The sequence below is a fragment of the Prionailurus viverrinus genome, chromosome C2, assembly GCF_022837055.1.
Source record: "Prionailurus viverrinus isolate Anna chromosome C2, UM_Priviv_1.0, whole genome shotgun sequence".
Taxonomy (NCBI): Eukaryota; Metazoa; Chordata; class Mammalia; order Carnivora; family Felidae; genus Prionailurus; species Prionailurus viverrinus.
The window spans coordinates 15,755,542-15,988,535 of record NC_062569.1 but is presented as its reverse complement, the minus strand read 5'-3'; the positions used below and the strand labels follow the sequence as shown (position 1 = coordinate 15,988,535).

The following is a 232,994-nucleotide window of genomic DNA, read 5'->3' as shown; positions in this document are numbered from 1 at the left end:
AACAGTTTCCTTAGACTGAGGAGGCAGAAGACAGATTTTATTTAACTCAAGAAATTGTGGTATGCAAGGAGAGAAAGGGACTGATGACTACGGAGAAAGGTGGGGTAAAGGAAGGGTATTGTGGTTGTTCCTGGTATTAGATGTTTGTTTGTTTATCAAAGTAGTTACATTCTTATTTTGAAAAATTTAATAGTATTAATAAACTTAGCTTAAAAAAAAACAAAAAACAACCCAGGAGTGCCCTGATCCCCCCCAAGAGGCAGCCACTTTGAATTCTTTTGGTTGTATTTTCTCGTTGCCTTAAATTTCTAAATAATACATGTGTATTACTATTTCTCAATGTGTTGATACGTTTTCTCTTGACCTAGTGCTATAAAAGATTTAAGTTTTTTTCTTTTCCTTTAATGACATATGTTAGAGCAGATGTAGGCAAACTTTTTCTGTTAAAGCACCATATATTTTAGGCTGTGTGGGTCACTTGGTCTCAGTTGGGACTGTTAAACTCTCCTGTTGTGCATGAAAGTGAACACAGCCAATACATAAATGAATGAGCATGGATGAGTTTCAAAAAATCTTTATTTACCAAAAGAGGTGAATGGGCCGGCGTCAGTTCACGGGCTAGAGTTTGCCAATTCCTCTTTAGAGTATGATTGTACGCTTACAGTACTGATCCAGGAGCAGGGAGGAGATCGATAATGCAGATCCTAACTAGGCTTCGAAACGTAAAGGCAACATACCACTTCATATGATGTCAGAGCTCTCTCCAGTCTTCAAATATCCCCACGTCTTTAGCACTGTGGCAGGAGAACAGGAGCTCTCTGGTTTCCTCAAGATGAGTCCAAGATTAATGTAGACATTCCTGCCCCACTGGGCATGGGGCTTAGTAACATACTGTATTTCCGTAGAACTAATTTCTCCATTTGACGAACGCAACAGGTGAACTCGGCTGTATATGTGGCTATATTTATAGACCCTGTCCTTCTCTCACCCAGGCTCAGAAATTAGAGTCGATCACATAGTTAATTAATGTCTGTAAAACCAAAAAGGACACAGGAAGTCCCTCAGGAAACCCCGGCTAAACAAAGATGATAAATCAGGTTCCCTGGACTCCCATCTATGAGCTATGATTATTTCCTAGAAATGGTTCTGGTTTCCCATGTCTCTTATACCCAGTGGTTCAAGAATAGGGTATTGGCCTTGACAAAATGAATAAGCTGTAACGGCCTTAAATATAGTCACTGTTAAAAAATCCATGCTTCCTCTGAATGTGGTACTTTTGGTGGCCTTACTTGTTCCTTTTGCTATAACACAGCAGGGATATGATGGGAGCCCCACATCCCTGGGAGCTCCCATATCCCAGGGATATGATGGGAGCAGTGAAATTGATGGTTCAAGGCTAACTGGTGCCAGTCAAATGTCCACTTTCCAAGCATAGGGGGGATTCTGGCTTGCTGGTCGATATATTTTATGGTTTCATTTACAGAATGTACAAATATGCTTATTTAATTAAAAATGATCCAGGCTTAGCCAAAGAAAACATATTTTTTCCCCAACCAAAATGTCCTCTTCCGATTCTCTAAAAATCAAGTGATAGTTTGTTTAAAAAACAGAGAACATCTGTTTTATTTCAAGATACTGTACTGTCAAATATAGAGCATAGGCCCTCATGCTGATTCATCTATGATATTTGTGTCTGCGATGGTGTGTGGAAACTTGAAAATTAATCTAATTAGTTAAATTTAACAAGTCCTTCCTGCTTGCTAACCTTTAAAGAAATTCCCATTTAAAAAACTTACTTATTTCAGTTCAAGTTAGTTAACATACAGTGTAGGATTGGTTTCAGGAGTAGAACCCAGTGATTCGTCACTTACATATGACACCCAGTGCTCATCCCAACAAGTGCCCTCCTTAGTGCCCATCACCCTTTAACCCATCCCCCCACTCACCTCCCCTCCAGCAACCCTCAGTTTGTTCTCTATATTGAAGAGGCTCTTATGGTTTGTCTCCCTCTCCGTTTTTATCTTCTTTTTCCTTCCCTTCCCCTATGTTCATCTGTTGTGTTTCTTAAATTCCACAGGTGAATGAAATCATATGATATTTGTCTTTCTCTGATCGACTTATTTTGCTTAGCATAATATCCCCATTTTTTTTTTTTTTTAAGGAAAAGTCCCCATCCAGGGACTGGAAGAGTTGGTTGGATTTGGGATTTTCACATCAGCCAGCAACACATGTAGGCACAGATATCTGCAATATGACAACAGCCCTCTTTGTTGTAGTTATGGTGGTGAGAATGGCTGAAGTTACAAATTTAACTCGTACTGGTATTTATCCTGGACGCGCAGGGATTTTCTCGAAAGCAACAGTGCTTTGGGTCTCCAATTGATTGGTGGAGTTTCTGGGGATGAGGCTGATTATGGCATGATGAACTAACAGCAGAATTAAGTTAAACTGATGGGCACTGGAGCCCCGTGGAGAAAAGACAGAAAAGGTGCTGAGAGCAGCCAGGCTGGCGTATTGTCCCAAGCACCCATGCGTTAGAGCTATGTAGTTCTGGCTGTGGTGGGCATTTGTCCAAATGCTCACCTCAGAACAGCCAGCCCACTGCCTGCTCTGAACCAAGGAAACTGGCCCTTCAGAGAGAACATCAAGTTTACACAGCTCAGTGCTCTCAGCAAATGATGTTTTAATGGTGTTAAGATGGGGGAACGGATTTGGCCTAAAGCACCAATTACTTTCCATTAGACAGAAAGAACATCCCAGCAGTGGAATCTCCTAACCTCTGCATTGCCCCCCAGTCTCACTTCCTCAGTGCTCCTCACAACGTCTGGCCCCACATATCGTCCATTCCCCCCCTCTTAGATCTAGGTTTGCTGCTACTCCACAGCCAGCACTTTTGCACAGGCCAGTCATTGATTAGCTGCCACCCCAGTGGTGCTCTTCCTGTTCTCTGCACCTACTAGACATGTGGGTCCAGCAGCCGGAAGCAAGTTCTGTGAGGAATAGCCACAAATTCTGGCCATGGAAAGTCCAAGGAAGCCAGAGAGGGCACACAACCTGTCAAATACTTATCTGAGAGGGTCTGGAGATTCTCCGAGCACTGACACAGTCCTCCTTAAAGCATTAGGCAAAAGACACAAAACCTCCAGAACTCCAATGGTGAAGCCCTCCACTGTGTGTGAGGCACTGTTCTAAGTACTGACCCATTTTATCCTATTGGATCTCTATCTAAGCATGAACTTTACTGTTTCCTCATGTTATAGATGAGGAAAGCTAGGATCAAAGAAATTAACTTGCTCAATGCCAAACGATCCTAGGTCACAAAGCTGGAATTTGAATCCAGGTTTTATTTATTCTACCATCCATGCTCGTAAGCATCAGTATGCCTTCTTCTCAAACCATTCTCACATTGCTCAAGATTTTCCAAGCATCGTAGGAAATTTGACACGCCCTGGCCTTTGCTTGGTGGGCCTTCTCTTAAAATCCTCCCTCTTATGTCTATGTGCTGGTAACCTTCTCTTCTTTGCCACAGCCCTCCCTCCAATGTCAAGTGTGCCCTGATAGTATTTCAATCAGTCTGCACCAGTTTTATGCTTCTGCAACTGTATATCATCGCAATGTGCACAACTCTTCCACATTGTGACCTATATTTTTCCCCATGTTAGATCATACACTTCTTGAGGCCAGGGTCCATGCCTCGTTCATCTTTGTACTCCTGGCAAAGAACATGCACCTAGGTAGCAAAGTGCTAAATTAAATGAGCCCGTGTATAGTAAGATGTATCAGCACCCTTCCAGTTGTGTGGCAATCAGAGGGTCAAGCAAATGTTACATTCCCACTGGAGACGGACATGTTTTCACTTGGGGTTATTGACAAAGGCTCTGTGGAAAGTTCGACATTTGACGGTGGTTTTGGTGGCGAGAGGAGGGGAGTGGGAAGATTTTTCAAGTGGAATTGGCAGAGTGAGTAAATTGCTAGAAAATGTAAAACATTAGAGGGGCACCTGGGTGGCTCAGTCGGTCGGGTATCCAACTCCGGCTCAGGTCATGATCTCATGGTTTGTGAGTTCTTCGAGCCCCGCATCGGGTTCTGTGCTGACAGCTCGGAGCCTGGAGTATGCTTCCGATTCTGTGTCTCATTCTCTCTCTTCCCCTACCCCACTTGTGCTCAGTTTCTATCTGTCTCTCAAAAATAAATACATGTAAAAAGAAAAAAAGAAAACGCCAAACATGAGAAGAAGAGATCTTCTGTGTGTCTGAACTATAGGAGTGTGTGGAAACAGACCAGGAAAGTGAACATGTTTCAGATCACAGGGAGTTTTGGATGCTCTGCTAAATGGGATATTTTTTTATTTTTTAGACAGTGAAGAGACCCTGAAAGATGCTATTTTTTTAATGAGTGAATGAATAATAAACATTACTGTTATGATCTTGAGCAAGAAAATGTAAGTACTTGTGACTTTATGAATGATGTGAGGTGAATGGGCAGACTGAGTGGGAGATTGGCTAGAATGCCTATATCAATAGCTATAGGCGAACTCGTGTTGGTAGTAGGCAACAATGGAGGCAGCTGCTACATCCCCATAGGAAGGAAAACACCCACCACAATTTGAGAATTGTCAGTTGAGCACAGGAAACAAAGTATGAGGCCAGAGAGCGTGGCCAGCACCATGGACTAGGTTCCCCCAGCCCTAACGCGGGCCTGCATGTGTGAAGCTGTGCACTTACCACTTGATTAGTGTTTCGTTCATTCTTCACGCATTTGACGTAGGCTTGAGGATGGATTCCACCAGAGCTGACTTTGAACTAATCCTTTTAGAATCCAGGGGAGTGGGGGCACCTGGGTGACTCTGTCGGTTAAGCGTCTGACTTCAGCTCAGGTCATCATCTCGAGGCTCATGGGTTCGAGCCCTGCGTTGGGCTCTGTGCTGACAGCTCAGAGCCTGGAGCCTGCTTGGGCTTCTAATGTCTCCCTCTCTCTCTGCCCCTCCCCCACGCACACTCTGTCTCTCTCCCTCAAGAGTAAATAAACATTAAAAAAAAAATCCAGGGGAGTGTAATCAGAGGCATACCATCTGTCTCATCATCAAGAAAACTTTCTCAACCTGCTAGGGAACGAAAGGACCTGAAGAGCAATTCTGTCAATAACAGCTCCCCACTCTCAACTCCCACAAGCCCCATTCTCGATCCCCCAACCTAAGCCCAGCCTCTGTTCCCCCATGGCCAAACTTCTATCCCTCACCTCTTCACCTCCATTACAGTTTCAGTGTAGGAAGCCAAAGTAGGCTCCATCAAACTGGAAAACCTGAGTCCTATGCGTTGTGCTTTGCCTAAGAACACTCTTCCCTTGCAGAAGTGATGCTTCTCAGAAGCTTACCAGTATCTTTCTTTTCCCTTTACAGTAGGCTTTGAACTTCTCAGGCTCACTGGTTTGGGAGGGAATGACTTCATCCTCTTTTCCAAGTATGGACCGTGATTGATTTTACCTAATCCTCCTATTCCATCACCTCCTGCAGGTGTTGGTTCAGGGATGAGCACATGATCCAGGCCAGTCAGGGGCAACTCTTTTTCTTTTCGGTAGCCTCAAATCAAAGAAAACTGTAGCCCTCTGAATGCCCACAGCCACTGCATGACAACATGAGGAAAGTGATCATTGATGAAGAAGCCTTTAAGGAAAAGAGAATTTGGGTGCTTCTTCCATTGCTTGAGTGCTGGACGAGGCCAGGCTTAAAGCCCTTTTTACCATCTCCAGTTATGAGAAGCATTAAAGCAAAATAGACAAGGTAACCATCCTCTATCAGTTTAGATACTGGGGTTTTTGGGGGGTTTTTTTTGGTTAGTGGCAACCCCAAACATCCAAACTAATACACCCTTTGATCTTCCTTTGCCTCGACTGCTGGTTCGGATCACCGAAAGTATACTGTTATCTACTCAGCCCTTCCTTACAGCATGAACACACACAGTTGTGACAAGGAAGACATGTTTACAGGCAGCTGGGGCATAGAAAGTTGTGAGTAGGTTACAAATACCGTACAACAACATTATCCTACACAGTTGGCGATAGTGACAATCCTGAGTCATCAACTGCTTTACGGTTAAAGAACAGACAATTTTCTCTTCACATGGAGTAAAACTCAAATGTTTTCTTAACTACATATAAAATATTTTTTGATTTTTATTGGAAAGTTCTTCTACAATAACGCGGTTTGACATATTTCTCTGGCATATACTTACACAATGTATAACCAAAAAACAACTAGGTTAGCCACGAAGTTTTGTTGATCTGTCTACCCAATCATGTGACAAGCTCATGTTCGATAGACAAATACAACTGCTGTCCAGGGGCTGTATTCAAACTTTGTATTCATCTACCTTCAATTTTAAAGAGCTGAGGTTGTTCCAAAATTTTGCTTTCTGCTTTACTAGCCATTAAAAACAAAGAAGTAGATAAAGAAATCAACTTTAAACTTATTTTGGAGAAATAATTCACAAAGAGGCCCAGAAATCCTTGTAAGGTGTGGATCCATCCAGCACTGCAATACTGATGACAGGCTAATTTGCCAATATTAACGCGATTTAATTAGATTAAACCTAATAGATGCACTTCCTAAAGAGCGATGATTTCCGGACCAACTTCAGAATGCACAGAATATCCATTTAATCCCTATTTTGATGCAGAAATACTCAACTACACATAAGAAACACTCACCATGACTGAACCCACCAAAAAAATGACAGATTGCAAGAATCTGCTCCTGATTAGGGGTCTGAGAGGGTTATTATATTTTACATTATCTAAGTAGAACCTCTTGGTGAAGTAAAAATATATTTCCACATCAATTTGTACCAGGAAGTCTAACAAAAGCAGCTAGTTTAGGAGCTAAGACATGGGTTTTTAACCTTTTTTGAGGTATAGACCTCTCACCATTGGGTCACATCAGTGGATCTCTTCTCGGAATGTTTTTAAATTCATAAAATAAAGCACATAGAATCAACAAGGAAATGAATTCTATTGAAAGATAGTCATCCCAACATTTAAAAATTATGATGGGATTATGTTTTCTTCTTTATTCATGAATTAAATAATAAGATCTAGCAGTGGGTCTGATAATTACTATAATTTCAAAGTGATAATGAGCATAAACACTATCTCATGAGGTTTGTGAAAACTCTGATTTGAGAATGTGAAAATGTGTGTTTTCAGTTGTATCAAGGTTGCAGGTACTGCCAGTACAACTGTGGGCTGTTATCTGTGTTCACAATGTAACAGAATGACTTTGTAGCGGGGAGTGGTCTTTGCGCTAAGTGGCCCGTATTGGCTTCTCAAAGGATACGGCTTCTACTATCATAGATGTGTTTTCCCAGACCATCTTAATTATCACCTACTCCTCATGGGAGTGTAAATTGATGTAAGCACTTTGCAAAACCGTTTGACTTTATCTAACTCAAGTTGCACGATTTCTGTCCTAGCTTGGGCTGCCATAACGAAATACAATATACTGGGTGCCTTAAACAACAGAAATCTGTTTCTCACAATTCTGGAACCTGGGAGTCCAAGATCAGTGTGCTTGCATGGTTGGGTCTGGTGTGGGCCTCTTCCTGGTTTACAGATGATTGTCTTCTTATTGTGCTCTCACCTGGTGAAGAGACTGAGAAAGAGGGAGGGTGAGAGGTGGAAAGAGGGAGGGAGGAGTGTAAGTACAAGCTTTCTGGCATCTCTCCCTATAAGGACATTAATCTCCTCTCATGATGATGAGAGTCCCATCCTCATGACTTCATCTAAACCTGATTGCCTCTCAAAAGTACCGTCTCCAGTTACCATCACATTGGGGGTTAGGGCTTCAACATGAATTCGAAAGTGGGGGCAGGATTCATTTCGTAGCAATTGTATTGCTAAGGTCCAGGGATATTTAAAGTCTTCATCCTCTGATTATTTAGGGTGCCAGTAGAGACTCCGAAGCTTGCCCTCCCCTCCACTTCTCTGGAATATAGCTACCGTACTGGGAATATACCCACTGAGAAGATTACTACATGCAGGTTCTCTGTTGGGGAAGATATCTTGGATATGTATGGCTTGGTTATAACAACAGCAACAACACGATAATAATGGCAATCATAACACACGTAATGTGCGCTATATGCCAAGCCCTGTTCTAAGCAGTTTATAATAATAATTCATTTGATCCTTTGAGATAAAAGTAAAAAAGTATGCCCATTTTACATCTGACAAAACTGGGGCACAAAGATGTTACGTGACTTGCTCAAGGCCTCACAGCCAGTGGTGACTGAGACAGGATCCCTACTCCTAACTACTACACACTATTGCCTTTGCCAAGGTGCTGATGAATGGACAGGTTAATCCCGATGAGGAATGAATGTGGATTCTGGGAACAGATCTGTGTTCAAATCCCAGCTTCACTGCTTTGTGAGCATGGTGGCATACGGCAATTATTTTTTTCTCTGTGGTATTTAATTGTCTCTAATATTGAGAACAAAATAACTACTCACTTAGTTTGAGTTCCCTTGAAAGCAGAGCCCAGATAAGGACTTGAGTGTAGGTGCTTTATCTGGAAGATAATCCAGGAAGCAGCAAGGAGGGAGTGGGGTGAGTAAAACAAAGAACGAGGGAAAGGCAGCAGGGTATGTTGTTAAGTTTGTACTGGGGTCGGTGAGAGCCTGATTCTTCCATGGCCTCCTGGGACAACTCCTGAGAGCATGCCTCTCGGAATTGCTCACCTGAAGGACATGGGACTGGAGCATTTATCTGTCGGTTCTTGGTCTGTTTTGGCTGAGGGTTGCGCTGCAGCATTAGCTTCCCTGCCCTTTGAGGCCTCGCTTGCGATGCTGGGTGAGAGCAGCCTCCTTGGCCTCAGAGAAACCCCTGAGCTGGAATGCAGCGTGTGCCGAGGTAGGAGATGGCAATGGAAATGAATCTAAACTGGGCCCACGATGCCCATGGCAGCAGCAACTGAAATAGAAGGTAAGTCAAGGAGATATGCCACTGGGGACCAACCAGCTACACCCGTTTTTTCCAGATTTGATTAAGATTCGAGATGATACCTCCAAGCATCTGGCAGAGTGTCTAACTATAATGGACAAAGTCTACCGCCTTCCATTCTCAAGGAAACCCATGTTAATTAGCCTATCGCTGCGATTGCCTCTTGTGTGTTTTTTTTTAATGTTTATGTATTTATTTTGAGAGAGAGAACATAGGGGAGGGGCAGAGAGAGAGAGGGAGAGAGAATCGGAAGCAGCCTCCGTGATGTTAGCTCAGAGCCCAACACGGGGCTCACACCCATGAACTGTGAGATCGTGACCTGAGCTGAAACCAAGAGTCAGACACTCAACTGACTGAGCCACCCAGGTGCCCCCACTATTGATTACATTGTGATTGAACACACACAAAAAAAGATGAGCTTCGATCTATAACTCATACCACATAAAAATTCAAAATTCATGGTAAATCTAAATATAAAACCCCAAACTATAATAGTCAGATAAAAACATAGAAGAAATTGAGCGTTAGCAAATGAAAGAACTTCTGCTTTTTGTAAGTCACTATGAAAAGAACGAGAAGACAAACCACATCGGGGTGGAAATATGTGCAACTCAGATACTTATAAAGGACTTGTATTCAGAATATGTAAGTAACTCAAAACGCAGTAATAAGAAAACCAGCAATAAAACAATAGGCAGAAGATCTGAGTAGACACATTACCAAAGAAGGTGCGTAGATGGCAAATGAGCCCATGAAAATATACTGAATGTCTTAGCCCTTAAGAACATGCAAATTGAACCCACAAAGAGATACTGCTACATAGCCCACTTACAGTAAGACCACTGACTACACCAAGCGTTGGTAATGATGTGGAACCTCTGGAACTCTCATACACTGCTGGTGAGAATGAAAAATGGTACAACTGCTTTGGAAAACAATTTGGCAGTTTCTTAAGAAGTTAAATATACGCATACCATATGTCCCAGTCATTCCTCTTTTATGCCAGATAAGTGAAATTATACATCCATACAAAGACTTGTATATCAATATTCAGAACAGCTTTATTTGCAATTGCCAGAAATTGAAGTGTCCATCAGGAGATGAACAGATAAACAATTCGTGTTGTATTAATGCATTGGAAAATACTCAGCCCTAAAAAAAAGGATAAATTATTGACACATGCAACAACATGAATTAACCTTAAAATAATTGTACTGAGTTTAAAAAGCCAGATCAGCGGCGCCTGGTTGGCTCAGTCGGTTAAGCGTCCGATTTTGGCTCAGGTCATGATCTTGAGGTTCATGAGTTTGAGGCTCTGTGCTGACAGCTCAGAGCCTGGAGCCTGCTTCGGGTTCTGTGTCTCCCTGTCTCTCAAAAAGAAATAAACATAAATATTAAAAAAAAAAAGCCAGACCAAACAAGTGTACGTACTGTATGAGTCTATTTTTATGCAATTATGTAAATGCAAAGTAACCTACAGCAATAGAGAGCAGATCATTGGCAGCCTGGGAGTGGAGGGGTGGGAGAGGGATTACAGAAGGGCTTGAGGAAACTTTTGGTGGTGAAGGATCTATTCACTATCTTGATTGTGATGGTGGCTTCACAGGTGCATCCATCCGTGAAAATTGATCAAACTGTACAATCGAAACATATACAATTTATTGTGTGTCAATTAAAGCCATTACAAATATCATCATGATGAAAATTCCCCTGATTAAGGATGGGGAAATTGCCAGTGCAGCCTCTCTCCCCCAGGCATGGCAGCTCTCAGATGTAGGTTCTACACGACCACGTATTTTATCTGTTCGCAAGGTCGTGGTTAATCTATTCTCTCCAGATTTCTTTTAAAAGCAATGTCATTAAAGACTCTTTAGCTCTGAATCTGTACACGTGTTTATATTTGTGCGTTTGCCATTGCATTGGGATTAACGCTCTAAAGGTCTCATCTTTGTGGTCATTAATCCCAGGTCCAGATGGCACTGTGTCTGGAGGGAGATTAAATTTCATCATCTGTCTTTAGAAAACTGGACAAATGCCTCTACTTGGAGGTGCTGTGTGCCTCACTGGAAAGAAGTGTGCTCACCAGGAAGCTCACTCTTAAAGAGGAATCTACATTTTAAAAATAAAGCAAACACCCAATTTGTGGCAGATGTTTTACATGGCCCCATATCGTATCCCACCATGACCCCAGAGTAGCCATGGTGGAAGGCGCCATGCACTGGCCACTGAAAATATCCCCCCTTCTGACTCACTTGTTTTTCTGTCTCTGGGTTTTCTCTAGATGCCAGGAAGCCCTCTCAGCCAGTGACCAAGCACCCAGGCTAGAACTGAGCAGGATTTAATGCCCTGTGGGCAACCCTCAATTAATGAAATTGGAATACCTGCTACCTATGCTCTGTAGTGCTTCAGAGAGGCACATTCTAGGCAATGCCTCAGAGGTAACCTGGGCATGAACCTCATTGTGTAGTGGTGAACAGCTAAGTTATGCATTCTGACTGCCTCTGATAAGTTCTCTTTTCCCTCTTCTCAGTTCCTCATTCTTGCTTCCGGGAATGACCTCCCAAATAGAATCAACTTCATCTTAGACCTTGTCTCAAGTTCTGGTTCTCATCATTATCACATCAGCATCTGCACTTTGTGTGCACAAGTTCAACATCTAGCTTCTAGGTTGATCTATAAAGCAAGCTGAGCAAAGAGTTTTGGTAGTGAAGTGGAGTATTCACCCAAAACCTTGATGCCTAAAAAATTGTTGGTATTTTTTCCTTTAATTTCTCAATCCTTCATAAGTAAAATTGTGACATTTTAGCCACAGGTTAAAAATAGCATTACTTGAGCAAGGAGAATGCGGAAATATTTACATTTAAGATCAGGATCGGTTCTATAAGAGGAGCTCCAACCAAGTTGGGACCTTGGGCTCACTATCATTTGGCAATCAATGCCATAGATACACTGACAGCATTATCTGCTTAGAAATCACATTGCAGTGCCCCCAAACGGCATACTGACATTAGAATCCTCACTACATACTACTGTGTCTGTTTCTGCCCCATGCAAGGACTCTCTGTTCTGCTCAGATTATTCTTGCTGTCATAAGATACATTTCAAAAACTAAAATGTAGATGCCAAGTGTTAGTCTAATCTATTATTCAGGATAGAAAACATTGCTGTCATAATACATTATGACGAACATTAATTATCCTTGACAAAAATGGGCCCATAGAAGGACATTAAACAATGCTACTTCCCTTGGTGCCTAAATGAACCCTTTTACTTGACTGATGAAAAAATTGTTATCCCCCAACAGGATGAGAGTTATCTTTGTCAGCTATCGCTGCCTAATGGATAGTTCAGATGGAAAGTAAACGTCACCCAGCATGATTAGATCATTATGGTTTGTGACATTTAATTTATAAATATTTCAAGATTTTGCTTATTTAAAAAATATCCTAAGGAAAGTTACACGAACATACATGAAATAAGAGTTCAACTGGGAAAGTTGAACAAAGTAAAAAGTGATTATGTCATTTGAGTCCTGGGGTGTCCTCTAGAATTCCTCTGTTTCCTGACATGGGAAAATTTGTGACGTGCTTGCTAAGAAGTAAAACTTTGTATCCAATCATGTTTCAAGGCTAAGTATTTCAGGAATACCTGCCCCGGTTCTGAGAGTGTGATCCTGAGACATTAGTCCTGCCTTTCACGCGTGTCCTAAAAGAAAGCAAAGCACAGTGGTTAAGAGGTAGAGTTTTGAAGTAATGCATGGATTCAACTCCAGGCTCTTCCAGTATAGAATCTTAGGCAAATTACGTAAGTGTCAGAGCTCAATGTTTTTAGATCTAAAATAGGATTTCTAATGCCTCCCTGACAGGGAAATTGGGAGAATTAAGTGGATTAAAGTCTGCACCATTTTTTTTTAAAGTTTATTTAGTTTTGAGAGAGACAGACACAGAGAGAGAGAGAGAGAGAGAGAGAGAGAGAGACAGAGTGTGAGGGGGGGAGGGACAGAGAGAGAGGGAGACACAGAATCGGAAGCAGGCTCCAGACTCAGAGCTGTCAGCACAGAGCCCGATGCGGGGCTCAAACCCCTGAACCGTGAGATCATGACCTGAGCTGAAGTCAGATGCTTAACCGACTGAGCCACCCAGGCGCCCCAAAGTCTTTAACATTCTTAAAAAGTAACTGGCAAATAGTGAAATTCAAAAATTCAGCTGCTGGCATAAAAGAGTGGCCATTTGTAGATCGCCTGTTGTAGATGAATTATGTTCTACCCTTCTCCCAACCCCCCAAATTCGTGTACTGAAGCCCTAACCTCAGGAACCTCAGAATGTGAATGCATTTGGAGATGGGCTCTGTGAAGTGGTAATTAAACTAAAAAAAGGCTGTTAGAGTGAGCTGTGGCCCAATGTGACTGATGTTTTTGTAAGTGATCAGGACATGGACACGGAGGAAAACCATGTGAAGACACGGGGAGAAAGCAGTCGTCTGCCAACAGAGAGAGAGGCCTCAGAAACCGACCCTTCTAAACCTTCATCTTGGACTTCTAGCCACCAGACCTGAGAGACAGTACATTTCTGTTGCTAAGCCCCCTAGTCGGTGTTATTTGGCTGTAGTGGGCGGAGCAAACGAAAACACTGCTCAATGACAAGCAAGTATAAACCGAGACAAATAAATGAAATGATCGCATTGGACAGCAGGAAGCAAAAGAAAGCGATCCTTGGGAAAAGGGGATAGAACAGCTGAGCCCGTTTGTCACCCTGGCTTTCTGCCCAGAGGAAGAAATAGATGATGCCGCTGAGGAAGGGGAAACAGAAGCAGAGCCCGGGGGTCGAAGTTCAGGAGACGGTGATCAAAGTTCAGGGGAGTTGACATGGATAGAAGTTGTCTGAGCAGAGTACCAGAGGGAAGGGATCTGTGTAGAGAAAAGAACTCAAATTTGCAGCAGGGGCCCCTCAAGTCTCTGGCTGAAGACAAAATGGTGAACATGTAGGGGAAAATTTCATGCGCCAGAACAACTACTAGAAAAAGAACAAATTTCAAGCAAAGAACAGTTACTAGGCAACTGCAAACTGAGCAATTTCCAGCGCTGGCCAGCCAGAGAGATGAGATCTCAGTGAAGGTTCAGGGCATTTAGTTGAGACACCGAGAGGATCCAATGTTAATAATAGGGGTAAAATAGCCCTAGAGAGAGGTTTCCTTAAGGAATCACTAAAAACAGAGGCGCCTGGGGTGGCTCACTCGGTTAAGAGTCTGACTTCGGCTCAGGTCATGACCTCACGGTTCGTGAGTTTGAGCCCCACATTGGGCTCCGGGCTGACAGCTCAGAGCCTGGAGCCTGCTTCCGATTCTGTGTCTCCCTCTCTCTCTGCCACTCCCCCACTCACGTTCTCTCTCTCTCTCTCTCTCTCTCTCTCTCTCTCAAAAGTAAATAAACATTTAAAAAAAAGATATCATTAAAAACAAACATCAAATAATCAGACCTCTCTCTAAGTAACTTTATTTTCTAAGTGGCAGGGGTGGGAGTTGGGGGGAGGGGGGCGGGTAGGAATCTCAGAAAAAGATGGGGGGCAGGAAATGGAAAAACAGAAAAAAAATAGTAAAATGGTAGATATAAACCCTAATTGTCTACTCTTTGTGCTCATATTTATACAGATATCAATGCAAATTATCTAAACAGTCCAAATAAAAGCAGAGATTATCATATAGTGTTAGAAAACAAAACCCAAATATAGTTTCTATATAAAGCATTTTAACTATATTCACACAAGTAAAAATTGAAAGTAGAAAGTATGTATCTTACAAACACAAAGTCTAAAAAAGCTGGAAAGGCTATATTAGTATCACAGAAAGTAGACTCCTAGGTAAGGAATATTATCAGAGACTAAGTGGTACATTTTATACTAATATCTAGGTTAGTCGATAATATTGTGCCAAGATTAATGTCTTTTGATAAATGTATCACAGATGTAAGTTGTTAGCATTGAAGGAAAATAGGTGAAGAATAATGAGTAATACTTAATATAATCTTTGCAACTCTTCTGTAAATCTAAAACTGTTTTAGAAAAAAATGTAGATGTATCCAGCTTGAAAAGGGAGATAAAAAGACTATCTTTAGTCACAGATTGACGTGACTGATTTTGAAGGAAATCTTAAAAGGTTCACAAAAAAATAAGTTATGAAAAGCAATATGTGAGTTTAGCAAGTTTGTAGGATCAAGAAAAATATACTAAACTTAAGATATACTAGCAACGAACAAGCTGGCGTTGAAATTTTAAAATACCATTCACAATAGCAGCACCACGTAAAATACTTAGGGATAAATTTGATAAAAGGCATGCAGTGTTGAACACTACCCAACGTTGCTGGAAGAAGGTAGAGACGGGTCGAAATAAATGGAGAGACAGATCTTGTTCATGGGTTGGAAGACTTGGTAGACTAAGATGTCCTTTCTTCTCAAATTTATGTAGAGATTCACTGCAGTACCACACACAACTCCGGTAGAGTTTCTCATGGGAATTGACAAGCTGCCTCACTCAATATGCAGTTGACAATACAAAGGACCGGGGCGCCTAGGTGGCTCAGTCGGTTAAGCATCCGACTTCGGCTCAGGTCATGATCTCACGGTCTGTGGGTTCGAGCCCCGCGTCGGGCTCTGTGCTGACAGCTCAGAGCCTGGAGCCTGTTTCAGATTCTGTGTCTCCCTCTTTCTCTGACCCTCCCCTGTTCATGCTCTCTCTCTCTCTCTCTGTCTCAAAAATAAATAAATGTTAAAAAAAAATTAAAAAAAAAAGAAAATACAAAGGACCTAGATTAGCTAAAACAGCTTTGAAAAAACAAAAAAAAGAAAAGAAAAACAAAGAGAGGCTGGCCTGTATGATTTCAAAATGTATGACATCGCTACAGCAATCAAGACAGTGTAATATTGGCACGAATATTGACCAAAAAATCAATAGAACAAAATATAAAGCCCCAAAGTAGACTTACACATATATATGGTCTATTGATTTTTGACCAATGTGCAAAGGCAATTCAGAGGAAGAGAAAACTATGTTGTTCAACAAATGGTACCTGAACAATTTAATATGCAAAAATACAAAAACAAAAACTAATATCCAAAAATGCAAAAAGCCTTGGTTCATACTTTAAACCATGCCCCCCAAATAATTCAAATACACGATAAGCTAAATGTAAAACCTCAAACTATAGAACTTATTAAAACAAACCAACCAACCACCGGAAAACTCTCTGTGACTTTATGTTAGGAAAGATTTCTTATATGCATCCAAATCACAATCCATAAGATAAATCATTTATAAAGTATATTTTATCAAATTTAATAAATCCCTCTCTGAAAGACATTCTTAGGGAATTAAAGGCACGTATCTGCAAATCACCTGTTAAAGGACTTTTAACCAGAATACATAAAGAACCCTCAAAACAAAGCAATAAGAAAACAAAACACCCAATCAAAACATGAGCAAAAATTTAAAGGCATCAGATGGCAAATAAGTTCCCAAAAGGGGTTTACCATCATTAGTTGTTAGAGAAATACAAATTAAAACAGCAGTGTAATACCACTAATACCTATTAGCGTGTCTAAAATTTAAAAAAAACTGGACCATATTAAGTCTTGATAAAAATATGGAGCAACTGGAACTTCCATATATTCCTGATGAGAAAGCAAAATGGCACAACGGCCTTGGACAACAGTTTGGTAATTTCTTAACATGTTAAATGTACACCCATCACATGAGCTAGCCATTCTTCTAGGATTTTGCCCAGGCGAACCGATGGCACATTTACACAAAGTCTTGTTCACAAATGTGCATAGCAGTCTCATTTGTAATAGTAAAAAATTGAAGACACCCCCAGAACAGCTGAAAAGAAAAAAAAATTGTGTTATATCCGTAGAATGGAATATTACTGTGCAAGAAACAAAAATGAAAACAAAACAAAATAAAAACCAAAAAGGTATTTCTTTGGGAAAAAGAAAGGAAAACAAAAAAAGATGAATCTCAAAATAACTGTGTTAGGTGAAAGAAACCAGACCATGAACATATATAGTATATGATCCTCTTTATGTAATATTCTGGAAAATGTAAATTAATCCATAATGCTAAAGTAACTCAGTGGTTACTTAGCATTAAGGGTTAGTGGGGAGGGGCAGGAGGAAGAATTACAAAAGAAGGCTTTGAGCGAGAAAGACACCTTCATTATATTCCTGGGGGTCATGTTTTCCCCAGTGTATACGTATGTCAAACTATCAAATTGTATACTTTAAATATTTTTTGTTAGTACGTGTCAAATATGCCTTTAGAAAGCTGTAAAAATGATGCATAAAAATATTAGCATATTAGCAAACTGTTAAAATGTTTGATTAGCTGGTACTTATTGATGTTTATCAAATTATGCATACCACCTAAAACCACGCACATTAATAAGTGGCTACATGCCATTTGTATCATCCAAAACCAATCAGTAGTTAGATTGAAAAAAGGCAGGATTCTTGAGCTCAATTCTAGTATTACATTTCCTAACGTAGGGAATGAAAGAAATACATACATTGTGGGAATGGGGGGAGATTCGATTTCTAGAGAGACAAGTTTTCTTTATGGCTTCCCCATTAACTCTGTATTCAGAGAGGAGAAATTTGTCTGGGAAAATTAACATCAGAGCCTCCAAATCCTCTGATCTGACTGTGCTCTTGAGTTTTTGGAGTATTGCACTTGGGTCTGATGATTATGATCATCATTCTCATCTGAATAAAGGGCATTAAGTGCTTGTGTGTGTGGAATAGATACTGAACAGAGAGCATGTTTAGCCCTGTACATGATTATCTCCATCTTCTGTGATTTACTGTTTCTGAGAACATGTCCAGTCAAAATTGAGAAGTCTTGTAAATAACAAACAAACAAACAGCATCGCTCAACCACTGTGGCAGTGACCTTTTTCCTGGCGCCTTTAGGTTAAGGTAGGACATCAGTTTTGAGACAGTTTTGCTGGCTTTTGACAAAATGATGTGTTTATGTGCATTTGATTAGAGAGCTGTCTTCACTTTAACATTTTTCTTTTTTGCTCAGCCTTTTAGCTCAATGTTCAAATTGTTTTTCCAGTCAGCTTTGTGTTTTCTGTGAATATTGAGACCGGTAGCTGATAAACCGGAGGCAAACCCAAGGATTTTTAGGAAATTTGTAGCTATAGATGGAACACCTGGAATGCTGGGACCATGTATCTCTGGTGCCTAGCTCGTTTCCTGGCTTATGGTGAACACGTCATGAATGAGTGAATAAATGAATGGATGGATGGATGAGCAAAACCAATAAGAAAATATATTGATTCTTCAGGAAAATATATTTCTACTCGTGAGATATGTATGTGTATATACATTTTTATATGATATGATATGATATGATATGATATGATATGATATTAGTGGTTATTATATAAATTATATTTATAAATAATATGTATAATATATATAAATTATATTATTATTGTATTAATGTGTGTTTATATATGGGCGGTTTACCATATGTATTAGTTTTCTATTGCTGCATAAAAATGTACCCTCAAACTTAGCAGCTTAAAACAACGTTATCTCACACAGTTTCTGTGGGTCAGGAATTCAATAATGGCATAAGTGAATTGTATGGCTTGGGAATGCTTATCAAATATATATGCAAGATGTCAGCCAGAGCTGTCATCTTTAAAGCTGGGACTAAAGGATCCATTTCCAAAATAGCTCACTCACATAGATGTGAATAATTCTAGTTATTAGTAGGAGGCCTCAGTTCCTCACCATGTTGGCCCCTCCATTCAGCTTCATGAGTTCCCTATGACATGGCATCTGGTTTCTCCAAGAGTGAGTGAAAACAAGACAACAAGATAGAGGCTACAGTGATTTTTATGACCTAGTGTTATAAGTGGCACTCCATCATTTCTGCGATGTCTTATTTGCTGCCATGGGCAGCTCTATTTAGTGTTTTACAGACTATAAAAAGGCACAAAATAGCATAAGGGAAGAGTCCTTGGAGGCTACCCTAGAGTCAGATGACCGCATCATTCTTTGGATTCTTCAGAGTATTTCCCCAGCTATTATAGCATTAACATAAAAGTACTCCTTGAACTTTGTAAAAAAAAAAAAAAAAAAAAAAAAAAAAACACCATGGCTCATTATCACCATGATTTCATGCCCTTCAGTACATGGCCAATACAAGGAACCAATACATTTTATTTGAAGGATAAGAGTCTAAATCGGGTGATGTGACCAACAATTAAGTAATCCCTGTGGCCTGGGAAGCGACCTGATCTGGGTTGCCTGAACTAGTCACTGTGATAAAGGAAATGGGGTTAACTGATTGGGTTAGTCTTACTAATGTCCATATCTGGTTGAGTGTGGGATCACCTTATCCACAAGACAGACACCTGAATGTCAACCAGTGCCCTGTTAGAAAGTGGGAATTAGGGGATAGACATTAACCAGGCAACAAATGAATGTCCACCACTCTCTATCTTGGAGTCTTAGTTAATGACCTTAGTTTTGGAATGGAAAGAAAAAATCAAGATCTCATTCCAGAAGGGCACATGGACTTTCCTTCCAAAGTTCCACCGTCTTAAGGTTACTCAGGTCCAATCCCTCTTACTATGTATTTCTTCATCCCAAACTTCAGATTCTTTAGAGAGCAACTCTGGTTGATACAACTTGCATCAGATGTCCAGTCACAATGGCAAAAGGGCAGGATCAACTTCATTCCTACATGCTGAAGCCATTCTTAGAAAAGGCAGCTCCTTGGTTGTTGGAGAGACAACTCCAGCACACTTAGGGCCAGGAAATTAATTATGCCCTGATTGGATTCACCTTTAGCCTCAGGGCTATATTAACAACATTAGAAGCCCTGAGCTCTGGTTACCATGGTTCTCCAATCACCACGTATGATTCAAAATGAAAACAATTCTAACCATAATATCAATGAAAAGAAGTCAGTAAAATTGTGTTATTTCCCTTGATCATAGTTGCAATACTTTTTTTCTGAAAGTTGTTTTTTTTTTTTTTTAAGCATTGTTAGTGCCTTAAGCCCTCAATTAGTGTTCTTTAGTGATCCAACATGGACCACTCTTATGAACTTTACTACAGAATTCAGAATCAAAATCAATGAACACAGCAAATAAATCAGGTAGCAGTAGGCAGGTGCAGGAAATGCAAGAGTGTAGTCTCATTTTCTGTCATTATTAAAGGGGACTATAGCAGACACTGGCAAAGCCCACTCTATAATCTTGGTAGAGCCCGCTGTTCCATATAGCCCAACTCTGTGTCTATGGTGGAGGCTTCCTCTGGCTATAGAAGTTTACTCCATCTAAGCAGTGTCCCCAGGAGTTAATTCCTCTAGAACAATCCTCAGCAATGAGGGATGTGATCAAGGGTAAATACCTCTCCTGTGAAGTTGAAATATTCAACATCATCTTCCAAAGCCTCCCAAAAGGACAGTCTCAGGGGACCATGGTGGTTTCTTCCCATCTCTGCCTCCTTCCTCCTTTGTCTTTCCAGCGCTCCTAAGGATCATCTTCCAAATACAAATCATTATCTCAGGATTTTGTGGGAACCCCATCAAAGGCAGATCCTAGCACGAGGCCATAACCAAGGGAGTGCTGAGGCCTGACCACTCCAAAGCATAATAGGGTTCGATTTCCTAGATGAATTGGTAAACTCAGTTGGGGATGCAACCATACAGATACAGAAACTAGACTTTCTGTCAGTTCACTGGTGTGATGAGTGTTTTAGAGTTCAGCTTCTCTTAACTAAGTACACGTGACTAATAATTCAATGCCAGAAGTTCACTGGAGAACCTCATAGTAAGACTGAGTTTGTTCCAGGAATCAGTATGCTTTTCTCTTCTGTCAATTGTACTTTCATCGGGGTGCCTGAAACTCAATAAAATAATCAGAAATGTGTCAGGTCGGCACTGATATAGGGCAAAAGGAAATGGGTGTTCGCAGAGCTATCTATCCAGGCCGTGGTGAGGCCTGATAAACCCCCTCTGCCCCACACTAGAGGCACCCCTGGCTGATGGCCAGAATTCCTGTCACCCCCAGGTTTAGGAACTCTCTCTGAAACAATGGTAGACTGTCAAGTTGGCACATTGGAACCAGTTTTCTATCCACATTACCCCTTTCAGCTAAAACATTCCTTCTCCGGATGGAACAAGCAATCTATAGCCATGCCCTGGGACACAGTGTCCCCTTTGTTTTCATTCCTAGAGAACAACCTTTTTTCCACGTACTGAGTGGACCCCTCATTATCGTCCACTAACTATTCTTTTCTGAAATTTCTGTTATTTTTGATTTTTTTTAATTTTATTTTAGAGAGAGGGAGAAAGAACATGAGCTGGGGAGAGGGGCAGAGGGAGAGAGAAAGAGAATCTTAAGCAGGCTCCACACTCAACACAGAGCCCAACTTGGGGCTTGATTCCATGACCCTGGGATCATGACCTGAGCCAAAATCAAGAGTGAGATGCTCAACAGACTGAGCCACCCAGGCGCCCTGCACAAGCCATTCTTTTAACATTCTTTATACTTTACTCTCTTCTAAAAACGGCTTAAGGTAGCTCACAATAATGCATAAAATAACACATGAGAATACAAATTTTTTAGAAAGGTGATGAAAGTCTAGGGAAAATCTAGGAAAGCGGCACAAAACGAAGTTAGGAATGATACCAAAATCAATATGGCAGGCCATTTGAATTCTAAGTTTAATTCTAATACCATTTAATTCTAATACCATTTAATTCTAATACCACAAGGGAGTCAGTCTACAAACCTAAGCTCACTAGTGGGAGCCCCGGTATTCCCAGCCCCCAGACACCCGTGCTTGTCCTCGTCTGGGACGCAAGGTCTTTTGCTCGTCCACACAAGAGCCTCCATCAAATTCATAGGAGCATGCATCCAAAGGGCTTGCAAACTTTTGTGCCACGTCAAATCAAAACGGCAGTAGGCAAAGCTGTTTTTCTCGCCTTCCCCACTCCCCTCCCACCAACAAGAAACAGAGGCAGAGAGGTGCCGGGAAAATAGACTTCGGGCTCTCCTGTGTATTTTCAAAGGCCTCCACCTCTGACAAATAGTAGCTGAAGCTCTATGCCATTTGAAAAGAATTCAGCTGAAAATTACAAATGGCTTTGCTGTTATTCAAACTCAAGCAGGTGCCAGCACCTCCTTCCCTCCCCACCACCCCTGCCCCATTTATTTTTGACAATTTCCAGAGTTTTTCTCTTTGATTTCCTTATAATGAAATTCACTAAGAAGGAGAACAGAGAGGTTTTCAAGGGGGAACTGGAAGCTTGACAGACTAGGGCCATTGAAACTATTTTAATTAAGTCCTCAATGCTTCTGTAGAACATACACACCAGCCACAATAACAAAGAAACAAGAAAAGGGCCTTGGCTTTACTCTCAGCAAAATAGATACAACGAAGTAACACCATTCTGCCCAATACAAATCTTCCTTTCTTTATTTCTCAGGCTGTGCTTATATTGGGCACATCCAGGGTATTTTTTTGGTTCTGTGGCCCACCACAGAACTGTCCAGGAAGCAGCCTCTTCTCATCTCTGGGGTATGAGATCTTTGCAGGCTGAAATGCTGTCTCCGGCTTTCCTTTGTTGTTAGAAAAGAAAACTGTGGTGTCAAAGAGGCATAGGACTCTTACCCTGCAGGACAAGCCGAAAGCTTCCTGGGTCCATCTGATTTCTGCCACACAATCTGCTCATGGGATGCGGTCACCTATAGGAGCTACTCTTTGACATTTACCCTTAACCACTGTTCTGGTCAAGTAGCAGTTACTAAAACTGTATTTAATCTCTGAAGTTAAAAAAAAAAGTAGGAAAGTGATTTTTTTCTGAACGATTTATTTGTTTAAAAAATTTTTAAGTGTCTTTATTTATTCTGAGAGAGACAGAGAGAGTGGGGAAGGGGTAGAGAGAGAAGGAGACAGAGAATCCCGAGCAGACTCCACACTGCCAGTGCAGAGCCCACTGTGGGGCTCGAACCCACGAGACCGCGAGGTCATGACTTGAGCCGAAACCAAGAGTTGGAGGCTCAACCAACTGAGTCACCCAGGTGCCCCTGAGTGATTTATTTTAAGATGTCAACGCCATTCTGAGGGGTTTTGATACATAGAAAGGTATTTCTTTAATAAGGTTCAGTATTCTTCATAATTCTCAGTATCCTACATCTGTTCAATTGTGGTGAGGCCAGTATATACTGCATAAGACTAATTTGAGAATTAAAAGAGGAAATAAATGCACAGTAAATGCTCAGTCATGTTTATTAGTAGCATTTTCTTGCCTTTATAATGATCATATATCGAGCACATAGTCTGTGTCATGTACTATAATAAATACTTTTTTGGTACAATTATCTGTTATTTCCCCGAAGAGCCCCGAAGAATAGTTTCTGTGAAATTTGCCTTTATCTGATTATAGAGTAATATATACTCTTTGTAGAAAACTTTAAAAATGAAGAAAAGTGTTCATAAGAAATTATCTATTTTCCTACCACCCAGAATAAGCACTCTTAATCTTTTAGTATGTTTTGCCCCAATTATTTATCCTTATGCATAAAATGGATGTACTTTATACAAGTGGACTCATCGTGCAAATAAATGTGACTTCCTGTATTCATTTATTTTTTTTTAATTTGTTAATGTTTATTTATCTTTGAGAGGCAGAGAGAGACAGAGAACCAGCAGGGGAGGAACAGAGACAGAGGGAGACACAGAATCCAAAGCAGGCTCCAGGCTCTGAGCTGTCAGCACAGAGCCCGACACGGGGCTCGAACCCACGAACTGCGAGATCATGACCTGAGCTAAGTCAGTTGCTTAACCGACTGAGCCACCCAGGTGCCCCTGTATTCATTTAATTTGATAGCAGGAGCTTTGTCCCAGGACATTTAATATTTTTGAATAACAGTGGTTATTGTATGTGCCATCAAAAGAATGCATAATAACTTACTTGATACTCTGCAAGGTAGTGTTGTTGCCCCCAGTTCACAGCTGGAGGAATTGAAGCTAGGAAAGTTGAGTGATGTGCTGAAGCAGGATAGTTTATGGGGACCAGACCCAGGATTCAAAACCAAGTCTGTCTGGCTGCAAAGCAGAGGCTTGGTGCCCCCCTCTGTATGGCCTTGTTCTCCCCTCGAGGTCACCAACAGACGTTCTGCACATGCCCATGGCTTCCGGTAGCTCTGTCTTGGAGGTGCTCTCTGGCCAGAAGGAGTGGGCTTAGCTACGTACGGGAGCAAACATGTTACAGTGTCTTAAGTGGGGCTCCTGTAACAAAAGACAGATTCACAAGAGAAAAACAAGTTTGTCAACATGTGTACCGCACATGTAACACGCGGAAGTACCCGGGCATGAGTGACACAGAGGTGGCTTAGAACTCTGGGTTACACAGCATCTTCAACAAAGAACAATAAATTTTGCAGGAAAATGACAGGACAAAAGAAAGTGGTTTTCTGGCTTCCAAGGATGGCAAAGTTGTGGGAAAGTAACTATATAGAAAGAAACTAATGGAGTCAGGTTTATTTGTAGATTCCTCTGGTGCCATCTCCTGTAAAACAGAATTTACATCCTGCCTTTAGGCAGAAAAGGAGGAAGGCAGAGGGAGCTTTTCTTCTGATTTTGCTGCTTATTAATTGCTTTCGGCTCAAAATAAGTTTTTGTCAAAGAAGTATATTTCGGGGTGACATATTCTGGTTTCCTGCAGCTCCTACATGTCACAGCCTGGAAACGTCAGGAGTTAAGGCCCCAGGAATAACCCTCCAGGGTAGGATGGGAGTTAGTGACCGAGTACCTGTGCTTCATCACCCCAGTGGGTCATTCTGAGGAGTGCTGGACATAGTCCTTCAGAGGATCCCCTATGGGACCGGGCCCATGTTGCCCACAGGGTCCTGCCCATGTGTGCATCCTCTATTGCTGTCCTTTCCTCCCTGGGTTCCTTCCCCGCTCCCTCGCAGCACTTTCCAGATAAATCACGTGGATAAAAACCCTTGCTTTAGTGCCACCTTCTGTGAACTACCCAAACGAGGACAATCTCAGATGCACCCACATTCTGTGTCACTCAGAGCCCAGCCAAATGCTCCTTTGTCTGCCTTAGCATTATGCTAACCGAGAACTCTCTTCATGGTCATCGTACAATTTACAACAGTGGAAAATTTCGTGCCTTTAAGGCTTAAACTGTTAGAAAGTTCTTTCATATGCTCTTCCATTTTTTTAGCGTTAGCCTTCATAGAAAACCTACTAGATGAACAAGTCAGATCTAGTTTGGTCCATTTTATAGATGAAGTGAAATGGTCCCAGATGGGTTAGTTATATTAGAGTTCCAAAGAGAAATAATGATTATTTTGTACGTTTCCTGTTGAATCCCATTACATACAGATTCTCTGCTAAATACTCCTAGACTGCTCCATATTTCACAGTCTGGAACAAAAAAGAGCTACGATTGATGGATAATTGGAGAAAAGGTAATAATTGGTTCATTAAAAATAAGATGCTTAAAATCCTCCGTACTATTAAGTTTTAATGTTTTCCCATGAATTCACTGAATTAGTAACACAGTTTAAATAACAGTGAGTTTAACCTTATCTGCAACAAGGGATGAATAAAATATGAAAAATGAAAGGTCAGTTCTAAAAGGCAACTGTCTCACCCTTTTTCTGTACATATTTTTTCTGTCTGACAAAATGTTCTGTTACAGCTAATTGGTCAGCATAAGCAAATCTACAAAAGGAACTTCATGCTGTGTGGAAGATTTTGAACTGATGGCACAAGACGGAGTTGTTTTGGGCAAAAGTCTGAGATTTCAATCTCAATCAAACCACGTAGGAGGCATTTACACATATAAATAACTACACAAGCATATTTCTCATGCACAGACCTCACTAATGTATCTCTTCTCTCAAGGCTCTTCCACAGACTCTGCAGCCCTGTGATCCTTTTTCCTTCTGTCTTCAATCTTAAAGAAGCCATCATTCTGCTCTCCCTTATTCAGACCCTAACCTCTTATCCTCAACTACCAACTGGGAGTTTTTATTCAGATGTCCTAGAATGGCTTCGAACCCAATGTCTTTACAAGCCAACTTTTTGGTTCCTTTCCAGCATCACTGTTTATATCCATACCCGCGTTTACCTTAGAAACCTTGCATCTGGGCTCATTCTTCTTCACTGTTCTCCATTCCCGAAGACTAATTCTTATCATTTTTCCATTTAAAATGGGATCCCATGGCCACAAAGTCACGTGAAGACACCTTCCTGAGTGTTCCACCAGCCCATCCCCTCTCTCTCTGCTGGCACCACGGCTCACAGTGCCAGTGGGGTATTCCTCAGGACCAAATCCCCCCATGGCTCTCTTTACCAAGTGTAATTTCCTCTGTCGGATTCCCACGACGCTTTCTAATATCTCCCCACTTGGGTCCAAATCTATTCTTTGTTATTCTGCTGTGTGTACTTTCTATTTTGGTCAGTGTCTAAAATCTGAGAGATCACTGCTCTTTCAAGTCACAATTTGTTTGTCACTGGTTTATAGGTGCACAAAATAGATGTTCTCTGAAGACAGGGTTTAGCTCTAGTCTCTGTTCATGAACGTGCCTGGTACAGTGTTAAGCACAGTAGAAGTTCAACAGTTGTTCACTGACTTATTATATTCAATAGATTGGTGTGCCTGCGTGGCTCAGTGAGTTAAACATCCAACTCTTCCATTTGGCTTAGGTTATGACCTCACTGTCGTGAGATCCAGCCCTGCGTCATGCTCTGCACTGGGTTTGGAGCCTGCCTAAGATTCTCTCTCTCTCTCTCTCTCTCTCTCTCTCTCTCTGTTTCTCTCTCCCTCCCTCCCTCTGTTCCCCTCCCCACTCATGTTCTCTCTCTCTTAAAATCAATCAATCAATCAATTAAATAAAAGCTAGATCATCATTTTTGAGAATAACACATGCCTCAAGGCACATAGGCTAAGAGGGATCCTTGTAGCTCACTCCCCAGGCAGAAATACATTGCCCAAGCCAGAGGTATGGCAACCATAGGGCACAAAGTCCAGGCTGGTCTGGGTTGACACAAGATCCAGTCTTTGCTCACACCTGAGTTGTCTTCATCAGATGTTGCTAGTAGGACCTTGAAGAAGAGAGGGAAACTCACTGTTTTCTCTAGGGAATGGAGTGTTCCTTGAATTTGACCACTTAGAAGCAAAATCTCAACACTAGGGGTGAGTTTGATTTCCAAGTCAGTCATTCCCGACCCTGGCTATTCATCATAGTCATGGAGTTGCTTTCAAAAATACTGATGCCTGGGCCCAAACTACCACAGATAATGATTGGTAGCTGAGGAGTGGGGCTCAGCCATGTGCATTAAAAAAAAAAAAAATCTCCCCAGGGAATTCTTATGAATATCCAGGGTTGGAAACCATTATTTTAGATGTAATAATATGGGGTATATGTACGTTTCACTTCCTTTCTGTCTTAGGAATCTATGATTTGGCTGAATAATCAAGTACTATGTCAAAGAAGGTACTTCTGAGTTAGAAAAACATGACTTGGTGGATGGAGAAAGAATATGTTCTGTGGCCCATGTCATTAATTTTGATCCTCTGACATAGCAGACCATAATACAGCTATATATTTAAGCTACTCTCCTTCTAAAAGTTAAAGGAAATAGACCTGCTGGCTGACATTGACCTTATGGATTCTGAATGGTCACAGTTTGCAAAACCTATTGCCTCCCATCTCAGAGTCAAGAAGTATTTTTAAATCCAATTAGGAACAACTTCTTCAATCTCTTCAAGTAGCTTCAAATAGGAAATTTGTCAACAAGGGCAAATTGAAAGGAGTCCACTTAAAGGAAACTGACATATTTATAATGAGGGAAGGAGAAATCATCACTTTCGGAAAATAGCGAACTCCATAGTTTGCCTACATAATTCCTGGAAGCTTTGTTCCTTCCACCTGTGTTCCCTTCCATTTTCCTATTCAGATACTACGTTTGAGTGGCCTGTACAATGTCAGATCACATCACTAGTCCACTCACTCACACAAAGTTACGCGGAAATATTTGGATCCTCCACTGACAGCCTTTATGCATTCTGCCACTACCTTTAGTGTGTTTCCAATTTAAAGCATCACCAAAGGAGAAGTTTTCGTTTTGAAATAGGTGTGATCATTCTTAGAAATAGGAGAAGGTGTTTGTTTTGGAACTTAATGGACTCCATGGCCGGACTTGAAAGTAGACAGCCAGTGACACTCTTGGGAGTGTCTTTTATAGACCACTCTTACCCAATCAATGGAACTTTAGAGCCTTGGTGTCTGTTGATTTAAGGTAGCATCGTAGGAGGGAAAAGATGTATTTGCTACTTCAAAATAAAGCCCCGTGGATCTGAAACTCGGCAGAAGATATTTATTCCTTTGGATTAATTTCTTGCTAAATGTTAGACAGTTAACTTATTCACGGTCATTTACACCATAGCGTGAGCTGGTTCATTAGCCACTTTCTGCTGTGACTGCCGGCTGATGCTTTCATTTGGATCAGGGAGAATAAGACGGATAGTCTCATTTCTGGGATAGAGCAAATTGATGCGAAGACCACTGGCCCCTCAAGGACAGGGCAAGAATTCCACTGTTGGAATTAAAGGTGTCTGTCTGAGCAGTGACGTGTGGGGAAGCCTGGGGTCAAGGAAATTCTTCCTCCAACAGCTCTAAGACATGACCTGAGACACAAATGCATACACTTAGCTTCTAACTTTCTTCTTTTTTTAAATTTTATTTATTTTGAAAGAGAGAGTGGTGGGGGGTGGGAAGGGCAGAGAGAGGAGAGAGAGAATCCCAAGCAAGCTTCATGCTGTCAGCACAGAGCTCGATGTGGGGCTCAATCCCACTAACTGTGAGATCATGACCTGAGCAGAACCAAGAGTGGGACACTCAACTGACTGAGCCACCCAGGCACCTGCCCCTGATTTTCTCTACCCCACCTAGTCACCAAGTGGAAAAAGAAAATTTGTGAAATCCCAGAAACCACGCCTGGATTTGGGGGATTCTCTGGGTGACTTTTGAACGTCTTTGTGCCCCCATGCTTGATTTTCCTTTTAACTAGTTCTCAGCTGTATAATAGTAGTGGAATGGGGAGAGCAACATGTAGAGTGGTTTGTCGTCAGCCTGACCCCTACCTTGGATAGTCCTAGGTAGTAAAACAGGTTTAGACAATAAACTCTTCTGACCGGGGGCTTCCTGAAGTTCTGAGTACCTAGAAGTCAGCTGGAAGAATCTGGGAACCTGGAAGGAGATGATGGACAAGTTCAGAAAAGAGAAGTGGGAACACCGTCTGAAGAATTCTCTTTCGCCGTGGTGCCATCAAATTCCCTGTTGTCCAAGGTGATCCCTTGCGGGGGGTCGGGGGGGGCATCTTAGACTCTTTCTTTGCCTAGTCAGTCAACAAGCACGGTCCAGGCTCCGTGTATATCTTGTCAGTGGCTTCTCTCCTCCCTGGCCCCACAGCATTTCTCCCTCAGACCTTCACTACCTCTCACCTGGGCTGTGGTTGTTTCCTTCTCCCAGCCACCAGTCTCAGCCCCCATAAATCCACAGCCCTCAATATCACCAGAAAGGTGTTCCAAAAGGGTAACTTTGCTTCCCTAAAACCATTAAGAGATGTTCCGATCACCCCAGGATGGCTCCCCTACTTGTGGGACCTTTGCCACTGACAGCTCTCAGGATGCTTTTAGAAACTCATGGTGACAGCATTACCTGATATCAAATTCCACAGCACCAAGCGCATTCCCTTCCCAGCTTCCTCTCCATCTTTCTAAGTGAAAAGTTTGCCATATGTGCTTGATGGTTTTCACACTCCTCGAAAACCTACTGATTTCCCTTTTTAGCCAAGAGACAGTAGGCTCAGAGCCTTTGCAGGCAAAAGTATCTAGCAAGCGTTTATGAAAGTAATTTGTTTTTACTTCACTTGTTTCACCATTATGTTTACAGCGAAAGATATGGATTATTATTTACAATAGTAACAGAGTTTTCTTAGATGGCGGGTTTAGTTAAGTTAAAAAGAACGGGTTGGGGCACCTGGGTGGCTCAGTCGGTTGAGCGTCCAGCTCCGCTCAGGTCACGATGTTGCGGTCTGTGAGTTCGAGCCCCGAGTCGGGCTCTGTGCTGAAGGCTCGGAGCCTGGAACCTGCTTCGGATTCTGTGTGTGTGTGTCTCTCTCTCTCTGCCCCTCCCCCGCTCATGCTCTGTCTCTCTCTCTCTCTCTCTCTGTCAAAAATAAATAAACATTTTTAAAAAATTAAAAATAAAATAAAATAAATACAAAGAACGGGTAAATTAAGGAAAACATTAAGAGGTTAAGTGAGAGGTATTGCATTATTTAGATCTGGCAAAAATTGTGCAGGTGACACTGGCTGAAGTTTGGAAAACACTGACCCCACGGGACCTAATCCCTGCTGCTTAACGTGCTGCTCAAGGCCACCGCTGTCTGTTCCCATCTCACTTTCCAGTTGCCCTGAGTACCAGCAGGTCCTGGCCTCGCTGTCATCCTGTGGGCTTCGTGGAGTCCTGCCCTCCTGCCAGTCGCTGGGCCCTGGCTGGAATGAGTGCCCCGGCCACCTTTCCTTACCTGGCAATGACTCCCACTGTTTCTGAGTCTCAGCTCAGTGTTCTGCCCCTCTAAGTCGTTCTCCTCTCCTGCTCTCTGCCCACTCCTGTCCACGGGGATGGCTGGCCTTTCTGGGTTCATTTATTCATCATCTGTTGTAGGGCAGACCCTCTACCCTTGCCCGGCTGCCAGGAGACATGCAGTCCAGTGGGGCTGAGACCCCCTCTCCCCCCGCCGTAAAGGGAGGAGGCGATTGCGACATAGTGCAGTAATTACAATGTTTGCAGTAGCTAATATTCACTGAGTGCTTTTTATGGGCCAGACGTTCCACTTACATATAGTATCCTAAGTATCGTTCGCCATAATAGTATGACAAAGGAAATATTATTAATATCACCATTTTACAGATGAGAAAGCTGAGGCGTTAAGAGATTGAATAACTTTCTCAAGACTACAGAACCACAAACAGAGAGTAACTAGCCATGCCGGGGGGCAGTGGCGAGGGATACAGTTTGGCTCTGTGCTCTTGTTCCAGACACATCTAAACATAAATGCACCTGGTTTGTCACCCTGTCTAACATTTGGACACAGAGGGACGTGAAGGTGATGAGAGGCCTTGTCTAAAGCAGGGCCAAAACTCTTCTTTCTTCTGCCTGGTCCCTGGGAGGAAGCCTCTATTGTACTTGCGGGGGACCTAACAGGGCAGGGCACAAAGTAGTGTCCAAGGGGATACCTTAGGGGTCCTGATGTTAGAAGCACATTACATTTCCCTCAGATTCTTTAACGACTCTGTTAACTCTCCTGCAGTCCCAAAGCTCAAGGCTTTAAAATAGCAGTGTGTTGGGACCCCCGGGTGGCTCAGTCGGTTGAGCATCGATTTCAGCTCAGGTCATGATCTCACAGCTTGTGGGTTTGAGCCCCACCTCGAGCTCCGTGCTGACAGCTCAGAGCCTGGAGCCTGCTTCAGATTTTGTGTCTCCCTCTCTCTCTGTCCCTCCTCCACTTGCACTCTGTCTCTCAAAAATAAATAAACATTAAAATTTTTTTTTTTAAATTTAAAATAGCAGTGTGTTTTCATGCACATTATTTCACTTCTGCTCACATCTACCCTGTGAGGTACACTTTCTTAGCCCTATTTTACAGTTAAGAAAATGGAGGTTTGAGCAAGTTGAGCACTTTGTCCAAGGTCACAGAACAGCTTAGTGCTAAGAGCTGGGGTATGAATCTGAACTGTTGGTTACAACTTTATTGTTGTTTTTTTTTTTTTTTTGATGATACCATATCTACTCTCGTAGTGAATAGTCAGAATTTTGTTGTTTTGGATTCACAGTACCTCTGAAAATGACATGCTAGCTTCCTGGGGATGATTTCTAGTCAAGGATCATTTGGGAGAGAATAGGATCGTTAAAAACAAATCCGAGGTGGGGCGCCTGGGTGGCACAGTCAGTTAAGCGTCCGACTTCAGCCAGGTCACGATCTTGCGGTCCGTGAGTTCGAGCCCCGCGTCAGGCTCTGGGCTGACGGCTCAGAGCCTGGAGCCTGTTTCCGATTCTCCCTCTCTCTCTGCCCTTCCCCCGTTCATGCTCTGTCTCTCTCTGTCCCAAAAATAAATAAACGTTGGAAAAAAAAAAAAAAAAAAATTAAAAAAAAAAAAAAAACAAATCCGAGGCTCGTTATCTCCGTGAACCACAATTTGGAAAAACATGGGCTCTTTGTGGAATGGTTGTATCCAAACTGGCGTCTCTGCAATCGTTAGTATTGCCCACAGGAGCCAGAAGAGGTTACTTCCTGGCATAGCCCTCTGCTTCATGATCCATCAGGCTAGGGTCTAAGGTTCAGCTCCTTACAGGTTTCTCTTCTGCTTCTCCATTCACATCATCAAGTCCAATCCAGACAGCTGGGTCCCTTGCAGTGTCTACAGGTCGTGCCACTGTCTTCAGACAGTGATGCAGAAACTGGGCATCAACCACGGGCAGGAGGCTGCTGGGACAGAATGCTGCCTCCCTGTGGTGCCTGGTAGGACACAGGAGACAGCGTCTCCCTCCATTTCCCCTGCCCACAACCTCACTCTAAAGAAGAGCTTGAGTTTTTATTAGGTTGAGGGAACAAATGACCCTCTTTGAACTTGACCCTAGCCCGCTTTGTGTGCACCACATGCCCAAGTGTCAGCCACACTGGGTTCCTCCCCGTATCCCTGGGAAGTTCGTAACCCTCATGCCATCATAACCTTCACATTTCTTGGCTTAGAATGACCTACTCCATCTTTCTCACATGTGCAACCCCACCCACGTCTGATACTCAAACCAAACGGTCTCTGGGGAAATCCTCACTATGTCCGCCTCTACTCTTCTCTGAAATTCTAGAATTCCTTAGTTCTGACACCACATATCCCAGAGGTTACAAGCACTTGCTTTAGCGTCAGACAGATCTAGGCTCACAACCCAGTTCTTCCAATTACTGATAATAACATTGGGGAAGTTATTGACTGCTCTGCATCTGTCTTTACTCACTCTAAAACGGGAATGGTAGTATCTGCTTCCTCAGGAGGCTGGTTTGAAGCTAAACACGGAATGTTACATATATAACATGGTACCACAATGTAGACACAATACCATAACAATTAGTTTTACTTCTCATGCTACCAATAAGGGTTCCCACTCCATACTTCATAGAGCAGGTACTAGGATACAAGCCATACATTGATTGCAGCCTTCGTTTCCCCAGTGGGTCCCGTCTCTGGGCCAACGAAAGCGAGAGAGTGGGGAAGGGGAGAAGCAATGAGGACACAGAAATTGAAAGCAGCACAGGTTTTTTTATTTGCCATTGTCCACCCGGCAGGAGGCTGCCGGAGACACAACCAAGCACTTGGGCCCCTCCTTCTTGCAGTCAGTTAAGCCAGAACCTGGGGGGGCGGGGGGCGGGGGGCACGGGGGGCGGGGAGAGATCAGGACAATAGATTCCACCTCAAGGCCTCTGATCCTGTGAAGATCTGAGATGCCTGGCTCTTGCCTCTGCTTCCTGCCAAAAAGTTTGCAACTCTGGCTTTTTCCAGTGGATAGCCATAAAGACTCCTCACCTCGTCTTTAGGAATGCTCTCAAAACCAGCATCTTGGCCTTTCCCTTTCCCTTTGATTCCCATGACCCAGCAGTATCACTGGGAAGCATTCTAGTGGAAAAGTTTACTACTGCCTCTCTCTGTACATAGAAAGAAGTAGTGCCTACATAGAACTTGGTACTTATTTGGGCTTGGTACTCTTTTGAACACCTTGCAGACATTAACTCATCTATTTAATTCTCATGATGATCATAGGGAGTAATCTCTAATATCATCCCTGTTTTTACGGGTAAGGAAACTGAGGCACCAAGAGAGTCACTTACCTAAGGTTCCACAACTAGCAAGTGGCAGGAGTGGGATCCAGACCAAAGCCCAATATTGTCACCTCTAAGCCACACCCCCTTAACGGACAGACAGATGGAAAATCAGTTATACAAGTCAGTTGTGCATTGTATGCAGATTACATTATATGCATCTAAAGGATGATGTTAGCTCTTTGAGACTCAGCAGCAGTAACACTTCCCCTTAAAAACTTCTCCGTCCTCTCTCCCAAATGGAATGAGGTGCCTCCTTTCTTCTTTCTTTCCTGATTATTCTGGATCCACCTGAATCCTGACCCTCCAGGAGACTGTAGGCTCTGGAGAACAGACGCCTTATTTTACTTATCTTTGCCACCCCGGTGTCTGTCTGACCCAGCAGTATTTGGTCAGTGAATGAATAAGTGATTGAGGATACGTCTGTCTCCTAAATCTGTGAGAATCAATCGATAACATTCTACTTCTGGAAAGCAGGGCCTGTACTCCATATATTTTAATATTCCCCCAAATGCTTACATCTCATAACAAAGGCTATCTACATGCTAGTTGAAAGAGTGAATGAATAACCAACTCTTTTCTAGAACCCCCCCCCCCGACAAAGTCTGCCCCTTCCTCTGCTCTCACTCTCTCTTGCCCGATGGTTTAGCCCCCACAGGCTTAATTTGTGTAGCTTATTCATGTTTAAAACTGAAGGTGACACTCTACTATCTTAGAAACACTCTCCACTCCAACTGCTATTTTTGAAAGGGGCAAGTTCAGTTGTGGTTGCAGCTCTATGCAAGGAGTGGCGGGAGTTTATCATCTGTTGGTGCTGTGGACTATAGCCAACATTTATGGCTCATTTCTCCCTTTCTCTCCCCATCAGCTTCTCTTAGTTTCTGAGCTAGATTATGTCCTGCCATGTTGTGAGAAAAACAGCAGTAAATCTGATGGGGACTCTGTGTCCGGGAAGACTGGAAAAGTAAGCTCCTTCCCCTTCCCCCACCCCCTTTCTTTCTGTTTCTTATTAAACAACAATGAGTGTGTGCGTGTCCTGAGAAGGGTTAACTACCCTCAACGTATCATGTCCAATGTTTTGAAGGCACTGATGAAAGATGAAAAAATAATGATTTATTTATGCAGTCCTTCTCCCAACCTTTTTCCTGGTCTCTATATTAAGGAGAAGATGCCTAGAAAGACCTCCCCCTACATCCTCCATGCTGAAGTGTAGGTGGTAGGGAGACCATGAGCCAAGGGGGCTGTGGAGTCCTTTGCGAGCGATAACTCGAAACTCTGCTAGACAGTTATGTCCAGCCTCCAAGGTGGCCCATATTAGTCCCTGTCTCCTGGAAGATACACGCTTGTATCGTGCCCTCGACATTCTCCTAGGGTTGGGCTCTGTGACCAGTTGCATTTTATGAGAAAAATAATGACATGTCACTTCTGAGATTAGGTTAGATACCTCCTAGGACATGTATCTGGCTATCGTTCCCTCTCGGTCATTCACTCTGGGGATGCCAGCTGTCATATTGTAAGCAGCCCTGTGTGCAGGCCTACGTGGTGAGGAACTGATGCTTCTTGAGGACATCCATGGGAACAAGTTGGGATCTTCTAATCCAACAAAGCCCTGGGATGACTGCGGCCCCAAGCAACGTCTTGACTGCAGCATTAAGACAGACCTCAACCAGAACCACTCATCTGAGATGCTCCCTGAGTCTTGACACTCAGACACCGAGTGAGATCATCAGTGTTTGTTATTTTAAATTGCTAAGGTTTGGGGTAATTTGTTGGGCAGAAATAATTAATTGGTATAGCTTTACAGTTAGATCAGGGAATTGAAATCAAACCACCCGGGATTGGCTTTGCCACTTTCTAGCTGGGTGACCTCTGTGGGTTCCTACCCTTCTGAGCCCCCGGTTTCTCATGTAAAAATGTCAACTTCATTTCATGATTCCTGCCTCATAGAGATGGGATTAAATGGCAAAAAATAAAAGCGGTTGGAGAAAACATATTTACCAATGAGGATCCAATGAGCAGTACAGATAAGATGGATGGGGGGGGGGGTAAAAATGTTGGCTGTCTGGTGGTCCAGAAGGGGCCCATGGCCTGTCTCATTTGCACATTTCATTAAGTTTTATTTTAATTCCAGTACAGTTAGCATACAGTGTTCTATTAGTTTCAGGTGCACAATAGGTAATTCAACAATTCTGTACATTATTCAGTGCTCACCGTGGGAAGTGTGCTTCTAATCCCTATCACCTATTTCACCCATCTCCCTCTGCTGACCATCAGTTTTTTTCTCTATAGTTAAGAGCCTATTTCTTGGCTTCTCTCCCCCCGCCCCACACTTTTCTTTACTCGTTTGTTTTGTTTCTTAAAGTCCACATATGAGTGATATCGTATGAATCTGTTCCTTCTCTGCCTGACTTATTCCACTAAACATCTTACTCTCTAGCCCCACCCATGTGGTTGCCAATTGGCATATTAATATAAATCCCCACAGAGAGATTTTTGGCTTGCCGGAGGACCTGGAAATATTTGGCGTGATGGTTTGTACCTTGGTAGGATGTCCCTCGTAGGTAGACTCAAACAGCATCTTCTCCCCTTGGAAGACGTTGCATTATAGATTTTTAAGACTTCCTATTTCCCTGCTACCTCAACAGATCCACAAACAAACAGGCAGGAAGCATTTGACCCACGTGACCAGGTGCACCAGCGTGGTAAGGCTAGTCCCTGCCAAAGCTCCCCCTTTGGCCCTCTCCTGGTTGTGACCAGTGACCACACCAGTGAAATTCCTCACCTCTCTTGCTTGTTGTGCACCACACCCTGACCTCCAGTAAAGGCACTTGCCCAGAGGTCCTCGCTGTCTCTCGGCTCCCCACCTGCTCGGCGGAGCCTGTTCCCTGCGCCCTCCTCCCGTGTGGCCCCTGCGTGGCCTGCCTCGCCTCTCTCTTCTATGACTCGTGAGCGTAACAGATCTCTTTCGCTCTCGTATGCCTCTCTGGTGTTATTTTGTGTCTGCACCCGACTGATCATCAAACCCTATGTTAAGCAACATAATCATTCTTTACAATAAGATGGTGTATCTTCAAGGAAATGCCTATTAGAGATGAAGAAACGGTTTCCCGTTTTACAGGTAGAAATACTGAAACTCAGAGCATTGACCCCCTTTGCCACGGGCCCCTGGCTAGACATGCTTGGGATTGGAAACATGTCTTGCTCTCTACCTCCGAGTCTCTCACCTCATCTCCGAGTGGCAAGAACACATCCCAGGGCACCTGAGACACATCCAATCCCTTCGTGTTGCTCTACTGGAAGGAATGGGACTATGGAGCTGAGCGTGGCACTTGAAGTCCGATACATGTTAAGTAAAATTCAGGCCAGACGTGTTGCCTGGGAATTCTGCCCAGTGCTCGGCTTCTTGCTCTCCACGTGCAAGGCAGTGTATGCAGAGCTCTAGCCGTGACGAACACCCTAAGTCTAACTGACCCTCAGGCGGTCCAGATGCAGTCTTTGGCCAACATGGGGCCAGCTCCATCATTCCGGGCTCGCTACTGACCTCCTGATGCCTCCCTCTGTGCCGTTGGGGACCCTGCGGGCCTCCTCTGTGATGGCAGAGGAGGCTGCTGAACCCATCCTGGTTCTACAGCACTGGGGACGCTGCTGACTATCTCCTGTCAGAAGCAGCTGCCTAGAAAGCATGGCTTCCCTATGCAGACAGTGCAGTAGCCCCCACTTTTCTCGAAAGTTCGCGTTATACCACTTCGCTTTTAGAAAAGACCAACATAGGGGCGCCTGGGTGGCGCAGCCGGTTGAGCGTCCGACTTCAGCCAGGTCACGATCTCGCGGTCCGTGAGTTCGAGCCCCGAGTCAGGCTCTGGGCTGATGGCTCAGAGCCTGGAGCCTGTTTCCGATTCTGTGTCTCCCTCTCTCTCTGCCCCTCCCCCGTTCATGCTCTGTCTCTCTCTGTCCCAAAAATAAATAAACGTTGAAAAAAAAATTAAAAAAAAAAAAAAAAGGAAAGACCAACATTAGTACCTGTTTTTTGCCAACAAAAGAAATCTGGAAAGGGTTTTTGGCTTTATGAGAAAAAGGCAGGAAGCGCTAGCAACATTCAGCATTTGTTTGGCAGTGAGCCGCGATGGATGCGGCACGTACCCCAAGCAGCGGCAGTGGCCCCGCCAGTTCCTTCCCCGGGGCACGACAGCACCTTAGCGTCAGGCCACCATAGCTTTGAACTGCGTCTCTGAGCATCTGTGCTTTCTCTCGATTTATCTCGTGCATCCATTAGCAAGATGTGTCCTCAGGTATCAGAAAAGCCTAAGAGGTTATTTGGGGGGAATCTGGAATGCTCACAAACTGTTCCATATAAATTAATGGCAGTTGTTTCGCTTTGTGCCATTTGGGCTTCTGAAAGGGTTCACAGGTCCCTTCTACTTTTGGATGGCAGGAGAAGCCTGGACTGGGCAGGACTTGCCAGCCGGACACTCCCCCTCCGCATGGCGAATGTTCCCGCATGATTACAGCCCTAATGGGAGCTTGAGCGTCTGCAAAATTAGCAGGCTTTGCAGATGATTCTATCGAGCTGCCAGTTCATGGAAACTTTCTGGGCTACTTTCTCAGGTTTCCTGAACTGGGATTCCAGATAAGAGAAACTATGGGATGGCAAGTAGCTTATGTAGATGACGAAAATGATTTCCTCAGCTCCCTGAGGGTCCCTGGTTCGTTCTGAAAATTAAACTGACAAAGATCGATTAGCAAAAAACATATCCATGTCCTTGAATTTTACATGCACACGAGAAACTTCACAAGAGAATGAAGACCCAAAGCAACCAGAGCAGAAAGCTTTTATACTTTTCTAGACAACTGGACAATGAACTTGTGAGGAATTGGCAAGACAGAGGTGTTTGGGCCAGGGGTAGTAAATGGTGAAGAAGTAACCAGAAAGAGAAGAGTGAGTTTCACAAGGTTTGTGCAGATTTCCCAGCCCTTAATTCTCCATCTCTGATGGTAAGAGTGTCTCCCTCCCTCCAGGTTCAGGTCGGGTACCCTTCACATGGGGGATTTATCTCATGCTTTCAGAGATGAAGGGCGAAGCGTTGGGGGGGTCACAGTGACCTTTTTGCTCCTGTCATTTTTTAAAAAAAGAAAATCCTTCAGCTTAATACTTAATATGCTGAGGTGTCATATTTGGGGGTAGCATGTCCTGAACCTCATAATATACAATAGCATGTTTGGAATGGAGGCCAAGTAAGATCACTTCTCTTTTTGCTGGACTGAGACACATTCTGCTTCTTCCAAAGGGCCACAGTCATGGAGTGCAAGAGTATGTAGTGAGGTTGGTCTGGCCACCAGGGCAGTGCTTACCAAAGTGTGCTCCTTGGAACCCCAGCCTGTCCTACTGTCCTGAGTTATTCCTTCATGGTCTGTACTCTCATTTCTCCAAGGCTTGACCCAGATGTAACCTTCTCAGAGAGATCTTTCCTAACCACGATATCTAAAAATGAACAATCCGCCCAATACTTCCTCTACCTTTCCTTGCTTTCTTTTTCCCCTTAGGACGTACCAGCCTCTAACAAACTAAGTATTTACTTATTTTGTTTACACTAGGATGTGTGGCAATAAATTCTGTTTGTTTCATTTACCCTGTGTCCTCAGAGCCTACAATACAGTCTGGCACCTCATATGTACTCCATAAATATTTATTGCATTCGTTAATATTGGCAACATTAAAAGAAGAGACACACACCCTGCTTTGCAATAATGCAATATCCCTAGTATGTTATAGCATTTTAATATTTGCAAAATCTTTCCTATGCCTTGCCCGAGTATGATCCTCACCTTAGGCTGACAGAGCCAGCACTATTATCCTCATCTTGTGAAAGTTCAGGCTCAGAGTGGTAAAGCCATTTCCATAAATTCACACAGCCGAGAAGTGCCATAGCCCCACCTTGAACCAGGCATCCCACTACAATGTGTTTGATTCTTTAGTGCTGTCTTCTTACTGATGTGGCTACTGATTTAGGGGCGACTTAGAGATGAATTCTGAAAACCGAAGGCTTTGATGTTCTCTCAAAGCCCAAACTTTATTCTTTTTCCCCTTGTTTTGGAAGAACAATACATTCATCAAACGCCAGCTGTTCGAGTAGGATCAAGGATCAGAAACGTGTAAGAAGCAAATTCTTGTGAAGCAGTTTCACATTTTGGAAAGCATCCAGGTGAAAGCTGGGGTAGCTTCAGGCTACATGGCGGCTTGGGGGTTCCCTCCTCCCATACCTCATTAGGTTCACATCTTTCTCAGCACAAGACTGTGGAATGGAATGAGGCAGAGTACTACCGGATGGGGCTCCAGGTGAAATGTCCAGGCCTGTGCCTCCAGAGAATCAAGTGGAAGACTGAATGCGTGCAGGGACCTCCAGGAGGATTTTTGTTAATTGGCCAAGGAAGTGCACTGGCCCCAGACAGACATGGGTTCTGATCTCAGCCTTGTCACTTGCCATCTGTGTGACCTTCGGCAGGTTGACTAAGCTCTCTGAGCCTAGGTTCCTTGTGTGAAAATGTGACCAGGCCGCCTGACCTGGTGCTCTACTAACCAGTCATGTGTCCTTGGGCAAGATAATTGTTGAAATTTGAAGTGGGATTCATGAGCAAACGGCTAAGAATTACCGAGACATCTTTGGTGCAAAAGGGTGATTTTATTAAAGCACAGGGGCAGCACCTGTGGGCAGGAAGAGCTGTATTGGGTTGTGAGGAGCGACTGATTATATACTTTTAAGTTTGCGGAGGGAGGAAAGGTATAGACAACGTAGGTATCCAAGGAATTTCTGGATGCCAAAAAACGGAGTCTCACAGGACCCTGAGGATTTAGCTATTGTCAAGATAAGGTTGCTTTTAGTTTTTAAGGAAATGTAAACATTAAGGCATTAAGGCAGCCATAAACTTCTTGATGAGTGTTCCACACTACAGGTCTCTGGCATCTATCAGTGGGCTGCAGGCTCTAAGGGAATTTAATTTAAACTACATTTTTCTTGCCTTTGTTTCCCTCATCATAATCAATGTTTTATGCCTTGCTTTCCTCATCTATAAATGAGGGTGATATCAACACCCAGACCAGTATGGTGATGTGAGAATGATATGAGGTAATATGTGGAAAGCACTTAGAAAAATGAATAATCATTGCTAGTAGTACATTATCACACTCGGTTGTTTATCAGCATCTGGTGTGTGTCGTCTTGTGCCGGCCTCCCCCAGAAGCAGATCCTCTGGTAAGTGTGTATCAGGGAGGTGGTCTTAGGAGGTACTGTAGGGACCCAGGAAGTGGGAGAGGGAAGGAAAGGCAGCTCTCAAAGTGCGTGTTAGTGGTCGGGTCACTGCCGTGGGCATTGGCGACTCAAGCCTGTGGGGACCTTGGGGAGATAGGGTGAGACATACCTGAAAGCTGTGTCGCCCTCGGCATGTGGGACTGGCCGCCATCTTTTAGTGCTTGAGGGCTGCTTCAGGAGCATTAATTCTGTGTCAGCCCTGAGTTGAGTCCAGTCTGTAGCAGAGCACTCCTATGGCTGGAAAAGTCCAGCGTTGGGCAGAGCGCGGAAGGAATTTGTGGTGAGCACTCTCCATGAGTGCCGAGGGGGTAAAGAATGTGGATACAAAAGCAAGTGTCAGGCAGAGAACTGGGCTCCTGTTAAGTTTTCAATAAAAGCTTCCCTCTACCCTTAACGAGTTTCCTGGCCGAGGTGGATTCCCTTGGAAGACGTGAGAAGAGCTTGAGGGCAAGCAGTTTATCTGGCAGAAGGTACCAGAAATCAAGGACGGGCCAAGTGGGGAAGTGAGGCAGCCAGTAGAGGGCGCTTTCTCAATCAGGGCCCGGCTGTGAAAAACTTGCCCTTCTGGGAACTCTGGAGACAGTGCAGGGCACCTCAGAATTATCTCTGCACAGGGGTTCAGATGCTGGGTGGTGTTTATCTACCAAGCCCCTGTCAGCCCCTGTCTGCTTCTCTCTCCAGTGTGAGGAAGCAACGTTGCCAATATGTCTCTTCGCTGTCATATTTCAGTGCCCGGTTACTAATTATTATAGCTCTGGCTTACCGAAGTTAGGAATTAGAGGATAATGATTTTTTTTTAAGTTTTATTTATTTATTTTGAAAGAGAGAGCGTGAGCAGGCGCACAAGCCGGGCAGGGACAGAGAGAGGGGGAGAGAGAGAATCCCAAGAAGGCTTTATCCTCAGCTTGAAGCCCAACTAAGAGCTGGATCCCAGGACCATGAGATCATGACCTGAGCCAAAATCATAACCTGCTGAGCCCCCCGGGCACCCTGAGGATGATGCATTTGGTCAGTATTTAGCCACACATCTCCAGTTGTTTCAGAAAGTAATTTGAGCAAGTTCTGGAAAAGGGCAGTGCTCTTGGGCCGTACTACCAGAGACTTGTTTTCCAGAGCCTGTCTGCCCCTACACTGACACCTGTGTGACCCACACAGAGTGTTCCCCAGGCTCTCGGGGTGAACAACCTGTCCTCTGTAGGTCTCTCCCACATGTGCTGTTGTAAACATCATCCATGGGGCAAGCACATGTCAGAGACTAGAAGTCCAGTTGCTGATGTCAAACACATTTTCAGGAATGCTTGGAGTTGAGCCTCAACTGAGAAGGACTCCAGTGAGTGAAAACTGGGGCTGACATTTCTGGTGAGCTCAGCATAAAACTGGTGGAAGCAAGATATAGGGGCTGCTCTCAGGCTGGGGCACACTCACTGGGGTGGGCGTGGGCAGCTCACAAGGTCAGCTCAACACCGTTATCCTCTGGAAACTCATTGTCATAGGATGGTCCTGGCTCACCTGGCTTGGAGAGAGCTAGGCGTGACGTCGTCTTCTCAGCATTTACTCTTCCTTCTAAAAGGCCGAATAAATCACAAAGATAATAATATTTCCTATTCCTAGATACTCTTTTTCTACCCCTGGACCTTGCTCTCAAGTCACTCCAGTTTGGAGGCAACTTACAAAGAGTCACAGTACATCCCCACCACTGTGGTTTGGCCTGTGCCTTCCTCCACCAGGAATGCCTTATCCCCCGAGAATGTTACACCTTAGTCTACTTCCTAATGGTGGAAATGAAAATGAATGAGTGGACGTGGACTTCACTTGGAAGTCCACTGAGCGGTACCTGCCGACCCCTCCCCGCCACCCAGTCCATCAGCGATCCATGTTGTATCCCATTTCCTCCCTCCTCATCCATAGGGCAGACGCAGTGGATGACCTGCCCTTTCAAAACCCTCCCTCTTATGGCCACACCCAACACTGGATGGTTCTGAAGGAGAATGTATCCCTCATAACTGCCTCTCAAGACCCTTCCCATCCTTCAGGACCAATCAAATCCTATCATCTCCCCCAAAGGCTTCCCAAATCCTCCACCAGAATCTCTCTTTGCCTATATTCCCTTTGCATTTTATACATAGCCATCATGACAATCTGCTCTAAATTAAAGATATTAATACGATGTTCTTTCAGCCTAGGTGGTAACATTCAACTGAGTATCCATCCGGATGCTTCTTTGGATGCAGTAGTCACTAAATAAATGTCACTTCCTTTGCATTGAGTTCAAATGAATGACAAAAAGGGTAAAAGCCCAGTTTTACAGCTTGGAGAGACGCTCCCAGCACGACGCTATCCTGATGGTGACAATAACGACGATACCAGTGACGTTAACGACTAGAATAATGGTATCGATCAGAACTGCCATTCGCTGAGCACATATCATAATGATGGTATACCGGACAGTCTGCTAAATGCTTCATCCTCACATCAGTCCTGTGACACAAGACTTATTATCATTCCCATTCTCTAGATGAGGAAGCTGAGGGGGTAGAAAGGTTAAGTAAGTTACTCAAGATCATACAGATAGCAGGGCAAAGTAAGGACTGAAATTCGAGGCCCTTACTCTTAGAAAGCCTTGCTCCAAGGAAGATCACTATGATGGTTACACAGAATACACAGAAGATCAGGTGTAGGGAGATGGGAATGGAAGAAAAAAAAAAAGACTCTTGTGAGAGTTCTGGCAAGAGATGAAAAGATGTAAGTGTGAACAAGTACACAATGGAAACAGAAGATGAATTTGAGACATATTTATCGGGTAACACCGACAGCAGTTGATGCCTAGTTGAATGTAGTGAGTGAGACAGAAGTCGCTGAAGATCACGTCAAAGTTTTTGTTCAAGGCAGTTGGATAGATGTTGATGGCGTCAGCAGGTTTATGGAGAAAGCAGGACTTGGTGAAGAAAAACAGTTGGACGCCTTAGGGTAGGACGTGTCGGCGCTGAGGTGCCTGCGAGACATCTGACTTTGTTCCAGTGATAGTAATAGATTAAGGAGCAATTTGAGCATAACAAGAATTTTGTGTTTGCTCATGTGTGATTTCATCCACAAGAAGCACTCGGCGAATGCAGAAAACCGTACCCAGCTGAACCAAGCCACAAAGGGATCCCCGCCCCCCTCCACACACACACGTGCCTCACACATCTACCAGCTACCTTGGGCTGAATCGCATGTGTCCGGAGTTACACCTATCCACGTCTAGTGTTACAACTTTCTGAATCATCTCTACCACTTCACAATCACTCACAAAGTGTGATGGTTCCAAAGCATCTTTCTCCAGGCAAACGTCAGGTATTTTTCAATATTTATTGTAGCATTTGTGCTATTGTGTGTGTATTGCTTAACCATTTAACATGTATAAATTGTGACACTGCATGAATTAGGTCGGCATCATTTTCTATGAGTTTTTGACACATATGTGATGAAGTTTTTGACTATTGTTCTCCTAATTCCATTTTTGCCCATAAGCCTTGTTATTTTTATTATATAATTTTGCACAATGTTGCAAAACAGGATCCTTAATCAGAGATTGGCAAACTATGGCCCCTGGGCCAAATCTGGACCATTGCTTTTGTGTGTGTGTGTGTGTGTGTGTGTGTGTGTGTGTGTGTATGTATAACATTACTGGAGCAGAGCCCTGTCAGTTTGTTTATTTACTATCTGTGGCTGCTTTTTCTAAAATTTTTTTAACGTTTATTTATTTTTGAGAGACAGAACATGAGCAGAGGAGGGGCAGAGAGAGAGGGAGACACAATCCGAAGCAGGCTCCAGGCTCTGAGCTGTCAGCACAGAGCCCATTGCAGGGTTCAAACCCACAAACCTCAAGATCATGACCTGAGCTGAAGTTGGACGCTTAATCGACTGAGCCACCCAGGCGCCCCATGGCTGCTTTTGAACTACAGTGGCAGAACTGACTATCTGTGACTGAGACCCACCCCATGGCTCACACAGCCTAATACATTTACTATCTGACCCTTTAAAAACAAATTCTACTGGTGTCTGCCCTAGCTCAAAAGGAACGTGGAGGGTAGCAATGAAGGGGTCTAACCAAGGTTAGGAGAGTAAAGCGAAGTGTTCCAGTCTAAGGTCAAGGTCAGGATCACTGATTCAATATTGAAACATTTGCAGGAGGATGAAGAAACTCAGAGTGATCAGTGCTATACCCACAATAGACAAGCTAAACATGGGGAAAATATTTTTCAAAAAATGTGATATTAATTGCTTCAAAAAAAATCAAGATATTCATCATGGGAAAAATTAGTACTTTCTTGGGGCTTCCTAATTTCATAGTGTTTATTATTTTAATTTGAATTGCATATGGTTTGTGGCAGCAACCCTTCCATGCTTAGGGCCTCGAAGTTCTTAACTTAAGGAAGAAGGGTGCCTGCGGGACTGACTTGAGAGACAGGTCAACAAAGGGTTGGCAACTTATTGTGGACGCCCTTCTTGCCGTATTCCCCTTCTCAAACCACCACCTGGCCTTGTTGATGCTGACCTGGCTCTTCCACTTTCCAACAGACCTCTTCAGTGTAAATTCCAGAGCCACCATTTGCTGTTACTTTGGGGAAATCACTTCATCTTTCTCTTCTCCTGCTTCTCAGCTACGAATTGAGCAGATATGCTAGTATCTATTTAGTAGATAATCCACAAAATGTTCTTAGAATACTATCTGGTATACATTCAAGCATCGAGAAAAGGTTATTATTTTCTTTAATGTTTATTTATTTTGAAGGAGAGAGAGACAGAGTGTGATTGGGGAGGCGCAGAGAGAGAGACACCCACAGAATCCACAGCAGGCTCCAGGCTCTGAGCTGTCAGCACAGAGCCCAACGCGGAGCTCAGAGTCGCAAACCACAAGATCACGACTTGAGCCGAAGTCAGATGCTTAACCCAATGAGCCATCCAGGCGCCCCCCAGAAAAGGTTAGTTATGGTAAGTGCCTATTTAAATCTCTAATATGCTTTCGCCAAAGAATATTCAGTAAAAACTGAACGGGACAAGTGGGAATGACATCTTTTCCAATTAGTTTTTCCTCTACCAACCTCAGATCTTTGGAGCGCAACCATACTCTGTGTCCTAATTTGTACAAAGTGTTCCTTCCTTCACTTTTTACGCGAGAATGCAGAGCACTTTTGGAAGTATTTTACCCGGAAGTGGGGGGACGAGAACTAAACACACATACTGACTAGTGTGGCGGGTTCCAGGCCACACTGCTGTGCTTCATTGAAATCATTATAGCAGGTCCCGTAAGCCAGGTATTCTTCTCCCTTCACGTATGATTAAACCAAGATTTACGATAACTTTTTTAAAAAGCTAGCTCAAGACACATAGTCTATGGCCCTCCTGTGATTCCAAAGGTTATTATCCCGTGTCTCTTTGGCTTTACCAATGGTTCTCCCAGGGGGAGGGGTGGGGAGGGCAATTTTGCCCCTAGGGCACATTTGGCCTTGTGGGGTCTGGAGGGGGATCAGTGGTGCCACTGACTTCTCTAGTAGGTAGAGGCCGGGATGCTGGTAGACATCCTAAAAGGCACCGAACAACCCCAAATGATCTGTCCCCACATGTAAATAGTGCTAAGATTGAGAACCCTGGACTAGACCATGCTGCTTCGGAGGTATTTTTGTCGGTTTAAGGAAAATAAGTGAAAAGAAAATATATGCAAATAACGTTTCTAAAGGACTCGCTGCAGCGGTTTCAGTTGATTATTACTCAACGTTGCTGATAAAATGAATTCCTGTTTTAAATCCTGAAGTTCAACGTTTTAACATCTCTTCTTAACCTCTTCCACTGTTGTCTGAGACTCATTAATATGGCTGTTTGTAAAATGCTTGGAACATTTCAAGGAGAAAAGGAGATGTTTGTTATTCGGCATTGCAAATACCGTGTCCACATTGCCCTACGTTAGCAGAGTTCCCTCCGAAGGGAACTCAAGATGCCAGACATGATTCTCAAGGCCACTATGAATTATGCTGTGCCAGGCAGTGATACTTGGAGAAGTGCTTTTGGGTTGTTGTTTTTTTTTAAACTGTGATTCATGTCTCTTTTGGACTCTGGCAGACATAAAGCAAATGCTCTTGGTGTCTCATCTAAATCTCCCTCGTGGGATAGGGGCACCCCACTCTCAGCCTCTGTGATTGTTGGCTGGCCAGGGTGCACAGCTGCCCCCAGGGGGCTCATGCCCCACCCTGTTGAGCACTCCAAGGCCCAAGACTGACCGACAAAGGGTTATGAAAATCGGGTCCCCTTGCCTCAGGAGGATCAACTCCTTGGTACACTTCGTATTCCACATCTGCCCAGGGGATCAGACTGAAGCTAAATTCCAGCCAAAAATGACATCCTTGCTTAGATTTCTTCCCCTAATTTGTCTGGCTTCCTATATTGCCCTTCTCCTGAGAGGAGCACCCAATAAATCACTTACACAGAAATACCCACTGGGGGCTCTGGGCCTGTGGAACATGACCCAAAACACACGGGGTCAGCAAATTCAAATGGTGATGAGTATGGTAGGTACTTCTCCTATAACATCCTCCTTGCTTTGCTACATTCCTGTTGTTCTTTAGCCCGGGTGCTGACAGAGACGCGGGGGGGGGGGGGGGGGGGGGGGGGGGGGGCTAGTCAGAGCTCAGAAACTGATCAGAGAGAGGAAGCCGAGTTCTGCCTACCGATCAAAGGACTGTCTCTCCAAACTCCTCCTTCTCCCTGAGGGGAGCATTTGTTTCTTGGCCGGAAACTAGGCTTCAGGGCAATCGCGGTTTTGTCTGACACCCAGCTCCCATCAAAATTAGTGGGGAGGGATTCCTACTTCACCATTCCTGTTGAATTCATACATTTAAGATCATCAGCACAAAATAGCCCATGAATCTTTGCATCCCTTAATAAGGCTATCAACGATATGTTATGTGAATAGGTCTTTTTTCTTCCGTGATTCCTGCAGTTCTTGAGAAATAACTCGGCCTATTTATACCAGTCAGTCCACAAAGACAGATTATGGTGACCAAATAGTTAAAATAAGTTAAGACGGCTTCCTAAGTATAATTTTCCAAGCAGTCCTTGGTGAATGCAGGCTTGTTTTTTTTCCCCAGTAATGTTAGGTTTTAAAAAATATATACAGCCATCAAATTAAGGGGAAATGTATGATTTTTCTCTCTATTCTGATCACACATTTCTAGAGGGATAGTTTTTGGCTAAGTAAAGACATACATTCATTTATTCATTTCTCAGATGTTGTCTAATGCCTTCTGTGTGCCAGGTGCTGTTCTAGGCACTTGAAGATACAAAGAGGAGCAAAAAAGACAAAAACTCCTGCCCTCTTGGACCTCACTTGCTAAAGGGGAGACAGAGAGGAAACAGAAGAGACTGAAAAATATACATCGTACAGTGGTGTCGGACGTTGGTAAGTGAAAGGAAGAAACATCGATTAGAGTAACTCCTCACCTTAGTGAGGAGGATGCTAAGTTAGATAAGATTATGATGTGATGTTTCTCTGATCAGATGACAATTTAGTGGAGACCTCAATGAAGCAAGGGAACGAGACCTATGGATATGTTGGGCGGTGTTTTTCAGGCAGGGAGCAGCTAGTGACAGATCCCTGAGAATGGAACACACCTGGAAGTTTCGAGCAATGGCAAGTGCGCTGGCTAGAGCACCAAGAGTGACCCGTCGAGTGGGTGAGGCAGTGAGGCCACAGGATCTTACCAGAGGCGCTCAACAGTTTGGGTGAGTCAGTTCTTCACAGCCCTCCTGTTACGGGGCAATATGTTTCCTCCACCCCCAGGTGCTAAAGGCTAGTAGCTCCCCACTTACTAGGACAAGCCAACATACGTCCCTACTTATTTCCAGTAGCACACTGGGCTATGTATGGAATTAGTCCCAGTGGAGACTAAGCTTTAGGACAAGAAGTGACACCATCAGGTTTGCTTTGTTAAGGTTACTGTGACTGCCGAGCAGAAAGCAGATTGAACAGGTGGAAGGTTGAAGATAAATCATTGAGAACGCTGTTGAAGTGGACCCGGGGAAAGAGAATGGTGGCAGGTCTGGGAGGTATCAGTGGAGGTGGCCCAAAGCAGTTGCTTTTGGGAATATTGTTTGAAAGAGGAGCTGACAGGATGGGCTGGTGTTGGAAGTAAGATGGGTGAAAGAGGAGAAGTTATGGAAAAGTCGAAGGTTTTCTGTTGTCATTTCTGTTCCCGTTTTGCTTATAAAGAAGTATTAGAAGTAATGTAGCTAGCTATCTTATCTTCTGGTCATTTCTGTGTTTGCATGTGTGTGTGTGTGTGTGTGTGTGTGTGTGTATGTGTGTGTATGCAAGCCTTATTATTTAAATGATACTTGCACCCCTGGGTTTCTTAGCCTCATCACTATGATGCTGGGGAGCCATTTTGTGTGTTATAGGATGTGTACTCGGATTCCTGTGCCCGATTCACTAGATGTGAGTAGTACTTTCTTTCTAGTGTGAAACCAAAAATGTATCCAAACCTTATTCAGTGTCTTTTAGGGGGGCAAAATTACCACCAGTTGAGTACCACTGGTCTAAAAGAGGTAATGAGGCTGTGGTCCTAGCTCTGCCGCTAATTGAGTGACCTTGGGCAAGCCACTAACTGCTCAGGGCTCTGTTTGTTGCTGTGCATTTATCAGAAGTATGAGTAAGAGGTCTGTTAACCCAAATTGGTAAGTCTATAAATTGGTTAACCAACTCCTTTCTGGGGAATTAACTTCCACTCAATTTCAAATGAACAGTGTCTCAAAAAATCTTATTAATATAAACATAAAATTAGTTTTTCTTCTGGGAGTGAAAAAATGCCCCCAACAATTATAAGACTGATTTTCTCAATCTAGGCCATAATTTGAACAGGCAAAATTTGCTAATAAGCATTCCCAGATTCTGAAATAGCTTCTGCAATTTTCCTATTTGCAAAGTCAATTGGGGACTTAAAACCACAGCTGTCCATGTGTGGTTTTCTGTGGGCCTTATTGGGCAATTTGGTCCAATAAAGTTTAGCTTTCAGTGGACAATGTTGAATTATGGCAGGCACTGCTAGGGATTATTTTGCTGCATCACGTCTTCCCCTCCTTTGCCCAATTAGGGCTGTCAGTAAATAAATGAAATTGTTGGAACAGATGGAAAAATTTAGTACGACCTCTTCTAAATGATCTCATACAACCTCTGTGAATTTTGTGAAACTATTTCCCTTAAATAAGTATATGGTTTTTCTTATCCACCCTAAAATTTGGGATTGAGGAGTGTCCATAATCAAACAGATGGCACTCATTTGCACCAACAGGCTGGGATAGGCTCACCTCTTACCTTTAACTGGTATGGAGTTGGGACCAGATCCTAAGCCTCTTTGCCTTAGGTCTTGGGTTTTGCTCACTACACCTACAGTGACTGCCATTTTGCCAGATATTGAGGGGGGAAGGCCAGCATGCCGATATGCAGTGGGCTGTGAAGGTGTGTTTACAAAATCACGGAAAAACCAGAAAGTCAAACCACATGGCTCTCTATTTGTTGTATGTGTTGTGAGAAGGCTAAAATCTATTCCCCGTGTGCGTCCTCTGTTTGGGTGACCTATATGCAGAGTTTCTACTTTATAGAATCTATGGATGCTTTTTATTAAATGAAAAAGATAAATCAATTTTCTATATTTATCCCTGCCTTCTAGCTTCTCTAAGCTTGGCCACCGCCAGAGCCTTTTAAGGAAAGCAGAGTCAGCTAAATGTGCCTGCCTCTTTCTGGCTTTTCCCGATTTCTAGATGGCCAGGAATTTCTTTCCTGGCCATATTCAGTGGTCAACGTTCGATGCTAAATGGTGGATTAATTTATGGCATTGATTACTATAAATTAATCAGCATATGGAAAAAGTGGTCCCCAGAGGGCTGCATCTGGTGACTTGGACAGGGCCAACCCTGGGATGACTTCCATTATTCCAATGACAATAAGGCAATTAAGCTTTAGAAAGATGGCAAGGATGTGGCCCACCATGAGGAAAAAACCAGATTTATGGAGCATTTTGCCTCTGAAGAGCTCTGTTGAGCACGGCTCTACCTGGAAAAATGGTTGAATAAGAAAACAAAATACACTTATAGCCCGAGGCAGATCATGAGCATACCTCTGAGTCCATTTTGTCTATCTACTAGAGGTTCTAAAATTCTCATTGGCAAGAAGAATTACAAAGAAATGATTAATCCTTTTATTCTTTCATTCAATAAATATTTGAATATTTGCTTTCACGGAGTTTAATGCTGGGCAGAAGGGGGAGTAGAAAGGCCAGTAGGATTTAGGGCCTTCTCTTAAGGAATTTATGACGTTGTATCGATCAGACTGCCACAGACAGTTCTAACTCTACTACGTATATATGACAAAATAAAAGGCATGCTGTGGCAGAGAGGTGGTCAAGTATTGTGGAATAACAGGAGAAAACACAATTACTTCTAGTTATAGGGGGAGCTGTATGTAATGATATATTAATTAGGATGCTTCAAGGAAAGTAACACAATACTCAATGAAAAGGAGCTTAAACTGACACTGGGGATCTGGTTAAAATACAGATTCTGATTCAGGTTTTCTGGGCTAGTGCCCAAGATTCTGTGGTTACAACAGAATTCTCTGGTTATAACAGGTTCCAGTTTATATTGAGAGACTTGGTCCACTGACCACCCTTTGAGTAGCAAGAACTTTTATTTTTTTTATTTTTATTTTTTTATTTTTTTTTTCAACGTTTTTTATTTTTTTATTTTTGGGACAGAGAGAGACAGAGCATGAACGGGGGAGGGGCAGAGAAAGAGGGAGACACAGAATCCGAAACAGGCTCCAGGCTCCGAGCCATCAGCCCAGAGCCAGACGCGGGGCTCGAACTCACGGACCGCGAGATCGTGACCTGGCTGAAGTCGGACACTTAACCGACTGCGCCACCCAGGCGCCCCAAGAACTTTTAAAACTAGGCTTTGTATTATTTCATATAACAGAAGTTTGGAGACATGTGGTTTCAGGGTGGGTTTTAAAAGCCCAAATGACATCAGTAAAGAACCAGGTTCTTTCCATTCTTCTTCTCCGATCCTTGACATAATGGCTTCTGTCTTCACACTTTTCTCTCATGGTCTCAGGATGGTTGCCACAGTTCTAGGCATCACACACAGGCATGACAAAGGGCATGATCAGTAGAAGAAGAGGGATATTTCTCCTCTTGTTATTCTTTTTTTATAGGGAAAAAGGCCTTCACTAAAAAATTCCTGGCACCAAGCTTCCCCTTAGTTTCCAGTGACTGCAGTCATGTGTGATGTTAATCCTTCACTGCAAAGTCTGCTGGGAAAGCAGGTTTTCAGCTCCTACAGTGAGTTATGGGCTCTGTTGTAAGAATGGTGGGGAGGAAAAGTTGGTTGGGCAGCCAACCGCACTTGTCACAGTGGGGCTGGGGTTCTGTTGGCCATAGAAATCTTGATGGGCTAGGGACGCCCCACTGAGTTAGCACGTGGAAGGGGAAATTGGAGTCCATCATATAATGTGTCACTTAGATAGCATTAGATGACTTAACTTAGACCTTAGAATTGTCTCCTTCTAGAGGCACATGTCTCCCCATCCACCCTTCTATTGTCTTGATTCTAAACACTGACATTTCTCACCTTGAATATTGTCCTGGAGTCCTAAATGCTCTCCCTATCCCCACCCTTCTACACCGCCCATCCATCCTGCATGCAGCGTCAGACTCCTAGCCTGCAAATGTGACTGTGACATACTTTGTTCAAAACTCTTTAGTGGTTCCTGATAAAATATTAATTCTGTAATATAGTCTTCAAGTTTCGTTATAATTTCCTGCCTGCTACTTGTTTGTCCTGCTTCACCTCCCAACGCTACCCACTAAAAGTCAGACTTCAGTGCTACAGAGAATAAGAGAATGATTTTGCTGGGACCTGTGATTAAATTCTATAGGTATAAAACCATCTGCTTAAGAATTCCTTTCAATATCTCCACAGATCATGAGAAATGATTACTAGGATTCCCCTGTTATGGAACATGTACATTTTCTAACCCACCCCCTATGCTAGATGCTTGATTATCATGGCCATCCTCAAATATGCCAGGAGGCTTTAATGGTGAGAACTCCAGGGGCCTTTCATTCACTGAGGGAGGGGGAGTCATTTGGAGTCAAAGTTCTGATTTCCTTAATATTACCCTTAGTTTGCTTTCCTTTCCGTGATTTATTAAATTTTACCCAAGACTTGGGGACTTTCTGGCTTATTTGACTTCTCGGTATGCATGATTTATTATTATTAATATCTCTGCCCATCCTCTCATTTTTTTCACTCTCCCAGATGTAAGTCATAGGCTGCTTACTTTCCCTTCCTGTCCTGCACCTCCCCCAAATCAAACACGGAGCCTGTCGTATCTTAGGTGCTTAGAAAATTCTCTTTCCTTTCTCATCCTAAGACATTTATTGAGCACCTTTTGTCTGGTATGGTGCTAGGGAGTTGAAGATCCAACACATGGTCTCAGCCTTTAGATGGTCACACTTGAGTTCACCATGCAAATGCTAGTTTGATTATAGCCATATGGCCGTATGTAGGGAGCATTGGAAATGGGAAGGAAATCGTCCTTAGTGAGGTAGGAAAGGTGATTTGGGGAAGATGTTGGTGAGAGGCACCTAAAAGGTAAGGAGAACCTGGGAGTATCCTTTCTGGGAAGTATCCCAGTAAGCAGCACAAGAGTGCAGTGAATTTGGGGGAACCATGAACAGCTAAACTTGGCTAGACCCTAGAAGAAGAGGAAATCACAGAGGGGGAGGCTAGTGAAGTAGGCAGACAGATTATAATGAGACTTATAGGGCTGTGTGATAAAGTTCTGGTTTTATTACGAACCACTGAAGAATTCTAAACAAGGCATGTGACCAACACATTGCAGACTAGGGAATTGCTCCTGCTCCTGGGCTGAGAGCAGAGTTGAGGACAGTTAGACCTTTTCGGAGGGTAATAGAGTACCCAGGTGAGATATGATAATGTTCTGAATCAAGCCAGCAGTGGAGGGGCGTTGACAGAGTGGTGTGGACCATTAGCAAGATATTGAGGGGGTAAACTTAGTTCTATTTGGTGACGCATAGGGAGGCTAAGGGTGACTATGTGGTGAGTAGAGAGAAGAATAGGACTTTGAGCTTCTTTTACGCCCCTTCGCGCCCCTCGCTGAAATTGTTGCACGACTCCTTATGTCCAAAGGTGCGTGCCAGATACACCCAACAACCTATAAATGTAACTCAGTCTTAATTCCTGGTACAACTCGCTAGCAGTGCCTCTCGCCGTGTAACTCTTGAGGAATTGAGTACTGTGGCTCAAAGAACTTTGGCCATGTGTGAATATTGCACCTTTCCTCTCGGGTATGATCTCTATTTTTATTGAACAACTGTCAGTAGGCCACGCAGCATTGCCAACAACACACTGAAAATAGAATGAAAGCAATTACCTCAGCAAAGATTAACGCAGAAAGTAAAATTGCACTTATGTAATACTCCTTTTCCAGGCACTGAGACCAGCCTTCCGTTGGTTTGTCTGTATCTGTTTCAGAACGGTAACAGAATGACACCATCCCTGTCCATGCTGGAGGGATCCATTTTCTCCATAATCCCCTCTTCCTGCGATCTCTAAATCTGTTCTCAGAGCACACTCCAGAAGAGGGCTGCTCCCCAGGGATGATTTCCCATCAAGATGCTACAAACAGATGAGAGATAATATTAGCTAACAACATATCAGCACTCCTCTGGTGTTTGGCAACTACTTGTCAGTAAGCTTCAAGAAGATGCTTGTGTTTTGGAGAATGTCAGTTCTAAGAGGAACTAAGAGTTGCAGAAGAGATGATTTAGGCCAATTCTCAAGCCTGGGGAAGTAAATGGCTTGCCTGAAGCTTCCTTTGTCCCTTGAATTTAAAGAAAGGATTGAAACCCCAGCCTCTACTCCAACAAGGGCATTTCCCCCATGCCCTTGGCTTCTTACAATGAAACAGGGACCATAGGGAAAGCTTCCTTGTCAAATCCCTAACACCCCCAGTGGGTGGAGAAAACCTTAATACAAAAGAAGAAAATCAACCCCATAATTAGATACAGAACTGACTCCAGACCAGCTAGCAGAAATATTGTGCCGGCTTCCATAAGTGCTACAGAAGGAGGAAAGGAAAGTCTGCATCAGCAACTTGAGGCTTACATGTGGGTCTGATGGAACGATCCCATTTCACAAAGCACAAACAATAACAAAAATAGCTATGATGGGAGGCAAAAAGAAACAAGAACAACTAATTGCTAAGGAGGGCCACTTTGGCATCAATTGTTAATGTCACCCAGCTTCACACCCCCCCCCCCCGCCAAACCCCACCACCAAATCTCTGGCATTACAGACTGAGTCGGCTCGTTATACCTATTAAGTTGTACTATTATAAATGTTAACCTCTGACCAAACCTTGTCAAAGCAAATCTCACATCTGAAAAGTAACAGGGAGACAGGATGGTAATGGAGATCGTGGGGGGAAACAGGATGCCTGAGACGCACTGATGATTCTGCCTTATGCACCTAGGTCCCCATGTTAGTTAGTTAGAAAGAGAGAGAGGTTATCTGCCAGACATAGTAAGTGTTATATACACTATCTCAACTGATAGCGTATAAGAATAAGAATAGCGTTATATTATAACATCTTATAAGAATAAGATATCTTATAAGAATAAGATAGCGTTATATTATAAGAATATAACCACTTTACGAGATGAGTATTGTAGTTTTGTTCTCCCTTAAGGTAGGGAAACTGAGTCAGAGAAGTTTTGACCCTTCCCAAGCTCAGACCTTCCCAAGTTTAGACCCAAGTTTAAAAACTGTTTATTTTAAAGTAGGTTTACATTTGCAAAAGAATTGCCAAGATAGTACAGACCCGCCATTCCCATACACCTTTTACCCAGCCTCTCCTAATGTTAACATTTTGCATCACAATGTGGACCTAACTTCAAGAGCTTTGTTCCGATGCAATTCACATACTATATAGTTGACCTATTTAAAGTGTACCTTTCAGTGGTTTTTAGTATATTAAGAGATATGGATAACTCTAGTCATGTTTAGAATATTTTTATCACCTCAAAAAGAAACCCACACCCTTCAGCTATCTCCTCCCTTCCCCACTCCCCTCCACACGCCCAAGCCCTAAGCAACGGCAAATCTATTTTATGTCTCTGCAGAAATCCTAGGCATTGCATATAAATAGAATAATATTATGTGTGATATTTTGTGACTGTATTGTTTTACTCACCATCACATTTTCAAGATCCAGCTATGCTATAGCAGGTCTCAATATTTCATGCCTTTTAATGGCCAAATAATATTCCATAAACATATTTTGTCTATCCATTAATCAGTTGATGCTTATTTGGGTTGTTTCCACATTTGGCTTTTATGAACCATGTGAATATTGCTGATAAAGCTGTTTGGAGAGCATGATTTTAGATCTGTAAGGATCTGGTGAGTTTCCTAATACATCACTCCTGAAATAAACTGACTTATCCATCCAGTTGCTAACTGAAAACCTTCCCACGAAGGCAAGCCTTTAAGCCCACAGCAGAGGGTAGTCCAAACATGCATGTCCTATGAACTTGCCCTCTTCAAAAGAGTTGAAGTAATAGATAATGTTCAGTTTCTTCTTTCAAACTCATCGATCAGGTAATCTGACAGTCTCCCTTCAGGATGAGGATAAAGGGGCCAGAGATATGACTTAGCTCCTTAGCTCAGGTGAGCCCAGAAGCAGAACCTTGAGATGAAGGCGAGAGTTTGAGTAGTTTGTTTGGAAGGTTCTGGGAGAGGTGAAGGGAAGTGAGACATGGAAGAAAAGGAAACCAATAAAGGGTATACTTTTAAACAAATTAGTGTTGTGGGTAATTGGGGCACAGTCACATGGAGGACCTCTTGGAGACAATGTGGAACATGCCTTGGAGTCAAACCAAAAGAGGAGGAAGGTGTAGGGTATTTATCCATCAACTCCCATCAGTCTTGGGGGTAAGGAGTAAGTCCTCTAACTCTTCCAGGGAAAGACCAGGGGAACAAGAAGAGAGCTTCCATCCTGAAAATGAGACTTTCTGAGTAGATATTGACTGATGAGTACTGGATGCAGCCCTATAGACCTGCACTTACTCGTCTGTAGAGTGAGGACTAATTCTGTGTTCACTAAATCCTTGATCATTAGAGCTGGAGTTATATATGAAGCAATATTGCAGTCCAGCCTTGTCCCCTTTTAGTTTATTGCTCCGGAAGAGATCCCTGCCCTGTATGTTAATATGTGAATGTGGTATGTTAGAGAGAGCACACGTTTTGGAGACTGATGCTCCTGGGTTCAAATCCTGACCCCCACCATATAGAATCTACGTGCAAACTGTTTGAGCAAACTGTCTCATCTTAGAACAAGTTCTCGGAATCCATAGTCATTTCCCACCCACAGCCTCCGCTCCAAGGTCAGGTAATAAACTAAATGACATGTTTGTTGACACTGAGCACAGTGGCTAATTTGTAGTATGGATTCAATAAGGAGTCATTTTCCATATTTCGACTAGGACTAAGGAAGATATGCAACAAATAAATGCATTCATTCATTCCACAAATATTTATTAAATGTGCAGAATTATCTAGCATGTGCAGAATTCTATTGTAGTCATCAGTGAACAGTGGTAAAGAATCCAGATTTCTCCCTCATGAAGCCTACATTCCAGTAAGTCAAAAACACTGGGATCCTGCTTTTACATGTCAGATCCTATTTTTATTATCTGGAAAAATATGGTTCAATTTATATTAGTCACCGGGCTTTTAACTTCTCAAACTATAAGCCTCATATCGAAGTGTCCCCAAGCGCACTCTCTCCAACCCTTAATCAAACATATTCTGAGAAGCATTTCTCAAATCTTTCTTTGATGTTGCATTAGTTGGACTTTTTTTTTTTGGTCCCAAGAGACAGAAACTAAATGTGAACTAGTTTAAGCAAAAAGGTGATTTCTTGAAAAAAGAGGATGAATAAAAGCAGGGGAGAGCAGAGACATGGCTGGACTTCCAAATAGCTTGAACCAGGGACTCAGACCCTACAGGGAATCACTCTGCCTCTCACATTTGTCCCTGTGAGGAAGTTTTGTCACTCACAGTATAGTGTGGCTTTCTCTGCATGGCAGATACCATGCCTGCTCATGGCTCCTATGAGTTACACCTTGCGATGTTAGTCATCAGAAAGATGAGCCCGGTCTTCCCAGTTTTCTTATCCAAAATTCCCAAGAAGAGAATCTGATATTTCCATCTAGGGATAGGAATTCTCTATTGGATCTCTCAGCTACAAGACATTTCCCACAATAATTATATGGCTAGGGAACTAAGAGTGCAATCCTAGAATCCCATAGGTACCCATATGACCTGTCAAGACACGGAACCCCAAGAAGGCTGATTCTCATATCCTGGGCACCTTTCTGGCAGAAAACATGTATAATAGTGGTTCTGAGAGCTGGAGAAATGAGCAAACAATAGAGCCAGAAGAGGCCACATCTTATTCAGTCCACACAAGGTGTCCATTAGTAGAAATGAGCCAACAATACATTACTTCCTGCAAATTTGTTGAGTATATTCAAAATAAACACATTAAAATGGATTATTCACCATTTATGTGTCAGGGAAGTAATAATAATGTCTTTATTGCACATATTAATGTTCTTGAGTGCTTCCAAAGTACTGTGGAACTTCAAAACATTTTCCAGTTTCAGAGAATTAATTAGCTCCCCTGTGGAGCAGCTCACGAGCAATATTGCCATTTTAGAGATAGAATGATTGAATTGGAAAGGCAAGGGGTGTTGAATTATTCATCTTTTCAATAAGCATGTATAAGCACCCACTCCTTGCATGGCTCGACTGACAGTTGTGGGGGCATAAATTGATTGGAATAAAGTCTCTGCTCTCAAGGAACTTTAGTCCCCTATGATAAGTCTACTAGGAGAGGTGAACTTGTCAACAGCTAGCCTGAATAGGAGTCTACATAAAGCCAAGATAAGATGGATAAACATGAGAAGATAAAAGAAGCTGACAGAGCTGGAAAGAAAGTTAAATGGCAGAGGCCCATGAAAAAACCATGATAGGGAATTTGGTCTTCACTATGTGGACCAGTCATTAAATACACACATACACACACACACACACACACACACACACACACACACAAATTACAATGCATTTATACATGGCCAGTCCTCTAATTCCTTTATTTTTATTAAACAGTAAACCTATTTCTCCCATCTCCCCCAACCTCTGCCTCTGGCAACCACCAATATGTTCATTGTATTGAAGAGTTTTGTTTTTTGTGGATTTTTTTGGTGTTTTGTTTTGTTTTGTTTTGTTTTGTTTTAGATTCCACATAGAAGTGAAATCACACAGTATTTGTCTCTCTCTCTCCGGTTTCTTTCACTTAGCATAATGCCCTCAAGGTCCATTCATGTTATTACAAAGGCAGGATTTCCTTCGTTTTTATGGCTGAATAATATTCCATAGTGTCATTTTGTGTGTGTGTGTGTGTGTCTGTGTGTATGTATTTTTCATTACCCATTCATCCATCAATAGACACTTAGGTTGTTTCCATGTCTTGGCTATTGTAAATAATGCTGCAATGAACATGAGGGTGCAGACATATTTTTGAGATGGTGATTCTGTTTTCTTTGGATAAATACCCAGAAGTGGAATTGCTGGATCATATAATAGTTCTGTTTTTCATTTTTTGAGGAATCTCCATATTGTTTCCCATGGTGGGTGCACTACTTTGCATTCCAAATGATCTCAGTAAATGGAAGAAAAACTGATCCATGTACCCAAGTCTTCCAAATGATGAGCTAGATTCACGAGTGTACATTGCCCACTGAGTTCTGGGTTAAAACTTGCAGTGCCATTTGAAGACTAGATTGTTTGTATAATGTTCAGATTTTCATTATCCAGGCAAGGTCCGATTCCTATCGGGTTCTCTTTGTAAACCCAAATGGCATAAAGTGAGGAAATCTATGAGGAACTATGGAGATATGGGAAAGATGCACATGGAAACGCCCATATGGAGAGAAACTGAGGTCTGAGCCTCAGCTCCTGTCGAACGCCAAGAGCCAGCACATGCTGCCAGGCATGTGACGGAACCATTTGGGAAGTGAATCCTCTACTTCTGATTCCAGTGGCCCTAAGCTGACACTGAGTGGGCCAGAAGTGAGCCTTCCTCCCCAAGCCCTGTCTAAATTCCAGATTCAGGCTAATAAAAGATTGTTGTTATTTTAAGCCAAGAAGTTCTGGGGTGATTTGTTATGAAGAGTACTTAACTGGAACACGTTCCACAAAGGATTCATGATATTAACATCTTCTTGCCTTGATTCCATTCATTTAAGTCACCCCAACTATTTAGATTTCAGAAAATCAACTCAAGGGCTCAGAAAAATGCATTTCCATTTCTCTGGAGAGTTCCAAATGGAAAATGCAATTAAAATTTGAAGAGGTTTCCTTTAGTTGCAAAATTACTGGAATATATTGATTTTAAAACAATTGCTTACCCCTATTTCTAAAGAGAGTTAAACTGAAAACACCAGTAAGTAATGTAATGTTTGTAATATACACAATAAGTTTTACAAAAGCTCCCCCTCTGGGCCAGAGGGGCCGCTGCTGTGATGTGAAGGTCATTGAATGAAGTGGCCCTTCAGTGCTAGGCTTCCTTCTTAATTCACTAATCAAGTTACAAATATAGCTTCTGATACCTCCTCCCTTCTCTTTTTTTATAGGTTGTCAAGACAAGTCAGAGGCAGCAACCAATCAGCTCCTCGTATTAAACAGCATATTTTGCTGAGCTGGATTTGACTCCTGGTTGCTACAAAACAAATCTAAGTTTATATCAGAGGTGACAAACTCCATGCCCTGTCATTTATCCTTTTTATAGCATGGGCGACACCAATGGTCAGCAAGTCTTGTTGATGAGCATGTGAATCAAGTAAAGCAGAAAGCATCCAAGTCTAGAGGTTTCCTCTGTCAATAGGTAGAAATCGTTTGTTTTAATTAAAAGAGAACTAGTTTTAAAACAAATTCCTCTGCTTTTGATTACCCTATATATTTTAAAAGATACTTGTAATCCCTGTATGAACAGGGATAACCACTGTTAATACTGGAGTATACATTACTCTAGACACGAGCCTAAACATATGTATATATTCACATTTATACATGTAATGATTGCCAAGAGAAAAACATATTGAGATTTTTACTGTGTAGTAGGCACTTATTTGTGAAATAAGTGTTTTGCAAATTTCAATGAAAACAGAAGACTGTGAGGTAATTAACATCAACCAATTATACCTTTAAGGAATTGGAAGTTCAAGTCTAAGATTTCTACATAGCTATCAAGTAGAAATGTATAGCTCCAAACCTACATCTGTTGACTCCCAATATTAATTTTTATTATTGTGTCTCTCATCTTGTGCATCTGATTTTTTTGCATCTAAAATTATAATTATCATTTATAACAATACTCAACTCATTTACAACCACAGTTTAATGTCTGACCAGTATCCATTTATAGATTTAAAAACATTTTACTATTCCAGTCTTGTTAGAAATTTCAATTTGGTTTTGTTTATTTTCAATTTTCCACTAGTGTAAACAACACTGCAATGAATATCCTTGTATATAAATCTTACTGAATATCCATTATTTATTCCTAATGATGAATTTCTAGAAGTACAGTCTTAGGGACAATGACCTCCAAAAAGTTTATGCTTTCAAGAGTAACATCATATTTCCCTTCAGAAAAGTTACACCAAATTACATACCTGCCATCCATAAGTCCTAAGACTTCATTTAAAAAACAAAAACAAAATAAATAAACAGAACTTAAACCACAAAAAAAACCACAACCTTTCCAATCACAGTTTCATCTTAGAAATAGAAGATATCTTAGCAATCATGTTTTCTAATCTCCTACACATTATGGACCTTTTCCTTAGCACATCCCCGATCTAGGTGGTATCCATCCTACAATGCATAGGAAGTGGGGATAGAAAATAAAGAACAATTTTAAATATCCCTAAACTACATAGCACTTTTTTTTTTTACCTCTCAGCAATGAAGTACTCTTCAAACTATTCTAAAATGCCTCTACGATAAGAGAGCCTCATTGGAAATGAGGACACCTTGGCAGTCTTTCAACATACTTGACACAGGTCATGAAATAATAAAGAATTTTTTGGTCATTCTCTGCCTGGAATGGGTTTGCTTTAGGTGTGGGCAACTGAGTACATATCACTTGCTCTATGCAGTTGCCCAACAACTTGGTTTCCCTTGCTTATGGGAATTCAGCAAACAGACGTAGGCTGGTCAGTGGGAAAAGATAAGTGTCCAGAAACAAAAAATGAATTAAATACTTTTACATTTCTAGGTCAGAGGAGCTGGGAGTAGAACTATGTGTGCCCTCCCCTTCCCCAAACCCTCCCAAATTTCATCACCCAAGTTCCTTTAATTCTAGACACACTGGGATTTAGCAGTGTTTAAAGGAGAAAACGACTTCCAACAGGCTAAGCTTTCCTTGAGTACCCACTAGACACAAAACAAGTCTGGATGTTGCAGTGGTATCCTAAAAAAGAAGAAAAAAGGAGGTAATACAGGTGAGTGATGCAATAGAAAACGATAAAAAAAAATCTATACCTTTGTGAATTCTGCAAGTGATTGGCAAATTTGACTGCGATAGCAAAGAGAAGAGGAAAAGTAATTCTGCCTGGAGTGAGGGGTGAGGGCTGGGGTGGAAACAGGGCTGTAAAAGAAGGTGGTATTTGTAGATGCTGGGAAGGCTGGTTCCTCTGGCCCCAATTGCTTGTTTCTTGATTCATTTATTTATTTAGGTGCAGATCTGCTAAATAATTTAAATCATGAACTGAGAACCACTAAAGCCAGTAATTTGTGTTAATCTTAGCAAACACACATGAACACACGCACATACACTTTCTTAAGGTCTATATATACTCTGCACGCAGTTTGTTGTTGTTGTTGTTGTTGTTTTGGTTTGGTTTGGTTTGGTTTGGTTTTGGCTGTAGAAAGTCATCCCTGCAACGGGAAGGCAAATTGAATTCTAACACCTTCTTCTGCTTTGGGAAACTGGACTAGTAGGGGGTGGGGATCAGGGCCCAGGACTCACGGCCAAAACTTTGTGCTTCAGGAACCGCAGGGGATCATTCTGATATTGGAACATAGAGCCTTCGGGGAATAGCTCACTTTATCCCTCTTACCCCGGAAGAGCCTACTACATACAGCACTTGGCACCCAGTAGGCCATCATTTGTCGAAGAGATGTTAGGCGTCCGCCTTTTCCCCATTAGAGGACAATCAACCCATCACCACATTGTGCTTCTTATTCTTATTCTTAGGCCGGTTTTATTCAGCTCGGATCTCAGTAGTTAGATAAACAGGAGAAAGAATGGGGCCGTAGCTTCCAGAGAGAGGAGCTCTGCACCGGCGGGGTGCGAGGAAGGCAGGCGAGGGAGGCGGAGGGAGCCCATACTCCCACCTCGGCGCCTCTCCTCCCGCAGCAAACGCTCAGCCCCCGCCCTCTCTCTCCGTTCCGGACCCTCCACCCGGCTGGCGAGAGGGCAGCGCGGGAGAGGCGGTGGCAGGGCTCTGACGGTCACGTTCGTTCCCTGCTGCTTTTCCCGTCCCCAGCCTCCTCGCCCCTCCTCCCTCATCCTCAGCCGGGCTTTGGAGGCGATTCCCCTCTAGTGACTGAGACGATCGCATCTGGGCGAGCGGCGCTTCGCCTCCCTCGCGTCTTTGTCTCCTCCTCCTGCAAGGCTCCGGGGCCGGGCGCAGGGTCTGCAGCAGCCGCCGCAGAAGCGGGAGCCAAGCGGTGCTCCGCACGGCCGCCCGGAGCCGCACCCTCGCTCGGTGGAGGCGCCGGAGGACGCCGGCCAGCCACGCACAGCCGGCGTCCCGCGCTCCTGCCGCCGCGCACTAACGCCGCCGCCGCGGCGGGGAACGAGCCCTCCCGGCCGGCCGGGTCCGGGGTGGGCAGCCCGGCTGGCAGCGGGGTGGGAAGAGCGGGCGCTGCAGCTCTGGCAGCTCACACCCCCAGGCATACGCATCCAACGCCTCTTCCCTGCGCCACGAGGATGGAGCAGCCACCCCGGCCCGGGACTGGCGCAAGGTAAGGTGCAGCCGCCTGTTGCTTTTCGCAAAGCGCGGTGTCGTCCCTCTACCCGGGTGCCTAGGCCGTCCCTTCCCGTAACAAGTAGAGGGGAACTGTCACCCCAGGTCAGAGCCACGTCCAAAGCTCCGGTCCCCTTGGCGCAGACCCTGGGAGAGACCCCTCCTGGCGGGGGGAAGTCGACCCCCTGCTCGCTTGCAGCCAGCTGCTGTGCAATAGTCTGCAAAGTTTTGTGCCCCCCCCACCCCTCCCCGCGCGGTGCTCACCCCGTGCCGTGCAAGTTGCAGGTCTAGTTCTCGCGTGCGCCCTTCCCCCAGCCCTCCCCCACTACCACCCCTGACGTTTGCATCTGCCCATTTCTCTTTCGGTGTTCTTGCTAGTCGACTTTTCACTCCCTGCAGCTCCCGCTAGAGAGGCGAGGGTTTGGGACTCAGCAGTGCTCATCCTGCTCGTGAGGGTGGGATAGGAGCAGAGAGAATGCAATAGGAGGGGTGGGACATGGGAGGAGGCTGCGGCCACCCTTGGGGCTCAGTCTAGCACGGTCCATCCTTGCGTATGCCACCCCGAACTCGGTAATGAAACCCTTGGAGTGGCTTGCGGCTGCGTGCCGCGGGAACAGCAAGTGCAGATACGGGTGGGTGAAGTAAGTCATTTGGGGAGAGAAATGTTGCTGGAGGGGTGGGGGTGGGTGGGGGTCTCGGGTAGATCTGGTTGACAGGGTACCAAAGGGCTCCGCTTTTAAAGTGGGCGAGGGGCCAGTCCAAGCCGTCACCTGACACGGAGGAAAAAGGATTTGAGTCCGGAGAGCTCTGGCCCGGGTGTGTAAATAGAGATGGGGGGAGGGGCTGGGCACCTGGGAAGGCGCAGAGAGGCAGAATGGAGCCCTGGAATGCCAGAGCCCGGGGGGGGAGGGGGGGGGGAGGGGGGGGAAGGGGTACTTGGGAAGGCCGGCTTCTGGGTGCCTGGAACGGGGCGATCTTCCTCTCCAGGAGAAACAAACCTCCAGGCGAGATTGTGAATGCGTTGGCGTCTCAGGCGGCGACCGAGTGGTCAGATCATGGACCAGGGATGCTTTTCCTGGCTCTAAGAGGACCAGAGTCCTCTCCTTTCCCCGGCACCCGCTTCTACACCCTTCCACCTCCGCAGCCGAGTCCGTAGACCCACGCCCACCTTCCCTGCCGGGCGCTCTGGAGTCAAGGAGGTCTGCACAGCCGCAGGGTGGGAAGGGGATTCCTGGCCCCCAGGAGAGGCGTGTGTGCCGGGCAGGGGTGGGGGGGGCGGGGAGTCCCCAGCGCCAGGAGAGTAGACAGGGGTTCGAACCGGTTGGAGGAGAGCGCAGGGGCGGAGGCTGCAGTGGGAAGCCACCTTTCCGTCCCCCCCCCCCACCCCCCCGCCCTTCCGCAAATCGCACCTGGGCGGAGCGAGGGAGTGGGGGAGCCCCACGCTGTGCCCGCAGGCTCGGGAGCCGAGAGCCGGAGGGCGTGCGGGAAACGCAGGGCGAGGGGGTGTGGGCATCCGATGAGGGGAGACTTGGCTTCCAGGCCGGGGCCCCGGGCAGAGGTGGGTCTTTCCACGTTTGGGCCCCTCGGTAGGTCCTTGTGGTTGTTGCAGCCGCCTTAACGGATGCGGGAAGGCGAGGCTCTCTCCTCCTTTGCCCCCCAGCAATCTCGAATGGAAGACCATTTGCGGGAGAGGGCCTAGACTGCTGTTGCAGAGAAGGGGCGCCCCCCCCCCCCCCCCCGGGCTCCGTTTCTCCAGGTGGGCTACCAAAGGCCTGGAAGCACCTCGTTTAACCCTTCTCTCTCTGAGGAGGTGCACGCCCCTTTCCAAGCAGCACCTTGGAGAGTCCAGTGCCGGGTTTCCACTGGCCCATCGAAGAATTTGGAGGTTGCGTGGGGTCCCGAGCTGTTTAAAACCCTCTGGCCCTCCTTGCCCAGGCCTCCCACGTGCAGGCTTTTCGGGGCACAGCCGCCTCTGCGGTTGCCCTGTTATAATAAGTCTGCTGCTCTCCCGTAACCAGCTGGGAGAAAGCAGAGCTCAGCGCAGTCTCCTTTTCTGGGCCCCACGCCTTGGCCAGACCCTTCCGGAAGAGACGTCGACTTGCCAGGGCTCCGGGGGAGGAATCCTGAGGTCGCTCACTCCCACCCTGGGGCACCCCTGGAGCAGCGAGCTCCAGTCTCCCCGCGGCCGGCTTCAGAGCCCCGAGGAGCGGGACCGGGGATTCCCTCAGCGCTGACTCCCCGCGGCTCCTGAGCACAAAGGCCACACCCTCACAGGCCAGGCATCGCAGGGGACAGAGCGTTGGCTTCTGCCGAATTACCTGGATACCTGAGGTAGGATCCCAGACTGAAGTCCCTCACCCCGCGAGAACTACCCCAGGGCCAATTTCTTTCCGGATGCCTATTACCTGGGTTTGTGCTCGGGCCACTTCCCTCTGCATGGAGAAACAGGTTGGAACATGTCCCTGGGGAACTCTTGAAGGAAGACTTCAATTGCACGCCAAAGTGTCCCCGTCCGCCCTCCCCCCACCCCCGCCCCCACCCCCGCGTTGCTGAGATATCCTGGGGAGACAGGTAGTAATAATAATCAGCGCCAGTGTTTATTGAGTGAGCTCTTACTCTGTGCCAGGCACTATTCTTGATATGTTGCGTGAACTGTTAGTTTTACTCCTCACAACAACCCTGGAGGACAGTTCTTTTTTCCCCCATTTTGTGGGTGAGGAAACTAAACCATGGAGAACTTAAGTTGTGCGTTCATTGTCATCCAGCCAGCAAGTGGGGAAGCTGGTTAATCTTGTGGGCAGAGAACACTGGGTGTGTCCCAAGCTCCCTGACCCTGTTTGGTACTAAAGACCTTTTGTCCACAAGGAAGTATGGGTGAGGTCTCCCAGCCCTTTACTCCAAACCCCGAAGGCAGGCATACTGTGGGAGCGCCAGTCCTTGCCTGTGTCATGTGGGAGGCTGATGGGGCATGTCCCCTCTCTCAGAGTCTGTTGGGGTACATCTTGGTAGAATGGGATCCTGGTGCTGAAAGCAAATTTGGGCAACTGGCTGCTGGCAATGGACTTCTTTTCTGAACCTTTTGGTAGACCTTCCCATTTAAAATATGAAGAGCAGTGGAGGGGGGGGGAATCCAAACGTGAACAGAGATCTATAGTCACAAACCATAGAAACTGTGTTTTGCCAGTGTCTTTCTAGTGATTGAACCACAGAATATTAGAGCTAAAGGGATCTCAGATATCACTGCCCCCAATCCAGAAGCAGGGAGGAGATTCAGTGATATGTTCAAGGCCACTCTGTGTGTTCCTAACATAACCAGTACTGGAACCACTGTCCTCTGACTCTTGGCCAAAATAAGCCATGTTGATGCATAAATGGATTATGGCCACTGCTGTTTTTCAGCATCTTAAAATTAATTAGGGAAAAACTTATTAAAAGAAAGTTCATTTTTCTAATTCTTCATAACTGCCTCAGTCAGCATAACCAGAAAAAAAAAATAACTATCATATAACGGATACACCATCACAAATGTGTCTCACTGGCAAAAAATTGCAACCAAATACTTATAAGCCTTCAAATCAACAGCGTTTAAGTAACCATGCAAACCTTTAGGTGACGTTAAATAAAATTGAATGGATTCCCAATCATTGTAGCAGTCTTTTTGTCAGGAGGAGTAGCTCTGTCTGGCCTCACTCCCAAGTATTTGGGAAAATAAGAGAAATCATAGTAGATCAGAGGGGAAAATTCTTTTGAATACAATGAAGTGATTTGGTATGATTTCTTCTGAATTTCTGACCGTTGGGTCACACTGTAGGCTGTTGCAAATCTGAGGCAAAACAATATCTTTCTAGCGGATATACCTGAGGCTCAGAGAGGGGGAAAATAGCCCTTTGCCACTTTGTTACCCACAGGGACCTTATAACAAAGGGACCTTCTTCCGCAGCCTCGGGATGCCATATAGCCCTAGCCATTCTTATAGGACAGAATTTTGGTTTCTAAGAACATCCCATGTCTTTTCTCTGTAGCTACTGGCATCAGGAGGTCCTGCCCCTGGAGACAAATCAAGAAAAAGTCAGCTGGAGTAAACAGAGGGGGGGATTGGGAAAAACCTGTTTCTTAGAGCCACACAGAGGGGTGAGAGTTACAGGCAGACAGATGGTGGAAGCTTGGTGCCTTTTATGTAGCCTGGGGTAGGACTTGCATCCCTGATGTTGTGAGAAGCCAGGACAGAAGTCCTCAGGCAGTAACTAGGGGTGGAGGAGGGAAAGGTGAAGGTGAGGGATCACTGCTGTCAAGAACCTGGGGTGGGGGTAGATGGAGGTCGGCTGATAAACGGCTTTGGGGTGACAGGAATGACCATGGAGAGCCTGAACTGAGAGATGCTGTTCTTTCCCCTTCCCCGCCTCCCCACCACCTCAGTTTGCCGTCTGTGTTGGGTTGACCGGTCCGAATCCCAGAATCCCCTGTTATCTCGAGGGGAGCACTCACATTTTTAGAGAATTTATTAGAAATGAATATTATTTTACGTTAAGTCAGACAACAAAATATGCATAGCTGTCCCAATCTTCAGGGGAAACCATGAAAATTCACATTAAAGTGGAGATGCTGGTCTAGTGAGATCACAGCAGTGTTAGAGGAGAAAAGATGTACCATTGAAATCAGGTATGACAAACTCCAAAAGAAATGGTCTCTCTTTTAGGAAGCACAGGAAGAAGAATCCTTTTTGATCTGGGCAGACATCCTGGTTCCCAATTTGTAGCTTTTCAGGGATGATAGGAGACTTAGCTGGAGCCTCATCCTGTTTATGTGGTTGGCATCCCTTCTACCTGTTTTACTGTGGCTTTTATGTGGTGTAGTGTTAAAGGGCCCACACAGCACTTCTGCTGGGACAGTTCTTTGCGCGTGTATCTACCTTAAATCATATAAACTGATATCAGTTTGTTGGCAGAAGAGGAACTGCTGTTAAACAGCACGTTCTGGGGAAAAGAGTATGAAGAAAAAAAAAAACCCGAAGCCTTTTTATTCAGAACACAATGAATAAACGCATTTATGCAATACATAGCATGAATTAAAATTCTCAGTTTGGGTGAGATATTTGAAAATAAAAACACAATCAAGGACCGGAGCATCTGAACTTGACCTACTTTGAGTAACAAGAGAAGCCGTATAATAAGCTTCTGTGGAGTTTGAAGAAGACGTTGGAGGGGGAAAAGGTTCACTAAGTAGAACCTGAGAAGTTTTACCCTTGTGTATTTTATTTTAAATAAATATATACTATCTTAATTTACACTTAAGTTTGAATATTCCATAAGATCAGTAAATCTAATATTGTATCTGCAGGTTGTGACTTTGGAGAGCTTTATTCTACAAGTGGTTGGGAACCATGATGGCAGCTTTTATATCTGACATACTAGTATATAATTGTATATCCCTTATAAAAGCCCAGTGAATTAATACATTGTAACATGGCATATGAAATTTTATGTGAGAATGAAGTCTGCAGTCTTCTCAAGAGCTAACAGCCTTGGAACATGCTATTTTCCCAAAGGGGATGAGTTGTTGGCAAGGGCAGTATAATTCATTTAAAATAAATAAATGAACAAGTGTTGAAAAAGAACCACCCTGATAAAAATGGATTTTTTTCTTTAAGAGGATCAATGAACAGATCAGTGAAGTTTATAAAATTTGTGGTTTCAATTTATCCCAAGTTCTCTGAGCTGCTTCATATGTTAACAACTCTCCAATGTAAGTGTCACTACACTTTCAGATAGTTTTCTAAAAAGAATTGTGCCTTTCCTTAGAATTAAATTGGAAACAGAGGTGCCTGGGTGGCTCAGTTGGTTAAGCGTCCGACTCTTGGTTTCAGTTCAGCTCATGATCTCACGTTCGTGGGATCGAGCCCCACGGAGCCTGCTTGGGGTTCTCTCTCTCCCTCACTCTCTGCCCCTCCTCTGCATGTGCTCTCTCTCTCTCAAAATAAATAAACATTTTTTTAGAAGAAGAAGTAAAATAGAAACATTAAAAAAAAATAAAAGATTGTGCACCATTCTCGAACACAGAATAACCCTCGACAAAATGAAGCATGTCTTCAAATGCAGATTCGTTTCCTTTTTTCTCTTTCTTCTCTTTATTTCTTCCCTTTTGTTCTTTCTTCCTTTCATTTTTTAGGCCATTGATACACGTTTTCAGTCTACATGTAGGCCTTCAATACCTTGCCGGGAGAGTTGGCTATTTCAGGACAAATGTTTCCCCTGGTGAGGGCAGGGAGGAGGCGCCGTGCACTTGGATGTTTGTCCAGAGCGAAAGCACACAGGTCATGAAGGCACACTGGCTTTCCCTCTAGTCTAACCTCTTCACTTCTGATTTAGAATAGCAGTGCTGGTAAAGGCCTGCTTACAGAGGGCTCCCCCTGTTAGCAGTGACTAAGCAGTATACTTCTCTTTTGCTACTCTGGGAATTTATGCACTGAGAAGAATCCTCGTCTAGTCTGCTGACCTTCCCTAGACATCTGGTCAGCAGGGATTATCAAGCAGGAGTGTTTCCCATCCTCCTACAAATTATATTTAAGCTTGCGTTGGCAAAGGCAGGTACCCTTCTCCCATGGAATGTTTGGTTGTCATTTATTCAGGTGGTCAGTCTGTTTTTTGGTGGCTCCTTAGAAACGTGTCATCTAGACAAAATAAATGCCCTTCCCCAGTGCAAGGTGGACTGTAGGCGCTTGGTGCCCGAAGCGTCTGCTGCAGAACCCAGGAAGGAGGGAGGACTGACAGCCAGCTGGGTCAAGGGGGGGTGAAGAGAGAGGTAACCAGGATAAAGCAAGGAGAGAAAGGGGGTGAGAGAGGTAGGCCAGGAAAGAAAACAGACCACCTGAAGGAAGAAAACCCAGCTCTGTGCACAGGAAGACTAAATGAGATTCGATAGTATGCCAAACATGAGGGATAAGATTTAAAAGGCATAAAAATAAGAAGATACGGAAAGCTAATGGGGATGATAAAGGGCTGAAGAAGTGTACAAGGAAAAATAACGTACCCAAATAATTCCTCAAGGTGTAGGTCAAAGGAAAGGCCGGCTGGCTGCTCAGCCAGAGGGCCTGGTCTCATACCCACATTCCCCTGTCCCCTGTTCATGTGGCTTCTCTACCACCAGGCCAATCAATGGCTCTTCTTCATCTCATTGATGCCTGTGGCCCTTTGGCAGTCCTCCAAACTTAGGGACCCGCAGAATGACGTGTTTAAATGCTTCAAATGCAACGCAGAAGATTATAACACTAGATACACACACGCGCGCACACACACGCACACCATTGTAAGCTCCTAATGTATGTGTAACAACAAGATCTGGTGGGACAGATGGCCACCGTCTCTCCTAAGTAGGGATCTGCAACGGGGCTGCTTTGAGACACCTGCAGCAGCTGTGTTCGGACACGAAAAAGTCTGCTTTCTGTCAGTGGCAAAGTCTTTGGTGCTTCTACCACATGGCAGACCGTAAAGGCAGTATTGTAGCCTGCCTTTATGATGGAATGAAATACTAAATTGTAGTGAAGTGTTCATAAACAAAGTTGTGACTCTCTCCCTGTTCAAGTTTATGGATCACTTGCATTCTGTTGATAAATGCCCTGGAGGTCTGCGACCCCAAAAACCTTGGACCCTTGTTCGGTGTCTCCAGCTAACACGGTAGGAGTACATCGGAACAGACTTGGGCAGATTATAACAGGGTCCTCCCAGCTTCTTTTATCTCTCTGGGATCTTCTCTCTCTCCGTCTCCCTCTCTGGACCAATTTTCACTTTTCCGGCTCCAGGGACTGGCCTTACCTGCCCTATTCCTAGGGGTCATGGTTGTAGACAATGACGGGCGTTGGCAAATAAAAATCACTGTTAGCTGAAAGAGACTCACGTGTCAGGGGCACAGGCAGGCTGTGGGATGCCTCTGTAAGAACTAGAAAATAGGCAGCAGCATCTGGCTCCTGGCTAGGTGAACATTGGCCTGTATCTCAGTCCCCGATGGCTGGCTGCCTTGGCTACGTGCCCTGTCGCCTTGGCTGGTCACCTGAAGTGTGCATTTCAGCTGAAAGTTTTAAGTTCCCCTCCAACACTTTTTTCCCCAAAGCAGAGCTGCTATAATGGCTTTTAAAGGTTCACTTCCTTTCCCTGTCCATTTCCTGCTTATCAGGAAATGGCCTCAGTGCAGGCCAGGTAGATGGAGACCCAGGGGGAAAGGTCTGGGTCTGGAGAACTGAATTCTTAAACTGATGAATAAGGCCATGAGTGATAGAAAGGAGACTGTGGTCATAGGAGTGTTTTCCAGACAGATGGCTCATACTGTCCTGTGTTACGGGAGGATGCCAGGATGTCCCCGATCGTGGAGATCACCATGTTTCTGTCTGTTCTATTTGGTGAAGTAGAACCTGCTTAATAGAAAAAGTTCTCCTAAGAAAGCCTTTGACTTTGCAGGAGGGAAGCCACATCTCAGAAAACATCCTGCTTATATGCAGGTAGAGTATTTGGAAGGAGGCAACCTCATTCTATATCAAACTTTGGCCTTAATCAGCATGATGTCTTTGGGCTGGTTAAGTTGACTGCCCTCTGCTCTACTTCCCCAGTAAACTGGAGGCTTTCTAGAGCCCCTTCCAGCTCTGTGGTCTCTGATGTCAAGGATGTGTCCGGCTTTGCTTTACTGATAATACTCCGTACGATGGCTTTCCTGTTCAGCTCGTTCAAGCTCACTTCTTTGCTTAGGCGTACCAGACGTACCAGCCCTGACGTACCAGAGGACCAGTAATGATGGGCAGAGACTCCCCAGTCCTGAGGGCCTGTTGACCCCCAGAGCACTTCCAGGAGCCCAGAATAAGAGGTCGGCAGAGGGATTGATAGAGGGAACGACAGCTGACAGGTAAAAAGGGATAGAGTAGGCAAAGGGCAGAACCACTGGTAAGTTTCCTTGCAGCAGTAACTGTCACTCAGGAAAGTTGCAGGAAAGATGAAGGAGGGGTTCCTGAAGGTTTGACTGTGTGCCTGTCTTCATAACTGTATGATGTGTCACTTGCTACTAAAAACTTCCAGGTTACTCGTTGTTGTATTGAGGACGATCCTCAGTAGGGTTTCGTAGTTCCTTCCTCACCTGGTCCTGCCTGTCTCTTCCTCTGTCGCCTTCCGAGGTACATCCTGCACTCTGGTGTATCTGAGCTGATGTGTTAGTACCGGGTAGTGCCACCGACTCGTCCCATTTCCTCTTTCCAACTCTGCATTCAGTGATATCACGTTGAGAGCTCAAAATCCTCCACGGTAGGATTATCGGCACCACAGAAACTCACAGACACTGCGAAGCAGGGCTTTTTTGATGCAGAGAATCTGTTGTTACATTTTACCAGCAGTCGACACTGCCCTGGCCCCACCAGGGACCTCGTGGTTGCCGCCACGGAACGAGCCTTTTCCTGTTCCTAACAGTTCACCTGACTGGGTCTCCCTCCTTTCCTCTCTTTTTCCTTTCTTCCGTCTCTCCCTTCCTTCTGTCTTTTCATCTACCCATCTATCCAGAGGTAGCCAGACTCGGTTCTAATTCCCCTTCTGCAACTGAATAGCAGAGTGAGTGACTCCGAGAATATTCTCTAACCTTTAATGTGCCTAAATATCCTCAGACATCCATTTTCTCTAGGTGAGATGAATGTAAGGATAGAGAGTTGTGAGGCTTACATGAGTTAATATGTATTAGGTGCTTTGAACCGCGTCTGGTACATGATAAGTACTACTTAATTCTTTGTTTTTAGTACGGATCAAAACATAGCTGATTGCTTACTATGTGCCCAACACTGAATGTGCACACATGAAAAGACGTTTCATAAAATAAACACAAAAAGGGAGGCCTCGGTGGCTCAGTCAGTTAAGCATCCGACTTTGGCTCAGGACATCATCTCACCATTCGTGGGTTCAAGCCCTGCATCGGGCTCAGTGCTGACAGCTCAGAGCCTGGAGCCTGCTTTGGACTCTGTGTCTCCCTCTCTCTCTGCCACTCCCCAGCTCGCACTCTGTCTCTGTGTCTCTCAAAAATAAATAAACATTTAAACAATTTTTAAATAAATAAAATAAACACAAAAAATATTCAAGAACAGAGGCTGGTTCGTTCTTCCAGGGATACCAAGAACTGATTTTTGGAGCCAAGGGCACGCGAACTGGATCCTGAAAGACTGATCACATACACATACCAAACTGGCAAGACAGGCAGAGACGTCCCAGGAAGACAGAAGTCCTGTGAGCACAGGCGTGGAAGTGGGAACAGCCTGAGCTGTTAGGGTTTTGTGTAGCTGAGCATGAGACCGTGGAAGGAGAGAGTCTTTGACCCTGTTTGGGTTCTGGGTTATCCATGGGAAAGCGGGCTACAGTCTCCTCTTAGCTCTGTTCTTCGGTTGCCCTGTGTGAGGACAGATCTGAGCTTTTTTTCCCCCCAGAAGTCAGAAATCCAGGTTTTTATGTGAAACCTCCTGATGTTTGATAGTTGGACCAGCTCAATTAAAAACAGAACAAAACAAAATACAAAACACATCCGCAGGCTACGTCCAGCCTTCTGCAGAAGAATGGACTTCTAGGTTCCCAAGCCCATGTAAAGATGATAACATCTGCCCTTGGAATTCCTGATTTTGAATAGGATTCTGCCATTAGCTGTGTGACCAGAGGTGAGAGTCCCTTCAACTTTCTGAGCCCCGGGTTTCTGCTAAATGGCTATCATCTTTCTTGTCCTACATCAGTGGCTGTGAGGAGCCTTTACTACTATGGAAATAAAAGCCCTTGCAACGAATGAGAGATGCCTTAGAATTATTCCCAGACCCCGTGTGCTGTGGCAGAACCATCCATCCAGCACAGCCCGATTTAAGTCACCCAACGATACCCGCTTTTTCAATTTTAACACTAGATGAGGGAAGAGACATGTAGGAGTGTCTTTTTTCCCCTTCGTTCTGTTAGAAACAGGAAGGAGCTTGACCTTCCGTTTTGGAAGTCTGGATGTCAGAGATCCAGCTAAAAGTTCTCGATTGCTTCTGCATGGACCGAGGACCAGGGCGAAAGGTGCATTCGGCCTCTGTGACGTGTGCTGATTATTTCTTTGAGGTGGCAGAGGATGGTCTGAAAGGAAGTCCGCTGCCCTGAGTTTTAGAGTCAAAACCTGCATCTGGATTTCTGTAATTTCTCCTCTTTGATCCCTTTGCGTGCCAGGCTGGCTTTGATCATCCAGGCTTTTAAGGAAATGATCAAACCTCGAAGAGTCAAATGACGTCTAGTGGAGGGGCTGAGCTTGGTGGGTGTTGCCTTTAATGTATTGGGGGGTGGGGTGTGAATACCCACCTACCCTTCTTCCTCAGGTCCCGAGAAAAGTGCTCTGTGGTTGCAGTTTTGTGAAAACCTCACGATAACGCACTGACTCTTGCTGTTATTCTGAGTTTGTGTTATTTTTATTTGTTTTGCTGTACTGCCTGATTGAACTTGATCACGAGAACTTCAAAGAGGGAGGCAGGCCTTGGAGTAAGGATACTGGATTTTAAAAAGCATATCATTTCTGAATTTCGACCTTATCAGTTCTGCTTTAGATGCTGACCTGAGAGCCTCAGAGCCTGTTTTACTTTCTTCCAAACCCTAAACCACTTGTGTCCTTAGGACTGGGGGGGTCTGGTGCTCCTGTGGCTCTCATCCTCTGTTGGTGTCTAAGGCCCTCAGCCCTAACCACTACAGAAACCCAAATGGCAGAGGAGCCAAAGTCCCACTCTTCTGAGATGGATTTGAAAGACTTAGGTCTATTGAATTAACATGACGGATGAAATAGCACATTTGATATTAAAGAGGTATTGAAGCCCTAACCCCTAATGTGATGGCGTTCGGAGATGGGGCCTTGGGGAGGTAATTCGGTGATCAGAGGGTGGGCCCCTCATTACGGGATTAGCACCCTGATAAGAAGAGATATTAGAGAGTTTACATCCTCTCTTTCCAACCACACCCACTCAAGAACAGTCACGCGAGGATACAGCAAGGACGTGGCCATCTGCAACCCAAGGAGAGATCCCTCATAAGACATTGGCCATGCTGGCACCTTGGCTTTGGTATTTGGTTATGGCAGCCCGAGATGACTGATACAGGAGGTGACCGTAGGTTAGTCTGGGCACCCAGCCACCTTGTGAAACCAGCCACCTTGAGCAAAGATGGGCCTGTGTTGGTACCAGTGTATGTGATGTTCACCACCAGCCTGGCACACAGTAGGCATTCACTCACAACTTGTCGAACGAATGAACACTAATGAATGAAGTGACAACCATCCACCTTATAAACAAATATTTGGAAAACCATTCAAGTATGGGGGATTTTCTGCAGGCACGGTTTGAGATGAAGGAAAAGTAAATTCTTTTAGAATATACTGTGTGTGGGGGGGTGTGTGTATGTGTATGTATATACCAAGCTGTTAACAGCCTGCACTTTTTTACTAGCCCACCCCACGGAGACATAATGATAGTAAAATAAATACAGTCAGCATGCTTTCCTATTTACCCAGCATGCAAGCAAGTGACTATTTCCAAGCATTTGCAATTTCATCAAGGTCTCCTAGAACCATTCTCCATAAAGAGATGCTGAGTTGGACTGCTGACCTACCAAAATGTAATTATCTGAAATTTAGTAAAAGGAGAAAGAAAAGTCATTTCTTCATAAGAGAATCACAGAACCTCTCAGTATTGGAACTTCTGAAGTTCCTTTGGACTTTAAATCCCTAGTGGGCACGTTGCCAGGGAAGGATGTGGTTTCTTTTCTAACAAAATGGTGGCTTTAGGGTTCTTTCTTGCTCCTCTGAGAAATCCCTCAGACACTGTGACGTGTTTGCTTCATGGCTTTTGCCATTTGAGAATGGAGAAGCTATTTCCTCAAGATGCTATTCATCTTTATTCATATCTGAGTGCAGATGAGTTCAGAACATGTGGGTGTGGGATTTGAAGAGTGAAGTGCTTAGGTAACAGTTGGGGTGCCAGTTCTGTAATGAAGAAAATGTATTGACAATATTAAATTGTGGGCTGAATCTGGCTTTTGGTGTTACAAAAAAAAAAAAAAGAAAAAAGAAAGAAAAAGAACAAAATTTTCAAAAGCGACAGCATTGTTTTGATGCGGGGCATTTCTAAATGTTGGGACAACAAGTGCCTAGAAATACCGGTCTTCAGTGTGTGTCACTTTCTTTCTGCCCTGCCTGGTCTTACCCTTCTAAGCCCAGCGTAGCTTTTTTTTTAAACTGGAATGTGTTGCAGTGTTTCTAAATATACATTCATATTGTACTTAACTGAGGGAAATAGATTCAGTAATAATAGGCAAGGTTTTAATCCACTTTTCATATTGCAGGTGGAAGAGCCAAGTGGTTTCTAGAAAAACTGATCGTAACTTATTGAGTCACTAGGAGGTTACTGTTTGCTTCCCAAGCTCTAAAACCTCCACATCATCATCAACTTCTAAGGCTTTAACAGGTGAAAATGTGCACCATTACACCTCTCTCTTATTTTTTAAATGTAAAATTAACATTTTAAATTTGTTGAGATTGAGTCTAGAAATATTTTAAATGTAAAAATTAATGTACATAAAATTACAAAGAACAGCACCACCCCCACCACCTACAAAACGCCCTGATTCTCAGGGATTCTGGGAATCTCTGTCACACTGAACTTACAATATTATGCATGACCTATATCACTGCCTACTCCGTCATCAGTGTTTTAAAAAAATCACTTTAAATAACACACTTGGATAGTTAGCTTTACCATCAGATGTGTTTGAACTTGCCTGGTCTGGATTTGTAGTCCACAGACCTGTCATATTCCAAAAGCCAGTGCTAACTTATGAAGAATTAAACCTTCTCATTTAAGCTGTCCGGCTTTGCAGAACTATAACAAATAATTTAAGTGGTTGACTTCTTTCTATTTATCCACGAAGAATAAACAAATGTCGACAGGGGCAGCCATTAAGCAGCCTCGACGCCTGGATCACTGGGTGAGAAGATGCACCCTTTCCCTTTTGTGGCTGAATGACTACCAGGTGAGAAGTTGACCAATAATACCCTCCCTACATTAGAAGGGGCTATGGTCAGGAGGAATTAACTATCCTGATTTTAAAGTTGTGATATTCGTAAATGATATTTCAGGACTTAATTTTTTTGTATATATTTTAGAGAGAGAGAGAGAGAGTAGGAGTTGGGGGAGAGGGGGAGATGGGAAGAGACTCTTAAGCAGGCTCCACGTTCAGCGTGGATCCCGAGGAGAGGCTATTTCCCACAACCCTGGGATCGTGACCTGGGCCTAAACCAAGAGTCAGATGCTCAACCGACTCAGCCACCCAGGTGGTCCTATTTTAGGATTTCTAAACAACTGTGCTGTCATGTAAAAAAAAAAAAAAAAAAAAAAGCTGTGATTTTTTTTTTTTTTGGTGATGTCACAGGTACTAATTAACAGTAGTGTAATCTGTTGCTTGTCTTTAAAATTAAAGAAAATGCCAGATTCCAGTTGTTGATGAGTGGGGGAAAAAATCAGAAAAGACCTCCCAGAGTTGTGGATCCCCTGCATTGTAACCATGGCCTCAGTGGGGGACCATGGAGCCCAAAAACCTCTGTCTCAAGGTGCAAGTCAATGCCTGATAACGTGGGAAATAACAATGAAAGCAGTTTTCAGACACATGAAACCCACAGAAGGGGTTAGAAAAACATGTCACTGTCTGGTAATGTATTTATTTAAAAAAAAATTTTTTTTAAACATTTATTTATTTTTGAGACAGAGAGAGACAGAGCATGAACGGGGGAGGGTCAGAGAGAGAGGGAGATACAGAATCCGAAACAGGCTCCAGGCTCTGAGCTGTCAGCACAGAGCCCGACGCGGGGCTCAAACTCACGGACTGCGAGATCACGCCCTGAGCTGAAGTCGGCCGCTTAACCGACTGAGCCACCCAGGTGCCCCTGGTAATGTATTTAACAAACATGCCAGAATTTGACCTAAATAAAGAGTGTGGTTGGTTTAGTGACTAGTCTCTTTGGAGAGAGATGCTGTTGCCTGTATTCAATAGACATTTGGGGTCTTTGAGAGCCAGGGGTATATTGTTGTGAATAGTCTTGTCTGTTAATTCTTAAACTGTTTAGGGTTGGGTCTGGTGTTTTGAAATAAGCCAAAGTCATTTGAAGTAAGGCTGCTGAATATAGAGGGTTATCAGGTGTGCACACCAGATTGGGACTTGAAAATTCTAAGTCTTCTTTTTAGAAGGGACTCATCAGCTCTCCTGGAATCTGATCCATTGTGATGGAGGCAAAGTAAGGATGAGATCTGGAAAAGATTTGAGTTTCCAAAATGATAATATCCTTGGAATCAGCCTTCAGTCCTCTGGGGTGACTAATTCATAGAGGAACCACCATTTCCCTCTATAAACTAATGTTCCAAGATGGTTTCAAAATATTTAATAACATTCAGTAGTCACATTCTATATAGTCTTGAATGGAACTGCGCTCTTCGGTAGAAATATAATGCTAGCTACTTAAGGAATTTAAAATTTTCCAGTAGCCACATTAAACATGTAAAAAGAGGGGCGCCTGAGTGGCTCAGTGGGTTAAGCGTCCGACTTTGGCTCAGGTCATGATCTCACGGTTCGTGAGTTGGAGCCCTGCATCGGGCTCTCTGCTGACAACTCAGAGCCTGGAGCCTACTTCAGATTCTGTGTCTCCCTCTCTCTCTCTCTCTCTCTCTGCCCATCCGCTGCTCATGCTCTGTCTCTCTCTGTCTCTCAACACTAAAGTGTTAAACAAAGAAATTTTAAACATGTAAAAAGAAAAAAGGTGAAATTAAGTTTAATAATTTTTTTTTACTTAACTCAGTATATCCAAAATTATCCTTTTCACATATAATCAAGTTAAAATTTATTGATTTTTTTTCCATACCAAATCTATGAAATCTAGTGTGTATTTTATACTCACAGCCCATTGCCCTTTGGACGCTGAGTTTTCATCAGAAACACTTGGCCTGTGTTCAGATTTCAAAAAACTGTTGAGAAAGCAAATCCCCATAACCACGTTGCTTCAAATATGCCTGAGTGTTTTCCGGTGACTGGAGTATTAGGTTTTAAGTTTAATCACAAATAAAATTAAACATTTAGCTCCTCAGTCACATGAGCCACATTTCAAGTGCTCTGTAGCCACTGTAACTAGTGGTTACCTCATTGGGTGGGGAATGCTCTCAATTATACGGGGGAACAATGGGAGTGGGATCCATAGGCACAGTGTGGACATTTAAACTCTGGAAAACTTGGGAGATTCTTATCCTTCCAGTGTTTTGGCCTTTCTATGAAACAGTTCTTTTTGTTAATCCAGTATTTTTCCAAAAGCTCCCCATCTTCTCCTTCGAATCCATTTATATGCGCCCTACCCCCCCCCCCCCCCCCCGCCCCCGCAAAGGGCCTTTCCTTGTGGGTATTTACCACTTACATCCAGGGGCACCATATGGCCTCTGCTTCATAGAGGGAAGGTTCAGGGATGAGTAGAGATGATTAGACAAAGGCCAGAATTAATACCCCTACTCCAGGTTCTTATGACTAAGCACTTAAGACACAGGAGCAAAGTTTCCTGACTGTAAGCCCCACTGGACGCACCTCTGATTCGGATTCTGAAGAGCTGGGGTGGGGCTCAGGAAATTGCATTTTCGTCAAGTCTTCTTTGTTGTCCCTACCTCCCCGCCCCAGGTGATTTGGCACAGCCTAATCTACTAACTACTACCCCTCGCCCCACTATGTTCTTTTTGCCAGTGGTCCATAAAATGTGTTCTGTACCCTATGTCTTGTTGAACTGAAGAGTTCTGGGCCCTGCCCCAAACCAGCTAAGTCAGAACAGCTGAAACTGTGGAGCTGAGAATCTTCATTTTAACAAGCCCCTTAAATAATTCTTGTGCCTAGTGACTTTAAAAAGCACTGCTCTGTGCAGACCCCTCCCAAGTTGGACAGACAGAATTCTTTGATCCCACTCTTTCTCGTTCATTCTCTTTCCCCATGTCTGATGTTTAGAAACCCCCTGTCCCATTTATTCCACTTCCCCTGTGTTCAAGTCATTTAACAAATATGCATTTGTTCCAGGGATTGGGGATACAAAGATATAGATTGTGAGATTCTGTCTCTGACCTCTGAGAACTTGCGGACACAGGAGGGAGGGATAGATCTATGGACAACTGAGCTCATAAAGCATCACAGGTGGAGTGCTACGTGTATGTTCTGGGTGCAGGGAGATCACGGAGAAAAGAGTCATACTTACCTGGGCTGTGAGTTGATGAGAAAGGCTTGAAAGGGGCTTTAGAGACTCTGGATGCGTTGAGGGAAAGATAAAATTGGTTGGCCTGATAGACAGAGGAGGGGAAGGATACCTGGAGACCCTAGTATGAATGAGGTGAACAGGGAAACAGAGCTATCGTGAATGAAGGATTTACCGTATGAAGGATCCCAAACAGTTTTCGTTTAGGTGGGCAATATTATCCCTAATTTCCATTCGAAAATAAGGCTGAGAAATTTTAAAAAATGATTGCTGATTCATTAAGATAACAATAACAAACCCCTTACCTATTAACGTAAAGAACACATGTTTATGAAAACTTATTTTCCAGAACAAAAATTCAGTGAGAAGAGTGACATCCTTTTATGTTTCTGCACGTCTCTAATACCCGACTTAAGACAAGACTGTGATTCTCAGATCTGCTTCTGGATTCACTCTGTTCCGATAGCCCATGTCAGATAACCTTTGGAAAACTCCGCGGTACACTCATGATAGAATAAGTGTAGAAAAGGCAAATCGCATCTTTAATATTATATCTGTATTGTTATGGAAATAGTCTATATCATGTTCACAGTCAAATCATGTCTCCAGAATCATGGAAATAGTCTCATTCTCACGTAAGGGTCTCAGGGACCCCAGGAGTCCCTGGGCCAAACTTTGAGAGCCATTGATGTAGAGGGTGGCTTGGTAGGCAGGCAATAGGCAGGGATACCAGGGGGGAGACCTTGTAACAGTGTAGGGGAGGAACATGAGGGCCTGCACCAAGGTGTATCAGTAGGGAAGGAGAAGAGAGAATGGAGGGGACAAGTTCTAGGGAGACAGATGCCACAGAACTCGGTAACCAATCGGCTGTTGGGATGAAAGAGAGGGGAGAGCCCCTGAGAGCGTCCTGGGCCAATGGATAGCTGGGCGTCTACCAGCTGCCGGAACAGGTGTGGGGGGTTCTCCAACCCATGCTGGAGCTCCCCAGGCCTTCTGCTCCACAAGGCTTTGACCTGAGGTGTAGAAGAGGTGGGAGGTCTAGCCCTAAAATAATTTTATGGAGGTCCAAATGCTGAGTTTTTATAGTGTGATTATACCCTGGCAGGAATTAGGATGGGTAGAGTTACTAGAAGCATTTTCGAATGGGCTGGCTGGGGCTGCATGGTTCGCAGAGCAAGGGACACAGGGAAAGATGATTGTTTGGTGAGCAGCGAAAATGACAATGGTGAGGTTCAGAGAATGAACCTCTGCCCCTTGCCTTTGGGGCTGAACACATTTGTGGCTGAAAGAGCATTTAGGAGGGATTCAGGAAGCCAGAATGTGGTTTTGCATGTATGTGTGTTTATGTGTGTGTGTGTGTGTGTGTGTGTGTGTGTAAATATGGCTTTATATGTGTAATGGTATATATATGGTTTTATACATCAAAAACTGTATAGGTGCAGGCCTCAGCATGGGGTGTGGAATGAACTGTTCTCAGGGATCTGAGATTGTAGATGAAGTTTCTGGTTTGCCACCAACGAGCAGTGTGACCCTGGACAACCCACCCAGCGTCTCCGGGCCTCTGTCTCTTTCTGGCAAATGTAGAGGGGATGAAACCTCGGGAATTCTGTGATCCATATGCATATTTTATAGGCCACAAAGTGATCTTTTGGAGGACACAGTGATTCCTTCCGTCAGTGTCAGAGTTTGCCCGAGTAGCATTTTCCTGAGCCTGTTTTCAATCTTGCCTGTTGAGGGCCTGGGAAATGAATAGACAAGCAATCAATCTGGCGTCAGGGGACTGGAGATAGCAGCTGTGCCTCTCAGGAAATGTAGGCCTTGTCATTTGTTTAGATGTTGTCCCTGACTTGGCCTGACAACCTGGGCACCTTCTTGTTTCCTTAGTTCTTGAGAAGGCCTTTTATGCCAACTCGGTCTACACACACATGCGCACGTGTGTGCCCACAGCAGGGCGACCCTACTGGACTCAGTGTTTCCCCCAGAACCCCACTGTGTTATGGGAGATGGTTTTAGCCGTGCACAGATTTGTTTTCGGTATTTTTGTATACCGGATAGGTGTTAGAAAAATAGAGCAAGCCCAGCAGAACCGTTGTTATGGATATTATTTCTTAGGATAACAGTTTCAATAAGTTGAATTAAAATAAATGATTGCATCAATGCTAATGTAAGTAGAACTTGGGTGTAACAAAATTCTTGAAGATCATATGTGAGTGACTAATGTGTGGGAAGCACTAACCTGATTGCGTTGAGGAGAATTTTGACAAATTGAGGAGACTCGTTTCTCAGGCAAGACCTGATGCCTATGTCAGAAGTGTTCTTATCCTTCATTGATTCGCTATTTCAGCCTAAAAATTTCTTTTGGGAACCAGAGGTATTTCATATCTACTTTACATTGGTCATGTCAGGTACTTAGAATGATAGACTTCACCCTAGATATAATTAGAGGAAACAATCAGGTCAATTCAAATGGAAGGAAATTCCCTAAGAAGCTGGCCCAGGACACTCCAAAAATGTCAGTGTCATACAGGGCCAAAAAGAAACAAACAAACATGGCTGGGGAACCATTCTAGATTAAAGGAGACTCAAGAAAGATGACAACTAGGGGCGCCTGGGTGGCGCAGTCGGTTAAGCGTCCGACTTCAGCCAGGTCACGATCTCACGGTCCGTGAGTTCGAGCCCCGCGTCGGGCTCTGGGCTGATGGCTCGGAGCCTGGAGCCTGTTTCCGATTCTGTGTCTCCCTCTCTCTCTGCCCCACCCCCGTTCATGCTCTGTCTCTCTCTGTCCCAAAAATAAATAAATGTTGAAAAAAAAAATTAAAAAAAAAAAAGAAAGATGACAACTAAATATAATGTGTGATACATGATTGGACCCTGGGTCGAAAATAAGAAGTTATCAAGGACATTTGGGGACGTTTAAGGGATGTGAAAACTAACTGCCTATTAGGGAACCGTAGTTATAAATTTTACATTTTCTGAGTGTGATAGTTGTAGTAGAGGCGACTGTTCTTGGTCTAATGAGATTCCTGATGAAGTATTCAGGGATGAAGTACATCGATGTCTGCCACAAACTCTCAATTCAAGCCAAATATACACGTACACTCACATGTTCACCTAATGCCCATACATACATGTACGTAGCTACGCGTACCACATAGCACGCACGCGTGTGCATATACGCAGATGCACGTGCCCACATTCACACACGCATACTCACATGTACAAGAAGAGGGAAAGCAAATGTGACAGAATAGCTAACAGCGCTCCGTCTATAGCATCCATCGTGCAATTCTCCCACCCTTTCTGAAGGCCGAGACCTCGAAATTTGGCAAAAGGAAAAGGCGCGGAAAAATATTAGACTTTTTGAGGTAGAGAAGTCTGAGATAATGCGAGATTTTCATCGTGTAGATCAGGAAGCAGGTGTTGAGGAGTTGGGTAACCTTTTCTTTGAGCTTACTCAGGGGCATGCTTACTTTGGTGCGGAGAACCCAAATTGCCCTGCCGCTCTTGCACACCTAAGATTCCCTCTGGCAACTGACTGTTAGACATAGAATGAGTCTCCGGTCAGCAGACAGTTCATGATGAGCACCTAGATTCTAGCTTGCATAGGCTTCACTGTTAACAGCTGATGAAACAGTACTCTTGCACACAGAATAGCCTCTGCTCTTGTCTAATGAGATTTTTGTGAAGTCAGAAGTCTTTCAGTTAAGATTTATTGAGTACCCACTGTGCTCCGGGCATTGTTCCTAGGGGCTGGTGGAGGGTGGTTAAAATTCTCCTTCTCAGGGAGGTTATGTTCTGGGATGGGAGGGATAGAATAGCCGGGCAAGTAATGAAAACTAAGTGGGCGATTCCAGAAATTGTTTTGTCTTGTAAAGAAAAAGAAAATTCTGAGGGTAACATGGCGGAGAGTGATGAGGCCGGGTGAGATAGGATGGTCGTGGAAGGTTTCTCTGAAGAGATGGCCCATCGTTAAGATCACAAGGAAGAGTATTTTATTTTACACGTCTGTACTGCTTATTCCCAATTCTCCCAGCCTTTGAGTTTGACGTCAAGGTCAAGGGTCTTCTGAAACCTGACTGTTCTGTTGGGCTACCACGGGTCTGTGTTTCTGGTTTTGGTTCATGCCAGTTGACCAGAATGGAGCCAACATTCGCATGTGTTCTTGTGTCCTCGTTCTCTCGTTGCTAAATGCAGATGTCTGGGCATTTTCATCTGTGTGGTGGACTTTTGAAAAAGTTTAATCCAAGAGCCACAGAAAGCCCATCATTTGCTTGTACTGATACATGGTGATGAAAGTGAGTTATTGTCCCCAAATAATGCTGCAGGAAGCCTTCCAGCCAGCAATTTTCAATAATGCCACATTGGCACCCCTCTGAATTACTATCTTCTTTTGCTAATTCGATATGACAGGTTTCTAAAGCAATTTGAGCTCATGTAAAAGCAGTGTCAGAGAGAGCATTCAAACTTGCTTAGAGAAGGAACTTGTACTGCATTCTTCCCGCAACGCCAATCCAGAGCCATTTGGATTCATTTCCTAGAGGCATTAAATATGCTTTCCTTCTTTTCCCGTCACCTTTTTACTTTCATCTGATAACTATATTCTATCTTCAGTGCTTGAATTTGCCTCAGAGTGTAGAGACAGTCAGCTGATTCTTTAGACCAGAGGCCACCAAAGATAGGAAACGAAGACGATGTTGCTTCGCGTTTAGAGAAAATTGCAACTTTTAAAATTCAGGCTGAAATTATGTCCCTCATAAGCAAACGCTCACGACATAGGCCAGCAAGTAAAAAGGCTCCTGTGTGGGATTCAGAATATCATTTTTCCTTCTCTTTCCTGCTTCCACCTGGGTGAACCAAAGCTGGCCTTCTGGATGGCAGGGTGTGAGCCGGGCAGCACGGCATAGCACGAGACACACAGGATTTGGAGTCAGAGAATCTGGTTTGAGTCCCAGCCCCACCACTTATGGCTGAACTTGGCTCCAAGTCTGGCCCACAGGAAACACTCGACAGATATGAGCCCCGTCTCCTCCTCCTCCCCCATCTTATTTCTTTGCGCATGGTCTTGTACTTCCAAGCAGGAAGGCCCTTTCCACCTTCCCAGCCCATCTCTTTTCCCATTCTCTCCAAAGCCCCCATCAGTCACGCTGGCCTTCTTTCGGTTTGTAGGACATGCCAAGCAAGTCCCTGCTTCAGAGTGGCTGAACATGGGGCGCCGGGGTCAACTTCAGCTCAGGTTGTGATCTCAAGGTTCGTGAGTTCGAACCCCTCCGGTCCTCTCTCTCCCTCCCCCCAGCCTCTCAAAACCAAAGTTGCTGAACGCGCCCTTCCTTCTGTTTGACATGCCCCTCCCTCAGATCACCCTTTGCTTGCCACTTACCCCTTGCCGTTCTCAGTTTGAGTGTCACCCTCAAGAACAGCCTCCCCATCTCTGACATACTGCCCCGATGGATTTTCTTCATGGCGTCTCTCACTGTCTTAAGTTATCTCGATGATTCATTTGTGTTTGCCCTTTATTATCTGTCTCTCCCTCCCAGCCCGGAGCTCCGTGGGAGCAGAGGCCTTGACTCCAGTGGGTGTACCAACAACACCTGTAACACACACCGGTTACTCAGCACATTATTTATTGTACGGAAGTTACAGGAAACTCCCTGAGAGATGGGACAGCGTCACAGGGCTATTCTGAAGGTCAGATGGTTCGGGTTTCTGAGAGTCCTTTGGAAATTAAATCACATCACGCAGATGACGCTTAGTATTATGAAGAATTCCCAACCTCATCCATGAACCACCCCTTCTCAGTGCCTCCGCCTGAAGTATCCTTTTCACATTCGTACAGCATTTTCTGTAGAGATTGGGTGTTTGTGACACACGATTTCACTCCTGATATACTTCCCCGGCACGAGTTTCACATGAAACCTAGAGGAATTTGAAACAGAGGAAAACAGTTCCTGCTTGGAAATTGGTAGCCAGCAACCAGTTTACAGGTGTAAGCTTCAGTCCTCTAGAGGGCACAGAGCATGCACCAAACGATGACCAGCATCAGAGGGAGACTGTATTAAGAATTCAAGTTACACACAGCTTCCCTGTGCCAAGTTTGGCGTAAAGGATGTGGCATCATATGCCTGGTTTGGGGGAGGCACGAATAAATGCAGAGGTTTCAGCTCGGAGGCAGGCACAATGGTGCAGCAGCCCTTCTTTGTTCCTCGTGTTCTTTCAAGACAGCAGCACAGTGATGAAGGAGAACAGTGTTGATAATGAGCTGCTGAGTACATCTTGCCCGTGTATGGTATAAGGCTTTTTTTTTTTTCTTCATCTACCTACCTTTGTGGAAAATTTTCAACCTTTACTATTTATAACCTTTTCAGGCTTCAATCAAGATGTAGTATGTTGGCTTTGAAAGAGCTTGATTTAAATTATGGAGGGAAAGGAAGGGGTTTCAGAAATCTCCATCCATTATTCATGATGTTTAGAAAGATGTGTTTTTGCAAGTGTGAAAATCATCCTGATAGAGACTGAATCAAGGAGCGAACGATGTTGATTTCGCGGTGAAAACCCCTCACTCGCTGCCACCTTGTAGACACAGTCTGCAGGGATGCTTGCCTTTTCCCCTCCCTGTTCTCCCTCCAGTTCCCCAGGCAGTTCAAAGGGCTTCTTTAAGTTTCAGTGGAAATTGAAGCCTCCGGTTTAAAAAACTGAAACCAAATCTTGAAAAATGTTGGGAAAAATCACTTCACCTGTAGCTCTCAAAATGGATGTTCGCCCTGTTTCTCAAAGTGCAAGGATTTTGGAAAACTGAGTCAGAAAAGGAGACTGAATATCCAGTCTGTTTTCTCCTCTCCCCCCTCCCCGGAAGATCCAAATCCTGCCCTCACCTCCTAGGATGTGGAGTCTTTTTCTCCCAAGAGAAACACACACAAATGCTTAGATCTACTGAGAAAAAAAATGTATATAGCACGAGGGCTTTGATATTTGATGCAAAATATTTCAATTATACTGTTTTTAATTTGAGTGATTTGAAGACATGGTTGCAACACAAATTTTATAATATGGATGAGACCTTAAAATCAGCACATTATTGCTGATAAAGACGAATATACTGGCTGTCTAGACTCTCTTAAACTTGCATCTCTCCCTTGAGACAACTCACAAATGAGAGTGAAGCCTTTTTCTTTTTTGGAGCGCTGAAGATTTCTTGTAGGCAGCGTTATTTAAAGAGGAGAGGTGGGGCACCTGGGTGGCTCAGTTGGTTAAGCATCCAGCTTTTGATGTTGGCTCAGGTCGGGATCTCTTGGTTATAAGGATTCATTTTTATTCTTTGTTTTAGGGTTTAGAATTGAAGCCACTTGCGTTTCCAAGAAAAGAATTAGAAATAGAAGGTAGATCTTAATTTCTAAAAGATGCTCAGGGTTTCATATTCTGTTGTCTGACTTAAGGTCAGCTGTCCCAGGTAGGACCAACCACCAGACAGAATTTTACTGGACCTTCATGTAAGTGATTCTTTTTTTTTTTTTAACTTATTTTTGAGGATGGAAAGCTTCTACTGGTTTTTGTGGAGAAACCAGCAGTTGAACTCTAGCATTCAAAGAGAAGTCTTTGTCCCTCTGACTTTTCTGTATTGTTTCTTTGGGAATCTAGCTCAGAATCTTTAGCTTAGAATACTATGTCAGCAGATACAAGAGCATTTTACTAGATGCCAGTTGTGTGACTATCTTCCCCAGTCTCATACTTCACATTCCCCAAGTTAAACATTAGCCCAGCCTCTGAGTTTTAATTTTGTGATGTTTGATCCTTTGTCTAATGTCACCCATTCCATTGTATTTGAAGGAGAACTTCTTCAAATTCTTTTATCACTTTATGCCTGTATCCACATTTGCTTCTCTTTACCCCCTTCCTTTACCCCAGTCCTTCCTATGACTTCATATTTTCCTAAAATACCACTTTGATTTAGTTACCCCCTTGCTTAAAGCATTTGGTGCCACTCAGCTGCCAGTAAAGTCAAACCCCTTAACCCGGCTTTCAAGGCCACCTATGGCCCCATTCTACTTCCCCTAATAGATTTCATGGTGCATCTCCATGCTCCTGTTGGACATCATCCAAACTGTTGCTTGACTGTTTAACACACTCTGCATTTTCTACACCCCTGAGGTCGTCTCCACTGAAGATTTTCTCTTCTCCTCTTCCTTTTACTCATCCAATGCCATTGCATCCTGTTGAGACCTGGGTCAAACACTAATGCAGACATTTGCCTTGACCACCCCTGATTAAAGTAATCTCTCCTTTTTCATAAGATTCTATCTCTTGAATTTATTTGCACTATGGGTTGTTTGTTTGTTTTTCGCCTTTTATAATCTGTGCCCAAGCTATGTCTTAAGTTCCAAGACTGTGTCTCATAACTTTGTGAACCCCTAGCTTGCCCTCTCACACATTATAGATATTCGGTCAGTATCTGTTATTTGCTATCAAGAATGAGGTTATGCTCTTTCTCATAAACATGAAGGTTGGGTGGCTCCATTTCTATGCTCATCAAACAAGCTTTGTTTGTCATATCACTTTACTTCTGAGGGATGAGCTGTCGTATTCCGGGACCTGAAAGGCCCGTGAAGAATACTCGATGGCATCACACCAGATCTGGAAGTGAGGAGAGTGGGGACACTCAGCTCATCCCATCAGTGGCTTGTCTAGGGTGGGACAGGGGAGTAGCACACCCTGTGGGCAGGCAATAAGCAGGTACACAGAGGATTTAAACCTGTCATAAACCTGCAGAGTGGTTCTTCTTATTATCACCAAACACTAGCACATCTAAACAACGTCAGTGCTAAAATACTCTTTCCTCCCCAAAATATATGTTGCTGTGGTTACTGTTAAATTTTAATAATGTGTGTAAACTACAGGGGCGCCTGCATGGCTCATTCGGTTGAGCATCTGACTTCGGCTCAGGTCATGATATCACAGTTTGTGAGTTTGAGCCCCTCATTGGTCTCGCTCCTGTCTGTGCAGAGCCTGCTTTAGATCTTCTGTCCCCCTTTCTCTCTGCCCCTCCCCTGCTTGTCCTCTCTCTCTCTCTCTCAAATAACAAAATAAACATTAAAAAAATAATATATGTAAACTCCAAATTAGCACATTATTATTATTATCTAATAAATGCTGAATTATGCATGGGTGTTAACTTGGAGAGATCCCAATATGCCGCATGGCCCACACGACCTCAGGTGTCCACTTACCAAAAGGGACTTAACGGATCCTGTGTCCTTCCCTTGTTTCAGGCACAGCTTGTGCCCCCAGCCCCTGTGGGATCATGTATTCTTGCATTTAATTAGTAGATTTGGAAGTAGCAGTGGAGGATGATGATTGTAAAAATGAATAGATCTTGAGTCTCATTAATTCTTTCATCCTCTGTGACCACTTGTGGTTTTTGTTTGTTAGTTTTTAACAATCAGATACTTCAAAGTACAGGGTTTTGTTTGATGAATGCATATTTTAGTTTGTACATGAAATAAATATATTTGTCCCATTTCATGATCATCACCACAAATCATTTTTTTTTTCACGTAGAGAAGGGGTATGATAAAAATGACTTAGCCCAAAAGTCATATATACTAAGAATTCTTATGTATCAGATGCATTTGTTTTACTGAAGGACAGTCTCCTAGGAGGTCCCCATGGAAGGCTCTACTCAATGTCACCTTATTAGAGAAGTTCCACTGATCAACCACCTACAGTCTGTAGTCATTCCCCTGCCTCCACTCTCTATTCCCACTCCAGTTTGTTTATCTCCAGAGCACTGATATATTGCGTGTGTGTGTGTGTATGTGTGTGTGTGTGTGTCCTCTGCTACTCTCAAGTTCCACAGGGCCAGGAAATTTGCTTTATCAGTGTTGTATCCTAAACACCTGTATGATAGTCTGATATACAGTCAAGGCTCAGTAAATATTGGTGAATGAATGAATGAATGAAGTGTCATAATACGTCCTACAGAGACCTTTCCTTTATGTTCTCTCCAGAGCTTATCTGAGTAGGGAGAATGAGCAGACTTTCACATGGGTCATAGATATAGTGCTTTTTTTTTTTTTTTTACCTAAACTGGAAGTTGATGGAAAATTGACCCCAACTTTTCTACCCATTGTTCAGCCCTGTAGGCCTAACTCAGGAGATGGATGTGTACTCAGCAGTTAACATATATTGAAAATTTACCGTGTTAGGCCATTTAATATGTATTATCTCAATGAATTCTCAAAAAAAATAAAAAGGCAATTTTAGAAATGAGACCAGTATCACTGTGATCAGCTGGGTCTGCCCTGTCCCCGGGACCAAGGAGGAAGGACAGCTGGGCCCTGGGAGGCACAGCCCAGCCCTTCATGGGGTCTTCTCCATTTCTCAGTCTCCACTGCTTTGGCATCGGCTCCTGCCAGCATATGCTGCTGGGAAGTGTTAGATGTCACCGCACAGCTGTGAAGTGGGGTGGAAGCCAGAAGCGGAGGGAATAGCACAGAAGAGCTAGGGAACTAAATGCAGGGCTTCAGAAGGTTAGGAGAACCACGTCAGCTCGAACCCTGCAAGAGTGAAAGAGATGGTCTTCAGGGAAAAGGATGCGTAGAAATCCGGGAGTTCATAGAGTCAACTGCACACAAGGAAGGGGCCCGTTTCCTGTGTCCGTGCACTAAGAATGCCTCCACAATGATATTCATTGTGTCAATTACCCACCCCTCAACCCCACTTTTCCCCCAAACCATTCATAGATGTTTTAGGGACTTGAAGGCAGCTTTTTAAAAAGTGTATATTTTTTTAATTTAAAAGTTTAAATTTCTGCTCTAAAACCCTGCCATAACAAAGTTATAACAACACTGCAGGAAATAAACAGAGCATCTCCTGAAATTTCACCATGCTAAAAAATATTTTTGAGTTTTTCTGGGCTCCTCCCTTTCTAGTTCTTGTCCATCTGCATGCATATTTTTATTTTGGCAGAAGCCTGTATCTGGAATGTGCTGGAATCTGTTTCTGGAGGGAGTTGTGGCTTCCACTGCCACCAGTGCAGGGCATGGCCAGGATCAAGGAGGAGATTGAAGGGATGACAGCATCCCTCGTAGATTCACACATAGGGAGAGGTCACCCCAAAAGCAGAGGCTGAGCTTGTGAGATTAAAAAAAATGAGATTGGGGCTCCTGGGTGGCTCAGTCGGTTAAGCGTCCGACTTTGGCTTAGGTCATGATCTCACGGCTGGTGGGTTCGAGCCCTGCATCAGGCTCCAGGCTCTGTGCTCACAGCTCAGGGAATAGAGTAAGGAAGAGAGAGCAAAAATGCCTAAAAGAGTGGATTAAAAAAAAAATAGAACAGACATAGGTGGGAAAGGGGAAAATGGGGTAGGAAGAAGTTATTAGAGGGAATGAATGAAAGGAAAATGACTTACAGCTCCCTGACATTCAGTTTGGCCAATTTGTGTTAGCCACAGCCTACATCGGGGCAGTTTCTCCATGAAATCTAGAATTTCTGTCATTTTTCCTCAGGCAGAGTAACAAATATGGTGGAAAGACTGATTTGAAATATTCTCAAAGATGGGCTTGGATATACATGTAAGTTCAGATGCTGCAGAAATTGGTCTGTCATTAATAATGTTTTAGGAGAAACTGACATGCCATTTCTCACTGATTTAAGTCTCTGGGAGGATGAGAGAGGTGGAGTATAAAACGAAACATGTAAACCGTCAGAAAGAAGAACTCACAGAGAAGAAAGCTGACGGTGTCCCTTAAGCAACAGTAAGATAACCTGAGTCTCGCAGAGATTTTGAGAACTCTTGACCATGCTGGGTGTATTAGGCCTTTAAATCAATCTGATTACTGCTCAAGGCCAGGTATTAGATTTTACTATGAATTATAAGGTTACTCATATAAAGTCACTCTGAACTGTTTGTTTTTGAGAACAGACGGTGCCCATGTGTGTGTCAAGAAATAGTTATGCCCGGCCATACTGAAAGACGCCATCTTGAAAACAGCGGTTCATCTCATGGGTGGCGTTTGGTTTATTAAGAGGCAAATTACGTTCATGTGGATATTGGAGAAGTTTATAGTGTCCATACTTGGTGGCACCAGATGGCTATTTTTTCGATGTCTAATTAAGAACCTAAAATAGCCTGCACGATACATTTCCTAGATGCAGAAGCCATCCACAGCCTGGCTGAATTGTGATGCCTTCCTGTTCCTGGTGGTCTGTTTCTAATAACCTGCACAATAATGTTATAGAAGCAGACTGAAAATCCATCAGAAATGTAGGTGACCAGGGTAGCCTTACCTTTTAGCAAGCCAAGGCCCAGATCCGTTCAGAATGCTGAACCAGATGCTTGAGTCTTTTCCCACTGACATCCATCTGTACCAAGGGAGACAAACTTAAGAAGTTCACTGTACAACAGCAGAGACCTAGAGAGGATTGTAAGTATCTATAGCAAAGGTTCTCAAGCTTCACTACATGCCAGAGTCTCCTGGGAGCTTCTAAAATCCGCCAAGTTCCAGGCTATGTTCTGTACACATTAAATCAGAATTTCTAAGGCTGGGGCTGAATGATCAGTAGTTTAACATATCTTCCAGGTGGTTCTGATACACAACTATAGGTTAGTATAAGAAATGCTGATGGGAAAATAGCGAAGGCTTCCTTGGCAGGCAGTAAGGAGGGTGTTCCCGGCAGTGGGAACAGCATAAGCAAACACAGAGATAAGAAAGCATGTAGTGGGACAGTGCAAACTTGGTTGCTTTTTTGTGGTTGGTTTTTATTTTTTCCTTTTGTTTTTGTTTGGTTTTGGCTATAGCGTGGAGGCGTAAAGGAACAGTGGGAGAAAATATCATGGAGTATCGTGATATACTATTAAGGGGGTTTGACTACCAGGCTGATGAAATCTTACATGTAGTTTCCGAGGCAGAGGTAACTATTAGAGAGAAAAGGTGTTTGTTTGTTTTTTTTTTCATTCATTTTTGGATGCTTTATTGTATAGCCTCAACCCAAACACCAATTTTTCCCCTCGAGAACCACAAGCACCTTTTTAAAAATTTATTTTATTTTTAGAGGGAAAGAGAGCGGGCAAGCAGGTGAGAGGGGCAGAGGGAGAGAGAGAAGCTCACGCAGGCTCCATGCTCCGTGCAGAGCCCGACGCGGGGCTCAGTCCCATGACCCTGAGATCGTGACCTGAACCGAAATCAAGAATGGGACACTCAACCGACTGAGCACCACTCGGGTGCCCTGAGAACCACAAGCACTTTAAAGATACCATATAAATGTTTCTTATAATATCCCTTTGATGTTGGGGTCGGATAAAAGAACCCTGCTTTACGGGTGACAAAATTGAGGTGATTCTCCAACACGTTTCCTAAACCATTGACAGATGGCATCTGGGTTACAAGCCTTCCGGTGGCTGGCAGAATTAATTTTTGTTGACAAAATGGCACCATTTTGTTATATCTTAGCATCCCCTCAACTATGGCAGAGGAGAGCAGAAGCCTTTCTTTTCTTTCTCCGAGTCCTGCTGGGCACCTTGTCTCCTGTGTATTTGTCTGTGGACCCAATGCCTTCCTGATGACAGTGAGGTACGAGGCAGGGGGGGGAGGGGGTAAGGCTGCAACTTGAGTGAGGACATGGGTGTAGATGTGACGTTTTCATTCAAAACTTGAGTTGTACCTGCACATGCCATCCAGGGGGCCATTTTAGAGAGAAAAGAAAACCGCAAGAAGCAAACCTTAAAAAAAAAAAAATGTTGCTCCACATTCAATAAAACTGAGAAAAATCACATTGTCCTTGGTAAAAGCAGCTGCCACTTCTTCCAGAAGGCCTTTGAAGAAGGGCTGCCACCTCGGTGCCGTGAGAGGCGGTGCACCGTGGAGCATGAGCCCGGGCAAATGCAGCTTGTTTTCCGGCCACTGTGTTTCAGCTGAGAAAGAAACGAAAGGGCACACTTCCGGACACACTCGTCTCCAAAAGGCTGCTTCCTAAAACCGCTCATTGTGCATGTTAAAGAGGCTCCCGGCGGCCTCTCCGACTCCTCTTTGCAGATGTTTTATTTTTGTTTGTTTGTTTGTGTTTAATGAACAAAGCCCCGGTGTATACAAAGTGCCTACGGGAAAGCAGAAACTCTAACCCTGCGTCATATTTGGAGGCTCGTGTGGCTCTTAAGTGACGTCTCCCAACTTTAGTCATTAGCTGGCATCTTCATGATTTTTGCGCACAATTTCCTAATACTTTTCTTTAAATGGACTTACTTTACTTAAATTATCTACAAAGAATACATATGTATGTGGATCTCCGTCGATACTTACACAACTCCCTTAATGGAAAACTAGTAACACTTTTCATAAATGGAAGCTTAACCTTAGGAACTAAGACAGAACTAAAGCACTAAAACAAAGGCATTTCTTGATAGATACTCTCACCCACCGAGGAGTCCGACTTCGAGGCCCGGCCTCTTGGTGAAAAGGGAAGGTTGGCAAAGGGTGTGAAAGACAGAACGGCACCAAGCAGGGCAGTGGCCGTGAGTCTGGAGAAGATGGAATGGAAATGAGACCGCTCAGAGGCAGACGCACCGGTCTTTGGCCAGTGGCCCCTGTTGGCTCTGCATGAGGGTGATGGGCATTTTGTCAGTGTTGCCCCCAGAGAATGCAGCTCCAGTCTGCCTGCCATGTGTCAGCTCGAATGCTAAAATACCTACAAGGGATGTGGCTGAGAAAGATGGTAAAGATCAGGACAGCGAATCTTCGAGAGTTCCTTCAGATCTAATCATCCCCCTTTTATTTTGCTTGCAGAAAAGGCAGCTCCTGATGGTTTGATAATCCCAGGAAGAATGTACTTGCTCTCGGTGTGTATGAACCTAACTGGTAACACAGACTGTAACTAAATACAGTTGGATTTAGTGATTGTCGTCTTTAAAACACAATACCAAATAAGAGACTCATGAGAATTTGGAGTGTCACGAAATTTGAAAATAGTGTGCTGCATGGCTGTAGTTGTATGTGGGCACATTTTATTTTGGTGAGGGGCTGATTAGATTTGAAGCCGAGAGAACACCGTGGTGTCCATATATGTGTCTGTGTTTTGTATTCACGAAGCACTATGGTAAATGGAAACGTTCCAAAGTAGTTTCAAAAGTGCTGGGCAAAGAAAGTAATGAGGGAAATAAGCCTGCAGTCACAGAGCAAACATTACGACCCTATCTTTAAAGCCAGTGACCAATGGAGAAGGAAATGTAATTCTTACTAACCCTCTGGAGTTCTCTTAAAGCCTTTGAGACACATAATAATGTCCTTATCTTGAGTTACATGCTGCTTTGTTTATGTAGACTATTAGTAAAATCCAATCTGGAGCCTGCTACAATTGCATGACTAAGGCCTTCTGCTGATAAATAGATCTTACTCGACAGGTAGGACTAGGATTATGAGTAAAACCCAGTAGTGCTGGCGACAAACCCGCTTCTGTTCATTTCACCGATTCATCTGCCCTGTTTGCATCGACAGCACCTGCCTGCATCTTTTTCGTTGTCCAGTAACTGTCCTTTGCGGCTGTCTCCTCCTTGGAATGCCAAGTTGAAGGAGAGCTCATGTCTCTGATTTTCTATTACCAATTGCCCGTATTACCTTCAGCCACCATTCTAGTTGTGTTGTGGTGACAGAAAAGCCCACGGTGCACATGCTAAAGATCGCTAATGCCTGCTGGTTACTAGACGTCCTTTACGAGCCAGGCCCTGTGCCATGCCTGCCACTTACATTGTGACGTGGCTTAACATTCACCAGAACATTACTGTTGTTTATCATCACCTTTTTATAGATGAGGAAACCAAGACCCCGAAACTAAGGGGCCAGCCGGAGTTTGCGTAGCTGAGGAATGACGGAGCTAGACTCCAGACTGAGGTCTGTTCACAGAGTTAATCTCATCTGCTTCTCTACACTGCCTCCAGTTGGCTCAATGACTTACGAGCACAGTGAACAATCACCACAGGGAGGGATTTGACAGTCTCTGTGAAACAGAGCAAGACTCACGTCGCTGCTGCTGTTGCCCCAAATGAGCTGGCAGGCGGGGAGGCTGGTTGTGTATCATAGCCAGGATCCTCTAACTGCTTAAACACATTGACCCAATCATGTCATGACTCAACACAACAAAAGTTTTATTTCTTTTTTTAAATTTTTTTAATGTTTCTTTATTTTTGACAGAGAGAGAGAGAGAGAGAGAGAGAGTGAGGGAGGGGCAGAGACAGAGAGAGGGAGACACAGAATCTGAAACAGGCTCCAGGCTGTCAGCATAGAGCCCAACGTGGGGCTCAAACCCACGGACTGTGAGATCATGACCTGGGCCAAAGTCGGACGCTTGACTGACCGAACCACCCAGGTGCCCCCAAAAGTTTTATTTCTTAGTCAAATAGTTTCCAGGGCAGTTTGAAGTTGATGGTAAGGTGGGAGGGAAAGGTGACTTTGCTCCATGTAGCCATTCAGGGACCTCAGCTGTCCGCGGCTCTGTTATCACCATGTGTGGCTTCCATGGTTGTCGTTGTTTGCCATTGCAGTCAGCCAGGAGCAAAGAGGTTTAGAGGAATGTACATGGGATACTTTCATAGGCCAGGCCTTACAAGAGGTGTATGTTCCTTGCACACCCATTCCATTGGCCAGAATTCAGTCACACGGATACCCTAATGGCAGGGAAGCCTGTGAAATATCGTCAAGCTAGGTTTCCAAGAAGAGGAGAAAATGAATTGTTCCGAATACTCACATCAGGGGAGCAGAGGAAAGCTTCCCCAGTCTAGGAACCCAGACATTTCCTGACGACCCATTACTAACAGCCACTTGGCAAGTTTCTCATTTGAAAATCAGAATCAATCGCCCTTGCAGCTTTTCCACTCCACAGGGTAATTTAAGATCAAAATTAAGGTGAAATAAGGTATATGCGTATGCTTTGTATGCAACTTAACATGGAATAATAGGCAAAGACCTAGACTGAGATATGGAATCCAAGTTCACATTCTTTTTTCTGCCACTTCCTAGCTATGTAAGCATGACTCACTCATTTGAGCTGTGAGCTGCAAGGCCTTTTCTGTTAAGTTAGGAGGAAAAGCACCTCCTTACCTTCTTTGTAGGCTTCCCGAACATATACAAATGAATCGGCTATGAGAAACCATTCAATGTCAAGGAGATAATTAAAGCATTTAATGTTTTGTCTTTTGGTATCATCGGGGACTTCTGCTTAAGGGCCTATTACCTGGGGAGTTGCTTTCTGAACCCCATGCTCTGTGCTTTGCCCTTCCCCCCTGGCTGAAGTAGAGCCTTTATGCGTGAAAATGTTTTTTTTTTTTTTCTAAAGATTGAAATAGATGTTCACTCTCAACACACACTGTAACTGTAGGCTCCTGAGCGAACACCCTGCATCACCTCCATGTTTGGAATCCCCACCAGGTATTCATACGTTCCAGGTATGCAGTTGCTGTCCAACTGTTGCTTACTGAATTACTTTCAAGTTTAATTTTTTTCCAGTTATTTATTTACTTATTTATTTTGAGGGAGACAGAGACAGCATGAGAAAGGGAGGGGGAGAGAGAGAGGGAGAGAAAGAGAGAATCCCAAGCAGGCCCCACCCTGTCAGCACAGAGCCTGACGCGGGGCTTGAACTCACAAAACCATGAGGTCATGACCAGAGCTGAAACTGAGAGTTGGACGCTTAACCGACTGAGACACCGAGGCACCCCTGAGTTACCTTCAATTTTAAAATATACTTGCTGGCCAAAGACAGAGTGACTAGGGGGCTGGTACAAGAGTAGTTCGTGACTGACTCCCCTGGGATGTAACGGGGGGCTCATTCAGGTCCCATTTCGCTCTTTGAGGGTGTTTTATCCTAAGTGATCATATTCCAACTTTCTTATTTGCTAAATCATTTTTCTGAATTGATGGCGTTAGTCACTTAAACAGACTCAGACTTTCTTTCCTACATTGAGTATTGCCAAAATCAGAGTGATTCACTACGTTATTTTCCTTTTCCAATTCTTTTTTCTGGTTGGAATCTCTTGAAACTTCTTAATTCCAGCCACCGAGTTCATTCTGTGAGAGGTTGCTTTCTGAGCTGAGTCTCGAAGAGGGATGGTTCGCCTGGCCTTTCATTCATTCCTGGGCTCACCCAGCTATGAGTTGTGGAAGTGGGATGACTCACTCTTTTGTTGTTCTGGGTTGTTGCAGGTGAGGCCGCATCTGCTTTTTCAAGCTTTCATAAGTAAATAACAAGGGACATTAGAGAAAATCTGGGAGATTGGCTGCCTTTAGTTCTAGAATGGTTGCTGAGGTGGATCATAGTACTGACTATCAAATTTAGGCTAATCTTGACTTTACCTGCCCACTGAACAGCTACCAAAGTGTCATTCCTTGAATGGGCCCTCCAGTAAGAGAGACAATTGCAAATAACGGTCCTGCAGAGAGGTAGCCCTGTGCTTCTCGGACTTTCACGTGCACGGGAACCAGCTGGGATCATCCTTTTTTTTTTTTTAAGCTTATTTATTTATTTTGAGAGAGAAAGAGAGAGTACATGGGGGTGGAGGTGGGGGGCAGAGAGAGAGAAGAAACAGAATCTCGAGCAGGCTCCACGTTGTCAGCACAGAGCCCAACACGGGGCTCTATCTGATCTCACGAACCATGAGATCATGACCTGAGACGAAACCAAGAGTCGGACGCTTCACCAACGGAGCCCTCGCCTGGGATCACCTTACGCTGCAGACTCTGATGCAGTGGATGTGAAATGGGGCCTGGGATTTGGCATTTCTAGAAAGCTCCCCAGGAATGCTGCTGGTTGAGCTACCACATTTTGAGGAGCGTGGGGGAGTTGATGAGGCTGAGACCATTCTTACCAAGACTTTTTTTTTTTTTTTGGATGGGGGGCAGTGAAGGGGAAGGAATGAACATTTATGGAGCATTTTCACTGACCAGCTGTAAGCTAGGAACATCCCATAGCATCTCATTAATATTTAATGCATACGACTATTATTATCTGTTTCTTAAACCTCTGTCAAATTAAGTTATGATAATTCCAAAAGCAAACTCCAAGCGTCAGCTTTTTCAAAGTATGTTGCTCATGTAGTACATTTCATTAGCCCATACAATATGGTTATTTCCTCTGAATGTATTAAAATTTAAAGGGAATAATGGGCATTCATCAGAAATAGCAAATGACAATGAGCTGTCCAAGGAATTTTTTTCTCCAACACTCAATTTCTGGGGGTTGAAATTCAGGGTGATTAAGATGGCCAACCCAGTAGGTGCTGCAAAGCCTCGTTCTTTATACAAAATATTTTCAGATGATGTGGTCTCTGTGATAAGGAGTAATAACCAGGCTGCGATTGTGAAAGTAGCTAAAAAATTTGCAATCAGGAGGCAAGTGGGATCTTCTACGTTTTTTTAATCTACAGTATTTTATAAAGTGCCTCTTCTGGGTCCGAACGAGTTTGTGCAATTCAGGCCACTCCAGTGCTAAGGTTGCATCTACACGGACGGTGAACAGGAAGATAACAGATCCCATTCCATCTGAGCGGTGCTATGAGCTGACTGCAACCGATTACCCAACAGAAGGGATGGTGAACTATGAGAGCAGGGGTGAATATCGGGATCATAGAAAATTAGGGATCTGGCTTGGGATCAGATGCTAACTTGCTAATGATTTTACATAGTACATTGGGAGTTTAGAGATACCCAGATATAAATATTGGAGGCATACCTTCATAAGTACGTTTTTATGTCTAAAAGGGGAGGTGGGGCCAAATATCTGTACATAGTTAATGATAACAGCCACAAGTATAGTGCTTACGGGGTCCAGGCGCTTTGCTCATATTAACTCATTTTATCCTCACAACAGTCCTGTCCTTGTCTCCTTTTTATAGATGAAGAAATTGAGTCACAGAGAGATTAAGCACATTCTCCAGTTCAACAGAGCTCAGATTTTGAATCTGAGCAGGCTGGCTGCCGAGCGTACTCTCTCATCATGCTCGTCCTGGGCTCACATACACCAAGGATGTGGGGGTTCAAGTTCAGGGGGCTTGTACAAGAGTAGTTTGTGACTACAGATGCCATTTGCATCTGTCCTTTGAGAAGTCCTCTAGTCTCTCTGTGTCAGTTCCATCACCTGTGAAATGAGCCCAGTGCTGTCCTGCAACCTCCCGGGATTCTTGGGACGTTGAGATCAGATAATGCACTGAAATTATATACATTATATACTGCTGTATAGACAGATTCAAAGGTCAGATGGACACATTCAGTTATCATTGGTATATATTTTAAATAGCATCGGGTAAAGACCCAACTTATGTTTCCTGAGTCTCTATTTTTATATTTTTGCTGCTTCCTCAGAAAGAACTAGTTTTGCCTGGACACTTAAACAGAAAACAACAAAAAAAAGTCTTTTTGGATTTGCTTTCTTTAGGTTTTCTGAAAATAGAATGTTCTGCAGAGGCTAAAAACCAGTAGAAGCCCCATCAGCTGATTTCATTCATTCCTATTTTGTGAAATATTCCCTACAGGTTCTTCTCTGAAGTGTTAGCCCATCTGGATTGAAATGATTCTCTGAGGCCTCTAGCATTTAGCTCTTCATTTGGAAAGGTGTTTTGTGATGAAATCCATTTCACCAGAGATTTTTGCACTCAGATTCAGCCCGTGATTTTTCTTGTTGCCTTGTCTCGCGCCAGCATATTTCTCATTCTGCAAAAGCCGTCACTTAGAGTTTTAACGTTCCAGCTGCACCCATTTCTGTCCCTCTAAGTTTTAGTGAGAGGTAAGATAGGACTTGGGTCATAATTGTATTACTGCATCTCTCCTCTGCCCAAGAATTCAGGGGACTTGAGAATATGAATTGGCAGGAGGAAAGATCACAGGGGCTTTGCTTGTTTGCTGGGGCCAGGATTTCGATGTCTCTGGTTCCTGGATGAGTGTGATGGAGATGCCTCCTGATCATTAAACTATACAAATTATGATTAGAGATTAATTTTTTCTTTGTTTTTTGTTTGTTTGTTTGTTTCGGTCAGAAAGTCAGGGAATTGAAGCAAATGAATTTAAAATTTTTTTTTCTTTTTTTTTTTTTTTCTTTTTCAACGTTTATTTTTATTTTTGGGACAGAGAGAGACAGAGCATGAACGGGCGAGGGGCAGAGAGAGAGGGAGACACAGAATCGGAAACAGGCTCCAGGCTCTGAGCCATCAGCCCAGAGCCCGACGCGGGGCTCGAACTCACGGACCGCGAGATCGTGACCTGGCTGAAGTCGGACGCCCAACCGACTGCGCCACCCAGGCGCCCCGAAACAAATGAATTTTAAACCAGAATGTTATTCTATTTCATTCAATTTCTCCAGATCAGAATTGTTTCCTTTTGGGCAGCAGCTCATGGCAAATCTTTCAGAGTAAATGTTAGTGTTAGATACGATTAGCTCTCTTAAATAAATTAGCAAATTCGAAACAGAACAAATTCACAGAGTGAATTTTGTGTGTGCAAGGAGGTAACATTTTGAAGCTGATTTCATCAAAGGAGAGCCATCAGACAACGACATCATCGTTTTCCTTTAAGTGTAGCTTCTAAGATAGGGTTCATTTAGATTTCGGAAGTGGCCCGTAGTTCCTGAACTCCAGTAGTTACTATGTGTATGTGTGCTCCCGAACATGGCTTGCTTTCTCTGGTATTGTTTTAGAGCAAACAGTGACAAAGAAAGACGGTCTGTGAGGACTATTGGCTTCCAAGCTATCTAGGTATGTATTTCTGGAGTCAAAAAATACAGACAGTATAGGACATGGTCAAAGATATAGGGCTTGAGGTCAGAGAGCACCCAGTTTAGATCCTGCTTTTTTCCTTTCCTTGCTGCATGGCCCTGAGTGAGTTAACTCATCTTGCCTAAGCCTCCGCCTCCCCCTTATGTGGAGTGATAATAGTTTCCACCTCAGGGGTTGTGGTGGCGACCACACTAATGTGTTGTGTGGAATATCATGTATTTCTTTAAAAAATGATAAAACTTGTGAAGACAAGTTTTGAGATAATTTTATCTTTGACTTACTATTAATCCACGTGGGACCCTAATGGCTGCAATAACTTGTGTTAGACATTTGAACGATTTCAAAAACACCCTGAATGAATTAGGAATGCCTTTCAAACCAGTCCATAGAAATGCCATCCCAGAAATGTGTGCATCTTTAAGAGAAACCCCTTCACTTCAGCTCAGGTCATGATCTCACGGTTCAAGGGTTCAAGCCCCTCATTGGGCTCTGTGCTGGCAGCTCAGAGGATGAAGAAATGCCACTCAAAATCTCAATCCCCAACCCAAAGATTGTTAATATTTGGGGTTTTTTTTAATGACTTTAGGTGTTTGTTGTTAGTTGCAATCATACTGTACAGGTGATTTTATGTCCTCCCTTTTCATTATGCATGTTAAAAAACATTATTATTACAATGTCTTTATAAAGATCATTTTAATGACTGTGTACCATCATATTGAATGGATGTGTTGTCAGTTTTCAGGCCAAGTTTGTAGAGTAAAACACATGCTTTCCCAGTTCTTAGCTGTCATACTGATGTTGCAGCATTTGTGACAATGGTCACATGTCTCCCGCACATGCCAAATATGTCAAGACATTAGAGTTGGAAGTTGGTTCATGCAACTGCCATCAGTTTCTCCCACTGTATTTCCTGATGTTTTGTAGAGTCCCCCAGCTCAAGATCAAAGACCAAGTCAGCCTCTGACATCTCCATGTCTTTTAAAGGCTGGAAGGTCAGGAAGGTACAGAAAGGTCTGGAATGGATAGGGGTCACTCATCTTGCTCAGATAACCGTGTTCTCAGGGTTATAGGTTCTGAACTCTGTGACCCCTCAGAGCCTTCTAGTAATTACCCGAGGCTCCTGAGGCTCCTTTGAGAAATGTGCTGTCCTTAACCTATCACCCCAGCATTCCCTTATCTATCCCAGAAAACCAATCACATTAACTTCACCTTTAAAGGAATATGCATTTCAGATCTTTTCGTCAAAGCCCTTCTTTATCCTTCCCTTGAGTTAGATAATTTAAGTCATTTATTCTAACTGTTAAAGCTACCCTGCCTTATCTTTTTTCCCCCTTGATCATTATAGTTAATTCAATTCATTACTGTCCTTAAACTCTCTGCCATACCCTACCTGTGCTTCACATTTGGGGATTTAGAGAGTTTAATAAAAGAACAATATTCTTGTTTGTTAGGACTGATACTCTTCTGATCCACATGGTACCAGCACACCAGTCATTGAAATAGTGACATGCATTAGTACTGAGTAATAAATAGTTTCTACGACTATGTCCCCTTAAAATTTAGCCCCCCTTCACCCCTAACTTTCTCCTACTGTTCTGGCAACCCCAGCCCCTCCTCTGAAATCTCTGTGCCATGCAGCTTCTCAATTCTGCTGTAGCTGCTGTTTCCTGCTTGCCTTAAGACAGACAGATAGACAGGTATCTCCGCTCTATTCAAATTGGGATTGGGGTCTTTGCCTATAAATTTCTTGGAAAGAAGGCAGATATTTTGGTTGTACAAATATCACTTGATTCCCGCCTTTGCCTCTTGCTCTCCCGACCCAGACGCTTCTTTAAAGGAGGTCTATTCTCAGATTGATGGTGGGATTATGAGGCCAATTGACATCGCCATTATTTTCAGGGAAATCTGACACTGGTCTTTCCTATTGCTATTTCTCCTCATTTTGGATACCAAGGAGTTTAAGTCAAAGAGAGCAGAAAGGAAGGAGAGATGTGAATACGTGCATGTGTATTACTCAGGGGGCCTTTCTAAGAGCTCGAACACTTGGACAGAAGGGGAGCCAAGGTCTTGTGCTGGCTTTGCCATTCGGTCACTTTTCCTCCCAGTGCATCGTGTGCAAGAGGATGGAGCTAGACTGGGTTGTATTGTAGGCACCAGTAAACCCTCCTCCAAGTCATTTCTACAAATTCCTCCCTTTATGCAGGTGGCAAGCTCTGGCTTTGAGAAAAGAGGCACATTTAATGGTAATATTTATGTACCAGAGTCAGGTGCTGTGCTTGCTCCTGTCCAAATAGTAATTCGAGGGTTTCATTTTGCAGGTTGCCTTGCTGACCACTTATAGTGACTACGTATTTGCTCCCTGCACCCCAACACAAACATCTTTACTTCACTGTTGGTTCTCTAGTAAACTTGTACATGGCTCTACGTCTGATTCTCTCAAGGCTTAGAATTTTATTAATTACTGACAAAATACTGGATAATTTCATAAACTTTCCATTTAAGTAATCATGCCTGAATTGCATTTAACTGAAAGGGCCTGTGTATTAATTGTGCCTGGTGTTTTTGTTGATTAGGCAATTCTGTATCTGTGCTAATCAGAGCCGCCTTGTGTCTGTCGGCACCGATGAAGTTTTCCGTCAACTGTGTTGATGTAGAATATTAGTTGTGTCTTGCTTTCCTAAGGTGGGGGAGCAGTTCTCAGCAGGACTGTTTTAGTCCTCATTCTGAACTGACAAAATGGAAATGATTAGGACTCTAAGTTAATTGCATCACTTAAGCCAGAAACCTGGATTTGTCCTTGCCTCGTTCTTCCCTGTCATTCAGTACATTTATGCAGTCAAACTCTTGTCCCTTTCACCCCCCTAAATATTTCGTGTGTTAACAGATCCTCCTCTAGCTCGGGCCCCTGGTATGTCTTGCCTGAACTATCCCTGGAGTCTTTGACTTGGTCTGCCTGATGGTAGGATCATCCCTCTTAATTCAGCCAGAAGGATCTTCCTATGCACGTCTGACAGAGTTACTCTCATGCTTAAGAGCCATCAGCAGATACAGAAAAAGGCCATGCTACTTTACAGGGCACGGACGTGTCTTCCTGTGCTTCCAATGCTTTCCTATTTTTTTCAGCTTCATCACCTGCCCCTTTCCAATTTGAACTTGACACCACACGAGCACCAAATCATGACTTTTTTCTCTGTTGCTCGCTTTCATGTTTTGGTCCATGGTTTGGGCTGGAATATTTTGTTCACTTTCCCTATCCTGACTCGCTAAACCTCATCCACGCTTGAGCAGCTAGCTTGGCTTATTGCCCCTTTCAGGAATTTGGGGGGGAAATGTTTTTCTAGCACTGTTGAGAATTTCAGTATTGTTATACTGACAATATCCATTCTTGTGTCTGCTTCCCACCACTATTGCCGCTAGCCCTAAGTTCTCTAAGGGCAGAAAGACTCCTATTTTTCGTGTTGTCCCCATTCTGTAATACGGTGCCCAGAGTCTAGTAACAACTGATAATGTAATGCTGGGTCACCAGGCTATAACCAACGAGGGTGGATTTTTTTTTTTTTCACTGAAGGACATATTTCTTGTGTAGTTCCCTAGGAGCAGACTCTGAGCTGAAGGCTCATGTGAAAATGATTTATTAGGTACTGGTCCCAGGAAAAAGTAGTAAAGGAGTAGGGCAGTGAGGCAGGGATATAAAGGTAAAGAGGTCAAGTATGGGCTGCTCTCAGGAGAGTCCCACAGAAGGTAATTTTGGCTCAGTTCTACAAGAGAGTTCTGGAGACAGTTTAGGTCCCACCTGCGATTTGTCCCCACCAGAAGTGGGGCACCTGGGGTTTCGATACCCTCACGTCTATCAACATTGGCCAGGTACTGCCTCTCCCCCAAAAAATAAAGTCCCAGTCACTTGACTTGCTATGTATATAAGTCAGTGGAGCTCAAAACTGCTCATGTGTCAGAATCACCTAAAGGGTTTATTAAAATACAGATTGTTGAGCCCTACCCCTAGAGTTGCTGATTCGGTGGGTCTGCAGTTGGGCTCAAGAATTTGCAGTTGCAACAAGTTCCCAGGTGGTGCTGATGCTTCTGATTTGCAGACCGTATTTTGAGAAGCACTGGTTTAAGCAAAGCAAGTTACAGCAGCGTGAGGGTCATCCTACAATAAGGGCGTGGATATACAGGCTGCTAGCAATGAAGACATACCAGAATCATCAAGGGATCCAAGGGAATAAAGATATTGCTTCAACAGCATCTCCTTTCAGGGATTGAGCCCAGACTAAGGCCCAAGACGATTTGAGCTGTCCGGGGCAGAGGGCTGCTGGCCCCTTTGTACTCAAGGCCAGATCCCAATTTGAAGGATGACTTATGTGAGTATTTAACTTCTAAATCAAATTTCACTTTGTGGTAATTGACGATCACACTTTCACTAAACTATTTCTTCTTCTTATCGTTGATTCTCTTCTTGTCCTCATTAAGTTCTGCCAAAAGTACTTCCTGGAAGCACCATTGGATGTCGTCTTGCTGATATGTTTTTCTTCCCAGCTGAATTCTTTGTATGTTCTATTTTATCTTAATGTACCAAAACAAACTTCAAAATGTCATTATCTAATCAGAAAAGAGTAGAGTGTAGTAATATAGAAAAGAGTTGAGGCAACAAACTAAAAATATAGTGTAAGAAAAAAGTGTAGCATTAAGAAATAAACAATCAGACAGTAAAATAGGCTAACTCAACAAGAAAGGACCTAGAATTAAACAAAAACAAAAATTAGAGCTTAGTTTGTGGATTTTCTAGATGCTCTTTGGAAATAAGTGAGGAATCTTGGCAATTGTGAGAATTTTGGTCAAACCTTAGGTATGATTTTATTTTACTAAAAGAGGATTTCCTTCCACAGTTTTTATCCTGGGCTGTTAGAAAAAGTTCATGGAGCTCCCAGAGGCATCTGATGTTCACAAGAGTAGCTCATGATGTAGTGGAAAATCTATCAAACCTGGTGCTTTGAAATAAATATGCGAGAGCTAAAAGTTTAGTGTTGTAATTAAATCTGACATCATGCTAGAATCTTTGCAAAGGTGATAAGTCACTCAAGAATCATGAAATGGTTCTTTCACTATACTCCTTGTTCATTAATTTAAGTCAACTTAATAGAAACATAATGAGAACCTACTCTGTGTAAAGGGAAGAGACGGAACCACGGAGAAGGAGGACTTTTGCCCTTAGAAAGCTTACTGTCAGCATGCCTTTGTGAGAGCACTTAGTATGATCTGAATCTGAAATTTAGTCATATGTGGAAAACTTAGAAAGACCAGAAAAATGACTTCATGGAAGAAAGAAGTGTAAGAGGAAAAGCTGATGACAAATAGTTAATTGATGGTGAGGAAAAGGACAAAAAAACCCATAACCATCTTCAAATTTGTGTAAGTTCATAATAAGAGAATAGATTGTTCAGTTATGCCATGACAGAAGTACACATCAAAGAATTTGTCTGATAATGAAGTGGTTGATAAGGATTTTATGAAGGGTTTACTTGGAAGGAAGGATATTACCACTTGCTGGATCCCTTCTACAAGTCCATGGTTTTATAACCTATTAACACAACAAATCTACCAAAGCTATTACCATTTTTTAAATAACATTTTAAAATTTTATTTACAAAAAAAGTAAAGCTAGAGCAGAGAGTTCTTTGTATGCCCTCAGTCACTTTCCCCTATTGTTTACATCTTATGTTAGTCTGCTTTGTCACAATGAAAACTCTTAATATCGGCACATCACTATCAACCAAACTCCAGACTTTAGTTGGATGTCACCACAGTGCTTTTCTTTTCCAGGATCCAATTCAGTATCCAAACTACCCTTATCATCTCCTCTGGTTCATGACAGTTTCTCAATCTTCCTTGCCTTTCATGATCTTGGCAGTTTTGCAGAGTACTGGTTAGGTATTTGTAGAATTGAAATTGCTGTTTTTAATAGACATTTATCAACTGTAACACTTTCATCAAAGATAGAGATTTCGGCTGAAAAGAGAGGTATCAGTACGAACTTTTGCCAGCAACAACATTGAAAACTAAGAATGAACTGTTTTGTACCAATGTCTGGGCTCCTTGAATTCTAGAAATGTTGCCTCTGTGATTTTGTTTTCACTGTTTCTAAAGGCCCCCTTTTGAGAGAAAGAAACAAGCCTTAGGTTACACCAGAATATCCATTCCCATCACCCTTCAGCCTCTGGGAGATTTGATGAGGATGCTAACCTTCTGAGTGAATTCTTAAGGATCACTAACACTTGATATTCACTACTGAACATAGTGCCTAACTTAAGTTTATTAAGTGTTCTAATTCTGCATTCTGTTAAAATGTCTGCTTGTCATACAAAACTTCATATAGCCTTCAAGATAAGGTTTGGCTGCAAGTACAGAGATTTGAAAGAAAAACAACAAAAAACAAAACAAAGCCCAGTAAATATAGCGACTTAAAGAAAGCACACATTTATTATCTTCTCACCTAGAAACAATTCAGAGTAGGCAATACAGAACTGGAATCAAAGCTAAAGAAATTATTCACTCAGGGATATAACCCCCCCTTCAGCTCACTATTCTATCTTCCCGAGAGTGTGGCCTGATTCTTCTGGTCCCAAAAGGCTGGTAAAACTCTATTCATCACATCCACATTGCATGTAGTAGGATGGAGCAAGAAAAGGGTGTGCCTTCTCCCTTATAAGAAGATTTCTGGAAGTACAGCACAACACTTTCTCTTCATATCTTCTTGCCCAAAACTTAGTCACGTGAACAGTCCTAAATACAAGGGAGGCTGGGTATATGATTTTTATTGCGGGTGGTCACGTACCTGCAAAAATTGAGTATCTCTTACCAAAGAAGAAGGTGATACTGGGAGTTGGGAGATAAATAGTGGTCTCCACCACACTTAGCAATGTTGTATGATCCCTCCTGTAGATGCAGACACAGATCATTGGGTTACTAACAATTTTCGGTGCACCATCAACGGTTGAGTCTTTTGACTCAACATTGCTTTGGACCTATCATTAAGTGTTGCATAAACAGTGTTTTGGACGTATCATTTTCAAATAACTAGATGATGGAGACATATCCGGGTTGCAGTTAAATCCTAAAGAAAATGCATTTGCTGTCTTTATAATCTATCTTGGGAATGCATAGAATAGGGGAGCTCTCTTTTTCCCTCCATAAGTGAATTGGAGAGCTTTTGTTCCAGAGGATGTGTCCTGGGAAATAACTAGACTCTTTGAAGAACTAGTAAGCAAGATGGCTTTGAAACGCCATGACAGAGCCAAAGTTGGTTACTCAACATCATGGTTAAGCATTAAGCTAGAGAGGTTAGGGGGAGGCAGTATCAGAAAGCTTTGAAGGCTGTGCAATTTTCCTCCAAGTCAAACAGAAGCAGAACAGGATTTCTTTTGTGCTGAAGATGTAGTTGTTCTTGCCAGAAACCTAGTTTTTTGGGATACGTCATGGTTGTAGAATGCACATTTACATTCTCATAGTTTCCCACATTGCTTTGCAGGAATAGGTCCTCAGGAAAGAGTAGAAGCAGCTATTAGGGACATTTTCCAAGAATCTGGGTGTTTAACTTTACAGTGAACTGCTAGGTAGGGCCTTCCTGATAATCATGGCATGGGGACCTTTTGTTAAGTTTTGTTTGGCTTTTTTGTTGTTTGTTTTTACTACAAAGGGAATAAGTAATTACTGTTGAAAATTTGGAAAATACAGAAAAGCAAATAAACCTCCCTAAACTATTCTAGCCAGCAATGAATACTGTTACCATTTTAGTGTTTGATACTCTGGCTCTTTTTCAATGCAGATAGACTGCAAATTTTTGCAGGATAACGTGCTGGAATGCCTTCTAAAAGCCTATTTTTAGTTCATGGAGTCTTTAGTAGAAGAGAAAGGGCTTAGTAGTTCCCATCTGGCAGCTGAAGAATCCTGGGGAGCCACGAATTACTTATAAGGGTCCTCAAATCCGCACGCTTATCAAACATTATCAATAGATTGAACAAATTAATATGTCACACACACACACACACACACACACACACACAGACACACATGTTCGACCATAGGGTAAACATACAAAGATGCTATTCATTGAGATTAATAAATGCAAATTCATTCAAAAGCACTACTGAATTTAGAGTAGCTTGCTGTCGTTAGTTATTTTTTCAGTCAATGAATATTAAATAAGTTCAACTATCTTATAGTAGTCCCCCGATGTACTGATGTTCCAAAGGGGTCCCTGTGTTTGTGATGAGGGATGACTGACTTATGGAGCCATCACTGTTTCCACCATATCATACTTCAGTCCATGCCAGCCACATGCTTCCAGAATACCTCCTTTGCCTTCACTCTTCTTACTTTGCTCCTTTCAATGAGAAGCAGCAAATTGCTCACATAGTTTGGAAGGTCCTTCTTCCACAGTTACATTAATAAACCTGATTGCTTACTATTCTTTCAAAAAGTCGAGTCATTTCCCAGAACACATCCTCTGGAACAAAGGCTCTCCAATTCACTTATGGAGGGAAAAAGAGAGCCCCCCTATTCTATGCATTCCCAAGATAGATTATAAAGACAGCAAATCCATTTTCTTTAGGATTTAACTGCAACCCGGATATGTCTCCATCGTCTAGTTATTTGAAAATGATAGGTCCAAAACACTGTTTATGCAACACTTAATGATAGGTCCAAAGCCATGTTGAGTCGAAAGGCTCAACCATTGATGGTGCACTGAAAATTTTTAATGACCCAACATTTGTAAAATAAGGAGATGACTTTTGCCATTTTACCCTTGATAACCCCGAGAGTCATGAACCTTCTTTCACTAATTGCTTAATTCCTATTCTTTAAGATTTACTCTCAGTGAAATCTGCCCTATTTGAAGAGAGCAACCCAGTAATTTGGAAAATAAAGATTTCCTATTTGCCATTCTGAAGAAAACACTATTTCACACTTCATTACTTTTCTTTCCCCAAAGTTGAATCTGACTTAAAGCTATACAGTCTCTAGCAAAAGGTGATTTCTTGGATTTTCCATGAGTAGGATGTGCTCACAGATGCCCCTTCCAAGCCCATTAGTTTCGCTTAGTGTTGTTCGTTTGGGTTCAGTTCTGTTACTTGGGGGTGCTCACCCCAGGAGAAGAATCAAGTCCTCCTCATCCACTCTAGCACATTCCAAATATAATCATATTCCCTGAGCTTCATAAAATGCTCTTTCTCCCTCTCCACCCTGCTTAGCCTTCTCCTTTTAGGTGATTAGAATTAATACTTCTGTCCTTTCTATACCTGATGGAGTTTTGCCATCAGCTTAGCACCTCATTCTCATCATTTATCTCCTTTGTCCTGTTTGTTTTTATCCTATGAGTGCTGTTAATTAGTCTGTTTCTTTCATCACTGGAGAAGTGAGGGTGTTTAGGAAAGGAGGTACATTTCCTGGTGTATGCTCTGTTCTAAAGAGAAATCACTTCATCACTTTGACTTTCACAAGTGAGAGATGCGAAGCAGTTTTATAGAATATGGAGAGACATGTTAGTACTGTGTTTCCCAAAATAACTGAAGGGATTTAGTTCGCAGTCCTGTGCCCTCCCTTCTACCCCATTTTTTGATAGAAGGTCATGGTGAACTATCCAGGGGAATGTCGTCATATTAGTATTCTGAAGGCTCGAATTCTTGTTCACTGTTCCACTTAGATCCTTGGGCAAATTATTTCTTCTTCCTGAGTTTTGGGCCTTTTAAGCTATCAAATAAAGCTCATGATATTCCAGGATTGTCTGGGAATCTCAAGAAATACCACAAGTGCTATAAAAATATCAGGAATCAAAAGTTTTATTAACAAAGCTGAAGGCACAGTCATTAGTTTCTTATTTGTTTCCTTATTATTCAAAGAGATAACAAGCCTGGGTATTGAATTCCCAAGCCTACTAATGTATCACCTTGAGCAAGTTACTTGACCTCTTTGTGTCTCAGTTTCCCCAAGCCTAAAATAGAGATAATCATAGCTACTACCTCATTAGATTAGGCAAATAGAAAGCAATAATTCACATAAAGAGCTCAGTGTGGTACTGGGAGCATAATAAAAGTTGAGTAACCATTAATGTCTTCATCAGCACATATAAAGAACTAGCAAGGAGAATTCTGGCATTTCAATCCTTTCAGGCTATGTTCATTGCATCCTATGGCAGGTGCATCATAGTGGAATCTGCATTGGGAGAAGTGAACACAGTCCTTTTCTCATGTATCTTACGAAAAGAATGTCTATATTTAAAGGATCAAAACTAACCCCATTTTACCGATAAAGGAAACTGAAGTTCAGGGACATGAAGCAGATTATTTTAACCAGGACCACATTCTAGGTGTTCAAATTCTGTCCTAGAGTTCCTTCTTCTGTATTTGCAAACTTGAGCTTGACATCCTTCCCTAACAGAAAACTCTCCCAGAAAGGACAAGATATAAACGTTGTGGATTTTAAACACAAGATCTGTTTTGTTGCTAGAAAATTGAAAAGCCCTACAGTAACAATGGTTCATTGTAAAACTCATTTTATAGACTTTTCAAACATATGGTGTTCTGGGCACACCCCTTCCCCCCAGCTCTAGGTTTCAACCACTTGAAATAAATTGCTATCCAGTAATTGAGATGTTCATCCCCTGAAAACACCCTGCTTTCTGGGTAAACAACTGTGTCACTCTGCATATATTTTTTGGATTTATAAGAAAAATATTGAATATAAAAAGATATAATACATACACATTGATATGGCAATGCCAGTCTTTTTAAATGGAACCCTTAAATTTAAAATTGAGTACATTTTTTGGAAGACAAAATACATTTTGAAGAGAATAATCTCGATTTGTTAAAAGGCAGAGCCAAAGACATATCAAGAAAGAGGGAACACAGCTTTTAATGATATGCTATCCTAGCAATCACAGTCAGCAATTTTGAAGGAGAGAGGTGGTGATAAGTTGGTTGCAACACGCCATGCAGTTCTCAGCCTGATTTCTTAGTATTTTCATTGTTCAATTGCTAGGTCAGTTCTTAACTGTTTGATAAAAGTTAGTTGTGATTACAGGTATATGGAAATACCTTCCCACAATGTTCAGCTAATTGTAAACAATTAAAAAAGAAGAAGACGACGCTTCATTTCGGTGGTTACCCTGGGAAGGTCACCTGCCTTTTGAAAAAGAATGTTAGATTTAGGTGCATTTCCTGGACTGGCAGTTCATACTGAGTCCCTGCTCCCAACCTCCAACTCGGTCAGGCTGTTGGTATTCACATTTTTATCGTTAGACATAAAATCTCAAATTGGTTATCCAGTTTCCATCAGAGACTGAAACCTCAGCCTCAAATCTGGGGCTCAAATTACAGTAGCAGCTACTCTAGTAGCTACTTAAGATTTTTGCACTCACCATATTTGATAGTCCCTCCTTGTCTCTGAAATCAATCCATTTTGAATAGAATGCATCCGGGTCTTTTTTGAACATCTTAATTCAGAAACAACTTCATAGCGTACCTTTTGTAGGGGCCACTTTTTGGAAGGTTAACGATACTTGTTATCATCTTTCACCAAGGTGACTACACCACATGACTGTGAGTTAGAGCAAGGCTGCCTATGATATAAGAATGCTGGATGGCAGCCTAGGTTTACTCACTGTTCTAAAGTCCCACACCACACCCAACTTCATAGCATTTGAGATTCCAGTTCTGGCCTTGGCGAATGTAAACGTTGCCTCATAAAGTGAATCTTAGAGATCGCACTTGCGTAGTAGCCCCAAAGAAGGTCCGTTGCAGTGGTGAGCAGTATTTTCTGCACAAATGTCAAACCAAGAAAAATTAAAGTGTTCATAGATTGCTTTCTTTTTTTCTTGGTACAAATCATAATCCTTAAAAAATGGGAACATAAAGTATCTAAAACTTAGCTTCTGCAGTCTTTTATTTCTCTTATGCTAAGGTTTTCATTTCAAGCAGTAACTGTACTGCTGTGTCTTTAGGTACACTTTGTGCGAGATGAAAACCCAATGATATTCAAGGGGTTATTGCAAACTATGTAGATAGTGGAGAAAAAAATGGCACCACAGTTGAGCCACGGTACTATGAAAATGTGTTCTATTAAGGTTTTCTCAGCTGTGTAGGGAGAATTTTAGGGACATTTAGTAAATGGGACAGTGCAATGGGGCCTGTGGATTGGATACAGATACTTACCAGTGAGTCCTTGCCTGTTCCACATCTATTCCCAGCCTACAAACAGGACAGAATTCCAGGGGAGCTGTTCTCTGGCACGGGATGGAGTAAAAGCTGTCCTCTCTATCTTGCTTCCTCTCTGGCTCCTTTGCCCTCTACTATGTCTATGTCATGTAAGAAGATACCAGCGTAGGTAGTTAGATACCATATGGGTGGGAACTTAGGTCGTCTTCTTAAAATAAAATAGAGACATCTCAAATGTTCTAGAAGATGACCCCTGGATTGTGCACCACATTGGAAAGCTGGCAAGCTACAGGAGACCCAATCTTCGGGCCTCGTGGAGATTGTAAATAACAAATAATAATAAAGCAATAGCAAAGAAATAAATAGGTTTGTTGATGATGAGATTTGGGGCTAAGTCAATGCAATGATTTAATAGTAGTCATTTAAACATTTAAACCTCCTGAATTTTTAAGCAAGCACACTCTGCAGTTTACAAGAGAGGTTTATGTTGGGTTAGTTTGTGGATTCATGATGTGGCACTCTCAGAAATGTGGCTGTGACTTTCATCATCTCCCAAAGTTAATTAATAGAGATCTTTCTGAAGTCTGTGGGAGGTTGTGCTATCCAATTCAACAGGTTAATTATGAATATTTGGTAACTATATTTTGTCATATTGTCATAGGACAAAAGCAAACACATTTACTCGTGAAGGCGAAAAATATTAAGGTGAAATTAAATGGACTGAAATAAAATGTAGGCTCTTGACTAATTTAGCCAGATCAAAATAACAAAAGTAAAATGTTGGAATTATGTAAATGTGGCAGCACTTGACTTCTATTCCTGTTTTCTTATTTAAAAAAAGATGAGGTGCCTGGCTAGCTCAGTCAGTAGAGCATGCGACTCAGTCTTGGGATTGTGAGTTTGAGCCCCACATTGGGTGTGGTGATGACTTAAAAAAGAAAAAGAAGGATGCTGTTTAAAATTTCCAAATGAATTATATATTTAAAAACAAGATTTCTCAAAGAATAAAAGCATTTTATTAGTTACACAGAAATGGTTGCTATTAAAATGTAGGTTCTCTGTGGAAGCAGGGCACGTGTTCTTTTTTTAATCCCTAGAACCTAATGCTGGGGTTGTCAGTCATTAAATAATATAGTTGACCCTTGAACAAGATGGGTTTGAACTGCATGGGTCCACTTATACATGGGGTTTTTTTTTCAATAAATACCATACAGTACTGTAGATGTACTTTTTCTTATGATTTTCTTACCATTTTTTCCTCTAGCTTACTTTACCATAAGAATAAAGTATATAATACATAAAACATACAAAATATGTCTTAATCAACTGTGTACATTTCCAGTGGGGGTTGTGGTCAACAGTAGGCTATTCATAAAGTTTTTGAAGAGTCCAAGTTATACACAGATTTTCAACTGTGGGGACGGGAGAGGGTTGGTGCCCTTAGCCCCTGTGTTTTTCAAGGGTCACCTGTAATAATAAATAGTTTTAGATGATTAAATGGTTTATAAGCTACCTACGAGACCTCATAACCTCAAAGTCCCACAAGTACATCAAACGAGCATTTCTAGAAAGGAGCTCAAACTTGACCAGTCCTTATGTGCTTCAACCCACAACCTACTCCTCTCATTTTCTTCCTCAGTGAAGAGAAAAGGGTTTGACCTGAGTGTCAACATGCTTCAAGTTCTGTCCATCAGGATTGTCTGTCAAAGAGCATGAGCTTATAAATATAATCTAAAATGGATTTGGCATCATTTTATATTGGGCTATTGTGTTGACATTCAATGACTTGATCTGAAATAATTGCAAACACCCTGGGGTATCGCAAGCAGAAAGACGAAGAAATCCTTCTCTTAATGTTTTCTAGTCTTTAAAAAAAAATTTTTTTTTAATGTTGATTTGTTTTTGAGAGAGAGACAGAGACAGAGATAGAGCATGGGTGGGGGAGAGGCAGAGAGAGACAGGGAGACACAGAATCCCAAGCAGGCCCCAGGCTCTGAGCTGCCAGCATGGAGCCCGGTGCAGGGCTCGAACTCCAGAACCATGAGATCATGACCTTAGCTGAAGTCGGACACTTAACCGACTGAGACACCCAGGAACCCCTGTCGTCTAGTCTTTGATATATGTTTTCTCTGTACGTTAGTAGAATGTCTTCCCTATGGAGTCCTTCCCCACCTAATTTCTGTTGCATATAAGAAGATACCTTGGGGCGCCTGGGTGGCGCAGTCGGTTAAGCGTCCGACTTCAGCCAGGTCACGATCTCGCGGTCCGTGAGTTCGAGCCCCGCGTCGGGCTCTGGGCTGATGGCTCAGAGCCTGGAGCCTGTTTCCGATTCTGTGTCTCCCTCTGTCTCTGCCCCTCCCCCGTTCATGCTCTGTCTCTCTCTGTCCCAAAAATAAATAAACGTTGGAAAAAAAAAATTAAAAAAAAAAAAAAAAGAAGATACCTGTGTAGGTAGATAGATGCCATACAGGTAGGGACTTAACGTTATTTTCTTAAAATAAAATGGAGACATTCAAGTATAGCATGTAAATAAAGCCAGTGATTCTTAAAATCAGATCTGTAACACAAGTGCCTGTGATACCCCAATAAGATGATTTGCAAGTGGCAGGGTTCTGAATCAGGCCCAGGCCGTCAGCTCTGGGTCTCAGCAGAGGCTCTAGGTGCTGCAGCCCCCTTCCTACAGCGCCTGCTACCTTCAGCCAGTTGCACACCCTGCCAACGATCCACTGTCCTCCTAGAGTGTCAGGGAGAGAGAGAGGCAGAAAAGAAGCCAGTGGCATAGAAACAGTTGATTCCCCACTTCTTTCAGTTGGCCTAGAATATTCTAAGCTATGTGAAGAAGCCCTAGTGAGTGTTATTTCCATTTTTATCAAAGAGCATGTGAAACTGGGAGGTTTGGTAATATTGACAGAAATGAAGTTAATTGAAATAACTGTTTTTCCTTGCATTGGTGAATATATATATGTATATATGTATGTATATAATATATATACACATATATATGTACACACACTCAGATTGACAAACTGTGTCAATTATTAATATATATAAAGCATAGTTAAAGGAAAATTGTTTTCATTTTTCTAATTTTAGATTTGAAAAAATAATTTTATACATACGTATTTATTTATTTATTATTTTTTTAATATATATTTTTTAACATTTATTCATTTTTGAGAGACAGAGTGCGAGCAGGGGAGGGACAGAGAGCGGTGGGGAGACACAGAATCCGAAGCAGGCTCCAGGCTCTGAGCTGTCAGCCCAGAGCCTGACGTGGGGCTCAAACCCACAAACTGTGAGATCATGACCTGAGCTAAAGTCGGACTCTCAACTGACTGAGCCACCCAGGTGCCCCCAAAAATATAATTATATATATATATTTTTTTTTAATTTTTTTTTTCAACGTTTATTTATCTTTGGGACAGAGAGAGACAGAGCATGAACGGAGGAGGGGCAGAGAGAGAGGGAGACACAGAATCGGAAACAGGCTCCAGGCTCCGAGCCATCAGCCCAGAGCCTGACGCGGGGCTCGAACTCACAGACCGCGAGATCGTGACCTGGCTGAAGTTGGACGCTTAACTGACTGCGCCACCCAGGCGCCCCAATTATATTTTTAAAAACAGAGTGGTGCAAATGGTTTAATGGTTGTTTCTTAGGAAAGACTAGCTCTTATTCTAAAATGTTTTACTTTCTGTTTTGGTGGTGGCCATGTTACTTTTATGAAATAATGGTGGTAGCTGACACAATAAAATGTGACCGTACTATATCAGTCCTTGGTTTATTTCATCTTCAAATTTTGCACGTCCATGAACACTGGTGTGGAAGCTTGGTTTTGGAGGATGGGAGTCTAGGCTTCCCTGCAGTCTCTGACTGGATGGGCATGGAGATTGGAGATGTTTGTGCTTCCGAGTTGCAGCATAAAGTTGGACTTGGGTGAGGTGTCACGGTGGAATAAAAAGGGCGTGCTAGTCTTGGGGTCAGAGAGCAGGCTTCACAGTCTCGCTCCATCACCGACTGGTCGTGAAGATGAGTCATTAACCTCATCTGCAAAATGAAGATAAAAACCGTGTCTGTCTTCCCCGCAGGGATGTTGAACAATCAAAGAAAAGAAATGTGCATGAAGCACTTTGAAAATTGTACAGTACTATGCAGAAATAAGTCATTAATTATATAAGGAAGCCATAGTTTCCTCTGAGGGAGTGGGGATGTGTATAGGCTGATTTCGAGAATATTTAACCACCAGTGCTATGTGCTGCAGAGATTGCACTTCCGATAGGCTTCCACGTGAGGGCAAATATGAGGGAGGTTTGGCTAGTGATGGGCTATGATCACAATGGTGGGTGGTGGTTGGAGTTAGGTAATGGACCTGTCGTGGAGCTAGCACTGCTGTCTGTTAGGAGACAGGCTCGTCCACCATGGTCCTGACCCACTCTGGAGGGGCTAGGGGTTTGTATGTAAAGAAGGGATCGTCTGTGTGAGTCAGAGCAGATTGACTAGGGGGCCAGTTGGCTGAGGGACACTGGAAGCACCTCTGTGCTAATGCTATAAAAATGTGAAGGTTATTTAGAGCATGTAAGGACAATAACGCTGTAATTCCAAAGAAACACAGGTACACACATGTCATGCATTCTCACTGCCAGCCAAAATTGAGCTACCAATATGGCCAGATTAGAATTTTTAAAGGTTGTTTTAGATACATACAAAAGCACAAGAGAGGGCTTCTTGGTGAAACCTGTGAACATCTGGCAGAAGTAGAGATTGTTGGTCAGTGTTGGTGTCTAAGGAACCAGATTTTGCACCTAACCCTCAAAGCCATATGCTAATCATGATCAGCGTTCTTGATGCTTATTCTGGAAGAAAGGTTGGAAAAGCACCATAGTCAAGATTCACCAAAATCGTAGATTCGTAGAACCAGAGATAAAAGTGACTTCGAAGGTCGTCCAATACGCAATTCACATTCTATTGAGGGTTATTATAAAAGTCTTTGAGAGTAAGGGGGGAAGATGAGCTTCCTAAGAGGAATGGTTATGAATTTCCTTCTTAAGTCTGCCTATGAGAGAAATGTGTATTTTCCATGGTTTCCCATTAGAAACAAAGTGAAATCCAGAATTCTCTAAAAACCTCAGATCTTGAAGGAATATTTGGGTGGACTTCCTGTTGACAATGTGTCTGTTATCCTATAGCAAATCCAAATAGATATGGTGAGAAAAGATCAATACTGCATAGCATAAGATTATTTGCTTCAGGTAGCCAAAATACGGGCAATCGGAACCATTTATTCAATCATTCATTCAGTTTTTGACTCAGTCATCAAATATTTGAACAAGGGGGTACAAACCCTTAGAGATGGACAATCTGTGGCATTCTAGATGCTTCTTTAGAAGAGGTGATGGCTGGTGCCTTGGTGTGAACACAACAGCTGGAGTAATCTTCCCTTTCCTCCTCTGCCTTCCCTCCCCTCCCCTTCCCTGTTTATGTATTCATTTTGAGAGAGAGAGCCCAATAGGGGAGGGGCGGGGGGGGGGGAGAGAATCCCAAGCAGGCTCCATGCTGTCAGTGCAGAGCCCTATGTGGGGCTTGATCTCACAAACCGTGAGATCATGACCTGAGCCAAAGTCAACAGTCAGACACTTAACTGACTGAGCCACCCAGATGCCCCCAGAGTAATCTTTTCAATATATAAATCAGACAGTCTTGCTTCTCTACTCACAGTCTTCCAGTGGCTTGTCATTGTGCATAAATTAAAATCCAAACCCCTCCCCCCACTATGGTCTTTGAAGACCTGCTGACCTCTAGCCCCTGCTGACCTCTCCAAACCTATTTCTGCCACTGTACCACCTCACTTCAGCCAAGCTAGACTTTTCACTCTTCCTCAAAGAAGTTGCAGATGTCTCAGGGTCTTGGCACATGCTGTTCCTTCTGCCTGGAACACTGTTCCCCAACTACCTTCAGAATGGTTCCCTCAGTTCTCTGCTCAACAGTTACCTCCTTGGAGAGGCGTCCCCCAACCCCTGTCTGAAACAGCACCATGTACCACAACAGGCTTTTTTTGTCCTACTTTATTATGACTCATAGCTACTCCCTGACATTAAATGGTTTCTTTATGTGTTTGCCTCCTGTCCATCTCACTCCTCCTCCTCCTCCTCCTCCACCCTCCTCCCTCCCAAGCTTTGTTTGGGCAGGGACCTGGTCTGCTGCGTGCACTGCCGTACCCTCAACACAGCGGGGGACAGTGCCTAGCACAGAGGAGGCTTCTAAGAAAATATTTGTTGAGTGGCCAGATGAACGAATGAAAGCGAGTGATGCGGGCTTGGAGGTGGGGGAAAAAGCAAAGAAACGCCACATTCAGGGGAGAAGGGGTCCCTGAGCTTCATTTCCTCCATGGGTCACTACCTCTGCCATGCTCACTTGCTTTCCCCCTTCAGCCTGCAGAGGAGGCTGAGGCCGAGCGAATCAAACCTTCAAGTGCGAGAAAATCACCTGGACCTTGTGAAAGTGCAGCTCATTATGTAGGAGGTCTGGGGTGGGACCTGAGATTCTGCATTTCGAAGAATCTGGAAGGTGCCGCCATTACTGCTGCTCCGTAGGCCAGGGGAGGACAAGGGTAACAAAGCTGCCTGCCACACCGGGGCCCTTCCCCCCCTCCTGGCCCCACCCACCCCTTCCCCTACCTGTGGGCCTCAGGTGGGTGGGGCCTTGAGCAAAAGGCAAAAGGGAAAACCTGAGGAAGTTGCCAATGGGATCGGCTTCTCCCCCAGGGCCCTTAAGGTAAATTCCCTCTGAATGAGTCCTCCTGAGGATCTGATTCCATGAGATTTTTGATTTTTTTAAAAAAATTATTAAAGGTCAAGGAAACTATAAAATGACAAAACCCAGACTACCTGAAATTCTGGGATTTACATTTTCTTGACTTTATTTGTTTACAAAAATAAACCGTGTTTTCCCAGGGGTCGTTTTGAATTTCAAGGAGGGGAAAAAAGCTCTTTTGCTTGTCCTAGGACCTCCTCGTCCCTTAAAAGTTATGTAATTTTGGGGGGCATGCCTGGGTGGCTCAGTCAGATAAGCTTCTGACTCTTGGTTTCCACTCAGGTCATGATCTTGTGTGGTTTGTGGGTTTGAGCCCCCCATGGGGGTCCTTCCTCTCTCTCTACCCCACTCGCTCTCTTTCTCGGTCAAAAATAATCAAATAAACATTTTTTTTTTCAAGTTCTGTAATTTCAATTTCCGTGTGTCTCATCCTGACTGAAGAGTCAAAGTAACATAAGAGCTTTTTATTTGGGTGGATCTTTAATGCGTTTTGATATCAACTTATAAAGAGTTATTTATCCTTTTCACTCTGTTTCTACTGATAAGTGGAAATGATACCCACTGTGACAGTCTGGTTAGACATTTGGTGCAGTGCTAGCGTGACTGGATAATTTCTCGAAAAGCTCAGAGTCCTGGGGTAGCCAGTGAGGTGTGCTGGTGGGTAATCCCCTCTAGGAAATGATGATTATGTGCTAGATAGCGTTAAGGATCCTATGTCTGTAGTGTTAAACATTCTGTATCGATAGTTCTCCCGAAGATTTTCCTGCCAGAACAAGAAAGTAGCTTCTCTCTGCATTTCATTTATAATTAACAGGTAAAGATTAAGGAAGATGCACTAGAGACCATATGGTTTTGCTTTCATTTGAAAATACATTCACAGAAATTTAGACAGGTTAAGTCATCCTCCCAGAATCACACTGCCGAGCCTAGACTCAAATTCTTTCTTCTTCCCCGTGGCACCTGTTGTCGCTCAGATTTAGACACAGGAACTCATGGTCAGACAACCAGGCGGTGCCCATCTCGCTTACGTGGTGTCTGGAGTCCTTGTGAAGGCGGAGGCTCACTCTGTTGTCTTTATTTCTGCATCCACGGCTCCTTAGTCAGTGCCTGGCACATAGTAGGCCCTCAGTAAATAGCTGTTGAGTGAATGAATGTCATCACCATCTGCCAAAGCATTTCATTTTCTGGAGAATAGTCTGGACTCCCAGGACGCAGGGACTTCTGTGCTAACAAGAGAGTGGATGTCACATTCTGTCCCTCCAGGAGGGTTTTACAGCCTCCTTGTCCCCTCCAGAGGTTTATTCTCTTCTTCACCCCCAACTCAAGAGGCACAAAGTCATGCCTGGCATCCTTATCCTGGACTCCTTACTTGAAATTTCCAGCCCTTCCTTGACCACTCCCTCTCCCAAACCAGATATGCAAGAAAGAAGCAAGGCCCAGCCCAGGAGGCATACTTTATGAATAATTTAAAAACTGGAATTTAGAAACCAGACATCAGTTTACTACCTACCCATCACAATCAATCCAGCATAAAAGTCCATAACTTGTATAACTTGCATTACTAGATTAGTACAAGTAGCAACCATGTTATATTGGGCAGGCTACAAAGATCCATTTCATTGCACATGATTTTTTTATTCTGAGAGAGGGGTATTCTGAGCACTCCCTTTGCAAAAGTGTCAGAGGTTACTTGGCCAGTATGAGATTCTCTTCCATTTCACCTGCAGGCTTGGATCACCTACCTTTACTACTCTACCTAAGAGTCAAATTGAGAATTAGTAGAATGAGACTGTGGAAGTAGATAAGCCAATCCGGAAGTAGGAATAATCAATGCCCCCATTTAATTAGATGAGGAAACTGAGGTACAGAAAGGATAAGGTACCTTGCTGAAAATTATAGATGATAACTAGCAGATTCAAGGGTAGGATGACAACTTTGTTTTTATGGAAGAAATGTCAAATGTACTTGATACTTAGGCCTATGTTTTTTCCTTTTTTTATTGAGAAAGGAATGCACAGAGCTTTAGTATTCACTGAAATTGATGGGAGATCCTTGGAAAAATTTCCATTAGAAAGCTGAATCTCCTGTTTCTTGCCATATCAAAGATTTTCCTTTTTATATTAATCCAAACAGATCAATAAACTGTGGTTACTGTCCCAAAGTTCCAAGAACTTTCCCAAGGGAAAAAAAATTACATGCATAAATTCTCTTGAAGTTCCTATGTTTAAGAATTGTACTAAGTTGTACTTTTTAAATATATGCCTTGTTAATCTACTTACGAGTTGACCATTCCTTCTTTCACACATGAAATAAAAGGAGATTCTGCTAGGATTTCTCTGGATGAGGTTTAATGCCATGGACAGAGACTGCAAATTTCCCAATGCCTACGAAATAGGATTTTGTATCCTATCCATTTGCTGGAGGATCATTCTGGAAATGTCACATATAAGGCACTTCTGAAGTTTCTCTGTCACCCCAAATCACAAACATGCAGTTCCTACCCTGTAGCCCAGCACTGCTCAAAACAACTGACTTCTCAGACCTTTAAACAGAATGCAGAGAGCCTATGGGTAATATGCAGAGATTGTTTGGGCATTGGGATTGGTAGAGGAAACTGTAGCTGGTTTCCCCTCTTGGGCTCAACATCTTTTGTTTCACTGTGGTTAAAAGAATCAAAATATAGTTCAGCTCAGAGAGGGGACTTACTTGGTGTATCTTAAAACACAGATTTCCAAATATTTCAGACAAGTATCCTAATCCAGAAAGATGGCTTTATCATTCCTATTTCATTAGAAATCATCAAATTTTCTTTTGGAAGCTAAAACCCAAAGGCACCATTAGACAGAGAAAGGAAAAATGACTCTTTTGTTCTCCCAAATGTATTTTTTTGTCACTTACATACTACCCAAGACAGTTTAAATACGGTGGTCTGGGTCAGGCTTTTAAAACAATAGCTGTTGAGGGAGCAAGAAAGCAGTTAGGGAAAGGTTGGAAAGTGAAATAATTAATATATGGTTTCTGTTCTCATTGGCATTTACTTGTCCTTTTGTTGTTGTTCTTTTGTGTTCGTGGAAGGTTGTTTAGATTTAGGTAATCTAACATCAATCCTTTGGGATCCCACTAAGCTGTGTTAACACAATGATAGGTGTTGATTTTGTGGTTTAAGAGAGGGTAATATTGAATACGTAGTTGTAACAGGGAACATATTTGAAAACTGAAGCTGAATTAAATATATTTATGAGAACATATTTGTAGCACACGGAACTCTTTCTCACAGCCCAGTAGGGAGGAATAGATACAAACCCCATCAGTTCTGCCCACCAAGAGATGATATTCCATAATGTTTATGAGCTCAGGCTCTTGAGTTGGCAGATCTGGGTCAAAATCCAGGCTGTGTACCTGACTCAAGCAAGCTTCTCTGGGCCTTGATTTCCTCATCTATAAAAGGAGCTACAGTTGCTCACACATTTCTGGGTAGCTCTGCGTGTGAAATAAAATGATACGATGTGTATAAAGCATATAGTCCAAAGTAAAGGCTAAATAAATGTCAGCCACTACAGTTATAATCATCATTCTTATCACCATACGATCATTAATGTCAATCACTGTCTGGCATGAGATTAGCAACCAGATGGTTTGATGAACTTGGTATGAGTAAAAGTGTTTCTGAAATGGGCAAAGCCTCTTTTGAGCTGAAAACTTACAAACACAAAATACTTCACGTAATGAATGTGTTTACCAGATTTAGCCATTAACCAGATCCATTTTGTGGTACAGCCAAGTCATACGGTGAACCCCAAGCCCTTCCTACTCAGGACTTGGCAAAGATTGTGTAGCTGGCATCTCCTCTCTGTCCAGCCCATTTATTTCACACCTATTTTGTTCTCCTGACACGTTGCCCAGGATTCAGACCCCTCTACACATAATGTGTGTCCCAGTATTGCCACCTCTCCCTCGCAGACTCTCAAGGTCACTCGCCCTTTCTCTTTGTGCCACACCTGCTGTGCACACACACATGATCAGCTGAAGAAGAGAACTTCTTTGGTTGCTCTCTTGTCACCTGGTTTACCGCGTAACATTTCCTTTTGTTTTTGTTCTTGGTGGGAAGAGCTATTTATTTACCCCCAGGAAGTCCTGTCATGGAGACGGGAAAATGTGTTTCCTGGCTGTGTGCCACTGGAAAGACCATCCCCCGTCTAGAGAAAAATTAAACATTCCTTTTGGTAGTGACGTTGGTCACTTTAAAGCATCATTAGACATCCATGCAGTCCCGCACATCAAGGCTCTCACACCAGGGCCATTATTACCCCAGTGGGATGGTGCGTCCCCTTCCCCTTGCGCATTGTATGTGGCATTCACCCACAGAACATTAGCATCAAAAGATTGCTGTTTTTCCTTCCTCTACATCAATTAGCTCTGTATTTCCTATTTCACTTTTCCATGGTGTTTACCCAAAACAATGCAACATCTGAGATTTCCTAATTTACACCCTGTGTTTCTCTGCACAGGCATTCTGCGGCTTGTATTAAGAATGACACACAAAAACAATTCTGTCTGCATTTTTTTTTATATACCAGTTAAACCCAAGCAACTCACTTCTGAGGTCTTTTATATTCTAGTCATGCTTAGTTACCAGGCATGCGGGAACTTCAGAAGCACCTTCTGGAAATAGGAGGAGATTAGGAAAGGTCACGATCTAGGAAAGGGAAGCTAATGAAGATAAGGGGCTTCCCTCACCCCATCTGGGAAGGGGACAGCCGTTCTGATCATACCTCTAGAGGCCTGGTAAAAACTGGCTCCATAGAGGATGCATCGACACCCAGCTGGAATCCCCACATTGAAGAGGGACTTGGCAGGAATATGTAGGGAGTTGGATTTCAGGGAGCAGAGAAGTTGATGGCAGGGCCCCACCAGGTGTTATATGCTGCAGGTCAGGAATTTCCAAAGGCCTGATCCAACACGGAAGGGCGGAGACTAGGTGGATCCGAGAGTGACTGAGACTCTACACTATTGAAGCGGTGAAACGAATCCCATATTCCATCCCTGAAATACTGCCCACTCAAAGCAGGACAACTTCCACCAGTCTGCTAACCCAGAAGTCATCCATTCTTCTGAGTCAAGAGGGCAGGCTCGCTAGATTTCCACTTTGTATCCCCTTGTATTTTCTTCTCTCTCTCTCTTTTTTTTTTTTTTTTTAGTTTATTTTGAGAGAGAGAGACTGAGAGAGCAGGGGAGGGGCAGAGAGAGAGGGAGACAGAATCCCAAGCAGGCTCCACCCTGTCAGCGCAGAGCCTGATGCGGGGCTCAGACTCATGAACCGTGAGATCATGGCCTGAACCAAAATCAAGAGTCACCCACTTAACCAACTGAGCCACCCAGGCACCCCTGGCTTTGCGTTTTCTGACGGCAGCAAAGGAACCAAAGGTGAAAGCCATTTGCATGGAACTGGTCAGTCCAGCTGCTTCCCATGCAATCAAGTCAGAGTCTCAATCTACATGGCATTGAACAACGGACCATGCAGTGTTAGGAACTGGGCAGGTTGTAGCAAAATCTTGATAATGTCCTGGCCTTGATGATGGTGTAAGCTCCATCCATGCTCTACACTTTTCTCTCTCTCCTCTGACAATTTCTGGTCCTTTGCTCCAGCTCTCTTGCTGACTTCCTGTAAACATATCCAATGAGTTCAGAATGAACCTGATATTCACTTGGCATTCAGAACTCTGAGTTTTGCTCTGAGCTCTCTGTCCCCAGACACTGGAAGGGATATTTGCGGATGTTCAAGTATACTTTTTTACCTTCTCAACGCTGCTAAAGTTGGTCTTCCTTCCCGAAATGATACTGCCCCTCACTCTCTGCCAAACTGCTTCCCATCTTACTAGTACCTGAACCTCAATTTCTTTGTCTGTGAAAGGACGGTAAAAGCAACTGTAATCATCCCCAGATCTCAGTGGCATAAAGGGACAACAGTCTCTTTTTCATTCACACCACATAACATGGGTCAGGGACGGGATCTGCTTTTCGTAGTTATTCACTGACCCAGGAAGATGGAGACGGAGGTAGGGGAGCCTAAGTTCTGCCCAGAATTCACTAGCCAAAGTGATCACATGGCACAGCTAACCTCAAAGAGGGAAGAGAAGTGCAATCCTACCACCTTCCAGAAGGAGCACTGAGAATTTTGTGAGGCCCTGAAATGGCAGCCCAGCCTCTGTAAAGCACATGATAAACCCATACAGATGGCACTATACTTCCTCTTGGCAACGTCCAGCTTCAGTTTGGTGATGAGAAAGAGATTTTAAATTAACCCCTCTATGTTCTTTATTTGCACAGGCATGATAAAAGAAAGCCCAACATGGCGGTCAACATAGATTCTGCATTGGTGCAAATCCTGGCTTAATGACTTACTCGCTCTGTGACCTTGGGCAAATTAGTTAACTTGCCTGTTCTTCAACTCCTCCACCTGGAAATAGGGACAAGAGTTGTAAATTCCCCAGAAGGTGGTTAGGCATGTTAAGTGAGCTGGGAATTGCGAAATTATCAGGCGTACCTGAGGCCATATAAGTATTTGCTGAGTCAAATGGAATTATACCACCATCACACACTGTTATGCAACTGGCCTTTTTGTTGTTGTTAATAATGTAGACTTTATGTGTGTGGGTGTGTGCATGTGTATGTATGTGTGTATCCACCTTGTTTTCAAAACTGGTTACATATTATTATTATTATTATTTTGCTGTATCTTAATTTTCTCATGCAGTTCCTCCAGTGATGAAAAATTCCTATAAGACAATTCAGGAAAACCTTGGTTTCATGAATCTCCATTTGTTGAGCTGTTCCCTGTTTTATTCCTCTCAGATGTAGGGTCTAAAGGCTGTGTCTAATACCATTCAATGGGGAAGTGTGTTCGGATCTATCAATAATTTAGTCCAAAGGAAAACCCAGGTTGTTCAGTCTGTTAAGTGTCTGACTCTTGATTTCGGCTCAGGTCACGATCTCAAGGTCTGTGGGTTCGAGCCCCGTGTGGGTTTGAACGGTGCTGAACTGATGTTGCAGAGGTTGCTGCTGACGGTGCAGAGCTTGCTTGGGATCTCTCTCTCTCCCTCTCGCTCTGTCTCTCAAAAATAGATAAATAAACTTAAAAATGTTTTTTTTAATTTTTTAATGTTTATTCATTTTTGAGAGAGAGAGAGACAAAATAAATAAAAATCTCTCTCTATGCTCTCTCTCAAAAATAAATAAATATTAAAATATATACATTTAAGTCATTTTTATTTTATTTATTTATTTTTAAATTTTTAACGTTTTTATTTACTTTTGAGAGAGCGAGAGAGACAGAGCATGAGCCGGGGAGGAATAGAGAGAAAGAGGGAGACACAGAATCAGAAGCAGGCTCCAGACTCTGAGCTGTCAGCACAGAGCCCAACGCGGCGCTCGAACTCACGAACCGTGAGACCATGACCTGAGCCGAAGTCGGACGCTCAACTGACTGAGCTACCTAGGCGCCCCTAAACTTAAAAATTTTTAAATAGTAATAATTTAGTCCAAACTCTCTGTTATGATCTTACCTGGTGGCAAGCATTCTCTGTGACTGTATTGCCAATAATTCCCCCAAAGGAAAGGTATCATGTTCTTAGGCTTAGCCAAAAAACACCGCAAAAAACAGGTTATATTCCCATTGATGGACTCAGTTATGGTATAGGATTCACACAGACTCCCCCTCTTGCCTTGCTCAGGTAAACTCATGCTGTGCCCTTCCCTGGTCTCCCCAGTGCTTGGACCTGTTACGGGTGCCATACAACTATCTTGAATGATGTAGTTGTGACGTCTTCATGCTCAATAGTCCATTTTTTGTCTCTTTGTTCTATTCCCGTTTGGTTCATTCATGGTCTTGTTCTCTCCTCCATCCCCTATCTCTCCCACCTGTCTCTCTTTGATGTGTTTCATAACTTTTCTTCCTGTATATGCCAGCATCGTACGTAAAAGTAAATCTTTCGCTCAGAGAAAGTGATAAGCTATACATCCCAGGCAGGATAAGGAAAAAGTAGTGACCATTGCATGTTGAGCTTCCAGGGTAGAAGACTCTGGAAATGGGATTCTATATGTGGGAGGTTCATTAAGAAGTACCTTTGCGGGGGGGGTGGGGGGGGTGGGGCCTGGGTGGCTCCATCACTTGAGTGTCTGACTCTTGATTTTGGCTCAGGTCACCATCCCAGGGTCATGGGATTGAGTCCCACATCTGACTCCATGCTGAGCTTGCTTAAGGTTCTCTCTCTCCCTCTCTCTGCCCATCCCCCTTGCTCATATGGGCTTTCTCTCTCTCTTTCTTTCTGGAAAAAAAAAAAAGTACCCTTGGAATCAACATTTGTGGGCGGGATGAGATGGACAGGAGAGAGAAGTTGAGCTGTAATGCATACCCAACGACAACCTCAGGCAACCCCTCAGGCAGCTCTGAGTCCCCTCGCCCCGCTGTATCTCTCCAGTGGCCCTTCGGAGCTGCCCCAGGTTGGGCTGAGCAGGCCAGGCCTTTATCCTCCTACATCGGTCAGTCATTGGATGTAGGCTGTCCCTGGAGGGCAGAGCCACCCTCTGCCACACAGAGACAAGCCCCGAAGAAGCTGACAGCGGAAAGTTCTCTGCCCCCAGCACTCCCAGCAGCTGGAACAAGCCCTTCATTAGAGGGGCATTTGGATGGCGTATCACAGCGTCCACCACAGAGCACGACAGGACCGTGGTAACCACAGGCCTCCTCCTTCCTGTTCCATAAGCTCAGAGAGGAGGGCACCTCCTTCTGCAACACAGTTCCATCCACTCCCTGCCCGCCTATTTGTGTTAGGGGGAGTGGGCTTAAAGGATTACTGTGTTTTTCTTCCCTTTCATTATCCTTTAAGGTTTTGATACGGCCCTTGCTTGTTTCTGCCTCTGCCGTCCTTGGAAGCAGCTCTCAAGAATACTTTCTCATTTTCTTTTTGCTGCTATGACCATCAGTGCATCCTCTGCATTATAATTGCTCTAAATACGGTCTCAGCATCCCTTTCCCTCCAGTGCTGAGGGAATAAGATGCTTCCAAACACGAGTTTGTTTAATAAAATTTGGGCTACTCTGCATGGCACGCTGCCACCGAGCATATAATTCCTTTCCCTTTTATTCGAAGAAGCGACTGATGGAGCCTGCTTCCCCCCTCCTTTCTTCTTTCATCCCACAGATCATTTCCATACAGCCCACTCGATATTGCCTGGCAGCACGAGGGACAAGAATAGCAGGGAGCTTTGAAACCCACAGAACTGCAGCCTCCTCCCCCTTTGTGTACTTGTGAGCTGAGCTGCTAACAAGTGGCAGGATGGATCCATTTGAATTTCATCCGCCTTCATTTCCCCTGCCTTCCCTCTGGTGCTCGTGGTAATGAGCAGTGAAAATGACCGGGGGCCCAGGAGGCACATGGAAGTGGGGGAGAACCCAGGGCTTGAGAGAGTCCATACCTTGAACACTCAAGAATTAACCTCGGTCCCTTCCCCTCGCCCCGCTGTATCTCATGTGGCCGCTGAACAGAGCCCACTGAATGCGGAGCTGCTCCACAAGTGGCCTCTGGAAAGATTTCTGTCCGATTCTTCTTTTGTTGACGCGACAAAGGCAGCTCGTCGAAGCTTTCCTCTTGGTCATCTCAGGACAAAGCTCGGCTATCCACAAGTGCACTTGGGAAGACATAACATGGACGTTGTACGATCATAGGTTGATAGAAAAGGGATGAACCTTCAAAACTCTGTCCACGGCCCTTTCCGGACACCCGGGCGTCTGTCCTTCTCTGGTCAGCAGATCAGAGTAATGCTTGTCTGCGGAGGAGAACAGGGAGCAAAAAATAGTACTTGCCACTTCTTTGTGCCGGTGGGGAAAAGACCAGCTTAGTCGGGGAGTATTTGTCAGCACCAGTGAAGTATAATGACCGTTCCCATCCACCCCCGTAATTACTGCCTGGAACATATTTTTCAACCACTCCCTCTTAGTTCTGGCTTTAGCAGGGCAAGAATGGCCTCTGCCATATACAGGCATACTTTGGAGATATGGTGGGTTCAATTCCAGACCACTGCAGTGAAGCGGGTTGAATAAATTTTTTGGTTTCCCACTGCATGCAAAAGTTATGTTTACACTACGTTGTAGTGTATTAAGTGTGCAATAGCATTTTGTCTAAAAAACAATGTGCATGCCTTAATTAAAAAGTACTTCATGGTTAGGATGCCTGGGTGGCTCAGTAGGTTAAGCGTCTGACTTCGGCTCAGATCATGGGTTTGAGCCCCACATCGGGCTCTGTGCTGACAGCTTGGAGCCTGGAGCCTGCTTGGATTCTGTGTCTGCCTCTGTCTCTGCCCCGGTCCCATTCAAGCTCTGTCTCTGTCTCAAAAATAAATAAATGTTAAAAAAATTTTTTTTTAATACTTTATCGCTAAAAAATGCTAACCATTATCTGAACTTTCAGTGAGTTGTAATCACGTGTCACCGTTCACCATAATGAATGTAAGAATGATGAAAAAGTTTGAAATATGGTGAGAATGACCAAAATGTGACACAGAGGCACGAGGTGAGCAAATGCTGTTGGAAAAATGGCACCAATGGATTTTCTTGATTCAGGGCAGCCACAAACCTTCAATTTGTATAAAAAAAAAAAAAACAAACAAAACCCAGCAATATCTGTGAAGTACAACAGAGTGAAGTGCAATAAAACAAGGTATGCCTGTATAATTGTTAGCTGGCTCGATCAGATCTACCTGGATCCCCAAGATAACAAGGATCTAATACCTGGACACTAGAAGAATCCGCGTGTCATGTGACCAAGGCCTCCGCTTCTCCATCCTTGGAGGAGTGCCATCTGTTTCTGCAGCTGCACAGAACTTGGTGGCCACAGCTCTACCACGTTTTCCTGGACTCCACAGAGTTCTCAGCAGCTGCACACAAGCAGGATGTGTAGACTCTTCCGATGCCCCATCTCCCTAAGGGTTGATAATGATGGCTTCCCTTCTAGAGCTGAGGCAAAGTAGAGGCGAAGAGGGAAATGCTGTACATTAGTACAGTCAGTACAGTCAGTCTCTTTCTGCCATTCACACCGCAGAAATATTTTACCTTCATGTTTTGATTATGTGTTTCTGAAAATCATGGGCCAGGCCAGAGTCACGGGCCCAGTGACCAGGATCCATCCCTACGTGGTAAACAATGGCGACCCCTCCCAGAGCCTGACCTCCTGTGACCATGGGCATCTCTGGGTGACTTGTGGGGAGCGGAAGTGTCATCCTCCTTTATCTGGCTAGGTGTCAGATTTCATGAATTGGATGCTGCCTCCCCCATGTCCCCAGTGTCAGCAGCTCTGCTTTTATTCTGAACCCAGTTGCATAAGAAGCAGCTCATAATTAGGGGCTCCTTCCCTCCTCTTCCATTTCCACGTGGACTGCCACAGTGATGAGAGGTGGAAAAGTCTGCACTGGTGAGGGGAGGGTGGCTCATCCCCGGGACCCCAGCCCCTACCTTGTCAGGGTTAGGTTTGTGAGAAGCTTCCGTGTGTTGTCAGTCATCAGGCCCTTCACTGAGGAAACACGTCCTGAACACCTCCTGTGTCTTTGTCCCTAACATGGCTCTGGGATGCCCACAGCCAAGACATTCAGATGGTCCAGAAGCCCACCACACATGGGAGTTTGGCTCTGCTCTGTCCAGCTCTTCCCTCTGTGACTTTAAGAATGGCTGAAGTGGAAAGAGAGAAAAGGAAAAGAGTGCCAGGGGTTGGGGGTGAATGGGCTGTGTGCTCATGCTTAGACCAAGTTTACTGCATCAGGGGATCAGGGACACCAGACCAGCCTCACCACCCTTCCTGTTATCATATCCTGAGGCTCCTTGCAAGGCAAAAAGCAACAGGTTGGGTATAAACAATACTTTCTCACCTAACCAAACATTTTTTGAGCCAAACATGTATAAGCAGTAGCTATTCGGTCATGATTCCTGAAACCATCCTATAGGCAATGAGATTTGTGATTGCATGTTAATATTGGGATGGCCTTTTTTTTTTTTTTTTTTTTTAATTGTGCAAGCACTTAGAGGAGACAAGATAGGATTTCAGATGATCTTTTTTTCTCTGAAAATGGCTGTCTCTCTTCTGGTTGACTTTTTCTTAGCTTCACCTGGACTGACCTTACCTTTTTTACTTATCATAACCTGGCTGGTTGGTTCACTGAGATAAGAGTAAATGCTAGGATGGAGAATACCAATTCAGTTTTATTTAAACTGGCATATTATTTCTGAGCAAGGAGATAGGGGAAGCCTTACTACATCCTGCAGACAATTAAATGACTTTGGAAAGTCTGATTTGCTTTGTTGTTGACAGGAGCTAAGTCCCTGGGTAGCTGTTGATTTTTCCGGGTGACTCCCAAAGGACAATCCAGCCAACTCAGGGCTACGCATTTCTCTATGGAACTTCAGTGAACTACACAGCATGGAAAAGAAAAACCATAGACCTCTGTTCTGATTTTCTTTTTTTTTTTTTTTCTTTTTTTTTTTGTTGTGGAGTTTTGTTTTGTTTTTTTTACTATGAAAAGATTTTTTACATTTGATAGAAGCTTACGTTTAACTGAAAAGATAAAGGGCTCAGGTGGAGAACAGGAAGCATTAAGACCATTTCTAGACTAGATACAACCCATTGGTCTAAAAAGGGCTGCCTCTTTCATGCATTTGCATAATTAGGTAAATAGTAGGCAGCCTGTCCCATGATCCTCTTAAAATTAAACTGCCATCCATCCTATCCGGGCAAGTTCTTTGTACTACTTTATTGTTCTACAAATACTGGTTTGTTTTTCTGTTCTGTCTTCTTCTTTAGGGAGGACTTAAGGGTTGTTGTTGTTGTTGTTTGAAAAATACACTTCACAGGATAAAATAAATGAAGAAATTTCTATCTTACATGATCCCCAGGTGGTCACTGAGGAGATGAAATTTGAAAGTGTACATTAGAGAGCTTAGCAGAATGAAGAATCTAAATCTGAAATCAAGGGCAAATTTACGTGAAGATTGGAATGATTTATCTACCACTTAGTTTCCGCTAACAGATTGGAGGGGTAGCAATTCTATGTGCTTTGATAAAACAGCAGTTCTGGAAAGGAGAAACTGTGAGGTTCTAGAAGGAAGGGTAATCTGAGTGCAAATAAATTCTCTGTTCGCCTTTCATTGAAATCAGAGTTCAGGTGTTAGCCTCAGGTCATCAGCCTAGGTCATTCGGTGAAAATGTCTATGAGGTCCCAGGTCTGGGCAGGCCTGTTAATGGATAAATGGCCAAAATGAAATTGGAAGAAGTGGACCCTCAGGGTTCTACCCTTCGGGACTGTGTGATGGAGAGTGGGTTCCATTTGGTGGAAACCTTTTGCAGACAAAACAACAGGGAAGAGCCTCAGAGTGTCTACATGCTCGCTATAGCTCCTGAATTAATAAAATGTTACCTATTTCAGTTCTGTTTCATCGCGATTGCTAAGACATAACATTTCAATTCTTCACTGACTCTCTAGAAACTTCGCTTTCTTTTAGTTGTCTCTTTGATGTTTGCCTCTGTGTTTGCAGGATAGCTTCTGAGAGCCTGCGAGATCCAGCAAGCCCAAGGGTGGCTACTCACATATGCCCAGAACTACCACACGGGCTCTGTTTCCAGGAGGATGTTTCAAACAAAAATCACTCGCAAAGAGAAATAACTAACATTTCTTGTGTACTATGTGCCATGTAGGTACGTTGTCTAAATAATATCACTTAATCCTTATACGAAAGAAGCAGTAAATGCTTCTGTAATCCTCACTTACAGGTGAGGAAACTGAGGCAAGGCAAAGTTATGGAAGGAACTGGGACTCACACTGAGCCCTTGCTCCTAACCCCTGGGCTGCACTGGTAGAACCCTGACTCCATGCTGGCACTGCGCTTGGCACGAGGAATATGTAAGCAAACAATATTAAAGTGTCTCATTCAGATTTGACCTAGGAACTGGATGGATGTCTTCCATCTATGTATCAGTTTTTCTGGGCTACTTGGAGGTTACCGTAACAATTTTGAATATTATTGACAGTCATAGTCAGCAAATACATAGTTTGGTTTCCATTGATAATGTAACTGCTGGTGTCCTTTAGCACTGAGCAGTTATAACATTCTTGAATGAGGTCTCTGTGATTCTTGTATGAAGAAGCATGTTCTTCTACTGGTAGTATATATATATGCATGAAACAAATGTCAAACAGGTGTTGTAAGAAACAAACATATTAACTTTTTAAATTGTTAAAATAGTCACGTGTATCAGGTGGATTTTGCTACATCACAAGCACACCCCACACCCAGGGTCATTTTTGTCATTTGCAAATTCATGGGTGGCTGGATAGTTTTTCTGGTCTCGACTCTGGCTCACTTACGAATCTGTGGTCAGCTGTAGGTCAGAGAGTTGTATCTGACGATCTGGGTTGGCCTTTCTCGCATGTTGGAAGTGTGGCCAGCTCTAGGCTAGAGTGACCCAGGTGGGCCAGGTGGCTCCTCCTTCGTATGACTGCTTATCATCCGGCAGGCTAGGCAAGGATTATGGTGGCTTGCGGTGGGGGAGGGTTCCTACAGCAAAAGCAAGAGCATGGATGGCCTCTTGGAGAGGTGTAGGCTTGAAACTGGCATAATGTCACTTCTGCCTCGTCTATAGTCAAAAGGACTTCCAAGGCCAGCCTAGATTCAAGGGAGGGAGAAATGGACCCCATGTCTTCATGGAAGGAACTCCAGGTTACCTTGCAAAAGGACATGGATGTTACGGGGTGGGGAGTAACGGAAACTGTTTAAAAATAAGCTATGACAGCACGTGAAATGAAGTATTATGCTCACTGTATAGACGAAAAAAATTGAGGCCCAGTATTAAGTAGCATGCCCGAAAAACAAACTGACAACTAGTAACTTACTAGCACTGATTAGTAACTAGTAAGTGGTTGAATGACAAACTTAGGCAAACTTAGGCACGTCTAACTCCAAAGTCCTTCGAAACCCCCACTCTGTAAGGTTTTCAAGGTCTTTGGGGGTCATGTTATTAAATGATCTCGTCGAAAATGAAAGTGGTGCCTGAGGAAAAAGATCTAGGAGAGGATAAAATTCAAAGATAATAATAACCCATTTTTCATTTACTTATAGGCATGACTAGTTTTAATCAAGGGGCATTTCTTTAATTAAATAAAACCACCCTAGATAGCTATGGAGAGTTTTTTCATCTCCACCTGTAATAGGCATCAGTTGGCAGTGGCTCTTTCTCTATATTATACAGCCTGAGAGGGATCAAGTACAAATAGAATGCGCATTTGCAAAACTTGTGACCGTATATGACTAGTGATTATAACGGAGGGCGAATGAAATGTCCTTTAATTAATTTGAATTTAGCCAATGCATTCTGTGGGTGTTTATGCTGTAAAAATAATGGGGTATGGGGAGGCCTTTGGCAGGGGGACCAAGTATTGGGGAAATTACGAGGTAATCGGTTACTTTGCTATTTAAGTTCTCAGAACCTTTAACAGGCTGGCGCCCATTGTGGCGCTCAAAGAGGGTATTTCTCCGACTTATGTGACTCCAGAATATTCATATGGTAGAAATCTCAGATACCTAGTATTCCTCAGAACCCTTGGGAAATCTGAACTGGATTCTTTCTCATCCCTTTGAAGGTCAATAGTATTTGTCAAGCCTCTGCTTTGAGACAGACACTGTCAGGACCAGGCATTATCAGAAACCCATGAAATAGGCGTTGTTGTTGTTTTTTATTTATAGTGGAAGAAACTGAGAAGCTGGTGCCATAACTGGGAGTTAAACCTGGTTTTATCTAACATCAGGCCTATAATGTTTCCTGTACACTCTCCTGGGATTCAGAAAGTTTAAATGACTGCCCGTGGTGACTCAGCCGCTCAGAAGAGACACTATGTTTCACATTTTTGTAATCCCTATAGCTCCTGACAGAAAAGAGATGATCTGTCAATGCCTCCTGGCCAACCCCTTTATTACCTTCTTATCGGTATGATCGTGCTCATGGCAAAAAAAATTGCAAGACTAGGAAAGGGTATAAGATAAAAAGTGAAGATTCTTCGCCATTTTTTTAGCTCCAGAACCTTCCCCTAGAGGGTAAGACTATCATTTTTTATTGTTCTCCTGTAGCTTTTTAATTACGTGTGTATGTGTGTGTGTAGATCTTTCTATTTTGTTTTACACAGGTGAGATCGTACATGTACCTTTTTCACTGAATATATGTTTGACATCCTTTTTTAAAATCAGGATTTATAGATTGCTTCTTTCTTTTGTATTTATGAGCCATATTTAATCAATTTTTGTGACGGACTTTTAAGGTATTTATAGTTGTATTTTTAATTCCTTCTTTTTTATTTATTTAAAAAAAATTTTTTAATCTTTATTTTTGATAGAGCTGAGTGGGGGAACGGCAGAGAGAGAGAGAGACATAGAATCTGAAGCAGACTCCAGGCTCTGAGCTGTCAGCACAGAGCCCAATGCGGGGCTCAAACCCACGAACCATGAGATCATGACTTGAGCCGAAGTCAGATGCTTACCCAACTGAGCCACCAAGGCACCCCTAATTCCTTCTTTTTAAAAAAAAAAAATTCTGCTGTAGCAAACAGTGTCTCAGTGAAAAAACAATCTTATACCTATATCTTTATGCGGTTACATGTTTAATGGAAAACAAAAAGCAAAACAATGCAGAACATCATTTTCCCCGGTGACCTCTCTTAGGAAAAATAGTGGACCATTGCCAAGGAAGTGTTAATGAGCTGTAAATAAACATTTCTTTAAATACAAATTTTGGACCAAATACAGTATTCTATTTGTTTGGTCAGCTCTGTTCTGACCAGAGGGCAAATGGACTGAGCCAGTGGTCCTATCCAATGCCACTCTAAGGTCCACAATGACTAAAACCGGGAGAGGGTGACTCAGACTCTGGAAGCTGTTACCTGCCCTGTGGAACAACGTTACATATTTTGGTTTTGACGCTATGGACACATACTCAATACAAAGTGGACAGATGTAACCAACGCTTTGTCATTTAAAGACTTGCCCATAATTTTATGCAATTGGCCCTTTCAGTGATGGAAACAGTGAACAGAATTCAGATGCAGAGTTGGACTTGAGTAAATTTCACCTCTAGGAATTTATCATAAGGCAATGATCCAAGAGGAAAATGTATCACCCTGAAACATTTATTTCAATTGCATATTATTTATGATAAATTACTAGCAAAAATGGGAGAAAATCAAAATATCTAGCAAAAGAATAACGTTTGAGGGGATCTAATGTATAACTGGGGCATTGTGCTGGTATTAAAATGATGAAGAACATGACAATTAAAATCTTAAAAAAAGAAACAAAATTGTCACCTATGCTAACATGGCAATTATAAAATTGCGTGGAAGGATAAGATACTTAATTTGTTAGATGTTTGAATTCTAGGTAGTCTATTTCATTTAGAAAACATGTCTGGTGTATAATATTATTTGTAAATTCAGTAAGTTACTAGTTCACAGAAGATAATTTGTATGGATGTCGAGGAAGACTGTGAGGTTGTTTTTAGTGTTTATTTATTTTTGAAAGAGAGAGAGTATGCACAAGCAGGGGAAGGGCAGAGAGAGAGGAGAGAGAGAGAATCCTAAGCAGGATCCGCTCCGTCAACGCAGAGCCCGACGCAGGGCTTGAACTCACAAACTGTGAGATCATGACGTGAGCCAAAATCTAGAGTTGGATGCTTACCTGACTGAACCACGTAGGTGCCCCATGAAGAATGTGAGTTTTGAACAAAAGTCTGTTTTTTGTCTCAAAGTGCCTTTGAAAAGGCATAGTATAGATCTGGCTAGGCTGTCTCCTCACTTTGAAGGATGTTGCCTATTAGCAAGATGACCACGTGTCTCATTTTTCTGGGACAGTTGTTGCTTGACCCTGTTGTCCCAGTACAATTGTTCCCAGCACTGCTTTTCATTGTCGGAGGTGACTTGGTTTGTCTGATTAGGTCTGTGGACCCCTGCACTATAAGGGGCATGCTAACCTTCCTGTTCTGTCATATTTTCTATCCCATCCCTGTTTTAATCCCGCATCTCTAGTAAATATCCGACATGAGAATTTAGCTTTCTGTGGTTTAGGAAGCCTTTCACAGAGCAATGACTTCACATTCCACCTACAGCCAGAGCAGAGTTTGCGTACGTCATTAGTGCAGTTGTAAAGATCTTGCCCGTTATGTCGTGTGGTCGTCCTTTCACAGAATCTTTTTAAAACTGTGAAATTTGAGGGGCGCCTGGGTGGCTCAGTTGGTTAAGCATCTGTCTTTGGCTCAGGTCATGATCTGATGGCTTGTGAGTTGGAGCCCCACATCAGGCTCTGTGCTGACAGCTCAGGGCCTGGAACCTGCTTTGGATTCTGTGTCTCCCTCTCTCTCTGCTCCTCTCCTGCTCACACACACACACACACACACTCTCTCTCTCTCTCTCAAAAATAAATAAATAGTAAAAAAATTTTTAATCATGAAATTTGAAAGTTTCTCTCTGCTTGCCAGTCATTTTTCACTACATTAGATAGCAATCATTTTGTAATTTGACATTTTTGTCTTCTTCCTTTGGCAGGAAACTCAGAGCTAAGCCAGGTATTTAGTTGTAGCAAAAGTCCTTTATCCAGTGTGATGGAGAGTCAGATAGAATGGACTGTGGGTTCTATTCTTCACTTACTGTGGTGCTAGTTTCCTATGGCTGCTATCACTAATTACCACCAACTTTGTGGCTTAAAACAACACACATCTGTTCTATAGTTCTGGAAGCCAGAAGTTTGAGGTCAGTTTTGCTGGACCAGGATCAGTTTGTCAGCTGGGCCCACGTCCTCCAGAGGCTCTAAGGGAGCATCTGTTTCTTGCTGCTTCCGGCTTCTGGGGGCTGCCATGTTGTCCCTAGCTACATCACTGCAATTTCTACTTCGGGAGTCCTAGTGCTTTCTTGTTTCCCACGTCAATTACACCTTTGCCTCCTTCTTATAAGGACATTTATAATTACATTTAGGGTTCACCCAGATAATCCAGGATGATCCCTCCATCTCAAGATCCCTAACTTAATCATATCTGCAAAGTCTCTTTTTCCATAAAAGGTAACATGCATGGGTTCCAGGGGTTAGGACCTAGGTATTGGGCGGGGGCAGGGGAGGGGCATTTTTCAGCCTCCTACAATCTACAGTCTGGTCCCAAAGATTCACATTCATCCCCCATGCAAAATATATCCATCTTATCCCAACATTACCGAGGTCTCAGCCCATTATGGCATCAATTCAAAAAATCCAAAATTTCATCTGAGGATCATCAGCTCAAAAGTCCCGGATCTTATCATCCAGATTATCCAAAGCGGATATGAGGAGACTCTGGGCATGATCCATCCTGGGGCAAAATTCCTCTTCGTCTCAAAGTAAAGTTTTTGCACGTAGGACATGTCCAAGAAATGTCAGCCACTATCGGAGTTACTCCCTTTATTGCATTAAGGGTACATCACTCTGGTCCTCCATTGTCCTAGCAGAGAGAAGACAAAGTGTAAGATGATGATGGTAATGATAGTAACAATAATCGTAGTGGTAGAGTGAGTAATAGTAAACTCTCATGGACAGTTTCTCATGTAACAGAAGCTTTTCTAAGTGTTTTATATGTATCGCCTCAGTGAATCCTCATGAAATCCCTTGGATAGAACTTATTAATACCCCCATGTTTAACTGTGGGGAAGAGAGGATACATAATTAGTAAATGGCTAAGCCATGATCTCCATGCTGCCCAATTAAAACCAGGTCCACGCTGCACATGTGACGTCTGTCCGTGTGCTGGGACTTTGGTAGTCCTGGCATACAAGAAATACAATTTTCTTTTCTTAAGTTTATTTGTTTATTTTGAGAGAGGTGGGGGGAGAAAAAGGGGGGGGGTGAGCAGGAGAGGGGCAGAGAGAGAAGGAGAGAAAGAAAATCCCAAGTAGACTCTGCACTGTCGGTGTGGAACCTAGCATGGGGCTCGAACCCATGAACCACAAGATCGTGACCTGAGTTGAAACCGAGAGTCAGGTGCTTAACCAGCTGAGCCACTCAGGTGCCTCCACAAGATACAGTTTGAAGAAGTCCTTCTCATTTCACCTTCGGTTTCTATTCAGTGTCACTATGAGGAGATAGGCCACATTCAAATGAGTATTCCTAAAACTCTCTTCCTTCATCAGGAAGGGATTTCTTTTTCTCTTGAAGTTCTTTCCGTTGCTGTTGTTTATTTTTTAAGCCTAGAACCTCCCCTCCACACGCTCCTTTGAGAAACGTGAAACTTTCAGACAAGATGGAAAATTGGTACAATGAATACTTTTAGGTGATCACTTTCCATTTACCAGTTCTTAATCTTTTTCCCCTTTGTCTCTCTCTTTCCACATAAAAATATAGTTTTGTTTTTCCTGGGTATTTTGCATACCCTTTGCAGTTGTCATGACACTTTACCCCAAAACACTTCAGTATGTACCTCTTAGGAACAAGGATTCTCTCCTTCCTCCTCAAATCATGAAAAGCCCAAGAAATTTATATTTGATTCAATAATAGCTAATATAGGTTGTAATCAGAGTTTTCCCTCATTGTTCCAATGATGCACTTTGCTAGCATATTTTTTTTTTTATAGCCAGAAGTCAGTCTTTTGCATTGCTGCTGGTTATCACATCTTTTTTCTTTAATCAGGAAGAGTTCTGCAGACTGCTTTGGGTTTTTTGTGTGTTTGTTTTGTTTTGTTTTGTTTCCCTTCAGTCACCCTTTGAAGAGTCCTGATCAGTCACATTGCAAAGTGCCTCAAGTTTCAGATCGGTCAAATCCTTTCCTCATGATTAGATTCAGGTTAAATATGGTTTGAAATGAATACTATCATAGGTTATGTGAGAATCGCATCCTAGTTGGTTGTGCTTAAGAAAAAGACACATAAGGCTCTGGAAAAAGAATGATCTGATATTCGAGCGAAACAGCCAAATACTGAAACCCACAATACAGCATAATCTTTAAGTGGCCATTGATGGCTTCTGAAGCGCATTTCACATATATTTATTTCAGTTTATCCTCATAACTATGAGACCAGGGAGGTGAATATTATTCATTATAGGTCTATGATAAATAAAGCTTAGAAGTGTGTGTGATTTGCTAAATTCCTGGAATTCATTCCTCAGAAGCTAGGGTTTGAATCCAGTTTCTAGACCTTGGTTTGGATCTCAATCCTGTACTTTCCCCACCAAATCAATGAATAAGGTTAAACAAAACAAGGGTTTAAAAAAAAATGATAACAGTCACTCAGCCTACTCAGAAATTCGACTGAATTCAGCATAAGCTAGTGTGCTCTAAAAGCAGCTTTCAGGTTGCCTCAGGACCCTCTTGAGTTTTAGGGAGCCTACATTTATGTAGATTATGTGTTAAGAGCTTGCAAAGCTCTCACTGTTAAATGTCATAGGCACTTGCTGAGAAATAATAATAGAGAAGCAGAAAGAAACTGAGATAGATGGGTTCCCACTCAATCTCCCTATAAACTTGCAGCATGTTGAATAATAAATACAGATGTAAGCAAAGACATAGTCTTATCTTTATTCTGTGTTTAGTCCCAGAGAGAGATAGATACTACGTCAAAAAAAAAAAGTGGATTTTGTTTATGTATTTCTTTGTTTTTCAAGCAGGTTTATGGGTGGGAAGAATTTTTACATCTACTCCGGAGATCTATGGGCATTAGATCATGTAGAAAGGAGGCAATGTATTCATAAGAGTCGTTTGTCCCCCAGTAAGTTCAGGGTTTGTTTAAAGAATTATTTTGTGAAATAGGTTTCAAAAGAAGAAAAGCAGTGCCTAAAATGACTGAGATCTGGGACAGATGGACATCATGTCGTTTTGATAAAAGTTTTGTATGAGTAGCTCTTAGAAGATTTTTTGCGGGAAAAGGAGTTTCTCTTCTCGTTATTGACCTTCCCAAAGTCTGTGGAAAGTAGTCAACAGAGGACTGATTTGGCATTTGAAACTCAGTACTTGTGTTTGCAGACCCTCTATATCTAAATGTGGCCAGTAGAAGGATTCTATAAATCACTGAGTGTTGAATGGAATCTACCCTGTGGGACACCTAGGATCCAAATTTTGTCCTGCTAACCAGCGTGTGACTTTAAGCCATTTCCATTCGGTGCGTTCCTCTACTGTGCTAAAGTAGGACCAATGATGTTTATCATGTTTCCCTAAAAAGGCTGCTTAGAGATAATTAAATAAGAGCATATCCATGGACTTGCCCCGCAGGCATCTAATGTAATGTAGTTCACAAACGTAAGGCAAATGTGTCATGTTAGAGCTTTCAGTTTAGAGGTGTAAGGGAGGAAATTTTTTCCTCCACATCTCTAGGTTTGTTTGGCTGGTCTGTTAATTAAATTGACATAAAACAGGTTAACAGAAAAAAACTTTAATTATGGAGCGGGAGCCCCACAAAGACAATGAGAGGCTCCCTGACAGGCAGTTGAGGTGTGCGTGCCATTCTGAGTTAACGGGAAGGGGGTAGGGATCTGAGGCTTCAAAGAGGAGGAAGCCAACTCACAGAACGATGGGAAGACCAAATGGTTAGTAAACAAATGTCTGTGGTGCCATGCAGAGACAATGGGACGCAGAAAGGAATCTGAACCAACAGGCTCTGCGGACCTCCAGCCATCCTCTAGCCCATCCTGTGTGTAGTTACCTCTGGTAATAGCTCTCTTTCCCGAACTGGGCCCTCTGTCTGATTTTTTCCAGGCAGTTAGTTCAAAGTAGTCATCATGGCAGAGCGGTGCTCTCTGGGGAGACTTGTTCTGAACCCCTTCAGAAGCATGTGTCACCTTTTCTCCCTCCCTCTTGCTATCTCGCTAGTCTTCTTTTTCAGCAACGCTTCCCCCAGTGCTCATGGTTGTCCTGAGGATTTTGCAAGGCGACATATGTGTATCCAGAATAGAAGGCAATTACTTTCTGTTTTTGCCACTCCTTTAATCTCTATTCTGTGCAAGTGACCATCTTCCTCTAGCCCCTGAACGAAACACATCAGTCAGCCCTGTGATTCTGTGCCAATCTCAGGTAATGGATTGTCCTACCATTACCTTAAGTCACAAAGTCAATTGACTTAAGCCAAAGTAAAAGTTGAATATGATTATGTAAGCGTCTAATTCAAGAGATTAGCCAATACACTGAATTTCATCTAATATTCAACTATTCCCCTCTCTTCTTTGTTTCAGGCATAAAGGAAAGGGAAAGAAGGTATGGGGGGTAGCTCGGTTTCTTCTCTCTGCCCTTTCACCCCACCCCAGCCATCAGCATAACTGGGCTTCAGCTGCTCTCCTCAGAGGCTCATTGGAAGGTAGAATGAGATGGGCTTGGTGCTTCTTTCTGGAGCTCTTTTGTGCCCCCTACCCACCTGTATGATGCCCCGAAATATGACTCCCCTGGTCCCTGTGGTGGATACATTCCAGATGGCTACATTCCCCAAATCCAAACATCTGCCCATCAGTTTCTTGTTGCTCAGATGCCTCGGCCCTACCAGAGAATCCTATGGGACCATGAGAAAGGACCCAAGATTCTTTTCACTGGGGAGTTCCTTCCCTCAGGTGGCCATATCTGACCGATAGGGAGTAGTTTTCTATCCCTTGTCTGACAGCTCTGGGAGTGCAGGCTCACCCCAACATCAAAACATTACCCAACTCTACCACCAATCAATGGCCAACCTTGTGCTAGGACATTCTGCACCTCCACCCCAGCTCCAGGAGTCCTATTAATAACTCTCTCCTCTCTTTGGGGAGGTGATAAGATAGATGCCTCTTGACACCTTTTTCCCTCAAAGTGGACAAGGAGATGTTAGACTCACAGAACATGTCACCCAACCTTCACATGGCACCTTGAGCCCTCACTTTGGAATTCTATATCCATTTAACTAGGAACCTAATCAGAACTTCAGTTTCACCATCCATTACTCATGTTAGATGAGTTCATCACTTAATAAATAGCTGGCATGTAATAAATGCCAAAGTGAACAGTAGCTGTTTTATGATGAAATGAGGATGGATCCTAATTCATTTCAATAAATATTTATTAAACTCTTACTATGGGCGATGCAAGAATATAAAAATGAGTAAGACATTGACCCCTACCTTCTGGTAGCAAAAATAAACCGATATCCTCAATTGTAAAAGCAAGAATTTTGAGATTTCAGGCGCTTCCTGACTTAACCTGTTATGACATATTGGGTCTGCAAGCAGCTTAAACTCCTTCTAAATATAATGATCCTCAGTTCCTCCTGTATTTGTTGGCCTTATTAGTTCATATCCTTAACTAAATGATGATAGTTGCTTGTTATAAACCAGCCGAATGACTCCTGGGCCAGATCTTCATCGTCGGATTTGAAACCAGGAAAGCAAATCCAAGCTGTAGAGGGTTGGGATGACCTCTGATAAATCTCACGCTTGTGGAAGGAAGTGCTCTTCATCATCAGCTTTCCAACTGTGGATTTCTGTTTCCTGAGCTCAGGTTTCTGTGTCTGTGTAAGTGTGGTGGGACATAGGATTGGAAAAGGAGGGTTGCCATGAACAGGGGCTCGTGAAAGCTTTTTGGCCAGTGGAAATTCATGGTCAAAGTGTTACTTGCACCTGACATTGGAAGGAGAACAGAAGCTGCACACAGGCAGGCCGGGAAGGAGGCTTTGGCTTCCTTTTGGTGCAAGAGGATAGTGTTTTGAACAGGAGAGAGAAAAAGGGGACACAAAGCATAAGAGAGCGGGCAGGGAGAATGAAAATGGAAACGGTTCCCAAGAAATCAGGAGGGAAGAATAGGTGGTTTATGGTAGAAGGTAGTTGGGTGAGGATAAAGGGTGAAAGTGATTTTACTTTTAAGGATGCCCATTGTGAAGCCCAGGTGGAATCTTTTGGTGAGAGGTGGTTGCGAGTGGAAATGCAAAACTAAAGTTCATGGCAGAGCTCAATGCTAAAGATGTGAAATAAGGTGTCATATCTGTGAACGTCATCTCAAAATTATCTATATAGTTCATTCACCTGAATTATTCAGATCCCAACTGTCCCTCATTTTTTGGTCAGGAATTATACACATTGATGTTTTATGCAACCAATACTTAGTTTATAGAAAACCTGAGCATGTGAAGAAATCCCTATATAATTTATATAAGTTATAAAGCTAACTTTGGAAATACTACATTGAAAATATCACATACTGTAGTCTTTGCGGAAGTAAATGAAAACTACCCAAATGAGAACAAGCAGAGGCCATTTTCCCCAAGCTTCCTATAGCAAGGGAGCCAGCCCTGATCCCTCGCATTCGGCAGAGACTCATGGGGAGGCAAGGAGTGTAAAAGCTTTATCGTGGGACAAATGAAAGGCTTCAGATTGTGCCCTGATTGGTGGCTCTTGGCATGAGGAATCTGGAAGCAGGCTAACTAGACCCAGAACCTCATTATGTGGTTGCTTAGGGGAGCAGATTTGGCTCTCCCTGGTTAACCCTAAATTGGTAGCAGGAGGGAAAATGAGGGAAGCTGGCAGTTACTGATCTGGCTGAGTTGGGACAATTGCTAGAGAGGCTGCAGTTTGGCTTCCTGGGCTGGTTTAAGCAGGTTGTGAGTTGAAGTTCTGTTTTGATATGTGGTCTCAGCATTGTCCCTTTGTGTATTCAGTCTCTCAGGTTGAAACACGTTCAGCTTTTTAAACTTTATCGTCTTGTTATTGACCCAACCCTCTTGGCCGCCATTGTCCAACTGTTTCATGGTGCTCGAAAGTTGTCTTCTGAGGCGTTATGTTCAGATTGTTTTTTCAGTTAAGTTCTGGTCCTTTTGCACTAATTTTTTTTTAAATTTTATGTAAACAAAAACACCTTTGTATCATAAAAAGTTAAATCCACTAGAAGGGTATGAAATAAAAAGACCACTGCTTTTCTCCCCATCAGCCCCTTGAGTTCTGCTCCTCAGTTAACCACTATTAATAGTTTCATATACATTTCCTTCCATACAGATCCTTTCAGAAACGAACTATGCATTTGCAAACGTATGTTATATACCTATAGCTGCACATTCGTGTCCTCTTTTTAAAACTTTACACAAACAGGATGAGACTATAACCCCCTTTTTCCTAGCTGCTTTTTGAGGTCATCTTTGGAGATCTTTACATCAGTACAAGTCAGTCTAACTTGTTCTCATGTTTTAAAATCTGAATAGATATCCCTACATTGCTTGTACAAAAAGAGTGTCCCAAGTATCCCCTCATCAAGGGTTTGAGAGTGGTTTGTTTTTTACACTTACACTGACCCTAGTTTTCCTAATTTTAACCAAGATGTTAGGTACTTTCACTTGAATTTATTCTTGTGTCAGTGAGATCAAGGATCTTTTCATAGGGTTTTTTTGGTCATTCGTATATATTGTTTTTCTGTCCTATTTTTCTGTTGGATCAGTTTCTTATCCCTTGGTAAGAATGTCTTGTATATTAAAGAAATCAACCCTTTGTTTTAGCATCTGCCCTTTCATTTTGTGTATGGTCTTACTTTTGCCCTATGGAAGTTTTAATTTTAAGTACTTAAACTTATGAGGTTTCTTTTTCTTTTTTCATTAATTTGAAAATTAATGAACCCACCCACCCACCCCACCCCACCCCCACCCCGAATCAAAGGGCCTTCCTGTGTTGCTGTATCGTGCTCTTTAATCAAATCCTTGTTGGTAGCAGTGTTGCATGGAAAGAAATTTGGAGAAATCGGTCTGGTATTTCTTCTTGAATTGGTGTGCTCACTGATCTTAGAAGAGTTAATGAAAGCTTTGGGTTTGAAGCCCTGAGTGTCCCTGAGTATCTATCCCCTAATGATGAGAAGAAAGGACCAGGAAGCAAGATAGAGTTGTTAATCAACCACTGAAAGATCTGTCTTCTCAGGCAGTTTGCTAAATACACTTTTTTTTTTCTTCTGGAAACAACATTTGATAGTTACTACCCAATCCGGGCATTAATTGTTGGACCTTGGAGACCCATGTGATGGGGAAATGTGGGCAAGGCATGGGTCCAAGGATAAAATGGCCCCTTTTGGGAGCACAGCTCATACCTAAATACCACATTCCAAAAATACAGTAGCTTCCTGACTGCCCCAGACATATTTAAAGGGAATGAAGATAGGGTAGTATGATGAGTTGAGAAATGCAGAGGGGAGTCAAGAGGTATAGAAGGCACTGTTTGATTTGCTCTGTCCCTTTATCAGATCTTGTTCCTTATCAGGAGGACAGGCAGTGATGCTGCTTCTATTCTTGCCATCACCAGTGTGACCCCAGCCCTTCTCTGGTGTTCTACACACTCCTCCTGAAGTTAGAAAGGAGACACTCTATTTTTTCTAGCAGGATATTGTGTTTGCTGCTTTGCATATTTGGGTAGACCTGACTGGAAATAGAGCAGGAGGGAGTTTTAAGTTTTTGAGCTGCTCCTTAGCTTTATATTCTGCTGGGTGGTAGCTGATGTCAGAAGCATACCTATGTTTTTCACTGTGAGGCACACCTCCCATGTCTTTCTTTTCCAAGAACCTCTTTTGACCTCTCCAGCAATTTAAGACAATGTCAAGCTGGTTTTGGAAAATAGTAATTCGGCATATTAGAGTGGAGAGGCCGTTCTTCCATCTTCCCTGCTGAAGATGACCTTGACTCAATAACTCTGCCCCTGCTGTCTGCTTCCTAGACATCCAAGGGCTCAATTCTCTACTGCTTGCATCTCTTGTCACTTTGTCCTGGCTGAGCATGGGAGCACTAGAGGCTGAGTCATAGCAGCCAAGTAATCTAGCCAGTCCCAAAGCTTTTGTTTCCCTTTCCTCCAACATGACAGGAAGAAAATGAAATAGTTTGAGCCCAGCATCTCTGAATGCAAGAGATACTCTGTATTTGTATTCCTAATAGGCGTTCTATTCAGTGTATAGGTGGATCATTTCAAGGTTTCAAGGTGAAACCATTTCATTGGATTCCATCTCAAGAGGTATTTCATTCTGTTGTTGAAAACTCAAGATGTGTTCTCATCATTTCTTGTCTGTTACCATGACCATTGGGCCGATCATCCTGGAGAAACCAAGATTAAGTCTCAAGAAGCCTACCGGAAAAGCTCCATTCTTCCTTTCATCAGCTAGGAGCCTGCGCTCATGATTTTTCCAAAGACCACCATGTTGACATGTAAAACCAATAGACATTGGAAGAGCCAATATTTATATTAAAAATAAAAATAATTATCTTAGGGAAGAAAAAGTAAAGCTATATGCTTCAATATGCTATTCGATCATTCATACAATAGATGTTTGTATAGCCCTTACTACATGTCAAGCACTATGCTAGCATTTGAGAACATATCTGGGATAATAGCAGTAACCGTAGCTAACAAGTATGGAGCTATTACTACCTATTAGACATTGGGCTAAATGCTTTATGTGGATTATCCCACATAATTCTCAAATCAACTTTGTAACTGTGTTCTTTTATCATTTCTATTCAAAGATAAGGAAAATAAGGCTTAGAGAGGTTAAATAACTTGCCCAGGAACACATTGCTAATAAGGATTAAAGCTGGGATACACGCCAGTGTACTTTTTAATTGCACTTTGCACTTTTTAATTGTTTGCTGTTGTTTCCGCATGAGGCGGAAACAAGCCCCTGCCCTCATGGAACTTACGGTCTAACTTGGTGAACACTTTTCTTCAGGTAGACTCTTAATCAGTCTCTGGAGAGATGTGGAGGGTCTGCCAGAGAAGCCTTCCCACCTTTCAGCAGGATTTAGGCTGGTTGCACAGCCTCAGTTGATGGGAGTTGGTTGATCGCATAGACTTTTTTCATGTTCTCTAATCATGTTCATGTCCCCCATCTCCTGTGTCCTTCTCATGCCTTCCTCCTAACATCCTTTATCTTATCCTTCTGCCACCCTCCTTTCTCTCCGAATGCCCTCCCCTCCACACCTGCTTATTTTTTCCTCTCTCCCATCTAGACAATCACTAGAATCCCAAATGTCGTGCAATGCAGTTTTCAAGGAAAACATGGAAGGGAGGGAAACTCACTGCAAATGAAATGAGCTATTGATGGATGGCCCAGTAAGCCTAGAGGTCCTTCTTTAGCATTCTCTGGCATTTAAGGGACTCAGGATTCCAAAAGCACATCCACTCCATTCTGCTAGTGCTAATCTCATTTTTTCCATGATTAACAACCCCATTCATTATGTTTTCAGCTCACATTAATCTTCTCTTCTGTGAGTTTGGTAACATTTGGAGTCATTTCCCCCTGTATTTATCCATCTGGGATCTTTAGAAAAGATAAGTTTGCAGAGACTCATTTGTTGCTCATGCAGAAAGTCATTTATTACTCACTGTGGTAAGAGGAAGGAATATTCCCCTTGTTTCTCACATCCTGAGAGAGGACACTCTGAAATCAGACATCGAGCTCCATGGGGTACTGAAGTTGGGGTTGAGCTTCGACATAACAGCATCAGAAGTCACAACAAGCAATGCTTCCTTGATCCCAACTGTCTTTATAGAGCAGATAATGTTGGGAGAGCATTGTGGGGGTAGTAGAGAGTGTTAGGAGAGTAATAAGTCAGAATAAAGCCTTTGGCGTGAGTCCTGTCTCTGCCACCTGTGAGCTATAACCTTGGGCGAATCACATAATCTCTCCAAAATCCACTTGCTTCCTCTGTGAACTGGTCCCAAAGATGCCTGTCCTCTCTATATGAGAAAAGAGTTTGGAGGGTTCACTGAATATTCTCATTTCTGTTCCTGAGTAGGCTTGTATCCTTACTTATATTACTTAATATTAAAATATTACTTAATTACATTTCAGAAGCCCCTTCCAACAGTATTATATATATACAGTAAAACCTTGGTTTTCAAGCATAATTCATTCTGGAAACATACATGTAATCCAAAGCACTTGTATATCAAAGTGAATTTCAAGAACCGTTGCCTCCGTTGTGATCATGTGACATTCGGTGTCATTTACCACTGGTATTGCAAGACATCACTCGTTTATCAAGTTAAAATTTATTAGAAATGTTTGTTCATCTTGCAGAACACTCGGAGAGCAAGTCACTTGCAATCCAAGGTTTTACTGTGTATTTATTATATATGTAATTTATTATATATATATAATTTATCATGTATATGTATATATATACATTTCAGCAATAATATATACATATAATGATTGGAAAGAAAAAAATAAGCTATTGGGAAAGTCTTAGAGGCTAATATTTTTTAGTCCTTATCTTATATTTTAAAAAGTCTTGGAGGTGTGTGTCATATTTGAAGACCTATTGGGGACGGGATAGCTTGTTTAGAAAACAGAGAGAATCAGGGAGACAACCCTTTTGGGGATTTTGTTCTATCAGTCCCTAGCAACATTTTGTTGTAAAGGTTGGAATGCATTTATTCATTTCTTAATTCAAGCAAGATGTTTCTTTAGAGAAAATATTCCAATTGAGCATCCATTCAGGAGCCATGACAATTATTGCTATCTATGGTCATTAACCATGAAATATCAGTGTTATTTCTCATTGCTGCTCAAGAGGAGGTCTAAACTGCATTCATGCATCTGCAACTGTAGAAAGGAGGAAAGGCATAATTAAATTTTATTGCTATATAATTTAGAAGGGGTTCAGGATGTTGAGAGGACTAGTAGAGATGACAGAATTCTAGGCTGTTTGCTGTAATTCTGCACAACTAAAAACAAGGCAGCATGATTCGGAAATGTCATTTATTGACAGACCTTTCCCCAAGCACCTGGGATTTGAGCAGGAGACTCCCATTATGCAGACATCTCCCAGTGGTATCAATGGAAATTACCTCTCCTGCCCACATAGAATGCCAGACGCCTGAGAGCACTTTTAATTGCTCTCTCTGCAAAAAAAGCTAATTGTCTCTGCTTCCCTTTCCTTTAGGTACCCAAGCAAGGACAGGAATAATGAAGAGACACATGTGTTAGCTGCAACCTTTTGAAATAAGCAAGAAGGAAATCAGCAGTGTGGACAAGGCTGGAACCGTTGCCACGCTTGCTTGTCGGAGTGAATGAGGAATGGGCTTGTGATTATGCTGACATTCCAGCATGAATCTGGTAGACCTGTGGTTAACCCGTTCCCTCTCCATGTGTCTCCTCCTACAAAGTTTTGTTCTTATGATACTGTGCTTTCATTCAGCCAGTATGTGTCCCAAGGGCTGTCTCTGTTCTTCCTCTGGGGGTTTAAATGTCACCTGTAGCAATGCAAATCTCAAGGAAATACCTAGAGATCTTCCTCCTGAAACAGTCTTATTGTATCTGGACTCCAATCAGATCACATCTATCCCCAATGAGATTTTTAAGGACCTCCATCAACTAAGAGTTCTCAACTTGTCCAAAAACGGCATTGAGTTTATCGACGAGCATGCTTTCAAAGGAGTAGCGGAAACTTTGCAGACTCTGGACTTGTCTGACAACCGGATTCAAAGCGTGCACAAAAATGCCTTCAATAACCTGAAGGCCAGGGCCAGAATCGCCAACAACCCCTGGCACTGCGACTGTACTCTCCAGCAAGTTCTGAGGAGCATGGCATCCAACCACGAGACAGCCCACAATGTGATCTGTAAGACTTCTGTGTTGGATGAGCACGCCGGTAGACCATTCCTCAATGCTGCCAATGATGCTGACCTTTGTAACCTCCCCAAAAAGACTACCGATTATGCCATGCTGGTCACCATGTTTGGCTGGTTCACCATGGTGATCTCATATGTGGTGTATTACGTGAGGCAAAATCAGGAGGATGCCCGGAGACACCTTGAATACTTGAAATCCCTGCCCAGCAGGCAGAAGAAAGCAGATGAGCCCGATGACATTAGCACTGTGGTATAGCGTCCAAACAGACTGGCACCGAGAAAGAAATTCGTTTGCAGTTGCAATAGAATAAGTGGTTTACTTTTCCCATCCGTTGTAAACATCTAAAACTTTGTATCTCCCTTTCTTTTGAATTATGCCACTGTCGAGCTTTTAACAAACATGACAACATAACAGATAATTTTAGTTTAGGTGTCCCACCCTTTAATTGTACCCCCAGTGGTATATTCCTGAGTAAGCTACTATCTGGACATAAGTTAGATCCATCTCACTATTTAATAATGAAATTTATTTTTTTAATTTAAAACCAAATAAAAGCTTAACTTTGAACCATGGAAAACAGAGTGACTTATTGGTCCAGAAAACAGTACAGTCATTCCGTTGCTTTCAAGAGAAATCGACAACCCTTATGAGCCTAAAGAATTATCATAATGAAAGATGTGTTATTAAGTCCTACTGGACACGGGGAAGCCATAGCTGAATGATCGACGAAGGAAAGTGTCTGTCAGACTTTAAAATACTGAGCCTTAGCAAACGCGAGTGATAATACACAGTCCAGCATCCTGCAGAGGCTTCAGCTGGGATGCCGCTAGATGTTCACTATCTAAAAGTTGGTGTGCTTAGCTGTTATATTATATTTATTATATTATATTATATTATATTATATTATATTATATTATATCTAGCTAAACACACTGCTTTTACTCTATGCCAGATACATGGACAAGAAAAGGACAGCACATATTCTGTCCTGAAGATCACCTTTTGGTGGGCAGGTGTATGTGACAAACATAGAAATAGCTATGCTGAAAAGGAAAGTCCTAACTGTAATATAGCATCAACAGTGTGCAAGGCATTTTTATACTATCATTAGGTCTCTAAACCTTCACTGCAAAAGGAGAACGTAACAACTGCCCCATTTACATAAGAGGAAACAGAGGTGAAAGAAGGCCAACGAAGTGCCAGGTAGAAAGTATTAGAACTTGACTTTGAACCAAGTGTTCCTCTTTCCAAAGGCTGAGACATTCTCATTATGTTCCTACTGGGTTGGTTTGGAGAGGTATGATTTACATGCCAGAAAATTGGCCATGTTAAGGGTACAGTTCCATAAGTTTTGACTGATGTATGTACCAGTATATCAAGATATTGTGTCCCTGAAACTGTTCTGAGATAGGAGAAAGCTAATTCAGTTCTTGGAGCAGGGAATTGTGGGTTTGGTTTTTGGTTTTCGTTTTGGTTTTAAGGTGCCATTACAGATAACCCTTGGAACTTGGGTGGGATCTCATCAGATGGTGATACAGGCAAGGAAGGTAGATGAAGCAGGGGGAGGAAAGCGGTAAAAATGCAGGGTGGTATTTGGGATGAAGGAATCTGTGTCAGGGAGAAGTGCAAGACAAAGCTGGAGCCCTATCATGGGGATCTCAATTCTGGGCTCCGGAGTAAGAATGACTAATAGAATTTATGGAGCACTTATAACGCACCAAGTACTTTCTTTGGGTTGTATTAATTAGTCCTTGTAATTACCCTATGAGATAGTCTTTTGTGAATGAGGTATCAGAGACACAAGAGTGTAAGTAATTAATTCAGAAAACTAGGCCTTATAAGAAGTACAGCAGATACTGAAATCCAGTCAATTTTAGAACCCACGGACCTCTTAACCAATGTACTGCATTGCTTTACATTCACTTTACTGTTGAAGTTGCTGGTTCCCCAGACCAAGAGGCTTGCAGATTCCCAAGGGATGGTCTCATTAACACAGTAATGAGCAACAATGGCTTTTTGTGGGGCTTAAGTAGGAAGGTTGGATCCTTTGCAATTTTGACCCACAAAGCCTTCTCCAACCCACATTAGATTAACTTTGGGCCTCCAGGAATCACATTGGAAAAGCACCTTGGAAAGCACCACGGTTCCTGTCCATATCAATAGTCTCTTAAGAGGTTCCTGACATGGGTCATGAGGGTCAGCCACTCTGATACCTGTAGTAGAGCATTCAGAACAATGTGGCGAGGCCACACTGGCACATACCCCGGAGCAATGGGATTGTCACACCCGTCCTAGCCTTACAAAAAAAAAAAAAAAAGCAAGACCTAGTCCACAAGTCTGAGATGTGAAATTCAGAATATGGGCCCCAGTACTTCATCCCAGTGAGAAAGAAGCCAGAATGTCTGCTTTTGCTAACTGGGTTTGAATGCCTTCCAGAGTAATTGGAGCTTTGCTGAAGATTTAACGCCCCCTGGAGGACAACATGATAATATATCTCTGTAAGTACTACCACAGAGAGATGCCTAACTGAATGCACCTTCCCCCCACCCCATGCCAACTAAAGAATAGGAAAGTCCAGCCATTGCAAAGGATAAGCCTTAAAACATTAATTGCATTTATTCGAGTGGGTGAGTCACATTCATTTTAGAAAAGCTTTCACAAATCACAGAATCCACTTCAGGTTGCCTCTTCCAAAATAGCCTTTTCATATTTCTTGCTAATAAGAGTTTATTTTCCTAATGGCCAATTGCATTGGTCAAGTGTGAGTACGTATAAAAAAAAAATCTCTGAAGGGTGTTGCAGCACAGTGACAGGCTGGTTCAGATGTGGCAACACTGAATTCCCACATGTGGGTTTGTAGTTCTCTGTGTACACAGAGTTAAGAGGTGCACCCTAGGTTAATAATCATTCCCCTGCCTAGATTCTGTGTATAGATTTTCAGCTAACAGGCTATAAGTGTGAGTGCTTTAAAACAACAACTTTAAGTTAGGTTTCTGTGATTGGAGTAGTTAAGCCACTGGAGGAGAAAATTAATTCTTTAAAAAACAAAAACAGGGGAGCCTGGGTGGCTCAGTCAGTTAAGCGTCCGACTTCGGCTCAGGTCATGATCTCGCGGTTTGTGAGTTCAAGCCCTGCGTTGGGCTCTGTGCTGACAGCTCAGAGCCTGGAGCCCGTTTCAGATTCTGTGTCTCCCTCTCTCTCTCTGACCCTCCCCCGTTCATGCTCTGTCTCTCTCTGTCTCAAAAATAAATAAACGTTAAAAAAAAATTTTTTTTTAATAAAAACAAAAACAACACCAGATACCAGGCTATCAGGCCCCTTCGTGACCGGAACTGGAAGGAAACACACTTCCCATCAGGTTGTAGGGATGTTACACCCCACTGGGCCAACAGTGAACGAGGCCAGTGAGTGGCTTCTTGAGGCCCGTGGCTGGCTGTACAGGAAAAGCCCCGAAATGCATGCGTCAGTTTCAATCCCAGCATGCTAAAGTTTCTGGACTCTCCTAAATGTATATATACAAGGAGAGCTACCTCTTTTAGAACTGTAGGGTTTTTGAAATGCACTATCATCTTATCATCTGAGGCACATACACACCATCTTGCTTTTTAAATATTTTAATTGACAGCTTCTGTGCCCAACCCTCTCCTTTGCCATCACTCACCCGACCTCAACCTTTGCAGTTCAAAAGTACCTGGGAAGTTGTGTCTAATCATTGACAATGTGCTTATCTCTGAAGCAAGGCAAATCATAAAACGTGCCAGCCCAACTGGAACATTTTTAAGGAAAGTGATAAAAAAGTTATGTAACGGAAGATTTAACTTTCAAGAACACTTTGGCAAATTGTAATGCACTGGTATACAAATTCTGCCAGGTACGCGTTGTTCTTTTTTACGTCCTTCGATGATTACCCACAATAATTCATGTTCTGACATCAACAAGCATAAGGCAGTCTGAGATGTGGGTAGGTTTTCCTTACTGGCTCGAGACTTTCAATTCATTCAGTAAGTTTTCTCATCTATCTGGCACAGCTAGAGAATGGAAAATTCTGCCTAATGAAATGTTCAAGTTACTAGAAATAGGCAAACTCCTAGAATTTCAGGGCTGGGAGAGTTCTGGAGATGATCTCACCCACTGATTTGACAGGTGCTGAAATGGAAACCCTTCAGACATGGACATTAGCATGCATGTGTCCATATTCTTCACCCAGTGTCCTTCACAGGGCACCAAGTGCCTCTCCTGATGAACCATCCCCCAGTCTTCAAAGAAACAAAACAATGTAACAATATACACCATGAAGATGTCCCAGCAATCAGTAGCAGTTTCTCTGAGGAGTCAGAAGGCAGTCGCGGCTCCTACATTGTCACAGAGTTGTAATGAAGAGTATCTGTGATTCTAAAAAGCTTCTTGTTCCCCCAAGATAGACTGAGGTCATCAATTTTCCTTTCACAAACAACCCCCAGATAACATGCTCAACACTATGCATGATCTGGCTTCCCAGGGGAGAGATGGAGAAAATGATCTTGATGCAGCTTCCTGGGGAGGAAGGGTTGATGAGCATTTGTTTCCTTGAGTTGCTGCCTAAACCCTGTGTGGTCAAATACAGCCTTGCTGGCAGAGGTGGGGGGGAGCGGGGAGTCACCGCCTTTAACCCTATGGTCTCCAATTCCAGAGCTCTTGTCAGTCTGGCTTCCAATGTGATGTCACTGATTCATCAAGTTGGCTGCTCTGACCCCAACAGAGCAAACCAAAGGCCAAGTCTTTAACCACACATGTGTAAATGCCCTCCCCAACCCTTTTCCAAATCCATATTTAAATAGAAACTTAGGGAAAAGAAAGACCTGGATTCCTCATCCCACATTTGCCCATAGATGGATGGTCCCAAATGCCCCAAGTGAATAAGCAGGGGACACCCCTTAAGGTCTAAGACTCTAATGCCAACTCAGGGAAATTATGATCTTGCGACTATGAGACGTATGGATATACAGTCCCATAGTATCATGGGTGGGAGAAAGTAAAAGAAAACCCACCTCTGTTTATGGCTCTAACTTATTTAACATAGAACCAGAAGCTAGTGTGAATTAAGATGTGTGTGTGTGTGTGTGTGTGTGTGTGTGTTGTGCACATTGTGGTAATACAGTGGGGAATTGGCCCCTAAAAACACCAGGAAAAGAGATAGTGAGATCACCGAAAACAAAATATTTCGGTTATCTGGTCTAGGGATGGCCTAAGTTTGGGATTTCCAGGGAAATTATTAGATGTATTTTCAAGGCTATCCCCAAGTTCAGAGAAAACATTTATGCTTGTCACTAATGGCAACTGAGTTAATCAGGTTGGGGAGCTGTGTGCTTTCTTTGGCTGACAAATGTTTTGCATTTTGCTCACTATTTTCAAAAACAAATCAATGCATTTACTTTCTTTGCCTGTAGACATACGAGCATCCGACTGACTGACAAAAGTTTGCCGAATCTGACCTTAAAAACCAGGCCTGAAATGAATACATTGTAGGTCTCCCTGGGGTTGGGACTGAAATTCTATTTTTTTTTTCCTTTTATATTTCATGTACTTTTTTCTTCAGAGAAGGGTTTGCAAAATGGAAGGCAATTTAAAATCTGGCTGTTGGTCTGAAGATTAATAAGCCATCTGTTGAGCTAATGGCATTGATTGTTGAATAGATTTTAAAATAAAATGGCCCACAGGGAGTGGGATGGGGCTAATTTACACAGATCCAGCTTCCTTGGGCTTGTCCACATTCCTTCTGGAAGGAAGATATATGAAAGACGCTCTCAAAGTTTTTCATCCTCACAGACTGTCTTGCCAATTCCCTGACTCTCTGTGGAGCAAGCTGCACTGACAAGAGGAGAATGTAAAATGAAGAACGAAGGAGAAAAACCAGGGAGAGCGCTACCTGGAGGAAGGCTCTGGGGGAACAAACACGACTGACCTAAACTGACATTGTCCGCACGTTACCACGGACAAGACCTTCTATCTTCCCATTGAAACATGAACTGAGGAATCCCTGTGTATAAGTCACAGATGAAGAACCTTTTATCCTACAAAAGAACCTTTTGTTCAATAGTTCTCCCTTCCTTAACAGCACTTATCATTCACTTGGCAGAGTACGAGGCTCTGTTTCTACCTTCCCTGGTTCTTACAACATCCCTGCCCAGTAGATATTATCATTGTTCCCATTTTACAGATGAGGAAACTAGGGCTCAGAATGTATTCTGCCCAAGTTCCCACAGCGAACGTGCCAGAGTGGAGCCAGGTGTAGCTCTCCTCCACGCCCTTTGCTCTACCTAAGCTGCACTGCCTAGTTATGCTTCACCCTGTAGTTACATGAAGCCTTGTCTTAAGCCCCGTGGTAATAAATGAAGAGAGGGCAAGTCAATTGTCTTAATTTGCACAGGAGAGAAATGAGGTTAGCTGACGCAGCCAGTGGGCCGGGCCTGGTGTTCGGGGACTGCAGTGGCCCATTCCCATTTTACACCCATCCCTCTGTGCCCGGCTCTGAAGCCCCACGTATAGGTAAAGTAAACCATGCTGTTGCACAGGGAAGATGTGAATATAGCTCTGGGTCGTGGGGTTGATGAATGACCCTTGGTCACTTGTTCCCAGGAGGGTCGTGAGGGTTAGGGACACCAGGGAATTGCCATCTGCTGGGAGCAGCCCTCAACCCACGACCGCTAGGCGCTTCGTGTATAAACACCCAGCTCCTTCACTCTCAGAAGCATGTGTCCTACTCTGTGTTACTGTTACCCCAGCAGGATGAAGCTGTGCTAGACCACTGGGCTAATGGGCTTGGTGAGGCGCTACTTTCGCTGACTTTCCTCCGTTGTCTCGTTTCTCCACTACCCTATCTGTGCTTCCTTCACCTCCGGCATAAACACTTTGCATTCAAATCCTTGTCTCACTGCCTGCTTGTCGGAAAAACCTAAACTAAGATCCCTGAACGTCCCCCATCAACGCTTTGCAAACCTGACTAATGATCAAGCAGATTGACCCAGCCTTTGCACAATGTAAATACTTATGCACTCAGACCAGCTGAACTGGAAACCTTGAGGGTTGGGCTCTGGCCTCTGAATGTTTTGATGGTTCCTCTCTTCCTGAGAGATCTAGGGTGGCCAGTCAGGGTAGTAACTCTGACCTAGAGGACATTCTGCAGTAGAAATTTCTTCTCAGACGTTGTGCTTAGCTGCCATAAAAAAGTGAACAGCTATCCCCTCATGGAGAATGAATGTCATGTGAATCCTTCATAAAATTTCCCTTGTTTGCCTCCCGTGCCAGAGAATTAAGAGGGAAAAAAAGTCTACACTTCTAATTTAGTAACCGTATCTGATCTCATACTCCATCTAGCTACAGTTTAGTTTTCTCTACTTTGGGCCTGAGTCACATGTAAGTAATTAGCTTTTCTGATTGTTTTAAGTGTATCATATGCATGTTTCTATTTTACTATAAGTATTCTTTTTTAAAATTTTTTTTAATGTTTATTTATTTTCAGAGAGAGAAAGAGAGAGAGAGAGAGAGAGAGACAGAGTGTGAGTGGGGGAGGGGCAGAGAGAGAGGGAGACACAGAAGCCGAAGAGCCTCCAGACTCTGAGCTGTCAGCACAAATCCTGACGTGGGGCTTGAACCCAGGAGCTGTGAGATCATGACCTGAGTCAGACGCTCAACCAACTGAGCCACCCAGGCGCCCCTATAAGTATTCTTTAAGACCCCTCAAACCCTTCATGTAATGAAACAGGGAACACATTTATGTTTATTTTCTGCCTTTTACATTCCCCTCAAATTTATAGATTGTTTCTGACTCATTTCCTATTCAGTACTTCTTAATTTCTGAGTTTTTTTTATCATGTGTTTCCCTTCACTTTTATGTGCCCAAAATATTTGATATCCAGTCATCCTTTGCTATGAACCTATGCCTAATCAACAAGATTCAGGATCTAACACAAGTTCAAGGCCCAGAATCTCACAACCCGTCAATGGCCTCTGGCTCATGTGATCCCCTCAACCACCATGGAAAGAGGGAGGTAGAGTATATAATAGCATCATTTTCCAAATGTGGGAATTGAGACCCAGAAATGCTAAATGACTGCCCAAGAAGGTAATAAGTGAAAGAGTTCAGACTTACAAGAAGTTCTCTTGACACTAAAGTTCGTGCTCTATCCATTTCTCACTTTGGAGGCATGAACAGTTTTGGGGAGGCCTCAGGTAATTATAAGGAGAAGGGTAATTATCTGGTGCCACAGGACACTTGTTTTTTGGGATAAAAAAAATCTCATATTCATCTCTATTCAAAGTTGGCAGATGATATTGTCATTGTTGCTGATGTTATAAAACCACCAGCAATATTTTAGTCCTTCATTGGGTTTCTTTCTCCATTTATTCTTTCCAACGGACGCCACGTGCTATCGGATGAATTGTGCCCCCTCAGACGTTGTATGTTGAAGTCCTAATCTCAATATCTCAGAATGTGACTGTACTTGGACATGGGGATTTTAGAGAAATGATTAAGTTAAAATGAGGTCTTGAGGATGGGCCCTCATCCAACCTGACTGGTGTCCTTATAAGGAGACGAGAATAGGACACATAGAGACACATCAGAGATGCATGTGCCCACAGGAAAGGCCATGTGAGGACACAGCAAGAAGGTGGCCCTCTGCAGGCCACGGAGAGAGGCCTCAGAAGAAACCAAACCTGCTGACACCTTGATCTTAGTCTTCCAGAACTGAGAGAAAATAAATATACATTGTTTAAGGTACCCAGTCTGTGGTATTTTGTTATAGCAGCCCTAGTAGACTAATACGTTTTATTAACCCTTGATTTCTAGGGAGTATTTTGGAAGGTTTTCTTAGGAGGCAATGTAAGAAAATTTTAGAAAATGCAACTAATTAATCAATGCCATCCCGTATCCAGATCTTTCTGTGTTGCCCTTAGTTTTCAGAGACAATTTTGCTTTTGAAAGGGATCTGCCTCTTTGCTCTGGAAATGCTCCATACTGAAGAGTAAGCATAATAACTCTGAGAAATGAGGACTTTCATGCAGATATATGAGAACAAAAGAGACAAAATGAATAAATGATCAGATAGTGCTTCATTTCCAGATAACGAAGACTATTTTAAAGGGGAAAATGGCCATAGGTAATAAACCATCTTAATTGGAAGAATGATATAATTATCTGTGAGCCCTATATTTAATTACAGCCAAATCCCTACTCCACCCCCTGCCCCAGCTTCATTAGGAAATTTTTTTTTAAAGCAAAAAATCTCAACTATTCCTTTACGATAGTTGTCCGTAAGAGCAGGGGCTGAAAAATGGGAGGCTTTATCCATTCCTTGCCAGCAATTTCTCAGTAGAGGAGATCAGTTTACAATCCAACGGTCACTTCTCTGGTTAGGGGCTCTGAAAACTTTGACCAACGTGGCAGACGAGGACCCTTGCCTCTCACCTTTCAAAGAGCAATAAAAACATTGTAATTGGCATTGGCTTGTCATTTAGCAGCTGCTGCACACAGCTGGCTCCCCTCAGCTAGCAGAGACCATGGTTCAGCTAGGAAGAGACTCAAAAGACTTCTGTAGGCAAGAAACTTAGAAGCCAACGACTGTGGGAAGCCTATTAGAACACAGTTCCTCACACCACAGATTCAGCTACTGTGAGAGCCTACAGCGCAGAGGGGCCCAATTAACCCAGTGTTTTAATCGGCCTTGTCGTGTGGTTAGAAAAAAAAAAAAAAGGACTCGTTTTATTTTGTTTGCACGATGAAAATAACCATAATGTTTAAAAACCTGAGAATACAGAATCATGTAGAACATGAGAGTAATTTAAAGAACACAAAGAAATGTATAAACCACTCCAAATCTCAGCACTCAGAAGTAACGGCTCTTCACATTTTGAACTTTCTTCTGGACATCTCTCTCTGTACATACACATACAAAATTTTATATAAAAGGGACACCCAATGCACATTCTTCAGACACCATGGCTCATGGTTTTCCCCTACAGTAATGCCCAGGCCAAACCCCTTAATGTTAACATAGCCCTTCTTGACCAATCTTGTCCAGTTTTCCAGCATGATCTCTTGCCTCCACCCCTCGAATCTGTTAGGTTCCTGCCTCTCCCGTCATGAATTCCTGGAAACTGCCTCTGCCTCTCATGAGACTCCTTGAACACTTCACAGCTGCTACGAGAGCGCGATCAGCCTTCCATTTCTGGAAGCTAAGTAGCAGATGTGGTCAGCAGGAATTGCCTGGAACCACAGGATGATCAGAGATGAGAAACCCAGGTATTTGTGGCACTAAATTCAGATTTAAAACAAAAACTATTCTCCTGGGCAGGAATTGTGGCAGTGGAGACAGAAAGCAGATGGATCCAAGGACACGTTTGGGAGAGGCATTCGGGTAGGAGGTAAATGCTGCCATCCTCTTCCTCTTCTTCCACCTCCTCCTCCTCCTCTTTCCCTCCTCCTCCTCCTCCTCCTCATCCTCACCACCACCAAGGTAGTTGCTATTGCTATATTTGGGCTCCATCCCTAGTGTTTAATGATTACACCAGACAATAACGGGATCAAGGAAAGTACATGGAATCACTGAAGCTTCAAAAAACCAGCCTACTTGTTGTAGCCAGGAGACATGGTTTCAGTGTTGAGCTCAACCTCATGTAGCCCAAAATAGGTCAGATTTCAGCTGCATCACAGATTAAATGATCATCCGTCTTTTCCTCTGGTTGTCAGAAAAGGATAAAGTTCATTTTATTTGAAGACCTCTTTTAATAAAGGCTTTAAATCAAACACTGCGAACGCTTACCACCTTGCAGGGAAATGACTCAGCTCATGTTAATGCAGTTTATTAAATTTCTGGTCTAATCCTTGACCTGAGAATCATAATCACCTGGAATCTCTGCCTTCTAGCTCCTGCCACATCTCCACGGAACTGTCCTTTGGGAGGCCTGGGAAATCTCTGCGCTTTTATTCAGGAGATTAGGGTGTGAGATGTTTGTACCTTGAGCTCATAAAAGGAGATGTTCTCAAAGAGTGGATGGAAACAACTGGAATATATGCTTTCCCCTTGCCACTCAAAGGTCACATCATGGAGTTCAAAAGGCCAATCAAAAATGTTACATTATAAAGGATCAATGTCTAGTTGTCAAAACTAAGAGGAAGTATTTTGTGTTTAAAAACTCAGTATGATAAAATACTCTCTGGGATACTTTTGCATTGCAGAAATTTAACACATAATGCCAAAAAATAATGAAAACAACCATTTCAGCTGATAACATGTATTAAGCAAGCATTGTGTGCCAGGTGTCACGCTTAGCACTTTTCATGACTTTCTCGCTCGGTTATTCTTCAGAGCAACCTTCTAAAGCAGATACTGTTACACTTCACATTGTACAGATGAGTAAACTGGACGATGAATTCACATGAGCTCATGCCTTCAGGAAGGTCAGGTCCTCATACAACAGGAAGGTCAGTGCCCCCAATCCCACACTAGACAACACACAGCTAAGTGGTAGCCTCCCCATGTTGCTCTATACCAGGAGGACACGGTCCACGGTTTCATCATCATGATAGTTAACTCTTGGGTTAATTCACTTAAGCCCAAGAACATTATGGATCATTATTATCCTCATGCTATAAGAATGTACACCGAAAGAACCTTCAGTGACTGATCATGGACCCCGAGTTAGTAAGGGAGAACAGGGACCATGAACTCAGTTTTCCGACACACAGAGGACTGCTGCAGTGAACCTCCTGGTGGTCAGCGTCCCCTATCCTATTCCAAGCCTTCAGTGCTGTCACGCCTGGTTGTTAGCTACCAAATAACATGGGGAGGTGAAGCTAGCCATCTTTCAAAATAAGAGACGCTGGATTTCATCAAAGTTAATCATTTGTATGTCTTAGCCAAGCTGCCTTTCTTTAATCACTCTTAGTCATCATATGTAATAGACTATACAATTTAATACCTACATGAATGTCTGTTTTTCACCCATCTTACGGTATACTGCCAGTGCCGAGAAGCTACCAACCGTGTTAAGAGTTAACAGCCACAGTCAAGGTAAAGGGTCTTAGTTAAGACAATAAATTGTAATGTATTCCATTATGGGTAGATGCTGAGTCTAATTCATGAATGTTCCAATTTTGTTCTTCTCTATGACAGGTTGCGTGCTTTAACCATAACATACACTCTTCTCTTTGGGAAAGTATGCAGTAAATTATTCTTAAGCATGACTTTTTTTTTTCCCTAAACATGATAGATGTCTCCAAAACACAATTTTGTGATTCATCTGAAAAAAATCAGAAGAATAATAGCAGCTTTGGGGATGAAGTAATCTTACGTGATTTTAGTCCTTTTTTTTTTTTGCTCCGAGGGTTTTAGCCTTGCCTCAATTAAATGACACTTCTTTATTTTTTGATTTATTTTGAGAGAGAGAATGGAGGAGAGAATGAGCAGGGGAGGGACAGAGAGACAGGGGGACAGGGGTTCCAAAGTGGGCTCTGTGCTGACAGCAGAGAGCCCAATGAGGGGCTCAAACTCACCAACTGCAAGATCATGACCTGAGCTAAAGTCAGACACTTAACCAACTGCACCACCCAAGTACCCCTAAATGACATTTTGAAGTGCCTTTGTATAAATTATATGAATTAGAAGGTGCAATTTCAAAAGCCAGTAGGAGGAAAACAAGTACTCCCGTAATAGATTGGGCCATGCCCCCATCACATCTTATCTAGTCCCAAGTGACTTGCAGGACCTCTTTCTGGGCAGAAGTAGCAGTGCGCCGATTCAGAGCCTATGCCTCAAAGAGGCATTGAATGCTTCCGCTCATCTTCTTATGCCTCTGCTACTCGCCATGACAAAAGCATATCTCAGCCACTGGGCTAAGGTGCATGATAGGCCCATGAAACAAGCTCCCTGAACTTCCCAAAATAGATCATCTGGTTGGTTGAAGCAGGGTCACCCCTGCTGACTTCCAGAACCTTGAGCAAGAAAAATTAAAATGTTTCCTCTTTGTCTCAGTCCATGTGGGCTGCTATAACAAAAAGACCACAGACTGGTTGGCTTAAACAACAAACATTTATTTCTTGTAGCTCTGGAGTCTGGGAAGTCCAAGATCGAGGTGCCAAAAGATGGGGTGTCTGGTAAGAGCCCACTTCCTGGTTCATAGATGGCCATCTTCTGGTTGTGCATAGCAGAGAGCAGAAAGAAGCACATTCTCTCAGGATTCGTATGAAAGTACCAACCCTGTCCATGAGGACTTTCCATCATGATCTCATCCAATCTTAATTAGCTCCCCAAAGCCCTACCTCCCACTACCATCACACTGGGGGGTAGAGCTTCCAACATATGGATTTTAAGAGGACACAATTCATTCCATAACACTCCTTTGATTCATTAAGATGTTTAGTTTCTTTGGTATACAGTATGATGCAGCCATAGCTGACCACTACAATCCATAGGAAATATCCTTAAAGTACACCTAAAGGTAAAGGGATGAGCAAAAAGTGCCCTCAAGGATTCTGCCTACTGCTGTAAGTGAATGGCCCCCAACATCAATGGGGAGAAATAGATCAGTGTTACTGCATTTTAAGCCTGGAAGGCATGCTTTATTTTAAGAGGAAATGCACTCTATGTGTGACATGCATAGAAAAAAATCCACACCCTTCCTTTGTAAAATTTCTTTGGGCAAATCCTTCATCAATACCAAAATCCCACCTTCATGTGTCCATCTGATTCTCACACAAAAGCCAATGACGGTAGGCATGACTATCAGGAAACATTTTGCTTATTTCCCAAAATCACAGTATATAAGATTTATTAGAACCGCGGCAAATCAGGCATCTATGTTTTATTCTAAACTGTCTCCCTGAGATGGGCCTGAACAAGTCATAAAACTCAAAGGACATGTAATCCATGAGGAATGGATTGTGTTGAGGTTTTACAAGATAATTAGCACTTCGCTTGAGGACCAAGGTGCTCACTGTCCCCAAGGACTTCCCATCAGCGGAGCTGCAGCTCATTGAGAAGAGAAGTATGTGGCAGGAGAATCAAGAATTTCCACCTCACTTTCCTATTCACATCCTGGTGTCAAAATTCATTGTTAATTGGAAGTATGGCCTCTTAGGATTTGCAAAGTGTCCCTCGGAAGCTGAGTCACTGCGTATGTCACAGCTGTAGAGTGAGCTAGAACCAGCTTCAAATCCTGAATTTTCCATTTCCTGGGAGTCACCCCCGGTGACTTAAATAGTAAGAACTTCAGGTTCTTGGACTATAAAGTGAGAAATCATAATAACTATCTACTAGGCTTATTAGAAGGGTGAAACGAGATCTATTGTGTCAAGATATCTAGACATAAGACCTAAGATTAAGGCTCAATATTGCGTGCTGCTTTGACATCTGGTGAAACGGGGAGGGACATGAATGGCCCAAGTGCCAGCTCTTCTCTCCACCACTCCACTCGCATGGGCAAGATCACCTAGCCAAATAACACTTCTTATCACAGGGACAGGACACAGTCCTTGCTTACCCTAAACAGTGAGCTACAGTTTCCTGCCAGCCCACAGAATTATTCAAGCAACCCATCACTTCCTCCCATGGGAATCAGGGGCACCTCACTTGCTTGATATTTAAAACCTGCCTCTGATGATCCCTTGTTTTTCACTCTGTCCCTAAGCACAACATTGTGTAACCTTGCATGGCATGCAGTGTTCTCATCCCCTGGGTGTGAGGATATGTGATTAATAAGCAGCTGTCAACTTTGTCTGTTCAGTGTTGACTGTTTTGTGTTTGGCCATCCCTATAGCACAGGAATCTCTCTCTTAACAATGTGGTGAAGAGACCATCAAAACAAATACCTAACACACTGCAAATAACAAATGGTAGATGATGTAGTTAATTTTCAAGAAAAATAAACCTTAACGTTGCTCTCCAGCCTTTTAGGAACCTTTTTAAAGTAGTTTTTCCTCGAAGGAGAGCGGTGGCCATCCTCTGTCTTTTGTTACCCAGAGCTGACGTTTGGATATGGAAACCAAGGGAGAGGAGTGAGGATCAGGGCTGGGAAGAAACCAAGGGGTCTTTGGCCTATATGATTCCTGCTCCGTGTGGCCCATATAAGAAAGAAAAAGGAATGAAAAGTTAGGCTTCATAGTCACTATGATCCTCTCAACAGGTCTAAGGGGTCTGGCCCCATGGTGAACTCAGGGGATGATCCACAGACATGTCAGAGTCGTTGGCTGTGTCTCAGCCTCCTGGGAGATGACTGTCACTGCTGCCTAAGAGTTCAACCATTATACTAGAGAAGATGTAGCGATATTCCCTGCTGCCTTCATAGCCCTTGGTGTGAGGCTTCACATTTATTTTTTTTTTAGTTTATTTACTTATTTTGAGAGAGACAGAGAGAGAGAGAGCCAGTGGGGGAGGGGCAGAGAGAGGGAGACAGAATCCCAAGTAGGTTCTGCAGTTTTGGCACAGAGCCCCATAGGGGGCTCAATCCGTGAGATCATGACCCAAGCGGAAACCAAGAGTCAGATGCTTCACTGCCTGAGTCACCCAGGTGCCCCGCTGTGATGACTCACAGTTAAAGGGCTTGCAACAAACATGCGTTGAATGAACTATTGATTCAATGAATGAATGCTAAAGTCAGATGAATTCACTGTGCACCTAGCACATAGTAAGAGTGTAAGGATTATAAAATATGGTCCCTAGGCTTACAGAGACTGCAGTATATTTGAGGAGACAAAACCCGGAATCAAAGAGCAAGGAAGAACTCCATGGTGGGAAGGAGGAGCTGTTGATGGCTCGGTGAGGAAGGTGGGGAGCTGAGCTCAGTAGACAATAAGGAGTCAAGTCAACTGGGAGTGGAGCTGGATGAACAGAAGCCCATGCTTTCCTTCCGTGTTTCTTGCAACTTATTTTTCAGAAGGAAGAGCAAAAATGTGGATGAATAGGAACGTGTTATCCTGCAGGAAATGCTCGCGAGCTTTGAAAACAAATGGTCATGCTCCAAGTATACCAATTAAATCAAAGGATTGCTTGTGAAAAGAAAGGGCAGTGTTATCCCATTTAGCTTTCTATCGAAGGGCAACATCATCAGCTTTGCACATTCTCATCTGTGAAATGTAGTGTACTCGGTGTGATACTAAAATATCGTTGATACAGTGGAAAAGAAGCCCTACCTCAGGATAAACTCGACAAGTGTCAGTTTTCCCTTGATGTTCTTTTTCATCATGTGCAAACTAAAAAGGGAGCCATGGTGTAACGAAGACTTGACAAAGCAATGTTGAGGTGACAAATATCTGAGGCACAGAAGTTGAAATGTGACATAAAATACGATCACTAAAAGAAAATAATGGTACCTTTCAAACGGGCAAAAAAAAAAAAAATCCCATTATAGAAATAGGAAACCAGGAGTCGTGCTTTTAGAAAAAGACTTAAAGCCAAATTCTTTCTCTCCTACTCTGGGGGTGTGGTTCCATGTCAAAATATTAGAATCAGAAGTTGAAATATAGTCTTAAAAGCCTGGATTAATGGACAAATCACATTAGCAACCTAAAAAGATTCGTTAACCTTCAGAATAAAATATGTTTTTACATTTTGAGAAACTGTCCTAACTCTATTGAAGATAGGAAAGATACAAGCCACTTACTGATATTTTTAAAATGTTTTATGGCTGATACAAATAGCTTCTGTGTACCAATTTTTAATACACACACAGACACACGCACACACACATACACTGTTCTCTAGTTTTATTTTGAAACAGAGGCTTCATTTTTAAACCAAACTGACAATGTTATCTGTTTATGTCTGATGAATTTGCCTCAATATCTCACAATTTCCAAAAAGTCTGAAGTGTATAATTCCTCTCTTTAGCTAGAAACTTGAGATGACTAACATTGTGTGGCACTGACTGAGCCTTTTCAGGGTTTAGGGATTTGTGATTTGGATTTAGAAAGTCTCATTGTCATGGAAATGTGAGATTTTTTTTTTTATATAACTCAGGGAAAGCGGTGAATGCTTTCTTAGTCATTATAAGGCCAAGCTATTAGTGTGTAAGAAAGAAAGTGAAAGTTAAATTAATATGAGGAATAGCTTTTCTCAAGTTGTCCAGACTTGAGAATCCAGGAAGGAAATTCAACTTTGCAGTATTGTGAAGGGATTGAATTTAGATATTCCTATAGAGAACCATCCATTGCTTGAAATAAAACATTCTCTCTTCCCAACTTCCCCACCCTGAGCGCCTGGGAGGTAGGCTCAGCCCCCCTCACTGTGGGAGCCTTGGATGCCAAGACCAGAGCAATGGCAGTTAGAGGATAAAAAACATTGTCAACCAATTTTCGAGAATGTAAGCTGTACAGGACATTAGGAGCGACAGACGGAGACTAAGATTGATCATATTCTTGGCAAATCTGTTGGTTCCCAAAAGAAAAAAAAAAAAAAAAGGACAGTGGAGACACTTGAATGAAAAAGTGTGAAGGGGGAACACTTTAGGAAGTGGGAAGAAAACAAAAACAAACAATTAACAGGAAGGTCCGTCGCTGGTAGGTATTTATTACCTGTTTCATGTATATTACCTACAACTGGCTACAGGGTGGGTGGCCATGCACCCATCTCCCTACCTCAGCTCTCTACTCCTTCAGTTCCCTCAGCCCCTTCAGTTAAGGAATTTTTAAGCCCTCTTTGGGATCCACTGAGTAGAGAAGGTATTCCCTTCCTTCCTGATCACCAGTGGGCAGAAACAGCACCCTCAACTCCAGCACTAGGTAGGGAGAAGCTTCTATTTGAGACCAACTACCCGGTGGAAAACACAGAAAGATTGATTTCTTCCAACCTGCCAACATCTCTTCCCACAAATCATAGCTAGAGGACCAACCTGGGGGCAGGAGGAAGGGAAGGGGAAGGAGTTTCTTCTGCGGTTAACAGTTATGTTTTCAGTTACAGAACTGACCATCAGTGTGAAAAAGCAAATAGAGAAAATCAAAGTAGGCCTGGTGTGTAGGATGACCAGCAAGTCAAATAGCGAATGGAAAACCCCGCCCAAGCAGCCAGTGCCTTGCATCAGGCCCCAGGAGCCTGAAACCCAGAGAATGGGTGCTCACCTTACTCCAAATGGAGAAAAGTCTCCGTAGCAGGTCTGCCTTGTCGGCACCTGCGGGCAATCCCACAGGGAATGGAAGTGGGTAAATGGGAGGAAGGGAAGAGTGGCTAAGACAAAATGTCGTGGGCTCGGTGGCCTTTAGAATCTACCTCAGGGAGTCCTGATCTCGGCTGCAGGATTAGAATCGCCTGGGGGAACTTTAGAAGTCCTGATGTTCATGCATCTTGATGCGTGGGACCAGTTAACTCAGCATCTTGATGGGTGAGACCCAGGCGTCAGTCCAGGTGATTCCAGTGTGAACCCACCACCGTGAATCACATCTCTGGTGCATTTTCACATCAGGAAGCTCCCAGGTAGCACAGATTCAATTCCTCAGAAGCTTGAGAGTTTGGGGCAGCCCCTGTAGCAACAAGCAGACCTACAGAAACTATGCCACTGATGGCAATGGTCTTCGAACTGAGCCACATGTCAGAACCACCTGGGGAATTGTTTTTTTAAATGCCACCACCCAGGTCACAGATCAGACTGATTCAATCAGAATTGTATAGGGGAGGAATACAGGCATCAGTATTTTTTTTTTTTTAAGTTTCTTGGGTTATTACAAGTCCCACTCCTATAGCTCCATTGCTTCCCATGGTTTACTATGCAGAGAAATCACCTGTGGATGCTGATAAAATGAAGATTCAGACTCAGCAGGTCTGGGCGACGGCCCATGATTCTGTGTTTCTAACAAGCTCCCAGGTAATGTTGATGATGCCGGCCCACGGAGGACACTCAGAGAAGCAAGGCTTTAGTCTATTTTCTTGTCAGAAAGCCACCAGGGGGCATGTGTACTAGTCAGCAACTGTCTAGTCAGAAAAAGGGAGAAGCCCCTTTTTCTCCCACCAATGATGAGAGAAACAAAAACAAAATCTCACCATTGCAGAATATATACATTACCGGATCATTACGTCGCACACGTTGTTACAAAATTATGTGTCAGGGGGCGCCTGGGTGGCGCCGTCGGTTAGGCGTCCGACTTCAGCCAGGTCACGATCTCGCGGTCCGTGAGTTCGAGCCCCGCGTCGGGCTCTGGGCTGATGGCTCAGAGCCTGGAGCCTGTTTCCGATTCTGTGTCTCCCTCTCTCTCTGCCCCTCCCCCGTTCATGCTCTGTCTCTCTCTGTCCCAAAAATAAATAAACGTTGAAAAAAACAAAAAATTAAAAAAAAACAACAAAAAACCACAAAATTATGTGTCAGTTAAAGCTCAATAAAACTGGGGGAAAATCGTGTCCCCTCTCAATACCACACACTTGCATAATCAGGTCTAAAGCCCCTGCTTGCAAGAGCTACAAGGTGCCACAATTTTGTGGCCTGTGGTTCCTTGCATTTAGGTCCCACTTGTGCTAGTTATTCTGTGGTCAATAGAGCAACTTTTTTCTTTTTAAATGACTGTGCAGGCTCTTAGCAATGAGTTTGGAAATCATCTTTAAGAAGGTATTCGTGGGGTGCCTGGGTGGCTTAGGCAGTTAAGTGTCTCACTCTTGGCTTCGGCTCCCGTCATGATCTCACGGTTTGTGAGTTCGAGCCCCATGTGTGGCTCAGTGCTGCTGGTGCAGAGCCTGCTTGGGATTCTCTCTCTCTCCCTCTCTCTCTGCCCCTCTTCTGCTGTCTCTTTCTCTCTCAAAATAAATGAACTTAAAAAAAAATAGGTGTTTGTAAGTGCACACGGGAAACAGAAGGGAAGGGCAAGATCCTCAAGAGTGGAGATGTGGCTGATGAAACAGAAATTCAAAGTCAATTCATGGTCCTCTAGCTGTCAAATCTTCCCAGGAACACATTCCAGGCCATGTTCTCCTTCCTTCAATAGAACTATGTGAACAGGGACACCATAGAATAGCTAGTCCACACTTGCCCAGCCAATAAAAGGGGTTAAAGGATTTGGATCCAAAAGACACACAGTACATAGGACCCAATCTAAAATTATAAACTCTAATACAATACCTAGAATATTCCACACCTGAGGTCCAAGAAATCAATTGCACAAGTGTAGGGTGGGGAGATTTGATATAACAGGAATAATAAATGTAAAAGATGTACATATAATAGCTGAATGCAAGAGTGTATTAAGTTAATATGGCAATGTTGCGGCCACTTATTCATAATATTATTTTAAAAGCCTAGGTCTAGTACAGCACTAGACTCTATGCATGCAGAAAATCAGATAGGGTCTCTGGCCTTAAGGAATTCACAATCTAGCAGTGAGGAAGTTATAACTAATGCAACCAGCTGCAAAATGAAATATAGAGTCTAGAGCCAAAGCCAGATTTGTCCACCTCTTCTTCACTGGTTCGATTTTCATCTGGAGCATGTTCATCTCTGGGACAAAGATTTTAAGAGAAACACTGACAAAACACAGATCTTTAGGAGGCTGCCATTAGAACAAATCTACAAATAAGGTTAAATTTGGAAAAGAGGGGAGCCCAGGGGAAGCTGTGCTATGGTTTTCAAATACAGGAAGTGTTTATTCAGGAGTGGGTTGGAACTACTTTTGTAGGACTCTGGAAAGGTGGCCCAGGGCCACTGGGTGTCACTTCGTCGGAGGCAGGTCTGGCTTGGAAAAGAGCGGCCCCACAGGGGAATACATTGTTCAGAAAAGACCACACCGCACATGTTTTGAGCGTCCACTTCCCCTAGTGAGTCCCCCACCTGCCGGGGGCCGTCAAGCTGGTGCTGGATGACACTTTTTTGGGAAGGATATAGGGAGGATCATGGCTATGGGTAGGGAGCACAGGATGATGCTCAGGAGAAAAGTACAATTTCTTTTAATGTTTATTTATTTTTGAGAGAGAGAGAGAGAGAGAGAGAGAGGCAAAGAGCGAGGGAGACAGAATCTGAAACAGGCTCCAGGCTCCGAGCTGTCAGCACACAGCCCAGTGCGGGGCTCGAACCCACGAACCGCGAGATCATGACCTGAGCCGAAGACGTTCGCTTAACCGACTGAGCCACCCAGGCGCCCCAGGAGAAAAGAACAATTGTAAGATGCCCTCAGGTTTCTTAGACCGTCTTCTGGCTATAAAGCTACACATCTAAAAAGAAGCAGGGTCTGAGTGTGCTCCAAGTCTCACCTAGAGAGTGGGGTACAATTGATAGGAGTCTCCAAGAGCCTTGAGAGTAAAATGTCCCGGGGGACAGCCACAATAACTGACAGGAGGAGACTGCAATGATTGAGGAATGACAAGTAAAACTGAAGAAAAAAATGGGGCTGAGAAATAAAATATAGGAGGCAAAATAAAGCCTTGGAAACATGGTGGGTCCCACCTGGGTCAGCTGACTGGAAGATGGCGGTGTGTGGAAGATGGTTCCGGTGGAAAGACACTGGAATAGACTGTGAAATATCCTGGGGTTTCACAGGCACCTCTAAATGCTGTCATCTGTGTGAAGCCACCCAATGATTCTGGAAAATCAGACACACGGCCTTAGCCCAGACTATGGGACTACCCGGTGGGCCTCATTGCCATGAAATGGGGACTAGGAGCCTTTCCTGCTCTCCCTCCAGTGGAATGGGGAGGGCACAGCTTGTGGAAATTCGCCCCTTTGGTTCATGACAGGCCTGGTGAATCTCACCAGATAACCAGAGCTGAAATTCCCCCACCCAGCGGGCTCCAGAGTGGACGAGAATTGGTGCCGGCCCGGATGAGGAGGGAGAGCCAAGTTTTCTCAGATTTCTAAAACATCTTGTCTTATAAATAGCATCTTTGCTAACTCAAAAGGGAAAGGATTTTAAACTTTAACGTCCTTCTTGTCATTTTTATACTTCACTCATTCCACGAAAGTGAAGCCCAGGTTCGGCTTCCTAATGATTTCCTTTTTCATTTTATTTCTCATTATTATTACATGTGCGTTTCTAGTGATGCTAAGGACCATTCGTAAAAAATTACCTTCCTTAAAATCGCTGTCCTTTGATTCTGGAAACAGTCCCATTTGTACTAAGAATTATTAGTGAACCCTTCACCCATCTGCCAGGCTTTAAAAAAAAATTCTTACTGGAGCCCAGATTTGAGTTCAAGTCATTGCATTTTTCTCCTTTAAATCACCAGTCAACAAATTCTACTTGAACGTTCTAGGATTTGGGCTTAAACAGCAGGTTTAAAAAAAAAATCAGGCTAGAAGAAGAAACCATTCCTTGGCTCAGCAAGTTGATCTGGCTAATCCAACTGCAAATCCTCTTGTTAGGGGCAGATTTGCAAAACCTCAATCAACACAAAGGGAACCTTTCATAAAAGCTTTTCTCTGCCACATAATGTTTTGCTGCCTTCTTCTCAACACGCAGGTCTTTCCATCAAGATGCCTAACACACTACATGATTTAAAGTCTTTTTATCCTGCTTAAAAGTGTTGCTGCATTAAAAAGAAGATCAAGGAATAGTAGCCATCACAGTAATAGCATGTGCACACAATCTGAAAGTTTGTTTTATGCCTATAATTGTCTATCTTACCCTATTACTTCCCTTCTGTGTGCTTTTCATTATCTTTTTCTATTTTCAGCCTCTCTCTGTGGTCTCTCTTTTATCAGCCTCTCCTTTCTTTTTCTCTTTTGCTTCTCTGTGCAGAGCCACCCTAGCACATACACCATATGAAACTTCTAGAGAAATATGTTGTGTGTGTGTGTGTGTGTGTGTGTGTTTTCTGAATTTTCAAAGAGACAGTTTCTTTTCATGCAATCCCGTCTCCCTTGCAATGGAATGTGGCATTTGGGTTATAGGATGCTTCAAGACTTCTCAGCTTCTTTGGATCTGGAGATGAAGGGGGGAAATGGAAACTGGTGACTGGGGGGGGGGAGTTTTCTATTTTTATCTGCAAAACTTCTAGTCAATGGCCCAGCTTGTAGATGATTTTTATCATTTTAAAAGTGTGTGTGTGGGGGGGCAAAGATTGATCTACTTTCTCTTGAAAGGAAAATACCTACAACAATTGTCATAATCTTGTAGAAATAATGCCCTCTTAAGGAAAAATGGCTTTCAGTTGAGAGGTTTTTGGAATTCTACAGCATTCTTCTGAGAGAATGAGTAGGTGGCCAAAGGATGGAGATTGTTATAACTCAACTACAGGTTGTCCACCAGGCAACATAAGTGGTCAGCTCCAGAAAGATCCATGGCAATGGAATTTGGCCCTTGTAGTCAACTTCCCCCAAAACTATAGCTCGATTCAGGGTCAAGTTACAGCCAACCTCCCTCTATGCTGAACCATGTTGAAAGGAATTATTCTTGTCAGTTAAATATGTTGACTGGCTTAGTCTTAATGCTACACATTAATTTTACGGCAGCACTTACCACATAGTATTGTAAGTATCACCTATGCTTTTTCTTTCTCCTTCGAATAGTTGTTCATTATTTGAAGTCAAAGACTATGTCATGTTTATCTATGTGGCCCCATTCCCATTATTAGGGGACATGAATGTGAGTTAGGCTTTTTTTTTAATGTAGCAAGTGGTGAAAAATGCAATTCAAATTGGCATAAACAATAAAAGAAGTTTGCATAATCTAGACATAAGTGTAGCTGCAGGTGAAGCCTGATTCAGAAGCAAGAAAGAGTTCTTCAAGTACCTAGTTTCTTTCTGTCTGTTCACTCTGCCTTTACTGGTTAAGTTTAAATTCCAATTATGGTATAGAAAGAGTGCAATAATTCTATACCTCCTACCCTAACATAGAGCATTCTGAAAAGGAGAGAATGTTTCTTGGGAAAGAGAAAAAAACATTTGTATCCAGAAGCCCCAGGAATAATCTTCTTCCCTGTTTCAGTCACTTGCCCATCTGTGAACAAATACATTATGAGCAGTGGTCTGGGATATGCTGTAGGGCTTAAGCCAATCTTTCTGGAATTTGGTATGACCAAATTTATCCAAATTACATTCCTCAGAATTTGAAAGAAGTGAATTCCAAAGGAAAACTAATGTAAGTATAGTAGACAAAAGGAGCAATGAAAGCTTTAGGGAAAAACTAAAAAAAAAATTCTCTGTAGCACCTAAGAAGGATTTGTTGAACAATTAAATACTTTTCCTAGTTAAGAATATTCTTTCTTAAAGTATTAGCAACAACATAAACTTTACCAAAAACAAACCTGCAAATTATTGAAGTGATGTTTAAAAACAACCAAAGCCTTCTTGGTCATCAATGTGACTGATTGCACTTTGCAGGTATAAAAACAGTTTTCCACTGGAGGTTTGTGCTTGCTTCCATTCCAGATAAACATACTGGTTTCAAAAAGCTTAAACACCAAAAAAGAAACAGGGGAAAAATGTATGAAAAGTACCCAAGAATGTATGCAAAGACAAGCTAGACTCTTTATTAGAAAGCTTGGATCCCAAAATATGTAAAAATTATTCACTAGGCTATGAGATTTTCTTTCCTGGACCCATGTCCTGTGATGCCAGAGGAAAGATGACCAGTTCCTTTATGGTATGCAATTGAAAGAAGTTTGGAAAGGGTCTCAGTGCCTTGACATAAGTACCTTGAAACCTGTGCCTATTGGTTGAAAATCCTGTCATAGTGGACAAAGGTGTTCCAAAGAGACAAAGCTTACAAAGCAAACATCTTTGGGAGAAAGACCAAAACATACCTTCCCTCCAGAAGGCATGTCCATAGTCAGATATGTTCCTGAATGATAGAAGGAAACTTTGCAAGAGAGAATAATTGTATCCTGGGCCCAGTGGAAGTGATGCTAAACTCACTGGTCCAGCCACTTCAAGACGTTGTTCCTTCCTTTCTCCTCACGAATCCCTATTAATCCTATAAAACCTACTCTTATTCTTATGTCCTCAGTGCTAACCTCAGAGTCTGGCTCAAACCAGGCTGTGAATAAATGTTTATTTTAAAAATGAATAAATATTTGTTGAGGGAATACTTACTGGGACTCATTCTATTGTGAAGGAATAAAGAGGACAGTGTTCACATAAATCCAAACTGGAGCGACCCCCCAGTGGCAGTGAAATTAGCTATGGTGGTCTTAGGTCCATATCAGGAGGAATTCCTCGAAGACACCCAAAGCCTTGTAAAGCAAGACCCTCCACACCTTGCAAAATCTGTCCCCGACGTAGAGTCCATAGGTGGGATATGGTCTCCACTATATGAAGAAGGAGCAGTTACCTTCTGGTGGCTTTTTAAAATAGAAGCTTATTTATTTATTTTATTATTTATTTTTAATTTTTTTTAATGTTTATTTATTTTTGAGAGGGAGAGACAGAGAGAGAGCACAACTGGGGGAGGGGCAGAGAGAGAGGGAGACACAGAATCTGAAGCAGGCTTCAGGCTCTGAGCCGTCAGCACAGAGCCCGACGAGATCATGACCTGAGTGGAAGTCTGATGCTCAGCCGACTGAGACACCCAGACGCCCCTAGAAGCTTATTTAAAATTTGAATGGTATCAACACCTCAAGGGTTTAAAACGCCAAGGAAAACTTTTTTTTTCTTTTTGCACCCAGAATTATGGGTAAAATGTTAGTATTAGAAGGGTTAAAACTCTCAAAATAGTGTTGACAGAAAATATATACAACCACAGACGAATAACAAATGGAAAATATTAGCCAGGATTCTTGTTGGAACTAACTGCCCTATATTGAATGTATCAACATTCATCATACATGTCATGGTGCTTTTGGAAGTGGGGGAGGTAGAAAGACAGTAGAAATAAAAAGGTATGTTACACTGACTTCACTTTAGAATTATCTTTTTAAATAGGGTCGCCTGCATGTCTCCATTGGTTAAGAGCCTGACCCTTGATTTTGGCTCAGGTCATGATCTCATGGTTGTGGGATTGAACCCCGCGTTGGGCTTTGTGCTAATGGTGTGTGAAGACTGCTTGGGATTCTCTCTCCCTCTCTCCCTAGCCCTCCCCTGCTTGCTGATTCTCTCTCTCTCTCTCTCTCTCTGACTCTCAAAATAAATAAAAATTTTTAAAAATATTTTTAAATAATACTTTGTATGTTTAAATTCACGTGTTAGGTAAATGAGGAGAGTTGAAGTACTCATGTTTTGGCTTTCATTCATTCTTTTATTCATTTGTATCATTTTTCATTTCAGAAATGATTCTAAAGCAGCTTAAAAACACTTAAACAATATAGAAAGGTAATGTTTTACCTGTTTAATAATTTGCTTTGGGGGTAAATCACTGCATAGAAATGACTGAGTGAGGTCACTGACTATCACTAAAGAGTGATCTTTCCTGAAGATAAATAGGGGAGAGATAGGGTAAACATTGTACACCAAATAAAATGAAGCTAAAATTTGGGTCCATTGTTTAAAAAGGCAGTTTCTTGTGTTTTCTATCCAGTGAACCATCCCATTACTTACAGCTAAGCACAGCGGTGGACTCCATTATCTCCTGGAAAGGGAAGCTCATAGATGATAAGAGGGTAAGTAGGCTATATGGAGGTTGAATGGGCCACACATTCAGCAGGGAGGTTCATGAGTTGGGTATTGTGAGATGGTCCTTCCTTCTCCTAGGATTCTACAAGATTCTACTAAGCATAGTTGTCTTCCTCCAAGAAGCTTTGAGGATAGGCAGAGGATAGAGGTGAACAAGCTAGAATTCAGCAGTGTCTAAATTGAACAGAGCAGGTCAAAGTGCAGGGACCAGAAGGAATTGTGACTGGAAATCTGCAGACATTTCAAGCAGAGCCACGTTTTTCTAAATCTCTGATGGAAGAAAGGTCCCAAGTGATATCTGGGTTCTATATGGCTGCAGAATCAACAGTAAGCCACCCTCTGCTCTCCTTCCCTGGTTCCATATTTTCCCCACTCATATCTAGTTCTTTATCACCATTCCTTCTGGTCACTGATAGGAGGTGTTCTTCTAAAAGACTACTATGTGATCCTTTCCATATGGACTTCATTCATGGTTTCTCTACACTAGACTCACTGAAGCTAACACCTACACAAGCCTTAAGTTATACGACAGAATTCTTGCACTGCTTAAAAATGATTGACTTTTCTCTCCCAGGGAGAAAATTTTGTGATTGTGTTACATTGTTTTAGCTAGATGCCTATGTCTCATCACTATTTCTAAGTTCTGCCTGAAGGTCTTGGATTGAGATTTCAGTAAACTCCATTTTTCAGTCCTTGTTGAAGGAGATACACCACTAGATGGAGTGAACAATGGGACCAGAGCCCCAGAGGAAATGGAAGAGCCCAACACATTTCAGACCACATACGTCCTCTTTCAAACCGGCAGAAATGAATGCAGCCTTGGGAATTGTTTCAAAAAACCCAGAATTCTTGCTCCCCCAATATGGAGTAGTTTCTTTATATTAATGACAAATTGTGTCATCAAATACACCATACCCAACTGGGTCTCTTAAAGTGCTGGCCCAGGACACTGCCAACCAAAGCGTCAAGGGGACATCATGTGGTGATGACAGCCCTTTAAGTAAACAGACATGATGGCGAGGAGCCAAGATCCAGCTATGTTAGGACATATTGCTTCTCAATCAAATTTAGCTGCAAACCCTTAGGCATTTGGGAAGTAACGTGAAGAGCATAGTACAAGCAAGACCAGGAATCAGAGGATCTGGGTCCTACTTACAACTACTAATTAGCAGTGTGGACCCAGACAAATCATTGCCTTCTTTGTCAGTTCCTTCAGTGAAACCAAGAGACAAGGGCCTATCATTCTGGAGGCTTCTCCATTAATGGAGGTCATGGATTGTGTGTTCATAAGTCCTGTCTTCTTCTTTTGGTTTAGGAAATAAAGTTGAATTTTATTACTTTGGTTTTATATGCCCTCAACAATCCAACCCCAGCTTATATTCATGCTCTCTCCCCCAACCCCCACTTAATACACAATTTATTCTAAAGAAAGCAAATGGTAAGTACATTCATCCTGATATTCACAAAACCAGTGATGTATGTTGGTCTTCCCAGATAAGTCCCTAGCAGGAACTAGGCCTTTATTTTTTCTTCTTTGAGTGCCCAGCCTAGCCCAGAGCCTGGCATAAATTTTTAAATTTTTATTTTATTTTTTATTTTTTAAAATTTACATCCAAATTAGTTAGCATATAGTGAAATGATGATTTCAGGAGTAGATTCCTTAACGCCCCCTACCCATTTAATCCCATCCCCCTTCCCACAACCCCTCCAGTAACCCTAATTTTGTTCTCCATATTTATGAGACTCTTCTGTTTTGTCTTCCTCCCTGTTTTTATATTATTTTTGTTTCCCTTCCCTTATGTTCACCTGTTTTGTCTCTTAAAGTCCTCATATGAGTGAAGTCATATGATTTTTGTCTTTCTCTGACTGACTAATTTCACTGAGCATAATATCCTCCAGTTCCATCCACATAGTTGCAAATGGCAAAATTTCTTTCTTTTTGATTGCCGAGTAATACTCCATTGTATATATATATCATATCTTCTTTATCCATTCATCCATCAATGGACATTTGGGCTCTTTCCATACTTTGGCTATTGCTGATAGTGCTGCTATAAACATGGGGGTGCATGTGTCCCTTCGAAACAGCACACCTGTATCCCGTGGATAAATGCCTAGTAGTGCAATTGCTGGGTTTTAGGGTACTTCTATTGTTAGTTTTTTGCGGAACCTCCAGACTGTTTTCCAGAGTGGCTGCACCAGCTTGCATTCCCATTTTTTTTAATGTTTATTTATTTTTGAGAGAGAGACAGAGCACAAGTGGGGGAGGGGCAGAGAGAGAGGGAGACACAGAATCCAAAGCAGGCTCCAGGTTCTGAACTGTCAGCACAGAACCTGATGTGGGGCTCATACCCACAGGCCATGAGATCGTGACCAGAGCTAAAGTTGGACACGTAACCGACTGAGCCACCCAGGTGCCCCAAGGCTGGCATATTAGAAGTGCTCCATAAATACTTATAAAATGAAGAAATACAATGTGCTGCTTCTCCCAGGATGAAATGGAGATGCTAAAAGGTTGAAAGTTCTGACTTTCAAGTTCTAGTAGCTGGCAAGAGCATCTGTGAAGGCTGGGGCGTCTGCTGGTACACTTGAAGGTCTATCTCCTAGCTGGCCATATATTCTAGGTAGTCAGCCCCAGTGCTGTGGTCATTCTGAGCTTGAATCTTTTTTTCAAGCATTTTCTGGTGCCTGGCGTGGCTTTCTCTCTGCCTGTCATTTTTCCAAGTCCTGTACCATCCGTGAAACTGTCTCCATCTACAGGCCCTTATTTGTCTTTCCTCTTCTAAAGTCCTATATCACTTAACATGTCTTGCTTTTATTCACCTCTTATTTGTTAATAATTAACATTTCACAGGTCAAAGCACAGGAAGTGGGATCAGGAGCTTCAACTTCTTGTCCTAAGTCAGCAGTGACCAGCTCTGAAATTATGACTAAGTCTCTGAGCCTTCCTGGAACTAATGGGGGAATTTGATGAATCTGGGCCTCAGTTAAGTTTCAACATTTGTACTTGGTGATCTATAGGGTCTGTCTGGAGCAGGGCCCTGTAGAGATTTCTAAGGCAGTCCTTAGGATCAGAGGGGGAAGAGTCTAATTACCAGTGGTTGCTGTGGTCAGAGCAAGAATTAGAACTAGCAGTAGACCTAGGAGTGACCTTTAGGAGTCTATGGGCACATGTGTCTCTCTTATGAGATCCTAATGTTATCCTTGTCTTGTACTTCTGTGAATAATCTACAGCCATCAGTTCTGTGTCCTGCACATGGTAGTTATTCTATTAAGATATTTTGGATGAATAAATTAATACTCAAACCTTGACCAATTCCGAAAGCATGCCACTTAAGTTACATCAAAACATGCTGACAGAAATACACAGACTTCTTTTTCCCTAGTATATTTTATCAAGACTTTATTTTTACCTCACTATCCTAAGACTTAAAATGTGGGTTTCAATGGAAAGAATTCCATATACCCAATGTGATGATGAAAATCTTTTAAGTAGCACTAGAGGGGTATAGCCATATGCTTGATGAATTCTTTATGATTGGGCAACTAAGGTATTAGATATTTCTTTGTATTTTGTATGCAGGATTAATTTTTAATTAAAAAATTATGTTTATTTATTTTGAGAGAGAGAGAGAGAGACCGTGAGCAGGGGAGGGGCAGAGAGAGATGGAAAGAGAGTGAATCCCAAGCATGGGATCCGAACCCATGAACCATGAGATAATAACCTGAGCCAAAATCAAGAATCAGGTGCTTAATGGGGCGCCTGGGTGGCTCAGTCCGTTAAGTGTCCGACTTCGGCTCAGGTCATGATCTCACAGTTCATGAGTTCGAGCCCCGCATTGGGATCTGTGCTGACAGCACAGAGCCTGGAGTCTGCTTCAGATTCTGTGTCTCCTTCTCTGTCTGCTCCTCCTCCGCTCATGCTCTGTCTCTCTCTCTCTCTCTCTCCTTCAAAAATAAATAAAAACATTAAAAAAAATTTTTTTTAAAGAATCAGGTGCTTAACTGACTGAGCCACCCTGGTGCCCCACCAGTTTTAATTTTTTAAACAACATCTTTATTGAGATATAATCCCATACCACAAAGGTTACCCTTTAAAAGGGTAGAATTCAGTGGTTTGTAATGTATTCATAGAGTTACATATCCATCACCACTATCTAAGTCTAGAACATTTCTGTCACCTCCAAAAGAAGCCCCATATTCATTAGCAGTTATCTCCACCCAAGCATACCCCATCCCCCCAGCCTCTTGTAACTGTCAACCTATATTCTGTCTCTACAGGGTTGCCCATTTTGGATATTTCATATAAATGGATTCGTACACAATCATGTGATCTTTTGTGTTTGGCTTCTTTCATGGGGTATGTCTTTAAAGTTCATCCATTTGTAGTATGTCACATATCCATACTTCATTTCTCTTTATGACTAAGAAACATTGCATTGTATGAATATACCACATTTTGTGTGTCCATTCATCAGCCAATGGGCATTTCAGTTGTTTCCAATTTTTGGCTATCATGAATAATGCTGCTAGGAACATGTACAGGTTTCATACAGACGTCTGTTGTCAATTCTCTCAGGTCTACACACAGGAGGAGAATTGGGTCAGATAAGAATGCCTTAACTTATGGAAGAACTCGCCAAATGAAGATATTGGGGGGATATACAGGTGTCATCATATTTAAATGATATTGTTCCCCAATGATAAGTTTTAGGTCATCCCTCTCCTTCTATAATCAAGCAACTTAGTGACACACATACCTGGTCAGTAGCAGGGATACTGAGGAGGAAATTGGACTTGAGCTCTGAATAGAATGAACGAGCACATATGGGAAAAGCCTCGCCCTAACTCTGTTCCCCATACACCTTATGGTCATGGTGCCAGCTTCCAGAAATCAGTGAGACAAGAAATGTCACCAAAGAAAACACTTATGTCAGGGAGTGGCCCCTGAGGCTGATATGCATAGCACAGGCAGATACCGACCTTTGGACGATTTGTTAACAACTCTTCCTCTTGTTCTTCTTCCTTTGCATTTTCTCAGAATTTTTACTCTTCTTCCTCCATCTCATAATCAAGTTATTTTTACTAACAATCTGGAAGCAAATTTCTTAGTGGAGATCCAAACCTTTTGAGAAGACTGGTTCTGGTACAAATGCTGGGATTTATCATCAGTGGGGTATTCTGAGCTGTGTCCTTACTGTAATAACACGTACTCCAGGGATTTTTTTTGAGCAATGTGGGATAATAAATGGAAAGTGTCCAAGATGATGCCTAGCACATAGAAGATTCTGGGGCACCTGGGTGGCTCAGTTGGTTAAGCGTCTGGCTTTGGCTCAGGTCATGATCTCATGGTTCATGAGTTCCAGCCCAGCATCGGGCTTTGTGCTGTCAGCACAGAGCCCGCTTCAGGTCCTCTGTCCCCTTCTCTCTCTGCCTCTCCCACACTCACACACACACACACACACACACACACACACACACTTTCTCTCAAAAATAAAATAAATATTAAAAAAAGAAGATTCTAAGTGAGTGTTTCAGGTGCTTCCCTTTCACTTCAGTATGATGCAAATTTGAGTGGTCCAAAGGGTAATAAGCTTGTAGTCAGAAGATATGGGTTAGAGTTTTAGTTTCACTTCATGAATTTTGGACAAATCAGTGTAAGCCTGAGTTTCCCTGACTTTAAAATGCAGACAATCCTGCCTCCTTTCCCTTGCCACTGCCTACCTCCCGAGACTCTTAAGAATGTATGAAGAAGTGCTTTGTAAATGTATGAGTGTTCTATAAATGTGTTAAGAGGATTTTTTCCCTCCATGTCCCTGACAGGTTTCAAGCTTGATTCACGTCTTCACCGGCAACAAGAGATCAGAGGAAAAAGAGCACACCCAGACTTCAAATATGTGCACTGCCACAGATTGCTATCCTCACTCACCCTATGACATATAGACGCTGTAATATTTGCAGACAAAAACTTTTCTCCTGATTTCTGAAACTTGAGATAAATGTGATGCTGTCCTGAAATGAAGGAACAATCCTTCAGTGTGGGGAACTAGACAGTCCCTAAGTTTCACAGAAATGTCACAGGGTTATTGTGGATCTGGCAGAGGTCAAGAGTACCCAGGACCCATATAATTTTTACTATCATCCTTCCATCCTGGCATATGATGCCCAAACATGCCCCTACGTATTCAGTGAATGCTTTATTTTTTAGGGGGAAAAAAAACTTCCAAGAGGAAAGTCTAGTACTTGTAACACATACTACTATAGATTGCTTGGCAACAGATTCTAGCTTGCTTACCTGAACGATAGAATCTGCCAAACTAGAAGTTACACTTTAAAACCGACAAGAAGGTAGAAATCCACAGGAGAACCAAATTTTACCACACAGATGCAACCCCACACGTCTTAGAAGGCAGAGGAGGAAATTGAGGCAGCACCTCACGCTGGGATGACCCAACTTTTCACAAGCAGGGGTGTGGTTATGCTGGTCCCTAGGAAAACATTCTAAGCTTCAGGCCTTAGCATCACATTGCTGAGTGGGAGGTGGTGTGGGCAGTGATATGTCTGGTAAAGAGCTCCATGGTATGTTCTGTTCCATTTGACTGCAGTTTTCTTCACTGTGTAGCATCTAGGCCTAAGTCTCTGTGACCTGCTTAATACCATTTCATATCTCCTTCTTATTAATAGCTATGGCGGATTCTGTTGTCGGTGATTAACAACACTGACCAAGTGTCCTCCATGATGGCGCCTTTATGAGAGTGGAAAACAACCACTGGTTCAGATTTGTCCAAACGTTTGGAAAAGGTAACAAGAGATGTCATTTTTTGAAATTAGTTTTATGTAACCTCTTACTACTATGAAGTTGAGAGAGAGTTAGAGTTCTTTTTTTTTTTTTCTATGATCATAGTCAATTCAGTACTATATGCATGCAAGGTTTATGTGGTCATGAAGTTGTTTGGGGGGTATCATCTATTTTTCTTTAATAGTTTCTTTATTCTAAATCTAATCTAATAGATCTAATAGAATCTTTATTCTAAATCTGTTTTCTTCAAATTAGGAACAGCAGCTGCCTGCCAAAAGCTAATAAGGCTATTTTAATTAGTGTTAGGAAAACCTTCTAATTTGCAAACACAGATATTTTTAAATTATGAATTGTAAAATTAACACAGTGTTAACCATAAAGCCTTTTGGTGGCTTTATGCTGGAGGACTGTTAGCTTTTCAGGCTCAGATTCTCCAGGCACTACATTTCAATTATGGTTTGAGTCTTGGAAGAAATTTGAGAGGCAGAAACACTTGTATTTATTATAGTTAAGAGAGCCAGCCAAAGATCATCCTAACAACTGGCTACGGCCTCATTCTTGTGAAAGAAAGAAGAAATAAGAAGAAAGGCAGGAAAGAAAGAAAAAAGAAAGGGAGGAAAGGAGAGAGAGAGGGAGGAAGGAAGGAAAGAAGGAAGGAAGGAAGGAAGGAAGGAAGGAAGGAAGGAAAGACAGAAGGAAGGAAGAAAGAAAGGAAAGGAAGGAGGGAAGAAGGAAGAAAGGAAGGGAAGAAGGAAGGAAGGAAGGGAAGGAGGGAGGAAGGAAGGAAGGGAGGGAGGAAGGAAGGAAGGAAGGGAGGGAGGGAGGAAGGAAGGAAGGAAGGAAAGAAGGAAAGGAGGGAGGAAGGAAGGAGAGAGAGAATAGAAGGAATTCTCTTATCACTCTCTAGTTTGAACCGGACACTTGTGCCATTTCTTCTAAATTAGAGTCCTGTTTACTCTTGTTTAATTTCTACACTTTAGTCCTTCTTTTAAACCTAATCATTTTTCCAGGGAAGTGTAAAAAGATGATCTTCCTGTTTATTCAGGACAATACTTGTTATGTTCTCTAGTTAATTAATTCATCTCTGGTAGAGACTACTGTTTATTTGCTACAAACTGTTTCCCCTTGTGGTTGAAAGAATAAGATTCCCTTCACCCCCAGAGAGATCCAAGATGGGTTCATCCTAACTTCCAGAACCTGTGAATATGTGACAGTAAGTAGAAAAAGGAACTTTCCAGATATGAATAGGAAGATAGGAAGTTTATTCTAGATTACCCGGCTGGGCCTAATGTAATCACCAGGGTCCATATTCAAGGCAAGCAGTAGGGTCAGGGTAAGAGAAGGTGATGCAGTGACAGAAGCAAGATCAGAGAGAGAGAGAGAGAGAGAGAGAGAGAGAGAGAGAGAGACTGAAGAGAATGTACTGCTGGCTTTGAATGTGGAGGAAGGTGTCATGAACTCAGGAATGCATGTTGCCTCTAGAAGCTGGAAAAGGCCAGGGAACAGATTCTCCTCTAGAACATCCAGAAGGAATGCAACCCTGCCAACACTTTGGCTTTAAGACTTCTGACCTCCAGAACTTATGAATAAGGTGTGCCGCTTTATTCTACTAAATTTATGGCAATTTATTGGAGCAGCAATAGGACACTAATACATTCCTCTTGGGTACACAGTTGGACTACATTTCCCACCTTCCTCTGAGGGTAAATGTGTCCATGTGACTGAGTTCTGGCCAATTACTATGGCAGAAGTGAGATACATCACCTCTAGGCCAGGGAGTAAAATCCTTTCTGATAATTCTCCATGGTCTCCTTTTGTAAGATGTATGAAAATGATGCAGCAAAGAATTCTAAAATTCTATGAGAGGCTGGAGCCAGAATGTGGAAAAGGCCTGCTTCCTTGAATTTCCACATAGAAAGTAGCCCACCAAAGAACCACACTGAACTGATATATAAGCCAAAAATAAAGTGATCATGTGGTCAACCACTGAAATTTTAGGCATGTTTGCTATTCAGTGGTTATCCTACCTGACTAGCACATCATTGTTAGGGACCTTCCTTGAAAAGATGTGACTACCAATTAACCCATGAGCTGGAAAAACCTGGACAATAGGAGGCTCCTCCCCACCCCCACTTGGGATATGGGTTCTATTTGCATTTTCTGCTCTCATAAGCTGCTGCAAGGACATAGCTTTGAGAGAAGTATGTGATATTGAGAGTATCTGGACAATATACATGAATAAACCCAGTTAAGTCCTTTTTTAAACATTTTTTTTTTTAATGAGAGAGAGCAAATGAGGAGGGGCAGAGAGAGAGAGGGAGACACAGGATCTGAAACAAGATTCAGGCTCTGAGCTGTCAGTACAGAGTCCAATGCGGGGCTCAAACCCATGAGCCCCGAGATCATTACTTGAGCTGAAGTCGGATGCTCAACCGACTGAGTCACCCAGGAGCCCTTTTATAAACTTTTAAAATTTAAAAGCTTAGCACCAGCATTCTTCTCAAAACTAGAACAAGCAATCCTAAAATTCATATGGAACCACAAAAGGCCCCAAATAGCCAAAGTAATTTTGAAGAAGAAGACCAAAGCAGGAGGCATCACAATCCCAGACTTTAGCCTCTACTACAAAGCTGTCATCATCAAGACAGCATGGTATTGGCACAAAAACAGACACATAGACCAATGGAATAGAATAGAAACCCCAGAACTAGACCCACAAACGTATGGCCAACTAATCTTTGACAAAGCAGAAAGAACATCCAATGGAAAAAAGACAGTCTCTTTAACAAATGGTGCTGGGAGAACTGGACAGCAACATGCAGAAGATTGAAACTAGACCACTTTCTCACACCATTCACAAAAATAAACTCAAAATGGATAAAGGACCTGAATGTGAGACAGGAAACCATCAAAACCCTAGAGGAGAAAGCAGGAAAAGATCTCTCTGGCCTCAGCCGTAACAATTTCTTACTCAACACATCCCCAAAGGCAAGGGAATTAAAAGCAAAAATGAACTACTGGGACCTTATAAAGATAAAAAGCTTCTGCACAGCAAAGGAAACAACCAACAAAACTAAAAGGCAACCAACGGAATGGGAAAAGATATTCGCAAATGACATATCGGACAAAGGGCTAGTATCCAAAATCTATAAAGAGCTCACCAAACTCCACACTCAAAAAACAAATAACCCAGTGAAGAAATGGGCAGAAAACATGAATAGACACTTCTCTAAAGAAGACATCCGGATGGCCAACAGGCACATGAAAAGATGTTCAACGTTGCTCTTCATCAGGGAAATACAAATCAAAACCACACAGATATCACCTCACGCCAGTCAGAGTGGCCAAAATGAACAAATCAAGAGACTATAGATGCTGGAGAGGATGTGGAGAAACAGGAACCCTCTTGCACTGTTGGTGGGAATGCAAATTGGTGCAGCCACTCTGGAAAACAGTGTGGGGTTTCCTCAAAAAATTAAAAATAGACCTACCCTATGACCCAGCAATAGCACTGCTAGGAATTTACCCAAGGGATACAGGAGTACTGATGCATAGGGGCACTTGTACCCCAATGTTTATAGCAGCACTCTCAACAATAGCCAAATTATGGAAAAAGCCTAAATGTCCATCAACTGTCCTAAATGTCTTAAATGTCATCAACTGATGAATAGATAAAGAAATTGTGGTTTATATACGCAATGGAGTACTACGTGGCAATGAGAAAGAATGAAATATTGCCCTTTGTAGCAACGTGGATGGAACTGGAGAGTGTGATGCTAAGTGAAATAAGCCATACAGAGAAAGACAGATACCATATGGTTTCACTCTTATGTGGATCCTGAGAGACTTAACAGAAACCCATGGGGGAGGGGAAGGAAAAAAAAAAAAGGTTAGAGTGGGAGAAAGCCAAAGCATAAGAGACTCTTAAAAACTGAGAACTAACTGAGGGTTGATGGGGGGTGGGAGGGAGGAGAGGGTGGGTGATGGGCATTGAGGAGGGCACCTTTTGGGATGAGCACTGGGTGTTGTATGGAAACCAATTTGACAATAAACTTCTTATATTGAAAAAAAAAAAGAAAAAGAAAAAAAATAAAATTTGGCAGGCAGATGCAGGGATCCATTTGTCTTGCTGTTACCCAAGACAAGACTCATATGTAGTTCGATTACTCATTAAACACACCATGTACCAACTTGGTGTAGTCTGTCTCTTCCTTTGGTCTTTCTCTGCCCTCCAAGTATGGGAGCTGCTTTCAGATTATACCCAGAAAGCTCCCAAGAGGGTTGTCAACCAAAATCATCCAATCAATAAATCAATCAATATTTATTAAGCACCTACACTACACTACATCATAAACATGATTCCCGTGCTCGTAATATTTACAGAATTCTCACGCATCGTTCCGCTTACTTAATGAAAAACCTCCGGGTAGCTCTTATTAACGCTAAATTATGTTAAAGCCTGTCACCCATGTGGTCGTGGTAGTCACATATAAAATGTGAAAAGATGTTAGTGCCTGGGTTAATAATAGTAGATTAGTGACTTGCCTGGGAATAATCATAACACCTATTAATCAGGCTATGCTAACTTTATAACAAATAACTTGAAATTCTCCCTGTTTTAAGGCAATGGAGGGTTTTTTTAATTTTTGTTTTTGTTTTTCTCTCCTGAAAAGTCTACTGTGAGGTCAGGCTTTTTGGGTAACTATCATGCCAGAGTTGACTCAGGGACACATTGATTTCCCTCTTGAAGTTACATGTTTTCTTGGGCATGTACCAATCAAAGATGGGGTGAACTAAGTGGCAGAAAGGTACGCCAGTATGCCTAATCAGCAAGGACCAAAAATCATTCCACTCACATACTATTAGCCGGAACTGGTCATTTCATTTCCTCTAGAGGCAAGGGAGCTGGGAAATGTAGTGGCTGAGAGATGATCATTTGCCATCAGTTCCCGTGGAAGGGGGAGCATAAACCACAGATGGTTGCTGAGCCATCTCTGCCACATCACCATAGGCAACCACTGTATAAAGATTTTCTCATTTAATTTTAAAGACACTCCTTCAGACATTAGTATTATTCCCCCCTAATCTACGGATGAGGAAAGAAGTCTCAGAAAGATTAATTGTTGTGCAGACACAGTGGGGGACAAAGCCAGGATTCAAGGAAGTTTCCGGAGAACTTTATATCCTGAGAAGTTATTACAGTCTTACATAGCAAACCTAAAAAAGAAATAGACCAAAAAAAAAAAACCCAAAAAGTTTAGGTGGAACAGAGCCCAGCACCTAACTTTTCTGCTGTAAGGAGAGATGGTGCTTTACTTTCTGGAAGGATTAGCCACGATTTTAGAGAATGGGAAGGCCTTGGAGTTTGAGCACTCTGATGTTTTGTTTGCAGTGGTGGGGCGTTTCTCCTTTCACCTTTATGACCCTGGGGTCTTGTCCCATCCTCACAACAGAATCGTTCACTGCTGGGGAAGCTCTGTCTGTAACTGAACCTCCCACATCAGTCTTCACATTGTCTGTATTTTCCTTTGGAATTTAAAATGTGAGAAAGTTTTAATGCAGAAAACTAAAGATTAATTTAGGTGTGAGCAGTTCCATAGCATTTTGCTTTGGGCTCCCACCCTCTCATCACAATGTTGGAGGGTCACATGGCTTCCCATAGACTCTCCCCCCTCACACTCCCACACTCCCCCCACCCCCCGTTCGTACTCCCCGCCTCCCCCTATGGCCACCACAATCTGCTCCTGCTCTGGAGAAGAAGCCAAAAGAATCCAACATTTCGCTTTGGGGAACTTCACTCTAGGTGATTAGCTTGACCTCTGAGCCCAAGGAAATTAGATGCAATTTTGCGATGCTTACTGTCTACCTGCAGAGACGGGGAGGCTTTTCCTTTCCCAGAAGCATTGTCTCTGGGATGCCTTCATTAGCTCTGCCAGGCAGAGATCATTGTAACTGTAGCTTGTATCTGATTGCACTGGGCTGCTTTGAGTCTGCCTGGCTCCCAAACTCCACTGTTAGGCAGAACCAGTGGTTAGGGACAATTTTACACCGAGGCTCACTGGATACTGTTATATAATGGAAACAGTATTTCCTAGTTTCCTTGCTTTAACAGTTGCCTATACTTACTAGACTGTGTGGTCAATGTAGTGAGAAGAGGACCAAAAAAAAAAAAAATCTAGTTTAAAAGCTGGTAAAGAGAAGGGGACAGGGTCAGTGGAGTAAAAAGGGAGAGCCTGTCCCATTTAGAAAAGCACGCTGGTGTGCCCAAAGTCAGGGGAGCAGAAGTTCTCCACGTGATCTGCTGTAAGTTTCCTCTGTGGGAACGAAAGGCTGTTTCTGAGATACAAAAAGTTGTACTTTTGGGGTGACTGAATAGGTTAAGCGTCTGACTCTTGATTTGGGCTCAGATCATGACCTCATGGTTCATGCGTTTGAGCCCTGCTACGGCCTCTGTGCTGACAGCATGGAGCCTGCGTGAGATTCTCTCTCTCTCTCTCTCTCTCTCTCTCTCTCTTTCTCTCTCTGCCCCTCCCCTGCTTACTCTCTCTCTCAAAATAAATAAATAAATAAGCATTATTTTTAAAAAGTTTTACTTTTTCTGGGAGTGTTCAAAACACTATCCAAAGGATTTTTTTTACTGAGTGAGGTAGTAATTTGGACTTGAGAAAGAGAAGAACTTAGAAAGCAGTCTTTTTTGAATGTTGCTGGCCCTTCTGGATCTCAGATGAGAGATGAAGTCTGTGTTAGGATGAGGCAGAGAGAGAACATATATGTGTGTGCATGGGGTGGGGGGGGGGGAGTGGGTGGGGAGAGAGAGAAAGATTTTAAGGAATTTGCTTTCTTCATTGTGGAGGCTGGCAAGTCCACAACCTGCAGGGTAGACCAGCAGGCTGGAGACTCCGGGGAGGAGCTGATACTGTAGTCCAAGTCTGAAGTCAGTCTCCTGGCAGAATTCCCTCTTCTCACAGGAAGTCAGTCTTTTTTCAACTGGTTAAAGTGAGGCCTACCCACATTATGGGAGGTAATCTGTTTTACTCCGAGTCTACTGATTTGAATGATAATTTCATCTAAAAAATACCTTCCCACAAATTCTGAAATAATGTTTGACCAAATATCAGGGTCTCATGACCTGGCCAAACTGATACAAAATTGGTCATCTCAAAGTGTTTCTGAGAGATTCATCCAAAAGATTGCTGGTATTCCAGGGGTCTGTTCCCCCTCCTCTGCTTTTCTCCACATAATGTAGGGGTCTAGGGTGTGGGATCGGACTCTGCCACCTTAACAGGAGAGCCCAGGTTATGTAGGGTTTAGTGCTTATATAATCTGAGAGGCCCTCTGTAAGACAAAGGATAAAAACATATAAAAGAATGTCCATATTTTATCTCAGACACTGCTGGTTGAAGGGGAGAAAGGTGCAAACACTTTGGAAATCAGGTAGGCAATTTTTTAAATAAAAGTAACTATTCATCTACCCTATGACAAAGCATTTCCAAAGGAAATGAAAACTTACGTCCACAGAGGGACTAAACAAGTGTTTTATAACGTCTTTATTTATAGTAGAACTAAACCAGAAACAACCCAAATGGCCATTAAGGTGAATGGATTAAAAACAATGGTGTATTCACATAATGGAATGCTACCCAGTAATGGAGAGGAATGAATTAATGGTAAGCACAAAAACATGGTTAAATCTCAACAACATGCTGAGCTCAAGTTCCATACACAAAAAATGCACAGTGTTATCATTTCACTTATACGAGATTCTAGAATAGGCATAAAACTATTCTGTGGTAGGAGCAGAAAAGGAGTTGCCTGGGGCTGGGGTAGGAGGTTGAAGGGGACAGTGGGAACTTTTTGGAATGATGGAAATGTCCTAAATCTTGACTGGGAAGGAGTTTACTCCCGTCAGATTTTGTCAAAATCATTAAATTGTACTGTCAAGATTGATGCATTTTATGTAAATTATTCCTGAATAAAGTTAACTTATACAAGTTATAAAACAAAGTAGAAGAGAGGATATTTATTTGGAATTAATTAAGAAATCTCAGCAAATTAAAAATTTTTAAGACGAAAAACAGAAATATCTCCAAATCCAGAACTATCACATTTTTATTATCATCATTATATCTGACAATCCCTCTATAATACATTTCCCTTATGTTTTTGTCTATATACTCTTTTATTACCTTCTCATATAACAAAGGTCTTGTAAATTTGTCTCTAGAGGAATTAGAAAGTTATTTTAATATTTCCTGCGGCATGAACGCATGAAATTGACTTTTTAAATTCTTGATAATTTAGAAGAGCTTCTTTTAGCTTCTCAACGCATTTTTGGTGATGCCTTATCGCTATTTCTCATGTAATTTTTTGCCACGAAGGTGCTTCTGCCTTGGATGTCTATAGACAATTGGTGTCCTTTGGCGTGACCCCTGAAGACCACTCAGCACCTGGCTCAGCTCAGCCAAGTCCTCACTGGGCCCTGCTCTAGAGCCCCTGACCCCTACAGGGCTAATGCTGGAGGTGGGGCAGCCATGAAACCTAAGTCCCAGTAGTCCCTAGTGGAATAGCATCTCCATCAGATGCTTCTCTTTGAAGTAAAGGTAGAGCCCAGTTGCCTGAAGCTTGCAGGTTGCACTGGCAGCCTGAGGATCACTTGCAGGGCACAGAAGTAACCCTCACACTGGGCCTTGCTCTATGCCCCTGGCACTTGGATGGAGCTACTGCTTCTTGCTCACACCCTCAAAGAGAAGCATGCTAAGCCTTGGATTGGGCCATGCCAGAGCAGGGGCCCAAAGCTCAAGCTTTATTAGCATTTCCCTAATAACTTCGTGAACTTGTTTATGCTAACTTCAATTTCTTCGTTTGAAAAAGGAGGATGATGAATGATGATGATGATGATAATAATACATGGCGGAAAGGATTGTTGAGAATTAAATGTATTAAAGTGCTTAACAGGTCCACAGTAAATACGCACTGAATGTTAGTACTTGGATGACCACACCCACATACATTCCAAATCTATTGTTTTCAACTGATCTCTGTCCTGAGCCTCCAACCCATGTATTTAACGTACCAACAAAGTAAACAGTTCCGGTGAAAGTCAGACATTTCAAGGTCAACATATCAAACATAAAACACTTAGTTATCCCCCCAGAACCTTCCACTTTCTGTCATTTCTTTTTTTTTTTTATTTTTTAAGTTTATTTATTTACTTTTTGAGAGAGAGAGAGAGAGAGAGAAAGAGAGTGGGAGGGGCCAAGGGAGTAGGAGAGAGAGGGAGGAGAGAGAGAATCCCAAGTAGACTCCACACTGTCAGCACAGAGCCCGTAGTGGGGCTCGAACTCACAAACCATCAGGTCATGACCTGAGTCAAAACCTAGAGCTGGCGATGAACCGACTGAGCCACCCAGGTGCCCTTCTGTCATTTCTTCTTTGTTTAAAGACAACACAGTTCTCAAGTTGCCCAAGACAGACACCTGGGTGATCATTTTATATCAGTGTTGTCCATTAGATAAATAACATGAGTCACCATGTAAATGACACATGCAATTTTCAGATTTCTAGTAGGCACATTAAAATGGTGAAAAGAATCAAGTGAAATTAATTTTGATAATATATTTTATATAACCCAATATATCCAAAAATCACCATTTCAACGTGTAATCAATGTACAAAGTTATTAATGAGATGTTTTAGATTCTATTTTCATACTAAGTCTTCAAAATTAGGTGTGTATTTCATACTTATAGCACATGTCAAATTATATTAGCCATGTCTAAAATAGTCATTAGCCACACATGGCTGTGGCTATTGCATCAGACAGCACAGCTATAGACTTCCCCCAATTTGGCCCTCTACCCAACACATCCCATTAATCACCTCTTTTTATTGATACTATCTCCTTATTACTCTCACTTTCTTGTCACCCTCTTCTTTCACTGTCATAGATAATGCTTTTGGTCTTCTGAACTGATGTCTCAGTCTTATAACCAATTTCTCTTTCTTTGAACTACCATCTTTCCAGCCTCTCTCTCTCTCTCTCTCTCTCTCTCTCTCTCTCTCTCTCTCTTTCTCTCCTCTACCATTGGATCCTCCCCTGGTTAGCACACACGCAAGATAAAGTGCTAAGCCCTTAGCTCATCACACAGAATCCATCCACTATATAGCCCAGGAGACATCCCCATGGTTCTGTCTCCTTTTACTCTCTGATACGCTATTCCCTCTAACATCAAGGAACATTTGAAATTCTCTCGACAAATATTTACTGATCAAAACAAAATTCCTTGACCTCAGTGGATCTACATACATGTGCACATACATCTCCCTGCCCCTTTCAGGACAGGGCTCTGGCTCCTTTTCTTTCAGAGCTCAATTTGTACATTTTCCTCTGACCAAGACATTTCCTTCATCCCATTTGTCAGGAAGCCTGGCCCCATTTTCCTACCTCTCTCTGAATAGAACCATTAAGATGTTCGTTACAATGCTCCCTGCTTGCTGAGTTTCTTACTTCTTTCTTTAATGTCTCCTACGCTTCACTGTACTGAATAAAGATGATATATTATTTAAATTCTTTATTTAAGTTTCTGTCCCAGGACTTGGCATAGGGCACTTATAGGTCCTCAATAAATACTTTTTGAGCTTACAAGTGAAACCAGAAACAGCGACCCTGATTCCCATTTAGTTTCTTTTTTATCAATAGAACCTAATGTTGGTATTTTAAAAGGTATAATAGTCATTTCCTCCCACTATTTAGCAAAAAAGACACTTCTCATCCTCATTTAAAAAGGTTAACTAAAAACCCGTAGTAGAGCTTTTAAAAATGTTTTCAGAAACCATACTCCACACAAAAGGCATCTCAAAAGAAGATAAATAAGCATTTACATAAGAAAATCTGACACTAGTATATTTATGTGGGAGTATTCAGGGCTCCCAAGGATTCCAGCCAAGAAAAATACTAGCTTGTGTTCTTGTCCTGATCTTGTTATTTTAATAAAAAGTCTTACTTTTAAATCAGCTTAGTAACATGCTGCATGAACAGCAATGTAAGCAGGTATGTTCCTCTTTCAGCCGAATGATTTATACAGTCTGATTCATTTAAAAAATCATACAGAGGTAGTCTTCACTTAATGAAAAGATTCACCTTACCTTGGTTCTACATTTAGAACTCACTACATGTTTAATGTGATTTGTTTTATTAAAATACATATGGGGTGCCTGGGTGGCTCAGTCGGTTTAGCACTTGATTCTTGATTTCGGCTCAGGTCATGATCTCAGTTTGTGAGTTTGAGCCCTGCATCAGACTGTCTGCTGTCAGTGCGGAGCCTGCTTTGGAGCCTCTCTTCCCCCTCTGTCTCTGTCCCTTTTCAACTCACTCTCTCTCTGTCTCAAAAATAAATAACATTAAAAAAGTAAAACAAAAAAATATGTATATATATGCATAAAAGTTTTCAGAAGTAATAGCATTTAAATTAGTTCAATATTTATTTATTTGCCTTTTTTAAAGTTTACTTTTGAGAGAGAGACAGAGAGAGAAAAAGAGCACACGTTCAAGGCGGGGAGGGGCAGAGAGGAGAGAGAGGGAATCCCAAGCAGGCTCCATGCTGTCAGCACAGAACCCGAGGTGGGGCTCAAACCCATGAACTGTGAGATCATGACCTGAGCCGAAATCAAGAGTTGGATGCTTGATTAACTGACTGAGCCATTCAGGCATCCCAATTATTTTGATATTTAAAAATGTTTTCTGGGGTACCTGGATGGCTCAGTCAGTTAAGCATCCAACTTCAGTTCAGGTCATGGCCTCACTTATTCCCAAGTTCGAGCTCCACATTGGGCTCTGTGCTGACAGGCAGCTCAGAGCCTAGAGCCTGTTTCAGATTCTGTGTGTCCCTCTCTCTCTGCCCTTCCCCTGCTTGCACTCTGTCTCTCTCTCAAAAATAAGTACATTAAAAAAATGTTTTAAAAATGCTTTTCAAAAGGCTTTGCCAACTAGACTATCATATTTCCACATCATTGTCTGACGGTAAGGAAGTGATAATTATCTAAACCATGATGGCAATAACAATAATAAATATAACATTAACAAATAATGATAGTGATTATTGTTAATGCTTATTGACCATTTACCGTATGCCACATATTATTTTTAGTGTTTTCTATATAATGAATTCTTTAATCTTCCCAATGATTGTTAAGGGTCACTTATTGTTGATGTCCCCATTTAACAGGTGAGGTACCCAGTCCTGCTCTACTGAATTGCTTTCGTTTCTCATATTGCCTGTGGATTGAATATTGCTCTCAAAACAAGATGTCCAGGTCCAAAACGTCCAGGTGAATGTGACCTTATTTGAAACTACAGTCTTGCAGCTATAAATAAGTTAATGATTCCAGGATGAAATAATCCTAGATTTAAGATGGGCCGTAAATCCCATGACTGGTATCTTTATGAGAAGAAAGCAGGGGTTTGAGACACAGAGACATGGGGAAGAAGCCCATGAGAAGATTGAGGCAAAGTTTGGTGTTTTATGCTGCCACCAGCCAAGGAAGGCCAAGAGCCACCAGAAGCTAGAATTTGCAAAGAAGGATTCTTCCCAAGAGCCTTGGAAGAGCATGACCCTGCTGACAACCTAATTTTGGACTTCTGGCCTTCAGGACCATGAGATCATAAATTTCTGATGTATTAAGTCACCTTGTTGTGGTAATTTAGTATGGCAACCCTAAGAAATGAATATATTGGCCATGGTCCTTTTTGCTGTAGGTTTTTATATGTGCTTTTCCCTCAAACTCTTATCTAGAATGCGGCAAGGAAGCAGAAAGTTCTCGTATCAGTAGACTCTTACCATAATAATGTTGCATAACAACAATAACATCCAAAGATAAGCCTCCATTTCTCATACACCTGCAAGTTGGCAAGAACAGCTTTCTTGACCTCATCTAGGCTCATTCGTGCATCAGCAGATTGGCTAGAGGTCAGCTGATATAAATTCGATTGGCAGGCCAGCTCAGCTTCACACTGTGGCTCCAAGCTGCTTGGCTCTTTATGGTGAATTGAGGTCACATAATTTCCACATGCCATTCACCTTCCTTAGATGATCACACTAGCTAGGGTGGATTTCTCTTACTTAAGAAAGGGTGAGTGGAACTGTGTGATGCCTCCCTAGGCCTATGCCCTGAACTGTCACAATGTCATTTCTATCCACATTCCATTGGCCAATGCAAGTCACATAGAATTAAGGGGAAGGGATGTACACTCCATCCATAGAGGTGGGAAGTGAGAAAAGATAAGTAAATATTTTTGAACAATATTTAACTTGCTACAAACATTTTTCTGTTTTGTCTCACTCTCTGTCCCCATGTCTACATCTTCTACTTGCATTTCAAGAGCAGTCTAGATATTACCCCCTCCAGGAGGCCTTCCCCACAATCTAAATCTGAGTTAGGTATTTCTTCCACACTATACTTTCCCCTTTATATGTGACACTTTAAATATGACCCTGGAGGGGCGCCTGGGTGGTACAGTCGGTTAAGCGTCCAACTTCAGCCAGGTCACGATCTCGCGGTCCGTGAGTTCGAGCCCCGTGAGCCTGGAGCTTGTTTCCGATTCTGTGTCTCCCTCTCTCTTTGCCCCTCCCCCGTTCATGCTCTGTCTCTCTCTGTCCCAAAAATAAATAAACAGTGAAAAAAAAATTTAAAAAAATAAATATGACCCTGGATATAAATGGTCTCAGATAGACCTCAAACTTTCAGAGGGCAGGAATCACAAGTCTTTCTACTTCATTACTTTCCCAGAGTCTTGTCCAAAGTCCACGTCACTGTTGAAGGGAAAACACATTCTTAAGCTGTTCATCTATAGATTTCTCCCTAGTCTCACAAAATGTCCACAGGCCATGAGAGTTTGGGCAACACTTTCAGCAGTTTTCTCATTGATGGCTCAGAAGAAAGGTCTTGTCTCTGGCAGATCAAGTGGCCTAAGAGGTCTCCTAAGCGAACTCTCTCATTTTAGGAACGGGAATCTGGAGGCCCAGAGAAATGACATGATTCTCTACAGGTTATCTAACTGGAGAAGGTACCAGGCTTGCTTATCTAAGTAACACCTTTACTTAACAGCTTTGCCATATGTTCTCATCCATTTCTATTACTGGTTAGGTGCTGGGCCAAGGTCAGAAAGTACAGCCCTCACAACTTAATACATCAAGACTGAACAGTAAGAATCATGTGGTGGGTCATGTTGGTGATAGTTACTCCTTAATCTAGAGGAGGGGAGGGATGCTTTTAGAATTGTACTACCCTTTTAGACCACCAAGCTATCAGTCCGAGTCTTAAGAGGAAACAGGATTCTTCTCAGACGGCTTGAGTGGACTTTAAAGAGGTGCAAGCAGAGTTAAGGAAAAACCATCAGAGACCAACAGTGATGGGAAGCCATTACCTCATGTGGTAGCTTTATTGCATCCATGGCCTCTATTAATTTTCCCTGCAACATTCTCTGTGTGGTGCTTAATTTTATGTGTCAACTTGACTGGGCCATAGGGTACCTAGATATTTGGTCAGACGTTATTCTGGGGCTATCTGTGAGGATGTTTTTGAATAAGATTAACATTTGAATCCATAGACTGAGTAAAGCAGATTGTCCTCCCTAATGTGGGTGGCCTTCATCCAATCAGTTGAAGTCCTGAATAGAATAAAAAGGCCGACCATCCGTCAAATTTCAAGGACCTCCTCCTGCCTGATTGCTTGAGCTGGAACACTGGTCTTTCCCTGGCTTCTGACTCAAATTGAAATATTGGCTCTTTTCAGGTCTCAAGTCTGCCAGCTTTTGGACCTACATTGATGGCTTTCTGGTTCTCAGACCTTCATACTGGGATTGGAACTACACCACCGGCTCTCTTGGATCTCCAGCTGGCAGACTGCAGATATTGGGACTTCTCAGTCTTAATCATTTGAGCCAATTCTTTGTAACAAATCTTTTAAATATGTATATATGTATACCTTATTATTTTCTGGATGACCAGAATAATACATTCTGACTCTGACCCTCTTTTTTAAAATGTTTATTTATTTTTGAAAGAGAGAGCGCACGTGCATGCGTATGCACATGCACGTGTGTATGCTTGTGTTTGCATAAGCAGGGGAGAGGTAGAGAGAGAAGGAGACAGAGGATCCAAAGTAGGCTCTGCACTGACAGCAGAGAGCCTGATGCGGAGCTCAAACTCACAAATTGTGAGATCATGACCTGAGCTGAAGTCAGATGCTTAACCCACTGAGCCACTCAGGTGCCCCTGACTCTGACCCTCTTACCTTCCTCTTATAAAAACCTGATTACATTGGGCCCACTCAGATAATCCAAGATAATCTCCCCATCTCAGGATCCTTAATTTGATCACAACAACCAAGTTCCTTTTGCTAATATAAGGTAACATATTCACAAGTTTGGGGAATTAGGACATGGACATATGGGGGGGGCAGAGGGGCATTATACTGTCTACCGCAGGCTCTCAGTGGTCCAGAGTGGACCATTTCTTCAGCTCTGAACTTGTATCTGTTGTTAGAAAGGCCAGGGGCTCTGACTGGACATCTCTGAGGCATATCCTCATACCTTTACCTTGGGGGAAGTAAGGAAAGTAACCTCAGCCATACCACGAGGACTGAAACTGGAGGAAGATTGTCTTCACAGGAAACCCAGAGGCTATTTCCAGATTAAGGGGAACTTAATGCTTGGGAAAGCAGCAATGAAAAATCCTCTACAACTTCTAATCTCAAGGTGCTCTCAAGGCTCCTAGAACTATTGAACACAAAAAGCTCTGGCCTTCAAGTCAACACAATCCTGCTGTAAATTGTAGCTTACCACTTCAGAGATGTTTGACCTTGAGTGAGTTACTGAATGTCCATAAGTCTTAGTTTTTTCCCTGCTAAAAATAGAGATAAAAATATGTCCCTTGGTTAGCTATCATGTTGACTGAAGGAAATCAAGTACATAAAGTGTCTAGAAAATGAGTGGCCCATAGCTGGCGTGCAATAAATGTAAGCTCCCCTCTCCTTTCCATTTCTTTTCTATGACATTCTGATTCTAAAATTCCACAGAGTGGATTTATAGAACCCAGTTCCTGAGAGCTCTATGGAACTGAGCTTGTGGTGATTTCCCACCTGGCTCATAATGTGACAATTTGTAGATGCTGGCTTCTAATGGATGGATTTGAGAAACCAAAATTAAAATGCAAGGAGTTCATACTTCAAATTTCTGACTGATCAGAAGGGATTAGAGGTAACAGTTGGCACCACTAGCTTCTGGGTAATTTAGGAGAAGAGAATATGAAGAGCAAAATGAACATCAGAAGGCGGGAGGCTGAGTCCAGGATAGTTTCAGTACAGGCTTTTCTGAGAGCAGGGCACACACTTCTGTGATCCCTGAAAGTCACTTCCTATCCTACCGTGCCATAATTATCAAGGTCTATTACCTAAGACCTGGAAATAAATGGCCTGGCCACCTTCCAACAGTATGGTCATGAAGAGTTAATTAGCATGTAAGTGTTCCGTAAATAGCACTATGCAAAGGTTAAGTAATAACATTAGGAAAGAACTCTCTTAAATTTTTTGCTACTTTTCTTCAGTGTTCATGCATAATTGTAATTAAAACATCAGAGAGGAGAAAGAGTTAATAGCCAAAGCAGAGTGGGCGTGTCGATAAAAAATGTGGGGAAGGAAAGCAACGTATAGTGTGAGAAACATACAGGGGTTGGGACTGAATATTACTTATTGATGGACTTTTAAAGAGCTGGCAGAAGGAGTTGCTGAGCTATGATTATTCATTTCTGACAAGTGACCAAGAACAAGTAAGGATCTACATGTCCTTAAATAAAATTCAAGCACTCACCCAGATCTCGCCTGACCTGGAAAGCAGATCAAGGTCAGGATGGCTGGTACATGGTTAGGAGATGGCCTTGCTACTTGGAGGTGTTGCAATATTTGGGAAGAGAATATGAAGGCAGGAGAGAGAGTCCAGCATAAAAAGAAGAGAGTCCAGGTGTAAAAGAAGAAGCCGACGGCTAAGAGTCAGAATTTTAGTAAATCTTAGCTCAAACACTAACTGTACGATCTTGAAAGAGAAATGTTGCTCTCTGAGCTTGTTTCCTCATCTGAGAAGCCAGGTGGTTAAGATTAAATGATCCAAAATGGCCCTTCTCATACAAGCATCCTATGATCCTAAGAGGAAAGTGGTTCATGAGAGACCACCTATCCATCCTCCATGGTCCAACCCAAATGTTGCTTTCACCATGGTTTCACCACTTGGAATTCTTAAAGTGCCTTAGCAAATTGTGCCTTTATGAGGGGATCAATCATATTTCACTTTTCATTATGGCAATTTTAGTATTTCTTATGTCTCTGACAAAATTAGCTATTCCTTTGTCATAGGAGCTCTGACTGATACACATTTGAACTACAGCTCCTAGTACAAAACCCAGCACATAATGAATGTTCGGTAAGCATTGCAGAAAATTGAATAGGACTTTTCCTGTTGTCTTAGAACTGACAACCAGTTACCAAAGCTGGAGACAAAGAAACTCCAAGTACCAAACATTCTGCTATCCTTGATCAAACATGAGCATTAAACCTCCAGACAATGAGTGGAAGACCATGAAAAGAGAAACATGGGAGAAAACAATAGCTAAAGTCAGGAATTTGCATAATGGGGAGTTGTGACAATGGTTCCCCTGCCTTGAAAACAAACTGTACAGACAACAACAAACAAATCTTGCATGAAAGAAGATAGGTAACTGCCAGAAAGAGCAGTTTTTCATTTCTAGTTAGAACTATTCTTAGGATTAAATTGTTGATCACCCCCATACCCATCTCAATTTCCCTGTTTGAACAATGAAAGAAGAGACTGGAGAGATATCAAATCCATGATGTGAATGACAAAGATTTGTGTTTTCCTTGAGCCAAGTGGACACCAATGAACGTTGTCCAATTTGAGCCAAACTGTAGAGAACCTAGTCAAGACAATGCAAAGAATATCATTTCTTATTACTGATTTCTTATTCCTTTCTCATCTTTAACACAAGAATTATGAATTCTAGTTTCCACACTAAATTAGCTACAACCCAGGAACTACCAAGATGTTGGAAAGATCATTTTTAAAATGTACAACACTTTATATATGGGTATATATATATGGGTATAAATATGGGTATATGTTAGTAGCTTTCTTCTTCTACTCCTGGATACCTTACAAAAGGAAAAAATAGAAAAAAAATAAAATTAATTTTAGCAAAACTACCAGTATAATCTGCAGACACCACAAGCCTTGCAGGAAAAAGAAGCAATTTGGAGAGTGGTGAGCTGGCCAGGTGAAGGCAGATATCAGAACATACAACAGGGACACACTCCCTGAAGGTGAAGGACTCAACCTGAGTAGTAAAGGCAATCGTCTTTGCAGCAACCAGCGTCAGAACTGAAGTAAGCAGGGCTAATGGCAAAAATCCTCACCCCGCCTCTCCCTATCCCACCAACTCCACGCCCCACCATATTGAGAAGAGGCAGTCTGTCTCCACAGTAGCAAAGAAGAAATTTTTGAGGTGTGCTGTTGGAAAGTTTTTCCTTAAAGAAACTTCCTGTAATATTTCCAATAATGAGTAATAAAATGGAATTGGTCAAACATTGAAAGTATGTATAATATTTAAATATATAAAGTATATTTATGTATATAAACATTTTATATACACACACACACACACACACACACACACACACACACACACAGAATCAAAAGAAGTAGTAGTAGTATATACTGAGAGCTCCTACTACATGGTAACTGACCAATAATGGTAAATACCAAGACATGGCCTGGTGAATTTACTGTACTTCATAATTAAAGAATGATACATTTTAAAAAGTAAGGGTAAAGTTTTTGCTTGTCACAAAGTCTAGAGGGTACAGCACTGGGATTTAATGGATGGATCATGTAAGTTAAACATCTTTCATTTTGTAAAAATATCTCACAATAAATTTTCCCCATCAAAACACCAATAACCACTGACATAATTCACCATATAGATAGAATGAAGGACCTATATTGCCCAAGACTATAGTTGAGGAGTTTTAAATCAGAAACTAGCAAAAGATTCCACCAATGCATCAAAAAAGAAAAATAGACTATAAACAAACAGAGTTTATTTCTGAAATTCAGACTTTATCTAAAAAAAAATCTGTTAATGCAATCTATTATCGAATGAAACAAAAATCAAATGATTAAATCAAAGAAAAAAGACAAGACATGTAATAAAATCCATCATCCACTCCTAATAGAATTCTAAATAAAATAAGGATGGACAGGGCGCCTGGGTGGCGCAGTCGGTTGAGCGTCCGACTTCAGCCAGGTCATGATCTCGCGGTCCGTGAGTTCGAGCCCCGCGTCGGGCTCTGGGCTGATGGCTCAGAGCCTGGAGCCTGTTTCCGATTCTGTGTCTACCTCTCTCTCTGCCCCTCCCCCGTTCATGCTCTGTCTCTCTCTGTCCCAAAATTAAATAAACGTTGAAAAAAAAAAAAAGGATGGACATAAACAGTTTTAAATTTTTTTTTTTAATGTTTATTCACTTTTTGAGAGAGAGAGAGAGACAGAGTGTGAGCAGGGGAGGGGCAGAGAGAGAGAATGAGACACAGAATCGGAAGCAGGCTCCAGGCTCTGAGCTGTCAGCACAGAGCCAGACATGGGGCTCAAACTCACAAACCGTGGGATCATGACCTGAGCCGAAGTCAGATGCTTAACTGACTGAGCCACCTGGGCGCCCTGGATAGACATAAACATTTAAACTTATTAAATATTTTCACCAAAACCCAACATCACATATTGTTTTAAATGATGAAAAACCAAAAATAATTGATTAAAAACAGAAATAAGACAGCAATGTGTCATCATTATTATTCAATAGGATTCTAGAGATTCTAATGAAAACAATAAGATAATAAAATGAAATGACATGTAACGTAGCACATATAGGTAAACTTATATAAATACTTACAAATTTTGCTATAGTTTATAATAATATCATAGTTGGATTGAAGTTCAGTTTACAAAACTCAATAGCTTCTCTCTATTCCAATTAAAGAAATTAGAAAAGGAAATGAGAAAATGAATGTTACACTTGCGATAGTCACAAAAACTGAAGAATATTTAGGATAATTTATTAAAAGAACAGCATGGGACTTCCCTGAAGATAATTTAAGAGCTTATTAAAGAATATAAAATCTAAACTGATGGAAATATATACTATGTTCTTGAATAAGAAATCTTAATATGATAAAAATATAAATTCTACAGAACAGAGAGGCTATAAAAAGAGATGTACATGCTTGACAATAAAAATTATACATTTTAGGGGCTCTTGGGTGGTTCAGTCAGTTAAGCGTTCGACTTCGGCTCAGGTCATGATCTCACAGTTCATGGGTTCGAGCCCTGCGTCAGGCTTTGTGCTGACAGCTCAGAGTCTGGAGCCTGCCTCAGATTCTGTTGTTTCCTTCTCTCTGCCCCTCCCCTGCTCATAATCTGTCTCTCTTTCTCTCAAAAATAAATAAGCATTAAAATTTTTTTAAAAAAAATTGTACATTTTAAATGGCAAAAGATAACATAAAATCAACAGAAGCATAATGTAATTGGAAACAATATTTTTGATGCAGGACATCTGAGGTTGCATATGTAAGTTATTAGTGTACAAACTGTTCTTACACACAGAAAGGAGACATGAAACAACCCAAGGGGAAAGCGAACAAACAAAGCGTGCAGTGAGCAAGTTTGTATCACTGAAGAGAAACTCCAAAGGGTCAAGAAAGGCATGGAAAGATGCTCAAACTCAGTAGTACAAAGAAAAATGCAAAGTAAACAAACAAATGTTATCTCTACCCATCAGACTAGCTAAGAATGAAAGTGAGAAACTCCCTTCTATGCAGCCATTAGGAATGAACTTTCTCCGTATCCATCAATGGGGGATATTTCCTGTTACGAACTAAATGTGTCCCCTGCCAAATTCTTATGTTGAAATCCTCCCTCCTAGTGTGATGGTGTTAGGAGTTGGGGCCTTTGGAAGGTGATTGAGGTTAGACGAGGGGTCAGGGTGGAGCCCTCATGAATGGGACTAGTTCCCATGTTTTCCTGTCACCACAGAGCTGGTTCGCTCTCTGCACTGTGCCATTCGAAGATTCAGGAAAAGCTGGCATGCTGCAACCCACAAGAGGGCTCCCACCAGAAGCTACCATGCCAGTATTTTGATCCTGAAGGTTCAGACTCCAAAACTGTGAGAAATACGTTTCTGCAGTCTATAGCCATCCAGTCTATGGTACTTTGTTATAGGAGTGCCAGCTCCCTAAGACATTTCTTTAAGGTACTTTTCAATGAGGAAAGCAAGATACAGAAAAAGCACACATTACTGAACTCCACTTTATAAAAACAAACAGTGATAACCCATATGTGTATATTTGCAAACCGGTATATAGATTTGAACACGGAGGAAATATGGAGGGATACTTAACTAGGTTGTTAGCATAGATTACCTGGATGGAGCAGAGAGGGGGAAAGGAAAGGGATGAGGGGGAGGGGAGAGAACTCTGGGAAAGATGGCAACTGAGAGGTTAGGCACATGGATTCTGGAATCAGATTCTCAGGGTTGGAATTCCATCTTGGGGAGGGAGTTATATAACCCTCTACATTCTAGCTCCCTATCTGTGTAACAGAGATAGTAATAGTGCCTACCTCATAAGGCTCTTTGTGAAATTAAATTAGCTACTATATATGAAGTGCTTAGAATAAGACCTGAAACACTGAATAAACAAATACATGTTCAATATTATTATTATATGTATATGAGGATACATTTTAAATGAAATAAATAATTTTATTATCATTTTACTATTAAATAAAATTCTATTATTAATTTAAAATCAAGTAAACATCCTTTGGCACCTCCCAGTCCAAAAGATATCATCTGGGCTTGAATCCTATCAGTTAGCTATTGCAATTGCACTCATGGCCAACGTCTTTTCTGGAGGAACATTGCCACATATAGCTAACCACTCTACTAGTGGCAAAGAATGGAGTGTATGTTTCAGAAATTACATACAGTTCAGTGGTGATGTTCATGCGGGAGACAAGATGGCACAGTGGACAGGACTTTGGAAAGAGATCGAGCAGATTCCAATTTTAGTTCTGCTGCATGTTGTCTGTGAAACTGTGGGCCAATCGCAAACTCTCTGGGCCTCCATTTCCTTGAATTTACAATGAGATAATGATACCTATCTTATACTACATTAGTGAAAAATAAAAGGAAAAAAATGTACATGAAGTACTGAATACAGTGACTGTCTCACAGTGAGCCTCTTAAAGGTTACCTTTAATTTTTATGACTGTGTTTAGAAGTAATGCAAAAGAGAGGAAAGCAGACAAATTTGGACCAAGGAAGGGGGTGCTGCTTCGCCGAAACCTTAGTGAGAAGCTTGAATTAGGTTTTCTGGAACACTGGACTGAGGGTGTAGCTCCAAATCTGCCCAAACGTAGAGGGTTGTGAGCAGGAGAGAGCCCTCTGTGGGTGTGTGGGAATAACTGGGAAAGCCCCTCTGGAGGAAGACAGAATATGGCCCTAGAATGAAAGAGGTGGGAGCAGCTGAGAGTAAGAGAGAGAAGACATACAAGGACACTCGGGAGCCAAAGTCCCAAACTAATTCCTGGGAGACCATGCTGGAAGCATTGCTGGAGCATCATCAACATTTGTTTTCCTGTCCTCTCTATGTTGCCAGAAATGTGAGTATTGGGATATTCTAAAGGTTCCTCTTTGCCCTTTGCTCAAGAGCCTTGGAAGGCATAAAAGCACTGATAATGAAAAGCATAACAACAACATAATCAGAAAGCCATAAAAAGCGTCCCACATCCTAGCAAACTAGGGTGTCAGAACATTGGGCTGTATCCCCTGGAAATCTGCTCTGGCTGGGCTCATGGTTATGCAGGCCAAGACACAAGTCACAACACTGTTGTCCTCCAGAGTTGATGGGGAGACACCAGCAAGGGGCTCCTGGGATTCTGACACCCTCACAGAACCCAGGCATGATGGCACCAAATGGCCCCGCTTTCCATTCAGCTTACCCAACCACTTACTAAGGACACCTGAGAGCCCACTGAGTCCCAGGCTTTCATGTACGCTGAATAGCTCACAAAGTTAGTACTAACCTTCTACTTCATGGATAACCTCTAAGAAGTTACGAACTTGTCCAAGGACACTTACTGTCTGAATACGGATCTGAAACTGGAGCCCAGACCAGTACGAACACAGTTCTACTGTTTGCTTGCAAATGAGTGAAGGATGCTGCATGGGCAGGACGGTCTGGAAATAAGGAGGCAGGGCCAGGCCTCAGTCAGCCTGAGGTTCAAATCTTTATGGTGGAAGAAACTACAGAGACCATTCTCTCTCCCCGTTTAGAAGGGTTCCCCGGGTTTTATTCTGGAAAGACTTGCCCATTTTCTTTAAGAATTTCAGAAGACAATTTCTTTCACTTGTTCTCCATTCAGTCTCATCTTCCAGAAAATAGTTTACAATCCCTCTGTAAGAGTGGGGAGGGAGGGAGTGAATGCCAGAAGAGCCACCAGAGAACTTCGTGATGTTAAACTGGGACAATATGTGTGAAAATGCTTTGGTGAACTACAACTTCTGACACATTTTTCCCTCTCATTTGACTACCATCATCAGCTTAGCACAAGCATTCTTAAATTATAGCATGCATCGGAACCATCTGGAAGGCTTGCTAACCATGGATACTGATTGCAATGCCCTACTCCCAGAATTTCAGATTGTGGTAGGTCTAAGGTTTGCATTTCTGAAATTAGAATTTAATGCTGGTATGCGACCACACTTTCTTTGAGGACCATTGGCCCATCAGAAAGATGCCTTGTTCGTGCTTGTGCCACAATCTCTCTCTTCTTGCGTCTTCACTTGGAAAATCTACTTAACCCGTGGTGTGTGTGGATGTCATAGGAGAGAGCCCTTGGGATAATTGCTTGGCCCACAAACCTTCCCTCATTTTTAGGAATGGTTCCCAGTTATGCAGGGCTGAGGTCTACTGGGCCTTTCTGTGCTGTGTAACTGTGATCTTTGGCCACAGTTGATTGACCTATATATAGGTGGATTATTGATTCATACTGGGAAAATCAGATACCCTTTCCCAAGAATACAAAACTGGGAACTCTTCCACTAAAAACCCCCCAATACTTTCTCACAGCTTTCAGATTAAAGGGCAAAATCTTTAATAAGTGTATTAGTTAGGATAAGCTAACTGCTGTAAACACCCCAACGTATCAGTGCCTTACTCTAATAAAGGCCTTTTTATTTTTTGCTTCATTTCCAATCTAAAGGAATGGGTAGAAGATGAATCTTATAGGAGCCATACGCCATCCAATTGAGGTTCCAACATCCTCTAGGCCTTTGGAGAATTTCCAGTAGACAAGAGAAGTGAAAGGGATGATTTGAGTGGCAGGTTTCATGTGCCAGGCTGGAGGTAATGTTTATAAATTCCCGCTCACATTCCATTGGTCAGAACCTATCAGATGGTTGCATCCAACTGCATTTCAGGCTACTGACCCAGGAGGAAAAGGGAAGGGTTTTGTAGGACAGAAATATTTCTCCTGTATGTGGTTTTTAAGGCCCTTTGTGATCTAGTGCCTACGTATTTTCATAGGGTTCCATTCTGTTCCAATCACAGGGCACGTGATTTTCCTTCCTCGAAACATTCTTTAGTCCATGGTTACCTTATAAACCTCTAGTCATCCTTCCAATTACAGCACCCAATTGTAACTTTGGAACCTTCCTAAAACAGTTATCCTATTATATATATTTTAATAGAGCCATGTACCTCTCCTTGAATTTTGGGAAAAAATGGTAATTGGGCTTGTTTTGTGTGATTACTTTATTAATATCTATAAATCCCAGGAGGGATTTGTTTGTTCATTGGATCTCCATTGCCTATCATGGCATTGAACATATGGTAAGTATTCAATTAGTATTTGTTTCATGAAAGGAAGGAAGGAAGGAAGGAAGGAAGGAAGGAAGGAAGGAAAAAAGGAAGAAAGGAAGAAAGGAAGATAGAAAAGAAAGAAGGAAGGAAAGGAAGAAGGGACAACCAGTGGAGCTGTTTTGTTAATAGTGACATTCCAGAGAGAAGTTCCTGGTTCTCATGCTGTTAAGATTCTTTCCTTTTCTGACCTTGGATGGTCAGCTCTTTCTTCTTGATATTTTCAATATCTTTTAATATATTTTCCCTGAAAACTTTAATTGAATACAGACAGTTCATGTTGTTTTCTAACAAAATAATTTCATGTTTCTTGGACATTAAGGAGTATGAACATTCAGGGATTTGGTGAAGATACAGATTCTGATCCAGTAGGCCTTTGGAGAGTGGAAGAGTAGGGCCCTGTCATCCTAAAAGGTCCCCAGGTGATTCTGTTGCTACTCACTCATGGACACACATTTTGAGTAGCAAGACCTGGTTTTTACACCATAATCCAACAGGGTGATGGTTCAAAGTATTTTGCCAGGATTATAGAAAACAACCACTGTCACTTGATTCATATAGAAGAGAATGTATTGTTCCCACTTACTCTGCCTTCCCTACTAAGGCTCGATTTAGTCCATTTGATTTCCAGTCTTCAGTCCCTAGCTATTGACGACACCTTCAACACACCTATGCTCATTGTCAGATTTGACTCCTTTCTTCCTGAACTAATGCTAATTTTAAATCTTGTATTACCTAGCCAGTTCACTGAAATGTGTGAATATTTACTGCCAGCATTTAATTGCCTGAGACATTAAAATAACTATCAAAATGCCAAGGCTGGCAGACACAGCCTATTGTCTGTAAATAGCATTTTCACCATTTACTTTAAAAGGCTGAGCAGTTATCCCCTGAGCACTAGCTGGCCTATTGTTTTGGAAAATATCAATTCCTCTCAAGATAGAAACATATTCTGCAGAATTATCAGTGCCTCTCTCTGGAAAAATTAATTACAATTCTTTACTTTTGGATAGCTTTTCAAACCTTACAAACCTACTGATGTATGCTATTTCATTCTATAATCTCATGTCTTAAAATTAGTTGTTATTCCCATTTTATATAAAAGAAAACCATGATTTTTAAAAAATTATTTGTCTGGGGCGCCTGGGTGGCTCAGTCGGTTAAGCGTCCAACTTCGGCTCAGGTCATGATCTCGCGGTCCGTGAGTTCGAGCTCCGCGTCGGGCTCTGTGCTGACAGCTCAGAGCCTGGAGATTGCTTCAGATTCTGTGTCTCCCTCTCTCTCTGACCCTCCCCCATTCATGCTCTGTCTCTCTCTGTCTCAAAAATAAATAAACATTAAAAAAAATTATTTGTCAAATATTTAACTTCTTAGTATGTTTCCTCATGCTTATTGATGTTGGGGTTGGCCAGGTGAGTTTTCTGACCAATGGAATGGTTAGTGTCTGTGATGCAGCAAAGGCATGAATCAAGATTCCTGATGTTGAGTATGCCTTTCTGTGTCTCTCCCATTATCATGAGAAGACATTCTCCCCAGATAGCTGCTATGCCTTCAGTCTAGGTCCCAGAATTGACCCATGTTACGAAATTCTGAGGCTCCTAATCAGAAAGTGAGGAGACAAACCCAGCTCACAACTTGTAGCTGAGCCACTCAACTAAGCCTGGCCAAGATCAGCCAATCTGCAGTGGGTCTGCAGACTATAAACATGAAAAGAAATATCTGCATTATAACCGAGTTCTGTTACAAAACATTATTATAGGAATAGCTGACTGAAACAGAACCTAATGTACAGAAATGATAGACAATGTCCCCAACATTACATAACTGGTAACTGTTTACAATGAGATTCACACTGTCACACTCTGAATAGATTACTTTCCCTACTGTATAACTCAGTGGGGCATGAATAAGAAAAAAATGTCCTTTTTGCACTAATTTTTTCAAGGTCATTTAGAGGCACTCCCTCAATAGCCCCATATCCAGTGGAATGGTTTTGGAGAGACAGAACAAAGAAATATATAAAATATATTTTTCTCTTCTGGTTTCGTATGTGAAAGCAGATTCTAAATGAGACAAGGAGTCCTCTTCTTCATGCCTTGTTAATGGCAGACTTGAAACCATAACTCCAGATGTCTAGAGATTAAGGAGGGAATACATTAAAGAGCACAAACTTCAGAATCAGATAGACTTAGGTTTCAATCTTGATTCAGCTCTACATATGTGGATGGAATTTGAATACATATTTAATTTTCCTAAACTTTGGTTTCCTAAACTTTGGTATAAATTAAGTACTACTCTACTTAATATGGACCTTAGAAGATTGTCCTGAAGATAAATGAGATGATATAAAAATAGGGTCTGACACTTAACAGTAATAAAATACAGGCTCTGGAGTTATGCTTTCTAGGTTTACACGCTTGATATCACATTTGATGTGTGAACTTAAGTAAATTCATAAACTCTTTGTTCTTTAGTTTACTTTTGTATGAAATGGGAACAAGATTATATTTATTTCATAAGGTTATTTCATAGGTTAAATATGACAATACAGGGTCTAACATAGTATTACTCAATTCATGTTAGCTCTTCTTTTTCTTAATAAGTACAAAATAAATAGTAGCTTTATTAAAAAAAAGTTTTACTATGATTATTCCACTCTATGATGCTGTAGAGGATTGGAACATTCTAGTAAATTCTAAATCTCTTTGGAGGGAATCTCTCTTAGGTATAAATCCAGTGATGAACATGAAAAGGGTATTTCCAAAAGGCAAATTGTAAAAACACAGACTCTCAAAACTAGAATCTTAATCCAATGTTATGTGAACATTTTTATTTTATAGAGTGATACAGTGCAGCCAAAGACTCCATAGACCTATTGCCAGAGGAAAATGAGTTGGAGTGTGTATGTGGGGGGGGGGGGGGGGGGGAAGACTCAAAGGCTTTCAAGGGCATATGTATCATATGTTACCAGACAGGTAACATAAATGCATATTGAATAAAGGAATGGTGAGTCGTGACTACTACTAAAAGTGTAAAACTGAAGTACTACTCTAATAAATTAAGTTTCCAAATTTTTAACACATTATGTTGATAAGACAAGACATGTTTACAAGGCTACATTCAGCTGTGGGTTACCAGCTAAGATGTCTCTTCTGGTGGCAGGGAGAGATCATGTGTTTCCTTACCCTTTCTGGTAGTAGAGGATAGTGAGAGTCATCTGTGTCTATTGATGCACCGCAGATGTCATATATCCTTGAGCATATATTTATATAGGCTCATTTCTACTTAGAAGAAACCATTCTGAAGGAAGTTTGCAGACAGGTAAGCAGGGACTGATCCTGCAAAAGAGATATGGGCTTGCTGTCCATCTCCCCTGTGCAGGAGCACTCTACAGAGTGGGGTAGGTTGTGTTCTACACAACCCAACAGATTCCATTCACGTCATCCCCTATGGGAATGGTACCTCCTGGGACTGTGCATTAAATCATATGTATATGTAGTGGCCCAGCAGGGACCATAAATTTATGTATGAGCCATGTATAGAGGTGGTTGATTTCTGAGAGGCTCTGTGACCCAAGCAGCACTATGTGAGGCTCTGTCTAAAAGTGTATAACACAGAAAGAACAGATGTGTCTCCTCAGCCACAATAGAATAGACAGCAGGTGCCATCCCCTTGGGGAAGCATATCAGATGAGGAAAAGAGGGTGTCAGTTTCTAAAACTGTATTCCAAAGTGAGTTGACTGTTTGATTATTTTTCATCCATTCAAGAAACCTTGATGGGAGGTGAGATATTATTTTTATCCATGTACTAAAGCTTGAGTCCTGCCATGTCGCATCAGTCATGACATTCTGAGTGCTCCTGGGTCTGGTGTAGATGATATATTCCAGAAAATGCCTGGGGGTGCAAACTTGTTCTGGAATGCATGGGAGTCTTTCCCAGAGGGCTCTGAGAAATCTATACTTCTCAGGGTCTAAGCAAAACAGGCAAGAACTAGGAAAATTTGAATTTGAATGCCACTGTTATTTTCCTCTCATGTACCCAACAGCCTGGAAAGTTCTGTGGAGGCAAGAAGATGTGGTCCAGATTTTAAAGAAATGCCAGTGAATATTATATAGCTTTACTATAAGCTGTTTATTAATTTTATTAATAATTTAATTATATATTATGTACATATATATAGTTTTTTATAGGAACCCTCCAAACTGAATTTTAAAGATAAGAAAACAGGGGCTAAGTAAGAAAAACAACTTACCCAAGATTATACAGGAGGTAATCCACAAACCCGCCTGACTCCAAAGCTGCTTATAGATATTAAGTGATCTGCTTCAGGGATCTTTGAACCTGCTGTATGGACTACACTGACCATAATATTGGCACCCACAGACTGGATTAAAGAGAAGAGAAAGCTTATCACTCCATTATTATCTCCATTGCTATCCATGCTGAAATTATCTGGAACCTCCTCAGGCTACTGGTTCATTGCCTGCATGCCTGATGTTTCCATAACATTTCCATTAAATTTAAAATTAAATGTGTTTCATCAAGTCTCTTGGTCCATGGAGAACTCTGAGTCTCACTGGCCCACAGAATGATCCTTGGGCTATGGTACCCATTCATTACTTCATCAGAAAACCAAGTTTTTTTCCTTTGAATCCAAATCTGAGATTATTATAAGTAGGAAGAAGACTTATGCCTTGAGTTTGCAAATACACAACATGGATTCACATTTATAAATATGCACCTTTGTGAGGAGGATTTTACCATTCACACCTAAGAGGGACAGAATTACACCTTTTTAACTGAGAAGAGACTCTCTTTGTAACTGTGGGTTCCTGCTTTGTCTCCTTTTTTTTAAGATTATTTAAAAAAAAACAACTTTATGAAGGTAAATTGGTATACCAAAAAATGCACATTTTTAATTATACAATTTGATGTCAATGTGTATTTGATTTAATGTACACAGTTTGGACATATACATACACCCATGAAACCATTGCCACTAATACATGTAACCACTGGCTCACCTCCAAAATTTCCTTATGTCCCTTTGGTTTTGGTTTTGTTTGGCAGAGAGGAGGCAGTAAGAAAACTTCAGATCTACTCTCTTAAATTTTTAAGTACACAACATAGTATTAACTATAGGCATTATGTTGCATGGCAGATCTCTAGAACTTATTCATCTTGTATAAGTGAAATGGTATGCCCACCAGCAACAACTCTCCATATGTTAGCCTTTGCAGATCTCCCATTTGCTCCAGATTTTGGGGGGAATACTCTCAGACTTTACTATGGAGCTAAGGAACTGTTTGTTGAGAAGGAAATTTCACAGGGCATGTTTACTTTTCCTCATGCAACCCTAATCCCCAGAAACAGATGAAAAATATATGAAAGAAAAGCATGTAATTTGATATTTTAAAAATGCATTATCGCACTATTGACAATAGTCAAATTATGGAAAGAGCCCAAATGTCCATCGATTGCTGAATGGATAAAGAAGATGTGGGGGCGCCAGGGTGGTTCAGTTGGTTGAGCGTCTGATTTCGGCTCAGGTCATGATCTCACGGTTCGTGGGTTCAAGCCCCATATCAGGCTCTGTGCTGACAGCTCAGAGCCTGGAGCCTGTTTTGGATTCTGTGTCTCCCTCTCTCTCTGCTCCTCCCCCACTCACACTGTCTCCCTCTGTCTCAAAAATAAACACTTAAAAAAATAAAAAAAAGAAGATGTGGTATACATACATATATATACACAATCGAATACTACTCAGTGATGAAAAAAGAATGAGATCTTCCATTTACAACATGGATGGAACTAAAGTGTATTATGCTAAGTGAAATAAGCCAGTGAGAGAAAGACAGATATCATATGATTTTATTCATATGTGGAATGTAATAAAACAGATGAACATAGAGGAAGGGAAGGAAAATTAAAATAAGATAAAAATAGAGAAGGATGCAAACCACAGGAGACTCTTAAATATAGAGAACAAACTGAGAGTTGATGGAGTGAGGTGTGTGGTAGGATGGGCTAGATGGGTGATGGGCATTGAGGAGGGCAATTGTTGGGATGGGCACTGGATGTTACATGTAAGCGATGAATCACTAAATTCTACTCCTGAAACCAATACTACATTATATATCAACTGACTTGAATTTAAATAAAAATTAAGTTAAATTAAAAAAACTAAAAATGCATTATCAAGAACTTTTGTATGCCAAGCAAAAAAAGTAGGCTTGGCTCTAAAAATCTTTCTAGAAGGAAAAAAAATTATGTAAGAGAAACAAAGTGTTGTAGGAATCCTCTGCACTATGTCATCAAAAGAGCGAAAAGCAAGGGAGAAGAGGCATACATTGAGATTATTCCCATGCCTTTCAGCTCTCATCAACTGGTTGGCACAATGCAGGTACCATGTTTCAGGTCAAGGACCCTGAATGATGGTTTGAGCATCTTGGAGAGCAGGATAACTGAGAAATAGTCCACCTCGTGGTAGATATGTGTCTAATCACAGGAAGGAATCTGTTAAATTATTTGGTTAGTTAGTCAGTTAGTTAATACATCTCCACCCAGCAGCTAGAACTCTTCTTAGACTACAGCCCTTAGCCACATTCTGCTTGAGTGTCAATTTCCAGTGTTTTAAAATGAACCTTTCAATGAATGCTAATATTCTCATCTGAAACCACCCAGAGGCCAGCAAAACTTTGACAAGAAAAAATTTGCTTTGAAATGTGCCAAACATTCAGGATCTCATTCATCATGCGACTTGCTGAGGCTATTGACAAATTCCAGAGGATGCTGAGAGGGACTTTTCTAGGAATAAGGTTTCATCTTTTCATCTTACCATCTAGAGTCGTCTGGAGGGACCCAGATGTGAGGCCCAGGGTGACTGAGCTCACATCATCTTTGAAGAAATCAAAAACCATCAGTCTTATTATGAGGTTACCAAGCATTTCACCTAATTCAGCTTTCGGTAAAATCTTTCCATAGAATGAATGGAGATTGCATTCTGCTCACCCCTAATGGACACAGAAAGAAAGCATTCCAGGAGGGTGATAATGATTGGAAACTGTCTCCTAGGAACTGGATATCACAAAAGTGAGGGACTCTGGTATCTTCTTGTTGCCAGTGGGATTCCAGAACTGTGCTCGTGGTTTCAGGATGAAAAATCGGGGAAAACACTAAACTGGATCTGTGTGACCCAATCTCTAATACCAGCCCTGCTTTGCATCAACTCTGTGACTTTGGGCAAGTCACTTTACCTCCCTCTGAGCCTGAGCTTTCTCCTCTATAAGTAGAGTTGGAAGCTGTCCAACGTGGTAACCCCTAGCTACCAGTGAATTATATTAAATTCTCTCTCTCAGTAACACTAGTCAAATTTCAAGTGCCACATGTGGCTAGTGGCTACCATATTGATAGCACAAATTATAAACCATTCCATCATCACAGAAAGTTCTTTTGAATAGCGCTGGTAGAGATGATGTGCCTGGTCTTTTCTAACTCAAAATTTCTGAATCCGTGCCCACATACCATCTGGGTAAATCAGGATTAAAAGGCATGGACTCCTGGCCCTAGAACAGTAGCCCTTGTCTGCTAAACATGATAATGAGGGTGGCATTTGTAACAGAGTGGGGAGGTATTGGCTGGGATCAGCATTCACCCACTAAGCAGATGCAACAAGGAACATAATGGAAAGCCCCACAAAAAAGGAATGAAAGAGAGCTGGTTGGCCAGATGGCACTTCTGGATTCTCATTCCCAAACCTCCCACTTGGTCAAACTTCAGAAAGGGACAGAAATATTAGACCCAACCCTAGAGAACAAGGCTTTTACTGTATACTCACCCATAACAAGCTGACTCAAGGTAATTCACAATTTAGAAACTGGTTAACACTGTAAGAGCTAAATTCTAAAAGAATCTGCTGCCAGAAAAGCTAGCATTATAGTAGATTCATTCTTCATAGTTTACTTCAGTAACTCCGTACTATCTCTCTGGGCCTCAGAACATGGCACCCACAGAACCAAATCAAGATACTTCTGGCCACTCAGCTCCTTTTCATTCCTTGAACACAGCTTTTGGTTGCTATTACAGGTGTTGGGTTTTTAATTTTTGATTCAAAGGGAGCTCTGAGCATTAAAAAAAGGGCACTGTTGGAAAGATATGGGGATCCAGGCCAAATGGAAATAATTCTTGCACATTTTTCATTCTAATGCAATGCAACTAAATCCATAGCTGACTTTCATTTAATCATGGCCTCAGGGTCTAGAGAGCTGGGCCAATGGAAAATCCACTGCAGTACCCGTTCAGCTAAAGTTTACATTCTCCACTCAACCTAATGTCAGCCCTTACTCTTGCTCTAACTCTAGTATAAGACTGGTCATGAACTTAGCTAGCACTAGTTATACCCTTATATGCTTCCAAATGCTTTAGATAGATTTGCCCATATAATCCTCAGAGTAAACTTATGAGGGAGGTACTATTTTTGTCCCCATCTGACAGTGTGACACTGAGGCACAAATAGTTTCAATGATTTTCACAAGGTTACACAAGTAGGAATTGATAAACATGGATTCTTCACTCAGGCACTCTGGTTTTATCGCTTCCATATTTAACCATGAGACTATATAGCCTTTCCAAACAAAATAGATTTACCTGAAAGCCTGGCTGTAAATGGCAGGACTTTTGTAAGAGACAGTTTCAAGGTTAACATGTTAGAAAAGGAGACAGAAAGAGCGGAGTAACTGTAACAGAAGCTGGGGGGGGTGGAGATGCATGGGGGCAGAGGGGTGGGGGGGTTGATCTGCTGAAACCAAATCAGTGACAACTGTCAGGCAAATCAAAACCCAAAACACATCCTTCCAAGAGAGTCTCTTAACTGATACAGCATTAATTAACTTGCCTTTTTCCTTTTTTTTTTTTTCTTACCAGAAAGTATAACTAACAGTGAAGCAGTCAGAAGGGAGGACATCATAAGGGGGATGGGGACATAAAAAGGACACATAGAAAAGCAAAAGGTTGAGAATATGAGTTTGAACCATGTGGGAGGAGCCTCCTTGAGACTGGGCTTGAGCTCCTGATGTTTGTCATCCTTTAAGAGCATTTACTCTACCAAGGAGTGCAGCAAGAGGTAAGGCATTCTTCCTGCAATCCAGGTAGCTGTCACCCCATGGTTGGAGAATTTCCTACATTAGTAGCCTGTGTTAGACTGTTCCAGACACAGGTATCAGAGAAGGCAGGGAAATTAATGCCCAGTCTTATGCCTACTATGATTTGTCAATAAAATAGCCCTCTCCTATGAAGCAATTATATGCAATAGTTCAAAGCTTTCTCTAAGACACCAAGGAACATAATAAGTAGCAACGTAAAAAATTAGTTTCTCTGAGTGCTATGTGCCTACCTCTTTCATACCCACTTTGTACTGATCTTTGGTGGTAAATGTTCTCAGGTTTGTTTCAGAGCCAGAGACCTGCTCTAAAAAGGTTTTATCTCTGTGTCTAGTTCTCCCATATCCAACCTCCCCATTTCCAACACACATGTGCACAGGCACACAGGCACACACACATGCGCCCGCCTCAGTCTGGATTCCAGTAACAAGATCTGTAAGCACTGGGCACTCCATTTTCCAGGCTCTATTATTTCTGTTCATTTCCTTTGGTTCCCCCACTGCCGACTTCCGTCCCCTAAATGATGAATTCTTTTCTGGAGGCAAAGTCTATACATTTTAATAGCTTTCGTTTTTATTTTTAGTTTTTAAATTAATTAATTAAATAATTAATTAATTTTTGGGCAAGAAAGAGCATGTGTGAACGAGGGGCAGAGAAAGAGGGAGAGAGAATCCCATGCAGGCTCTACACTCTTATCATGGAGCGAGAAGTGGGCTTGAGCTTACCTGATGTGGGGCTCAAACTCATGAACCGTGAAGACCATGGCCTGAGCTGAAGTCAGATGCCTGATTGACTGAGCCACCCAGGCACCCCAAGTGTGTCCATTTTACATGCAGCCACTAACAGGTTTGTATCTGGTTTGGGCCACTTGCTAGCTGTGTCAACGTGGAAAATGGAAACCTTTCTTACCCCTATGAGCCTAATTTTCCTCATCTGTAAGATAAAACTGATATTTCCTGCTTCACAGTGGTTTTGAATAAAAATAAGATGTCTAATACATAAAGATTTTTAAGCAATTAGTTCCTCTTGCCTATTTCTTCCTTTCTTAGCTCCAAAGGCTAGACAATGATAGATATTAACAAGTGCTTATTGAATGTTTATATGAATAAAAGAGGATGGGTTTTCAGTGCATAGCAATGCTTCTGAGCCAGACTGGAAAACGTTTTGGGTACACTAGCTAACTAGATTCCGATGCTTTACTTTCTTGACTCCTTTACCCTGTATTTTTGCAGAGTGTACAGCCCAATGCCTATTGGTCATGTCATTATAATGACATTTCTGGTGCTATAGATAACATGGAATCACTGTGAACTGTGTAGCCCAAACAGGTCGGTAGGTAATAAAAACAATTCAGAATAGAACCAAGCAGTTGAATTTGCTGTATGAGAGCACGAGTTGCACATTTCCTTGAAAAAGCAAAAGAATAAGGTACTCATAGGATTCACATTCAGGATGATGGGCCATCTGCCCTGGGTTAAGTTTTAGAGTCTATGCCATGATGATCATAAGAAGCCTGCACATAAATTTTAATCAAGGTCCTAGGCAATATATCTATTTCTTACGTAACTTTCACTAGTTGAGAAGGTAACCTCAAAATCATTTAGATATTATAACCCTTATTAGTGAATAAGAATCTTTTAACCTTGAGAAAATTTGGATAAAAGTAGACATGCTTAAGAGAATTATGGTATTAATTTTTGTCTTAACTATGTGCTTGATATTTTCGGAGTTTGTAATATTTGAAAGAATTTTGCCTTTGAGAGTAACATATCAGTTTTATGATTCCAATGTGAAATGCGTACCTGAGTAATTGATCTAGATATGTGATTTGAGGTTGAAATTTACTATACATATATACGAAGTAGGACTGTTAAATGCAAATTTAAAATTTCTATTTTTAAAAGTTTAATTTCTACATTTGAAGAAGTGATTTGGGTGCTTGAGAAGAATTTTTTGCACATCAGTTATTTGAAGTTCTTAAAAAAGAAATTTAATGTACTAGGTTTATAAATTTAATTCAAAATATTTAAGAGTTAGGGGCGGCTCAGTCAGTTAAGCGTCGGACTTTGGCTCAGGTCACGATCTCACGGTTCATGGGTTTACGTCCCACACCGGGTCTGCTGACAGCTCAGAGTCTGGAGCCTGCTTCAGATTCTGTGTCTCCCTTTCTGCCCCTCCCCCATTCGCACTCTGTCTCTCTCTCTGTGTCTCTCAAAAATGAATAACATTAACAAATTTTTTTTTAATTTTTAAATATTCAAGATTTTGTTTCAAATAGAACAGAATATTAGTTGAGGTCCCTTTAAAACTGCTAGATTTTGCTAAATTTGTAAGTAGATAAAAGATTTAAAAGCAGTACTTAAAATAAGAAAAAATAGTGTTGAATGAATTTTAATAAACTATTAATATTAAAAATTAAAAAATATCTGGATAATCTTTTCTGTTAATTAATGTTTCTCTAGGGATCCCCAAATCTGGCCTTGGTTCCTCGTACCTGTTTTTTCATCCTTCTTTTGGTGACTCTCCCAGGAATGGATTCAGGAGTGGGATGGCAGCCACATAAAAAATCAAATTCTAGGGCTCAAAACCAGCATGAAATAAATACATCAGGAAAATGACTCCAGGTCACTAAGGTTTCCACATACAATGTGGGAAAGAGTAAATATAGTCTCCTCCCTCAGAAGTATGCAATGTCCACCATCTTGGAGGGGGTGGAATAAAAGAAGATAAGAAGGGAAAAAAATTAAAGATAAAATAAAGTAACAACACCAAAAAAGGAAACAAAACAAAAGCAAATCAAAAATCACCAACCCTGGACTGAAGCTGGCCATTTGAAAAAGTTGAGCCTGAGGTCAGTTTGGTCAAGCAGATACCAAAGCATGACTGGAGAGCATCATTCCAGCCTGACGGGGAGTCGTTGATCCTACTAGCTAAATGTCAAGCCATTTTATATGCATTACAGAAAAAGAAAACTGGACTGAGAACAAGTCCTGCCGAAAAGTGGCAAGCGTTTAACCTACAGGAAAGTATTTTGGAAGATGTTTTGTTGCCTTATGCGTGCAAGTTATGTCTGCCCCTAGTGAGTGAAAATGACCATCTGTAATCAGTTATGAGTGCCAAAATACGGAGACAAAAAAGGTAATTCACATAAATCACAGCCTTGTATTATAGCAGTACATATAATTAATGCTTTATTTTGAACCTGTGGGATGGGGTATACGATTTTGTTAATAGACATGTAGCTCCTCACTAATAAATGGTAGACAAAAAATAAAGAATATTAACTTGAGAAACGTGCTGAGATTTGGCCTGCTGGGGGGGGCCCACACGTCTCAGCTAACCCTCTCGGTTCTCCAAAGGGTGGACGTTATGATACAGAAAAGCACAATCTCCACATACATACAATAGAGACTATCTTCCCCCAAATAACATCAGAGCCTAGTTCTGTTTGGCAGCCACTGTGATGCCAGCAGCATCCTGCTTTATGTCCCCTCTTTTCCAGTTGAGTCTCCTTTGCTGTTTGAGTCAGCATTCAGTCATCTAATTTGCTAACGGTCACACTGGTTTACGTTTTCTGGCAATCGATTTTTGTTTTAAATGAAGAGAGAGAAATGTCAGAATGTTTCAAGGTGCTTTCACATTTCCATTTTCTGAACCTGTAAAGTATATTTTGATCTAGATAGAATATAATCATATAAAAACAAAATTTCATTGTCTTCCTGTCCAACCCAATTAAGATTGTGTGTCTGAGGAGCAAATAATTGACATTTACTGAGTTCCTCCTCCCAGGTGCCGAGCCAACTTAAGCCATAGCCTCTGAGGGATGGTTTTTGCCATCTGTTTACCTTTGAGACCTGCCCCGAAGTCATACCTGGAAAGAGTTTGTTGAAATATACCAACTTACTGACTTAAAGGAGTCATCTGTTTAATAGGTGCAACACTTTTTTTTTATTTTTTTAATGTTTATTTATTTTTGAGAGAGGGAGAGACAGAGCATGAGTGGGGGAGGGGCAGAGAGAAGACACAGACCCAGAATCCAAAGTAGGCTCCAGGCTCTGAGCTGTCGGCACAGAGCCGGAGGCAGGGTTCGAACCCACAAACCGCGAGATCGTGACATTTAACCTACTGAGCCACCCAGGCATCCCTAATAGGTCCAACTCTTGACTGTACCACAGAGAAGTGAAGGCTATGACAGAAGCCGTCACAAAGTGCTTGGAAACAAGACAGGGAAAACCGTGACTTCTCCCTGAGATGGGGCTCTTCTAGAGCGCTAGCAATTTCCAGTGGACATTCATACATAGATGGTGTGTTTTGTATAAATCCCACAGAAAGAAATGGAAAAGAGTGTAGCAAGGAAAATGTAAAAGTAGAAAGGCAAGAATCAGAAAACTGAACAGGAGTTCCAATATTAATGGGTCATATCAGACTACTTCTAAAATGAGATTGCTCTAGAGAGAAGCAATTTTAAAAATTAGCTTAGATTAAGTTAGACCACCATTAGCCAAAAGATTATGATGCTATAGAAGCTAGTATTAGAAATGGTGCAGATTCATAGATCCCTGGGAGACAGACCAGGTTTAGTTTGGGTGGGCCTGGCCTTTTGCCTTTAAAAAGTACCATACAATTAAATACTACCCAGCAAGAAGAATTAACAGAGTACTGATATGTCAAAAAAATGGATTAGTCTCAATATGTTGAGCCAAAGAAGCTGGACCTAAAATGTACACTATATGTTTCCACTTGATAAATATTCAAGAACAGACAAATCTAATCTCTGGTGTTAGAAATGATAAGAATGCCTTGGGGGAGGATAGTGAAAGTGGTGATGGAAATATTCGATATCATCGTATGAGTGATGGTTACATGGCTGTTTACATTTGCAAAAATTCATTGAGCTTTACATTCAAAGGTGTGCAATTTCGCTACCTTTACATTGTATTTCACTAAGACAGGCACAGACAAGGAGAAACTACTACATACCCACCATGGGGGAGCTCTGCAGCTAAATTGAAAATAATGCAAACTACCTTGTGTTGGCAAGAATGAGAAGCAGCTGGCACTGCTTCATACACTGCTGTAGAATATAAATTTGTAGAATAATGTTGGGGAAAATGTTTGGCAGTCTCTCTAAAACTAAATATGCACCTATGTTATGACCCAGTGAATTCACTCCCAGGTATATATACTCAGCAGAAATGCCTACAGGAATATACCAATCATACGTACATTGCTTTGTTTCATATTTTGCAATAGCCCCAACTGGAAATTTCTCAAATAACCATCCAATGTAGGATGAATAAAGAAATTTGGGGCCAGTAATACAATTGAAAACTACACAGCAATGAGAATAAATGATAGTTTTATGCAATAGTATGAGTGAATCTCACTAATATAAAGTTTAGCGAAATGAGCTAGATACAGAGGAGCACCTACCGGAAGGTGGTTATTTATTATTCCATTAATAAAAAGTCACAAAATGGGGGGTGCCTGGGTGGCTCAGCCGGTTAAGCGTCCGGCTTCGGCTCAGGTCATGATTTCAGTTTGTGAGTTCGAGCCCCGCTTCGGGCTCTGTGCTGACAGCTCAGAGCCTGGAGCCTGCTTCAGATTCTGTGTCTCCCTCTCTCTCTGCTCCTTCCCCACTTGTGCTCTTTCTCTCTCTCTCTCAAAAATAAATAAACATTAAAAAAAAGTCACAAAATGGACAAAATTAATTTGTGATGTTAAGAAATAAAAGGGGTGCCAGTCTGACTCAGTCGGTAGAGCATGTAACTCTTGATCTCGGGGTCATGAGTTCAAGCCCCACGTTGGGTGTAGAGCTTACTTAAAAAACAAAAAAATAGTTGCTATCCCTGAGGGAATTGTAACCGAAAGAAGCAGGAGGGGGAATTCAAGGGTGCTGATCATATTCTTTCTTGATCTGGGTTCTGGTTACACAAATGCTTATGAAAATTCATGGAGCTATACAATTATTATATACATTTCTTCTTATATGTGGTGCATGCATATATGTTTTGATTATTTTAAAGCTGAAACCAAGAAGTGTCTGATGGATTATATTTCTGACCATCTGTAGGGGCCAAGATCAGGCAGCCCCAAAACATCTGGCCTGTTAATTATTTTAAATAAGAGTTACTTTAAGAGACAACCGGTACAAGAAGAATGCTCAGACCTTCCTCTGTCCCTCAAGCAGGAAATAAATCGCCATGTGAAAGTCATCTTCCCTGTACAGGAGGTAGAGAGACATTCTTATCATCAGGGATAGCAAATTTAGAGCCAAAAGGGCTATATAAACAAACCTTGTGACTTTTCACTAGCTTACTGCCCCAGGCCAAGTACCGGTTAGAATTTCATACTAACCGAAGCTCTCAAAGTTGTTTTGTTTGTCTTGGCAATCCTTCACATATTAATAGTCTTAAATACAAAAACCATCTGCCTTGGCTATTTCTTTAGGTCTCCATTTCACTATTGGGTCTACATATGCATGTAATAATACTTCGATTTTTTTCCCCCTTGTTAATTTGTCCATGTAAGTTTAATTCTTGGTCCATCTGGAAGACCTTGCAAGACAGGGAAGAATTTTTCATCCTTTGCTCTTTCTGTTAGTCTGTCTGCCTTTGACTTTGGACCTGCAACCACCTTTCTCTGTTTTCCTCGCAGTTACGTATTTGGTACCTTCCATTTTTGGATCCTTCTCTCAAGTGCCTTTGTTATGATGGCATTATACCATGTCTTGCACTGTCCGGTGGTACTTCAACCCATGTTGCAGTTAAGAAATTTCCTCAATCAGCCATCTGGGCACCCCAGTGCCTTAACCCAATGTCTGGCTTATAATAGGCTCTCAGCATTTATTTCCTAAATAAATAATAATAATAAAAAAAAATAACATCATCGCATGCTCCCAACAGCTACTCACCACTGTCCTTATCTGGAGATTTCTACTTTGATCCTAACAAGCCTTGGGTAGTAGAAGAAAGGATTGCCTTAACTGATTGAGAGCCGTCGGAGGTGAAGAATTCATTCAAGCATTTCCAACACCAGTATCTGCTTCCTGAATTGCACGGGGAAAACCAACATGGAAACTTCATGGCAGCTGCTACTGTGTCATCATCCGGGTCATGGTTTGTGGCATTGGCATGGTCACAGCTGGGGAGTCTTTGGTGGCACAGGGGCAGTTATATCAAAAAGAATCATATGGCTTGCCAGTTGTATCATTAACGAATAAGTACAGCTGCAAATAACAGAAAGTACAACCACAGTATTTTAAAATATAAAAAGATAATTTGTCTCCGTGATATCAATTCTAGAATTAGGTGGTTCACGGCCGGTGCAATGGCTCAACAATCCAAACTCTTCTGTCACTCGGTTTTGCCATCCTTAGGGTAGTCCTCAATGCCTGTAGCTTCCTGGTTGCAGAGTGGCTGCTCTAGCTTCATCGTTGTGTCTCAGAGAGAAAACAAATGGAAAGAATAGAAAGAGAAAGAAACGACACAAGACTTCCACTCACTTTTCACGAAGTCACATGCTCACCATGGAATCAAGGGATCAAAAAAGTAGAATCTCTGTAACAAGCACAGGTAAGAAAGACAGTAGGTGGAAATGGAAGTTGAGACCACATCCCCCAAAGTTACTTAACCAACATTGGAGCAACAGACAGCTTTACTATCACAAATGACTATCCAGTCACTTAGTAGATTCTTAAGTTGACAATAAAAATGTTATCAGTGGAGGCTGCATAGTGGGAAAGTCCTGTGACAGAAGGTAAGTAAGTTTGCATAAATACATAAATATTGCAACTTTAAAAATAGACTTAGGGGGCATCTGGGTGCTCAGTTGGTTAAGCGTCTGACTTCAGCTCAGGTCATGATCTCACGGTTCGTGGGTTCGAGCCCCGCGTGAGGCTCTGTGCTAACAGCTCAGAACCTGGAGCCTGCTTTGGGTTCTGTTTCATCCTCTCTCTCTGCCCCTCCCCTGCTCATGCTGTGTCTGTTTCTCTCTCTCTCTCTCAAAAATAAATGATAAACATTACACATTTTTAAAAAATACATAAATAAAAATAAAAATAGACTTAAGCGTAGAGACCAAGATTAGAAAGAGATACTTAAGAATAAAAATATTCCCATACTCAGATAGTGGGATTATAGATGATTATGTCTTTTAAAAACAAATTATTCTAGTCTTGTAATGTTGTTTGTACAAACACAAAGGGCTTTAAAATGCTTGCATATACTTACAAAATAGCAAAAGCCATTGTTGTAAACAATAAAAGACACTCCTGTTTGTAAAGCATCATTTTGGTGAGGAAACGGCCCTTAAAATGATGATCGACGTTTACTGAAAGGAAATGTGGATTCTCCAATAACAATAAGAACAAACGGGTCTCAGGGAACCTGTGCCATGTTATGTCCATCACATCTACTGATGGTTCAGGCTCTCCAGGACAATTTCTTTGGTCCTTTGTGTTTCTGGCTTCTTGAAGAAAATTAATTTCCTGGCAGAACTGTATAGAGATGACAGCAAGGGTGTAGGCAGAAGATGAGTGGGTACACATGGAAAGAAAAGATGCCAGGCTCCACATCCATTAAGAAGGAGTTAGCTTGGGACAGAGCAGGGAGAGCAGAGGTACAAATGGTGCCTGAAGACTGATGACCCAGTAGGTATCATTTTGAGGAGAAAGGAAGAGATGTTTCCTACGCCAACCCTAATGATGCACGGTGCCGGATGGATTGGCTATTCACTTATTTGCCACTGGGTCTTCTACAAGATGTATGTCTTTGTGGTAGCCAGTCCCAGGCTGGCAGGATGTTTCCTGAGTGGGAAAAGGAAAATTTCTTCAGGAAATTTTTGACAGGAAAAACTGTGAAAAATTGTGATGGTTATTGGTTAGATCAAAAGCTAATGTGAGTTAAATGGCTACCTTTCTCTTTTTTTCTCAGAAATGAAACAGGTAAGAGATAGAGGGATGGTTCATATTAGTGCCTACACAAATTCATTAGATATTTACAAAGGAAATAAACCTATTGATATAGGAAAAATCGATACGCTTGAGGAAGGGGATCTCAATTTATTGTGGCTTCTGTGCTAGTTAAATGTATTTTTGAAAACATGAGTAAAGCAGTGGTAAATAAACACTTATTTGTAGAAAAGCACTACAACAGAGACTGGATGAAGTTTCGGTATTAGCCACAACTGCTCAAGGGTGTTGAACCATATTTCCCAAATCCTTATGGTCACTCTCTGCCTTCCCTTTACTCACCAAAGCCAGGCTTGGAGCTCTTTAGAGAAGGGGTGGCTCACTTACATGAGTGAATTCTTCCCACATTCTTCTTTTCATTTCCTGTAAAGGTGTCTGCTATATGCCTATTCACTTAGGTCTCACCTTCAGAAAAGAATAAAGCTGCTAGCCAGCAGCCTCCAACTTACAGTTATTATTATTCAGATTTATGAACAGGATATAAAAGCACTTGCAGAATGAAACCAACAGGATGAGAAGAATTCTAGCATGTACCATGATCATCTGCACAAAAAGGAGAGCACAGTGTTCTGCGGGGAGCTGCTGATAAGTCAGGACCAAATGGGATTTGGAGGCAGCTCCAGGATGCACTTTAACTACACTGGAATCAACCGTCACAAAGCTAAGAATGAAAGGAACTTGGTTGGAAAAAAGCAAAGTGTGATTGCATTGCAGAGGATTCAGGAACAAGACAAATGGCATACATGACTGGATACCTAGAGAACATTTGGCAAACGGATTTTGTAGAATTTTAGAAGTACAAGGCCTTTGAGGATGACGAAGTCCAAACCTTTAATTTCATGGATGAGGAGAGATTACAAGGCTTGCCCGGGGCCAGTGGCAGTGCCTGAACTAGAATGCTGGTCAACAAGCTTCCCTGGCCAATTTCCTTCCCATTGCACCAGGGTCATTTGGAAGGTGATTCTTATTAGTGAGAGGCAGTTCCAGGCACGAAGGCTTGATGGTCAGCTTCCTACTGCTCTTCCTCCAGGGTTGTGACCCACTCCCTCAGAAATGGATAGGTCTCTTCTAATTAAATTTCACTGACAAAAAACAGGAGGTTTTGCCAAGAGCCACAGTTTGCTGATTTGATTCTTTTAGAATATTGCATTAAAGTAGTATTTCTCTTGACAAAGAGTTTTGGGCACCCTCTCAAATTTTGCACCACAGGCAAACATCTCTTTGTCTTCACCCTAGTCCCAGCCCCATCCAGACTTAACACATCTTGGTTAGGAGGAAGTAACTAAATTAGCTCCCATCGAGCAATCTTCTACCTGGCATCTGGTAAGGTACAGGAACTGAGCGAACCACAGAAAATTTAAGTCACCCTCCTCTTATTTTTCTTGGCAAATGTCCTGCCTGATTGGAAACGCTTTTATTCCCTACGTATAATGCTTAAGATTCTCCAATGATCATATGGTGGTCAGGAAAATAGTGCCTGTTTACTTTAGTTAAGATTTTAAAATACTTACAAACAGAGTAAAACCAACTTTAGTAAGCCACACGAGGGACGGTGGGGTTAGCCAGAGAGTAACGATAGGAGGAGGATTTTCCTCAAATCTCCACGAAAAGGTCCAATTACAGCCAAGAGATGATGGGGGCTTACACCAGGTGGTAGCGGTAGAAATAGGGACAGGTGATCAGGTTTTGGTTATATTTAAATATACAGCCAATAAAACGTCCTATTGGATTAAATATAGGATATGGGGGAGAGAATAGAGTTGGCATTGAGTCCAAGGTTTTGGTTTGAGCAACTGGAATGATGGAATTGCCATCAGCTGAAATGGGGAAGTCTGAGAGAGAGGCAGATTTGATAAGAATGATCAAGAGGTCAGTTTTGGACTTATTAAATTTGAAATGTCAATCAGATAACCAAGTGCAAATGTTGAGTTGGCAGCTGGATATAAAATTATATAGGAACAACAGCAAAGATAGTAATAGAATTTCTCGAATGCCAGGTATGCTTCTAAGTAATTTACATGCATTAGTAGTATCTTATTATCTCTACTTTATAAATGAAGTCATAGAAGCCAAGTGCCTTAGTCTCTTGGGGCTACTATCACAAACATACCATACACTGGGTGGCTTAAACATCAAACAATTATTTTTCACAGTTCTGGAGCTTGAGAAGTCCCAAATAAAGGGGACAGCAGATTCAGTGTGTGGTGAAAGCTTGCTTCCTGGTTCATAGATGGTAATCTACCTCCCTGTGTCTTCACATGGCAGAAGAGGTGAGGGAGCTCTCTGGGACCCCTTTTATATGGGCGCTAAGCCATTCATGAAGACTCTCTCCTCATGGAGAACTCCATCCTCAGGACCCAAAACCCCCCAAACACTCCAC

At 42.5% G+C, this 232,994-nt stretch overlaps 1 protein-coding gene and 1 long non-coding RNA gene across 12 annotated transcripts; one reads left to right on the top strand and one right to left on the bottom strand.

The window, feature by feature from the left end:
- Positions 1–46,228: 46,228 nt before the first annotated feature.
- On the top strand, positions 46,229–154,743 carry LRRC3B (leucine rich repeat containing 3B). Of its 11 annotated transcripts, XM_047876323.1 has the most exons (7): positions 46,229–46,254; positions 48,572–48,715; positions 48,886–49,038; positions 61,098–61,348; positions 62,831–62,969; positions 96,545–96,597; positions 153,478–154,743. In XM_047876323.1, exon 7 carries the CDS (start codon positions 153,642–153,644, stop codon positions 154,419–154,421), a length of 780 nt encoding a protein of 259 aa, XP_047732279.1. In that variant the 5' UTR covers positions 46,229–46,254; positions 48,572–48,715; positions 48,886–49,038; positions 61,098–61,348; positions 62,831–62,969; positions 96,545–96,597; positions 153,478–153,641; the 3' UTR covers positions 154,422–154,743. The 11 variants fall into 11 exon arrangements, with proteins under 11 accessions (XP_047732279.1, XP_047732283.1, XP_047732284.1 ...); XM_047876327.1 differs by lacking the exons at positions 46,229–46,254; positions 48,572–48,715; positions 48,886–49,038; ... (1 more) ...; positions 62,831–62,969; positions 96,545–96,597 and adding exons at positions 63,829–64,497; positions 107,769–107,873; XM_047876328.1 differs by lacking the exons at positions 46,229–46,254; positions 48,572–48,715; positions 48,886–49,038; positions 61,098–61,348; positions 62,831–62,969 and adding an exon at positions 63,829–64,497.
- On the bottom strand, positions 130,885–142,261 carry LOC125175608 (uncharacterized). The gene is made up of 4 exons (XR_007155897.1): positions 141,815–142,261; positions 134,037–134,249; positions 133,317–133,541; positions 130,885–132,355 (listed from the first exon to the last, which is right to left on the bottom strand). It is a non-coding gene; the product is annotated as an uncharacterized LOC125175608 (long non-coding RNA).
- Positions 154,744–232,994: the final 78,251 nt, after the last annotated feature.

What these genes read in the sequence shown, in the direction of transcription:
- LRRC3B (XM_047876323.1), top strand. Translation starts at nt 153,642, where the DNA reads ATGAATCTGGTAGACCTGTGGTTAACCCGTTCCCTCTCCATGTGTCTC.